Source organism: Telopea speciosissima, chromosome 5 (genome assembly GCF_018873765.1).
Source record: "Telopea speciosissima isolate NSW1024214 ecotype Mountain lineage chromosome 5, Tspe_v1, whole genome shotgun sequence".
In the NCBI taxonomy this organism is placed as follows: Eukaryota; Viridiplantae; Streptophyta; class Magnoliopsida; order Proteales; family Proteaceae; genus Telopea; species Telopea speciosissima.
The window spans coordinates 104,626-324,332 of NC_057920.1; the positions used below are offsets into that span (position 1 = coordinate 104,626).

General features: G+C 38.5%; 16 protein-coding genes and 1 long non-coding RNA gene across 22 annotated transcripts; 7 read left to right on the top strand and 10 right to left on the bottom strand.

The window, feature by feature from the left end:
* The first annotated feature begins 7,591 nt into the window (after nt 1–7,591).
* On the top strand, nt 7,592–23,532 carry LOC122663407 (probable 1-acylglycerol-3-phosphate O-acyltransferase). Its single transcript, XM_043859084.1, has 9 exons — nt 7,592–7,989; nt 8,450–8,686; nt 15,130–15,176; nt 15,916–16,034; nt 16,141–16,301; nt 19,076–19,185; nt 19,295–19,394; nt 21,696–21,819; nt 23,377–23,532. Exons 1-9 carry the CDS (start codon nt 7,802–7,804, stop codon nt 23,503–23,505), a joined length of 1,215 nt encoding a protein of 404 aa, XP_043715019.1. The 5' UTR covers nt 7,592–7,801; the 3' UTR covers nt 23,506–23,532.
* A 2,419-nt stretch (nt 23,533–25,951) lies between these two features.
* Nucleotides 25,952–29,606, bottom strand: LOC122662513 (probable LRR receptor-like serine/threonine-protein kinase At4g36180). The gene has a single exon (XM_043858166.1). The coding sequence runs from the start codon at nt 29,390–29,392 to the stop codon at nt 25,964–25,966; it is 3,429 nt and encodes a 1,142-aa protein (XP_043714101.1). The 5' UTR covers nt 29,393–29,606; the 3' UTR covers nt 25,952–25,963.
* Nucleotides 29,607–39,144: 9,538 nt separating this feature from the next.
* LOC122662041 (ubiquitin fusion degradation protein 1 homolog) lies at nt 39,145–54,423 on the bottom strand. The gene is made up of 10 exons (XM_043857593.1): nt 54,381–54,423; nt 53,847–53,897; nt 51,727–51,804; nt 48,535–48,559; nt 48,405–48,437; nt 48,157–48,278; nt 47,918–48,048; nt 45,068–45,291; nt 39,478–39,719; nt 39,145–39,385 (listed from the first exon to the last, which is right to left on the bottom strand). The coding sequence occupies exons 2-10, from the start codon at nt 53,847–53,849 to the stop codon at nt 39,290–39,292; spliced, it is 954 nt and encodes a 317-aa protein (XP_043713528.1). The 5' UTR covers nt 53,850–53,897; nt 54,381–54,423; the 3' UTR covers nt 39,145–39,289.
* Nucleotides 46,123–46,541, top strand: LOC122662042. Its single transcript, XR_006332963.1, has 2 exons — nt 46,123–46,446; nt 46,479–46,541. It is a non-coding gene; the product is annotated as an uncharacterized LOC122662042 (long non-coding RNA).
* Nucleotides 54,424–57,393: 2,970 nt separating the features above from the next.
* On the bottom strand, nt 57,394–70,409 carry LOC122661446 (epimerase family protein SDR39U1 homolog, chloroplastic). Its single transcript, XM_043856829.1, has 13 exons — nt 70,223–70,409; nt 70,035–70,112; nt 68,454–68,529; nt 67,328–67,387; nt 66,389–66,507; nt 64,901–64,945; nt 64,678–64,756; nt 62,859–62,920; nt 60,776–60,878; nt 59,883–59,943; nt 59,575–59,645; nt 57,800–57,939; nt 57,394–57,685 (listed from the first exon to the last, which is right to left on the bottom strand). The coding sequence occupies exons 1-13, from the start codon at nt 70,295–70,297 to the stop codon at nt 57,575–57,577; spliced, it is 1,080 nt and encodes a 359-aa protein (XP_043712764.1). The 5' UTR covers nt 70,298–70,409; the 3' UTR covers nt 57,394–57,574.
* A 2,412-nt stretch (nt 70,410–72,821) lies between these two features.
* On the bottom strand, nt 72,822–105,409 carry LOC122661447 (NADH dehydrogenase [ubiquinone] 1 beta subcomplex subunit 9). Of its 2 annotated transcripts, XM_043856830.1 has the most exons (6): nt 105,400–105,409; nt 84,600–84,736; nt 84,323–84,364; nt 77,818–77,899; nt 73,820–73,875; nt 72,822–73,112 (listed from the first exon to the last, which is right to left on the bottom strand). In XM_043856830.1, exons 2-6 carry the CDS (start codon nt 84,717–84,719, stop codon nt 73,032–73,034), a joined length of 381 nt encoding a protein of 126 aa, XP_043712765.1. In that variant the 5' UTR covers nt 84,720–84,736; nt 105,400–105,409; the 3' UTR covers nt 72,822–73,031. The 2 variants fall into 2 exon arrangements, with proteins under 2 accessions (XP_043712765.1, XP_043712766.1); XM_043856831.1 differs by lacking the exon at nt 105,400–105,409 and having other exon boundaries at nt 84,600–84,740.
* On the top strand, nt 87,535–93,395 carry LOC122661445 (protein ACCUMULATION AND REPLICATION OF CHLOROPLASTS 6, chloroplastic). Its single transcript, XM_043856828.1, has 7 exons — nt 87,535–87,887; nt 87,979–88,209; nt 88,350–88,574; nt 89,882–90,142; nt 90,246–91,212; nt 92,136–92,260; nt 92,991–93,395. The coding sequence occupies exons 1-7, from the start codon at nt 87,573–87,575 to the stop codon at nt 93,279–93,281; spliced, it is 2,415 nt and encodes an 804-aa protein (XP_043712763.1). The 5' UTR covers nt 87,535–87,572; the 3' UTR covers nt 93,282–93,395.
* On the bottom strand, nt 94,810–104,083 carry LOC122661444 (kinesin-like protein KIN-7E). Of its 3 annotated transcripts, XM_043856825.1 has the most exons (14): nt 103,847–104,083; nt 103,176–103,265; nt 102,968–103,068; nt 102,755–102,868; nt 102,602–102,683; nt 102,459–102,526; nt 102,317–102,382; nt 102,102–102,226; nt 99,045–99,381; nt 97,846–97,950; nt 96,774–97,727; nt 95,633–95,922; nt 95,423–95,428; nt 94,810–95,359 (listed from the first exon to the last, which is right to left on the bottom strand). In XM_043856825.1, the coding sequence occupies exons 1-14, from the start codon at nt 104,064–104,066 to the stop codon at nt 95,035–95,037; spliced, it is 2,883 nt and encodes a 960-aa protein (XP_043712760.1). In that variant the 5' UTR covers nt 104,067–104,083; the 3' UTR covers nt 94,810–95,034. The 3 variants fall into 3 exon arrangements, with proteins under 3 accessions (XP_043712760.1, XP_043712761.1, XP_043712759.1); XM_043856826.1 differs by lacking the exon at nt 95,423–95,428 and having other exon boundaries at nt 94,810–95,365; XM_043856824.1 differs by lacking the exon at nt 95,423–95,428 and having other exon boundaries at nt 94,810–95,365; nt 102,602–102,690; nt 102,744–102,868.
* An 8,830-nt stretch (nt 105,410–114,239) lies between the features above and the next one.
* Nucleotides 114,240–120,536, top strand: LOC122662239 (B-box zinc finger protein 19-like). Of its 3 annotated transcripts, none has more exons than XM_043857821.1 (6): nt 114,240–114,471; nt 118,535–118,631; nt 118,751–118,866; nt 118,952–119,191; nt 119,641–119,732; nt 120,214–120,536. In XM_043857821.1, the coding sequence occupies exons 1-5, from the start codon at nt 114,379–114,381 to the stop codon at nt 119,725–119,727; spliced, it is 633 nt and encodes a 210-aa protein (XP_043713756.1). In that variant the 5' UTR covers nt 114,240–114,378; the 3' UTR covers nt 119,728–119,732; nt 120,214–120,536. The 3 variants fall into 3 exon arrangements, with proteins under 3 accessions (XP_043713756.1, XP_043713757.1, XP_043713755.1); XM_043857822.1 differs by having other exon boundaries at nt 120,224–120,536; XM_043857820.1 differs by lacking the exon at nt 120,214–120,536 and adding an exon at nt 119,812–120,069.
* Nucleotides 120,537–122,280: 1,744 nt separating this feature from the next.
* On the top strand, nt 122,281–138,024 carry LOC122662435 (probable serine protease EDA2). The gene is made up of 12 exons (XM_043858067.1): nt 122,281–122,454; nt 123,549–123,674; nt 125,332–125,487; nt 127,328–127,510; nt 127,718–127,834; nt 132,064–132,117; nt 132,208–132,279; nt 133,182–133,387; nt 133,639–133,733; nt 135,655–135,729; nt 137,212–137,295; nt 137,829–138,024. The coding sequence occupies exons 1-12, from the start codon at nt 122,305–122,307 to the stop codon at nt 137,942–137,944; spliced, it is 1,434 nt and encodes a 477-aa protein (XP_043714002.1). The 5' UTR covers nt 122,281–122,304; the 3' UTR covers nt 137,945–138,024.
* Nucleotides 138,025–139,680: 1,656 nt separating this feature from the next.
* LOC122661350 (fructose-bisphosphate aldolase 1, chloroplastic) lies at nt 139,681–143,804 on the bottom strand. Its single transcript, XM_043856716.1, has 7 exons — nt 143,789–143,804; nt 141,437–141,650; nt 141,043–141,312; nt 140,824–140,933; nt 140,594–140,684; nt 140,236–140,505; nt 139,681–140,143 (listed from the first exon to the last, which is right to left on the bottom strand). The coding sequence occupies exons 2-7, from the start codon at nt 141,605–141,607 to the stop codon at nt 139,865–139,867; spliced, it is 1,191 nt and encodes a 396-aa protein (XP_043712651.1). The 5' UTR covers nt 141,608–141,650; nt 143,789–143,804; the 3' UTR covers nt 139,681–139,864.
* Nucleotides 143,805–145,202: 1,398 nt separating this feature from the next.
* LOC122661351 (protein CHAPERONE-LIKE PROTEIN OF POR1, chloroplastic) lies at nt 145,203–149,127 on the bottom strand. Its single transcript, XM_043856717.1, has 4 exons — nt 148,965–149,127; nt 148,747–148,850; nt 145,658–146,108; nt 145,203–145,572 (listed from the first exon to the last, which is right to left on the bottom strand). The coding sequence occupies exons 1-4, from the start codon at nt 149,108–149,110 to the stop codon at nt 145,422–145,424; spliced, it is 852 nt and encodes a 283-aa protein (XP_043712652.1). The 5' UTR covers nt 149,111–149,127; the 3' UTR covers nt 145,203–145,421.
* Nucleotides 149,128–159,753: 10,626 nt separating this feature from the next.
* Nucleotides 159,754–162,637, top strand: LOC122661349 (uncharacterized TPR repeat-containing protein At1g05150-like). Its single transcript, XM_043856714.1, has 2 exons — nt 159,754–159,900; nt 159,944–162,637. Exon 2 carries the CDS (start codon nt 159,984–159,986, stop codon nt 162,390–162,392), a length of 2,409 nt encoding a protein of 802 aa, XP_043712649.1. The 5' UTR covers nt 159,754–159,900; nt 159,944–159,983; the 3' UTR covers nt 162,393–162,637.
* A 4,950-nt stretch (nt 162,638–167,587) lies between these two features.
* LOC122661352 lies at nt 167,588–172,300 on the bottom strand. The gene is made up of 2 exons (XM_043856718.1): nt 172,258–172,300; nt 167,588–168,392 (listed from the first exon to the last, which is right to left on the bottom strand). The coding sequence occupies exon 2, from the start codon at nt 168,388–168,390 to the stop codon at nt 167,668–167,670; it is 723 nt and encodes a 240-aa protein (XP_043712653.1). The 5' UTR covers nt 168,391–168,392; nt 172,258–172,300; the 3' UTR covers nt 167,588–167,667.
* Nucleotides 172,301–179,541: 7,241 nt separating this feature from the next.
* LOC122660796 (endoglucanase 24-like) lies at nt 179,542–183,035 on the bottom strand. The gene is made up of 3 exons (XM_043856026.1): nt 182,581–183,035; nt 181,294–181,755; nt 179,542–180,462 (listed from the first exon to the last, which is right to left on the bottom strand). The coding sequence occupies exons 1-3, from the start codon at nt 183,025–183,027 to the stop codon at nt 179,854–179,856; spliced, it is 1,518 nt and encodes a 505-aa protein (XP_043711961.1). The 5' UTR covers nt 183,028–183,035; the 3' UTR covers nt 179,542–179,853.
* Nucleotides 183,036–186,154: 3,119 nt separating this feature from the next.
* On the bottom strand, nt 186,155–198,518 carry LOC122662465 (PHAF1 protein At3g51130). The gene is made up of 15 exons (XM_043858097.1): nt 198,328–198,518; nt 197,811–197,893; nt 196,428–196,502; nt 195,060–195,127; nt 194,879–194,984; nt 194,706–194,766; nt 194,450–194,616; nt 193,998–194,060; nt 192,791–192,838; nt 189,869–189,982; nt 189,668–189,767; nt 189,297–189,370; nt 187,080–187,184; nt 186,911–186,972; nt 186,155–186,354 (listed from the first exon to the last, which is right to left on the bottom strand). The coding sequence occupies exons 1-14, from the start codon at nt 198,422–198,424 to the stop codon at nt 186,925–186,927; spliced, it is 1,209 nt and encodes a 402-aa protein (XP_043714032.1). The 5' UTR covers nt 198,425–198,518; the 3' UTR covers nt 186,155–186,354; nt 186,911–186,924.
* Nucleotides 198,519–202,302: 3,784 nt separating this feature from the next.
* LOC122662411 (zinc finger protein GIS2-like) lies at nt 202,303–217,272 on the top strand. Its single transcript, XM_043858035.1, has 4 exons — nt 202,303–202,356; nt 203,654–203,850; nt 216,369–216,461; nt 216,625–217,272. The coding sequence occupies exons 2-4, from the start codon at nt 203,747–203,749 to the stop codon at nt 217,157–217,159; spliced, it is 732 nt and encodes a 243-aa protein (XP_043713970.1). The 5' UTR covers nt 202,303–202,356; nt 203,654–203,746; the 3' UTR covers nt 217,160–217,272.
* The last annotated feature ends 2,435 nt before the right edge of the window (nt 217,273–219,707 follow it).

Here is a 219,707-nt window from a genome sequence, read left to right on the forward strand (position 1 = left end):
CACCAATGAAAATCTTTGTGTTGAATTTAGCAAATGCATGAGTGATGAATTTGAAATGAGTTTGATGGGTGAACTTAATTTTTTTCTTAGGACTTCAAATTAAGCAAACCAAAAATGGAATCTTTATATGTCAAACTAAATACACTAAAGAACTTCTCAAGAAATTTGATTTTGATGGTCAAAAGTCATCTAGCACCCCCATGAGCACCTCTCTAAAGCTATCTAAAGATGAGGAAGGTACTCCCATAGACCCTACACGCTATAGAGGCATGATTGGCAGCCTTCTATATCTCACCGCTAGTAGGCCAGACATCATGTTTAGCGTGTGTGCTTGTGCTAGATTCCAAGCCAACCCAATGCAATCCCACTTTAGTGCCATTAAAAAGATCTTTAAATATCTTAAAGGTACTACAAATGTAGGATTATGGTACCCAATGAACCAAAATTTTGATTTAATAAGCTTTTCGGATGCCGACTTTGCAGGGTGCCATCTTGATCGCAAGAGTACAAGTGGCACATGTCACTTCTTAGGATCTTGCTTGGTTTCATGGTTTAGCAAGAAACAAAACTCTGTTGCTCTTTCCACTACTGAAGCCGAGTACATTGCAAGTGGCAGTGTTGTGCCCAAGTCCTTTGGATGAGGCAAACTCTCATGGACTATGGGATACATTTTAGTTCATCTCCAATTAATTGCGACAATACAAGTGCAATCAATTTAAGCAAAAATCCCATTCTCCATTCAAGAGCCAAACATATTGATATTAGGCATCACTTTCTTAGAGACACAGTTCAAAAAGGGGAAATTGTTCTAAAATACATTGGCGAAAAACAACTTGCAGACATACTCACCAAGCCATTAAGTGAAGAGAGATTCTCGCTATTTGAGGAGAGAACTCGGGATTTGCAACCCTTTTGAGTAAAGTGAAATCCTCAAAAAGCCCAAAAATCAGTTGTTAGAGAATTCAGGCTAAAATCCCATTAATCCCTCGTTTTTGACCTGCCGGTCGTCGGCTGCACTCGTGTAGGTGTAATCGCAATCACACGGAAAAATTTCGTTTTTAAACAAGAACCAGAGGATTTTTTTCATTTCCCTCCTCTTTTGTTCGAGACCTCTCCTCTCCAAAACCCTTTTTCTCGAACTCCAAGGCAAAACCCCGCAAAATTCCTTGAGATTTCACCAAATCCAAGCCCCAAATCACTCTTCCTACACAATCTACCCACTTCCAACCCAAAAATCTCTATTTCTCTCTATTCTCTAAAGCCCTAGGTTTCAAATGGCTCCAAAGCAAAGCAAGGGCAAGCAACCAAAGAAGAAAGCCAAAGTTGGAGAGAGCTCTGCAGCATATGACAAGTCTCTCTTCATCTCAGAAGAAGCCTCCATTCTCTGGGGAAGATTTGAGAAGAGAAAGGTTGACAAGGAAAGAACTGTAAGAGTTTCTCAACTTCTTGACTATGACATTGAAGAATATTTCAAATACTTGGGTTGGGAAAATACCTTAGTTTATGTTGATCCCTCGCTATCCCGACCTTGCCGGACACTTTTTATCGTAATCGAGAACCCAAATAGTGGATGATAGGCTTGCCATCACATCCCTAGTAAAGGGTGTTCCCATCATGTTCACTTATGAAGATCTAGGAGAGATCATGGGAATTCCCACATTAGGAGATATGAGCTATCTTCCTCCCAAAGGGGATGCCAAAACCTTTATGAATGTTGATGAAATTTATGGTGCCATCATGAAAGACTATGTTGGGTTTGAACCAACTGTTAAAGCTATGAAACTTCATGAACTACCCAGGATGATCACTTCATTGTCACTACAACATCTTGCCCAAAGGAGGCCATAGAGACCAAGTCAATCCCTTTCAAGCCTACATTACTTGGTGTCTTGTCACCGCCAATCCTATCAATCTTCCATATGTGATTATGAAGACCATGGAATACTCGTGCGTTACCTCATTATAGGGAAACCTTCCATATGGCGGACTCATAATCGCCATCCTTAAGTTCCATGAAGTGGATCTCTCTCGGGGAATTCATTGACCCAAAGATGATTGACATCGACTCATCCACCATCAAGAAGATGAAGTGGGATTTGTTGCGGCTCCTCCCTCACACCAAGCCCGAAGGAAGCGAGCTACCCAACATGTCACGGTGACGGCGAGTCACAAGAAGAGGACGACGGTGAGGATGAAGCCTATGTTGGTGAACCCTCGAGGGACTATGTCACGAGAGGAGAATTTTCAAGTTTTCGCCAACAACTTGACACCCACTGAAGGGCTTTGATGATCACTTCACCCTCTCTCCACAAAGATCAAGAAGAGATTCTTGCATCCAACAGAGAACCAGGTGATCTTACAGGCGTCTCAATCTGCATTTCTTTCCTCCTCCTCCACAAGTAGAGATAGTTGACATCAATGACTTTATATTAGAACTCTTGATCTGTACTTTTATGGCATACTTTTAAAACATGGAACTTCTATTTTGAAGCATGTGATGCTTTTAAAATTAACACTTTATTGGGCTTCATATTATTTTTGCTCTCTGTTCTTCTAACCATGCAGAAGTCATTTTCTTGGGGAGCCACCTAAGATTGTTTTTGCTTGTTCATGGTTACTAAAGATCGGCTTAGGGAGCCACCCTAAGATTGTTTTTGCTTGTTCATGCTCTACACCTCCTTTTGTGTTGACAAAAGGGGGAGAAGTTATTATGATTCAAATATTCATATTATGTGATAATGCATATTTATCTACATATTATGTGATAATGCATATTTATCTTTACCTTGAATTATGATTCAAATAATCATATGATGTATGATAATGCATATTCATCTTGAATCACATGTTTGTCATCATCAAAAAGGGGGAGATTGTTGGAAAACACATTCCTCCATAAACTAATTTTGATGATAACAAACATTAAGATTAATACTAATATTCCAATCTTTAAGCAAGCTTCATAGTCAGACGTTGGAAGCATCAAGCATCCAGGAAAGACTTGATCAACGGAGCTCACAACAGAAGAGTTAAGGAAAAGAAGAAATTTGAAGATTGAGGAACATCTTCTAAAGGAAGCCAAGAATTAACAAGACAAAGACTCTCCAAGAAGATTCAAGTGCATTAGAACACATTTCATTACATGTGCATATCACATTACACACACATTGCATTCACATGTAAGAGACCCTAGGAGGAACTCATTCCCATGCCCTAGACTCAAGAAACATGGCCATTAAAGTGTTAGACAAAAACCTATGAAGTCCCCAAGCAAGTTGGACCAAAAATCCCCTTGACAGACAATCAAAAATAGGATAACCGTCGTTGGTCGACCTCGACTGCTCGGTCGACCTACGTAATATAAAAATACAGACTGTTTCAGTAGCCCATCGGTTGCAACCAAGCAGATCTATCGATCGACCGACACTTGTAGGTCGATCCATAGGTCGACCGACAATCGACCCACAGCCCCAAACTTGGGCTTAACGGCTAGTTTTCAACGGCTAGTTTTTTGATGGTCGGCCGACAACTTTTATAGGTCAACTGACAGTCTAAAAATATGACATTTTATATCCGTTGGAGAACAAACAAACTCCAACTTTTGGCTTTATAAAACACATCCAAACAAGGAACAACATACATCTTTTGATAGAAAAAGTGCATAGTACATTTGAGAAAGTACAAAAGTGAGAATTTGTCATTGAGCTAAATTATTCAATTCAAGCTCTTCAAAGAGATATTACCAAGCTCTTAACTCTCCACTCTCTCCAACTCATGCCATCAAGGAGAGTCATCTAGGAGACTCAAGGTGCATCACTCTCATTCATATCATTGAGCACCATCACTCAAAGGGTAAAAGTGTCACTACTCTTTGATAGGTATTTATACCAAACTTCTATTGTATTTACTTGTTTATGCTTTTGATTTGATAAAGCATTGTTGTATTAATCTAGACTGTACTTAGATTAGTACAAGGACCCTCTCATCCTTAAGAGATTGAAAGGATACTCTTGTCCTGGAACTAAGATTGTAAGGATCCTCTTATCCTGTTAAAAAGAGTTGTAAATGTGTCATTTCCCCACCTATTGTATTGAAAGGAAAATACTAGTGGAATTCTCTCAAGGTTGAGAGGAGTGGATGTAGGTTAAGCTTGGAACCACTATAAATCTTGTGCCTCATTTACTCGCTTTTATATTTAATATAAGTGTGCAACCAATCGAAAAAGAGGCAAAATCCACTAGTGGTAACCTATTCACCCCCTCTAGGTTACCCAACAATTAGGATATAGTCTCGGTATGAGATGTGTCAAATATTATACCCAAATTCAATACTATAATGTCGTATCCCCATATATGTCCATGCACCCACATGGTGGTCTCTACATCATATGGGTAGCCCTAATTTTATTTTTATTTTTTTGGGTAGAAAACAAGGCTATTCATTCATGCGCCCCCAACGCCAAACAAAAGAAAAGGAAATACATAAAACAGATAGATAGCATGATGAGCACAAGGTATGGATATACATCACCAAAACCAAGGAATGGAGACTGACCCGGTCGCACATCTTATTGACTGGGTCATCCAGGCTAGGGGTTGGGTCACTACCGCATCCCTAGGTAACAGGCTATAGCCTAAGATAAATTTAAGCCCATGCATGAACATGCCAAAAGGAGGGGCCCCAAATGTGCCAAACAGTCCAACATCATACTGCCCACGCGTGCCGACACACTGCCACAGCTTACTTTCAAACAAACTTGCCGAATCGGCAAAAGTCTGCTAGATCGGCGAGTGGAGAATCAATTGATGACAGGAGAGAGATGATAAATAATGACCGATGGCCGGAGCAGCAGGGCCGACGTTAACCTCGGTGCCACAAGCACCGGGGTGGGCAACACCTGCAAACACACAAAAAAAGAAAAAAGAAAGACTGCCCATGACAAAGAGACTAGACACTGAAACGTATACATGGAGCACAATTTTAGGCCGACAAAAAGCCTTAAACACCCATAGATCGGGCCCACCATTCCTCAAAACCAGCAAGATGGAGCCTTTGGAGACCACATTGAACTCAGCCGAGACCAAATTGAACTCAGCCTCATAGGGCTGGTTCAACGTCAACACCAACATCAGATTGAACTCAGCCGAGTTCAAGCACAGGTCAATATCATCTACCAGAGCCAGGATCGAAGACTGAAACGCAAGTGCCGGCGCCATCCCAGGTGAAGTCATAAGACTCGCTGTGGTTGTCCACGGCTCTACGGTTGAAGAACCCGAGAGCGAAGGCAGAGTCGTTGCCGGAGGTCATGATGCACAAGAGCTCGACTTCATTCCAGACGAAAGAGGTGCCTTGGCCTCGCTGTTCTTATTGCCTTTGAGAAGTATGTTTTGCTTCACCCGTTCGTTGCCGTCAGAGCAGATCTCACCGATGGGATAGACGGCGGCATCATCGTCGTCGGCATTGTTTTCATCTGCATCTTCTTCGGTGGGGGTTCCGAAGATCATGGTGGAAGAGATGAGAAGGGAAAAGGGGAAAAGAAAAATAACACGCACAAGGCGGAGAGTATAACACGCATGGTGGCAGAGATAGGTTAACATGCACAGAGGCGGAGATTGGTTGAAGCACGGCGGTGGATCTGGAAAACCAAGTGAAGCTAGCCGAGCGAAAAAAAAACCTTATTGTCTTCTCTTTCTCTTCTTCTTCGTCTTCTGCTTCTTCTATTCTTCGTCTTCTGCTTCTTCTTTTCTTCTTGACTTCGTCATTACGAATCTTGTTTCATTCATGAATTTGTGTGGGTATCACATTGACACTTTTTATCCTTTCTGACCATGTGGTAGCCCTAATTTTTTTAATGCTTTGTTTTTCCACATGCCAAACTCTAGTTATTCTATCCTATCTACCATATATATATGTGGAAGGCTAAAATTTTTCTGAATCTGTTACACTAGGGTCTAGGAACTTCAAACCCTTATTTATTTATTTGGAGAAGGACTTATTTAGTGTTTTATATGGTTCTAGCTTCTTGCTTGATGTAATTAATTTGTCCAAAATTTCCTCTTTTTTTTTGGCTTTTATTTCAGGTACTTTTTATTTGTTTTATTTGTCTTGTTAGTATTTTTGTAGTCTACGTAAACTCCATCTGTGTTTATGTAAATAAATAGAAATGAAATTTTTTTTTTTGTAAAATACAAATTTTTGTTATTTGTTTTGACGTAAATGTAAAATGGAAAAAGATCCTGAAGGACATTGTGGTCTCAGTGCCTAGATACAAAGAGGAGTTAAATGACCACCCTACCCCCCTATGATAGGCGGAAATCCCTTCCTTGTTGATGCTTTTGCATGCTCCCAATGCAAGAGCCATGCTGCCTCTTAAGGAACCCTTTATAGGAAAAAATTACATAAAAATAACTTTTATGTTTAATAACTACTTGTTTGCATGTAAAATGACAAAAAAAAAAAAATTTCTATAAAATTAAATTTTCCACTATATTTGTTTTAGCGTAAGATTTGAGAAGCAGATTTCTGCCTAGGAGCGGAGGATGGGCTAGCACCTCCCGCTCTATCTCTCTTTCTCATCAAAAGAGTGCGTTAATGCATCTTCTGTTCCTGGACAAGAAACACTATCCAAAGGGTGTCAAAATGGAACGAAAACTGAGTATTTGAATCAAAACCGATCGTTTACGATCGAATCGCACCATGTCACATAAAAAAGAGGCGGCGTTGATTTCATAAGTTTTCTCTTCCCTGCTCATTTTTTCTTTGCACCGCAAAACTGATGGTTCTAATCGAATAGGAATCGAAAAATTCAAATAGAAACCAGTACCTCTCGCTCGAATACTAGCCTATACATCAATTGTGTTAATTAATAGGATAATTATTAAAAACATAAAACAAGTAAAATGTCTTGGGACTAACTATATAATATATATGCTCAAGTACGAATTGAAAACGATGGATAGTTAAAATTGATTTACAAAACCCTACATGGTAATGAAAGAAATAGTTTGTTCATTGTGTGAGAATGGAGAAGAAACAAACAAAAAGGAAACAAGAAACAAGAAAGAAAAAGAACAGGTAAAGATGTGATGATTTTTTTATCACATTGGTGAGGGAAATAGAATGAGTGGGGAGACCCGGAGAGGATATGGAAAACAAGATCATATATAAGGTTTGAAAAACTAAGATTATCTTCATTACCGTTTCTATAATCGATATTACAAACCACAAGTAAATCGATTCTGGATTGGATATCGTAAACTAAATAGATATCAATAAATGAAACCGCAAAACAATTATGATTTTGGTCCGATTGCAGTGGGGTTTATATTTTGACAAGAGAGACGTGTCAAAAACCTCTGGGTTGACTGTTGAGTGGTTAACCGTTAACGGTCATATAACAGATAAATAGGGAGCAAAATCCAACTTATTAAGTAGTTGGATAGTATCTCTACGTCGGTGTGAGGGGTAACCAATCCCATTCTATGGCCGGTGATGCAACGAGTCCGAGGAACGAAGCGACTGAAGACCGTAGAGCCTGAGGAGTTTTAGAAATCCCGAACAAGGGATGTACTACACCAGTACTCACCGGTGATCGCCATATCTTCCGTCGTTTGATGCCGGAGAATTCTGGATTCTGGGCTCTCAGTCAACCTAGAAGGTTGAAACTTTGCATTCCAAGGTCAAAAGGCAAAAAAATAATTCTCCAATCTCACATAGATTTGGTTCGACACATCAAGCTTGCAGTGCACGAAAGCGATCACTTAAATTCTCACTCTTTGCCAACCTGTTGGTATTAAGTGTAATGAGCCGGAGGTTGTCAAGCTCGGTGGCGAGGATGGCGGAGGAGATCGGCAAGGCTGACGCGCAGACTTCCGTAACATCACCGGGATCTTCTAATTCGAGATGGGCATGGCCTTCTGTTCTTCGCTGGATCCCTACCTCGACTGACCATATTATCGCTGCTGAGAAACGTCTTCTGTCGTTAGTCAAGTATGCCTACCTTCAAAACCCTAACCTTTTAACTTTCTTCCGATTCTATCTATGGTGAAATTGAGATTTTTAAGTTTTAGGAGCCTTCAGTCTACCATTCAATTGAATTTCGTTGTTATGTATTAAATTTAATTTTGTTTCCTCAAGGTGTCGGGAATTCTATTCCAAACTATTCCAGTTCTATTGGATATCTTTAGATTTCGAGCTTTATGAACCCTAGCTTTGGAATTCTGCTTCCTGCGAATTCTTCCCGTGGGAATTCAGATATAGAGATTCCTTTAATCCAACTATTGGAACAGTAATCGTGAAAAATACTGATGTTAACTACCTTACCACTACGCCCAAAAGACATAGGGCTTGATTAAAATACATAAAGACCACTTGAATATTGCATGCTAGCCTTCCCAATTATGGAAATAGTATTTCTTTTGCTGATTCACTGAATTGATTGCTTGCACAGAACTCCGTATGTTCAAGAACAGGTTAATATAGGATCTGGGCCACCGGGGTCTAAGATCAGGTGGTTTCGTTCTTTAAGTGATGAACCTAGGTTTATCAATACAGTTACATTCGACAGTAAGGATGGTTCTCCCACACTTGTTATGGTTCACGGTTATGGTGCTTCTCAAGGGTTCTTCTTCCGGAATTTTGATACTCTTGCTAGTCGTTTCAGGGTCATTGCTATTGACCAGCTTGGGTGAGTTGATTTCTTTCTGATGCTCAGCCTTTTCCCCTTATTTAATTAATTTTCTGATGATTAACCTGAAGTTATTGAAAATCATATATATTCTGCTCTTTGATCTGCAATCAATGGCCACTGTTGCTTAACTTGTGGAGATGGAAACTCTCATTGCAAGATGGCCTGTTAATTGTTTCATCCTCTTCTGAATTTCTTATATATCCTCTGCTTATATAACCTCATGGTTCTGGCATTGGTGCATTTCATTGAATCATTTCAACGTATGCACTCCCCCTCTCTAATCACACACACGGGACAATAGAGGGATGTAAACCCAATAAATAAACAGAACTGTATCATAGAACAAAAAACTAGAGTGCCAAAAGGGGGAAAAATAAAGCTAAAGGCTAGAACTGGGACTCTAGGTGTAGCCCACCGACTGTAAAGGCTTGCTGGTGCTCTTCTTTTGCTATAAAGGAGATGAGCATGATCTTGTATAACTTTCCTTGAGTACAGAAAAATTCAACCTTTTACTAGATGCTTATGCATCACAAACTTACCTATGCAAAAAAGGGCTTGGATTAGGTTAAAGGTTTATGAAAATTATGAGTACAGTTAAGGCAATATGATTTATGTAGCTTTATCAAAAGGTGGCCAAGGTAAGCCCAATGTATCTGTATCTTAGAGGTCGATTTATAGTTCCAATTCAGAGGGATTGCTAGGTTTCAAGAAGTCGGGGAATGTGTTGGGCCTGTGCCAGATTCCTTTTATCTATATATTTGTACCCAACGATGGGAAAGACAAATTTGAATGAAACAATTTGAGACGTTACCTCATGGGCATGAGTCATGTGCAACCAGGCTGGTCGATTCCCTTCTCTTTTCCTTCATCTTCTTCAACTTCAATCTCTTTCCTGCAACTCAGGTGCTTCCCGTTCCTGTTATCCCATTGATCCAATCCCCTAATTCTCTTCTCTCCTTTGTTTCTTTCTTCTTTGTTACTTGACTTACTTCTGTTGCGACCTGTTACTGCTATTTCTCCCTTGGTGTGACTTGAGGTCAGCCATAAGAGGTATTGAGCCTCCTTAACTGACTTCCAGTATCGGGATTTGAATCATGCTCCTAGAGTGAGTCTTACCATAGAGTCCGAGCCTTAGTTCTCATTCTCCCTTCTTGTGAAATCGATTGAATCCATCCCTAGGGTTCCGCCTGTGAAACCCGTCTCTAAAGCAGGTCTAATTCGAGCCGGTGTAATACCTGGTTCAAGTTCAACTACTATATGCCCCTGCGTTGTGGGCATTGCCCGTCATTGAAACGAACCCGCACCCTATTGCCCCTTGTGCCGAAGAACCATCGAACAAGGCCTTAATAGAATCCGAGGAACCCTGTGGCCCGTCGCATATAAGGTTTGTGTGCAAGAGATGTTTGGCGGACCACTTGCAACAATTATCAGTGTCGGATGCCCAACATTAGGTAATAACACCTATTTTAGAATTAAAATAAGTTAATTATTCTATGCTTGTTTCGGCCGGCCTCGAATCAGTTACCACCATGATTGGCCGTGTCGGGTCGATGCCTTGCCGTACCTCGCGGGTCCAATGCGATCAAATCTGGTAAAACCCAGTGTCGTATCGGTACGATCCCGGCATATCGATAACTTATGTATTAATAAATTATTTCGGAATTGGCTTCCACTAAGCTTTGAATCACTTTTTAAATCATGGAGAAACCCATCTATTTCTGCCCTTTTACAAACATGCCCTTGGGGCTAAATATATATTCTCATTCTTAGCTTTGAGAACTCTTTTCTCAAAGCTAAGAGGTAGGAAACATTTTGTGAGCTGGTGGCTGAAGCTTGATGAATGTTGGAGCTTAATGACTCATTTTGCCTTGCATGTTCAAGAATCCTTCTAAATCTAACTCTACTCCACCCATAGGTAAGCATTAATTTCTGTTTTGTTTCCAAATTCATATGATCTTCATGAAACAGCTTTCATTTTACCGTCTTTGAGTTCTTCAACTCATTTCTTAAATTTCTTTTCAATTCAGTCCCATTTCTTGTTAGATATGTAATGGAATGAGTGATTTCTTGATCATCCTCTAAGTTCTAATTTGCTGTTCTTGAGTTCCTACAACTCAATCTCTCAAAACTCTCTTTAATTCATTCATTTTCCTTCTTGAATTTGTAAGTTGCATGTATGATCTCTTGATCATGTATGCATTTAGTGTTAATTAATCCCTTTGGACTATTGAGGTAAGCTTGCATACCTCCACAGTACTCTTTTCTTTCTTCTCTTGCTGAAATTCCGTTGTTTCAAGCTAATTACCAAGTTTTAGCTTAATTCTTGAATTGATCTTAGATTAGAGTTTTTAATTCTTTGATCATACATTGCATTGGTGTCAAAGTGACCCTATTGTAGTGCTCTTATCTTCCCTCTCTTCATTTTGACCCATTGATCAGCTCTTGGGAGCTAGAACATAGAAAACCCCCCAAAAATCCTAAGTTGTTTTGTGGGGCGGAGCTTCAGAGCAGGCTGACCGGCCCTTCTGGAGCTAGAAGCTCCGGCCACCCTTGAATGAATTTTTGGGATCTTTAATGGGTTAGGATGGTTCTCTAACCTTTTAGGAAGTGTCTTAACATTTTTGTAACTCTGTGTTTAGGACATTGAATCTGCTTTGAATCCTTCTCTTTGGTTTTGGACACTTGGTTGAGTAGCTTGATCAAGACAACCAAGGTGAGTGGGGTTTTTGGTGTTGCTTGTGATTTATATCTAATCTATTATATGCATGAACAATAGTTCCAAATCTGATTTTTATGTTTGAGTGCTCATTCTATTATTAGATAATGTTGCATATCTAGGATTATGTATTGTTTATATTGAACATGTTGTGATATATTTTAAACTCTTATTTTGGAATTGCTATGGTATAAGCTGATTTCATAAATGATGTATGGATATGCAAAACTGGTTGTGATTGTTGCTTGGAACTGATATGCACTACCGCTTGTGTGACCCTGTGTTCTTGAGTGGACGTGTATATGGAACACGGTGCACTCTTGAACACAGCAAGTCATCATCTAGAATTCATGGTTAGGATGGAAACCCCGAACTACAACCCTTACCAGCAGGGGTTCAAAGCCGGGTAGTCAGGTTAACGACGCCCGGAGCAAAGGGATTTAACCCAGTGGTCGTGGGTACTTGACTATCGGGGTCTACCCGAAGGTTTGAGGCCAACGTACCAAGCGTGGAGGCGGGCTCCCTACTTGTATTGGCTGAAGGGGTGCGGCAGTGATAAAAGAAGTGACCCAAAGTACCCCTCGAGTCGATACCATAGTTCATACCAATGACTTAGTCTGTTTGTTAGGTGGATTAATAAAAAGTGAAATTGAACATGCATCATATAATGTGATTGATGACTTCATTTAAAAATATATGATCATGCATCATTTGTATGTTGTGTGTTTTCCCCCTTATTGGGCTCAGTGTGAGCTCACACTCGTGGAAACTCTCTTTTTAGATGACTGTGCAGGTGACGGACTGCCTGGCAGCGAGTTCGAGGATGATGGTTTTGAGGACTTCGTAGACCGAGAGCCCGAGGAACACGATGGATCTTGCATCTGTGACATGTGTGCCTTCTCTTAGGTGGGCCTGATGGATTAGGCCGTTCCTCTTGATAGTTCTCTTTTATATATACATAGAACTTTGTATATATATAAATACTCTTTTTGGATAACTATAAATATGGGTTTTTGGGTTACTTAACCGAACATAAGTATATAAGTTTATCACTCGGTCCTTAACGGATTTTTATGTAAATATTTAAGTTCATAGTATTTTTCCGCTGCTTAGATTCTCTCTGGTGTGTGCTTGGTAATTGTGCTGCACAAAGCTTCCTAGCTAGGTTGGGTGCGAGACCGCATCGGTTCATACTACGTTTGGGCTGTCCAAGGCGGGGTGTGACACCGCCACTGCTCCGAGCCCTAGTTCTCATTCTCCCTTGCTGTGAAATCGATTGAATCCATCCTTAGGGTTGCGCCACTGTCATAACAGGGCTTCCATTCTATTCATGGTATGGAAACCTAGTGAATGCATACCTGGATTTCAGGGAGCCTTCATCGTAAGTCGAATCCCCACCTTCCGCTGTGTCGGATTTCCTGAATTGGGGCCTGTTCTCTGTCGAACTCAAATGCCCTTCCCTGCTGGTTTGTTGGACTGAGGTTGAAGACAACCTCGTCTTCTTCCTTCTAAGCCTTATTTCATTTTATTTCCAGAATTACCCCCTCTTATATCACAATTTTATCACCTACAATTGTGTGTCTTTAAGATTTATTTCTATTTATGTCCCTCCACCCTCCATTCCCTAATGGCCATTTAAGATTCCCTTTAATTAAAATTCTTCCATTCTTCTATAAACTGCATGTTATTACCATTTTACCACTAGACTATTGATTTGATTAGTCCATCACCCATCTGGGCCCATAATGATTCCAAATAGGGTTTCCAAACCCAAGGATAGCCATCAAATTGAATTTTTTTTTCTAAAACTATTTATGCTTCATTTATCTTTTTCAACTATAGTTTGTCTTAATATTGGATTTCTACTATTTTTATCAACTTGAAAAAGTGCTTGTCTAGGCATTAACTACATTGAAATTAGCATTTTTGTCTTACTTGAATGCTTCACTGATGAAAATTATGAGTAGAGTTACAACAATATGATTTATGTAGCTTTATCAAAATGTGGCCAAGGGAAGCCAATGCATCCATTCTGACAGCCTGATCTAAGAAGGTCAGTTTGTAGTTCCCATTCAGAGGGATTGCTAGGTTTCTAGAAGTTGGGGAATGTGTTGGGCCTTTTTGGTTAACATCACATAATGTGATGGTTTTCTATTTTAACCTCGCCCTCCCCTCTGGAAAAAAAAAAAAAAATGTATTTCATTTTAGGTTCTTAAGTTAGTTGGCAATGTAAAGATTGTTAAGAAGAGTACATGAATGATGTCCTATGAAGAAACATTAAGGAATTGGCTTTTTTTCCTTCTAAATTAGTTATGCTTTATTTACCTTTTTCAACTATAGTTTGTCTTAATATTGGATATCAACAATTTGTATCAACTTAAAAGCAGTGCTTGTCTAGGCATCAACTACACTGGCATGTTCTAGTGAAGAGAGGGATGTCGAGTAAATATGTGGATGTAATTGAATATATGTATGAGGGCATGGTGACTAGTGTGAGATATGTGGGAGGTCAAGGCAAGGAATTCCCAATTACGATTGAGTTACATCAGGTATCAGCCTTAAACCCTTATCTATTTGCGCTTTTCATGGACGATCTAACCAAGAGCATTCAAGACGAGGTCCCATGGTGTATGCTCTTCACCGATGATACCATTTTGGTAGATGAGACAAAAGTAAGGATTAACGCTAAGTTAGAGCTATCGAGATCAACCTTGGAAACAAGAGGCTTTAAGATTAGTAGAACGAAGGCGGAGTATATGACGTGTAATTTTAGTCATACTATGATGGATACTGACATGGTGCGAATTGAGGAAAGAAAGATACCGCAAGTGACTATTTTAAATATTTGGGGTCAATTATAAATAAGGAAAGTAACATAGAGTATGATGTTGCACAGAGAATTATCGTGGGATGGATGAAGTAGATAGGTGCGTCCGGAGTGCTGTGTGACCACTGTATTCCTTTAAAGCTTAAAGGAAAGTTCTATGTATGTGGCAGAATGTTGGACAGTTAAGAAGTGTCATATTGAGAAGCTGTGTAGCAGAGATGAGGATGTTAAGATGGATGTCTGGAAAAATTAGGATGGATAAAGTAAGGAATGAGCGTATTAAAGCTGAGTTGGGAGTTGCCCCGAGCAATGGCAAGCTCCGAGAGGGTTGTTTGGGGTGGTATGATAATGTTCAATGAAGGCCTAGGGATGCCCCAGTAAGGAGGAGTGATATGATCCTGATTGAAGGAGTTAAAAGAACTAAGGGCAGGCCTAAAATGACCATAGGAGAAGTTGTGAGGAATGACATGCATAGTCTAGGTCTTATACTAAGTATGACCTCGAATAGAGTTGGAGGGCAAGGATCCATGTAACAGACACCATTTAGCTGAGATTCTCCTGACTTATTGGGCTGTCCCACGTTCCTCTTACTTCCATCTTTCATTTTTGCATTTCTCATATTATTCCCTATTTGTTCATCCCCCCCCCCCCTTTTTTTTTTGTTTAGACACCAGTTTTCCCTACTTTGTTTTGTTTGGATCCATGAAGCCAACCCCATTAAGTTGGGATAAGGCTGAGTTTGTTGTTGTTGTTGTTTGAATGCTTCACTGTTTCAAGTATGCCTTTTATTATTACTCATTGTGAAGCATTTATTGTTGCGTGGACATGCTCTTTTGCACTCTTATTTTCTTTGAAACACCTGATGTATCTTTTTTCTTAATATACTTTTCATTGCAGTTGGGGTGGGTCAAGCAGGCCTGACTTTACATGCAAAAGCACTGAAGGTTAGCCAGTATGAACTTATGTTAGAACTGGCATGATGAGTCTTTTTTTATTATATATTTTTTCCTTTCTAGTCATTAAAAGATTGTGATCATATGCCTAATAGGATAATTTGGAAAGTCTAAACTTCAAAGCACCATTTTTGTACATTGTTATGGTGAATTTATGGTTTTGGAGAGCATCAAATGCCTATGCTTCTTCCCTAAATCAACAATAAGAAGAGAGAAATTGATCAACCAATCATGTATGATGTTATTCATTCCTCTCTATCGTTCTCCATCTATGCCACTAAGGGGGTGTCAAACTATAAGAGATACGATCCTTAAAAATATACTCCCTCCGTCCCACAACGACACCTTTTTTGGAGTTGTTCTGTATGCCATTTTTGTTTCTCCATGACAGCATTAAATGCTTTAAATTTTTCTTATTTACCCTTCCCTTAACATGTTAAATTTATTAAATAGGGAGAGAGGATAGTGCTTTAAAAAGGGAAAATAAGGAAGGGCGAAATCAGAAGATTAATGAAAAATTCTGGAGTAATAAAAGTAGTTACAAACCCCCTTTAGAAAGTGAGATTAGTCAAACTTGAGTGTCTTTGGAGAATGGAGGGAGTATATATATACAGGCATCTATTTTCCATGATTTTCCTTGGGGGATTAGGATTTATTGGTGTTTTGATATGGACAAGTTCTTGCATGAAAGAACATTCTTCCCACTTATGTTTGTCATTTTGTAATGCAGAAACTGAGGCCTGGTTCATTGATTCCTTTGAGGAATGGCGTAAAGCCAAAAATCTCAGCAATTTTATTTTACTAGGACATTCTTTTGGGGGATATATAGCAGCAAAGTATGCCATCAAGGTGAACATGTTTATAATTTTTAATTTGCATTTTTTTTTTTGTAGTTTGGGTAGTAGGAAAATCATGGCTTTAATCTTATATAAGAGGTCACTTTATTTTGTTGTAGCATCCTGAACACATACAACACTTGATTTTGGTGGGACCTGCTGGATTTTCATCCGAGTCAGATGGAAAATCTGAGTGGCTGACTAAGTTCAGAGCCACTTGGCGAGGAACTGTTCTGAACCATCTTTGGGAGTCTAACTTTACTCCTCAGACGGTTGTCCGGTAATTCTCTTTTCCCTGTAGTATTTTATTTCTTGATTCTTTGTTTATCTACGTGAGTGAGTGTGCATTGGCCTCTTTTCCATTTTGTATGTCCCAAATTGTTTGTCACAATAATTGTCCCTTATGCAAGTCAATGAATGGATTTTTGATAAGTTTATCACTTTCCCCTTGTCAATTTTTACCTCATCTCAAATTCAGAAAAACAAGTGGAAGGAATCTTTGCTTGGAAAATATTTTGGAAGGAAATATTGAAATGTACATACTTTAAACAGTGTAGAATTTGGGATTTTTCAAAAAGATTGGCCAGTGTGTGTGTGTGTGTGTGTGTGTGTGTCTGTGAGAGAGAGAGAGAGAGAGAGAGCTTTTTCTAATTGTTGCATTATAGTTCAAGAAGACGGTGCTTGTGAGTTTATGCACTAGATAAATGCTATCTGTGTGTAAAATGCCAAATAAAAAGTTAAGCTTAATCAGAAAGTTCAACATATCTTATGTCAACCCTGTTGAGCACAAAGAGGACATGTCCTCTTAGGCAATATCTTACATTGCACAAACCTGGCAGATGAAGTTTTTATTGATGCCAGCATATGTCTATTCTAATCTTAAATATGAGTCTATTTTCGTCATTCCACGTACCTAAGACTATATCAAAATAAACTATTCTTCAGAGATTGTGCTTTACTTCAAAAAGAGGGGTTGGGAGGTGACTTGGGGATGGGTATCTTTTGAACCGACTGTGAAATCTAAACTGCAGATGTATGAAGTAGTTATTTTTAGGAATGAAATTCTACCTTTTACATATTGTAAGTTTCTTGGAACTTTCCTTTCAGATATCCAAAGAAGAATTTAGAGGAGGAGAGAAGAGAGTTGAGAGAATGTTTTGGCTTGTAAGATTGACAGAAGCCACCGTTTATTTATAATGATGAAGAGGAATTACATGAAAAGTATGCTGGCTAGGGCTGACTCATAGGCCCTATCTAGTATATAGGTACAATGAATCTGGACATTACACATACAGAATCGAACCGGTAAGAGAACCGGGTCATATTTTCAACACTCCACCTCAAGTTGGTGCATAGATGTCTCACATGCCCAACTTGGAAACAATAGGATGGAAGGATTTAATAGATAAGCCTTTAGTAAAAACATTGGCCAGTTGGTTCTCAGTAGTAACAAATGGGGTGCATATCAGACCACCTTCAATATTCTCCTTGACGAAGTGTCAGTCAATCTCAACATGCTTTGTCCTGTCATGCTGAACAGGATTATGAGCTATACTGATCGCAGCTTTATTATCACAGTAGACTCATAGGTTCTTCAAGTGCTATCCTCAGATCATTGAGAAGCTTCTTTAACCAAATGAGTTCACAAACTCCTTGTGCCATTGACCTTTATTCAGCCTCTGCACTTGATTTGGAAACAATGGACTGTTTCTTCCTCGGCCAAGTGACCAGATTTCCTCCAAGGAATGTACAGTAACTTGAGATGATCACGGTTCTCAATAGAGCCAGCCTAGTCAGCATCAGTGAAAGACTCTAACTTCAGATTTCCATTAGTTGAGAATAAGATATCTTTCCCTGGAGCTGACTTTAAATGCTGAAGATTTCTGTATACTGCTTCAAGGTGAACAGTCTTCGGATCATGTAGAAACCGGCTAACAATTCCTATAGCATAGGCAATGTCCGATCTTGTATGGGTAAGATAGATGATATGGGAAGAAGACCACCAGGCAGCAGACTCACAGGAGCTGGAGACCCTGTCAGTGACAAGAGAGGGGGCAGCAACCAACAAGCATCTGGCAGCCTTGATGCGCGAAGAAAACCACCAGGCAGCAGACTCACAGGGGTGGAGACCCAAAAGACAGACACAAGCAGGGGGGGCAGGAGGCCCTGCTAACAGCGGAGAGGAGGGCAGAAGGCCTTGTTGGCGTTGCCAGGAAGGGGGGTGAAGCCCCTGCAACAGGAATCGGTGGGGCGGGAGTCCTTGGTACCAGTGGAGAGGAGGGCGGAGCCCTTGGCAGAGACAAGAGAGGGGGCAGGAGGCCCCTGTGATTACTGAGAAGGGAGCAAGGGCCCTTGGAAGCGCCGGACAAAGGAGGGCAGAGCCCCTGCGAGCAGCGGAAATGGGGAGGCGGTGCTTCTGTAGGTGGCGACAAGGGAGCTGGAGCCCCTATGGTTCAAGGGCATGAAGCCCTGGTGGTGGTGGTAACGGTGAAAGCGGTGGACATGATGAAGAAGTTAGTGGTTAGCGGTGAAGGCGGCACAACTTTAAGTTACTATGCTCAGCCTTGGGTGGCCGAAGCCTCTGTTATGGGGGCTGACTTTCGCCGAAATATCCCAAAAAGAATCACGATCTGATACCAAGAAGAATTTATAGGAGAGAAGAGAGTTGAGAGAATGTGTTGGCTTGTCAAATTGACAGAGGCCACCGTTTATTTATAATGATGAAGAGGAACTAAATAGAAGGTATGCTGGCTGGGCTGACTCATAGGTCCTATTTAGTATACAGGTACAATGAATCTGGACATTACACATAGAGAACCGGGCCATATCTTCAACATCCAACAATATGACGAGTTCTGTAGCAAGCACATGCACAGTTTACCTTATTTATAATGTTATCTCCTGCCACTGCTGCTCACATGTGTTTTGAGCTCTTTTGATGACATTAAAAGCTGTTCATTATTCTTCCTAGATATTTTAGTTTACATGGTAATGCAGAGGAAAGTTCCATAGTTTTCACTGGTTTTCACATTTGATCTTTGGTACTCTATGCAGAGGTTTAGGCCCCTGGGGTCCAGACTTGGTTCATAGGTATACAAGTGCTAGATTTGGTATATATTCAACTGGTGCTGTATTGAATGAGGAAGAGTCCAAATTGCTTACAGGTAGTTATATTTATGGAATTTTTTTATTGGTTTATTACAGTTTGAATTGTTAGCGTTTTTAAAGCAGTTTTGAGTTGTTAGTTTATTGACACTCTTGGTGCAATGTAAGATTATGTATACCATACTCTAGCTGCCAAGGCTAGTGGAGAGTTATGCTTGAAGTATATATTTTCTTTTGGAGCATTTGCACGGCAGCCCCTTCTACACAGGTTAGTATAGTGTAATTTGTTCAGTTATTTCAGAAACCAGTAAGTAGTTTAATTGCAGGATTGAAATATTTCCCTTGTTCTTATTACCCTCTCCCCCCTTCTTTTCCTGGCTTGATGTTTGTTGATTTGTTTCTTCCAAATTGGCATATGAATGAGGAGTCATTGTGGTTATAGCTTATGCTTGCAAACTCTTCCCAGATTGTTAGATCATTTCTCCTCAATCCAAGTTTAGGATTTAATTCAGCTTGAATAGATTGGCATGCACTTGTACTCATAACTATTAGACTATTTTAATCCCAGAATGTATTTATTTTGTTATTATATTTATGACATTGCACCCTTAAACATTCTCCTAAGGTGTGTAATGGGCAAACCAAACCAGTGTCACAGCCACCTAACTTGACAGATGGAATAAGAACTGGTACGTCACTCTATGTTCAGTTGTTGGCTAGTACAACATTGTGAAATGGTATTTTTCCTATTATAGGAAGCAGAAGCAGAAGTATGAGATGCAACAGTTAGTTCTTGCCTCGAATATGTACAACAGGATGAAATATGATGGAGGCTAGTGAGGAATTGAAAATGGATGAATGTAGATGAATTTGATGGGAGGGTACTTGACAAGGTGACTGTTATCCCCCTTTCTTTGTAAGTTGGTGGCTGAGAACTTAAGTAGATCATTTAGAAGAGATGAATATGGGAGTGCCAGATGGCATTAAAGCGAGTGCTGATGTTCCAGTAATGTCGCACCAGCATTTCACAGATCATTGCAAGGACCCTTGCGAGAAAACTCAGCTCTTGGGGTTTGATCTTTTCTGTTTTGACTTTTCAAGCTGTGTGTAGTGTGAAGATTAATTGCAATAAGAGCACTCTATTCAGAAGATGTTCACAAATTGGAGGAGGCTATTATGGGGTGTTGGGAGGGGGGGTGCCTGTCTCTTACCTGAGGATGCTAATCTAGGCCAGCTATATATGCTCTTTATTTAGGATGCAAATGATTAAAGGTTCTTAGAATGCATGTATCATGGAAGTTTTTCTTTATCTAAACCTCTAATGTGGTAGTTTAGTCAACAGCACTTAAACTATTTTCTAGAACTTCTTAAGTCTGTTTGATGTCTGCTGGGTGTTTCCCAAGGTCAGCAATCACTAGTGGATGTTTGGAAAAGTGAGGCTTTAAGCATGAGAGGTTACATCTGTGGAATTTGGTTACAATTGCTGTATCTTGGTTGATTTTGAAGGACTCTTTCAGGTCTTTGATAATAAATGCAGCCTTCACAGTAAGTCATTGATGAAGGTCTCAGCACATTGATTCTTTCTTCTATTTCATCCCAGTGCAGAAAAGGTTCTGTGCCACATTTAGGAGTTTATGGAGGCCAATTATCTTTGATGATGGTTTTGCTTGCTGAGCGTCATCTTCATTGATCAATTTTCATACTCTCCTTTTCTGTTGAGCTTCTTGAATACAATTTTATCTTATTAGGAAAAGGGGAGGGGGTTCAGTCTTGTGTGCGACTATGCACAAGATCTTTTGCCTTAAAAAAAATAATATTAAAGGCAGCTTTTGCTAGATCAAGTTTCCAGATTTAGTTGGGAACCCTTGTTGGCCTTTTCCTGCATATTAGATTATTTGATATTTGTCAAATTTCTTCTGAAGTATATTCCCCTATGCTAATGATTTATCTAAATACCTGGTTAAGGAAGCCATAAACTGACATACACTTTGGACATAGGGAACTCTTGTCCTTCATATTATTTTGCTAAACGATTGAGCTAGATATTTTGGAAAATCACAGAATTAATGTAAAGAGAATGAGAAGATATGGTCTTTTGAGAAACTTGGAACCCTTGGAAGATAAGGCCTTTTGACAAACCAGAAGTCCCCCTGACACTCACATAAAAAGGTCCATCAGGCATGTGCATTTTTTTGTCTTGATCTTTGAACTTTTCCTGATCTTTGTTCATGTTCTGTCATAATCTTCAGCTTTGTCATTTTCCATAACAAAATTTAAGAAGAGGATTTTGAAGTGAATATGGGAGGATCACTAGAACTTAATTAAAAGAATAAGAGAATCAGATAATATCATAGGATGAGCACTCAAGAAATGATATTTAGAAGTTCATTGCAATAGTTTGCAAATGCCATGAAGATGTATGAAAAATTCCTCTTTTTTTTTTTTGTGTGTAAAGAATCTGAAAGTTGGAATCCTATACTTTTACCTTCTACTTTCTTTGTCAAGAAATTAAATTGCTGTTAGTGACATATTTCTTTTGCATTTTTCTCTTGATATCTTTTGGGTGCAGTGCATCAGAGTGGAAAGTGCCAACCACCTTCATCTATGGCGTTCATGATTGGATGAATTACCAAGGGGCTCAGGAAGCTCGTAAGCATATGAAGGTCCCATGTGAAATCATAAGGGTTCCCGAGGTCTCTCTCTCTCTCTCCCTCTCGCTTTCTTTTTGAGATACCCACCACAAGTGGTGGGTGCAACCAGGCCGGGCTGCGCCGGATTTTTAAAATCCTAGCCCATCCCTAGGTCACTTTTACTCAATTCAGGCCCAGCCTAGCCAACCTAAGGTCGGGCTGGGATATTGCGACCCAAGCCCAGCCCTGATTGACCCACCATCTGATACACAAGCTGAGGCAAACAATTAATGAACCTCACTACCCCCCCCCCCCCCCAACCAAAAAAAAAAAGAAGGGATCATTGAGTTTTTTCCTGTTAGACTTGGGTATATTTCTTAATGTTATGCTGGTTGTGAGGATCAACCTTAAAAGCTGTTTCCTGACCCGGTGAAAAATCATTTCAACTTGACATTACTCTCTCTTCTTCTTTCTTTCATCTTAAACCTACCTCCCTTTTCCTAGCCTTAAAAAATGGTTTTTGAATTCATTTTGGTGCGGGTTAGGCATTGTTTATCCAGGTATATTTGACATATAGCAACTAAGTTGGCTCAAGCTAAGGTCACTTGGTTCATTTCATTTTGTACTTTTTCTTAGTTATCAACCCCAACTGAATTTGTTTCTTTTGGGGGTTGGGGGGGGGGGGGGAGTTGTGAATTTGTTTAGGCAAAAGTTTTTCTAGGCTGGCCCGCCTGGAGAGGTTCTTTAATTAGGCCACCTGTTTCTACCATGTCCAGGTGTGATATGAAAATTCTAAATATTGTATTTCGAAAGTGGTCTGGCTACTCTGGGTTGGCCATGTGTCAATTTTCAGAATCAAATTCAGTCAAATACCCACATGTATGGAAGTGAAGAAAACAATCTGATGAAAACAGCTTTAGTTTAAAATTAAGCTATTTGATGAGCAGTGAGCAAGGTTAACTTTTTTTTTTTTTTTTTTTAGTTTTCCATGTTGCAATGGAAGGCGATGGTTGTGAAAGTCATAAGATAAATCTGAGTCATCTATTTTTTTAATTGTTTTAAAAAGATCTAAGCTAGTTGATCTCACCTCTCATTTAGAGTTGGGAGAGTACACAGTAATGTCTAGAGACTAGAGTATTGATACACATGCATGGGATGTTTGCCAATACAAAAGAGGTATTTGATTGAATTAGACTTTAAAATTTGACATGTGGCTAACATAGACCATGTCCTCTCTATCCAATGGTTGGAATGAACATATCTTCTGTCCATGTGGTTGAACAGAATAGATATTTTTGTGATATTTGAAATTTTTTTTTTTTTATAGGAAAGAGAATGCTATCTGGGTGTGTGCGGTATGTAAGTATGTTGCCCTTGTTGTGTCCAAACACAGGGGTGTATAATAACTGCCCTGCCCCTTGGGAATTTTATCTTTCCATGGGGACGCGATGGTCAGTTTGCACACCATTGTTTTCTGGGTGCAGGAGCAGCACACCGCACACGTCCAAGTAACATTTTTTCTCCCTTTTTTTTTTTTTAAATATAATTTGGAATGTTTTTTTCTTTTTTCTTGGTAAATACTAATGGAGGAATTCAATGATTGATGGTTGTACTATGCAGGCGGGTCACTTTGTATTCATAGACAACTTGGCAGGTTTCCATTCCGCTCTCTTTTATGCATGTCGTAGATTTCTTTCCCCATCAGCCATTGATTATCAATCCCTTCCGGAAGACCTAATTTCTGCTTGAGTATGTATATATGTGTATTTGGCCCCTTTTTTTAAAATTTTTTTTTTTTAAATTTTTGTTCTTTGCTTCACGCCACCTCCTCCTATTTTGATTTATCGAAGTTATAAAAAATAAATCAACGGTCACCTGCTTCGGATTTGTAATAAGAAAATGAAATTGAGAAGGTTCATTTGTCATACCGGGGATGCGGTTTTGCCGGATAACGGAGAGAGAGAACTCAACGGTCACCTGCTTTGGATTTGTCGGCAGTGGCTTCCTATTTCCAATGTGTCATCGGCCAAAGTTCCCGAATACAGGTAAATCTTAATAAAATAAACAAAAGAGGGAGAGAGAGAGAGAGGATTGGTACTCGAGTTCAGTAGGGTTCCACTCAACTCGACTCGACCTGGCATGACATGGTGGGACCTAAAATTGAAGTAAATTCGAAATTATGAATTGTCAAATCTTGTCAGCAGTCATACCAAGTAATTGGTATCTCTGAGTTTGCTCTGGCCCATGATTTTTGAACTCAAAATCGGATCCAATCTTGTTCGGAATCGATTGCAATAACCTAAGAATTGGCTCTTTCTTTTGAAATCCTAGCAATTTGGTACTGAAAACCCTAATATTGGCCATTGATCCCAAAAACACTAGAAGTGGTGGTGGTGGTGCTAGCGCTGGTGTGGCTGGGTTGGTTTCGGGTGGTGTGGTGGTGATGAGATCATTAGGAGAGGAAAAGCAAGAGTGAATCAAACATAATAGAAATCACCTCATGAAATTGAAACAGAAATCATATGAAATCAGAATCCAACAATCCAGTTTCAATAACATTGTATTTGCCCGTTGATCTGAAAATCCAGTGATTTGGTCCCAAAAACCCTAGAATTGATCGTTGGAAAGTTGGAAACAATCATAATCAAATGCAGTCAAGGTCAATTTTTGAAACAGTAGTCTAAGTGCCCAATTAATTCATATTTTGATTTGGATTCAGATTGGCTAGTCTCAGTTGGAATTGGACTGATTTTTTCTTGAAATCTAGAACCATTGTTATACTATCCGGAATTTATCAGATTCAATTTCTGTATGAATGAATGCCTGCTTTGGAATGACATTGACTGGTTTCAATTTGAATGGGTTAGTTAGTAGATCTGTTTCCAGTTTTTAACACCTATGCCTTTGCTTTCCTGCTCACAAGTCCGGGTTTTAGGTATTGGTCACCATGGATATCGATATGGTAACAATACAGATAAGCCGGTATTGACCAATTATTCCTTATCCCAAATGACAACGGGTATTAAGCAAGCGATACTGATACCTAAATACATGGTCCAATCTCCTCTCCGTGGGAGATTCATTTACCTAAATAAGGTCTTTCTTTGGGTTTGATTTGGTTTGGTTAGGCTGATCATCTAGAGGATCTGAAGGTGTGAGTTTTTTTCTTTTTTGGGAGAAAATTCTGTGTCTGGGAGCACTCCCATGAATTTCTCTTTTTCCTCCTCATATGAAGACATTTCTATCCCTTGTTTTGAGGAGATATAGACACATGAGAGTATTAGCGTAGACCACACTTCCAAACAAAAAACTACTTCCCTCTCTCTCTCTTTATTTATTATAAACTATCCCTCTATTCAGTAGTTAACAAAATAGTAGAAGGAATCACACAACCCTCCAACCCTGTTTTTTTTTATTATTATTATAAAATCTCCCCTTTATTCACTAGTTAACAAAATAGTAGAAGGAATCACACACCCTACAAGCCCATCTACGTGTTTGTCCACGGAGAAATCTTACGTGGCAACATAGCAATCGAAACGTCGTCCTATGTGGAGCAGTAGCTTTTGTCCGATAGCGTCACAGATCCCTCTGACTTCTGCCTTTTTCGAACAGAAACACACATGAACACTCGTCAGAGGCTCCCCAGCCTCCAGGGTTTCGTCATCTGTCAGGCTCCCCAGCCCCAGCAGGGCCCTCACTCACTCACTCAGAGAGTCACAGACTCACAATCACTACACCATCAGAGCACCTAACGGCTACTTTCTCCTAAGTTAGTTTTGAGAGACTCCCCTTCCAACGTGTTTATAATCAGTTCACTTATTTGTTTTTGACGGGAAAGAACTCGAAAAATGGTGGGCCCCACTCAGCAGATTCTCGTCCACTTATATCAACGGTCAACCCCCATTCCCAGATCGTTGACTGGATTAATGGACCCAGGCTGGCCCCACCATCATCTACGTCGATTGCTCCGGCTCCGGCTCCGGCTCCAGCTTAGGCGCCGGCGAGGCAAACCAGAAGAATGAAATAAACCAAAGATGAACAAAGAAAGAAAAAGGAAAGGAATGATGCTTTCTGTTTGTTTCTTCTTTGGAAAAAAATCCAATGAAAAATGAAGAAAAATGTGAAATTTAGTCATTGATCTCTCTGGACAATACTTTTCTTGGGAGGTGGGAAGATACACCTGAGCGGTGAGCGAATGCTTCTTCTATAATGCCGGCGACGGCTGAGAGGTGGGATCAGCAGAGGAGGGAATATCAGGGCCGACCCTACAGCCTTCAAGCATGAAAACAATGTCGGCCATGGACGGCCGGTCGAGTGGATCAGGTGCGGTGCACAACAACCCTACCTTAACCCCCAATAGGAACTCTTCCCACTCCGATGACTCCGGATCAATCTCCAGAAGTCCAGGCTCCAACAACTCCGATATCTGACCCCTCTGCAACTGCCTCTTCACCCACTTCACTATGTCTTCATCCTGCGTAAACATCACCGGTCGTCTTCCTGTCAATAGCTCCAGCAACACTATCCCAAAACTGTACACATCTGCTTCTCTGGTCACTTGCCCCGTCAATGCCGCCTCGGGGGATACATACCCGAGTGTACCCACCGGTGTTGCAGATGTCGATGCTTCCGCCGGCGTGGCAATGGTGAGTCGGTCGAGCCCGAAATCGGATAAGTGGGCTTCGAAGTCGGCATCGAAGAGTACATTCTGGGGTTTGACATCGCTGTGGACCATAGATGCCGTGTGCAGGAAGGCTAGACCACGGGCAACTCCAAGGGCAATGAGATGCCGCATTGGCCAGTTAAGGACATGGCCGTCCTGGTGTGATGCTTCCTGCAACAGAGTTGCTAGGTTTCCGTTAGGCATGTAATCGTACACGAGCAGCCGGACATCCGGTGGGCCAGCGTAGTATCCTCGGAGAACTGTAAGGTTCCTGTGCTTCACCTTCCCCAGCGACTCTGCTTCTTTTCTGAATGTTCCTTCGTCAATGGATCCATCAGGAAGGCGACGAATGGAAAGCACCGTACCGTCCTGAAAGCAAGCCTTGAACACAAGCCCATACTTTCCCCTGCTCAAGACATTCTCTTCGTCGAACTGTCTCGTCGCCTCAACCGTCTCTGCGTATGTGAATTTGTTGTTAAACATCACCAGCTTTGGCCCTCCATTCCCACTGTCTCCGCTACCACGGCCTCCCTCTGCTGTTCCTGTTCCAGAGCTAGCACGAGCTGGACTCCTTTTCTTCTCCCCATTGCCTCCCTCTCGGAGCCATTTCCGCCACCGCAAGAGACTGAATATGTAGCAGCAGCAAAATAATGCTGTACCGAGAGCTCCGGCTATGGCAATAACTACCAATAAGATCAATCTCTTCTTCCTCTTGTTCTCTTTGGTTACATTCTCACATGTCCCATTCAATGGCTTCCCGCATAAACCTTTGTTGAAAGCAAATGCAGAAGGATTGAACCTGGAACCCAACATATCTGGAATCTCTCCTTCAAGATGGTTTCTTGACACATTGAAGCGTCTCAAGCCAGAGAGGGCGGTGAGATTCTGTGGTATCATACCACTCAAGTTGTTGACAGAGAGGTCCAGCACGGTCAGGTTTGTTAAGTCTGAAAGAGAGTCTGGTATTGTACCGGAGAGGTGATTATTATTCAATAACAGTGAGTTTAGAGAAGAACAATTGGAGATCTCAACTGGGATTTCACCAGTCAAACTGTTGTGGCCCAAGTCGAGCTCCCTCAAATTGGAAAGATGTGAGATATCGGCTGGGATTTGACCAGTTAAACCATCTGAATGGAGCTCAAGGACCTCAAGATCAGAACAGTTCCAGAGCTCTGTTGGAATCGAGCCGGAAATGTGATTGTTGGATAGTGAGAGAACAGTTAATGATCTGAGAAAGCCATAGGTTGCCGGAATCTCACCAGAGAAGACATTGGATGTCAAGTTCAGATATTTCAAACTCAATAAGCTGCTGAAACCTTCAGGGACATTCCCAGATAATGCATTCTCTTCCAGAGCAATGTGTTGCAGATTAGGCAAGCCTGAAAGTTCCAGAGGTAACTCGCCGGAGAGATTCTGCCGGCTCAAATCCAGAATCCTCAGTTGCAAAAGGGATCCAATACTCGTTGGAATCCTCCCTGAAAAGCCATTAGCACTCATATTAAGAACCAGCAGCTCTCGCAAATCCCCAATGTTGGATGGAACTTCTCCTGATAATCTGTTATCACTAAGGTCCAAAGTAGTCAGATTGCTCAACTGGATGAGCTCATTTGGAACGTCTCCTGTGAGGATATTACGTCCCAGATTCAACGTTTCTAGCCCCTGAAGACTTCCGAGACTCACTGGAATGAGACCCGAGAAAGAGTTTCCCCCAAGAGACAATACCTTCAAACCCCTAAGCTCTCCCAAAAGTGCAGGAATCTCGCCGGTGAAATGGTTCCCTTCAAGATCAAGAACGCTTAACAAACTGCATTTCTGAATCTCATTGGGGATATCACCGTGAAGTGAATTATTTGCCACTCTAAGCTCTTCCAACATGAAGAGGTTACCGATGCCAACTGGTAGAGTGCCCGAGAATGAGTTCCCGGAAAGATCGAGCATTGTCAGTGTGGACACATTCGTCAACCAAGAGGGGAACACGCCATTTATCTGATTCTGCTGAAGATCTAAAACCTGCAAAACACTGAAAAATGTTGCTTCCGGCGGAGAAACAAGACCCGTGAATGCGTTAAACCCAAGCTGAACAATCCTTAACGATGGAGGATACGCAGACACATTGTAGAAAGCAGAAGAGGGAATTGGACCAGAGAGATTATTATGTGAAAGCGAAAGCACTTGAAGTCTCGGAAGCGCCCCGATCGCAGTTGGGATCAAACCTCGAAGCACGTTGCCTTGAACGCTCAAATGCATGAGCGAGGAACAGTTGGCAAGCGCCGAAGGCAGAGTTCCTTCTAACAGATTTGAATCCAGCCATAGATACTGCAGCTGCATTAGCTCTCCAAAGGTTGATGGAATCCCTCCTGTGAAGCGATTAAAGGAGAGGTTGAGGAGCTGAAGCCGAGAAGAGGCAGAGAAGTTACGGGGGATCTCACCGGAGAAGGCATTGGACGAAAGGTCTAGGTACCGGATACTAGGAGGAAGATCAGCTGGAATTCCACCGGAAAGGAGGTTGTCAGCTACATTGAAGACCTGAAGATCGGTGAGGTTGGCGATCTCTTGTGGGAGACGGCCGGAGAAGGAGTTGTACTGAAGGAAAAGGGCACGAAGTTGGGAGCATTTGAAGATGGATTTAGGTATAGAGCCATTGAAGTGGTTGGAGCGCAGACTAAGCTTGCGTAGCTCCTGAAGATTAGAAAGGCTATCAGAGATAGGGCCAGAGAGCTGGAAACGAGGTAAGCGGAGCTCACGAACACGGCCATTGTAGCAGAGGATACCACGCCAGTCGCATGGAGCGGAAGGAGTGGATGAATCCCAGCCGGTTAAAGCACCAAGTGGGTCTTTCAGATTAAGCTTGAAGGATGTAAGAGCTTCAATCTCTGCTAGAACAAGTGGGCTTCTTTGAGCGTAGCAAGAGAAGAAAACAGAGACAAGCGTCAAGAAGAGAAGGAGAATAGTAGTTGTAATCGTCGCCATGGATGATAATGACAGCTTTCTCTCTCTCTCTGAGTCTCTGTGTTTGGGTTATATTTGTGTGTTTGGAAGAAGTAGTGCGTTGTGGGGACTTGGAGCGTCTTTTACAAATGACAAGTTCTGAGAATGGGTTTGCCTGAGAACGTTTGCAGAGGAAGACAGGGTCATCTCCATGCGTTGCAAACCCTTCTTCTTCTCTCTCTTCTCTCTCTCTCTCTCTCTCCTCTCTTTTTCTCTCTGAGACTCTTAGTTTAGGCCTTAGAGTGGTTCTTGGTAGGTTGGGGCTTGGGCTTCCCTCTTCCCCAAATCCTTGTTGTAGAAACGAGAAAGGCTATACCTTGACAGGTTAAAATACTAAAAAAAGAAGAAAAAGGGTTAATGCCTTAATGGTAGGGTTGTGGTTCTCTCTTAAAAATTAGTCTTAATTAAGTTGGTAAGAGGTCATATGGATCTTATAATTATAACCCATTAACAGAGATGAGTTTCCTAACCTTTTTACCCTTTTCCCCTCCTCTCCTTTCCTCTCCTCTCCTCTCCTCCTCCATTGCAGCAGCTTTGCTTGCCTTGGAACAGTGCAGTAGTGTTCAGAGCTGTACTTTGGTTGGGCTTTGGCACTTGTTTTTTTTTTGGTTTCTTTTTATTTCTCTTTTCCAGTTACTCCTCCTCAGCCCTTGTTGGGGAGTTGGGTGTTGGCCTTTCTCACAGATTTCTTTTTTTTCTTTTGTTTATAATCATCAAACCACGGTGGACAGATGGAACCCCTCTTTCCTGTTGCTCCTTCAAATATTTTTTTCTCTCTCTTCTGTCTTTTTATTAGTTTTTAATGAAGGGCTTACCACTTTACCCAGCATTAGTCTAAAGTGCAAACTGTTCTTTGATCTAGTTGTCTCACCAATAACAGTAATTATAAGTCAGTGTACAGTACACACTAAAGATCATAGGTATCGGTATTGATATCGATATCGATATTTGTATCCAACTTAGCTGATATCAAGCGTATTAGCTGATACATCTGATTGGTATTGATTTATCGATATCGCAATACATTCAATCTGTATTTATATTTAGCTCAACAATACCAATATGTAAGGGTGTTAAATGGAACGGTTCAGTTCAATTCGATTCAGTTCAATGCAAGTTTTTTAAAATGAAATCAAAACTGAATTATTTAATAAACAGTTTCACATGTTGAAACCAAAACCATTTATAGACAATATTGGTTTTATAAGGTTTTTTAACTTTTTTTATTTAAATGGTTACTTTTTATTACATGTCTTTTTATTGAAATAGATATGAATTGAAATCTTATATATATATTTTTTAAATAATTATTTATTTTTACTATTACATATTTACTAATTATTTATTGTTATCATTAATGGTTAATTATTGTCATTGCATATTACTAATATTTATTTTGATTTTCTAAACGATTTACCATCATTTTCAAATGTTTAATTAAATGATCTCAATTTAAAATTAAAATCGAACCATTTATTAAATGGTCTCACAGTTCGGTTTGATTTCAATTTGGCCGATATTTAGAAATTTTTTTGGGCAATTACTTAGAACTATATTAACACCATATATATGAAACTTGGATCTAGATTTGGCTTTTTCATGGATTTGAAAATTGCATAGTTTGAAATGGAAAAGTGGTGGACTTGTAGGGGCCTAAGAGACCAATTGCCCTGATCTGTAACACTTGTACGGTTATCTGGTCCATTCAAATCATTGGACTGATATAGTGTTCCCCCAAATTAACCATACGTCGGATTCAGTGGGTCACTTGAATCATTGTAGTTCTTTTTAATTTTAAACAGTGCAACCATTTTTTTATGAAATTTTGACTTTTCAATGATTTTTCTTTTTTTCAAAATTTTGATGATCCAAGTCAAATTTTGTTTGCTAAAAAGCCTAAAAGTATGCTACATTCAAGGAATGACTCCTTGTCGATCTAGGGCTTGTCCTGGTGGTTCGCTATTTTCTTGGGAGAACTGCGTCAGGCGCTTGATCAGTGGTTCAAGTCTCCTTAGCGATACCTAGTCTACATTTAATTGCTTTCCAAGAAGTGGAGCCTTTGGGTATCATATTTGATCCCTTGTGGGTCCCCTCATTGCCTCCTTGTGGGGTCCTGTTGAGGTTGATGGCCGGTGGGGCCTTGAATCCTTAGACTTCTATGTAGAGTGAGTGGGCAAAGGATTAAGCTATAAAAATCTTCTATTGTCTTCAACTTAAACACAGCCCCTTGATTTAAGAAGTGGTTCTCCTGCATCTTTAAGATTCCTTATGACCATACTTCAAAAAAATATCTCGATTTACCTTCTCAGTTTGGTGTCTCCAAGTCAAATTTTGTTTGCTAAAATACGCCACATTGATGGATGGATTGCTTAGACTTCTATGAAAAGCGAGTGGGCAAAAGATTAATCTGCAAAAATCTTCTATTGTTTTCAACTCAAACACAACTCTTCGATTCAAGAAATGGTTCTCCCGCATCCTTAAGATTCCTTATGATGATACTCCTAAAAAATATCTTGGTTACCTTCTTAGTTTGGTATCTCCAAACTCGATTTATTTAGAAAGGTAAATGAGAAAACTAGGAACAAATTGCAGGGGTGGAAGCCCAAACTCTTGTCACATGCTGGAAAATAAGTTATGTTGAAATCTGTTGCACAATCAATGAACAATTATACAACATCACACATCATGCTCCCCCCTTCACACCACATGTCTGAATTTTGATTCACCAACAGTTTTAAGTGCTTTGTATCCTTTTATAGGTTAGGGCTAAGCAAAAAGGCTATGTTAGGAATGCAAGAAATTAATGGAAACAAAACATAATAAACCTTCAAATTATGAGTCAATGTGTCTTTTGCTCTACGATAAAATCTAGATGGTGGTACGAAGCAATGAATTGAGAAAGAGAGAGAGATAGATAGTCATCTTTTGAGGGTGTAGATTTTTTTTGTGGGGGTGGGGGTAAAAGAGGGTGTAGATTTGAAAACCCTTTATTAAACTTCAAACTATATTTTGATGAGACCTGACACACGAAATTAATTGATCTGATTTGCAACCTAAGTGCATAATTATTAAAATAGATTTTATTAAATGTCATGTTCACTAACAAGTATAAACAGTCTCCATCCCCTCCTACAAGTTTATCGTTAGTTTTTTAGTTATGGATTGAGTTTTCCTTCACCCACGATGAATTAAGAATCCCCTCATCATTTCCATTGGTCCATTTGATTGAAATAGGAAAGATTGTTTTCAATCTCGTACAATAGGTATGATGACACAAAAATCCAATCACAAAATCAAATTATATACAAAAATTTTACGTGCTTTACAAGGTATTTGCTTTTTATTATCATTTTGAAAGATGTGAGGGTTAAAGAAAAAAAAAAAGTTTGTTATTAACATTGCAACCGAGAAAATCTATGTTCTGAAGCAATAGACCACGTAAATGGAATAAAACTTATACTCTGTATATAAACCAGGTAAATGCCCCTCAAACTCATGATTTTTCTCCTTCATTGTGGTCAGATCAGACTAAGTGATACTTCACCTGTTAAAGTATTATCAAAATTTTATGAACTTGGATATCCACATTCTGGAACTTGGTTTGGACCGAATCCATAAAGTTTGGCAGTGGATCTTTTATGAAAGCAAAGTCTGAGTTGTGTATTGGTTAGTTGATGAAAAATAAAAAATGAAAGACCATGAAAAGAAATCCAGAAATAAATGCAGATCCCTTATATACTTAAAAAGAAAACCTCAGTGAAGGGATAGGGACATAGGTTAGTATTTACTAGGCGCTTCTTTAACTCTATTCATTAAATTGGTGGTCCAGGACCAGAAGTGTAGGATGATATCACACCAAAAAAATAATTATTTTAGGGTTCGTTTGGTAGTATAGGGTCTATAGACTATAGATATCACACATCACAACCAACTGGATAATGGAATAAGCACCCAAAATTTAATATTGCTAAGCTTTTCCGGAAATAAATGTCATTTTAGGGTTATCAAACTTTGACTGCTTTCACGCAACAAACTCCCTCTACCATCAATGAAATGAAGAACATGTTACACTTACTTACATCTCCATCTCTCTCTCTCTCTCTCCCATTGTGTGTGAACCTGCTCACACATAAATGTTCTTTGTGATCTATTTTGCCACCATCACGAGGTAGATAAGGGTGTCAAATGGTTTGGTTTTGATTTTTTTATTTAGTTTAGGTTATAATATAATCAAATCGAAATTTGAAATTTTTTAAAACCTCAAACCAAAATCAAACTGGTTTGATTCGTTATATTCAGATAACTTTATTCGATTCTTATACGGTTTAGTTCAGTTCAGATTCACTTTATTCGGTGTAATTTGGTTTGGGTGTGATTCATTCGTTTAATTCGTTCGTTTTTACTCTTTCTTTCACATACATCACACACACATTTTTGTAAGTAATGTGGTAATTCATCTTAAAGAAAACGACCAGATCAATCATAGTTAAAGGACACCTGAGAGAGTGGTTGTCAAAGACTCAAATGACTTCAGCAGACTTTCCGATCAGTGTTTTTTGGATTTTGCTAAGTCTAAATAAAAACAAGGAAAATTTCCTATGACATCAGAATGTGGATTCCTTTCCACGTCTCCTCACATAATGATTCATGGGATCCACATTGACACATTCTTCTTAATCAATAGGTGGATCAACCACTGAATAAATTCCTCTCATATCCTCTCATTGATGGGATTTTTCACTCTGAAATCGTGGCAAATCTCTGATCCCAAGAATTTTTTTTTCTTCTACTAAAATAAATAAGATTAAAGTTTGAATTACTTTCTCTTACTAAAAGAATAAGAATAAGTACAAATTATTGGATGAAACATATAAAGTACAATGGCATTAGTTGGCCCTCCACTTTCCCAAATCCAGGAGGTTCAATGTAAGTGGTCTATGAATGAAACTCAGAGAGGGAAATCTTTCTCTGCATTTCCGCTTCTTTTAAAACTTTTGAGAGGGAAACAAGTTTATTTGCCAAAGCCTAAAGTTTGTGTTATTCCCTTTCGGTTGGTTTTTTTTTTTTTTTTTTTTCAGTTATTGCAACTCATTTTCTTCTTCTTCTTCTTTGTGTTTGTTTATTCTCTATCAGTCTATTCTCTTAAAAGACCGCAATCCCCGCGCACAAAGTGGAAAGAGTGGGTGAGTTTTTGTTTGAGACCTTTTTTGACTAAAACTATTTAAGTTTCATTATCTCCACTTTTCCCTCCCAGGATTCTCCTTAATCTGAGTATTCCATCTCTAATTATTAAATAAAAATTATAAAATAAATCATTGGTCAAGAAATCGTTGCTTGGTCATGTAGCCCTTACACCAATGTGGGGGCCAATAAAAGCACATGTAGGGGCATCAATACAGATGAGATTTTGATTTCTAGAGGGGTTGAGCAATAATTTTGCGTGCTCTTGTGTCTCGGTACAGGAGCCACACTATCAAGCAGCGTTCTTTTTCCCTTCTTAATTATTATATAGTTTCACAAATTCAATGACTTAATTTTTGTCTTTTTTATTAGTATATGCCCCCAATATGTCTATTATCCGCATGTCAAGTTTCAATTCAAACGAAATTTGCCAAGTGGTAAAATAAAACCTTAAAAATTTAAAGATCACAAAGAGAGTGTGTGGACCAAAAAATGGATGCATGGACATACAGAAGAGGGGTATACCATCACAAATGATCGTAAATGACTAAATTTGGGTATATTACATTTAGCACATTGTCAATCCAAATCATCCCTTATATATCTTATAGTTAGAATCGCTAAATCACCCTTTCATTGTTTCACATAGCAAAAATAGCATTACTCAGTCTAGAAATCTCTCTAGACGTACCCATCAAGAGGTACTTTTTTGCCTTTAGATCTAGAAGCCTTGTTTTTTTAGAGGGGGGTTATTGAGTGTGTTAGAAGGGAGGTGAAAGCAACTTATATATATTTTACAAAAAAAATTCCTATAAAATAAAATCAATAGTGGTGAGGAGATTCTTCTTTCTCCACGGGTGAAGGAAAACTTTGTCTTTACTGATGCTTCTTCAACAAGTCATTGGAAAGTGAAAATATAATAGTCAAATTAAATAACTTGTGAGTTTGCTAGCTCACTTGATCACATTATAGTTAATTAGCTCACACTTGGAGCAATTTCAAATAGATATTCAATATTATTCAAAGATGGATATGTAGAGTGTGATAGAATCATGAATAATAGATTGGCGGGTTGCCACTAAATTTCTGAGTATGAAGAGACCAATAGTATAACTCAAATAATTAATAATAACATTAGAATATACTATATACTTTAATTTTCAAATTTTATACATAATCTAATTACTTTAAGGGAATTAGTTTTTTGTCCAGAGTACCACACTCCCATGTGTCTATTTATCCCTCCTCAAAACAAGGGGCAGATGTGTCTTTATATGGGAAGGAAACATAAACTAATGGGAGTGCTGACATAGGCCACACTCCCGGACAGAGAATTTTCTCCTTTATTTTAATTGAAAATTTTAATTTTCATATATAATAAATTAATTAAACATTTTTTTTTATAAAATTACACAATTATTTGTTACTATTAAATGAAAATTTTCTTATTTTAATTTTATTTTAATTTTGCTTCAACTTTAAGTCGCAACTCTGTACATGGAACCTGACAGGGCCTAGGCCCTACCTAGGGAGTCATTTTTTGTTACTCTTTTGGTCAAATTGGGTTATCAATCCACTAAAGTAGGCTCCATTAGTGAATACACATCTACATAATAGGATCAAAATAGCTAACCATGACTCGTTTCCTTTTGGTTTAGATGAGGCTTTGTTTGTTTCTACGTAGAACATTTTCCTGGAGATATTGAATTTTAAAATAAAATTTGTTTTTCAATTTTTTATATTGCATTTTAGTAAAATATTTTCTTGCTTTAAGATCCTCATTCGACTTATCCTATTTGGCACATGATTTAGAGAGTTTCAACCGTATGATAGATTGGCTGGATTCCCTATAAATTTGTTGGCTAAATCCCATCGTATGGAACAGTAGTTGGATTTTGAAAGCTCCTCCTTTTCCAACTAGATCATCCACAAAAGTGATGTCCTTTACAAAGAATTTTTTTTAAAGTATAATAAAAAGATCATAGAATTTAAAGGGGAAAATGTCAGAAGATTTTTTGATCTTGCAATGTCTAAGAAATTTTCTTTGTCTTGTGCACTTATTTGTATGACACAAATAAATGATGTAGAAAATTTAAAACCAGGGCTCTGACCGTGTGCCTGTTGAAGAATGAGCAGGCGATTCATAGATAGTGGCTTGATTAAGGGAACCCATCAGAGCCGTAGCAAAAGCGAGTCTTCATAGGACAATTGTCACTGTTTATGGACCCGAACTTGGGTGATCTATCCATGACTAGGATGAAGCTTGGGAGAAACTTAGTGGATGTCTGAACCGACGGATGTTGAAGAAAACAAACGCACTACCAAACTACGCTACATCCCTTTTAATTGATTTACCGTGTCATTGTAGAGAATCCCCGTCTTGTTTTCCACATTGTTATTTTGATAGTTCGTCATGGGGAGATGTGAATCAAGATAATTTTGATTCAGATCTCTGGATTTTTGTTCATCCCTCATCGTAATAATATCTCGGGGTTTGCAACTGGATATATAAGGGATAGTCTGAATTCAAAAAATCATATATATCTTACCACCAACCACTCCCATGTATGTCCATGTATATTTTTTATGGTTCTAGATTTTTCAATGTTTTGTTTTTATTTTTATTTTTATATCAAGGATGAGCAAGGGACCTAGGGTCTGTCTGTTCACAAAGTTCGAAGTTCAAAATTCAAACCCGTCCAAACTACCTACCATGTGGCAGATATAGATAGGATGTCAAAACCTAACCCGAACCATTAAGGATGATCGAAACCGACCAAAAAAAACCGAACCAAAATCTAAACCATCCTCTGGATATCCAACTTGCAACTTGTTAGATGGTGGTGGAACAAAATGCACCCATCCATCAACGCTCTTGCATGAGTTTTGTTCCCCACCAAGACAACACAATACCAAACAAAACACAAACCACCCCCCCCCCCCAAACACACACACAAACAAAAAGTCCCATTAGGCAAAATGTGTTAATCGACTCGGGGGTGGAGATAGCTCTAGGCAATTATAGAAAGAGTAAGAATTGGACTATTGGGTAAAAACATAAAAAAAATTTAATCATACGATTACGACCCACTAAGAACACAAACCCCCATTGGCTCATATGGTTGAATTATTTCCTCTCAAATTTCTTCTGAAAAAACCATGCCTATACATATTCTTCGTCATGTACATCTAAAAAATACAAAATAAACTTTATTAACGAAGCATTGATTCTCTAAAAAACACAAGGGAGAGATAGACAAGACACCCGCACGCCACACAGTAGCAAGTGGCACCAATTATGGGAGAGAGTAATTAAAAACCGCCCAAGACAAAAAGCTAATATTAAGGATAATCAATTTTGTTTATGCCAGTAAGATCAACCACAAAAGCTATTTATTTGTTTAGGAGACTAATGGAAAGATTTAAAGAATGTAAGAAGGATCTCCAAATGGTCTTTATTGGTTTAGAAAAAATTTATAATAGAATCCCTATGGAAATAATTTGGCAAATATTACAGAATGAAAGTGTTGAGTAAATATATGGACATAGTTATAGATATGTATAATTGTGTTGTGAATTATGACTATTATAAGAACTGCAAGGTAGAGTAGTGAATTCCCAATTACAATTGAATTTACATTTAAGTATCAACCTTAGACCCATATTTGTTTGTGCTAATTATAGATGAGCTGACTACAGACATTCAAGATCAGAACCCTTGGTGTATGTTTTTTACTGATGATATTGGTTTGATGGATGAACGTATGAAACAAAAGCAGAAATAAATGCAAAGTTTGAATTATGCAGATCAACCCTGGAATCAAAACATATGAAGATAAAAGGATAAAACAAAAACAGAGTAAATGGTGTGTCACTTTGAGAATAGCTTAGGACTAGCAAGTATAGCATTGAATAGAGCTGATCGGAGAAAAATGATCCATGTAGCAAACCCCATTTTATTGGGATAAGGTTGAGTTGAGTTGTTAGACTTTTGGCTTATTGGTCAAGTTTGTCATTTGTAACATTCTGACAAGAAATTTTGGCAAACATACATATATTGTTCAGTTCTGGGCATGGCTTCATTATTATCTACGATTTCGGTCTTCATTGCAGCTTCTACTTCTAGGCTTCAATGATGTGCTGGGGGCAAGTAACATTCTAGGCTGGTTATGAGGTTTAGTTTCAGCCTCTTCATCATTTGTTTTGGTTGGTTGTTGAGTGAAATGCTTAATTACCAATAAATGAATGCATGATCTGGTATTCCTTCTCGTAACAAAGGTTAATAAATAACATTAATAGTTATGGCCTGGCAGTCAAATGAGGAACCTAGAGATGCAACAATGATACACACACACAATGACTGAGTTCAGCAAGGAGAATTTGGTTAAACAATATGGTGGGACTTACCCAGATAACTTCTAGTAAAAAAGAAGACAAGCCGGAAAAGACGGCCCAATCATATTACACTTATTTTTCCCTTTTTATATTAATTAATATTTTCCTCTTGGTAAATTCCATCTGAGACATATCACTCTAAGTTCCATCCCGAGCAATTACCAGTGCAATTTTTTTCTATGAAACTGAACACATCACTTACTATCTTGTTTATAATACAAAACACTTTTGTATTTCCTAATCCACATGATGAGAAGTGAAGTGAAATGCAGGGGTGAATTATACCAACCAGTGAGGATCAGATCACCCCTTCAATGAATACTTCTTTCCTGTGAATGCCTGAAACTTTGGCTCTTCTTTCTTTGGGGCCTGCTCTTGCTTTGTGTCCTTCGAAGGTTGCTGCCCAGACATACAAAACAATTAACACATTGAAAATACATACAGCACAGCTTGACAAGTTCTTTTTCAAATCAAACTGCAGTTATGCTTACTTTTTGGGTTTCTTTTTGAGCATGGTTCATAGTTGATCCAAACACAAGCTTTCCCTGCTGGGATTGACGTGTACTTTGTGAAGTAGACGCTGCTGAAGGTCCACCGTTGGCTGCTCCTGCCTGCTTGTCTTTGGATGTGGGGGATGAAACTGGAGGTGATTGATGCTTCAATGGCTTGCCATCCAAGCGTCTCCCAGCACCAGTAAATGGGTTGAACTTTGGTTCAGCCACAGCCTCTTCAACTGCAAAAACAAAAGCACACTAGCTGGTTTTTCCTCAAAAGAACTGGATGGTTAAGTCAAATTTAATACTCAAACTAGGTAACCACATGCAAGTGTTTCAATGCCAATATTCACAAATACTGACTCCACTACACTCATGATTGGAAAGTCATCTGTCCAAGCAAAGAATCAGAAAGCACCATTTTCTTGCTCTGCTTTGCAATGTAGAGGATGAAACATATACAGAGCAGGCCAAGAATCTGTAAAACTTTACACAGGGTGGAACCAAAGGTGGAACCATGGAAGTACCACCTTAGGGATTGAAGGAGGTTAAGTAGCATAGGGGAACTAATGATTGCTCAACCTGTTTTCCTCCTCTCGGTCAACCTGTACAGTTAGTACGACCATCACCTATTTTAACAGGATGCAGGTGTGCATGCAAGACAAGGCAAACCCAAAAAGTAGGCTTTGAGGTCTTTCTTTCTTTTCTTTTCTTTTCTTTTTTTTCTTTGGCGTGGGGTGGGTGAGGGGAAGATGGAACGATTTCTTTAATATTTCCAAATATTGTCAATTAGCTTATATTTTAAAAATAATTTTACAAGTTTTCAATGGGTTCAACTCAAATTAAAAAAAAATTGGAACTCAGTACAAGCCATTGCAAAATATCAATTTATGACAAATCCAGTAAAATAGATCCCTACACAGATCAATGCAAAATAGTAGTTTTCAGCAAAAGTCTATGCTTAACTATAGACCCTGGGACAGTGGAGTGTGGAGACAAAGAAAGGAGCAATGAACAACAGGGGCACATTTGTCAATGGCAACAAATAGAGAAGAAATAACTGCACCTAATGGGTGTGAGAACTAAATGTAGGGAGTGGATCTTATTGCCTCAAAGCCTCAACACTGGTAGTGGTAACAGCAGTGACTTCCGTTCAGCCCCACATGTTTTCCTGGTAAGGAACCATGCCCCAGGGTCCAGGTATGTACCTTTCTAATTACTAGGGGACCAAGAATCTATTGTGGTGACAGTTCCAGCAATTCTAGCCTCCAGATGCAAGTTCCTCTTCAATCATCTTTCACAGGTTGTTCCCACCTTTCCCTTCTCTGTGTCATACACCACTTTTTTAGGGGTCTGGATGAGCTTTGCTACATTAATTCCTTCTCTCCATTTCCCTCTGCTTATTTCTTGTAGGAGTCACAATTTTCAACCCAGTCTGCCTAACCCAGCCAATTAATGAATGAGCAGTTATCAGGTTCAGCCTGTCGGCATGATTATTAAACGGGCTGGGTTCAGGAATAGGGTCAAGATCCCTGGTGGAGGGCCGGTTAGGAGAAGAAGGGAAACCAGAGAAGAATCAGAGTTGCAGGGGGGGAGAGAGAGAGAGAGAAAAGATATCGCATAAGGAAGAGGGTGGAGAAGAGTGCATATGCACAGCCACACAGGCTACTCAAACCATAACTATTCTATTCTATTCAATTTATCTCTAACGATGGGGAATTACATCATATATAAAGCGAAATAAAAGACTCCTGAAAATAAAGACCAACTCTCTAACTAGGAAACTAAGAAAAATTAGGAAACCAAATACCCCATGTAAATAACTTCTAAAATAAACAGAACAAAATAAACTATAAGACATTATTTCTCCAAATAATATAAATTCCTAAAATCCTAGGAGATCCAAAAACTCAAACTGATTCATCTTTGTCTGGATACCCAACTGTGGTTGGGTCTGTCCAAGGTAGTGTATCTGCACCAATTCCCCCAATGTTGAGAAAAAGTCATCCACGGGTTTTGTAAAATGAGAGAATCAGCACCACTCGACCGGCATCCAAAAACATCGGCTTTGATGGGGCGATGATCCAGCGCATCTCATGATCAACCATCACGATCTTCTGATGGTCATCAGTAAACGACGTCTCTTCGATAATCTGATCGTGGGGTTCCACAACTGAAATCGGACCGTCGATCAATTCTTCAATTGCAAGCTTGATCGGACCATGTACTTCAGTGTGATTGTTACGTTCGTTGGCCACCTTTGATCTGCTTTCTGAAGATTCTATCATGCTTGACACCTTATCATAGTAGCAGTTATTATTATTGGCAAGCTCCCGACAACCTGTCTTGAAATCAAGAAGCCCTATATGGAGATCACAAAGTTTTGCTTGCAGTGTACCTCCATCATCTCTAATCAAAAGAAGTAAATTGTACCAATCAACCTCCAGGATGTAGTGGGTTTATGATAACAATGGCAGAATTGTAGATAAAGTGAAAATCATAATTAGATAGCAGTATTGTAATCATGGTAAGTTCACAAAAGAGTATAACGAATAGGAAGAGTAGACTTGGAAACAAATTAAAAAATATGACAGAAGGGGATAAAGCAAAAAAGGGAGGGGCAGTTTAGGAAAGAAAATAGGTAAAGAAAAGGGACAAAAGAAGTATCGTGGGGGTGGAGTTTGCCATTGGGATTTGTACTGTTACCCGAACCAGAGGAAGAGTGGAAAAATGGCAGAGAGGTGGACTGAGAGGATGGATGGGGAACTTGTGATTTCAAAGGTGCTACGGGTTGTGACTTGTGACAGAGGAGGCTGCGGCGACTTCAAAGGGGTCGCTAAAGGCTTCGTCAGTGGAGAGCTCGAGGTGGTGTAGCTACGACTTCGAAGGAAGAGATGGCGGGAACTTCGAACCAGGTAAGAGTTCTTTTTTTGGTTTCTGCTTCTCTTCTTCTGTCTCCCTTTTTTTTCTCTCTGGTTCTGGCAGAACCAAAAAAGGATGGTGGGTTGGGGGTTTTGGTAAGAGAATCGAAAGAGATGGGATTGGGGGTTTGTCAGTGGGAAACGCAGGGGTGGGGTGGGTCGCTGGATGAGTGAGTTTTTTTTCATTCGACCTTTGTTTCCGCAGAGACGACTCCCTTTTTTTTCCAGTCACAGAGGGGGTAACGAAGGGAGGGATTGGGGAAGACCTGGGAAAGGGGTTACTGTGAGTCAAGAGGTGTTGGGGAGATGGAAAGTGATTATGCAGGGGGGTTTTTTTTTTTGGTTACTGGCAAGGAAGTAATGGGCAAGAGAGAGTAGAGAAGAAGAATTGGATGAGAGAGATTGATAGAGAAAGAAATGAAAGAGGTTGATGGGGGGAAGGAGATGGATCCTTCGTCTCTGATACCCAATTGGTGGAGGGCCGGTTAGGAGAAGAGGGGAAACCTGTGAAGAATAAGAGTTGCAGGGGGGAGAGAGAAGAAATCGCATAAGAACAAGAAGAAGAAGAATGGGGGGGGGAGACAGAGAGTGCACACGCACAGCCACTCAGGGCCTCAGGCTACTCAAACCATAACTATTCCATTCTATTCAATCTATCTCCACCGATGGGGAATTACATCATATATAAAGAGAAATAAAAGATGCCTAAAAATAAAGACCAACTCTCTAACTAGGAAACTAATTCAAATAAGGAAACTAAGAACAATCGGGAAACCAAATACCCTACTGGGTTTGGGTCTGTATAAAATAAACTATAAGACATTATTTCTCCAAATAACATAAATTCCAAAAACTAAAACTGAACCCGGTTCATCTTCGTCTGGATACCCAACTGGGTTTGGGTCTGTCCAAGGTAGTGTATCTGCATAATCCGTTGCACCCTATCTCAGCCTGCCTGTTTAGGAGAATGTCAGGTACTTGCACTCCATCTCGCCCCTACCTCATCCTTTTCTCTTCTCTCCTTTTTTTTCCTTTCTAAAGTTTTGGATGAAATAACAATACTTTTATTATCCCGTGGCTGCAAAAAAAAAAATACAATGTATACATGTTTCTCTTTGTAGAGAAAGGAGTGCACTCACTTCATACGATTGAATACAGCCCTATACATATCCTGTTTATTCACCCCTCCCTTGGCCAATGAATCTGCTATAAAGTTGGCAGTTCTTGGTTTTCATAAGAATGAGATATTACCCTGGTTGCAAAACCTCCTAGCCCTCCTTATGAGATGTGCCAGACTCCATGGAACTTGTTCCTTCTTGTACGAGCCACTTGATCACTAAAGCTGTATCCCCCTCAATCACAAGATGGTCCAGGATGGTAGGAGATTATAAGTCCCCGTATGACTTCTTGAATCTCTGCATAGTTGAAATCTGGCCCTCCCAATAGGACCTGAAAATACCACCAGAATGTGCTAATTTGATCTCTAAATGCAACCCCAAGATCTGCTCGACCTGGATTATGCTACTTCCATTTATATAAAAAAAAAACTTAATCGATGATGAGGGGATGCTGTCCACTAAATGATCATCCTTTCTTCAGTATGCCAAGATTACACCACATTACTTCCCGTCTTCCAAAATGCTCCATAAGCTCTCTGTAAATGTGGATCTCCAAAGAATCTGTCCCCTTGCCCCAAAGGGGATGGAATTCGATAAGCAGGTAAGTCGAGTACATCTAAAAGACCTTCCAGCAACCTCCAAAGAGATCGAGGAAGTGGTCCACATTTCCTTTACAAAAGGACAATGAGTAAATAAGTGGTTAACAGAATCCAAGTCTGCCTGAACAAAAAGACACATTTGAGATTGGAGGGCCTTATGGGGCTCCCACCACTGCGGGGTCTGGGACTCTGGGGAGGGTCATACTGTACGCAGCCTTACCCCCGCTTTCACAAAGAGGCTGTTTTCCATACTCGAACCCATGACCACTTGGTCACAATGGAGCAACCTTACCATTGAACCAATGCCCGCTAAATGTCACCTGAAATCATTTTTTCAAGGTAGATCTTCCATACCAAAATCTTTTACTTTCTACAGTTCCTTTTTCAGTTTCTCTCGTGTTTTTCAATTTAGTTTAAATGCTGCAGATTTTGTGCTACCCATTGGTCCATTACTCCATTAGCCCTCACTCAGGATGGAAATATTTTTTTTTATGGGGAAGAGGTGGAATTTATTTTTTAAAGAGCGCAGGCTGAACCCACCTGACTATAAACGGGTTGGGTTTGAACTGACCTCCCATGGTCCATTTAATAATTGGCTGGATCTAAGCTGGGCCCAAGTTCTGTTATCCCACTATCTCAACCTGCCGAAAACTGCCGGTTTTTCAACCCCAATTTTCCTGTTTGTTTTTCTTCCCCCAACTAGAAATCTAATCATTGCAGAATCAAAAGCTACCAAAAATTCGGAACCAGCAATAGGCAGTTTTGTAAACCTACGTATTATACATTATGTAAAACCTAAGTAACCACGCATGTATGTAACTATATATAGGCGAACTATAGCAAAATTTATTTTATGACATGACAATTAAACCACAAAGAATTAGACATACGTGAGAAATTTGGAAAAACAGATGGTAAATGAAATATTGCAGGGAGTAATCAATCGAACCTGGAGCAGGAGCCTTGCTTGAAGGCACTGATGGCGCCAGTCTTTCAGGTTCCTTATAATCAAGAGGAGGTGCAAAATCCACCTCACAATCTGTCTCAATGATACTTATCGCATTTGAAGGCTTTGATTCTATGATATCTATGTAATACTTCTTATTGTTATAGGCTACCATGATACTGTCCCCAGTGGTTAAGCAGGAGAAGTTCCTCAATGTAGTCTCCAATCTGCAGAATAAGGAAAACTTAGGCAATTAACCAACTACCACACTTGATGATACAGAAGAAACAGGAGAAGCCCATGAAGATTCCTAAACTACAAAATACATTTTTCATAGAAATTGTCATCAATATGCAATCAGTTAGGGGAATCTTTTTTGCGATTGACAGCGTATTCTGTTGAAAATTAGAAAGGAAACTACCACATATTTGTTGGTTGTGGGATACATCTGTAGAATGTTTTTAGAACTATGTCAGTAGTTCTTAAAGTTCAATTGACGAGTTAAAGTACTCATTTCTATTCATGCGCTTAATGTGTTGCTGTAGGGCAAGATTGATTGGCTGATTTTGTTAAGCTATTGTTGGCCAATTGACTTTAGAGTTTAGACTACATGGGTGGAACATGGAATGAGACACATGGTTCTATTTCTCACTTGAATTTTTGGTCTATTGAGGTGGATGGGGTTATGCTTGTCAAGAGGAAGAAGGTATTAAACTCAGTGTAGTAAAGGCATCAATAGACAACACTGATCATAGCATGAATTAGAAAATTAATATCATCCTCTATGCTGTATGTTCTATTCATCATTGTGAGGCTCCTTGTTTCCCAAGCTATCCTTTTCTTGAACACATGGAGAGAATATGAGGACGGAACAGTGTCCTGCCAGGATTGTGCTTTGTCGAACTTGGCAGAGCAGCCACTGTGAAAAACTTGACTAAAAAAACTGCTTTTTATGTAAAAAATATCCACACTTTTTATGTTATAAATATCCTTTCAACAAATATTCTTGATGTTTTTCACGTCGATGACACCTGCATCAACTAGTCAACAACACTTTTTCTAGCAGGACAAACATGATCAGTCATGGACTGGCTACCTTTTACTAGACTATCACATGAGCAAACATTTCTTTCAGTGGCCATGTAGTAATGGACTGGCTGCCTTTAAGAAAGTTTATCCCATGTGAAAACACCTTGCTCTTCTTTTTTCTAGTGTCGCGACTTTTTGAATAGTCAATGTTGCTTCCATCCTCTCTCTTTTAATCTCCATGATAGCAAGGGATGAAAATGTTAAGTGTGATTTGCTAAGCACTGATACCTTTCCCATCCACAAAACTAGTTGAGATGTTTTCTGAAGACCTCTTCAAACCAACCCTCATGATGGTACACGAACTGAAGCGTATCTAGATTTCTAGTTCTAATGTCAGTTCAGTATAAGGAAACAATGAATGTGTGACAGAAAGTGTGGTTAATTAGGTCAAAATTGGGTTTTAGAAGAGCTTCGCGACAAAGAAAATCAGTCAATTTGATGATCTACATGGCATCAAATTAAAGTGGATGACTGAACAGACCCGAAAATTACCCAACCTTATAGCAAGGTATTTTGTAAGCCCAGGTAAGCACTAGTTTACATTAAAATAGCTATACTGCTTACCAAAGATAAATACATAAATTTATGGAGAAAGAAAAGAGCAAAAAGGAGAGGGGAATAGGATCTTGGTATAAAATCTCTATTGGACAACTGCAAACCGTGGTTTAGTGGTGCTATGAAGCACAGAAAGCACAAAATTAAAAGCTCAAACAAATCTTCATGACTCAAATATATTGAAGGAGTTTTCATTATTTAGAGTCAATTACAAATAATAGAGGGGAAACTGAAAAAGACGTCACCCATAGAATTAGAGGAGGTTGGGTGAAGTAGATGGGGGTGCTTCTAGAGTGTTGCGTGATAGACACAGTACTCTAAGGAAAATCTACAGAACAACTACATTATAAGACCAGCAACATTATATGGAGCTTAATGTTTGCAGACAAAGGAACACTACATATACAAAATAAATGTAGCTGAGGAGGAGGATATCAAGATGGATGTGTGGAAAACTAGAAAAGATAAAATAGTAAATGAAAAATAAATAAGTTGAAGGAGCATTGTTTAATGTGGTATCAACATTTGCAGCCTATGACTTTGAATGCAGCAGTAAGGAAGGATTAAAAGACCGAGAGTTTGACCAAAAGTGACTTTAAAGAAGAGAAAAATTATATAAATAGCCAAGGCTTGACGACTAACATCCCCTTAAATAGAGTTGAATGGCAGAACAGAATTTGGTAGGCTGACCCCATTTAGTTGGGAAAAGGCTTACCTGAGTTGAGTTGCTAATTTAAAACCTGAATACTGATCCCCGCTACCAAAACCAAAGGCCAACAAAAAGATGAACCTACAGACCGAGCTCGCTCTATCAAACCTGTTGTGCTGTATCACCTCAGCCTACATTATGGTACTCCACTTAAAATGATGCTCCGGCATCACATGGCAGATAACCAAGAAATTTTCCAATTTATGTTGAGTAAAAAATACGAACATAAAACATCCATGCATGTCTTTGAAGTCTTACATATATCTACAAAAGACCGCCATGTAGTGAATTTTACAGTCTCTAAAGGGGACAACATTCCACCATGGACGGACGCTACTACATATAACATGAAATATCATGAGCAGAATTTACTGCTTTTCACATGAAATGGTATGTTATGGATTCTAGCTGGAAATACATCTTTCAACTCATCCAAAGTATCAAATTTGGATGACGTTAAAAGCAATGTCTAAATATTAAATTGAAAAGCGTAATCTCACATGGCTTTTGGGTTGGAGATATCTAAGAAGTCCTTTGTGTGAGGCTGCAATTTTACATATGTCCCTTTTGGAAGAGTCACGTTTTTCACCCGCACAGTGTCTCCTTCTTGTAACAGCATGTTTTCCATCATCTAGAGTGAAAAAATTAAAAGAAAAACATTAGAAGTCTGATGCTTAGAAGGTTATTCAATCTCAATAACCAAAACCAGAAAGGAAAAAAACAATACTAAGCAGCCTACCCAATATGGCATGTATATCATGCCTTCTTCAGCAATGAACTCCAGCACACCGCAATGTGAAACCCGCTCAGCGGCAGCATTTCGAAGCTCAAACAACATTGGATAATCGATATGAAGAGATGCTGCAGAGAAAAGTTTTAGTATCAAATCTGCTAATAAGGTCTGGCAAGACAATTGCATGATTCAAACGAGGCAGAAAAGGTTAGAAAAGTATAATAAGAAGGATGATCAAATTAAAAACTACTCACCAAGACGGTCAAGGGCCGAGGGAGGCATTATAACTAAAACAACAAACACAAAATAAAAATCAAGATGAATTCACAGCAAAATTGACAGAATGCTGACAAAAAATGGAACTTGATTAGAAGATGAACTTACTCTTGTCTCCACTTTCTAACTGAGGCTGTAGCAGTTTGCATTTTATATTTTTAGCCCAAAAAAAACAGAAGGAAGAAGGTAACAGAGTTAGAATGCCAGACACAAAAAAGGATGAGAGGGGGTGGGGGAAGATTTTTTTGGTGAATAAAGATTAAGCTTATTGTTAACACCTAAAAGCAGAAGAGGGGGGGGGGGGGGAGGAAACCTATTCTCCTAGGGTAAAGATTTAAGTTTATTGTAAACATCTAAAAGGCAAGGGGAAGAAAAACAAACCTTTTCTCTTATGGCAGAAAATAAATGAAGGAAATATGACAAGCCTTACAAGCAACTGACTGACTAAATATCTATATTAGTATGTTACATCCCTATCTATCCTCCATTACAATGACTACAGAATAGTAATAAATAAGGTCCCAACAAAAAACCTCAAGTAAAGAAGTAAATATTTTGTTATCAGTACATGGTTTGGAAATATTAGAGTACAATAAGGGGAAGGGAGGGTGAGAGAGAGAAACAGAGATGTTCAACATAATCATGATGTGTAAACAATGTCCCAATAAAATACAAAGTAACTTGTTAGGGTAACAAGAGGCTTGACCAAAAAACTATCACTATCTCTAAGTTGGAGTCATGATTCGGGGTCTCAGTCTCATGCATAGTTTCGGCCAGGTCAAAAAACTGAATTGTCTCGACCGAGCTTTTTTTTTTTCAAATTTCAGCCCTTGGTTTCGGGGGCCATATGACCTAATTAGGTCATGAAACTTGTGGAACAGCCTATTTTAGGCCCTATAAACATAGTAGAACCCTTAGTTTTTTAAAAATCACAACCAAAGTGGTAGTATATATATATATATATATATATATATATATGTGTGTGGGTGTGTGTGTGTGTGTGTGCTGATATGACCTATTTCAAACAATCTTTAGTATTAGAACACATATGATTCAAGTAAAACAACTTAAATAAGTAATAGGAGATTTGGAGCAAATCTACTTTAAATGTTGTTGAACAACAAATCCTCTTGTTCCATTTGGGTAAAATTTGGAGCAAATAGGAGAATTGGGGGGGTTTCTTCAAAAACTGACAAAACCAGTCAAAATTTCAACCGAGACAAGTTGAGTTTTGGTATCTAAATAAGGTGGATTGTAACATTTTGACCCAATATGAAATTTCGGTCGCTACTATGTTCTTTTCTTGTTTTGTGGCTGGTTTCAACTCAGTATCTTGAAATACCAAGATGCTTACCAAGATCTAGTGGCGAGACATTGTTGAAGTAATTTATTTTAGTTTCAATCATTTCCTAGTTAGAAAAGACCAGTGTAATTAAACCATTCTGATCATTTCACATTATTGCACTAATTAAAGATTATTAGGGATTCAATAAAGTTGCTATCTTCATCTATCAAAAGAGATGGGGAGGGATGCAACTTCCATTTGAAATTCTTTCTTCTTTCCTTTCACTCAGATCTACCTTGAACCATTCAAAGCATTTTCAGTTCAAAAAATAGTTGCTAATGTCCTTTCACTCAGATCTACCTTGAACCACTCAAAGCATTTTCAGTTCAAAAAATAGTTGCCAATGCCCTCTCAGAAGGGTGTAAATACATCTCCCAATCCCACATACTTAGGAATTCACAAGTTTAATCCTATCAGGGATGTCTCAGAATCATACTTTATCGCAAGTAAACCTCCTGCCTAGGTCTTTGTCATTGTCTGGTCTCACCCACATTTTATCACAACCCATGTAGGACCAACTTCAGAGTTCACAACTTTAATCCTATCAGTGATGTCCCAGAATCATACTTTCTCGTAAGTTAAATTCCTGCCTTGGTCTTTGTCATTGTCTGGCCTCACCCACCTTTTAAATTTTATCACAACCCATGTAGAGCCACCATAAATTATTCAACAGATAACCTAACCAGGAGTTGCATAACATAGATCATTAATCCTAAATTTGCAGGGCTCTAAGAGCTAGTCCAAGGCATCAAAAATTCCGAAGCAGTCACAATTTTGCATCTGTTCATGCAAGTTTGGCATGATGTACTCAAAACAAGTCCACATTAGTAGCAGCTTACTTTCAGTGGGCATAAACAATTTAGCATAAAATAATATTTATCATAAAAGAAATCCATGGATAATCTCAAAGAGGATTTACATGAAAAAAAAAAAAACTACATTGTATATTGTCCCCTAGCAATGGATCTCACTAACTCGGGCAATGCTAGGTAAAACCCAATCACAATCAATAGAAATAGCAAGCAAAATGCATTCCAGATTGGCCTCTAGATCATGTAGCCCCAGAGACAAGATTTTCCTTTTCAAAAGGGAGACTGAAGGGGATTTTTTTTCTTTTTTTCTTTTTTTTTTTTTTGTGGGGGGGGGGGAGGGGGGAGCCAGGGCAACAGCTAGGTATTTAAGACTGAGTATCAGCAACTTACAGGTTTTAACTAAGATGGGAGAAGTTGATAGAAAACAAAATAACAAAATAAAATTTCAGAAATTTTAGTGCAAAAACTGAAAAAAAAAAAAATTTATCATAATCCATCAGCATTATCTTTCATTACAAGAAATAATATTCCAGTTTCTTGCCACTACGTCATGATGCACTACAAGATTGTAATAATTTCAGATACAAGAGCAAGAGCACCTCAACTCGTCCGAACTATTCCAGCCCTAAACTCACACATGTCTTTAGAAGCGGTTGTAGACCTTTCATCCTTGGAGGTACTTCAAGGTATTTTATTTTAGTCTAAAGAGTGACTTCACAAGGTTTAGAAATATTTTGAGATTTAAAATCGTACCCTTGCTTTAGCACTCGCAATCTACACCATATCTTTCCCTTTTCCTGGTCAATCATTTTAGATACAGATTTGGCTCTGGTCCACATTCTGAGTCAACATTTTATTGGCAGAGTATACTAAAAGGCATTGACACCAAGGAGGACAGTGGAGGTTTCCACTTTTCAAGGGTTGTAAACTGAAATTTACTTAAGGAATTTTCTTTTTTCTCTTGGGGATGTTTCAAGTTCAGGAAGAAAAAAACAGGTAATTCTTGCAATTTGTAAGCTAACCAAGGCATGATGAAGGGTGCACAAAGAGATAACAACCACATAAAATAGCCAAAAATAATTACATAAGCATGCTTGTATGGTAAAGTACAAGTATTGAGGTGCACTGAGAAGGCAGTTCAACCTTATCGATAAAAGAAGCAGGGTAACAACGGTATGTCTGTTCAAATGATGTTCCATGGTATCCATATCCTTCAAAGAACTGCAATGCCAACAACCAAGGGAAGGAAAAGACAAAAATCAATTTAAAACATTTATCGACCATGGGTGAGAATATACAACTGTAATTTTATTCAAAACTCAATTACACAGACACTACACAGTAAACTCATTAACATCCTTTGCAGTAGACCATTCCTTAATCTTTGCACGAAGTGATACTTGATACTTCGGAAGTATGGCATCAAATATTAAATCTCACACAGGTTTCAGTATTCAAAAGTATTACAATTTCAATCAAGTTGGATGGTTTCAAATTGGTGAAAATTTTTTATTCTTTGAAGGAAATAAAATTCATGTGTTTTCATCTTTCAGCATGGGCCCAGTTTCGTTCTCCCATTGGTTTTGCATACATCCAATTTTAGTTCCATCTTACTTCCATGGAGGATAAATAAGTGTACATGTCAAAAAATCCCACCAAGCTTTCATTTGTTCTACAAGGAGGTACCATCTGTTTATCATATTGAACTAGTATATAGAACCACTCAATCTGGTTACTGATTTCTACCTGTACAATTGGATGTATCTTATATACATAACAATAATCACTGTTTCTTTCTAGTAATATAAGAACACCCTCTTACATTCTCTCTTTTTTTTAAGCAATTAAGGAGTGGAGCATATAACCTCCAGGATCAGAACCCTACTCTCCAAATATCCCCTTTCCACCTTTATCATTCCTCTTTCCCTTAAAATAAATAGTAAAGCGACACAAAGTCAACTTCCTAAAGGGGGTACCCAGTGCACGAGGCTCCCGCCACTGTGGGGGGGTCTGGGGAGGGTCATAATGTATGTAGCACAGAATCAACTTCTCATTGAATCCTAAATATTTATGTTCTACGTTTCTTGGAAGACTCCTGTTCCTAGAGATCTTTAGGCATTGATGCATCACTGTTATGTTTGCAGTGGTTGGGATTAAAGCAATTCTTTAAGCATTACGTGGAGTTAGACAAGGGAGTTGGTAGATTCAAAAGAGTATAAGCTTTAGGGCATTCTAATTCTAAAGCTTTTTTGATAAGAACATTGTCATCTTCTGTGATTCTGATGGCAACCTTGACAAAATATCCAGCCTCTTGTAGACAAATGCCTATCTTCAACTGAAAAAAGGACCGGTCTCCCAAAAACCTTGACCAAATAAATGTGGTTTGTCAAGTGATAAGGTTGTACCAAAATCCAAACAAATAAAATAAAGAAAATTTGTTTAAGAAAACATCATCAAAATATATGCATGTAATTGTATTTTAAAGCCGACAATAAAACTAGATTGAAATGAATTGGAATCCTAGATCAAAGGCCTGTTGAACATCGGGTAAAGTTTGGCTACTTTATTATATTAATCGTTGCACTTCGGGTGTACCAAGATCAAACAGTTCACCCGGACAAAGATATCAACCTATCAATCAGTCAATATACTGTCAACTGTCCTCCAAGAAAAAAACAAAAGATGCCTAAAGCACTACTCATAATCCAATACTCAGTGCTGTGTAAGATGCATAAATGTGGCATCATAGAACTAGAATGAAATCCACACAACAAATATGTCAAGTTTTCTGTATTCCGTGGTTCAAAATCCAAGCAGGATGCCTACTCAAGCTCTTCTCTTACACAGATTTGACACTGCCAGTCACATCTGCTAGCAGATCAACTAGACTGCATTCACTCATATTTTTCACAACCATCCCAGTCCCAGGCACCAAGTAGTATTCTTCTCAGTCATAAACGTGGTACGTATGCATAATTGAGTTTAATTAACAAAATATTGGTATTTTCTTGACTTTTTTCCCATCATATTCCAATCTTCTATCCAACAAAATCGGAAGTATTCCATGCTCATCTAGAAGCCTATACAAACAAATCTCCACATGTTAACAAATAAAGCTTTCAGACAAAAGAATAAGGTTCACAAATAAAGCTATAACATCCTATATATCACAACTACAAAGCTTTTAAAAGTTTACTCTACATTCAAACGCCTGATTAACCTCTATTCCCTGAAACCAGTAAATCTATGATCACAAAACATACCATTGTGACAGAGATTCAGTGACAGAAGCAGGTATCACCCTTGAGAATTCTCTATAAGAAGACCAAACCACCAAAAGTTAGATAACGAAATACCCGATATCACAACTACAAATTCGTGCTTGTCTTGAGAACAAGCTCTCTGATTAATAAAGCATCAAATTAAAGGTAAATGATTATAGCATCCATGGAATCTTACACAGCCAGAAGCAAATAATAACCGAAAAGAAATCTTAAATACAATTAAGCAAATTTTCCCTTATTAAATTCAGTAAATCACTAGTAAAGGGGATAGATATTGTTGGGAAAAAGAAAACCACGTCGGAGTAATAAACCATAACGGAGACAGAAAGGGAGATTCATCTAGTGATGATAGAGAATTTAAAACGTAAAAGCTAATACGATCAAATGTTAAAAAAATAAAAATCGACACAGACGAATCAGATAAGAGCACATTACGAAAGCAACACTGAACTCAAAACAAAGTCCAACCAAGCAAAAGAGAAACAAAAAATTCGAAATAAAAAACGCACTACCTTGAAGCCTGAAGGTCGAAAGAGAGAACGACGATACTAAGAGGTGAGAAATCTCAAAGAGTATAGAAGATGCCCTCGGGAAGCTGAACAGAGGACTAGTCGACGATTTTAAGAGATTCGTGTTACAGGAGGGGAAGAGTGAAGAGAAGGTATAACTTATACGACTAAAATACGCTGTGGTGCGTATTATCCAAGCTAACTCTCCTTTTTATTATGCCACGTAATTACTATGCTGGTAAAGGGTCCATTGAGTAGTGCTTCTGGGGACCGTAGGATCCTACACCGCCATTCCGTTGATTTGCAGTTACCGATCCAGCGAAGCAGTGCCAGATCTACCGTACACGTGGTCAGTGGCCTATTTATCTTTACGGCACGGTCCAGTTGTATGTTAGGGTCTCTTCTATTGTGTTTGGCATAAAATTTTACGCGTGGGATATTCATGCCCACATGGGATAGAATCTCCTACACCAAGTGAATGGGAGCGTGAGAGGGGCACCACGGTTTTAGGAATTGGTATCGGATTTGCGATTATTCGATTCGGAATAGATATGATTATTTTTTAATAAAAAAAAAGAAAAGAACGTTACCCGATCGTGTGTTTTGCGTGGCGACCACACCCAGACACAGAATCGCCTTGGGGAGTCATGGAAAATCCACCTTTCTTTACATGGGAGCAAGGCGGTCATTTCCAGATGCCCCAAGGTGGTTCTATGTCTGAGCATGGTCGCCACGCTAAGCACAGGACCGGGTAGCGTTCTTTCTCCCAATAAAGAAATATTGTTTTGATTTGGAATCAGTATTGATATGGCCTTTTCATATCATATCAGTATCGAAATCGACAATAACTCATACCGGGAACTAAATCCATGGTGGCAGCACAGGATTTGTATAAAGGGATCCCACATATCAAGGACGAGACAGTGTGCGAGAAGAAACATGACACCCACACAAGGCAATTATTTTCACACATTTTTTATCAAACATAAGTGTTTTTATATGCCTCCATTAGATAGCTTTCATTTACCTAAAAAGAAAAATTTAATAGTTTTTTTTTTTTTTTTGGTAAAACTATTAGATAGCAAATTGTTGTTAAAATTAAGGGGAAAAGAATGCTACCGGGTCATGTGGTTCTTACGTTCAAACACAGGAGCTTGTAAAATTACCGTCCATCGACCAATGAAATCTAAAATCTCATCCATATTGATGCCCATGTGCATGCTCTCATTAACCCCCTCATTGGTGCAAGGGTTACACGTCCATGCAACAACTTCTTGCCTTAAAATTAATTTGTTTTCATTAGTTGTTTGATAAGCATAAGAAAATTTATTTAAAAAAATAAATGAAAACATTATTCTAAGGCAAAAGTGTTTGCCTTAAAACGGGACAAGTGTGTGCCTTGAAATAGGAAAAGGAAAAGTGTTTTACATTGGCAATTATGAGCTAGGAATGCCCCGTGATACAGCTCAATGGGACTCAAATTCTATGGACAAGTAAACCATAAAGTTGTTTATCAAAAAAAAAAACACAGTAAACCATAAAGTTCTTCATTCTCATGCAAGTTTCAGCCTAAGTTGATCAAACAACAAAATAAAGCTTTCAAAAATCCATATATATACCAAGAAGACATGAGAAGGTAAATGACTGAATTTATGTAAAATTTATCATTTGACTACTTGGACTAATTCCAAGAAATCCAACAATCATAATTGTTGTTTCTTTCTTGGTAGAACAAATACAATCATTCATCGAATTTGCTCATGGATTGTCGATCACAAAAAAGCTTTCATCTTAAAGTATATGCCCTTTTTTTTTCAAACCTAGCTTTCTTCATAGCCGTTAAAGAAAGAATCTCCTTAAAAACCCCTAAGATATGTCCCAAGACAGGTCAAATTAAGCAAAAAAATCGTGGATAAGTGGACCCCAGGTTCTCATGCTCATGTCAAGTTGAAGTAGCAAAACAAAGGATTACAAAAATATAAGAGCTTTCGTGGCATTAAATGGGAGTATGAAAATTTGAATTTGAAATTAGACTTCTAACTTGTACCTCTTTAGATCATTCCTTTAAAAATCCAATAGTCAGATTTACCACATCACTTGTATACATGGCAAAACTAAAGTTGTGTTTGTTATGCATTCTTAGAATGTGTTCTAGGTCAATTTTGGATTCTCGAATAATTAAAATAGTTGTTTTTATCGTCCAATAATATAAAATCGACCTAGAATACATTCTAAGAATGCATATCATACACAGCTTAAATTTGCACATTTAAGAGATTATTTCCGAAATGGCCATGCGGATTTTTTTTTTTTTTTTAACTTCTAATTCATCAAAGTCAGATTCAGAAAAATGCAACCTTTTTTAACCTTCCTTTTTATACCTTATCTGAACTCCACAAGTAAATAGGGATGATTTGGTTGCTTTTATCATTAGATTAGGTAATCTTTTGATTTGAGATAATCCAGTGGCCCATCTCAACAGTATAAGACGCTCCCCTTTCTTCTTGCCTTGGATCAAGATGTGGTTATCCATCCACAACCCAACAAAAAATGCATCTTAACTGTGGTTCACATTGAAACTCTCTCTAGTAGCAGAGGCGCCTTAGGCATATAAAGACCAGTAAGGTATCTCACTATCAGGTTTCTTTTCTGGTACATCCAAAGGTGGCTAGTGTTAGAGCGATCACAGGTGAGATTCCCCAACAGCAGGGTTACCACAATTTGAGCTCTAGTTTCTTGGGCGGCACACACCTAGGAAGACCAGTAGACGTGCATACACATACATGAGGATGCATTCTAATACACGAGGGTATTTGATTTAATTAAGCTGTGAAATTTGTTATGCGGCCAATACAGACCATGTCCTTCTCTAACGGTTTGGGCAGCTACATCACTTGTTCACATGATGCAAGATCCCCTTCCTAAGCAGGTAGGGCAAACAACCCTTTGCCCCACCATTTTTTTTTTTCGGCGATAACATTTATATTGGAACTGATGAAGGTAGAAGGTTACCCAAATTGCTTCAATCAAACCAACGAAGACCAAATTTTCTATATAAAGAAACATACTCATTACTCAGCTTCTCTTGATCTGACAGCCCTGAAAACATAAGTGATCTGCCTTCAAAGTTAGAAGAAGTTTGATGTTTTCCAAGACAAAGAATAAAGAATAAGTGTACCGAGTATAAACATGTCATCTTCAGCTCTTCGATGAAAGAATGGCCTTCAGTGCATCTTTTACGAAGGGGTATTTGAAAGAGTAACCCAGCTCTTTAGCTCTCTGAGGAAGTACCCTTTGCCCTTCCAAAACCTACACTTATCACGGCTACAACTGCTCAGTCTGGAATCAATTTTAGACGAGGGAAGAACAATATATGGAAATGAAGAAACTCACAAAGGAGGTGGGACATAGAGCAGCACTTACAACACTGGCACCTTCACCAAGAACTGCTTTGAGAGCAAAATCTGGAACAGGCAACCATGAGGGCCGGCCCATGATGTGCCCCAACTGCTCACAAAGCTCTGCCAGTCGAACTGGATTTGGTGCTGTTCCATTGATAACTCCTGATATTTAGATGATTATTAGAAGCTCCATATGTCAAAGTTCTAAGAACTGAATGTCCAATACCAATCAGTCAATGATATGAACATCTATTTCTTTTGGGGAGAAATTGAGAATCTTAGGGACCAATGGCAACCAGAACATCTACTAGGCACTGGAACCATGAACAAGAATTGCAAACCATAGCCTCCACTCAAAGAAGAGGTGGCACCAACTTGACATAAAGAATTGGCATGTGGGTTACCACTATGGTTGGGGTAATGGAACAATAATACACCGTGCTACACCAGCATTGTTGTATCAAAACATATCCAACGCAAACCAGCAACAAGGGCAGTATTGCTCAAAGAAATGTCAGAAATAAAAAAAGGGGGGGGTAATGGAAAAGGAAAAGACTGCCTTTATCAGGCTTCTACCAGTTGACATGATCTAATAGAGGTAGGTCTTGATCATGTACAGATGCACTATCAACAATGCCTCTTATTTTACATAATTTTATTTCTTCACTCCCCCCCCCCAAAAAAAAAAAAAAAAAAAAAAAAACTTTTTCTCTGACAGACGGTCAAAACTCATCTGGGTTCGAATCCTACTGAGAGAGTGAGAGGTCCACTAGAGATCAGAAATTGTTGAAGAAAGAACAAGATGTTTCTTTTGTCCCTTCCAGGCGATCAGAAAATAAAGAAATGGTTGATATATTCATTACTTAACAAACAAGCCACATCAACCTTAACATGGGGTTAAGTCTTGAAGTTATGGTGCAAAGCTTGCATATTGGAGAGCTAATAAAGTTTTAGTAGGTGAGACTGGAGATGAAGCATAAATCATGTTAAACCGTATGAAGAGAAGACTTAGATTGAAGGGCTAAGCTAAGATGGCCTAAAACAGAATAGATACTTCCAGTAGAAACAGAAATTGAAATGGAGTAGTTAAAATTGATGACCAACAGATACACAGACCAACCATTTTTATTATCTGGGTCCAATCAAACTATGTTGACAATATGTTGCCTATAGAATCAGAACAGGTGGATGAAATGAAGAACTTCTAGAGTGTCGGGTGAATGAATCATTCAATTATAAATCTAAAGGTTAAATATTGTGAGATGGCTGTAAGACCACCAATGTTTTTATGCAGCTAGCACCTCAAATGAATGGGGTGTTCAGAGAATCAGAGATCATCACACTCAAGAGAACCTAGGAGTAGAACCAGTTGGTGATAAAATGAGGAAAAGTGAAATGAGATGCTTTGCCAATACGCGAGCAAGACCAATTAATGCACCAGTGAGGAATGACACAGCAAAAATAGGAGATGTTGAAAGGATATTGGAAAGGAAGAAGATCACCTGTGTTGAAGGGCAGAGTGAAGACATGCCCACATATGAGGTTCCTCTTTTTTCTTTTTTTTTGGGGGGGGGGGGAGGGGGCAGTTAGTAAGTAGACAAGCTTTGTGAATTGGAAAAAAAAAATTAATATTTTTTTCGGTGAATAAAAAAATAATAATTTTGATTCCTTTTACTTTGATAATCACATTACATAGCCTCTTTTCTTTTTTTAATTTTTGTATTGTCTTTTTTGAACATGTTTGGTTTGAAGACAGATAATTACACAACCAGAACTATTTTATAAAGAATCAGTTACCTTTATAAGATGGGTTTGATAAAGCTTCATAAATAAGGTTCACTATGTCATCCAAGTGAATCCAAGAAAACCTGCACATTTAAGGGAACAATTAATTCATTGAGGCAATAGTAAGAAGACAGTGTATATTAGAACACTAAGATCATTTCCATATGCAGTATTGCAGAGTAAAGAGAAAATGACATTTTGAACAACTTTACAAGGTTTTCTCAAATCCCGAAGCAGGGAATAATCAAACATGACATTTAGTAGCTGAAAAGATTTGCTCATCTTAAAAGCATCAGGGAGTTTAACAATGAGTATATTACCATTGTTTTCCAGAGCCCAGAGGTCCACCAGCAAACACCATGAAAAGAGGGATCATTTTCGCTGCATCATGTACCAACTACATAGAATCAGAATTAAGTGATCCTGATTCCTGAGACCAAAAATATATATAAATATTGCGAAAGTTAATCCATACATAATTAGTAATTTGATGCAGATAAACAATGTGCAGCCATAAAATTCCTATGAAACATAGATAACACAAATATAGTAAACATGAAACTCAATTTTCATTTTCCACAAATAGAAGATTACAATGCCTAGAAAGCAAAAAAGAGAGGAAAACTGAGGTAGCCGTGAAGCAACTACAAAGGACAAGCAGTCATTACCCAAAATAAAATAAAAAGAGAAACAATAAAAAAGTTGAACTCATGCTTTGGTTTTGACCAGCCAATACGTGTGACTCATTATTCTATAGTCTATACAATCCCTAGGAGACCATGTTTATTTCAACCTATTGTTTTCATTAAACTTCCACAAAAAATGAAATCCAAATGGAACCAGATAGCTTCAAAGCATAGAGTCATAGAGTCAATAAAAGGACAGTCAAAATAACATTTTACACAACCAATCATCTACCGTTAATTTGCAGAACTACATATGTGGTATTACCTGGTTTACATAACTAATAAACTGAGAGCAATACTACCAAAACCCGATTGAAGTGCTTCCTATCAAATTAAGCACCAACCATTTGCTTCACTTCTCCAGTGAACAAATACTACAAAAGTGTTTCAGGGTAAGGGGAAACTCTTGATTAATTTTTGCAACTATTCTTATAATATAATTAGGCATGCCACATGTAAATCTTTAAAGTGAAGAAGCTGACTTTCCAAAGGGAGACAGGAAGAGGAATGGAAGAGGAGAACCATACCCAATGCACCACCATCTTTTCCAAGAACTACACCTATGCGAATGAGTGCCAATCTAACTTCCTTATTCACTTTGAGTGCCCTTGCTTCCCATTCTCTACAGACCTGAATTGACAAATTACATAAATGAATACAGATATAAAGAATGTCTTAGCATAAGATAAGAAACAAAGTTCTTTTGTCTCATAAACAGTTGACAATGGCATTATCTCACAGGGAAAAAAATGCAAACTAGAACCACACACCCCCCCAAAAAAAAAAAAAAAAAAACCACTAGAGATAGAGGACTTTTCCTACTTTTTATTTTTGATGTTTTGTTTTGGTTTAATTTCAATATAACCATGGTCCATGTTGGTCCAATGTCAGTTCAATTTAAGTGAAACATATCTTTCTAGAAGATCATATGCATGCACTTTTTTTGAGATTAAGCAAACCAGCCATCAGATCTGGTTGAAATTTTGATCGAATCTCAAGAACCCTAATTGGGAAACTCAATCCAAAATTCAGGCAATTCTGACAATCCGATTGACTGCTACTGTGAAATCTCTATTTTGCCCTTCTCTCCATTAATAACCTATTTCATACCTGAATCAAATTCTGATTTGCTGAACTTGTTTAGCTATTGATTATATGTTTATTTCCCTGTCTGAATCCATCAACCTTCTTCAACCTCTGAACCCTAATTTCATTAGTTAATTTACTGTTTTGCCCCTAGTCCTATTGTTACTAGGACTTAGCCATATCTGCTGATCTGACCATCCGATTAGGTTCAGATTTTCAGCAAACATTCCCCTCCCTATTTGTTAAACTTGACACTAGTTTCAGCCCTAACCAACCATCTATTTTTAACATCTAATATTTCCCTAACTTGAACTTTCCTTTGATTACAAGATCTTGTTATTGGCTACTGATTTGAGTCTTCAAACCAGTACAACATTAGGACTGCAACCACAGAGAATTACTTCAAAAGCAGGTCTGAAGGTGATTAGAAGAGGAAAAGGTGGATTTATTAATCTCTTCACGACCTAACAAAAAATTTCACTGTTCAACGTTCACAAGATTGAAATTCCATGCAGTGTATTATTAAAAGGTGCATGGGATTATTGAATGCCATGAACAAGCAAATAGTAAAAACATTTTCATGACCATGAAAGAAGGCAAACAGTCCATGCTGTTCAGTTGGTTCAGCAGATTATGTTGATGTTACACAACATCTACATGGAAGGCAAATCACTCTACATGATTTGGTCCTTCCTCTAGGCAGCTGTTTTTGCATGCAAACCAAACCTGACTTACACAACATTGCCACATGTAAACAGAGAGAGAGAGAGAGAGATTGAATCTGTACTGCAACCCTGAAATTAACTTCTGTGAAAAAAAATTCCCAAAGAAAAGAAGGCAGACAACAGTGGTCGTTTCTCAGATTGCTTTTCTGTGTAGTTGATATGAGGATTTCTGTGCTGAACGATAATTTGATGAGAGAAAGGATTATAGTTTTGAAAATGACAAAAGTGAATTTTGAGGTGGTCAGATGATAATTTTCTTCATCAAAAAACACCAGAATAGCAGAAAAGGTAAGAAAGAACCATGTCAATATTAGTAGAATTCAAACTATAAGCTGGAAATAATCTACTATCCTTGAATTCTCAAGGCTCGATAGAAATGTCACAAATCCATAAAATGAGAAACAGGAAAAAAGAATCCAGAAACTGATATTTCGTTTCTTCCAAATAGACCCAGCTGACCCCAGTAATTTGAGATGCCCTCAATCTAAATTGGTTATTTGGCCCCAAAGGTGATCCCATGCAAGATCTACTTAAAATTGTCCAACATAGAAAGGATTCATGTTCTTTCAGGTCATGTTCTGCACCATACAAGCACGCCAAATTCTATTGGAGTGAACTGTGGAATTTGCATCCTTGTCAAGATAATGTTGTAATGTGGAACAAAATACCATGGACTACTCTAGGCAATGCTAAAGATTAAAATAAAAAAGGTGAATTTTCATGATGTGTTTGAAAGAGAATGCTGTGGTTTCTATATACCCCCCCCCCCCCCAAAAAAAAAAAAAAATCTGATCTGTACCTCAGCCAGGTAGTCATTTCCAGACGGACTTTGCTCATCAAATACTTGAGTTTCACTACTGCCTGAAAGTGTGGAAAAAGGGAAATAAAATAATGAAACCATTTAGAAAGAAGAAGCAAAGAAAAACAAACACTATTTAATATAACTCAGAGATGCTTGCATTCAACATAGGAAACATCATCCTGTGACACTGGACTCGTAGCATGGGTTTGGGAAGACTGGATGAATTTTTACCTTTGGAAGATTCTACTAGTATCTCTATTTTTAAAATTTTTTTATTAATAATGCATTAATTTTAAAAAAAATCTGCTAATCACAGATGCAGCGAAAGATTCTTTAGCTAATTTGGGCTGCAATCTTTGGACCCAGTGAGATTGGAGTCTGTTTCATATGATCCTAATGAAATCTCAACCCCCTTTAGCTTTTACAGCTTTGGTTTATGGACCCTGCCACTTAGAAGCTTGTCTAACCAAGCCACTGGTATTGAGCCACAGGAAAATTTTATGTACCATTCTGACATGATCCACCACATGTCAAATTTTCTGGCTGACTTCTGTAGTTCTGTATAGCCCACTGTATTCTTGACTTGCTTTGTAATATCAGCTGTCAAACCATTTTCAAAAGTTGACATTTCAACCATTTTATAAAAGCTTATTCTGCGTGGAGTGAAATACTTTTGTGAAACTCAACAAGAGTGCAGGTGGAATGCGCCACTTAATGACTTTTTTCCAGGTGCAAACTGAGCTGCCACATGTTAGATTAAGCAATTAATTTACAAAATTCACAGTTACCCAGAACGGAGATTCTATGGTCATCCATTCCCTCTGTATTCCCTTTCGAACTTCACAAGGGGCCCAAAACAGTACGGATAGACTTTTACCACAAATATAAACAGACCATATAACCCAACCAAGAGTTGAGTACCCAAAGATTGAACAACAACAACAAACACAGCCTTATCCCATTAATGGGGTCGGCTACATGGATCCAAACAAAACAAAATAGGTAAAACTGAGGTCTAAACAACAAAGAAGGGGTAATGAAGATATGGGAAAAGAGGGGTGGGAAATGAGATGAGAACTGAAAAAACTGAAACTGACAACTGAAAGATGTAAAATAAAAGAAAAATGAAACAAGAGAGTTGAAAGTAAGAGGAAAGAGGCACAGCCCAACAAGTCAGGAACATCTCAGCTAGATGGGGTCTGCTACATGGATCCTTGCCCTCCAATGGTTCTATCCGAGGTCATACTTGGTACAAGGCCTATACTATGCATGTCCTTCCTCACAACTTCTCCTATGGTCATTTTAGGCCTGCCCCTAGCTCTTTTAGCCCTTTCAATCGGGATCATATCACTCCTCCTTACTGGGGCGTCCCTAGGCCTCCGTTGAACATGACCATATCACCTCAAACGATCCACTCGGAGCTTGTCATTGATCAGGGCAACGCCCAAGTCAGCTCTAATATGCTCATTCCTTACTTTATCCTTCCTAGTTTTTTCACACATCCATCTTAACATCCTCATCTCTGCTACACAAAGCTTCTCAATATGACACTTTTTAACTGCCCAGCATTCTGCCCCATACATCATAGCCGGCCCAACATTCTGCCCCTAGTACCCAAAGATTAAAAAATAAAAAAATATATATATATAGTTGACAGTATCAATGCAGTATAATTAATGGTGCTAATGAAAACATATGCTCAAGCATGAGCATATTTCCAGAAGTACATATTAACAGAAGATTGAAGATAAGATTCGACTCGATACTCAAACATAACAATAAATAAAGAAAAACAGATAATGTGTTGAAAACAGACCATAATAACCAATGGCTGTTGCACTGACAAAAACTGCAGGTCGGGCATCATCTTGTGATCCATTTATTATATCCACTACCTTCAACAATCGATTTTAGCAATTTAGTGAATAATCAGAGAAGGAAAAATGAAGAGTCGTCATCTTTGTGCAAATAATATTTTTCATAGAAAATAATGTTTCTCGAGAATGGTGAAATTTGAAAGTAGAAAACTAATCAGTGACCTTGGAGGTAATGCTTATCCTGCTTTGCTTGATCTCCTTCTTGATCTGCAGTGAGTGAAACATTTAATACAAAGTTTTCACCCTTTCTTCGAAAAATACTTCACATGATAATTGAAAAAAAAAAATACAAGCATGTACACTTGTACTGGAACTCCAAATAGAATGCAAATTTTGAGGCGAATGCGATACACAATGCCAAAGGAATATATTGGACAACTAAAAAAACCAACATCTACTTAGGAGAAGCTGCAAATGCCAACTCAATTGCTAGTAATGCACAATGACAGGGTTGGGTGGATGTTGAGCTGCCTTTCCTTATGAGTAGCTAATCAACAAAATGTTAAATAAAAATTGGGCAGAGGTTTCTCAAGATGGCAGAGTGGGAAACTGCACCAATGCAAAAACGAAAGACAGATTCGTTCAGTAGAAGACCCACATTTTGTCTCAGGAGAGAGTGTTAGTGTGGACCCACGGCTTATTATGTGAAAGGGCGTGGGAAGGAATCCCCTCAATTTTTCCCATAAAATTTTCTCATTTTCTAACAAAAGATTCTCATTCTTTCCAAGGATTAGTAGATGGTATGGAATAGTTCCAATTTCTCAGAATCTAATTGTAAACCAACTTGTGAAGGAAATTTTTCAATATAGAAAAGAGGCTTCTATTAATACTATTTGCTGCCAAAGTATAATATTGAAAAGAAATTGTCTCCTTCCATGAATAGGGAAAAAAAAGGGTTTCCAAAAATTCCAATGGTAACACTTCTCATCAAAGAAATTGGCTTGATTGTATTGGTGCAAAGTTGCATAGGATAGTGTTTTTTCCTTTTATTTATATGAAAGGAAAAATATTAGGACCAACCTTCTGCATTTTTTATATCATTTTCATCAACTATGTTGAAAAAGACAAACTAGCTTGTCATACTTTTAGATGTTCAGTTTAGAGACAAAAAGATCTGATGAAGGTGAATATTCTCCAAAATGGAAAAAATTGGGCAAGCACATGGTTCTACATCCAACTCAATAGGCAACATCCTACACAAATTCTTAAATATGAAATTTTCTTCAGCATGCTTTATGGAACAGTAGTTTTCCCCTTTTTACCCCCTATGGAAGGCATAAACACAATCACAAGCCAATTTCCACGAGCAATTGACCCCATCATCCTGCGGCTATCAGGATTTTCATGACATGAATCTGATCAGCGCATGGCAAACTTTTCCTAATAAAAGTAAGTAGTAACATCTTCAAATAGTTCAAGAAAAGTCAGCACAATCAAGTGGCAAGTATTAGTAATAAAAGATATAGTATTACAGAAGAAGATTGAGTACCCCTACTCCCCCCCACCCACCAAAAAAAAATGATGAAAACCAAGTGTAAACCATAAGAATTAAACATAATGCTAGTGAGCTGTCAATGCTGGACGAGAGGGAAAGGGTATCCCAGGAAAAAAACCAGGCAGTTGAATATGTCAATATTTAATCTCACTAACCTCAGAAGACCATCTTGTACTTATAGGCATTCCTGCCAAATTAACAACAGCATTTGAACCCTGAATGCAATCTCTCCACTCCGGTTCCTCTGCAATTACAATTCCTGGAAAGTCCCGCACTAAACAGGTACCACGAAGCAGACAAAGGAGCCAAGACATGTTAGAAAAGAAAATGGAAAGGAATCTAAAGACAGTTAAAAAACTCCCACTGGCTTCCATAACAACACGAGGTTCTAAAGAAAATGTAATTATTGGCATGCAATGACAATAAACCTCCGCCGCCAGTTACAGCAGGGACAAACCCCAGGTTCCACCTGGGTGGACCATTTAAGTGCAGAATATGTGCTAGACATAGATATGGCCTTCATGTTTAAATGTCCAATAAATCTAAAAGGAAAACTTGCATCTGGAATATAAAAAGGAGGCATTTACCCCTCAGTTACAGGTAGATAGTGTTTGGAAGTAAACAGGTCAAAAACAGTAAACCAACAAAAATATCCTCAACAAATGAAGTTCCCACTTTTCTTTCTTCTTCTTTTTACTGTCACTAGTTTCCATAGCATTTTACCTGTCTGCATCTGACATTCATATGAGCAATCCAGAAGCAACTCTGGAATACCCAACATGCAAGCACATACATATTATATATTATAGGACATATTTCCAAAATAGTTTTGCATATTTTTGCAATATTTAAGATGTAGTTGCACAAGCAAACATCCATGAAAATTTTACATAAGATGAGTAATAGTTGAAAACCAGAGAAATATGATGTCCTGCAAGAATGCAATAAAGTGGCTGGCTGGCAAGGCTAAATTTTTAGAAAATGGATTGTCCTCAGTTCATGGCCTTCTTATAGCAGGTGATTCGAATAGTTATAAAATAGAACTCGAAAGCACTGAAGGCACACATTATTATAAGCAGCCATTACCTTCTTACCAGGAAAAATTGATTGTGCTTTTGATCTAGAACGTGTCAAAACACGAACACGATGATTATCTGCACCATAAAGGAAAAACTTGAGTCCATATAAGACAGTCATACATCAACTAGCTGGCGCCCCAAAAAAATTATCTATATGCACAATCTGTACAGTTCAAAAGATGAAAGGTGTAGATATTACATTTCAAGTTGGATATCTAACACAAATAAATGCCATTCCTAACAATAACATACAGATGCCAGCTAAAGATCTCCTTGGTCATAATCCAACCTTATCCAGTGCTAGTAACCAAACAATCTCACTCCTTTTTGGGTGAAGTGGAAAACTTATTAATATTTTGCTCAGCCACTCAAGTTATTCCAACCTAGAAGTTCTCCCAGTCGTTACTTCTATCTAAAGTCTGGATCAGCAATAACAGAAGAATGAAAGAAGATTGACCAACACCAGATAACTGATGGGCAAAAGGAAAAGAAATCTAGATGCATTTATCTACATTTAGAAATTATTCTAAGGTCAACCATGGAAGACAACATCAATGAAAATCTAGATGTCAAATGATGAGCCAAAAATACCAGAAAGAACATTGAAGAACAATACTCATAGAAGGCAGAAAATGGATTAAAAAATCACTTAGGAAAAGATAGGCTCAAATATTGAAAAGTAGTGGCAAAATAATCTGTTCCTACATCCTCCAAGATTCAATCATATGGTCCTCCACAAAAGAGAAATTTCAAGAACACAACACCAATCTCTCTGAGTAAATCACACATAAATTTCTTCTAAAATTTCAGGGTAATTGTTTCTAAAATACATTTCATGTCCTCTATGTTGCTTCAGTGGAAAACATGCCCCTAGAGTCAGTAGAATGGCAGAACTTTTCTTTTTTTTTTTTGGCAGAACAGGATTACTATAGCCAGCTTGCTGGGCTGGTCCAGTCTCTGAGTCTGTATTATAGTTTGGATTAAAAACCCATTTCACCTGATAACTAAGCCGCTTCCACAGATCCACTCCAGAAGATAGGAAGAGTCACCCCAATTAAGGGGTATACAAATGTCTGCATATCAACCTTAGAATTTTCAAACATGTTCATAAGATGTTATGACTAAGCAAAGCATCTATAACCTGCATGCAGCCTTTGGACCAATCTTCTACCTACAAAACCTGTCGCCCCTGTTATCGATACAACCATCTGATTTTCCTGCAATGAATTGAAAGGCATCAGTAATGTCTCCAAGGAGTCCAAGCCATTCTATCTGAATAGGCCAAATGAAAAATGAAGAGATTGAGCTTTCATTTGGATCCATGACATGTTCAAAATTTGTGATTGTGGTTCTACACAACATATGTGATGCTGTATACATCTCTTCAGCTTGTTTCCAACAGGTGGACCACATAGAGCACCAGGATTGTATGGGCCAAAACTTACTTGAAGCAGCTAGACGAACATATTTGAGTGAGAATACTTGGATAGATAAAGCCAATACATGGAAGTTAAGATTTTCTGTTATGTGCCTAATGGGGCCCGGTCTAGTGTATGGGCGTTAGATTGGGCCAGCCTAGTATGGGATAGGTTAAAGTGCTTGATTTAATGTGTTCCATCAGCTTCAGAGCTTTTGGTGTATTAGTCAAGTACCTAACATTTGGTATCAGAGCTGGACACCACGTCATGGGTTCGAGTCATGGAAAGAGCTACCTAGGAAAGGGTTACCTGAAGTAGAGTGAAAGCCGTCAAGAAAGGACTACTTGCCGCCAAGCAAAAACCCTAGAGCAGAGTGGAACCGCTTCCAAAGGGCTACCTACCGCCAGAGTGAAAGTTGCTTAGAGTGAGAGCCACCGCCGCCGACGACTGTGGAAGCTTGGTGGTCTTTTATATGCCTAATGGGGTCTAGTCTAGTGTATGGGCGTTAGATTGGGCCAACCTAGTATGGGATAGGTTAAAGGGCTTGATTTAATGCGTTTCATCAGCTTCGGAGCTTTTGGCGTATCAGTAACATTTTATGATTGCCTGTTTCCTTTCAATTTCGCCGTGCCTACTACATTGTCCATGTTGATCCGCAACTGCACTTGAAGAACCCAGAAGTTGTGTGTTCATCAAACTTTTTTGTCCATCATGAACATCAGGGACTTTACCAGCAACAAACTCAAAAATGTGTGTTTTGGGGTCCCTGGAACCATGGGTTGGGGTAGGTTGCAAAGTCATGAATGACTCAATAGTTAATTCAACCATTGGCAGTTTAGAGTTCATAAACGTTGTTCTAGCGGACATTCTAGAATGTATCATTCACCCGTTTAGGTACAGTTTCTACTTCTAAATGGTACTGGAAAGCAGAATAGGGAGAGAATACAAGTGTTTCCATGTTGCAGACAAAGGCAGTCCAATCCGATACTATTTGGGTAATTCCCAAATCCATTGGATTCTACGAGCCCGAACATGCAATAACTAGGATTGGCCGTGCAGGGTGGCACTGCTGCCCAAGAAAGGGTTGGAAATCAAACACATTCACAAGAGAAAATTAATAAACTAGAGCATGGGAGAGACGAGTAGAAACGTTCTATAAAACAAACAAACAAACAATAAAAATAAAAAATAAAAAAAAACTAGAAAAAGGAGCCAAACAACGAACTGTGAGAGGAAAATAAACGCTTCCCGCCAAAAAGGAAAGCATTCGCGCAATTCACAAGAATACATTCTCCAAAACATACCTTCTGAGATTCAGTGGAGCCATCGTCCTTTTTGTCATTGTCGAGACACAGAACAGTAAATTTCTTGGTCCGACACATCTACACGACGGTGGTAGTAACTAGTAAGTAGATTCAGAGATCAAAAACATTGCAAAACCTTGAAAAATTACACAAGCGAAGGATTTTACGGACAGAAAATCATTACTTACAGATACGGATTGGGAAATGTGAAACGATGTAAGTATAGAGTTTGACCAAGACAGAGTAGCTTCACGTAGCTCCATTGACGAAGAACCTCAAGCTCTGCTATGAGCGTGTGTGTCGAGTGTATACTGTAGATCAGTGCGAGTGTGGATGTGAGAGTGAGAAAGAGAGAAAGAGAGAGTGCGGAAAATGGTTGGATTTTTAGGCATATTTGTAAGAGTAGGTGTCGTGTTTGATTTGGAGCCACACCCACCCACAGCAGCCAAAAACTCCATATCCATCATCATCACCATTGAAACGGAGCTCATAGTTCTCACACGCACCCCATCTTGAGGTGTCACAACTCTTTCATGTGAATGTGCCAGCTGGCTAAGTTTCAGGATTTAAAAACCCAGAATCAGATCGGGATCGGGATCGGATCGGTCTTGACTCTTGGCTGAATTGGCTAAAATCAAGAGGGATAGGTTCCCAAATTGCCCTAACCCTAGATTTTGGACAATGATCGGCTTCCATCGATTCTGATCTCCCGATCCAATCCCAACTTTTAAAACCATGCTCAGCTGGCAAAGGTATTGGTGTGTCAATCGGTTGGTTCGGTCTAATTTTTTGTTGGGTTGAATCAGTTTCGGATTATTACTAGGCCAATTCGCAACCAAACCGTTAAAGAAATTTTGGTTTCAATCTATTACTGGGCCAACCAAAACCAAACTATTAAGGAGGTATTGGTCCAATTTGATCTGGTTTTTTATCACTTTTTTGTTATTGACTTGTAATCGAGCTACTGCCAGGTTTGATCTGGTCTGATTTTTTTATTTTAGATGTATATATAAAGAAATCAATGGAAAATTTCTGATTTTTTTAGGTTTTGGTTTCTTATCGGGTTACTATTGGTCCGGTCTTGGTTTTTATCAAGTTCAACCCATTTTTTTCAATTTTCGATTGGTGCATTCTATTGGTCTGGTTTAGTTTTGATTTCTACCAGTTTTGTAAAACCCTAACCCAAAACCAAACCGATAAAGGTTTGATTCAGTTAAATTCAGGCTGAACTTTCACACCTTGGGCAGGACAATGATGCATTGGGCTCCTCTATAGCGCGACATGGCGTGTAGAGCACATCCAACGACCCATAGTGTTTGGGTACGCAACCTGTGTGTTGGACTGCGTGCCCAAGCACTACGGGCCGACGGATTGTGCGTTACACATCATGTTGCGCTACAAAGAACCCGAATCCGAACAATGACTGCTACTCTCAAGGCCGTAGAAGATCTGAATCCCCTTGGGGTCCAACCTACCTTCGTCTTGCAAAATATGTACTTCTCTTCTCTCGCTCTCTTGTATTATGCTAAACGCAACTACTTCCAAGCATGGTTTAATTAATCGATATCAAGTCAGCCGCATCTGCCGATCCATGTCAGTGTAATTGTAGAAATTAGGGGCAATTCTTTCCAGAAAAAATCACCTAAAGTGAGTGTGTAACTTCCCAATCCGAATCAATATCTTATACTGATTAAAATTATATTTTGAGATATTTAAAAAAATGCTAATTTTGATACTTGTAAAATGGGGAAGATAAAAAAACAAATAAATTTTTTATACTAAATAAATATATGAAAAAATTTAATTTACAAAACCCCATGTTGAGAGGTCTCTCAAGTCTTAATACAACCCAAATGTTTGCAATGCAATAATTCTATCAAGATTTAAATATTCTAAACATGTTGTCCACATAATCATCTAGTAATTTGAATTTTTTTGAACCAATACACTTCTTTCACACGAAGATGCAAAGGTATAAAAACAAGTCACAACTTTCTTGTGAGAGGGCCTCTCTTTGGACAAATTGTACTATAAACCATGGGAGGATCATAATTAAGCTAAGTCCAAGCATGCAAGACAATCCTCCAATACCTTAAAAAGCAGGATTGGCAATCGGGTAAGTGCAGTGGATGACAATGGGAAGCCCTAAAATGTGAACGCATGTGTCTCAAACGCAGACTCATTGCGTGTGGTATCTGGCTGAATTAAGGCTCAACTTTACACCAAAATGAGCCACATTGGCCAGCCTCAAGCTCAATATGGTTCAAAATCTTTAAATTTCCCAATTCAGACCTAGCTCATTTGCATCCTTAGGGGTGGTTATAATGTACAGTTTTCAGGATTGTCTCCTATTGAGGAGCCTTTGGAGCAGCATCTGGATGAAATGTCTTCTATCAGATCCATCGATTAGTATGGAGAAGGGTATTTTTTGATCCTGTAAGATAGAGGGTATGACAAAGGAGTTCAACCACGATCACATTACCAGTGGTGAAGAAATTTTTCACCAAATGACCAAGATCATTACATTTGTAATAGCATATCTAAAAATTCACAATGATTTGAGATGCAAAACTTATGGCACTTAATTAGATGACCAGAAAAGTTTGAACTGTATTAAATCCATCAACCAAAACACTTGGTTAGATAACCAAAAAAGTTTAAATTGTACTAAATTCATCAACCAGGAAATAAAAACATCTTGATCATGCAGGCTCTCAAGCAACAAGCACACCCCTCCCCCTCTTTTTTTTAAAGGGGCCAATTATTAGGAAGTCCCAGTAAACTAGCACTTGCATCGATATTGGATAATTTAAATACCTAGAAACTTCAACCAATGAAGAAGAGTATCACAAGTAATAGAGAATTTATCCACATGCAAGGATTTTTGAAAAAGCCCTGAGAATAAGTTGGTTTTGCAGAGGTCACTTCAACATGTCATGTTCTCAAACGAAATACAGGCAGGCACAGGCAACCGAATCACCTAATGGATTGAAGACTTCAATGTTTACTCATTGGCATAGAAAGGGATGCTTGGTTTCCGACATTATCTTCATGCCCATAATCATAAATTATCTCAATCTGCATAAAAAAAAAAACTCAAATTTTAATCAAATTCATCAAGGGCGCCCCTATTACTGGTTTAAACCAGAATCTCATTCAATAGTAAGAGCATCATAAAATCAATTTTGCTAGCTAACAGTCACATTATTAAGTGAAATGCAACAATATTCAACAATATGCAAATCAAATTGCCAGACAGCCAAAGACAATGAAACATTGTAGGAAACAGGTAAGAAACAAATAAAAGTATAGAATGTCCTTTGACCTGTAACATGCCAATTGTTAGGGAGAAAATAAAAGAAACACAAATCCAATAGAATTAAAATTTATGCCTTTAGTAGAATTTCACCTTAGTAGAACTTCTAGCAAATGAAATCAGTAATTTGAATGTGTAGTCCTGGAAACAGAACCTTGAGATCTAATGATCACTTGCATAGGAACTTCAGAATAGATGTATGGATGCTTATTCATTTTACCATCACTTCTATTTAATCACACCAGAAAGTACAAACATAATGGAAACTTTCAGGAATGCATGCATTAGGGTAAGACGGGATAGCATAGGGATTCAAAATATAATTGCTCAAAAAACTCGATAGATCGATGTCATGTCAAAGAAAGAAAACAAAATGCACAAAAATAAATTGAAATTGAGAGAGCACGCATTAAAGTTTTCAGTGTTTTTCTTTTTTCCATGTGATGTGTAATAAAATATACAAACTTACCCCAGAAGGCGGTGTTGGGTTTCGCGTAAACTTTGAACCACCAGGAGCCCATGGAACTGCTCACCAAGAACTTAAGATTTTAAATAAATATCAAATTGCAAAGCTACAAGAAGTGATAAAGTTGAAAACTTCATCACAGTACTAAGCACAAGAACTAAAGTTTTGCAATATGACTCCATGAAGAGTTTGATCAATGAAGCACAGGAAAGTTTGAGAACCTACTTAAACGAAAACATAATACGAAGTTGAAAGTTGGAAACAAATATTCCCAATCGATCCAACAAGTATGCAAAGCCTAACCTCAAGTAGCTATTGCATCAAATTACTGGTTCAAATCTAACTTTAGGAGAAATGTTTCATTTTTCATAAATAACAAAGTTTTACTAACAAGAAAGCTGGAAACACATACAGGAACAAACAAAAACACTTCCTAAGAAGGAAACAGAAGAGCATAGCTAGAGTTCAAAAAATTAGCTGATCAGCATCCATTGGAATAAGATATTCCAAGAGATACTTAGCTCACCAGCATTGCAGCTATGAAGAAGCCTCCATGGACAAGGATCCAAGGAGGCCAGCCGTTAACAGATCTGGAATCTTCTTCAACAATCGAAAATGATCAATTTATAAACTTGGTTTAACTCATATGATGTATGAGTGATATCAAGTCTGTGGTTAAGGAATCCACAATCAAATAAGCCTGAAATACTGCCATAATATTGCCTTAATATCTTGTTGACCAGAACCATGTTCAATAATATTTCACTTATTCTACCACATCAGAACTTCTTAGTTCCCAAATTTACTTCCCCTGGTTCAGTTGATAGACATGTGAAAAAGCAATTGTTGAAAGAATATCGATCACTATTTTTATTCTTAATTATAAGAGGGATATAATTAATAAGAATGCTTGCATAATTTAAAATCTTCATTTAGCAGACTGGTATGAAAAAACCACATGAGACTGACGTCATTGCATAACTTAAATGGTCCCCATTATTATATCGTTTTTCTTTTTGTCAATGGTTTCTCAACTGAAGAAACAAATATGTTTAGTCTTCAAAAACACAATGATTCAAGATGAAGCTCCTATACAATGGGAAGCCTTGTTCAGAAGATAGAGCATATTTGTTCATTCTATTATTTTCATAGAATTATCATGTTCATCATTAATAGGTAATAGTCTATAATTGATAGATGTTATGAGCAGAAGAAGGATTAACATAGCTTGTATTCAAGAGACTATATGGAAGGGTAAAAAAGTTAAGGAGTTTGACAACTTTAAACTTTGGTATACGGGGGACAAAAGTAATAGAAGTGGAGTGGGCATAGTAGTGGATAAAGATTTAAAGAATGATGTGGTGGATGTTAAAAGATTCGGATATAGGATTATATACATAAAACTTGTGTTGGAGAAAGAAGTTGTCAATTTGTCAATATAATTAGGATTGGATGAAAGTAGCAAGTTACAATTTTGGGAACACATGGATGGATTAGTACAAGGGTTTCGTCAAGGCAAAAATATTATTATAGGGGGTGATCTGAATGGACATGTTGGGAAAGATCGTAGAGGCTATGAAGGTGTACATGGAGGATATGGTTTTGGAAAGAGGAATAAGGAGGGGATCTCAATTTAGATTTTGTTGTGGCTTATGATTTATCCATTGTAAACACTTACTTTGAAAAGAGAGAGGATCATTTAGTTACGTTCAAAAATGGACATCACAATAGTCAAATAGATTTCTTCCTAACTTGAAGGTCTGATAGATTGTTATGTAAGGACTTCAAGGTTATATTAGGGGAGAGCCCAACCACACAAAATAGATTAGTAGTAATGGATATGTGCCTCACTACACAAAATCGTAAAAAAGGTGAGCTTATTTGCCCTAGGATAAGGTGGTGGAACTTAAAAGGAGATACGTTGAAATCATTTACAAATGAAGTGATCAAACAAGGAGAGTGGGACTTTGAGGGAGACAATAATACAATGTGGAATGAGATGACTACTTGTATTATGAAGGTTACTAAAGATGTCCTACGCAATTCGAAAGGAAAACAACATTCCTCTAGAGAGACTTGGTGGTGGGATGATGAGGTTCAAACAACCATTAAGACTAAGAAAGCTAGTTTTAAGACATGGCACAAGACTAAGGATGTAGAGGATCTACAAAGGAATAAATTTGCAAGAAATGAAGCTAAGAAGATTGTGGGAAAAGAAAGGGTGAAGAAATATGAAGATCTTTATAAAAATCTAAGCACAAAGGAAGGGGGAAAAGCTTTTTATAAGATAGCTAAAGTGAGAGAAAGAGTATAGATCTCGACCATGTTAGATGTATTAAAAGTGAAGATGCTAAAGTACTAATAAGGGATGAGGACATTAAGAAGAGATGGGAAAGGTTATTTTTACAACCTACTAAATGAAGACACTTCAATTAATAGTGTTTCAGAAGACTACATTATCCATCAAGACACCACATGTCGTAGATATATACGAAGAATTAGGGTGTCTAAAGTAAAAGAAGTTTTGAGGATGAAAGTAGGCAAGGCACAAGGCCCAGACATGATTCAAGAACTCGATCAAAACTTGTAGTTTCGACCGAGATGAAACCAAGGGTCGAAACCACATGTTGTATGGTTTTGACACTGTTTCGGCTAGGGGTGCAAGTTTGGCCCTGTCGGCCCAAATCCGCCCTGGCCCGCCCTGAGTCCGAACAGGGCCTGGGCTGAGATATTTGGCCCTAAGGGCGGGTCAGGGCTGGAAAATTTCTGGCCTAGAGTCAGGGTCGGGTCGGGCCAGGGTTGAGGCCTTAGGCTAAGCCTGGCCCGGCCCAGTCCGACCCTGTTTTAAGTTATACTATAAAAAATATGTTGATATAATATATATATATATATATATATTATAAACTTTAAACATTACCCACATTTTGTTATATAATATATTATATATGAAGATAATAAGTGATATAATATATTTTATTATAGTATTATTTTACGTAAAATTGATAATTTTCTCCTCAGCCCATTCCAGCTCATGCATTTCCTTTCCTCTCCCCATGATCAGGGCTAATCAGGGTCAGTCCGGCCCGACCCTAAGGGCGAGTCAGGGTTGGATTTTTTTGGCCCTGAGTTAGGGTCGGGTCGGGCCCGGGCCCAGCTAAGGGGACTTAGGGTTGGGTTTGGGTTTCATAAAGCCCGACCCCATTGCAGCCCTAGTTTCGGCCATATCTCTGTAATTTCACAAGTTTCGACTTGAACACCAATATAAATTCAATTATCCCCATCGAAATTAAAGGAAACCTGGCTCAAAACCAGGACAAGAACTTATTTATGCCAAATATCATTTAAGTAAATGATTTTATATTTGTTAAAATCATTTACTTAAGATATTATTCAATAATTACCAAAACACCCCCTATTTGAATCCAATAAATAGTTAAAAAATAAAATACCAAAAGAATAAAAAGTCAACCCCCCAGTTCAAGATCAAAAACTGGATTTTCGACGGTAGGTGCAATTTTCAACTTTTTAATGCAGGGTTTTTCTCAAATCAAAAAAATTCCATAAATCTTAATATGATAAAACATTGCTAAAAAACAAAAGAGCGGTAAACAGAGTTGAATAGCAAAACAGAATCAGTGCTTTCAACAACATTCAGTCGGGAAAAGGCTTAGTTAAGTTGACTAGCATCAGGATGCAATCTCCTGACAGATAACCCTGGAAAATTTGCAAAACAATTGAATTCTCTAAGAATAGTCCAAATGAAACATATAATTATATTTGAGATCTATTAATCTCGTAATATGTTTCAAATCCCAAATCAATAACAAAGTCTAAAGAGGTCCATTTGAAAGAAAGGATAATTAAAACTATAATACCTAAGCAAACTAAAAGGCTTAAACAAATATATTTAAAGAATAGGTGAAAGATAACTCAATTAACAATCATTACTATATCAACTGGACAACCAAAGAAAACAAGTACCCTTCTACCATGTAACTTACCAATGTATGGATCAGGGTGCCTAAACTTGTTATGAGTTGCTTCAGCATCAGCAATCAATCTGTCAATTGTATCAAGATCTTCCTGGAGTTCACAAACAGATGTAATCTCACAAATCAAAATTCTAGAAACAAAAATATTTTAGTTAAATATTCTCCCGTAGTAATGGCAATGGGGTGGGTTAAACTGAAGCCCAGAGCCACCCCTCCAGTAAATGGTGGGTATGGTATTTTAAAAATATGCCCCCCCCCCATTCACTTACATTAGAAAATTGGTGAGCCCCGTGTATGATGGGGCAGATAAGATTTTGCAATATTTTGAGAGGGTCAGGCATGGCATTGGTGAAAGTTGCCCCAAACCCCCTAACCATACTTATTTCCTTGTCTCAAAAACCAACACACTAATTTGAAGGCAAAAGCACAGAACCTAATCTAACAGAACTTCAAATGTTGCATTCTACGCATAGAAAACAAAATTAACAGTCTTATAAACACGCGTAGAAAATAAATCATTATAAGCCCTTACGAGATGTCCAAGGCATTTGTAACATTTTCTATTTAATGACCATTTGCCCAAGCAACAACTAAAAAGTATCTGATGTAGAAGCATCTTCCCATACTGGTCCTCTAAATTCTTTATGGTTAAAAGCCCAAAATATCATCTTCATCATTTCTTTAACTAGCCATCACCCAGTGTGCCGATTCAACATTCTTGTCAGAAGTTATGCAGGTCCTTTCCAACTACATGGTACCACTTAATAGAAACTGTAAGTTTCCAGACCTTTCACCCTTTCAAGCCCCCATGTTCCTGCTCCCAATCCACTCATGACGTCTCCTGATGTCCTCAGCATGACCCAAATGATAAAAGTTTAAGAAGAAATGAAACCCAAAGCCCAGATCTCTTACATTCTATGAACTGTACCTCTCTTTTTTTACTTCTCCCTTTTTCAAAATTGTTTTTGTTTTTATCTTGATGTTTCATGATATTATTATCCTTAAATTAACATAATGAATTTTTAATCCAAGCTGACTCACGCACATACAGTTTCAGAGCAAGGGATATTTGGTCAAATTTGACGTTTTTCAGTCTTTGTTATTACAGTTCATGGAAAAAACTTACTTCTATTGCAATACAAGAAGCCTAATTTATATCATGTGGATCTGGAGATATTTTATAAAGGAAAACATAGAAAATGCACATGTAAAATATCAATAGTTAACTAACATATTTGACTGATGTTTGCTAAGAGGCCTCAACAGTGGTGTGCATTGATCAACTATAACATCCATTGCAACTACCAACAGATATTCGTTCTAAATATTTAACATTACTCACGAAAGTATAGTAAATATTTATCTTTATAAACTCAACATCTTTCTTTGTCTCTTACTTTATGACGATAATATCAGAATATATTTCTGATAGGGGTAGATTTTGAATTGAGGAAACCTGAAAAAATTAATCATGCAACAGGTTATGTGAAAATTGAATCAATTTAAAAGTATTTGTTAGCTAATAATTGAGGATATTAATTAGTAAAGTGCACATGATGGCATAGATCGCAGTTTCTGATGAAATCTATTCTTAGAAGTGACTAACATGATTATTCTTTAACCCTGCTGGAGAAGAAAACAGTAAAGAATAAAAATTTGTAGTTTGAGAAGATTTCAATGGTCATGAAAACCCAACATCTTACCCCTGATAACAGTACAATTACTGCGATTTCAACAATATTTACAATTAATATAAAATTGATATTTTTTATTTTTTTTTAAAAAAAAGTTGATATTATTAAGACTGGATGAGCTCATACTCTTATGAGAACGAAAAGAATCAGGTAGTTGACCTGAAAAGTAGAGGATGCAAACTAGCTACTTTGATGTTATAGTAGCTAGTTGTGATGAGACCTCTAAGCATATTTTCATAGAATGTGGTATCCTGAAGCAGATACGAGATATTAGATGGGTCAGTTTGAGGCATAAGCATATGAATCTGAATACATAATCCAACCAGGCAAGGAGGGGGTTTTGTAGAACCGATTCGACAACAGAGGCTGACACTGATGAGACGGAATTGAATCGTCCGCTTCAAAAAAAAAAAGCAATAGATAGCTTTTCAGTAGAATTGGTGTAACTGTGAGTATACACACGGAGGGAGAGTGAGAGGGACCAGAGCCACCAGACCTAAGACAATTTTTACCCGTCTGAGACCAAATATTAAAAGTTCTGCAGTGTATAGTTCCTTGTGTCATCTCAAGGGGACTACAGAATAAAAGGAACTGAACGGGCCATTGATGATGAAACAAGGGAATACCCTGGAAAATAGAATGCATGCGAATATTCAATAATATACTTTAGAGTTGAAACTTTCTTTCACATATCCTATGGACATCAAAAAATGCTTCCTAAGTGATTAATCCTGGACAGATAACAGTATGCCGTTTTCTGATAATAAATGATATGTTTTCTTTCTTGCCTACAACCAGAGAGGGGAGGAGGAGGAGAAAGAGAGAGAGATGGGTCAGTTAGCTGACTTGTAACAGGAGACTTCGAGGACATGTGGAGATCAATGCTTCAAAGTATCCAGTAAAATCGGTTTCAGAAACAACATAGTCACGTCAAGAAACACATCAAGTATGTTAGAGTTCCAACAGTAAACAATAAGAGGTACAAATGGACACTGATTGAAACAAAAAGATAGATTAAACAGATCTACTAATCACGCAACAAATCTGTCATGTGTACATAGTGACAGGCATAACCCGTGATTTCTTAAAAAACAACAATAGACAACAAACGCTAGCTTTTGATAGTTTTAAAAGGTCAATTTACATATAAGCATAAAACTACAACAATCCACTCATAGTCTGGATTGAGATAGAGAAACTCCATTGCAGCGTAAGATAAAACCCACGAGTTAATAGTGATTGTGCTCTAACTAGCCTACATTCGCATCTACATTACACAATAAAGCAACCTAAAGCATATGGAGGGGCAGTAATGGAGGTAATACTTTCCCATCATTCATTTGGTACAATAGCGAATCTATCTCTAACAAATGCCGTGCAGGTAGAGAAAATGCAATTAAGACCAGAAGTATTGTTATGTTAGGCATGATCAAAGGAATTGTAAACATTATACAATTCATTCGATAGAGCATTCAGAATCCTGTTCTTGCATTGAAAATCTGCTTCGATCCAAGCAAGCCTCTTCATATCGAGATCAATATCCTCACTATCCGGAGGCTTGGGATCAGTCAATGCAAACGCCACCCCTATTTGCGTTAATGCAAATAGCATCATCTGCTTCCACCGTTTAAAATTCTGCCCGGTGAACTGTGCTATCTTATCAAACTCGAGACTATTCTCGTTTCTCCATACTCGGTTGTATGGTAGCAGAGTATTTTGGGCGCGAGAGAGGTGGAAGGTCCACAGAGTGATAGTATCCACAGTATTATTCCCAGCCATAGTCTTACACGAGAAAATAAGCCAAATAAGATCTAAATCCTTAAGATTGTTATGTTAGGCATATCTGTAAGACAAAGCAGATATACATAAATAGAGAAATACATTATTGCACACCGATTGCGAGTGAAACGAACCGTAAAGAAAGAAGCACGGACAACCGAGTTGAGTCGTATTCGAAAGATACTTTCCTTAAGGATTTAGATGCCCCTCTTCTCGCAACGGGTTGACCTTGCACCTTACCCTCCAAGATAAATACAACTCCTAAACGTATAGGTTGCGGTAACCTAATACGAGTACCAGCGATATCAAACGGCTATACGACCCTCTTAATACTTAAACAAAAATACGATCTCCTCTGCGAACGATCGTGGCGGGGACAATACGTCTCTGTTTTCTATATCAAAAACAGGCATGACATGGTGTATATATATATCTTCGAGTACCCTTTCATGAAGGGATACATCCGTATGAATACAGGTGATATATGTACAGGGGTGTACCCTTTCATGAGAGGTGTGACCGTATGTATACCTCCACGTACAGGGAGGGGGTGTAACTATTCATATACGAATAGACAAGTGTGGTTCAACCGTATGTATGAACCAAATCGAGGATGTAATTCTTGGAATTAAGATCATCAGAAAAGAAAAAGAGATTATATTATCCCAATCCCATTATGTTGAAACCATACTAAAGAAGTATGGTTATAATGATTTATCATCGGTTAAAACACCTTTGGACATTAATTGTTTTTTACAAAAGGAAATACTCACAAATCATTGGTTCAGTTACATATCTAATGAAGCTGCACTGACGAGATATCGCTTTAGCAGTTGGGAAATTGAGTCAATACACTCATAATCCAAGTATAGAGCATTGGCATGCTATGACAAGATTATTGCGATATTTAAAGGGAACGATAGCCTATGGCCTTCACTGATGGAAGACCAGCCGTGTTAGAGGGCTATTGTGATGCTAATTGGATTTCGAGATACCAAGGAAACATTAGCAACTAGTGGATATGTTTTCACACTAGGCGGTGGAGCGATTTCGTGGAAATCGGTAAAGCAATCTGTAGTACAGGATCCACCATGGAAGCTGAGTTTATAGCTTTGGAAAAGGCGGAAGCGAAGCGAGTGGCTCGAACTTTGATGGCGGATATTCCATTGTGGCAAAACCATTGCCTTCGATATCACTTCATTGTGATAATCAAGCGGCAATAGCTAAAGCTAAGAATAAAATGTACAATGGAAAGAAGCGCCACATCCGCCTAAGACATAATTTTGTACAAGATATTAATGAAGGAACAATAGCTATTGATTTTGTGAAATCAAAGCAACTTAGCGATGTTTTCACAAAACCGTTGCCTACAAAAATAATTCATGATTCATCTAAGGGAATGAGCTTAAGGCGTGACATAGGTCATGTGATGGACACCCAACCTATGTGAAGAGGTAAATTCTGAATTAGGTTCAAAGGGTACAAACGAAGTCATGGATGACCTGTCTAGTACTACTACATTTTTGCTCATTCTAGGTAGATAGGAAAAGTAGTACCACCACAAAGGAAGGAGGATGAGTCTTATAGACTCTTAATCTAGTCGGATCTCATGTAAAGTGGGGGTGTGTTATGTGGTGCACACTATGGACTGACCTAAATAGATGTAGGAGGTGAGGCCGTCACCGATGAGAATTTTATAAGGCGAATTCTCTAAACATCTATGAGACCAGGATAGGGACAAGGCCGTTAAAAATGTCCATCTTTATAAAAGGGATATCACAAACGGTCGACTAGTAGGATGTGGTGGTGAACTAGTCGGCTACACCGATGAGGAAAGGTTCAAGAAGTCGACTTCACCGTACTCGTGGCGTAGTTCATCGACCTAGTGTAGGTTCAAGTCCGAAGACACTTGCAACGATGTGTCCTACTATGTCTAATATACTTATCACTCGATATGTATCACTATTTTGAAACTTGTGGGGAATTGTTGTATTATTATTTTATAGAAGCACTTTTGGGTCAAAGCACTTGTTTCAAAAGCACTTTTTCAAGTGTGTGTCAAAGTTTCAAAATTGTGTTTTGTTTCATTCCCTCCTTTTTTGTTTCCCTCCTCTATTTTGTTTGAAATTGGTTGTACTCTCTTGTGTGCAAGAGGCTAGAATTGAGCTCAAGAATAGTCCCACATTGGTTGTGGGAGAGTTACTTGAGGGGTATATATATAGGATTGTTTCCTTAAGGTGTGAGCCTTTTGGAGAGGAAGACACCCTACTCTCTAGTGTGTGGGGGGGTCCTTGGGGTGCTTTTGAATCGCGCGCGCGCGCGCCGAGCCGGGCCGTGGCCGAGGCCGAGGCCGAGGCCGAGGTCGGGGTCGGGGTGTGGGTGTGGGTGTGGACAAAACCTTATAGGAGTTTTAATGTTTTGTTTAAAACTCGATTTGGTTCATACATACGGTTGAACCACACTTGTCTATTCGTATATGAATAGTTACACCCCCTCCCTGTACGTGGAGGTATACATACGGTCACACCTCTCATGAAAGGGTACACCCCTGTACATATATCACCTGTATTCATACGGATGTATCCCTTCATGAAAGGGTACTCCAGTATTATATATATACACCATGTCATGCCTGTTTTTGATATAGAAAATAGAGACGTATTGTCCCCGCCACGCACATCCGTTCCAGACAGACATCTTGTATTTTTGTTTAAGTATTAAGAGGGTCGTATAGCCGTTTGATATCGCTGGTACTCGTATTAGGTTCTGCAACCTATACGTTTAGGAGTTGTATTTATCTTGGAGGGTAAGGTGCAAGGTCAACCCCGTTGCAGAAGAGGGGGCATCTAAATCCTTAAGGAAAGTATCTTTCAGATACGACTCAACTCGGTTGTCCGTGCTTCTTTCTTTCTGGTTCGTTTCACTCTGCAACTGGTGTGCAATAACAGGTATTTCTCTATTTATGTATATCTGCTTTGTCTTACAGTATATGCCTAACATAACAAGTATAGATTTATCACTGTGGGATCGAGAAAACAAACCACATGTCTGTTGGCCTCAAACTTATCCCTCATGTCGCATGCCTGAAATTGAAAATTGCACATCAAAAAAAGTTTTTCGTATTAAATACTAATCAAGAACACAACTTATAGCATCAGATTCGAAGGAATTCCACAAAAGGGGGGAACAAAATGGTGGTATCAACAAAAAGGGACAAATCTAAGAATTTACGTTTTGGGTAATACGAAATTAGATTCTATTGATGTAAGGGAACTCCAATTTTTCAGATCAGAAATGGAAAAAGGGCTATATGCTTACATCTTGATAGAATAGATGGCGATGGACAGCCCAGTTGAGAGTGTCCTTCAGACACCTTCTGTAGAGGATCCTCACGCGCTCCTTCTGAGCAGCCCTCCTCGCTAGGTATGAAGCGCTCATGCCTGCGTCTCTCTCTCGCTCGGGAATACCTTGAAAAATGATTAACGTTTTCAAACGGAGGTGTATATGAATTATGAAAGATATAAAAAACCCTCCTATGCGGTTAACGTGTCCAGAAAACCCTTTATTTTAAGGTTAATTACTAACACCCCCAATAATTAACCTATATTTATTTAGGGAAAAAGAAGTCTGTCCGTAAGTGTGGTCTACGCTAGCACTCCCATGAGTATCTCCTTCCTCCCATATGAAAAGACACCCCTGCCCCCTTGTTTTGAGGAGGAGGAGAGAGAGACTCATGGGAGTGTTGGCGTAGGCCACACTCCCAGACAGAAAACTACTTCCCATTATTTAAAGTGAAAAGGCTGGTACGTCACCCGGGTGCCTAGCATGTGTCCTCCCCCCTTTGGAAAAAGACCTCCTTTTCCTACTGTGTCCCGCCTTGTAATTGGTGTATGCCGCTTGCTGACAAATGTATGCGCAACGCTCTCCCTTATTAAAATTTTCCTATCCTAAACTTCTTTTCTGATTTTCTCATAAAATAATTAAAATTCTTAGAATACCCCTAATCCCCTCTGACACCCCCTTCCACACCCTCATTATCTTCCCATGCCCCCCCGCCTACCCATGCCCCGACCTTTGTCCCCACCTCACCTCCACCCTCTCCCTATCACGACCCCCATAGTTTCCACCTCCACAACTCTATTGATCTTTGAGAACATAATCAATTTGCAACTCCATTTTCTCTTTATGGTGATTTTCAATGTAGCAAAACCCTAAGAGAAAGAGCTTAGTCAGACAAGACCTGCTATTTCCCGAAACTGGATAAAGAGTAGGTCAAGGGGAAGTATATGAGTCAGGCATGGGCCCACTTAACCAACCTATAACTTCTCTCTGATGTTGTCTTGGAGCATAAGGATGGAGTCTTGCTCAGTAAGAGAATTATAGATTCGTAAGATCATGATAGAGTCTCTGCGCGTTACTCGACTCACTTCTAAAAGCAGACCTTGTTGCTTTTCATCATAGCTTGTTGCTTGCTTGTTGTCTACTAAACGAGCCTTCAGTGCTAGCCTGACCCCTATCTTTAATATTAAATAAAGTGAAGCCAAATCAATGAAGTGAACATTCCAACCTATTTGTTTGAAGCTTTGTCAAGGCTGCCCACGCCATGTTGAAGTTTTGCTTCCCCAAATTTCGAAACCACAACAATAGGCTTGGTTGTTCTTCTTGCCCATAAGTTCTTGACTTTGAGGAAGGATTTGTCTTCCTATATATTTTAATGCACATGATAAATGTGATAAAACTTTACAAACTATAAAATATAGGGGGAGCATTCTTTGTGGGGGAGCACAGGGGCCACACACACGCCGGCATCTTGGGGAGTGCATTTCATGGGTGGCGGGGCGGTCATTTCGTCCCCCATTGTGTCTAGGTGTGGCGTACTTCCCCCCCCTCCCTAGAACATTTTCCCTAAAATATATTAAGGAAAAAGTAGGTTGCCAAGCTTCATGGAGCCTGTGCCAGACACCAAAAGGGGTGAAATGATCGCATGCGTCCCCCATGAAATGAAGAATCTCACCCTTGTTGGATGTCCCTATGCACTCTCATCAACCTCCATTCTGCTATAGGGGCCATGCAATGATCCCCCTCATATATTAAGAGAGTGGGATCTACAGGAGGCTCGCTTATATTGGTATCTTACATGCCATGTTAATAGCGACTATTTAATGAGGGGAAAGAGGAAAAACCCACCTACTTACAACATATACTTCCTTTTCCCATATATTAATAATTGCTTGCATTTAATTGATTACACCATGTTACTTCCCTTTTTATTTCTTTTATGGGAAAAAGATCATTGTCCGGTGACGTTCCCATGTACTCATCCACTCAATAGGACAAAATAACCGCCCCACCCCTCCTATTGGATGCCCGAGAGTGCCCCCTCATAGGCTCATACACAACCGGGTAGCAAACCCTTCCCCTTCTTTTATTTTTATTTTCTAAGACACGAGAAATTACTATCTTTAGTTGTGAGTCCACTTGCAAACATGAACCATTTTATTGGGCTATATTGTGGGGCCATGTCCATTCTGAATGTAAAGTTTCAACCAAGCAATAAGATAACTATCTTAAAAGCAAGTCTAAAATGACAAAAATACAAAACATACAAATAAACAAAATGACATTAATAGTCATTAGTATGTATCAAAATTTCAAGAAAAATATAAATCTCACATGATATGTGATACAATTTCATAACCCTACATCTAAAAAAAATAATCTTATAGATAAAGAACTTTGTTTAGTACTCCCATGAGTCTCTTTCTCCTCCTCAATGAAAAGTCATCCTTGTCTATTATTCGAGGGAGGAGAAAGATAGACATAGAGAATTCTAGCATAGGTTGCGAACCGCTTTTCAAATCTTATATGTTTCTTTTTTTGAGGGAAGAGGATTCTTTGAGCAAACAACAAAGAGGAGTGCATCAATGAAGTATTGAATAGTTTCGTATATAAAAGGATAACGAGGTCATTTCATGTAGAAAGGAAAGAGAAAGAGTATTTAAGAAAAAGATTCTATAGGTCGCCCAGGAAAGATACACTAGCGCTTGAACATAGAGATTTAAATATTGGATTTGAATAAAGGTCAATTAGCCGATTCGAATCACAATCAGCCGACCAGAGTCCTGGAACGGACGATCCATACCGGATTTATAGAGTTCAAGTGACATTTGACCGACTCCGGATCGGTCAGATCGGGTTCTTCTGGGCACCTGATTCGGTTAGCGATTCTTTTTTTAAAACCCTGGCGGAAGAAACAAAATATTACAGACAGATTAAGGAAGCGAGCCTTCAATGGAAGCGTTGAAGCACTTCGGCTTTGGGATATGCTATAGCCCCAAACCAGATGCAAAGAGAAGGAGACCAACCAGTAAATTCAAGCTCATCAGAGGGAGTGGTAATGGTGATGTGCAGACTGATGATTCCGTGACCACCTTCTACGCCAGCAAACACAAATGGGCAGAACGCCTTCTTGGCGACTTCCAATTCCTACCCTCATCTTCTCCCCCCGACACCCTCGATCGCCATTCCACTTCCTCCTCTTCTTCAGTCCTTCCTCCAGCTGCAGCTCCGGAGCGATATGTTTCTCTTCCTATTGATTTCTATAAGGTATTATTGCCTTCGTTTGCTCAGTTTCTCATTCTTCATCTGTGTGTGTGTGCGTGGATTCAATACAATCATTTCTGTGTACATTTTATAGGTATTAGGTGCTGAAACTCACTTCCTGGGGGACGGCATTAGGAGGGCTTATGATGCTAGGGTTTCCAAACCACCCCAATACGGCTTCAGCCACGACGCATTACTCAGCCGTAGACAGATTCTTCAAGCCGCTTCTGAAACCTTAGCAAACTCCAGGTCAAGAGCGGAATACAACCAAGGACTCGCCGTTGACAAAGATGGAACTCTCGTCACTGAAGTCCCTTGGGATAAGGTAATGGCTTCTGTTTCAGTTTCCTTTTCTATGTTTAATTTTATTACATAAACTGTTGAAAATTCACTGTTTCAATTCAATCGTGAGCGAATGTGATTGATTTGGAAAATTTCCCCTTCGTTTTTAATGGTTTTTGGTAGGTTCCGGGAGCTTTGTGTTTGCTCCAAGAGGCGGGAGAGACAGAGGTGGTTCTTCAGGTCGGCAATGGTTTGCTTAGAGAGAGACTGCCCAAATCATTTAAGCAAGACGTTGTGCTGGCGATGGCGCTTGCTTATGTTGACATGTCCAGGGATGCTATGGCATTGGTTCCTCCTGATTTTATTGAGAGCTGCGAAGTGCTCGAGAGGGCATTGAAGCTCTTACAGGTGAGTATTATTGAGAATCACATCTTGTTGAGTGGCTCACATCTTATTTCATTCTCTTGCTGAATACGTTGCTGTTGTTGGTGTTTCTCTAGATGACAACAATTCAAGACCATATTGTTATCAATCATATTTTCCTTTATTTTGTGAATGATCAATGATGGAAGGTCCATAGACCTAGTAGATACAGCATACAACTCAAAAGCACATGACAGCAAATACCAAAACGGTGAAATATAAAAGGGTATCAGGCGAATCAGGCTACCTGTATTTCCCCTTTGTTTATCTGCTATCTGTTCCCCATAAGCTCTAACAAAGATGGAAAGATTACCAACTGTTTGTCCTTACTTTCTCTGTTTATGGCCCATGTATTTTTCATATTGGATAATTTTGTTTCCCACGGTAGGAAAGTTATTGGTTTGCCTTTGTTAGGTTTATTCCTTGGTTGTTTTGCTTATGGCCTCTCTACTTTTCCTATTGGATAATATGGTTTGCCTTTGTTTGGTTTTCCTCAACTAAACTGTGTTTCCTTACGGTCCCAGGACAACATTTTCAATTTATGGTCTTTGTCGACAACTGAAGCCTCTTTCTAGCCCCTCTCCATGGGCAAGGAAAGGCAAGTCCTTACGTGTGACTGAAGTCCTACTTAATGGGCTTATAAATAAGATGTCCTATAACATATTTTACCTGGACAATCTAAAAGCTGTCCCCATTTCCAACATGTGTGGACATATTCTGACACTGACACAGCAGGGCCATGCCTAGTACCTAGTGTCATAGTGCTCTAGTACCAGTACTCCATAACCACTCCCCACACATACATAAGTAATTTAATCACTTTTGTAGAATAATTTTTAAATGATTATAGACCTCATTAAATAGACCTATGTAAATAATTTGATCCTTCCTAATACTGATAGAACGATTTGTATCAATGGTCCAATGGATATGATATAAACTGAATTGACATCTCCAAGTCTCCAATCCTATTTTTGGTGCCTGGCTGATTCCAACACCTTGTGTCCGTGTTGCCTTGTACTACTGCACCCATATCAATGTAACATAGGCAGCTAACAAATTATAAACAATGGATATCTAAGACTCAGTTTATTACATAATCGATTTTATTCTGGAAAGTAATTAGTTATGCATTCATATTGAAACTTTAGACTCTGATTCCTCAGCGATAAGAGCAGGTTGGAAGAGATTTTGATGTTTCTAATTCAGAGATTGTAGTGTTTGCTTGCTTGCAAAATGCGTTATGATTTGGATGAATGAGACATTGTTTCTCTCATGGTGTGAATTTCCAGGAGGAAGGCGCAAGTACCCTTGCACCGGACTTGCAGGCACAAATTGATGAGACATTGGAGGAAATAAACCCACGTTGTGTTCTGGAGCTTTTGGCCTTACCTCTTGATGAAGAGCACCAAACAAAAAGGCAGGAGGGACTTCATGGTGTGCGCAACATTTTATGGGCTGTTGGAGGAGGGGGTGCAGTTGCAATTGCTGGAGGATTTACCCGTGAAGATTTTATGAATGAAGCGTTCTTATGCATGACAGCAGCAGAGCAGGTATGTGTAATGGGCTTTTTTCTTTTTCTTGGTAAGAAATTTGCTGACACCCTTTCTGTATGTGTTGCTTAAAGTTGCTTCCTTCTTATTTTGTGCTATGAAGGTGGATTTATTTGCTACCACGCCAAGCAATATTCCAGCAGAAAGTTTCGAGGTTTATGGGGTGGCGCTTGCTCTTGTTGCTCAAGCTTTTGTGGCTAAAAAGCCTCATCTAATCAAAGACGCAGATAACCTGTTCCAACAACTTCAGCAAACCAAGATAATGGCTCTGGGAACCATGATCTCTGACAGTGCCACAAGGGTAGATTGTGAGGTGAATTTTGCTTTAGAGCGGGGGCTTTGTTCGCTGCTTGTAGGAGAGGTTGATGAGTGTCGGTCATGGTTGGGTTTAGATGGTGATAACTCACCATACAGAGACCCATCGGTTGTGGATTTTGTACTGGAAAATTCAAAGGATGATGCGGACAATGATCTTCTTCCTGGGCTTTGCAAACTATTGGAGACATGGTTGATGGAGGTGGTGTTTCCCAGATTTAGAGATACTCAAATTATGCAGTTCAAACTCGGTGATTATTATGATGACCCTACAGTCCTTAGATATCTGGAGAAGCTGGAGGGGGCTGGTGGTTCACCCTTAGCTGCAGCTGCAGCCATAGTCAGAATTGGGGCTGGGGCTACCGCAGTGCTTGATAATGTGAAAACAAGTGCATTTCAAGCATTGCAGAAGGTATTTCCACTAAGTAATAGGGAAGAAGGGATGAGAGATCAGGAATTTTGTGATAAGAACAATTCTGTCCCATATATGGAAAGTGAGGATCTTGTGGAGAAGCCTAATCAAGATAATACTGGTGGTGTAGCTGAGGTCTCAGGGAAAATCAATTCTGATGAATTGGCTGGTCAGGGGTTGATATTTGACAAGATAAAAGATGCAGGTCCAAAGATTGTCTGTGCTGGTGTGGTGGTTGGATTACTGACTATTGCGGGCTTGAAGTATTTACCGTCTAGAAATGGATCATCAATTCTACATAAAGAAGTTGGTTCGGCAATGGTTGCTGATACTATCAAATTAGGTATAATCCATAGTACTCCTTTGTGTTCAATTGTTCCTGTGAGAGAAGTAGTGAAACAAGATATGCAGTTGCCCCATTTAGTTAGGATAAGGCTTATTGAGTTGTTTGATTGAATTATAGTGGTTAAGATTATTAGATTGCTAATTCAGTAAATTATAGAGCCTGTTAATGAGTTATGACTTACGAGAAGTTTATAAACGTTCCAAGTTATGAAGCAGGAGCATCTAATAGGCGTGACATTCTCATCTTATCTGATCCAAAGATGCTTCATTATGTGTCAGTGAGTCCTTGAGAAAGGTTTAGAGGCATCTCTAGCGCTTCCCATTTCTTGTTTGAAACCCTACTTGGTTTTCTTTATAATTCCAAAGCTTTTTCCCCCCCATTTTTTGGGGCACGTAATTTTAAAGGCTTAAGTGCGTAAGTGACAAAGGGCGGGCCTTGGCACAATGGTAAGGTTGCTCCATTGTGACAAAGTGGTCGCGGGTTCAAGTCTAAAAACAGCCTCTCTGCGAAAGCAGGGGTAAGCTGTGTACATTATGACCCTCCCCAGACCCCGCAATGGCGGGAGCCTCGTGCACTGGGTACGCCCTTTTTTTAACTGCGTAAGTGACCTATTTGAGAAATGTCAGACGGATTGTTCTATTTTGACATATTGAGACATATCTGAACCAACAGTTTGTTGCCATCTGAAAGGTTAGTTTTATTATTCTTTCTTTGCTTTAAGTAAATTCGATTTGTTATTTACCCATAAAAAATTCGTTTTGTTATTCATATTAAAAGTATATTCTTGTAGAAATGTCCTGGATCATTTTTTAAGCATAATGGATGCAAGGTTTTTGCAGAAACTCTTGTCCAGGAGTGGCAGAACATTAAGAATACTGTATTTACTTTGATCTAAATATTGGTGGTACGTCTTTCTGCAGATGAAAAATCTGTTGAGGAGATACCCAGAATGGATGCAAGGTTTGCAGAAACTCTTGTTCGTGAGTGGCAGAACATTAAATCTTATGCACTAGGACCTGATCATTGTCTCAGCAAATTGCCAGAGGTGAGATGGAGTTCATCTTGGTTATACCAAACCAATTAAAAAAAATATATATTGCGCTTCTTCCTTTTACTGGTATCAGAAGATTTTCAAGAGCACGGGTATCATTTCCTTCCTTTTGTTCTACCTGCAAAGCATCATGCCCACTCCCCAACTCCTTGGCCTGGTTAAAATAGGGAAATAGCTTAATAATCATTTCTTAATCCACAATTTGCCTGGTGGGAGAGAGAAAGAGAGAGGGGGGGGGGTTGCAGGGAGGAGAGGTTCTCCTTTGTATACATTTGTATGAAAAGTGTGATAATTGCCTACCCCTTGGTGCAGCTTGGTCAACTGTGTCTTCCTCTGGATGCTGCCATTTTGATGAGGGTGGTGTTGAGACTGAGTTCTCTCTTAGAGAGAGAAAACAGTTTGATAGATTTGCCTGGAGTTTAATAATTTGAAATAACTTCCTGTAGTTAGTGTGGATATGGTGTGTTGCGCCTGGTATTGGGTGTCTTCACTTGCTCCTCCACTTGCTTGAAATGAAGGTCCCGAATTTGTACTGGGTAGCTGTTACATTCGCAGCTGCTGCATATCTAGTCAATCACACCCTTACTCCTGTGACTAAAGATATTTTGATATTTCGTATATTGGCTGGCGAACCAATTTAGGAATGAGAATTTGGTCTTTTCTTGTTCTTTCTTTTTGATGATATTTGAACATGTCCTCTACATTGTTTATGTTCTCTGATCAGGTTTTGGAGGGTCAGATGCTGAAGATATGGACAGATCGTGCAAAAGAAATTGCCCAACATGGCTGGCACTGGGATTACACATTGTTAGGACTTACCATTGATAGTGTGACCGTCTCCCTTGATGGGCGCCGAGCCCTGGTAGAAGCAACGCTTGAGGAGACAGCCCGTCTAACGGATGTGACCCATCCAGAGCATAATGATTCTTATAATACAACCTACACTACTAGGTATGAAATGTTTTATTCTAAATCAGGATGGAAGATTACAGAAGGAGCCGTGCTCAAATCATAATTTCACTTCAGCGTATGTGGTTTATGGGGGTTTCTGTCCCCCTCTTTCCACCCTCCCTTGTAAATACAGCACTCCAAAACTATTTTTAATGCTATTATTAATATTTCATCAAAATTTCATTTCTCTCGGCCTAAAGGCAGCCTTGGGTAGTTGATCCGGGAAATGTTCAAGGTTAAACACTAATTATTACTACTTATGGAAACAGTTTCTTTCACTCAAAAGTGAAGAAGTTGGTTCTTACATTGAAGTCTGTATTTGTTACATGGTAGTTTGTTTGGTACTTTATGGATATGTCCTCGAACAAAGGACATATCTCTTGAGACTTATTTTCTCGTACTCTTGAAGCTTTAGTAACATCGAAAACTAGTGAAAACAAAGTATGTCAATTGGTATCATTGCTCTTCCACCACAAAGTGAAAAGGGCGTGTTTTTAAGCTTGCTCTCAGTCTCAACTTCCAAGCACCATTCGATCAAGAAGAGTAGCTCTGTCATTCGAGTTCTTATGTAGGGGTCAGAAGTGGACCAAAACTACCAGAGCATTGAAGTCAAGTATAATCTGAAGCCGAGAGTGGCTTCAGAGCATCTATCTCTATATGAGCAATGGAAGCTCCTTCAATGTTTGATACAAAAAGATTTTTGGGGGGAAGTTCTTTGTGCAGCAGCGCAGGCTGTGCCCAAACACATGGGCTGCCCATTGAGGGAGGTGGGGTGGTCATTTCGCCCACCCCCATGTGTCTGGGCGTAGGCTGCGCTGTTGCACAGAGACCATTTGGCCAAGATTTTTTTTTTAAGTTTAAAATTGTTCAACTAAGTCAAAATTTCATTTTACTTCGACCATTCCTAACCCATGGATTGATTTTCTTCAGCTGTATGAATTTAAGGATTGAGATCGAGTGAATACGTTTTGAGGCAATGTTAAAATTATAAAAAAAAGAGAAAATATGGGATTTTATCACCTCCAATTCCTCTAATAAGGGGAGTGGATCCTACCTTGGGCAGTGTTTTCGGGCAAGGGGTAAGGTGATCATTTCTGCTCACATGTGAGGAACTGAAGGAATTGGAGGGGATAACGATTCGAAAATATGATGCCTTGTTATTGTCAAACGGTCGAGATGAACCTCTGATCTAGAGTTCCCAAATGTTTGGTTTACAAGAAGCGGATAGCAAAGAAAAGAAAGGGGAAAAAAAAGGATAGAAGTCGGTTCGATCTATAATAGAGTTCCCAAATGTTTGGTTTACAAGAAACGGATAGCAAAGAAAAGAAAGGGGAAAAAAAAGGATAGAAGTCGGTTCGATCCATAATGGACCCTGACGGGTCACATGACCACCAACCAGTCTAACCCCCACTCCCCTACCTTCCATCCAGCCCATTAACTGGAATTGCTGATAGGTAGGGTTAATTTTGCCACACCCAACTAAGGTCCAAGGACAAGTGAAGATTTACATCTTGTGTGTGCATATTATGTCTTAGATTTTGAAAGGACGTTTAAACCAAAGAATAAAAGGCAAATTATATCATTAATGGAAAGTTTAGAATACAAGACCATTTAATTAGGTAACTGCCATTATTAATTTTCAAAGGATACAACAGCAGCAGCAAATGACAATAATACAACCCAATTATATTGCCTAATCTAAGCAAATTTACAACCCTTTTCTACAATGATCACAATAATGATAATACAGTGTAAATTAATTCATGCCCTATGAAAGAAGGCCAATATGAATCTTTATATCATCAGGCATCAGTTATCTATATATGAAGCCTACCAGAGAATGACATACTCTGTTTCCAATTGGAAGATCGGCTTGAGCGTTGAGGTGTAAAGCTAAGGCCAAACATCTCCTTAAGGGCCTGGCCAGGCTCTAGGAACCCAACAAGCTTTGCAACAATTGTGGCACTTTCCATGACATGGTTAATGTCTTTTGTATCCGTCCACAGGCGCTGAGCCAGCTGTTGCTTCCTTCGTTTTGAGTCTAGACGGATACCCCATTTCACGAAGAGTTGCTCTCTCTCCTTATCTGAGAACCTCTTCTGTATTTGCTTACTCAGCATCTCCCTCTCCTGACGCAGAGCCTTCATACTGTTTCTCCAAAAAGAAGACTAGTTAGAATTCTCTTAGCAGAAGAGCAATAAATCTCTTGTGCTTGGGTTTTGATGAATGCCAAAGTAAGTTCAAAGATTTGAAGCCAAAACCTTGCAACCCCAAGCAAACAAACTAATGATTTAGAACACCCTCCCTCCTTCCCCCAACAACAACAAAACAAATATGGAATGCTACAAGTTTTAACTCATCTTTTGCAACAGTTTATTGAATAGAAAAACTCTTATAGGAAGAACAAGATAGTACCTTGATGCTGGTGTCAGTGTCTGACCATCTTCCATGGCATGTCTAGCAAGATTTCCGTTTGTAAATGTGTCCTTAAGGAAGGAAAGCCTTCTGATCTCTACTTCCATGTAAATGGAATCTGTTGAATCACCTTTGAAGAGCAGGAGGAAGTAGGTTCTGTGGACCAATGATACATTGCATGCATGCCAAAGTTCAATTATCTCTCTCTGCTGCCTCTCGAATTCTGAACGCCAACTTGGAGGTGATTCTGAAGGATCGTGCACAGATTCATTAGGCTCTGATTCTGTCTCCTGGAATCCAACACAAAGAACCTCGTCAAATATATAACAACAACAACATCCAAGCCTTATCCCTACTTAATGGGGTCGGATACATGGATCCTATAAGAGAAAATAGGTAAAAAGAAGTAAAAAGGAAGGGGGGGGGGGGGCAAACAACATCAACAGAAATCTCTAGGGCATCGACCCTTCTTAACTAAGTATTGCTTCTTAACTGCCCAACATCTAAATATATGCTAAATTAAAATCCACAAAACATTTCAAATTTTCCTTATTGCTGTGGAAATCTTAATACCCCACCACCTTTTCACTTTTTCTACCCTTTCCAAGACAAGTTCACCAATTTCAAGAAGAAAAAACACATTCAATAACTTGTGAATGTGGTTGGCTACCCCGCCAAATATGCAGAAATTAAAGGTCCATTTGATTGTTAGTTATTGTAATCCTGGAAAATTAACCGCTTGGTATTACATATTATCTGTAAAAGATGCAATTCTTGTTTTGGAATATCAATGTTATAGAAAATTTTGGATATACTAATATATGATCTATGATTAGTACTCCAGATCCACAGGGTCGGCAGCATGGCAGGAATGTAAAAGATGCAAATTCTTAGGTGGTACATGATATAATAGGCTCTTGGATATTCCTAATATATCATGAGGATCACTAGGTTCAAGTAGCAACTATCAACAAGAGAAACTAAAAAAGGAGTTGACTGCACAAAAAGGAACTATAAGAAAGGCTTGAGAAAAAGGATTACCATATACAAAAAGAAAGAGTGTCCAAGAACAAGAAGATTACAAAGGGAATAAAAATTATTCTCTATAAAAAGGTGTGATAAATGAAAATAACATCCTTACCTGACCATCAAGAAGCTGCTTCTCATACTGAAGTTGGGCCATTTCCTTCAGTCCTGTAACAAAAGTATTGGCACTGGAAATATCCTCTTCAGTTGAGGTTTTGATGTTCGGTGCATTTGGCTCATCAATGGAAGAACTCCCTTCAGATGTCTGGGAATCTCTACTTGAAAACCTTTTGACATTGTCACCATAATTTAATACAGAAAACTTCCCATGGAAGACCTCAGGTCTACCGGGGAAGTCTCTGTCAAACCTGCTAGGTGGTGTGTTCTCATTCTGGTTCCCACTCTCAGAATAGGGAGTGGATGAGCTAATCATGAGAGCAGCTCTACAACTTCTGCTCTTGGTTAACTGCAATCTTCTAGAGCTAGACATGTCAGCTGGAGGCCATGGAGATGGTTCATCAAGGTAGGGATTGACAAGGCAGTCAATGGTTTTTTGCACATGATGGAGTTTTTGCTCCAGCGCACCATACATAAAATTCTTCATACCCTTCAAGTCTCCATCTCCCTTCTTTGGGGACGATATCAACACCTGCTCTGTTGCATCTCCATTCCCAGTCACTGTCAAAGATAACATATCTTCATTCTCTTCAGGTGACAAAGCATTTGGCTCTATATTTCTGACCTTGTTAGATTCCTCCATCTCGATGCATCTGACTTCTTTGCAGATGTCTTCAGAATCTTCAACTGTTTCTTCTGCAATCTCCTCCCAACCCTGACATGGATCACGCCCAAGGAACGTTGGACTAATGGTAGATAGTCTTGGGGAAGTACCATCAGTCAGAAAATGGTTCTCTGGAATCTCAGGCAGCTGTGGGTAAACAGAATTATTATCACTATTACTGTCAGAATACCAAGATGTATTGATTCTTCCAACACCAATGGCACTGTGAGGATCCTCCAAAATTGATGACTCTGATATTGACTTCACATCTTCCCATGTATTGTGTTCCTGAAATTTAGAATGATTATCAAACCTTGACTGCGAAAGGACAAGCACCAGTTAGTAGTTGGGACAACTACTGAACGAATGACTGGGTTCTCTTTTCAAGTTAGTAAAAGATAAATACCCGTAATTTAGAAGCCTGATCATCTCCAACAACTCGTAGTAAATCATGAAGCCGTGATTGAGCAAGATCACGCTGCTGAATGAGCTCCCTTGTCTCCTTCTCCATCTGCATAAGAAGATAACAAGCAATCCCTGTTTAAGCAAACAAGAATTTGTTGCTAGCTTAATGTATGACTACTTTGGAGGTACATCTCAGTATAAATGCCAGAACTCCTTTCAACCATAGTTGGTAAACTGGCATGTCAATCTCTGGCTCAGACAAATCCAGGTGTTCTTTTGGCTTCTCAAGTCAAGGATCAATTTAATTGGTTAGGCTAAGAAAACTGATATTATTGCTAGCTTTACAAAAAATTTTATGGGGAAGTGTTCTCTGTTTGGGAGCGTGGCTCCTGCGCACGCACTGGGGCCAACGGGAGAGCACGCAGGGATATCAAGTGGGGTGTCATTTGCACATTTCATGGGGGGCAGGGTAGTCATTTTACCCCTCCCCCCCAATGTGTCTGGGCGCAGGGTATACACTCCCGGACAGAGTTCTTTTTCCCTTTTTGTCATTGAGTGACTCATCCAAGTCCATACTGCCTTGGTCCAGCCATTTTTTTATGATACATGATACAAATATATAGATTATTACATATTTCTCAAAAAAATAAATTGTGTGTGTGTGTAATAAAGAAGGACCATAACAAGGTGGAAGTCCTACTTTCGCAGGGTCCAATGAGGGTTGATTGGAAACTGGCCAAACCTATCACAATTTGCACAAAGTGGCCGCTCTCAAGACTCAAACCCACACCTTCACACTGGTGTACTGAATAATATTCTAAGCAGTTTTCTGCTCATTCATACCATAACCTGCCGTACCAAACTTAATAAATGGAAGATTGCTTTAAGTCAGAAATTCTTCAACCAGGGTTTCAAAGGGCCATCAATACTAGCATGCAACAGGACATAAAAAGTCTGAAAGTCATGCTTTAGCAGGGCCCGAGGAGGGGTGGATTGAAATTGCTCCTAACCTTCAGCATTCTTTTTGTACAAAGACTCAAACTCACTTCTTCAAGCTGAGAGGCTAAGCTTTTACCATCTCACCATGCAACGGACCCAACTAGCCCTTGGGCATATATCTTTATTATAAAGTACCTCTAATTTTCTTTGCAAGTGACTGTAAATGTTTTAACATGATTGATAAGAAAACTAATTCAGAACCTTTGCAATCTGAAGGTCTTTCTCTCGCAATAGTGTCAGGGAATCAGATGTTGCACAAGCTTGTCCTGGACTTTTCAATTCACTCTCCAGTCTAGCCAATTCTTTTTGTAAATGCTTTACCAGTGCCTTGTCAGACATAACTACATTGACTTGTGCATTGGTAGCCACTTCGTTTGCACAACTTGCAAATAGAAGGGTATTTCTGGACTGCTCAACATGGCTCCGTGCAGGGCTCATGGTGCAAATGATAGCAGTTCTGGCATTTCCTCCTAAGGAGTGTTGCAGTATGCGTGTTAACTTAGAATCTCTGTAAGGAACATGTCCATTTTTTCCTTTGCTGCAAGAGTTGGTAGTTTCGAAGGAATAAGTAGCAAACAGATTAACCATCTACTTCATTATGAAATCAATGTCCAGAAAGAACAAAAATAACATAATAAAACAAAAGAAAACAATATGTAAATAAATAACCTCAGGTTTCTCAACCGAACGAAATAAACAATTTAGTAGGATCATGTAATGAATGTAGCATTCTATCTATGTAATACCAAAGTAAGGTTACAATTTACAACACAGAATATTTAAAGCGACCAACTCTTCATGATCAAAGTAGCAAAAGGTTGCACATTGTGGATGGGTCATGTAATGAATGTGGACATATTAGGTCTGGCTGATTATACGCCAGTGCTCTTTTGTCTCTGACCATTCAGCCATTCAAATTTTTTTTTTCCTTTAAAAAAAAAGAATAATTTTATTGTATTTCAGAGCAGAAAAGAAAGAAATAATGAAGAAAAAAAAGACAAAAACTAGATTTTTTTTAAAAAAAAAAAAAAATGAACCAAGCAACTAAAATGAACAACCCTATGCCACAGGACAAAGGACAAGAGGCGGAGAAAACAAATATAACCAGTAATGACAACCAGTTTGACATGCGAGACAGAATAAAGGAGAGTGTAAAATTTCAGGCTTTCCCTATTGGGGCTCCATGATGCATTATAAAAAGACAAAGGCAAATAGTCTGATGATGAAATAGGTTGACACAGATTGAGTTAGGGTTTTCACTAGGATATTTTCCAACCTGAATCACTATAACTTAGGCCAGGATTCATATCTAAACCGAATAGAATTAGTTCAAGCGTTAACCATATACTCTGTTTTCTCTAATGTGTTAACTTGTCTCGCTATTAATTCCAACCACCAGTTGGGATTTCTACATGTCTATATATTAGCTTAAACATCAGCTTTTTGAAAAGGGATTTATTTTCGGTAACTAATATTTAATGTAATAAGTTCCAGAAGAGGAAATGATGCAGTGAGTCTTGAATGCAGAATCCACAAAAATCGGATCCAACTAATTCGGCATCCAAAGTCCAAGGCTGCTGGTTCCAGCAAGCCTAGGTCCAGGACAGGCCAGTGCTGGGCAAAAAAGAATGTCTTTTAGCAGGACATACATTGGGGTATATGTTAGTCTTCTTTTTTACCTATGGGGGATATTATGCAATTATTTAAAAAAAAATGAAAGAGGAATCAAGTAAGTCCAGACATCAGTCAATACAGGAATTTGAGGAGCTTCACATTTGATCCTTAAGTCGGTTTCTGTTTTGGTTAGCCCTGGCAAGTTAGAAGTCAAGATGATTTAGGAAATTGAAGCCTTTACTGATACTGTAATTGTACCCCCAATAATTTACAGTATTGAAGTATTAATATTCTAGTTTTGGTTTAGGGATTGCTCTCCTCTTTTTCTATTCACTTGTCCTTCATCTTCTTCTAATTATCGCTTCACTTGATATTCTCTATCTTGTTCTGCTGCTTCTTTTCTCGTTCTTCTTCATCTTCTTCTGTGTATTGCTACAGTTTCTTCAAGTTTGCTACAGATGATTGCTATTTCAAAATCCAGTTAGAGAAATCTCATCCAACAAGTCAAATTTCTGGTTCTTATTCCCTTCAAACAATGCCCCCTCTTGGTGTGATATTTCTGCTATTCTCTTCGCATTGAAACTATCGACTCTGTTACTGAATTTCTGATATATCATATACTGTTTCTAGCAAATCTAGTTCCTCAAATTGTTCCTTATATTACCATACCATGTTTTCTGATAGTTCTGGTCTTCTATTAATACCAGTTCTATTTAATTCACATATCAAATCTGGTCTCATACTACTACAAGCAATCCACTTTCCTATATCCCCTAATAGATACATTTGCTTGGTCTATTTGAGTTTCCTAGTTGGTTTAAGTTGCCTAATAGGATATAAGAACCTCTTAGCCAATAGGATCACTTCACTTAAATTAGACCAATTGAACCAATTGGATGCAACCAATTTAAACCGGTTCAATTAAAAACACAAAAATAAAAACTAAGTATTGGGCTAATCCCGTATGCAACCTATATACCCCTATTTCAGGCCCACTAAAGTGGCCTAATACATAGAAAACCCTTAGGAACAAAGGCCCAACATATAGATATCCCAACCCTACACTTATTCCCAATGAAACAAGCCCTATTTGATGATGAATCTGCATCATTAATCCTATATCCTAAGATAAGATTAGGGGTTATTTGCTATCTGTATTAAGAAACCTACTATTTCACTTCTTACACAGTCATCACATTTAGTAAGTCTAATTATCAGTCGAAAACTATTGAGTAGAGTTGCTTTGTTGTTATCCAAAAGTATATTGATAGTTTGGGAATGTAAGACTTTGTGTACTAATGTGAGATGTAAGCAGGAAAGACTTTATTTCTGCTTTCAAAATTTTAACTAAAGTAAGAATTTCCATTACTGATAAAGCAACAATATAAGGTAAACTAGAAACACTGAAGGGGATGCATGCATATGAAGAAACATATGTAGAACTTTATTAAATATTTGACAGAAACCTAAAGATCAATCTAACCTTATGCGAACTCCTAAACAGCATGATGGAATGACCAACATTCAAACTTTTCTAGTGATCTGTTGTTGTTCACAAGTAGTGATAGACGACATAGGGTGTCAACAGAAAGGCTGAAGTAGTCTTAAAAAGTAAACGTGCAAAAGCAAGAAAAGCTAGTCAACCTCAGTTTGCGAATAACAGTTCCCAGGGTGAGTAAGCTGCGATTTATGTGGCAACCTTCTTTTAATCTTGTTCCAGCTGATAATGCCTGAGATGCACGCTCACTTCCAGCCAAATCAACAAAATTCTGTACAAAGGGACACATCAGAGAAGATTTGCCTGAAAAATATCTCTTAGCTGAACAAAAAACCTTGGGAGAAGATAAACTAATTCATACCACACTAGCAGCAAGTGTACTTGAATTTTCCTTGCCTAGGAATTCACGAGCAGAACTTTCAATAGTCTGCAGCAGTCCAGGAGAAAGGGTCATATCAAAATTCCAGGAAGTTTTAACTTCTTTATTGGGATAAGGGCCATACCAGTCTCAGAATTTGATGAGATCTGGAGCTGTTTTCATTAAGGGACGTCTCGCCGATCTGTCTTTGAGCTGCAAGAACAATACTATAGATAAAGATATGCAGCCATCAAGCAAGAGACTACCAAAGAAATAGAATGCCCTTACCTTCACAAATGGATAGGAGTTCCTGCAGATGGTTCCAATCCCTTAGAGTTTCTTCAGTAAGTTTATCCACAATAGTCCCCCTCTGTTGATTTTAAGTACCCATTAGTAGGACTAATAAGCCAATGCAAAAGTTACATAAAAAATAATACTCACCTCTGGATCATCTAGAAGCCTTAGCGGAGTAGCATCTGCACTGAGGAGGTCCCTGACAGCTTCATTGTAAATTTCCATTGCAGAGAATTTCAAAATAAATGCCCTCTCTTGATGCTGCAAGAAAATTTAACCCCACTTCTTGTAGAGGTGTTAAGGAATAAAATGCAACTAATTGGAAGAGGAAAGGCTGGTGCAAGATAGAGTTTTGATTACCCTGTTTATGTAATCATATATATCTGTCATAGTATACTCGGTAATTCCACCCATAGTGTATGTCTTCCCACTGCTAGTTTGCCCATATGCAAAAATACTCGCTGAAGAAATAATTTTGTTGAAATATAAATTTTATTTCCTTGTCAATGGAAAAAATAAGGGAAAATCAGCACACACAAAAATGTACAGACAATAAGATTATACTCACAGTTAATACCACTGACAACCGAAAGGACAACCTCCTTAGCTGCTTCCTCATAAACCTGCCTCGTGGAGCAGTCACCACGAAATACTCTGTCTATTGCAGAAACAAACCCCCAGACCCACCCACACACACACACCCAAAAAAAGAAAAAAGAAGAAGTAAAGATCAGAAGAATGGCTGATACAGATACTGAAGGAACAATGGAACCTGAAGGATAATCTATCTGTTAGCAAAATAATATTATAATCAAAACCTTAATTGGAAACTACCTTGTTTTGACTCCTAGAACTATAAGACAGACATATTTTGATCAGTTTTGGAAAGGCATCTGATTCATTGCACATTATACTCAAATATGATAGAGACTCCAGTAATTTAGCATTTCATGACAGAATGTTACATGGTTTGACAAGTGGAGACTTGAAGGGTAAAAAGAATTGAAAGGATAAAGTAACAGGATACAACAAAATAAAAAATATTAGAAACACAATAACTATAATAAAGAACAGCATCATCAGGAAACCCGCAAATCTCCAAAATGTAAAAAATTTCTATTATTCTACTCGCATCTCTATCGCCTAGATTCACCCAAATTGAAATATGCACACGATGCACTGATTTTTTTTAGATGATGCACTAAATTATAACATACAACGGAATAAGCATATATTTACCAAATGTATAGGCAGTTGGGTACATAGATCGCTCTGGAAGGCTGTTCCTGAAAATGATCGTGTTATCATTGATGCATTCCCAATCCGATACGTCATTCCTGGCAATTTCCTTTGCGTTAAGAGGCCTCAGTCTCACAGAAACAAGAATTTTTTCCCCACCGGCAGCCGCTCCCTGTGGCTTTTCCCACCGTGGAAGCTCATCTCCATTAATCGACCCCATTTCTTACCCTTCGTTTCCTGAACTATAAGAAAAGAAGGAAGAAGATATGCATCATAATTAAATATAATGCTCGCAGGGGGTAAGAAATACAGAATACTCACAGCTTTTCGTTGCGGGCCTAAGGTTGTTGAGCTCGCATACAACAACAAACCAAGCCCCTTACACCCTCATCATCTGCAACAACCACCTAATCATAGGTCAGCGCACATTAAGGGATGTCGGTTACTGTTTTGTCTCATGCCCTGCCGATAACTATAATTTTTTATTTTCTTCCTTCAGAAATGAAGATTTGAATGTCAGAAGACTCAGAACAGATAAATTTCCGAATTCACGACTTCTGATGCGCTGAGACGAAATGACGGTGCTTTATATATTGTAATGGCTAGTGATGTTTGTATTTACTGAGATGGACCCGCATCCCAGAGTGTCTCACTTTGTTTTTCTTTCTCCCTGCCTTCTCTCTCTTCTCTTACTCCGCTTCTGAAATTTCCATTAGTTTTGTACGGAGTGTTCTTAGTCGTTTTCAAGGAACGGTGTTGACCTCAGCTCAGATCTTCGCCAATTCTTTCTGCGACTCGGAAATTACTGTACATTCTCTGACTTCTGCAAATTTGATTGTGACGGTCTTCAAGGTTACACTTCCCACTTCCACCTGCAAAATCCAAAAGCATAATTCAAAATACCGCTTTAAATTTAGAAGAAAAAAAAAAAAAAAAACCAAAATTTCCGGATATCATCCTGTAGTAGTACAGTACTCTGCTTCAAAGTCAACAGAATCTCCTCTGTTCCAACTTTGAAACGTTTCCCTCCAAAACCAACTTCCGACCAAAACTGATATCTTTACCTCTTCCGCTCTCAGATCTCGCAAATTAGTCGGCAATGGCTTTGAAAGCTAATATCTTTTCGCAATTCACAACTGTATCATATCTCCAAACGCTCTGTTCTCATTAAAATCAGCCTCAGACTACAGATCTGCAATGTGCTTCGTAATTAGAAAAATTTCTCAAAATCCAGAGCGTATAGCTTCTTCCAAAAAACCAGTCTTCTGTGTTTTTCGAAATCCTCACAGTTCCTCCACCTCTTCAAGCCCCGATCTCTAGCCAAAAGAAGTTGAGTGAACCTTTACGCATCGAATGTGAAAGGATCGAATAATGAGAGAAGAAGAAAAAAAAAAGACGAAGAGACGGATAATTTGTAAAGGAATACGAATCCGAGACCAAGAGAAAAATGTTGTCGATCGTAAGAGGCTTCTTCTTCTTCCTTCCGCTACGATACAAGATTGAAGAGAAGGGGAAACAGGAGAGGAAAGAGATTGTAACAGTAAAACCGTTCCTCTCTCTCTCCTTCTTTCTTTCTTTATCTTTACGCAAGTTTTCTCAGATTTTAATTTAAAGGCTCCTGTCTAGCAGCGAGCGAAAGCGAAGGAGTGACGACGAGGTCAAACATGTTTTGGTAGTTAAAACATCACTTGTTCGCTTCGTTGGCTCCAATATGTTAATAACTTAATATCAGCCTTTCAAATAAAACCGTTCCCGCGAAAAGAATTGCACAATTATCCTTTGCGATAATTTCTCAGTCGCCTAAATTTAGTCTGTAATTACACCAAACTCCATATGAATTTTTTCTTATGCAAATCCTCCAATATAATAAATTTCCACTTCTACTTCTCTCCTGCTTTTTTAGAATTACCAGAATTTCACCTAAATATATCACAAATTATTTCACTTATACTTCCATTAAAACAATGTGTTTGATTTTTTTTGAGTGTGGTAACAAACAGATTTATTGATTCTAACGTGTAATACACATGGATGGAGAAGAAACTAACTCCAAAATCCATGGATTAGAAATAGATCATACTGTCGTTCGCGAGGTAGTCAACCAAGCTATTTTGCTTCTTTGGAATAAAAGAAAAAATAAAATTAGTTAAAAAAGATGATAAATGATGAATATTATCCAAAATAGACTTGAGAGTCAAAAGAGGGGAAACATTGTTGTAGATAAGTCACAATTGTTTGCTGGTCCGATTCCACCACCAATCGATCATAATCTTCATAAATCCTTTCCAATAATGCTGATAGTATAGCCAATGCTTCTATAGACCAATCCAAACCACCCGAATTAGAATTTTGCTTTGAAGAAGCATCACAGTTTACCTTAACCCAATTTGGTTGTGGTGGCTCCCAATGCACCGTTCGCTCCAAAGGTTGTGTGGTTGCCATCACAACTCTTCCACCACCAATATCAAGCATTGATCTCCTAAATTCTTCAAAAGCTTTGGCAAGAGATAGAATAACATCTTGAGGACTCCATGTTTTCTGTCCCAAAATAAAATCACACCTTGATAACCAAATATAACATAAAATGAGGGTTGCAAGGGTGATTAGTTGACGTTTCTCTTCCTTACCAAAGACAGAGAAAGATTTCCAATCAAGAATGAAAGATGAAATATGGAAGTCACTTTGAGATGGGACAACATAGTCCATACCACTATCAAACCAAACCGCCTTAACAAAGCTACAACCAAGCAGAATGGTTTAAAATCGAATCGATTTGAATATAAAAAAAAGAGAAAGAACGTAACTTGATCGTGCCAAACACGCTGCCCCTGCGCCTTGACATAGGGGCAGGCATTTCAAAGGGAGCAACGATCATTTTATGCGGCCCTATCAAGGCATAGGGGCAACATGCGCTGCACAAACTGTTCAAGGTATTGGTATCATGTGCCAATAATATCGGTATCGTCGGTATTCAATATCATACTATATCAGTATCAGTACATATTGACTTAAAAAGACATTTGATGTACATATGAACAGGGCTTTTATGCCGTGTGGTGCTCATGCATCAGAAGTATGATTAGGGCTGACAAAAGCTTGCAGAAGGTCCGATGGTGGGGCCGCTTTGACCCAACAAGAGGACGAAACGCCATAAGACTAGACCAAACAAATACCCATTTGTGAACAACTGAACAAATGAAACTGCCCATGCAAATGTCCAAAAAAATTTTGCCCATGCGATGAGATGAGACGGGGTACATCTTATCATTTGCTCCTGATAAAGTTCAAATTCATTATATCCTTTTGTCTGCAAACGCATGTGGCATGTGGCATGTGGCATGTGTACGACTGAAAAGGCCACTCCATGTGCACTGTATAAAGAGCTAAAAAGCATAAAAAGCGAACTTCATTACTCATCTGGGACTCCAAGATCAACTTTATATTATGAATGGGGATTAGGATTTAGGAAGAAGGTTCCCGTCCCCTTTGTGTGTTAATTTCTTACATCTTTTTCAAAAAAGGGAAAAAAAAAATCTCTTACATCACACCACTGACGATGTAGAACATAGTATTACTCATATTATCCATCACTTTGTATGCTAACGATTGTTGCCTATAAGAAACCGCCTCCATCTGCAATGCTCAATCCTTAGAAAATCCACTTCTATCTAATTTAAGCACCAAAATCAGACCTCTTTGAACTTGATCCATCTCCCTCCATCCTTCGGGTCGAACCAGGATCAGATCCTTTCCCTCTCCTTCCCCATATCCGGTGTACTAACACAAATTGGGAAGATCGAAATTATTCAATAGTTTTCGACTCTCCCCTTTAGATTTAATCAAACGGAATGAACGAAAAGGTTCTCAAGAGAAAATATTGGATATGTAAACGACATGACCGCCATAGAGATGAACTTGTAGGCCACAAAAGGGACTGTTGTGCTTTCCATGTCATGTTTCTTCGTATGAGAAGGACTTGAATGCTTGGGTTCTTAGGCTTGAACTTATCAGCAATGAAGATAGTAGGGTAGATATGGCCACCAATCCCTCTAGCAATGAAAATGATCCATAGATCACCTAAGATTCCTTAAAAGATAACAGAGTAATTAGAGAGAGATCTTTCACCCCATGCTCCTCATTAGAACCCTCTGGTTCCCTCTCAAGGGTCACTCTGAGTGTAATCACATGTAGGTGAGTAAGGGACACTATTTTAGGTAGTTTTGCAATAGGTATTTTTGTTTTGGGAAGTTTGGTTGTGTTAGTGCACGATCCGATGTGACCTCCAATCTCCCGAGTCGACCTATAAAATAGATTATCGATCAACTCTAGCCGGTCTGGGCCGATCGATTGAGCTCTGATGCCTAAATTAGATTGCGCACCTACAGATATCTAAAGAACTCAAAAAAAGGATCCCCAGAACTATTACATACCTGCCTATTTATAGTTTTCATATTGTAGATCATTATAGGCCTTTATCGACAGTAGACCTTTATTTCGGTCCTAAAAGTGCTGAGGTGGAATGTCATTTGAATGGACACCTGTCTTGAGGGTTCATGCTGAAGGCGTGACCCTAGCTCACCTGTTCCGCGTGACTTGGGTGGAGCGATCCTTCCTTCTCCCACGTGTTCTTGATCCTTGGCTCTGTTATGCTTAGGTCGGCTTGCCTATGTCGGGGCTCTTTCTGGACGGGCCAACCACATTCCATCCTCCATGTTGGATTGGTTCTGGGTCATGTCTGCATGGTTCTCTCTGTGGCTCGGGTGAGCACGATTGAACCGATCTTAAGAAGACATGTGTCGCAACGCCAGTGGTGAGACACTAGATAGGCGTATCAGGTTGAAATAAAGAATAAATAGGAAATTTGGAAAAATGAAACCCATTTTTTGAAAATCATGTAATTTTCCCATAAAACAAACAAGACAATGGATCCTCTGCATGTACTTGCAGGTGCACATACATGTGAGAGTTAACAACTTATTTCTTTTATTTTCATAAATACCTTTTCTCACCTTGTAAATGACAATAATGAGACATGTGATTGCCTTTTCCACATACATGTAAAAGAACTAAATTCAGAAAAACATAACAAAACCCATATAAGAGGGAGTGTATGGTCGTGGGAAACATTTTCCTAATAAATGAACTAGTCTAGAGAGAGAGAATGAAAAAAAGTTAGGTATTAGCCTCTTATTAGGACATAATTTTTATAACCGTAAAGGGCTTGCTTAATTTAATATTACACATTATATACAAATAAGTAACTAACTAATTCATTCGAACCATTATAACATGCCCAACCTAAAAAATTGCAAAATATGAAGGGAAAAAATTATTTCTTGGTTTGACTCCAATAAAAAAGGTATTAGATGGATTATTTATTAAATTGAAACGTGAGGTCGCTTTAGGGCTTGGTTCATTTCATCCCTCCCTCTTTTCCTCTTTCTTTTTATCGGATGGTGGCCGGGGTTTAGACTTTAGAAGTAATCTCTTTCTTTCTTAATCATTTAAAAACAATCAAAATTGTAATGATCAAACACTTAATGTATCTTTTTGGTAGTAAGTGAGGGTGTCAAATGGGGATCGGGCTCTTCTCCTCCGAGCACCTTATTCGGGGAGTTTCTAGTGAGGTAACCAATGGTGGGGTTGTTGGTAGCATGCCGAGACACACGCCCGGGTAGAGTTAGGCACACATCCCAACGTGCTGCTAACAGCCCTGCCATTGGATGCCTCACTGGGCACTCCCCGGATAGGGTGCTCATAGGAGAGGGGCCAAATCCGTCAAATGGTCGTTTTGGTCCAATTTCGATGGTTTTTTTCAAATTTTATTTTTTTTAGCATTTATCAGTTTGGATCGAAACTTGAACAATAAGGGTTCAATTTCTAAAAACCAAATTAAATCCAATAGTTATAGGTTTGATTATTTTTTATTTTTTATCACTTTTTCTTAACGGGTTCTTGCCAGTTTGCTATCAGTTCAGTTTCGATTTTTCCATATATAAGAAAGAAACTATTGTTAAAATATAAAATTTTTTATCAAGTTTTGGTGAGTTCGGTCCATTTAGTTGATCTTAATGGTTTGTTTTGGGTTTATACCGGTTTCTGAAAACCCAAAAATCAAAATGAATGATAAAGCATTTGGTTTGATTTCGTTTAGAAATCAATTAGGACTTTATTCTAAATTCTGAATACTTGATTTTGCACTGCTTGGTAAACTCCATTTGGATTGAAACTTTACATGTGAAAAAGAGATATTTGTGCACAAATTTGCACCCCACCTAAACTACCACCTTCTTACGCAATTAATATGCCTCAAAATTGTTGTCTTTCATTTTCGACATTAAATGAGAGTTAGAGTACAAATTTGAGACCCATATTCAAGGGTATGGTTCAGATTTTATTTCATTTTTTTTTTCTTGTATTTTTCATAGACCTCAAAATTTTAAAATGCATATATTTTTTCATCAGTTCTTTTGTATATTTGAAACTTTGTTAAAGTCAAAATGAACTCAAATTTGGAATTTGGCCATCTTATTTGTGATTTTTTTTGAATAAATATCTTATTTGTGATTAATAATTAGGGTAGGTTGGAGCATATTTATTTTTAAGAACAACTATTCCAAATCTAAACTATGTTAAAGTTGTTTGGGATATTTCTAATCTCATCTATGACTTTCCCAATTCATGTTATTTTTTAACTTTGTTTATGAAGTTAGGCTTTGCTAGGGTTTATGACTTTTATCGGGTTGACTGTTTTCCTCTCTTTTTTTTTATTGGCTTAGTTTCTTTATAAACAAAAAAAAAACGTAAAAAATAAAAAATCCTAAGTATAAATAAGTGCACTTTTAAAAAAATATTGACAAGAGAAGAAATAATAATAATAGTGATAAATAATGGTAAGGGAATGAGTTCCCTTTGATACCAGAGTACTAATTCTAGCGATTGGAGAATCCCTAAAGTAAATCTTACAATAGGAGGCTATTTAAGAAAAATTCACTATTCTAGATGAATAGTAAATTGTGAGGGGCACACAAAAGGGTTTCGGACACTGTCCATGTGCGAAATCTTTTTTTCTAATTGTAATTAGATATTGTTACACTTATTGATCATTGATCACTTCCCTTTATAATAAATACAAGAACTTCATGCATCATTCTCTTAGAAAACAACTAATACGAACAAGGTTATAGGTATCGGTATCGGTGGTCGTATCGGTATTGGTCACCGTCGATATGATACCCTATTGGCCGCGTATTAGATATAAATTAAAAAAACAAATCACTTTTTGGTCGATATTCTCAATCCAGATCGATATCCTATTGATATCAAACATAGGCGGCGATACCGATACATATCGACTGATATAATACTGATAGCTTAATCCATGGATACGAAGGGCCATCATAAGGACTAAAACAATAAAAGGATGGGTTTTGGTCTAAAACCAGGAGGGTGTAGCGGCCCAACATGTGGGGGTCCAGCCCATTTAGTAATGATCAGGTTGGAATTTTTTCATGCATAAGAACGCCCCATATTTTAGGTGGGCTGCATTTGGTCAGTAACGGTGGCAACACCTAGGGTAGGATCAAGTAATTGCCTTAACTCATCCGCAATATAATTTGCCATCCAATGATAGAAAAGGATTCTGTCCAGCACCCTACCTGCCGGCGGACATGATGGGGCATTGGTGTGAGATGTTGGTAAAGATACCAGGGAATGGGACACTCTAATGACATGAGGTAGTCACCAAGGGCACGACATTGCCCTAGTTCATCTAAATTATCAATCTCATGACTCCTCTAAAGGGGGCCAATCTGTAACCAGAGTTTAGTGTCTCCATTTCCAGGTGTCTTGGTCGCCTTGGTCATCTTGTTTGTGTTGTTTTATGTTCAGATCTCTTTCAACTAGGGTTTTAGTATACAGTATTGGCACTAATATCAGTCACAATCGATATCGATATTGATCTACCGTGTCAGGAGGTTCGCACCATTTTACCTCTTGAAATACCAATACGGGTTTTTTGAAAGAACAAAACAGGAAAATAAAGAAAATCTGCAGCAAGAAAGTTAGAAAACCGGTTCAAAATTTGCAAAATGTCTTGAAAATCTAGAAATGAAATAAAAAACAGATATTAGAGTTATTGTTAAAGAAGTTAAATATCTGAAAAGTTCTCAATAAGATCTAAAGCAGGAGCTTATTCAATCGATTGTTGAGAGAAAAAATATGAATTAGAGTTGACATCATGCTTCTTTGAAGTTTTCCAATTGGAAACCCTTTAGATCAGATCCTTGTCCATGCTAATCAAAGGGTTTAGATCTTCATGGTGAGATATTATACTAAATGGATTTTTAAAGGAAAAATAAGTTTCAAAATAGGGATAAGAGATTTTCCGACATTGGTTGCTCAAAGTCGGGGCTTGTCAGTATACTTTACCGCCATACATTACTCTCTGTCCGATGTGGAAAACAATTTTTTGGTATTGGATCGACGTCATCGGGTACATCATTGGCGTTGACGATCCCTCATTGGGTGCTGTTGCGGCCGAAAAATCTTCTGGTAACGTGTACGACCTGCAAAAGGAGAAAAGACAAAGAAGAAGTCCGGAGCGGACTCTGAGGGGACTCTCCAATACCAAAGTTAGTCCGACGCACAAATAATTGTTCAGAGAAGGGGTACGGAGAGAGCAGTAAATCAGTAAAAGTGAATGTGTCATACCTGGGTCCCCTCCTCCTCTTTTTATATTTGGTGCGGTTATCGAGGCAGTTGGTGGCCTCCTTGTCTCTCACCTTCTGACACATGTCGTAGTGAGGTTGGTTACTTGCCTCAATGAGGGGGACCTCTCCTAGTGGGAAACGAAATTTCTTCCCAAGTGTTGTTAGAAGGAACGGTTTTCTAGTTCATGTTCTGTGCGGTTGCTTGCTCCCCAAGCCAAGTTTGGTTACACGTGTCATGCGATCCGTCTCATCGATTATCGGTTAGGATCTTACCACGTATCGATCGTTGAGTGGTCGGATGTTTTAGGTGTATCACGTGTCGTCCGATAATGACTAGTTTTTTGTATCTTCTTTCTTAGAGAAACACGACAATTGGGTTTTCTTGGACACGTGTTTCTAATGGGCATCTATTAATAAGTGTTCTATAAGCTCCTATTCTCTAGTTTTGGTCTATCGTATATTGTTTTTAGAGTCCCATTGTTTTAGCTGATTGAGCATAATTTGAGTGTGTCTTGAAGTGACCAGTACATGAATATAACAACTACTGAAAGACCTAAAAGACTGTAGAACTCAATGTTAGCCAATTTTTTTCAGGGAGAATAATAGTCTCGTTGACTCCCTTGCCAAGAAAGCTTTGTCTCTAGCGCATGAAACGGTATAGCCTAATTCAGCTCCTTGGATCCGACATCTGTGTAGTTTGGATTCCTTAGCTATTTCTAGCGTTCTTCAATAAATTTGCATAAATAATTATTTTATCTTAGAGATCGATTCATTAAAATCTGTATTGCACCATAGGGGTGATTACGAACTTACGAAGGTGTCAACTTTCAAATTCGGTTTAGACCTCGAGATCTTTTTTTAAACCTTAGGAGAGATGCCATGTGGACGTAAGGTTGAGAGAATAAAGAGTCAAATGAGTTGGGCCAGGTCAGATATGAAAGTAGTGGGTGAGAGTAGATTGGGAATCGTTTTCACTCTCCCCCACCACCAACGAAACTTGTGGCTGAGGAGTATGGAAGGATGAGTGACAAAAGCTAAAACATCTTAATTTCATATTTTGGACTTTTGTGGGAATCAATTTCACCAACAAAAAATTAAAAAAAGATTTTGTGAGAATGAGTACCGTGTGATCTGCCCTTAAATCGTTATCTTCCTTTGTTACAGCACGATACTGTACTGCATCGTGCGATGATTACAGAGATCATGTGCACCATATGGGATTCGTTGTACCACATGATCTCTGCAGTGCCGCACAATATAGTACAGCACCGTTGCTCTAACAGGAAAAGATAAAAATTCCACTATCAATTTTATCAGAAGACACACACACTCTCTCTCTCTCTCTTCCCCCTTCTCGAATCTCCCACACGACCCATAGCCCTTCTTCACTTCAACTCCTCGCCTCACTCTCTCAATCCTTCTTTTCTTTGCATCACCAAAAACAGACAAACATCCATTGATCCATTCCATCTCTCTCTCTCTCCTTCTTTTTCCAGAATCACCCAAAGCAGAAATCACCACTGTAAGTCACTAAGCAACCAACAACAACAACAACAACAACAAAAAAAAAATTTTAAACTGAAAAAGAGAGGATCAAGCATCTCCCTCTGAGTCTTCTTCCCACTACTCTCTATCCAATTCTTTGTAAAACCTTTACATTTCTTCCCTTTTTTCCTTTCTATCGCTTCCATTTCTCTCTCTCTATCATAATCTGTTTGTTGTCACTTGGTTGCTTTCTCGGTTGTGATTCTTTGTATCCTTAATTCGTTGGGTGTAAAGATGACGTTGAAGCAAAGAGAGGAGAAATGAGAGGAGAGAATTATGCGAACACTCTGCGATGTTTGCGAGAGCGCAGCTGCCATCCTTTTCTGCGCTGCCGACGAGGCTGCTCTTTGCCGTTCTTGTGACGAGAAGGTATACCTACCCTGCTTCCTTTGCTGCTTCTTTTGATAATTACTTGATAGGGTTTGGACAATTTCTGGTTTTCGAGCCATCAGAATCCATGAGTTCACTTTTAATTAGTTTGGACTTTGGGGTAAGAAGGCCAGGGATAAATTATCTGATTTAACTTAAAGAAGTTATCTTTTGGGGGATGGGTGTGAAAATTAAGATGGTAGGATATACTGTCATACGTAAAGAGTGGAGTTTGCTGGTTTGGTTCTGAGATCCAATTTTTATTACTTGCCACTGGTGGATACAAACATTTAATGGTTTTAAAGCTTGAAAAATTATCAACTACTAACCTGGCAGAGTTTTTTTGCGATGGCATAAATTCCTCATCACTCCGCAACAAAATTTTTTTCCGAATTTAGAGAAGTGGGTGTTGTTGTTGTTGGTTGTTTTAGTCCTTTTAGAGGTAGAAGGTGTAAAGTTCGTATCAATAATCTAACATTTCCCATGTTAGCAAAGAACCACATTCCCCTGTTCCTGAAAATTCTCTTGTGTATGTGCTCTTTTGTAATTTACAATAGATGGATAGTTAATGTGGTGGTGGCGTTGTATAATGACTGAAAATGCAGTTTGGAAGTTCAACCACGTGGCCTTGTTAATTATATATAAATGTGGCAGCTAGAAAAATGGGCATAGAGACATGGTAGTTGTCTTGTAAGAAATTTTGGTAGATTCACTAGCATGTGTACTTAAACTAGTGCTGGCAATAGGTTTAGGTCTTGTTTTTATTCTCCTGCTCTATACTTATGAGCAGGAGATGTTGGACAGGTTGATTTCTCATAGATCCAAAATTTTAAATGACTGATGTCAATGCTAAATACATAACTTGTTAGGATTGGGTACAGATACAATAGGGCATTCAGCATGAAGCCATGAACTGTTAGTACCTTTAGAGACAAAGGGTTGAAATTGATCCCTCAAATTAGCTGTTGACACTGCAAACTAATTAACATAATGAGATTTCTGTTAGTTTGAAAATTCTTTACAAATAATAAATCCATAATATATCATTCATAAAAATCCATTGAACATCATTTTTCATTTTAGAAAATTATTACATTTAAGAATGTTTGCTAAAGTAATAATACTAACTACAAAACTGTGTTTTTATTTTTATAATGTTTTCTTCAATTGCTGGACCTGCTGAGGAGATGTAAGCAGCCTTTGCTGGCAAGGCCTTTTCTCGTCATTCATTGGCTACAATCTGAGTAAGGGGGCAACGGATTAAGTTATCACCTTTTTGTGGAAGGTGCCTCACTTGTGTGTGAAATACTACTATTATCCCTCTTTATAACCTTCCAATATCTTGATATTGAAGACCGTTGGAGACTTTGTGGGATTTGAGTGAGAGTGAGATGAAAGAGATTAGTACCTATTGAGCCTATGACTCGTGCATTCTTGTGACAACATGTAGTCTGTAGAGTCTGGTTTTTGTTTCATCCAAGTCTCAAAACCTAATGTCCCCAATATGGGCTTTGGTTCTTTCCCTAAAAGGCATTTGGGATACAACTGTAATTCGTAATTGTAGGTGAGAATTAAAATATCTCACGGACCAACATGTTTCGCTAAAAAATTCACGGGGCCAACTCTTGAACAATTCCAGAATTAACCCAAATTCAAAATTGAAGTTTCAACCAATTGTCCAGTTCTGGGATAATTATGAGGGGTTGGAGACCTGGTGCAGCTTATATCCCATTCCCATCTCAAATGTGGGCTCACCTGCCATCTAATGGAGTAATGGTAAATGACCCCCACATTTGAGTAAGATCAATGTGCAATTGTCATGCATCCTAACGTAATGCTCCAATTATGAGAATTCCAGCGAAAATTGCAATCCTAGAGTAGGCTGAGAATTCTCAGAATTTGATTTGTACCCAAACATGACCTTTGAATTGGAGGCTCTTTTGAGTGAAAAATGATAAGACATTAAGACAGTCAACATGTTGTGAGAAATCTGTGGCTGATCCATGTCTAATAATTGAGGCAGATGGGGAATCTGTAGACTACCTTTTCCACTATAGTATAAATCTGGTGCCTTCCTCCTCCCTCCCCCTAATAACCAGGAGATTTTATCAGTTATTAGTAAATGCTATTAATATATTGAAAAAATGTTTTTATAGTCGTTCGTATATATAATTCTCTTAAAAGAATTATCTATTAGTAGTTAATAGAAATATTGGGTAACAAAAAGTATGGAATCAATTCGGTTGCTTAACTATTTTATAGAGAAGAGATCATTTGTTTAAAAATATCAATTATGTGGAGAACAATTGTTGTTTGATTAAGGTATTCACTGTTCTCAATGGATATCATGGACTGTAGGTATTTTTGGTTTTGGTAGTATTTCCCCCTTGATAAGAAGGGGAAGTACTTGTGGAAACACATTTTCATCTTAGTCCTTCTGGGCATTATATGGGAAGTTGTCAACTCTAGATCTTTCACCAACTTTCACTCGCATGACATGACTGATTGGGTAACTAGTAGCTAGCCTGTCAAGAGACCATTTAGTGGTCTATATTGATCAAAAAAGGAAAAGTAACAAACAAAAGACTACTTAATGGATGGCAAATGATTTAAGAATCAGGTATATGACAAATTAGTTAGAGTGAAAATGTCTTGGGGACCGCAGGGTCAGACAGCTAGAGGATCTCCTAGTTTGATGGGCCTCATGGAGTTAAAAGTTCCTTTTTAAGCAATGAAATAAAAGATACTGTGTGGTGTGATGCACTTGGGAAGAGAGGGGGGGGGGGGAAGGTTTCCGCCAGGTAGCTGACCTTGGGCCTCCTTACATTACCCTAAATTGATACATAAAAACATATATCAAATAGTTGACACCTAGTCGACTGACAACTAGGTGTGTGTTGTTTCGTTGTCCATGGCCTTTCTACTTGGACAGAGTTTCCACCTTACAAAAATTGAACCGTATATCTTATGGGAACCTGATTTCCTGATTCTAGCAGCCTTGACAGCTACCTGATTCTAGCAGCCTTGACAACTACCTGTTAGATGAAGTTGCTGCAAATTAAGCATGTTTAGATGCAGATGAATCTTGTTGATGGCAATGAAGGGGAACTGTTGGAGACCCTCAATAACCTTCAGATTATCTTCATTTGTGGGTTTAATAAAGGCGGTCTATTTACTAGGCACTTGGTACCTAACTTAATTTCAGCTAGTACTCACTGGGAAACTTGGTCTTTTTGGGCAATAGTAGTGTCTGGTACATTTATCTATAGATTCTTTGAGCTGTATTTGGCCTATAGGCTTTGGAGGTTGTCTGTGGTTTTTGCTTGGCTTCCCCTCAATGTAGATATACTATTAGATGGCAGAGGTTCATCAGTTATTGTGGGCTTGATCTCTTCTTTATAGGAGAAATTGGAGTCTCATGCTTCATCAGGGAGGTATGTGTTGGCTTTTTAGAGATTCTTGATCCAATGGAAATCTAGTTTCTTCGTTCCCTTGCAGATGGTGTTGCCGGAAATGAGGTTCTAGATATGCATATTGAACCCATTCCCCTTTTCTGATGCATTAGACGTCTCTCATTTTGTGGCTGCCATAGCTCCTTTGCAGAGATTTTATTGTTCTCCTTGGATCCCTGTACACACTCTCTTTTGATATATTTACTTTTTTGTTATCGAAAGGTAGATCTTTGGAATTGGGATGCTCAATTTTGATAGTTATTGTTATCTGCCTATAGTTTAAAAGAAGTCATATTTCAGCAGTTATTGAAAGATTAGTTCGCAATTTTTTTGAATCATACGACTAGTGTATTTTAGGTTTCCAAACCTTAATGAAATTTTAACACTACCAAACTGCTATCATTTCATTGCGAGCAAAAATTGTGATTATGACAATAAAGATTGCAATGGTGCTTGGAACTGTCCCCATGAAATTTTGTTTTGGATTGTGTTTTTCCTAGGACAATTATTATTTTGCATTGTGAACCAAGTCTTTTACTCCAAACTCTTGCTGGAATTTGATCCATGTTTTATAGCATATCGTTTAGTATTTTTCTGTATTTGAGTGGCAGGTCCACATGTGTAACAAACTCGCTAGTCGACACGTGAGGGTCAAGCTAGCAGACCCTAGTGATGTTCCTCGTTGTGACATATGTGAAAATGCACCTGGTATGTGTTTTATCCTTTTTACTTTTAATTTATTGGTGAGAAATTATTTTCTTCTTCTTGTTGAATTGTTTGATGTACCTAACGTGTTTTTCTTGAATTCTCCTGGAAACTGGATGTAGCATTCTTTTACTGTGAAATAGATGGAAGTTCCCTTTGCCTGCAATGTGATATGATTGTACATGTTGGAGGTAAAAGAATGCATGGAAGATACCTCTTATTGAGGCAAAGAGTTGAGGTTTGTGACTATATTTTTCACCATGGATTTGGTTATTGCATTATGTGAAATCCTTGATAGAATTCTCTCTTTTTCCATTCTGCAGTTTCCAGGGGATAAACCTGGCAAATTTGAGGAACTGGCCTTGCAACCTATGGATCAGGGTCAGAATAGAAGGGAACTCAATCAGCCTCCTAAACTGACTATGAGAGAAAATCTACAAAACCACAGGGTCTCTACCCCAGTGCTAAATGTTGACACCGACAACCATGGAAAGATGGATACCAAAATGTTTGATCTAAATGCTAGGCCAAATCGGGTACATGGGCAAGCTTCAAATAGTCAGGTATGAAAGTGTTATGGTGTGACTATAACTAGGGATGTCGGCAAGTTGAGCTTTTGGCGAGGCCACAAGCAACCAGGCTATTTTATTTTCTTTCACAGACCCATGCTACTGGGGACGTACGATGGGCTTAAAGTTAGTTAATGTCTTCTCCTAGCCCATTACATGTTAAAGTTTGGATTGGTGTAGGGCCTTGGTCAGACCTAATTCAATTTTGGCTAAATGCTGAGTTTATACTGATGGGTAGTACAAGTTGGGTATTGGAGAGCTGGCTCAAGCACCGCTAACTTGGTGTAAATCCTTGGCAGCTCTAAAAGTTTGTCTAATTTAGATCCTTCATCTTTTTTTTTTTCTTTCTTTCTAATGTGTGTGTGTGTGAATTTAGGGAATGTAGTCTATTGATCTTTCAATTATATATATATAATAATTATTATGTCTTCTTGTAAATAAAGGCACATGGCGTTGATGTTCTAAGTGACAATAATCATGAAGCAAGTGTGGTTCCTGTGGGATCTTTCGAAAGAGAGACTGAGAAGTGAGCAAGGTATCTCCTATACCTTTTACTAATAGTAGTTTAGTTCACATTTCCCTTGTTTTATAAAATGGATGCTATGAGTTCTGAGGTTTGGGAGAATAGGGACTGTCATTAATGGACCTCAGTCCGAATTAATTGGAGGAGGGCATCAGCAACCTATGTAATAATCCATAAATTTGTCATGGGGAAATGTTGTACCATTTTTTTTTTTTTTCAATTTTTGGGAGTGTTTCAACATGTAGTGAGTGCCTGTCCTTGAAATAGTGGGGAGAATCAACTGTATTGTGATGTCCCTTGAAATATTGTGAGATTCATGATAAAATATGAATCTACTAAGCATTTGTCTCTACTAAGCATTTATCTGCTATTCTTAGAAAATCGCTGACATTAATTTCTAAGTTGTTATTTATGCCTTCAATTCATATACGATTCTAACACTGACCTCTTAAAGTTATGGGGTTCCTGACTTCACTCTTGGGATACCTTGTAGGTTTACGCGGGTAAACTAATTGTTGCTTCAACTATGTGCTCAAACTGATGGCTTCCATCTTGCTTTGAACTTTATGAACTAGCAGAAGAAAGAAATAAAGACATGCATGGGAGAACTACCCTTGTGCTTTGTTCAGTTACCCATGCTGAGGGCCTTCAGCTTTGTCTCTGACCAACTTCAATTGCCACACAGAGAATAGGGATAATTGTCCATGGTTAAAACAGATGAGATTTTTGTGAACATTCTCCTCCATAATGCATGACAATTTCATTTGGCCGTAAAGAAGAGGTGAGGTTCATCTTTATAAAGATTCTTTGATCTCATGTGCATTTGATGCACATGTGTAGGGTTTGCTCAATTCATATCCATAATGCAATCAATCTCCTATGCAGGATCCATTCAAATGTTGTAAGGTAGAAATAACAAAAGTAAAAAACCTTAGAAGTTACTCTTAATTTGGAGAGTGAGTGAGTGCCTGGGATTTGAATCCTCTGTAATTGGAGATGTAAATTCCTGATTTCGACTCCAACAGCACACCCCAGCTTACAAGCCGCAGCAATGGACAAATTTTAAGAAACCTTTTATTTAGCAAAGAAAGAAAGAACCGCTACACCTCAAGAAATTGACAGAGAAAAATGAGAACAGATCTTTCTCAACTCTCTAATCTTGTAAAAGTAAAATGATGCCACAAGAACAAAGAGCACCTTGGCATGTCAAACAAATATCAGCTTAAAAAAAGAAAAGCTACGATCTCAAAGATCCAAATAGAGCTTACCGGCCAACTTTTATAAAACCAGTGTTAGATGATCTTTTCGGGATGAAACCCCAATCATAAACCATACAGTGAACCCGGAATATCTACGATTCAACAATTCATAGATAAGAGATTTATGCGTACCTTACACGATATGTTGTTCTTATGTGTGTTATACAGTCTTCTGCCCATCTTTGTTGTTCTTATGTGTGGGTCCTGTGGGACGAAGAAAGGAATATTGAAAATAGACTATAAGGACCCAAGACTACAATATTTCTCAATCCTAGTTAACTTCCAGTATAGGATTGGCGTATCTCTATTAGTGAGACATCGAACTGATTTATATATAAGATTTGGCTCCTCTACTTGGAGGGCATCACCCAATGTGTGTCCAATGAGGCATTCAATGGTTGGATTATTGCACACATCTGATGGTTGATTGGGTGTGCATCGGGAACCGTAGCACAGCCCAACCCAAAGATGTCAACATAAACATGTAGCATATTGATCCATCTCCCTATTGCCCAGGAAATTATGCGTGTTGGATGTATGGTTTCAGAATACGGTATCTGATTCGCCATATTGACCAATCAAATTATCTGATATGATCGATACGTATCAGTCTAGAACGATACCAATATTTAAAAACGTGATCGGAACTTGGGTGAGCTTACTAATCATTGGTACCCAACCAGAGACGCAATCGTTTTCGGTGGAGACCGATCTCGACTCCTACCTATTTGTATCGGTTGATTTGTACTCGATTTCTATGATTAAGGCAGAATTTGGCCGATTCTGACCGATCTAAACCAATTCTGAACTGAAGGATCTCGATTTCGTTCTTTTAAACCTGGTTCCAAAACTTGGAGCAGAATGCGTTGGAAAGCGGGAAGGCCGGATGTTTGCGTAGAGCCCAACGTTTAAAAATCAAAATCAGATTGATTGGATCAGTTGAATCGGCATAAATGGCCGTAATTGATCCCAATTTCACCCGATCCAATTGACAGGAACCGATTCGATCCGATTCTGAGCTTAAAATCCTAGGTTGAACCTGGTGTTTGGTAGTTGTTAGGACGTAGCTTTTGTTCCCCGTCTGATGCTGCGAAGGAAGCAAGACTTTTGGAATTCCGCTTGCCACGTGGACGTAGGAAAGATACTCTAATGGAGTCCGATAATTTTCGAAACAAAAGCAAAATCGCTGAGATCATTGGGTTCTCTGAAGTCTTCACTCTTCAGGGAGGAAAAAGGAAAGGAAAATATGAAATAGCAACTCGATAGCAGAGTCGAAGACGCAAAAGAAAGATAGAACGACGTAGAAACGCTGAACGAAGAAGGAAATGGAGGTATACTTGCTTGTACCTCTCTTGTTCTTGTTGTCATTCCATGGTGTCGTTGAATCTCGAGTGTTCCTTAAGACAAGTAACAGCGCATACCTGACCAAGGACGAACTGTGGTTCAATCAAACACTCGATCACTTCTCCCCATACGTAAGTTTTCCTTTTCGCACTTTTTTTCCTATTTATTTCCATTCCTGATGAAACATATACTCAGTTTGATGTTCGCGCTCATTGAATTTGATGATCATTCAGCAAACAAGAAATTGATAAAATTCGATTATATTGAATGCCTTTGAGAGTGGTGGTGGAATCGGACATAGCTCTCTAAGTTTGAAAGAAATTGAAACTAAACTTGTTTATGTCAGAAATTCACGCCTCGCATTAATCCTTCCGAATGAAATTTATTCATCAATTCACAATCCCAATGTGTGTGTGTTTCATAAAAATGTTGAGCATCTTAATGTTGGAGTGGTTTCATTTGCCATATTGTATTAACAATGACTTCTTTATCTTAGTATAAGTTTTTCCATTTGAAATCTTTAATTGGTAAGTGAGAAGTTATATATCAATCAATGAGGTTATTGAAGGTGTCTGATTGATTTGTTTGTTTTTGACATACTGATAATCTTAATTCATGTTAACGCATAATCTGAACATTGAGGTTCTCATAATGGGATATTCTATCCTGACCGTGTGACTAACCACTATGGAGACTGAAGCGCTCTTATTTGGGTGACTAATAGTTTGCCACTAAGAATATGGCCTGATCGTTTATATGATCATAATTCATAAATTTCTCTTTTATGAAAATTTTTCATTTCTTCAGATAGTTATTGATTATATTTTAGTCCATGATAAAAAAAAAAAGTGATTGCTCAGACGGCTATATTATACATTATTGTGGTTGCTTTTGTTATACAAAGTTTTTGATATGGTCTTCTGTTTTTCATCAATGACTCAAGAGTCAATTGTGCTGTACTTAGAACTTGTACACTTTATGATCAAGTATGTGCTCAAATAGAGAAGAAACATACAGATATGCTTTTGATACAATTTTCGCCAAATTCTGTATTGCGATTGTAATGCACTCTCCGCTCAGAGACCATACGACTGTACTTTAATATGGCCAATAAAACATTATATCAATAACTCTCAGTCCATGTAGTAACTGTTTTTGTCCTTACAGAAAAAAGTATTTGAATGAAAAAAAAAAGCATTATGCAGATAATCTCATGTATTCGCAGGATCACCGTCAGTTTAGACAGCGGTACTATGAATTTTTTGACTACTTCCAAGCTCCTGATGGACCTATATTTTTGAAGATCTGTGGTGAAGCCTCATGCGATGGAATTTCAAATGACTATATCAGTGTAAGTCCTAATGTCTACTTGTAACTGTGGATTGTTTTGCGTGGAAGGTTTTCATTCTGGGAAGTTTGTTTCCTACTTGGTAAGAGCAATATTGTTGGCACTTGCTTTAAAGGTATAACCTACAAGTGTACAAGTTTCATGGCCAATTTAAAGTCTTCTCTTCTCGAAGATATTTATGTTGGAGTTGGCACTTGCTTGTGTCAGTTCCAATAAGGATGGCTCCTTATCTTCTCTTGATGCAGCAAGGACATGTTTTAAGAAATTTATGTTAAAAATTGGAGTATGTGATGTGAATGGCAGCCATTCGGAAGCATCTGATTAAGATGGGTACATTGGCAAATGTGATACTCATCCTGATAGAGACTCTATGGATAGTCATCAAATAGAATTTTTTAGCTTTCTCTTCTACTATCAATGATTTTCTTAATCCCTGTGAGGGTTTAATCTGTCTTTTCGTCAAAAAATTTAAAAGCAACATATTTGATCAGATGTTACTGTGAGGAGAGGTCATAGAAGTTAGAAACCTAACTGAATTGGTCAAATATAGATGCTCACTGATTGAGCTGCGCCGAAGATGAACTGGGCTAAGTGATCTGCCAAAGGATGTAAAGTTATAGCTGAATCAACTCAAATGTATAGCATAGTATCCTTGCTTTAGATGGGCACTTATATTTATGCCCTGTTCCTTTATCAACGTTTGCATCCATATTCATAAATGGTCATCTTTGATTTTCAGGTTGAAATCATATATTGTTGATTTGCTATCATGGTTTAATATACCCTTCCCCATCGTAGAGATTATGTTGATACTGCAAGGAGAGGATACTATACAAAGTTGGAATGTCCAAATCTTGGAGTATCGTAACTTATTACTCCTTATTGCCCTGAATGATTACATTCTCGGCGATTAATATACCATATGTTACACTACCCTATCATAGAATGCAACATGTGCTGGGATACTAAATGGTTACTGTAGCATGATTTAAGGATCAAAATCACCAATCAAAGTGGGAATAACGGATTGATGAATGACAATTGACTGTTCATTTTTTTTTTCTATTCGGTAAGTTTTATTATATATGTACAAATATCAGTTCCTGGATCTTGCACACTATTGCAAGACTTAACTAATTCAGATGAGATATTGTTGGAAGCAAATTATTAGAAGAGGAAGGAAAAATACGGGGATCATGAAGAAGGATTCCAAATTTTGACAAAAAGGCTTTTCAAATCTTTCATCTAATTGATATGCCTATGTATTTACATTTCTACCTACCTGATCAACAAACCTTTGTTATTTTTATATTTGTGTAGAAGTTGTAAAAATTATATTTTTTTGAAACAATTATGTATTTCAGGTAAAATCAGTAATAATGTTATTTTCACGACATTAATTCCTGATCAATTATGTTATTGGGAATTGGATTCAAATGTGTTTGTTTAATTGTTTTGAGTAACTCATTTAAACTCTGAACAAGTTCTTATTTAATGAATAGTAGCATGTTTAATTTTTTCTACGCATTTTAGGAACATTCATAATATGTGAAATAACTTTGCTAATTTGCTGCAATTTTCCAAATTGAGGTTCTTGATGCTTAGCTATATGCAATTCCCCCCCTCCCCCCCCCCCCCCCGCCCCCCAATAAACTAACAGGTCTTGGCAAAGAAGTTTGGTGCTGCTGTGTTATCTCTTGAACATCGATATTATGGGAAGAGTTCACCTTTCAACTCACTGTCAACAGAAAATCTAAGATATCTTTCGTCAAAGCAGGCTCTTTTTGATTTGGCTGATTTCCGTCAATATTATCAGGTATTTTACAATCTATTTTTCCACAATATGCTGTTCTATTAGGAAGTTCACTAACCTACTGACTTGACTAATACATGATAATGTTTGGTTGCATTTTCATTTTTGTTTTTTACCGTTTGTATGTTCATGATCTTACTTTTATCATTTCTCTTTCTTAATTGTTAGGATTCCATATCAGCCTAGAAGTGATAATTTGGAATCATGGGAATATTGAAAAGGTTTTGTGCATTCTATGAACTGAAGCTATTACATAACATTAGTACTAAAGGAAATATCCATATCAGTAAAAATACAATGTGTGAGGGATTTATGTGACATGTAAGAGTTCAAGAATCATTTTCATCATCATCGCCTTATCCCAATTATTTTGTGTTGTGTGGGAAGTCCGCTTATATCTAAGGACCATATCTTCTTCAGGAATTATCAATATTTTCTAGGACTTCCTAGCTCATGTCTACTTGTGCATTACTTGTGTGTACCAAATTTGACAAAATCCCAACAATGGACCATTGAGGGATGTGATGTGATTCTTGTGCAAAAGCTTTATGGAATCAGTATTCAGTAAGCCCCCTCCTTATTGTGATGAAGATTATACATAAGCTTTTGAACTCCTTTGGCTGGTAGCAGCCAGGAGGTGCACCCTCATTGTTGCAGCGCTGGTGGATGGTTGAAGCCAGAGCATTGGAACATGGTTCCATCTGCTGTCTACTGGTGTTTCAGGGACTAAGAGCTATTTAGTTTTTTGAAGATGTCTATGGCAACAAGGAAGGATCTTAGAGGATCCAATCTGAGTCATTCGAAAGAGGTTGGATATACCCTACCCCATCGTGTCTGTGGACTTCTATTCAGAAGGATCTTAGAGGATCCAATCTGAGTGATTCGGAAGAGGTTGGAATAGCATCAGTTTCTGTGCATCTTCCAATGCTTGACTTTTTGCTTTTCTTTTTGGTGGCTTTAGTATGGAAATTTTAGTTAGGACAAAAGAAACGACATAGAGGAAGAACAGATCATACTATAGTCTATATTATGCAGGCATTCACTAATCCGACAGTCTAGTGTTATCAGAAAAGGTAAATGTACCACTTCACATGGATAATATGCGACTTTCTTCTTTGGTTCTTCAGGCCACTTTATATGGCTCCAGTGTCGTTCTCAAATGTCATTTGTTCTATTCCTTCCATAAACTGTATAATAGCAGTCCTTGTCCTCCAAAGCCTATGGCATACAAAACCCAAAATAATGGTCCAATTAATCCCCTTTGCCCTTAAGAAAGCAGTCCACAATGGATGCGTAAAAAAGGTAGTGTAACAGAAGATGGCAAATGTATACGACCTCTTCTTATCAAGTGATTCGTAGTATGAAGCTTATAGAAGGTAGTTGTCCATAGGAAGCAGGAGGTTTTGGTAGGAAGTACATTTGACCAAAAGTGATGAATAAGGAGAAAGATCAGCAGTGGAGTTGGAGAGGGCCTGAAATCCTATTCATCATGCCTAAGAGGATGAATGAGGGAGTGAGGGACTGAACCTCTTACTCATTGAAAGGTATTGTATATTGTAAATGTATAAGCTATAAAAGCTTATTTAAGTGTGTTAACATTTCTCAGGTGTCTTGGCCTCTCTTTAAGTTTTTAATACAGATTTCACTTTCAGTTACTAATGATACAATTTTATCATGCTTCAATTTTGCATGTGGTATTTCTATTGATATGACTTATGGGATATGCATTTCACTTGCAAAAATTCTCTGCATGTTGCAAGAGGCTGCTTTTATATTTTGTGACTGATTTCTTCATGCGTTATCCATTATTATTTCTAACTGCTAAATATTAATTATTCTGCAGGAATACTTGAATATGAAGCTCAATCAATCAAATGTTGAGAACAGATGGTTTGTTTTTGGTGTTTCTTACTCTGGGGCTCTTAGTGCTTGGTTCCGTTTAAAATTCCCTCACTTAACATGTGGAAGCCTTGCAAGTTCTGCAGTTGTTCTTGCTGTTTACAACTTTACTGATTTTGATAAACAGGTGCTTAACTCCACTGCCCACTTGGTAGTAATGCATCAGGGAGAGCTCTAGCTAGGCTGTATTTTTTTTCCTAGAATAATTCCCTTGTTTAGTAATTTTTCTTTTTGAACTTCATGATTGCAATTTCGGAAGGCAAGTCTCTGTGCACCTTTGCTTCTCAAGGTCCTCAACTCCTCATGATTTCATTTTCCCAAATTTTAACAACAGATTGGAGAGTCAGCTGGTGCTGACTGTAAAGCTGCATTACAAGAAGTTACTAAACTTGTAGATGAAAAGCTTGTGTCTGAAGGAAAAGCAGTAAAAACTTTGTTTGGTGCAGCTGAGGTACAAATCTTCCTTGTAAATGTTTATTCTGATGTACCCTATTAATTGTACGAACTGTGAAATGAGGACACTATGGTTGCAAGCTTTTCTTCCCAGAGATGCTATACAGTTTGTTCATATTGATATTTTCCTTTCCCCCTGCTTTTTTGTTTTATTTTCATGGTAAATCTTTTAACTAATAGTCAATGTTCTCCAATCAGTCTAATTTTTCCTGTGTGTTGTTTTGTGGTCATGTCATATGTTCTCTTGCTTGGACTGGATGGCCACTCTAGCCTTCCCAATGCTGCATTTGGTGGCATCTTCATAATCTGGTAGTTGATTTTGTTGAGGTTCTTATTGTTGTGAAAGTAAAAAAATGCTAGTTCTTGTGGAGATAAAGCATGAGGAATTAACCAGAGGATTGACCTTATGTTGGAAGCTTGGGCCCAGCTTATTACAGAAGGCCCATAGAGAAGAGAAAGAACTTAAGATTATACTCTATTATAAGACATTATAATTGATGCCGGAGTCATTTATGCCTAAAAGATGGATTCCACAAGGATCCTGATACAGATGCCATTTTTTCTGAACTTTGCCCTAGTTCTAGTGAATATCAAACTGGAAAAGAAACACTTTTCGGGTCAGAATAGTTGTTGAAGGTCAGGATCTTAGGAAGCCCTACATCAAGCTGTATGGAGAAAACCACTTCAATGAGACAAATAGAAGTATGGATTTATTTGGGAGTGGGGGTTGATGAGTGGACATATGATCTACTGTATCTGCAAATTATGAAGGTCGAGATTGTTTTAGAAGTAAGGAAGTCTTATATGCTCTGTACTTTGGACTTTGGAGTATCTATGAATTTGTGCTATCCAATAAGATCTAGTCTACAGCATCATTCATTGTGATTTCCTTTGATTATTCACCATGCTATTGGTCTGTCAATTTGGGTGGGTCAACACCACCAGGTTAGACCTATCCTGATAACCCATTCAACTGTTCCCTAGACTGTCTCTAATTAAGTATCAGTTTTAGTCATTTCTGTGTGTAGTGTTTTGGAGTCATGCTCAAGCTTCAACATAAGCCAGATAACTGTTTAGAATGAGCTGAAAATTCAAAGTATCCTTCATTGTTATATTCAACTGGTGTAGATCAAGAAAGGTTCAAGCACAAGGATTCACACCGGAGTAAGCCCAAATGGGTTAAATAAGTAGCCTAATTGGTTATATGGGCCATGGGTTTAGTATTTTTTATGTTTACTATTGGAATGGGCCTATTTTGAAAGCCCGTATATGAGGGATAAGTGACCCATACGAATTTAACTTGTTAGTTGCATCTAGTCCTCCAAAGTTGTGAAGTCTTGAGGATATTAATAGGTTCTTGAAGATGCCATTAGGTTAGTTTTATTGGTAGTTGTGAAAGACTTTGAAATGTAAAAGCCATTAAATATCTTGACAATGTAAATCTTGGAAATGTATAGGCCTTTAAGTCTAGGATAAAGTCCCAATGAGAGTCTAGAACTCTCCTAACCTCTCTATAAAAGGGCTGCATATAAGCATTTTGAAAGAAAAAAAAGTTAAGAATTTGAATGAAATTTGGTTTTTACCATTATTCTGTGAGAAACAGAGCTGCAGTGAGATTCTGTTCCTGGTGAGTTGCTAGAGTGGTTGGTGAGATACTAGCCTAGGCTTGGGGTGAGACTCTACAAGTCGTATCTTTCTTCTTCTAGCTTATTTGAAGATATTCCCTGTTGTGCATCTTCTCTTATTCAAATCTGAAGTTTCTCTTAAACCTGATCACTTTTGGGTGTTGAGCATAGTTAGTAAGTTTAGGTACAGCAAAAAAAACTGGTATGAATACGTATGAGTATTAAACGGACTAGACGGAAATAATACTTTCTAAAAATCCGGCACAAAAAATCAGTGTACAGTAATAATATGGTATGTGTTAATACGATTCTCCGAGATAAAAAATCTGGACATAGTTTTACCATGCAACAATCATGTACATCATTCAATAAATACAATAATGCATCACAAATTTATCAAAGAGAAGAAGAATACAGCAGCCCGTAAAGTGAGGGAGAAGAGAAACAACTAAATACACAAGAACAGGGTCAAACCCTCAAGAAGGGGAGGGGGCCTGAAGAAGAGAAAGTGGAAGGTCTCTGGTAGCAACAATATGCCTGTTCCTCGTGGAATCAATACAAGAAGAAGAAAGTGCTGAAAGATTGGCTTTAATGTCGAAGGAAATGGAGTTCCAAAGCTGCCAAATAGGACGAGAGTTGGAGGTCTATTTCCTCAGGTTACGCTCCATCCAAATCTGGTTGATGACGGCACTGAAGGCAAGCTTACCCATGACATTGACGATAGTAGAGTCGGGAAAAGACATATCCACCCAAATCCATTACCTTTGGAAAGGGAGAATCCTCCGAGTTCTTGGTCAACATTTTGATAGGACCCCTTTCCAAATAGAAGAGGATAGGGGACAAGCAAAAGATGAGATGGTCAATATGTTCTATTGCATTCCAACAGAGGCAGCACAAGGGCGAAATGAGGATCTGACGATGGATGAGGAAGGACTGTATTGGGAGGCAGTTGGAGAGGGCCCGCCAAATGATGAAACTGTGGCGAGGGATGTGGTGTTTGAACCACACAAGATTGCGCCACAGGGAAAGCGGGACCTGGGTCCGAATGAAGTCCCAAGCTGCTTTAGGTCTGAAGAGACCTGAAGCAACAGGACCCCACATGATATTATCTCTACCTTAGATCCTTCTGGTTATGGAAGGCAAGACATTCCACACACTAGAGAGCATAGGGGAGGAGGAGGTCGGTGGGGACTAAACACCAAGACTAATGATGTCAACTACCATAGACTACTCCACCGAAATTTTGCGTTTTTGTGAAATATTTCGGTAACCTTGAACCTTGGCTACATGTTTGTGCTTAGAAAATGTATTGCCTTATTTTCTGTTGTTGAGAACTTTTTCATATACTTGGATTCTGGTTTTAATCAAATTCTTCTGTAGCAGCAAAGGGTTTAAGCTAGATTTTACGCTGTTATTCTCAAGTGAGTAAGGCAGGGCCGATCTGTTCTCTATAATTCAATGTACACTTGTTGGACTTTTTTTCAAAGAAAATGTATCCTTATGGTTTGACAGTCTGACGGAGAGAGTGTTCTTGGGTTGACCTGTAAAATATAAAATGTCAAATGCCTTAGGCACTCACTTTCTTAAACTGAAAAGAAATGCTAGGAACAGCAATAGAGCACCTTCTCTGTAAGATCAACTCTAGTGTTTTCTCTAATAAATTTGTTTTGTGGTCTTGCCGAACTTTGTTGTGCTGTAACTCTTCTCTAGGGCTTTCTGCATGAAACTCATCTGAGTTGGTGGCGGGAATGTGACCGAGGTCCACCCAACAATGTGGTTTTTTTTTTTTTGGAGGGGGTGGGGGAATTGCCATTTTGAGATGTAAACTGTTTGTGGGAGATATCTTTGCACTATTATGGTTTAGGGATAGCTATTTTAGCTGTGCCCTCATGGAGGTTTGAGTTATTATTTCTGTTTTTTTTTCCTATTAATAAAGCATCACTTATCTTTCAAAAAGGGGGAAATGAAAGGCAGTGAAACGGAATTTGGGGAAGGAAGGAGGAATAGAGAGTGGACGAGGAGGGACAAAAGGAAGAAGGGAAACCATATCTGGTTTTGTATTACCCCAAGAAGTACTTCTTTAAAATACAATTTAATTTCAACGACTGCAATTCTAGGGGGCAAATATAACTGATCCCTACCCTTCCCATCAAGAGATACCCTTTAGATGTGCTCATCCAGAGAAGTCACTCCCTAAGTGTAAACTGGGAAGGTCCTTACACATACTTTTTGTACTCCATTCCAGATCCTTCTTCCAGCCTCTCTTGTGACATTTGAAACAATGGGTTTTCATGCTTTGTTTTAGTTACTTAGTCAAACGCCCTGAACTCATACACACACACATGGATGTCTAAACTATTTTCCCATGAATGGTATTTCCGATATATTTTGCTTCCCCACTCAGATTGTTTTAGTTACTTAGTCAAACACTCTGAACACATACACATGTGTTTATACTCTTTTCCTATGAATGGTGTTTCAGATATATGGTGCTTCACTCAGTCATTTATCATCTCTGTTTTTTTATATAATATACTTTTGGAATAGATCTTTTGTGTTCATATTCTTCATCCCACTTGTGGATCTTTTGTCTATGGTGCAGCTTAAAATCGATGGTGATTTTCTTTTCTTTCTGGCAGATGCTGCAGTCATAGCGGTACTCGTTATTTAGTATGAGAAGCTATTTAAAGTGCATTTTCCTTGTACTTCTTCTCTAAATATGTGATCAATTTGTTGAAGCTTGCAGTTTCAATATGGGAATCCGGATATTCTATGTTCCCCTCTTGTTGAAGCGAAGAAAGATGGAAAGAACTTGGTGGTATGCTCCTTTCTATAGAAAAACATTTAATATTCTGCCATTAGTGGATACTTAAAAGGCTATGGTGAAGCGTTTTCATCAATAACTTATATTTAGAATGAGCCTTGTGCTACATAATTGGCATTTCTCATGCACGAGAAAATAATATCATTTAGATCTTGATTTTGGTGTTACTGGTGCTGGGGTTAGGTATTGGACTAATCTTGGTTTTATTAGTGCCAGTTGCTGTTCTCAAACCACAACTGAATCAGAATTCAGTCGAGAATGCTAACTGCGAGACTTAACTGTGTTTACAGCCACATTTCTTTTTTTATATTGGCTAACTTTGATAAGTCAACATTGCTTCAATGAGTTACTTTATGTGTTGCATGCTACAAAAACCTACATTGTAGGACACGGCCCACATACAAACCAATTGATTGAACGGTCTGGACTCTGGATTTATTTCTCAGTATTGATATAGGGTAAAACCATAGGGGTTGTTGGACTTCGAGGCTACATTCTCACTGTTTAAATTGATGTATGTGTTTTATGAAAAACTGCATTTTGATTGCCTGTTTTATCCCAGTCTTATGGCTTTGAACCTTAGAAAGGGACTTGAAATCTATCACAATATTTGCAGTATTTTCTAGAATCCTTTTGGTCAAAACTTTCAGATGACAAGATTTTTCGTATGAATACTGTTATTTCACTTATTAACAGAAATAGCTCTATTATTTGTGCCAAGCTAAAGAGTTTTTTATGACATTTGGTTTCTGTGGTTGTTTAACCAAACATGTGCACAAATTTTCATATCTTTGCAGATAGCGGCTTTTAGATCTGAAGATTCATCTGTTTTTCTTTTTCCAGAATCCAGATATTGGTGTTTTGCTTTCATTATTTTTACATGGCTTTTAATCCAGGATGCATATGCCAACTATGTGAAAAACTATTACCTTGGTAAATTTGGAGTTGAAGTTCAAACATATGATCAACAATTCTTGAAGAACACATCTATCAGTGAAGGCAGTGAATCTAGACTATGGTGGTTCCAGGTTTGCACTGAAGTTGCTTATTTCCAGGTGGCACCTTCCAATGATAGTATTCGCTCTTCAATGGTTGACACGAGGCATGTCTTGTGCTTACCCTATTCTGAGTTTAGTCTACTTGTATCATTATCCCTTACTCGCAAAAGGGAAAAGTTAAAATTAATTTGAATTTTGAAGCGTTGAGAACATCTTTTGTTTATATTTATATTTCCCATGAAAGCATTGACATGCTGAGAGATAGGCATGAACTGTATACTTGTGCATATACTTTGGTTTTTCTAGCACTTCGATGTAAATGGGGACATATAAATTTCTTTTTTGTATGTGGTAGATACCATTTGGACCTCTGTAAGAATGTCTTTGGAGAGGGCATCTATCCTGATGTGGACGCAACGAACATATATTATGGAGGCACAGGCATTGCTGGTTTGCATTTTATCCCTCCTAGTTTTTGAGGCTCTGGATGAATCTTCTCTTTTCAACCAAACTCAAAGAAAGCTGGACTGCATTTTTATCTCTTAGTATCAGTAGACTCCTTTCCTATTGTGTTTCCATGTCTGAGCAATATTATTTTTGCAACTTTCAGTTTTCAGGACTTTTTTTCTGGGCTGGTCTATTTCTTTTACTGAGATGTTCAGTCACATACAAATATAAAACAGATTTGGTAGCAGCATATAAGTAGATTTTTTATTTAAAAAATATTAGTCTTGTATACTGCTATTTGTTTTGCAATGTGTTATAAGAAGCATCAACAGTCATTTCTTAACATCCAATTCCCCATATTTGTATTTTTTTATATATATATAAAGAAGAGATGGGATGTTGTTCCTTGTATGGTAAAGGATTTTGGATCAGCTATGCAGAAATTATTCAGGTTGGTTTCTAGAGTTGAACTTATGTTTGGGGATGTGGGTTTATATAAGCTGATTCCATTTTCAGGTTTCTAGGTTCTGGGCAAAGCATAGGGAGAGAGGTTTGCTGGAGCCTGGAGGTGAAGTTACGGGTTTGGTATCTAGAAATAGAGCTTTCAGTACAATAGTTAGAAGGGTAGTAAAAGGCTGGCTGGGGATTAGGTTAGGTTTCTTGTGTTCCATGAACTTATGGACAATTGTGGTTTGGGAAAATATGTAGGACAGATAGCCTGCAGTTGGTGTCTTGGGACAAAAAACAAAAAACAAAGAAGAAAGGAGTAAAATAGACGAGATATAACTAGTGAGTTACATCTCTTGATATTTTGAGTAAGGATAGGATTGCACCAATTAGGACAACAAAATTGACTGAACTGCAGATCCAAGCTGTGGGGTGGCACTGAGAGGAAAATGAAAAAGGATTGCTTTAGTTTATCATATACTGTAGAAACCAAAAGAATGGTAGGATAATGATCTCTTTCATCTTCAAAAAATTAGATAATATGTAGAATATTCCTAGGGTGTTAAATAGTGAGTGCTTGTAACATTAAGGGGTTTTTAGCTAAACCACTGCTGGATCCTTCAAGACTACCAGCCTGCAGTTGAATGGTCTGACCATGTGGTCCAGATGACTGGACTATGACTCATTGACTAATGTAGACTCAAATATTATTAAGTTGCAGTTGTTATCATTCCATCTTTCATGAGAATATTTTAGTTTAATAGTCACCACTCTCATTATTACTTTGTCGTTCTTCTAAACAGCCAAGCAGTCTAGTTTGAATGGTTGGAATAATCTAACCTTTCAACCCAAGATGGTGTATTGAACAGATGAGACTTTTCTATGTCAAGGCAATCTTGATTCTTGACCTAGGGTCAATGGTTTGAATACCGAGACCAACTGTTCGTGAAAATAGTGGTTTTAAGGTTCTATTGGACCACCAGTAGACTGGATGAAACTGTGGAGTGTTCAGGGTTGCTGTATCAGACACGGACACGGTTGTCCCAGTCAAGCGACAGCGATAATTTTTTATTTCGGTACAATGAAGGTTTTTTTTTTTTTGGGGAGGGGGGGGGGGTGACACGAAAATGATGATGATGTTGGTGGAGGTGGTTAGAATCTGTTGTGTCATACTACTGAAAGATCATCTTGGAATCCTTCAACAGCATTTGGCCAGTGACATAAATTATAGGAAATGAATCTTTAATTTTTGTATTATTATGGCCACGCTATTGAATGAAAACACCTAGTTAATTCCTGTTAAAAAATATTAAATTGTCAAACCCAGTCTTCTGTTCAGTGCTATAATATGATACTTCAACAGATAGTGATGGTAGGAATGGTGGTACGATGTTGTTGAATATGCTATAGTGGTTATAATGCATATGACGACTTTGAAGAAAATCTCCTAACATTACACTTACTTACAAAATTACAGGTTCAAAGATAGTGTTCTCAAATGGCTCACAGGACCCCTGGCGACATGCATCCAAGCAGACTTCCTCTCCAGATAGTGAGTTTTGAAAGACTATATAATCAGGAACTTAAGCTGTGATTAATTTTCTATGAATGTAGGGTGTTATAGGGTCCCACTGTTACTGGTGTCAATCAGGTGGTTACCGTGGTTTTGGTAGTTGGCTTGGGTTGATGTTAAAGTTATGCTAATATCTACTCAACTGGTACTTTCATGAAATTCTCCTACCAAAATAAATGGTTTCAATCTGCAGCCAATTGTGTCACAGGGTGCAGTTGTGGGTGTTGGAACACAACACAAACACAAGGCATTGGACTCCTGGCCTCCTGGGAACCAACCAAGTAAATAGGATATAGGGACTCCTTACCTATTTGGTTATACATCATTGTTTTAATTCTCAATATTGTAATTTTTTATGTAGGGTAGGAAATTCTATAAACCACCCCTCAGCAGCAACAAAGCACATGATAAGTGTTATGAAAGAACTTTTTTTATTTACTAGAAATCACTAGCACTATGAACTTATAGGGCTAAGAATTTCCAAAACCCCCCCTCCCACTGACACATGAGCTTTTGGAAATGTGAAAATAAAAGCTAAATTTTTTATGGTCCATGTATAAGTGGGAAGGGTGCTTCATTTTGTAGCTCACACTTGTTCATAGTGCTAGCATTACTCTTCATGTATTAAAAGAAAATACTATGTCTGATCAAAAGTGATCAGGAGAAAAATCTATGGTCTTATCGAAGAGACTTTTTTTTGGGTACTTGTGCTGTACTTTTACCGAGTTTGAAGTGTGGCCACATGCTTGTGTTCTGCTTTTACCTAGTCCAAGTTGTGGCTCATCTGTGTCACAACTTTTAATCTTATTCCATGCGTCTGACATGGAGAAAGTACCTCTTCAGAAGTGCTTACTGCTCAACGATGCAGATAGGGACCTGAAACACACAAACACACACAACACAAACGATGGTAGAGGTTGGCATAACTAGGTCGACCTGTCTCATCGTCACTTGTAGCCTTAGAATTAGAGGTTGTTAGTGTCTTCTCTATATGCCCCACCACCAAATATGTTCATCTACCTCATTAGACTGTTTATTTGGTGGTCGATGGACGTTTCCCTAACATAAGTACACCAATACAGAGAATAAATCTACTATTTTTCTTAGTTTTGCCATAGGCAGTACTAGAACTGACTTTTCAACATGGTATGTTCTCTCTATCCTTTTTAGACATGCCCAAATTACACTAGATTCATGTATTTCCAGGCTTAATGACACATCATTTGTTTCTCTTAATATCTGTTGTTTGTGTAGTATACTTACTGCTTTTGTGAGAATTTTCCTTTGATCAGCGCATACAGGAATGGCCATGGTTTATTCAACTGTTTCTTTTTGCAACTGTTTGCGTACATAGATTTATCTTGATAGTTAAAGTTTGGTATAATGGACTTAAAAATGAAAACTTAACAGTCTGTTTCCATCTGCTCTTTAATTTTGACTTTTGGTTTTTTAAATGTCCAGTGCCTTCTTACATCATCACATGTCATAATTGCGGTCATGGAACTGATCTCAGAGGATGCCCCCAATCTCCTTTAAATATTGAAGGTACAGTCTCAATTTATTGTCATCTTCATTCTCAAAATCATGGAATTGGCTTATCAAATTGCAGAAACCCACAAGTCCCCATTTGGAATTTTCGAGTATTTTCAGCCAGTGATAGAAATAAAAACACATGCAAGGGAGTGAAAATCTCGACTTGAAAACTGACTCAATTGTACGAGTGTTGGTCCGTGTCCAAAAGCTGATCCATTCAATATGCTGATTTCTGGCCAGTAATAAGAGGGTTTCTTTTCCTTTATTTATTTAGTTATTTATTTTTTTGGGAGGGAAGGGGGGAAGAAGAGCTAGAAGGTCTTCATGTACTGGATAATCCCCTCTCACTTGCATATGCCACATGTAATCTTGGTAGACATGTTCTTACCAAAAAAAAATTTCTTGGTAGACATGTTTCAAGGGCCACAACAACCTTTCATTTCACATATGGTATCCTGTTATCCATGCATGGATATTCTACTGCATTTTGATATCAGTCATTTGGTGTATATGGTTGTAATATCTTCAACACTTATCTGTTGTAGGTGATGACCAACACTGCAGCTCTCCAGAGGCCGTACACAAAGTGAGACAGCAGATCATTGACCATATAGACTTGTGGCTTTCTCAGTGTCAAGCCACAGGGAGGAGTTACCTCTGATGGATCTACGGTAGATTTATCTACATTTGAAAGATGGTTATAACTTATGAAAATGATCTACATCACAGACTTGCTTCTGAATTCTGATAAATTCAAATTGGCTATACTTGCGACACATTCATCAATTAACGATAAAAAGTAATTGGAATCAATAGAATAAAGGTCAAAGGGAATTTATTATTATTATTTTTTTAAATATTGGAAATTTTAAAATAAAGTGAACCTCCTTTTTTTTTTTTTGGGGTAAAAAACTGAACCTCCTTACAACTTGCTATTGAAGACTGCAAATTTAGAAGGTAGAGGGGATGTCCAAAAGGAACAGCATAAAGATCCAGGTGAATTCCAGCAGAAAAGGGCGAAAATTTTCGGTGGATTTTGGACTCCCTGCTTCATATAGTAGGACAATACTGGATGCCAGCACTATATACCATATCAATGGTTGTGCTATGCATGATGACTCCTTATCTCTAAGTAGATATATTTTATTTGAGAGTCCTTTATTTTAAATATATATTTCTTCAATTTCTCGTTCTTTGGTATCTTTCACAGCTACCTGCTACTAGTTTGTGTAAGAAATCTCTCCTCTCTAATGGTCAAACATGTGCTCTTCTACTTTGTAACCCTAACCAACTACCCCTTCAACCCCCAACCTTCTTTTTTTTGTTTTGGTGATAAATTCCCAACCTTCCACTATCTACTTTTATTGAATAGGAGATCATATGGGAGTTGACTTTTGGATTTAAGGCTTCAAGTCTTCTGAATCCTATGTTGTGGAACAGTGACCTTGTATTATTTACCCTTCCTTTATTCATCGTAGCACCTCAAATTAAAGGGCAAAGATGGTCATTTGACTAAGGGTTGAAGATCCCACCGGAAAGTAGAAAGATTGCCGGAATATCCATAAAATGAAGAAAAACTAAGAACCATAAAGTGAAGAAATATCTTAATACGAACACAGGCTTTGGCCTGGTTGTTGTAGTTATTCATGATAGTGATAGCCGAGAGGTTCGACGTCTCGAGTCTGACACTCCTCCCGTATTGAATGCTTGACATGCATCCCTTTAATGTAAATTTAGCTCTTCTCCAAGGAGCCCAGTGCGCTCAGGGGGCATTCAGAGGTTGAGCTGTGCTGCACACATCTCGGTGCACGCCAATAGGCCTTTAATGACTTGCATCCCAAAAAAAAAAAATTCTTAAACTATGAATCATTGAAAACTTAAAACCAGGTAAAATCCAAAAAACCCCAACCCTCTAAAACTTTCAAGGCCAAAAACCAATGGATGCGACAATAAAACAGCCATCCATCTTAGTGTTTCACAGTCAAGAAGCTGTGCATGCTCTGGAAGCTACCTGCGGCTACCTCATGTTATTATTATTATTAAAAAAAAAGAGTTTTTTAAGGGCAAATAAAGGAGGTGGAGATGCATTTGACACCTCCTCATGAGGTGTAGAATAGAAAAACCCATTTTTGATTAATAACAAAATTCTTGAGGCCTTAATGCTAATACTGTAATAAGGCCAAGCTGCAGTGAGTGATAAGTTTTTTAATTTATGTTCACTGTGTTAAAGACTTGGATGAAGATTACATGCGTGAAAGTTGCACTCTGGAGTCTGGACTGTCTTCTTGGGTTTTCAATTTCCTGATGGTTATATTTCAATTACTTGTCCTGCTTATTGATTTGTTTCCATTATTTGTGGATTAAAGCTTAAATGCAAAAGCATGGTAGATGATTAAGTGTGCAAGCTACCTAATCTCATCACCATAAATTTATTAAGTCACTAAATAAAATTACAAATAGTAAACAAAAAAGAAGTCGCCATGGCCATGAGCATTACAGGTGAGGGAGAGAGAGAGAGAGAAAGAGAAACAGAGAGAAAGAGTTTCATCATCTATAGATCTGCTACAATTCTATAACAGCTTTAGTAGACGTATCCCTTGACAAACATTCCTTTCTTGGACTCCTCAGATTCACCCTCACCAGTGTATTTCCCGAGCTGAGCAAGAGAGTTGGCCTTGGCACGGACAAGGAGAGCTTCCTGGGCTGCCTTCACGTTCTCTGGTCTTCCTCCCCATGTCTTGAGGCAAGTGTTCTGAAGGGCTCTGGCGTATGAGAAGGAAACGTGCCATGGGTTAGGACCTTGGTTCATGGCGTTCAGGTTCAAGGTTGCTTCAACTTCGGATTGTCCACCAGACAAGAACTGCACATTTGAAACAGATTTCTCTTTGAATTGAATGAAGGAATTATAGGAAAAAATTATAACTTTTTTTTTTAAAGTAACCTCAGACTTGCCATGATTCCTGGAACTGCTGGGGGGATTCTTCGCTGGAGGAGTTTGAGGGTGTACTCGGAGACCTGTTCAGGTGTGGCCCTCTCCTTGCACTCAGCTCCAGGAGTGACCATGCTGGGTTTGAGGAGGATACCTTCAAACATGACATTGTTCTCTGCAAGGTAGAAGAACACTTCAGCCCACACTTTCTGGGCTACTTCGAAGGTCCTGTCAATCCCATGGTCACCATCCAGCAAGATCTCTGGCTCCACAATCGGGACCAATCCATTGTCCTGCATCAACCAAGCGACATCATCATCTACCAGTAGCTGAAAACAGAGCTTACAGTGATCAGTAATTCTTTTTAGAGCTTATTCTTACTTGAGAAATGGCAGCATAGCGAGCTAGACCCCAGGCTGCTTCCTTGACTGCTAGTGCAGAAGGGCCATTTGGAATGCTCACAACGGTACGCCTGTTTGAAGGAAAACAAAAAGATTGAAACGATGACAGAATCAACATCTGAATTAAATTAAGCTTCTGTTCTTAGATTGTCCGATGGATTGTATCAGAACCAGTTAGAAGAAACAAGAAACAGAGCAACCATGGCGTACCATTTGGCGAAACGAGCTCCTTGCTGGTAGTAAGCAGCAGTGCGGGAGGCGAGGCCATCAAGACCTTGGCACCATGACTCGTCGTTGGAACCAGCCAAGGGGACGAGACCCTGCAATGTTTGGAAATTTCGTATATATGAAACCATGAATAATCCATTTTTAAAAAAAAAAAAAAAAAGTCAGAAATCAAGTAAGGGAAGAAGTCTCAGTGACTCTCACCTTATCAACCTTGATACCTGGTACAATGTTCTGCTCAACAAGCACATCAACCATCTTCTTCCCATCAATTGTGGACTGGTAGAGTGTCTCCTCGAAAAGGATAGCTCCGGAGATGTAGTTACCCAACCCTGGAACACTCACAAGCAGTGTCCTGTAAGCCTGGCGATTGGCTTCTGTGTTCTCCAACCCGATTGACGCCAATCTCTTCCCACAGGTTGCGTTTGATTCATCCATGGCCAATATTCCACGCCCTGGAGATGCTACTGTTTTCTGCAAATTTAAATTTTAGATAGAAACAAAGCTTTCTTAGCAAGTTCAGTTTTAATTTCCCAAAGAACATAACGAAATGCATGCATGAATTGTTCGATTAAAAGACAAAAACAAGAACACATACGGCTGTCTTGACAAGCTCATCAGCGTATGAACCAGCACGGATGGTGAGTGCAGATGAGGTGATGGGGTGGCATCGAACCACAGTTGCAGATGGCTGGCGAAGGCTCTGACCCTTCACCCACTCGGATTTGTCCAGCACTGGAGATGACTTGATCATCGAAGCTGTCGCCATTTCTATAACTTCTGATATGGAACGAACTTCTTCTTCTTCTTTTCTCTTTGGTTATCTCTTTCAGAGACTCTCAGTCTCTTAATCCCTCTGAGAGTCTCTCTAGCCAATCTCATGGCTTCTCAACTATCCAAATTGGTATTTATATAGTCTTTCAAGTGTGTGCATCTAAGAAGATGTCCCATTTGAGGCTGTTGTGTGCCCACCAACCACCACTTGCCACATGGGCTGATAACATGCTGACCTTGCATACTACAACAGACTCTGTCCACCACGTGGAAAAGAAGAAAGATGTGTGACTTTGAAGCACTGTTCTACGTATCGGTATTGTATTTTTCGGTTTATATGTATCAGTATTGCCAAAAGTCTGATATTGATACGGCAACAATATGGATTGTGACTGATACAATTTAAGTATTGGTATCGTATTGGTTGTATCGCCCAATATGTGTTGGTATCATATGGCACCGATCTATATCAGCTGATACCAAAAAGTGATTTTTTGTACTAGAATTGACCTCATACAGACCATTATGGCCGATTCATATTGGTATCGGTTGTATCAGCCGATATATGTATTCATACATATCAACGATATGGAAAAAAAATAGGTTTTTGTTAAAAAAAATGATTTTCATCCTAATATTGGCCTCATACCGACCGATATGGCTGATCCATATTGGTATTGGTATGGGTATAGGCAGCAACCAATACCAACACATACTGTGTACCAAAATACTAGTTATCAAATGGATTTTTTTAAACCAAAAAGTGACCTTTTGATCTAAAATTGGACCAATACAAACAAATTCAAAAGATATATATTAGGAATCTTTGTCCTCTCTAGTTCCTTGTCCGTCCAGTGCCTCTAATAAGGGGGGGGTGTCTGGTTAGGGTCCACCCCCCTTATTACAGGCACTGGGGGAACTGGGTCGGGCAGAGAACTGGAGGTGATAATTTTTCTATATATTAGTATCTGTATCAATCACCTAGTATCAATAGTGATCGATGTACGCTTTATTTGTTATGCATTCTTGGAATACATTCTAAGACGAACTATTTTTATCATCTGAGAATTCGAAATAGATCTAGAATGCATACCAAACACAGCTGTAGTAACCGTACCGTATCTTATAACCTTGCTTTGAGGGGATGGTGTAGGGAGTGGTAAGTAGTGAGGGGCATTTTCTGCTAAAATCTTCCAAAACCAGAAAAAATAGCTTCTGCAACAATTAATGAATTAATTGCTGATCTTTTCTTTTTCCAGTCAATTTGATGGTAGCAGACAAATATGCTACACTCAGCACCCTGAAAGAGTACAAATTAAAGAGAGATTTTTTTGAGTTTGAAAAGATTCTTCCTCTGTGAACCTGATATGAGGCTGTAGTTTTTCTAAAAATTTCTTTCTCTGTGAGTCCATCATGGCCGGGTTTGTCATTCGTGGGCACCATTGACATGTAAACAGACGGTAGAAAGACTGCCACGTGAATCAATGGATGTGATGCCTCGACGTCAAACAGTGGGCCATCATGTGGGTCCACTCCATCTTCCATGGGACCCAGATGCCAAATGTCACCTCATCGATCTAATCTTTTCATATATAGACAGTGAAGAATTAGGCATGACAAATAGACTCCAAGGTCTCTAAAAGGACAGGATTGTGAAAGGGTCTCTCTTTCTCTTGGCTGGAACACAATACTGTGTAATGTGTGGTACACGATGGCAGATGAATCCTCACCCTTCCTTCAACAATGAGATTGACCAGTGACTACCTTATGGCAATGGCTCTTCATAGCCATTGGATCAAGATTCACAGCTCAATAGAGAGAGAGAGAGAGAGAGAGAGTCAGATGTCTCATCAGATTATCAAAATTGTCCGAGGCATCCGAGTTGTGGCTATCAAAGTGGTGTGGACATGGTTTTAGTGCACGGTATCGGAACGGATATCGGCAACATGCAAATTGATACGATACCGATATGGTATCGACTTGGATCGATTATATCGAATAAATATATTCTTGAATTTTCTTAAAAAATAAGTTTTTTGATCATTTTATCCCTTGTCCGTACCATGCTATCGATACGATATCAGCATAGTAACAATAACGGAGACTAACAAAATCGGTTCATATCACCCGATATAGGTGATACAATACCGATACTTAGAACCACGGGTGTGGAACATCTTCTTCTTGGAATGATATTGAAGCAAAGGATAATACATAAGTGGATAAAATTTTGCTGCTACCCGAGTTGTAGGAATGTTCCTTTTATACTTTTCATAACCAACGAAATGGAATAAAAAAAAAATATTTTGGAAAATACTATAACCTAGACGGTTATTTGTAAACCTTAACGGAAAATGAATTATTCTATTTCTTTGGCTGCAACCCAAATAACAGGAATATTCCTGCAACCTGGATAGCAGCAAAATTTTTCTGCCATAAATTGATGTGTGTGGCGTTAGCAGACGCATTGCTGTTCACTAATTGGTGTGTTTCCGCCATAAATTGATGTGTGCGGGGTCAGCAGACAGCAAACGCATTGCTCTTCCTAACTGGTGTGTTTCCGCCATAAATTGATGTGTGCAGAGTCAGCAGACGCATTGGTAGGTTTTTACGGTGTCAAACGCTGAAGAACGTTTGGTGGAGAGTTAAAAGAAAGAAAGCTTCTCACGATATTAATATACTATTTTACCCTTCCACATGGGTTTTTATTTTATTGTTTTCTCTTTTATCCTAACCATGTGAATAATTCCATTCACTATGTTGCCATTGGTATTAGATAAGAGATTTCCTTGCACTGACTAGTCATAGAACCCCCTTTTTCAAAAAAGAATAGCAATAGTATTTCGTTGCTACACTAGTAGTAAGTAGGAATGTTCCTCCTACAAGGCTGGCAGCCAAGAAAATGAAATCTTAAAAGGCATTTTAAAAAATTCTAAAACCTAAAAGGATATTTATAAACCCAAAGAAGAAATGAATTATCCCATTTCCTTGACTGCCAACCTCGTAACAGAAACATTCCTGCTATAAGTGTAGCAGCAAAAATTTTTCCCTTCATCTTAGGTGCATCTAAATATTTATTTGGGCTTTCAAAAATAAAAAGGTTATAACCTCACCCGTTTACAAGGACAAGAATCAGTCAAAGGGCAATCAAAAAAAGGTATCACCTTCAAAATACACCCACAAAGATGTCATTTACACCGTCCCAAGAATAAATTGGAATATATTAGGATTTAAAAACTCATAATTGGCCAGAATCGGTATCTTTTTGCCATGACCCTAATTTCCTTCCATACAGGGATCGACCAAGTCCGATTGGCCAGAACAGGGATCAGCCACAATCAGATTTTTAAAACCCTAGTTCGAACCCTAAGACTATGAGAGTTGTCTCTATGATGGATCTCCTTATATTTTTGCTGTACAATAGCCTACTACGCATCCGTTCCACAAAAGGCACAATCTCATCATGACTGTCAAAAAATAATTAATCAGTTCCTCAAAAGGCACAATCTCATCATGATTGTCAAAAAAATTTCCTTTGATCATATAGAAGAAAGTATGAAAAGGACGGGGGAGAAAAGGGACTACCCGCATAATATATACTGGAAAACAGAACAACTCAAGTCTTAAATTTTCTCAAACAAAACAAGCAGCTACTCTTTCCTCAAAACTTCTCCTTTGGCTTGTTTGAAAAACTAACCCAACATGGGATGACCAGCTTCGAAGATGTTGATACCAATGAACCACCAGCAGGAATATTCAGTCGTTATCCACAACAAAAAAGGGATGTAGAACAGGTGATAGAACTCATGTTACTTCAGATAAGTAGAAGAAACCCATAGAAGAATATAGCTTACTAAAGAAGTCGAAACTTCCAAGCTCCTTGGGCCACGAAGTATAGGTGGAACAACAGACACCATCAAGAATGTCCCCAAGAGCCAAGAGACGATGAAAGCCCCAATGCTGTGATATAGAACATGGAATTAGAAGGAAGCAAAGATATGTGGGCAATTAAACATCCGAGTGAAACAGAAGTTTGGAAGCATACCTGTATAGTATAGCTCGGACTCGACTCTTCAGCCGGTCATATATGAAATATATGGTAGCAATCAAGGAGATGGCTACCTGAAGGGTCGGTCCATCTTCTGTTGGGAAAAGAACAGTGAGTGCACCAAGAATTGCAAATGCAATCGCTGTCTTTATGATGAAGTTTGTAGATGGCGTTTGAAACCTACTCATGACGGCCTGAACAACCCGTGATTGAGTTACTTCCCGGACCTTTTTCTTGATATCGATCTTAGGGTTCTTCCTCTCATAGAACTTCTGCATGATTATCTTGTTGTGAGCTGATTCGATCGCATCAATGCTTGGCTGGTGTCTGGCATATTTATGAATGAGGAAGTACCTTGCAGCTTGGATTTCTTCTTCAGAAGCTTCCCTGCTAATTCCAAGCCGTTTATATGGATCACTTATGTTGATTCGAGGAAAAACAGCTGCATCTATTACAGCAAATCAGAAAAGATTCTCACGTGAAAGAATGATCTCATGAGACATGACCAAAGAACTGGAAGATAAACAGCTGACAATATTCTGGATAATAAACTGTTTTACCCATTCAAAAATGTTTTAAGGAAAAATAATCTGCTAATATGAATTGGATTCCTGAAAAGTGTTAAAAGAACATCCTTCCTAAACAGGTGAAGAGAAAAATTATCTCCTAAGCACATTGTTTGAGTCCAAGATTCATCCACGGAACTCAATGCAAAATCACAGATTTATCCAGGCATGCTCAACATTTTTCTGCAATTCTTTTGTTCGATAGGTCACATTGAGAAGCTTCAGTTCCCAATAGTTGTCAGGTCAATCACGCACATTACCAGAAGACTACACTCTTAAATTCATTGAAGAACACAAACCAACCTATAGAACACACGGCCACAGAGACTTGCTCTACCATACAATGGGAGCATAGGAAGAAGCAAGAAATATCAGAACAGGTTCCGGCAGCTGAAAGGCACAACCATGGTACTAAATCTCGTTTCGTTTCGGTGTTTCGGTCTGACCGAAATTTCACGAGTTTTAGTACTATGGGCACAACAATTCTACTGTAAGGCACTGCCAAAGTTAATGGTTTCCCGGAGGATTCAAAAGTCAAGACAGTAAGGAGTTCACATGTTTTTGGCATGGGAAATACATCAGAGAATTCCTACATCCCTCACAGAAGCCACCAAACGCTATATATACAACTAGCTGCTTTATCGAGGACAGAACAAGTACTTCAGTAGTCATGATCTCACCTCTAACTCTAGGTGAGTCTAATTTCTCTGCCATGTTGTTCTGACTTATTTTCCTGAACAAACAAGTTGCTGGAAAAGGTAATACATTCCCTTCAAGCAAAGTTGTTGCATGATCACAGGAGAGTATAAGAGCTCTAATAATAGTATAAGATTGCAATTAGATCTTCAAAATTGAAGCATAACAAAGCTTTGATGATCAATGCCCCACCCCCATCCCCAAAAAGAGGAAAAAATTGTATGATAGCAAATGAAACACCAAAAGCAATTCCATAATAGAAGGAAATTAGGCTAGGGTTTGAAACATTATGCATTAGAAGGTTAGACTATCAGATTTAAGATACAGGAAGTAGTGTGTGCATAGTTGTCATGGCGTCGCCATGGCGTCCTGGCGCTGGAGAGGGCTGCATGGCGACCTACGCCATGGCGAACCTCTTTGATTTCTTCTTCCTGACTCTCTTTCCCTCTTCGATTTCTTCTTCCTGTCTTCGATTTCTTCTTCCTGTCTTCTTTCCCTCTTCGATTTCTTTCGATTTCTTCTTTCCCTCTTCGATTTCTTCTTCGATTTCTGAATTTTCTTCTTAAAACTTGAGAAACAATAGAGAAAAAATAAAACATGGCTTGAGTATACATCTATTAACACATTAAAAATAGAGAAAATAAAAAATAAAACATGGTCGACATGCTCGCCATGGCAACGCCATGGCGGGCGACATGTCGATATATCGACGTGACACCCCTCCACCGACTTGGATCGCCGTGACGCCGTGACAACTATGAGTGTGTGTTTGAAACAAAATGCATTAGAAGGTTAGACTATCAGATTTAAGGTACAGGAAGTAGTGTGTGAAATAAAAATAATAGTATAGGGTACAGGTCCATAAGAGAATCAAGCACCTAGAAGTTTGAAGGGACCTTAAGTCTGGAAACAAAAGACATCTTTTGGTGATGCAGTCAGCACTACAAAATCCATGGAATCAACCCCTAAAAGCAGCAAATTGCTACAGAAATAGGTTCATGTCGATAATAAATTAATAACTCCAGAATAAAAGGAAGAAAACATTATTTACCCAAAAAAAAGAGAGGAAGAAAACACCTCGCCGGGAGAGAGGGAGTGAAAAGACAACAGACTTTTCAGTCCCATGAGAGGCATCTGGGCATAAGTATTATCAGGTCATAACATTGGCTCCAGATCTAACCAAGTGCTTCGGAAAATTTTGAACCCAAGCCTGAGTTTGGATGAGGAGGAATCATGTGTTCATTTCTAGGGCTTGATTGTGCAGTCCAACTTAGATCCCCATTAAAGGCTGCCTAACAACTCCACATTTTGCTATATTTACTCTTACTCCAAGGCCTCAAAATGCTTAAAACTTTCATCCTAACCCAAAGATCAGGCAGCAACTAGCATAAGATTTATAAGCCACTTGAGAAGACCAAGATTCAAACTATCTATCAATATTATCATACTCCTCTCTACAGTCTTTTTCTTTTCCTCGCAGCATTTTGCATTCTATAGTTGATAGAATAACAATGGTCAGTACAGTGGTAATCGACACTGAACAGAGAATCACTCAGCAATATTAAATTCAACAAAACATAATCTAACTACCGGTGGTTGATTACATGGATCCTTTTAAGCTATCCCACTTAATCTAGGGATAGGTCTTCCTCCACTACCTCACAGGTGTTTTCATTGCACGACCAAACAATCTTAGTCAACTTTACCTCAACAGCTACTGGTGCTGCCCCTAAGTTTCCACGAATGCTTTCTTATATAAATCTATCCTTCCTTGTCATCAACCAATCAGGAAGAAGAAGAGAAAAACAGAGAGGAAATAATTACCACTTGAGTTGTCAGCTGTATCACCAAAAGAAGCACCCATTGCATTATAGATACTGTGACTTTGCACAACCTCATTTTTCTGTGTGAAACCAATCCAGTAACGTCTGTAGGAAGTCACAAAAAGGACAAATAAAAAATATTAGAAAAGGTATCGGTACTGAATCTCAAATTTGCTACCAACCATTCAAGAATCTAATTATGGGAGTAGCAAGCAATACCTATCAAAACGAAGAGGTTGCATCTTTTTCCTTAAGTTTTGATGATGGGTAAAAGCTGAAACTTGACCACATAAATCCCCTGACCCTCTTTTAGGTATATAAAAAGAAAAGCGAGGTGAATTACAAGTCAATCCAGTCACAGACATCTTCAGTCACAGCCAGGTTACACTAAGCTTCATTAAAGAAAAAAGAGAGAAAGCATAAGAACACAAACCTGGTTATTTCAGACAAAGCAGACAGCAATTCCAGTCAATTACTTGAAATTCAGTAATTAAGTTATACAAAACTTTATCCAAAAAAGTGGAAAACATTATGAAGGCAATCTATGCATTTATTGCAAAAAATATAGAACAGAAATAAGATAAATCAAGGGTGCCAAAGGATCTAGAAGACAAATATTCAAATCTCAACCTGCTCACATATGGGAAATGAGGACATAACAAAAGCATAAAGCAACTAGGGAGTTGGGACAGGCATTAACAGGACACGTCAAAATAGGAGCTGCACTGACATGTCACATGTACAAGCACAGATTACACACCACCAGGGTACAAACACACCAAAAGGAGTGAAAATCCATGTCAGGGCTTGGAATAATGCACTTGAGGAAGAATTTGAATTACTAAACAAATGGAGCTCAGAAACTTCAGAGGGATAACGCGCAATAAACTAGTTACTGAAAGTTTGCCTCTCTGAAGTTCCTTAATTAAAGTCTGGAGGGTTTAGGTCTACGGTTAAGAAACTATTTAAGGATTTTTGCAATGAAATGGAGCAACAATTCATGAGTCTCCAAGAAAGGAGTATAATTTTCTACTAGTATTTTCAATTGTCAATCTGTTTTTCAAGGTTATTGACTTTTTAGTTCTAAACCGTTTTCAAAGTCATTGCTTCACTACTTGATAAAATGCATTCAGGATGAAGTTTACTCCATCAGTAGAGGGTGCTTAGGCCAACAAAGTCTAGTCTAAAATCAAATAAATAGACACAAGGTAGATATAGGTGATCATGTACGAAAGGCCTTTTTAATTGTTTGTGGATCTCCCCCCCCCCCCCCTTTGAGGAGGGGATTATGAACAGATTCTTCAGAGTTCTAAGATTGGTTATGAAGCTAGAAACAAGCCAACAGCACAATTGCAACAAATTTAATGAGCAAATTATACATTTTTTCTTTTGAGGGGTGTGTGGATGGGGAGGGATAAGCACAGCTATTTTGAAAGCATAACCAGATAAAGATGGGAAAACATAGAGGCATGCACAAACCACACACACACGTACATCACCAAGATCCAAAGAAGAGAAAGATTAGACAAATCCATAAATGGGAAGGCTGAAAGATTAGGCAAATTCCTGAATGGGAAGGACCATAGTATCGGCTTCCTACATTGCCATATTTCTGCATGGATAGGCAATTTTCTCCCAATTGGGGGGAGAGGGGGGGGGGGGAGGGGGAGGTCATCCACAGGCTATGAAATTCATTAAAAATGATTATACTATCAGTCAACCCTCGAAGATCAGCATTGTGAGCTTTAGGGTTAGATGACGACAATCATCAAAAGTTTTACAGGTTGCTCTTCCAAACATATGAACAAAGAGAAAAGGGATGATCTTCCAAAGGATCTTCCATTCCATCTCACATAAAATACTAATTTGACCAGCTGGAAGACACCTCCCTAATAGCATAAGATGACCTATGCAACACAAAACATTATTCATCCATTTAGACACATCATCCAAAACTAATTTATGATCAAAATTGGCCCTCAAAATCATCCAAAATTTCATTCTGTTGACAATAAACACCTTAAAATTGGTGCCCGAAACAATATCCTTAAAAGCCTTCATTATCTAAAAGGCAGAAGCACACTCCATACGAACATTTGACCTCCCCCTATTCCAATAAGAAAGCAAGACCCACACTTCTCTTCAACAAATCTTCTTTAAATAGTTCATACTCATTACCAGAACTATGCAACCACTAGGCTAATAAGTGAAATACAGCATTCAAATATTCTTAATCCTAAACCTCCAAATTGTTTTGGATGACCAAACAACACCCCCTCCATTGAGATGGGCATTTTATTATCATCTCTCCATGCTGAAAGGAACCTCTTTTAAGCCACTAATCGAAACAAGAAGAGAACCATTTAATGTTCTTAGAGATGCATTATAAAATCAAAGGGTAGCTATTTGATTTTATTTAACATTATTCTCTCACCAAACAATGGAAGTCCTTTTTTCCTCCCGACCCCCCCCCCTCTCTTTCTTTTTGAGGTGCAATTTACCAAGGTTGTCAAAGCAGCTAGGAAGCGATTAGCTCCCTAGGCAATGCACAGTATAGGCAGTGAGAGGTTAACCAAAAGAAAGTATTGATATACTTAGAATGCCGAGGCCAGAGGAGAGAGAGAAATCTCTTCTCCCCAAAAAAAAATTTCCACTCAAGATATCTTCAAAACCTTGATATAATCTCATGATTTCATTCCATATCCCACAATTCCAAGATGATGATCTATGCCGCCTCACGGTTGGAATCCAAGGGACTACAGCCTCGGCTAGGTGACTGCCTTAGTGATATTGGCCAACTTAGTGGAGATCAGATTTGTCAGTCCTCACTCAGGCAAAGGACTATATTATGCTTTAACAACCTCGAGAATCCTGTCCACCCGCTACCAATGGCAATTACTTGAAAAAGCGGGTCTAGCTCTTAAACAAAATCTATGGTAGGAGTTGGTGACTTAGTGACCACCTGATAAGAAGTTGATTCTTGCATCCAGCACAGTGAAATTAGTTACATTATGATGATTCTTAATTTACCTTGGACAGAAAACACCCAGAAAAAATTCTTCAATATAAACTTGTTTTGTGAACTCATATAAAAGTGGAGTTGGAAGCTCTGCACTTTAATATTTTAAATAGAATCTTATCAAAAACATCCTAAAACCAACAAGAAATTCTTGCATAAGACCTAATACAATCTAAAGCCACACCATGTATTACCAAATTAATAGAAAGAAAACCAATCTTAATTGCATTGTTTGAAGTTTGAATACAAATATATTAAACTCTTAACCTCATTCAGATTAAGAAGTTCCAATATCATATCATATTAAGAAAAATATCTATAGTATTAGGAAAATCTTGTCACAAAGGGGGGAAAATAAATAGCTATTTGGCCACAAAATCAGCAAATTTCCCACAACAGATGTTATAGACATTTTGTCCTCAATAAATCAGGCTTGTTCCACTCTCATCAGAAGCATCTTGACTTTTTGGAATTGGGAAGTGAATCAATGAAAGAACTCATTCTTTTATATCCTATACGAAACTCTTCCAAAAAATCTTCTCCAATGGCACAGTAAAATAGATTTCTAGGAAACGATAAACAATTAAACAAATGCCTTGCCAAATAATTATATGAACCAATTTCAATCTCATTGTCTTCCTCTAGGTATTGGACCTGATAATGAAAAGTAAAATAATAAACAATAAACAAATGTCACAAATTCCTGAGGATGAAGGTCGATTGCAATTTCGTCCTCAACTAATCAGCCTCTCTGTTGTTCACCCATCTGAAACCCCTATCCTTTTTTAACATAATTCAAAAGGAGAAAACCCTTTTTCAGATAAGCCATGTCATGAAGTGGGTCACTCACCGTCTAACTGGATGGCAAAATTAGGAATACTACCCAATCTCTTTTTTTATTTACGTAAGTATTCAACCTGTGTTACTGATCACAGACCCTTCTTATAAACGAATTTAAAAAACAATGTGCAAATACCAGATTATATATAACCCATTTTTCAATGTCTTCCTTGAACTATTAAGCAAGATAAACAAAGTGAACAAGTTGACAAAGAAATCAGCAAAATTCCCCAAGACCGATACTCTGCTGCACTCTCATAGGAAACATCACTGGTTCATTATTCTTAATGCAGTATACTAAGAGAAAGACGGGGTAAGAAGAAAAAGGAAACCCTTTCCCGAGGCTTTGTCAAGGAATGAGTATGGGGGAAAATTCCTAGTCACTTTATTCTATTGTCAAAGTCTTCCAAACATATCTTCTCCATTAGCACACACTTACTAGAACAGATTTCCAAGGAAGCAATACGAAAATATCTCAGACGGAAATCATATGAAACCTTTTTCAATTGTAGTCCTCCAATTGCCAACCATGAATCCAATTGGCACTGCTTTACATGAGCGAGAAATTTCCTAAACCAAAAAAAGCTATGGACCATCTGATCTAAGCATACCCAAAATCCACAATCGTAATCTAGTCCAACGCTAGGCACAAGAAATTAAGAAATGAAGTAGAAGAAAGACCGCACAACCTTACAACAATGTCATTTTGCAAGAACAGAAAGTCATACCTGATGAAATCCCCCAAGGTACTAAAGTACGGGTTGCCTTCAAAATGTGCCGAAAAATGGAGAAAGAGTCCAGAGATTCAGTGAAAGTCCGCTATTGTGTTTACCCTCTCAACCTTCAAGCTCACTCATGAACATGGCATGCATAAATCACTCTTTAACAGTGTTCCCCTAATCAGAGAGTCAGGTGGTGTCGCTGCCTCTCTGGTCTGATACACACTGGTGTCACAATTCGCAGCGGATAGGAGGATAGGTCATAGGAGGGTGCTTACGAAATTCTGAAGAGCGGAGCGAAAGCCGTAGTCCCCAAAGGAAACGAGTCAACTTCTTACGGAGTGGTCATTCTTGGAAAACCCGGTTTTGACTGGGCAAATCGGCTGAGTCGAGCACTCTGAAACGCTTTCCCGTTTTTAAAAGCAAACGGCCAGGATTCCCTTTTTAAATGCGTTTCAAACACATTTCCTCTTTTTTTTTTTTCTTTGTTTTTTTTTTGGCAATTTTTAAGGCCGAATAAGAGCTTATTTAACTGATCATTTATCTCTCTCCCGAACTCTAATGGGCCTGATTCTTTCACCGATGTAAAGATGACTCGAAGGATTACATATTTATGAAATCATTTTCAACTCAAAATTAATGCACAGACATCGAAATTAGAAGCATGTATTTCAAACACATTTCCATTTTTTTTGTTACCAATTTTTAAGACCTTGGATTTGTTGATTAATAGCTTATTTAACTAATCATATATCTCTCTCCCGAGCTCTAATCGGCCTGATTCTTTCACTGATGTAAAGATGACTCGAAGGACTATATGTTTATGAAATCATCTTCAACTCAAAATCAATGCACAGACACCGAAATTAGAAGCATGTATTTAAAATAAAAAATCCTCAATTTATATGAGAATAGTGTGTTATTTTTTATTACAAACGTTTAAAACCCAAACTATCCGTTTTTCATTTTTTATCGTTCACTTTTTTTTACCGTTTTATTTGACCGTTCGTTTGTAATTTTTTGCCGTTTAGAACCCGTACTATAAGACTTTGTTTTTTTGTCATTCCCCTTTTTGCTACTTATGGTCGAGCCAAAATTTTGGAAAACCTGGTAAGGAGTCATGTAGATTAGGACAGGGTAAAATTTGACAAGATTGAGTCGTAAATCGTCCGAGTCAAGAAAAACTCGCCAAGTTTAATCGTTTTTTAAAAAATCATAAAATCGGTTCACATAGAACTAAGTCGAGTAAAATAGTAAGGATTGAGTTTCCCTCCACCCACGATGTATGGGATCCCATTCACAAAGGGTAGGAGAGGGCGGGAATGTGTATTGGGAGGGTATTTTGGAACATGTTAAAACCCTACGAGGGGTTTGTGAACCCTAGGATGGTGGGTGAACCATCCTCTATGGGTGGAGGAAAACTTTGTCCAAATAGTAAATCCATATTCTGAAACATTGAGAAACCCTCAACTCATCGGACTCCCTTCTCTTGTTCAATGGTATAATTTCAAAATCCATTGACATGTGATTCCTTGGTTTTTTTTTTGTTTTTTTTTATTAATTTAGACATATTTATCACATAACAAAAAAATTTTGACTTGTCTTGACTAGATTTTTGACAAGGTTGAGTCCCCAAGTTTCTCAGTAAAACGAGTTGAGTTAGAAAACCTGGTTTTCCAACTACATTATCAAGAAAAATGTTCACATACCTCCCCTAAAGTATTACCTAATTTCAAAAACACCTTTCAATTTTAGAAAATTATGTGTGCCCTTCTGAGGCTCTTAAAAATTAACACATACCCCCATTTCGTTATTTTAGAACTAACAATGTTAAAATCAATGGCTAAAGTGACAAAAATGCCTTGCAAAACAAAAAAACCTGCAAGTCATTTTTCCCAAATCGTTTAGGGTTTGAAAAACAGGGAAGATGAGTTGCAATCTCTCATGTCCTTTAAGAACTTATTGGTCAATCTAAACAAATTTGCAACATCAATGGAGTTGCTGATCGAATGAATCTGGCGACAAATTTGCTATGTCCTCGTCATCATCAATGGAGTTGTTGATGAAGCTGCTGGCTTCTTCCTGACATTGTGAAAGCCAGTGGTCACGGAACCATGTAGAGGTCTTTGCCAACTCTCACCACTCTGCTTAGAAATCCTCTACTTGGCGGAAAGTTGCTGGGATGAAGAGAGGGGCATATGGGTTTAGTATTGATGTTCTTCCAGAAACTACTGCCATCACCACTTCTTTATCACTTCTCTCCTTAACAAGTTCTGTGTATTGGCAAATTGGATGTGAGAATTGAGAGAAGAGAAATTGAATACCCTTCGATCTTAGTTTCAAACCACTCTGACGATTTCAAAACCATAGATAATGATTCCGATAAAACTTTTAATTTTAAAGTTAAAAGTCATCTAAAGCCCAAAGCGGAATTTGATTCCTGAGTTATAGAAAACCAAAAAAAATCCATTGTTCATCTTTTGAGAATAATCCAAACGCCTCCAAGGCTCCAACAGCTAGATTTTAATTGTGTTAAATTATCAACTCTCTAATCATGCTAAAGGTCAAATCCTCCAACTCTTTACAGAAAAATCAAGATTTTCCGTGCAGATCTTCAAAATTCGACAACTAAGAACCGGAAGGATCTTCAGAATTCCAAAACCGAACCAAATCTTCACGATCAGATATTCAGATCTCATAAGAAATACAACCTTCGATATTTTCAGAACCTAAAACACTTAAATTCCGAGAAAATCTTTCACCAAAAACATAAGATCTCAACAATGAGGTCTTAGCAAACATTTCATGGATCAAAACCGCAAGAAATCGAAATCCATTACACCGATTTAGAACTCGTCAAGCAGCTTAAGCTCTTGGAGATTTCATTGAAGAACGCCAAAGAGAAGGGTGCCTAGTTCTGAGATCAGGAAGGATATCTGCAACTTTATCTTCCTGTTTTTTCAAACCCTAAACAATTTGGGGAAGATGAGTTGCAGTTTTTTTTTTTGCAAGGGCATTTTTGTCGCTTTAAATGTTGATTTTAACATTGTTAATCATAAACTAATGGAATGGGGACATGTGTTAGCTTTTAAGAACCTCAGGGGAGCACGCAGAATTTTCCAAAATTGAGAGGTGATTTTTTAATTAGATGATATCTCAGGTGAGGTAGCGAAAATTTCCCCAAAAAAAAAAAGAAAAAAAGAAAAAGGGAGAAAATTCTCTGTTCAGGAATGTGACCTATGCCAACACTCCCATGAGTTTATCTCTCTCCTCTCTATATAAAAAGACAAATTTGCCCCCTTGTTTTGAGGAGGAGAGAGATAGACAAATGGGAGTGCTGGCGTAGACCACACTCCCGAATAGATAACTACTTCCCAAAGAAAAATTACCTGAATCCACGAGATTAGAAAAGTAATTAAAAGATAAGTATGTTTAAAATTTGGGAAAAAGATTTCTCTCCGGGAGTATGGCCTATGCCAACACTCCCATGAGTCTATCTCTCTTCTCCTTATGTGAAAAGACACCTCTACCCCTTTGTTTTAAGGAGGAGAGAGATAGACTCATCACTCATGGCCGTATAGAAAACTGCTTCCCTTTTTATTTTACATCTAGTATAGATTTTGAAAAGATTTATTTAATTCCCTAAATTAATTATTGTTGGTCCCGGAAATAGAAAATAAACTTCCTAAAATACCCCTTTACATCACTTCTTTCCATAAGTTAAGTCTAAAGTTAAGACTTGTTACCTTTACCGTTCAACTCATACCAATAGCACAATTCCGTGGTAATGTTGTTAGTTGTTCACCCTCTCACCTTCTCTAAAAAAAAAAAAAGATAAATTACACGTCACCCTTGATTTTCAAACGAAACTCAGATCACCACCTAGTTTTTGAAAAAACTCAAATTACCCCCTCTACAATATCGGTGTTAGTTTGCTATTAGTTATTGATGTGAAAGAACTATTTTATCCTTGTACTAAAACATTAGAATTAAATCTACAATACTATCTCTCAATCAGCTTCAACATTGGTCAAAGGTAGTTTAAAGATTTAAATTTATTTAACTGATTGACATCATCACTTAACCGCATAAAACTAACGATAGGGACTAATTTGTCATATTGGGGTCTAAATTAGGAGGTGATTTAAGTTTTTTCAAAAATCAGGGGGTGATCTGAGTTTCGTTTGAAAACCAGGGGGTGACATGTAAATTTTATTTTATTTTTTGGTAGAAAAAGAAAACATTAGGTTAAAATAACGGGGTATACACAATGTTTTTGGCCTGTGCATGGCGGGCCAAGTTAGTAGCTACAGATATACAAAAAGGGTTCCCATGTTTAGGAAATCGAGTATCACTTTATAAGTTCGAAATATAGAGCAAGTTTGTAATATGCTCCCAAGGCTACGCGGAATTGGTTGGAGATGGAAGAATATCAATGATCATAGAGTAAGAACACCATACTTCTTGAATGTTCAACCCCAAAACTGATGCATGATCCAACCCAGACCGAATACCATATAACACTGGTTCTAGATCTGAAGAGGCAGTCTAGTAACCTGCAACAAAAAAAGTAAATCTTCCTCCAGTCAAAAAAATGTAAGCTCATCCCACAGTACTCAATCCAAGAATGTAGTATCTTGCACAGATTAAGGGGGTGACATGTAATTTACCCAAAAATAAATAAAGATATCGTGTATTTCTCCTTTCTATCTCTTTTTTTTTTTGTTATTCTTTTTCAGTTTTTACAATGTTCATCTTCAGGATTGTTGGGTGATGAAGAATTAATTTTCAAACTTTCATTCTCCTCTTTCCCCTGTTATATATGTATATGTTTTCTAGTCTTCATTGATCTCAATTGAATAATAGTCTTTATTGGAGAGGTTTTTTTACTTCCATTGTTCGGATTTGATGGTCAATGGACTGTTGAATTACTATTATTTTGATTTTGTTCTTATTTATTGATACTAGAATTAGAATGTAGATATGATTCAAGTTAATATAAGACTTATCAAGGTCAATGTAATATCACAACATGTGCCCCGATGCATTCCCGGATTGACTGTTACACTCATACCAATTGCACAACTCCGAGTCTCCGATGGTAATGTTGTTAACTATTTACATACTAAAAAAATAAAAATAACAAATCAACAATAGTAATTCAATAGTCCATCGGAAAGAAAGTGAATAACCTCTCAAATAAAGATAGGACTGAGTTTCCTTACATGGTGAATGGGATCCCATTCTCCGAGGGATGGGAGAGGGTTGGAATGGGTATCGAAAAGGTATTTTGGAACATGCTAAACCTTAAGAGGGGTTTGTGAATCCCAAAATAGTGGTTGAACCGTCCTTTATGGGTGGAGGAAAACTTTGTGTATAAAGATATATTCTTCAATTGAGCTCAATGAAAACAAAAAGAAACAAATACATATTTAACAGGAGAGGGAGGGGAAAAATAAGTCAATTAGTTCTTCATTACCCAACAATCCGCCACAAGCTGAACAGCCTGAACCTTATAAAAATTGAGAAAGAATCACTAGAAAGAGAAATCCAATGAAATATGGTAAAAAAAAATTTGGATGAAACACAGATAATTAATTCATAAGCAAAGAAATATGATAAATTTGAGGAAAAAATAAAGGTGTGATGAATACTTTGCATTTTGGTAAACAACAGCTAACAACATTACGGAGGAGTTGTGCTACGTCTTCCTCGATCTGTTTTGGGCTGATTCTGATCCTATCGATCTCCATTTCTGTATTTTTCTTTTGAAAGGTTCCTTCATCCTGTTTAGGAAACGAGAAAACATGTTGGAACATAACAAGGATCAAATGGAAATGCAAAGTTTGCAGGTCAAATGAGACATTATGATCTTTTTAGTACGCACAGATAGTCAGGGTAAGCTAACTTTACAGCTAAATAAATCTATTTCCCTTATATTTTATTTACTAAATTAATAACATCTGAGCTAGCATTCTTTTTGTTTGACCTTTTGTATCCCCACTCCCCATTATCATAATTTCCATTGATTAAGGGGAAGGGAAGAACAAGAAAGAGAAGATGTTGTTAACAGCCTAAAAGAGCCCAAAAGTTTTCAAATACATTAGAAAGAGACGGTTCTATGAGCTGTGTGAGACTGTGAATTCTTCTTGTATGGGCTGTGTGGGAGAGACACTCAGTTCCACCATTACCAACCAGCCCTTTTAAGCATTTGATGAGAGAGTGAGAGAGTGAGAGAGAGGGGGGAACATCAGAAAAAGGAAAGCATATCTTCCTTTCTAATTACTTCTTCTCTTTCTCATAAGTGGATCTATCTAATTCTAATCTGCAACTCCCAACAAAACCAGACCACTTAAGTCTAAATCATGGAGCAAACAAACAAACAATAAGATCATTAATACAGAGAGAGAGAGAGAGAGAGAGAGAGAGACAGTCACGGATTGAGATTATGGAAGAACCCACCTCAAATGATAGAACCTCAACTGCTTCTGTTGGTTTTGGGCCCTCTTGCTCTGAAGTCTGAAGAAGCAAGAAATTAAATTAGAGTAGCAAATACCTGTTCCTTTGCTGTCTTCCTTTTATTTTAGCTCCGGCTGTCTCTAGTTGAGAGACTCGAGAATTTGGACAGCTGAAACGACGTTGCTGAAGGGTGTCTGAAAGATGGCTAGCCGGGGCAGCAGAGCGGAGAAAGTAAAGAGAATCTTCCAGCAATTCGACGCGAACAATGACGGAGGTCTCAACAGAGAAGAAATGGCGGCTCTCGTTGTCGCCGTCAACCCTAGAGTTAAGTTCAGCGACGAGCAGATCAATGCCATCCTTGACGAGGTCTTTCGTACCTATGCTGAGTTCATCGACGGAGTAAAGGGTCTCACCTATGAGGGCCTTGTCCGTACCTACGACGACGGTGCTGGCGATGTCGATCGAGATTTCGATGCCCTCGGCCTTGAGTTCAATTCCGACTCCGCCAAAGCCATTGAAATGGTTTCCGAAGCCTCTTCGTCTTCGATTGCCGATGAGAGGGTGGTGGATCCTCACAAGAGGCAGAGGACCGCTGCCTGGGCGGCTTCACCGAACCATGGGATAATCTTCGACGATACGTGGAAACTCGTTGATGATTTGGAGATTCTGGTGAAGAGGTTGAAAGCGAAGCAGGCCAAGGATGGAGCGATGAAGGGGGATAACTTTGATGTCTTCTCCGACCCCGGCTGGTCTAGGGAATTGGGACCTTCTTCGGAGCTCTCGGAGAAAAGGGTCTTCTGGGACGAATCCAGCCACGACTACGCCGCGTTCGTGAAGGAATTGGGGGTCCTTAGAAGCAGAGCAGACGGCGCCAGGTCCAGAGAAGAAGCTTTCGATGGGCACATGGCGATTGGTCGGGTTCTGTACGAGCACCAATTGTTTAAGGAAGCTTTGGTCAGCTTCAAGCGGGCTTGCGAGCTTCAGCCCACCGATGTTAGGCCGCATTTCAGGGCCGGAAACTGTTTGTACATTCTCGGGAGACACGCTGAGGCCAAAGAGGAGTTCCTCTTGGCTCTTGAGGCTGCCGAGACCGGTGGGAACCAGTGGTCTTACCTTCTTCCCCAAATCCATGTTAATCTTGGGATTTCGCTCGAGGGTGAAGGTATGGTTTTAAGTGCTTGTGAGCATTACAGGGAAGCTGCAATCCTTTGTCCGACCCATTTTAGGGCTTTGAAGCTTCTTGGCAGTGCTCTTTATGGAGTGGGAGAGTATAGAGCGGCGGAGAAGGCACTGGAAGAGGCTATTTTCTTGAAACCGGACTATGCAGATGCACATTGCGATCTGGGTTCCGCTTTGCATGCTATGGGGGAGGACGAGAGGGCAATTCAGGAGTTTCAGAAGGCCATAGATTTGAAGCCTGGGCATGTCGATGCTTTATACAATTTGGGTGGGCTTTATGTGGATATGGGCAGGTATCAGAGAGCCTCAGAGATGTATACCAGGGTTCTGGCTGTCTGGCCAAACCATTGGAAGGCGCAGCTTAACAAGGCTATATCTTTGTTGGGAGCCAATGAGGCTGACGAATCCAGGAAAGCACTAAAAGAAGCTTTCAAGATGACAAAAAGGGTTGAATTACATGACACTATTGTTCATTTGAAGCAACTGCAGAGGAAGAAGCCCGGTGGTAATGGAGGCACTGAAGGGGAGGGCGCATCCATTGTGGTGGAGCAGTCGAAGTTTAAGAAGGTGGGTAGGAGGACTATTTTGAGGCAGGACTTGGCCAATGCCCTTGAAATCAGGGCTTTCCAGAGGCTCACCAGGTTGAATCGATGTGATGTTGATCTTCTGAAGAAGGAAATGTCAGAAACAGAAGTTCCGGTGTCCTATTCTGGCAGTGGTGTTCCTGAGAAATCCATCCGCAAGGCTACCTTGGAGGAAACTCTCCGTAAATTGCTTAATTTCTTGAAGCCCGAGACCTTCCAAGGAACTGTCAAAGTCATCAATGAGAGGATTCTTACTGTCTTGGATGTTTCGGGCTCTGGTAGGGTGGATTTGGGTATGTTCTATGCTGTTCTTGCCCCCATATGTAGTGGCCCGGCTGAAAGACGCAAAAGGGTTGTCTTTGATGCACTTCTTTGGCGACCTGTGAATGAAGGTGGAGTCTATATCAAGAAAGAAGATGCCATTAAGTGCATCAAATTGTTGAGAGCTATCTATATTCCTTCCCATGGCGTCAGTGAAATGCTGGAAGTCCATGGAGAACCTGATGTTTCACCAGTCTCCTTTTCAGAGTTCCTTGAGATGTTTAATGATAGGGATTGGGGTTTTGGAATCATGTCCACTCTATTGAAACTCGAGACTGGGGACAGAACACGCCATGGTCGCTATGCTTGCTCTGTCTGCTGCTATCCTATCATAGGGTCTCGTTTTAAGGAGATTAAACTGCATTTCAGTTTATGTAGCCGATGCTATTGTGAAGGGAAGGTACCTTCTGCCTTCAAGCAGGAAGAGTATAGATTCAAGGAATATGGGAGCGAGGCTGAAGCCATGAAAGATAAGTGCATGTTCTTCAGTTTTCATTCTAAAAGCTCATCTGAAAATGATCCATAACTAGGTTGTAATAACTGTTTGAAGTAAGTATAATATTTTACAAATGGTGCTAATTATGCAGCGTGACATAGATCAGAGATGTGTTTAATCAGTTTCTTATGTCCTTGTATAATAAATGCCCTTGGATTGGGAGGCTCAGAATCTTTACCTGGTAGCTTGTGAAGTTATTCCTTTTCTTGTTCCTCCATACTTGTGATTTTGAGTAGATGAAATCATAGATGTGTATAGTTTGTTCCGTAATTTTCTCTCCCTCTGTGTAAGCATATTTGATATTTATGCTCGTCAGTTTTGTGTAGCGGTACTACATTTGGGCTTTTAAGGAGCAATAAGACTTTTGTTTGTAGTCCTTGGATCAATTCAATTGACTGCATGATGTGAAGGACTGCTTGACTACGATGCTTGACTTTCACTGAAGTGGTTAAATGGTAAAGGAGATTTGTTGCTGACCAGGCGGTTTTTACCACTTGTTTGCTTCCTTAGGGTTGAGTGCAATTTGTTTTGGTTCACAGACCCTGACTGTTTCTATAATGTCTCTTTTTTCTGAAGTACAGAAGGCTAATTTCTCTTTTCTTCTCGTTACACCTAAGGGGCTGGCAACAATCACAAATATATGGTAAACTTCTTTTACTTGAAATAACTAGTTGATAATATAACTTAACGAAATAAAGGGAATGTTATAATAAGACCTTTAAAAACATAGAGAAAACTTTTGTTAAGTTGAATCCACCACCTCCTTAAGTCTTGAAGAAGTTATTCCTCAATGATTTATTAGCCTAATTTCTTCAGCCTTCTTGATAATTAGGGATGGTGGAAAACACTAGGGCTTATCTCATAGTAATGAGCAGCCAGTAATTTGTAGTTCTGTAGACAATCCGAGTGGAACTGTTGCATAGGCTACTACCAAAGTTAGGCCACCATTACCATTCCCACCCTATGTGATGCTACCTCAAATGGCAATTTTTAATTCTGATACTGCTGATACACAGCAGCAGAATAATGGGAACAATAACACATTAAAACTGTCTTTATCCTTGAAGTGTTGAATTTCAGAAGAGTTAACTCATACATGTACTGATGCTTCAGAATCTCATTCTAGTAATTTCTATTTTTCTCATTCTCTGAGCCTGAAACTAGGTAAACAAACAGCCCAACTCAGTATCCACTTTACAACCTCTGAATTCCAAGCCACAAAACCACTTAAAATCATAATCCTCATACTATGAACATCACATTTTCTTTTGTTGGATAAAGAGCTGACACTGTAGTGTAGGGGTCATTTTCATAGGCTGAGGCTGCCAGACTTAAGATGGGGATCAGGTATGAGTGTGGCTACTTTCTGCAAAATGTGCGGAAGAGTAGGACTGACTCCATCCCACTCCTCCATGGGCTTGTGAAAGCAGGGTTTGTACCCAATTACAATCCCTTTTCTTGACATTGTAGTGTGGTGAATTCTAGCTACATTGTTCTATAGGCCACTTGTAATTCTGGTGGTAACTTCCGTGGTAACTTCCAACCGAAACCTGTATGAATCCACACCAAACTTTGATAAATGTCCATTAATATCTTTCCTCCCTTATCTCTATTGTATTTTCATGAATACATTTTTTTCCTACTATTTAGGGGGTGTTGGCCATCACAACTATCTGGCAAAAGTTGAAGACTTGAAGTAGAAATGGTTTGGAGATACTCAGAACTGTCGGATATGATTTCTAGACTATCACGCAAAAGATGGAATTCATTTACTTGTGCTTCCATACTTTGTATATTGTCTACAGTCTGCATGACTGCATAAGCAGATAAGCTTTTTCATGTTACATACCTCAGGATGAGGAAACAGAAGCCCCTCTGCCTCTACCATACCCTTTACAACTTAACTCTTCGTTTTCTATTTTTTCCCCTGTTGTATTTGGGGGTGTAGTTGGGCAAAGAACTATTTTGGTCGAGATTGAACTAAGCACATGAAGTTAGTCTCCAATCAAAACATTATCTTTTTTCCTAATCGATTTCTCATGCTCATGCGTAACATCCAAAAGAATTAACATTGGCCTGTTTGTTAGGGTTATCCAACTAGGTATGCTTCTGCATGAGAGATGTTTCTTGTGTACTGGTGGAATTTTCAAAGAACCTAGAGCTTTCTTGTAGGATTGTTTGATGGAGAGGGCCATGTTACGCTTTTTAATAGGGATATGATGTGGAAAATTAATTAAACCATACTAAAAGTGTTGATGCAGATTGTGCGGCATATGCAAGGGTGTTTAAGAGAGCCAGTAGAAACTATTCTTTCTTTTAACCTCTGTTCTGGGGTAACATTGTTGTTCTTTAGTTGTAACTTGTTACAAGCTGGAGAGGATTTTTTAGGTAGACCACCTCAAAAGCTTGATTCCCCCTCTCCCCACCCCAACACCAAAAAAAAAACCATTAATGCAGATATTGGGATGTGTAGGAGATTCTCCTACTGTTTTTATGAGATCTGAAAGCTACTTAGAGACTTGTTTATGCTGTCATTTTAGCTGCTTTGTTCTCATCTATTGATGATTGGCCTTGTTACATTTATTAATGGTATGCATAATGACTTTCTTAATGAAGGAATTACCCCTTTAAAATTGTCTCAGACGGTCATGCTTAGTTGAAGAGGCCATCCTTCAGCTGGCTAAAATATAACATATAGGGACATATATACAGCAAAAGAGGGTTGCTTGTGAAAGATTCAGGTAGACATCGTAAATCAAACAGCACCATAAATGCTGCCGTCAAATGTTTAGGCACACACAAGATTCTGAAACTAAATCATTAGAAACATATCTTTCAGTTACAGATGAGTGTTTTCAATTTGCAGATGAGTTGGGTAGCTTAGTGTATATCTCATGGAGAAGTGTCTTTCAATTAGCTTGCTTAGCTGTGAAACCCAAGAGATTGCATTTGATTAGGTTTCCAGAATTCTAGAAAATGAGTTATTTTTTGTAGTTCCATACCAACATTATGCTCATGTAGTCCTGAAACCTCCCTGTTGGGTTCTTTATGATTGCTATTACAGGTAATGGAGGTGACAATCGATGCAGACATGATAAGCATGATGTATGTATCATGAAGTATTGCAAATTCACAAGAGATTCACAAGAGAACTCGGTGTTGGTATAATGGTTTACTTTCTATAGCAAAGTTGGGATGAAGTATCACAGTTTCCTTCTTTTCTCAATAGGTTCAAGTATATCATGGTTTCAATTCTCAACTTACTTCGGCTCTGTTACTCATCGTTCCCTCCTCTTGATCAGACATGTGCGATAATGCCTACGTCTTATTTGATGCTCTTTGAACAGTTACTTTTCCATGCTTTGCACTTTGATGCTGCATAACAGAAACAACCCAAACAATAACTTCTATTCCATGGATGCAGTGATGTAGAATCCAATCTTGTACAGATTTTCAGGCATCATAAAAATCAAGTCACCTCTAATCAACAACTGCTACTGGTTTGGACTTTGAATGTGCTTAAAACAAAACCAACAAAGAAAATACTTACATAATTAGCGATTTTTCTTGGTAGATTCATCATTTTTAACAACAAAGTTGTTGCGGCCATGGCAAGACAGACAAAAATTATGACCAGTTCATTTGCAGGCATGACAAGGAGGACCAATTTCTTGAATCAAGGTTTCCCAATAAGTAACCATTAACCCTACAACCCAAAAAAGGGGGTTGGGGTAGGAAGTTGGATTACATTCGCAGTCCACCCAGAGAAAAATGCACTCCAGAGCTCCCATTCCTCATCATTAAGTATCATGCTTCACTGATTACCAAAAGTCATGTTGTACTTGTAATAAGTCTCCTGATGCCAATGCTAACATTTCCAATTGTAGCATACACTGTTGGTGATATTCTATGAGGAAAGTTTTCCTTCACCATGCGGTGAAGGTTCATCACATTATCCCAAGGTTGTTCACAAACCTCTATAGGATTTTATTATGTTTTCCAGACTTCTTATTCACCGTAGTTGAAGGAAAACTCGGTCCATGTTATCTGGTCTTTTTTTTTTTCAAGGAAAACAAATACTAATTCTAAAGAGAAAAGAAGCTCCATTATCTTCTTTTTTTTTGGTTGGTGATAAGAAGTTACATTATCAATTACATTGTTTCTAAATTTAATACCCCTAACATTCACAGCAAACCTCTGTGCCAGTTCAATAAAAGTCCTATCCTTTTTGATAGTACAGACTTTAGATAAATTTTTAATAATAGTTTTTAGGGTCGATGTTCTTTGTGCCGCAATGCATGGGGATGGTATTTCCGTCATTTAGGGGGCAGCGTAGTCATTTTGCCTACCCCACATGATTGAATTAGATCACCAAATTTGACACAACTAATCGATAATTGGAACCATGCATCATCCTTGCACAGGCAAACGGGTAAAATTGTATATCCACTAAACTTTTGTCTACAAAATTTCCCCATTTTGCAAGTACTATTGGATCTCCTTGGCTGCATGGAAGGGGGGGGGGGGCATTGTTTGCTAAAAAAAATTATGTAATGATTTCACCATATTGGTGGGAAAATTAGAAGTGGCAGGTGAGATTTATAAAGGCCTCACTATGATTATCATGTTGCAATTAATTCTAGGGGTGCTGTTCTCTGTGCCGCAGTGCAAGCTGCGCAGCCTACGCCCAAGCACATGGGAGTGAGCGCAATGACCACCCTACCCCTTGCACAGGCTGCCCATGTGTTTGGACGCAGCCTGCGCTGCGGCACAGAAAATATTCTCTCTTAATTCTATACCAAAATTTAGTGGACATATTAACCACGCCATCACCTGGTCAAAAGTCAAATATTAAATTTCACACCAATTTTGACTTGCCCTCATGCTGCTATAATACAAAAACTACTAAAAATCAAGAAACAAAACTATTTATACGGTGAATAATATAGTTGACCACATAACTCTTCACGCAAACAAGGTATATAGGGTATTTACTGTTATCCAATGGACTAAAATGTCAAACCATCTAAAGAGCCTAACCACAAAAACTACTAAAATAGATCAAAAGAAAAACTCTTTACATGGTAGATGAATCACCATAACTCTCAATGTATACAAGGCAATGAAGCCATACAGGGTATTTACTGTTTATACAAGCTCGCTCTTGAAAGGTCAACAATACTTCCAACTTCCAACTCTATTTTTCATTGTTCTTCTCAGGGTTGAAGAACTTGAAGGTGTGCTAAAGCAATAAAAACATCAATATAAATGAGTGTATATTCTGAGGCCTATAATAAGAACATCTTCAACCAAAGGATGGATGCAAAGATAAATCAGCAATGCCAGCAATCAGATCATCAAGTGCTTCCTCGTTTGAATCAAAGCCACCATCTCGAGTTGATGGTGTAGTTCGCAGAGAACTGTCTGCAAGAGCCTTTTTTAACTGTTTGAAAAGTCCATCTTCCTCAGTAGGTGTATCCAGATCCCAGACCTTGAAGATATCATCAAATGACGAATCAATCTCATTTGTGAACCATAAATCTACTCCTTCAGAATCTCCATTTTCTCCTGGATCATGAGAATTCAAGAAGTCACTTCGCAAGTAACTGCGATATCTTGCAGTTTCATCCATTCCACTGGTAGGAACAAGGTCATCATCAGTTACATCTGGAAATTGAGCACTTTTTGTTTCTTCAAAAGGAGGAACAAGGTAAACATCAGTTCCTTCTGGATATGATGCAGTACCAGCCTCATCATCCTCACTCATGGGAAGAAGCCCACCGGAAGTTCCTCTTGAATTTGAACCATTTTCAGCTTCCAAAGTCTCAAGATGTGAATTGGATTGGGAATTGACAATATCTAATAATGCATCTTTTAGAGCATCCCAATCATTATCAGACAGTTCAGGATCATTAACCAGGCAAGAATCAACCCATGCTACATCTTCTGAGGAGAGCGCATCCCCAATCTGGTCAGAACCTTTTGAATTAGAAACAGGGCCTTGCGAAACAGCACCTTCTAATGCCATGGCTACAGAAATGTTGCCAATAATGTCAGTGGAAGGAAGAACTGGTTAACAGCAGTGAAAATATACCACAAACAGAAAGAATAGAAGGAGCATTTGGGTAAAATGAAGAAGGGAAGAAGGATCTGGCTCCAGTCCAGCCGTGGCGGGAGCTGGACGGTGCAGCGCCCCTTTTAGATCATTACACTTGGCATTTAATATATCCAACGGTCATCAATATGATGGATTTTTTAATCCATCTCCTCTCACACTTTGTCGTTTGAACTCCTAAACCCGACCCGACTTCATTCCTCAACACCTCTCGTTTCTCATTCTCTACCCCCTCTCTGTTGCATCTTCTTCAAGGGATCCGGCGACTGTGCTTTGTAAACCTAAAATCCTAACAGATAAACAAGAAAAACAGAAAGATGACTAAGGTTCAATAGTTGGAGCCTGGTACCTCCCAAGCCTTCAACAAACTTATATACAACAGAAATCAGATCTTGAAAAGAACTAGAACTTCCCAACCCTCGATTCAACAAGCTTTTATACAACAAAAATTATATCTTGAAAAGAAAATCATGCATTCTAGCGACAGCTCCGCCTAGATCTGACAAAAGGACCAAGAAGAAAACAAGATCTACAGACCCAAAATATACCTACACTTCACATAAACTACTAAAATGAAATTTGAGAACTACACTGTACACAGAAAAGGGAAATAAAAACAAAAATCCCCGTTGGAAAGTTGCAGGAAATTAGTGGCCTGGTGGGGGATAGGATAGGGGAAATGAGGTCTACCTTTTTCAAGTGATAACGCATGAATCAAAAAGTGATGATTACAGCGATGACAAACCCTCTGCAAGTGATGAATTCATAGATTTGATTCTGAGTCTTGGAAATTTCAAGGGGAGAAAAAAAAAAACCAGAAAGTTTGAGAGTTAAAAAGTGTAGTAAGGGAATACTGCAAGAGGAGGGTGAAAGAGAGAAAGGTCGATTGAACTTTTGCCCCTGGAATTTCAGGTGGATTGGTCTTTCTCTCTGCAATTATTTCCCTTTTTTAGTGGCACTCTGTGTTGGGTAATGGGTTTCATCTATAATTTATTTGTTTAATTTGAGTTTCAAGGCTTTATTTTACAGTCTCTATATCTTTCCGGAACAGCAGCGGAAGGGGTATTTTCGTTCTTAAGAACCAGAAAAAAAAACAAGATGAAAAGAGAAGAAGTGTTTGCATTCATTATCATCATTCCCCCTTTCCCCTAACATGGCCCAATCTCCTCTCTAGTCTCATCTCCCAATTTCCTTTTTCTTCTTTACTTCTTCTTTATCTCAGAGGCTTAAAACATAACCAGCTTCTGGGTAGTGGATAACCCTTTCACTCTGTTTTCGTCTGCTTGCAATCGAGGTGACAAACATGCGCTTTCAATCGTCTCTGAGGGTTTACCAAAAAAAAAAAATGGTCTCTGAGGGGGGGGGGGTTGTTGCTGAAGTTACTGGTTCTGATCTTTTTCTCCCTCTTGGTAGCTATAGAAAAGAACAACTTGGGCACGGAGGTGTTCAAGAGAAGCAACAACAACAACAATACCACCACCTGGTTCGCTGATTTTCATTCTCTGATTTAGGTTTGCAGAAAAGGGGAAGAGAAAGAGAAACGAGTTCGGAGAAAGGGGGGGGAGAAAGAAAAACGAGTGGTTTTGAAGAATGAAGTCGGGTCGGGTTCAGGAGTTCAAACAAGAGAGTGAGAGAGAGATGGATTAAAATATCCATCATATTGATGACCGTTGGATATATGTAATGCCAGGTGTAATGATCTAAAAGGGTGCTGGACCGTCCAGCTCCCGCCACGGCTGGACAGGAGCCAGATCCAGGGAAGAAGGCATTGACCCTCTGGCTTGCAACTGTTGGCAACATCCATCCTACCCAACATTAATAACTAGACTGATCAGACACACAATCAACAATTTGGGTAATATTTGGCTGGACCATTCACCATGTTCTTTCCCATTCCAACAGCCAAAAAAAAATGTCAATGTTCTGATAGTTAAGGCCATTAACAGCCAAAAAGAATGTCAATGATCTGATAGTTAAGGCCATTAACAACTAAGTCAAAATTAGGCATAAATTTCCAGATGAGTCAATCATGGGGGTCTCTGCCCAGACTGTGCGTGCAAAAACAGTGGGCAACTTCCAATTCTCTCCACTCCTGCCAAATGCTTCTAAAGAAAATGAGAAATAAACAAATAAATAAATGCAGAATTAACAGTTGCAATGAACATGAATAGCAAAAGGCATGAAAGGGGAATTCAGCCGACAAAATAAGACCAGCAGGAAATTGCAAAGCAGAACATGCACTCACAGTCGCACATTTGGTACAACTCACAATGATTTGTCCTAAACTAATGCAATTTGCTCTTGTAACTTGTAAGGCTGAAAACGATTCAGCCAAACCAGTGCCAGATTCATAGAGGCCTGAATCAACTTGAGTGTTAATGCCAGAACTTCCAAATATTGGATACCATTCAACTCCTAGTAACCTTGATTTCTGGTTTGGAATTCGGCCTTCTTCAAGTCTCACATAAAGAAATTTGAGAGTGCAGTTCCAAGCTACCTAACTTTGTGACAGCTTTTAGAAAGCCAAGTACCTCGTCTCTAAAATAAAGTGACACAAAATCTTTAGGGAAAAAAAATAGTGCCTCCCCCTTCTCTCAATTCCCAATGTCCAATACAAATGAAATTTCTAATGCAGCATAGACATGATATCATCTGAAAAAAACTTTCACTGGATAAAATAAGAAGAGTATCTAGAACATGTAAACTTGGACATTCAAAACCAACTTTGATAACTTCCGTAGTTAAATGCTCCGTCTGGTTGGAAGTGAAGGGAAAGGAAGGGGCAATGAAATTAAAACAAAAGTGAAAATGTGAACTTTTGTAATCATTTCCAACCAACCCAAAAATGGGTAAAATTATCTATCCACTAGACTTTTGCCTACAAAATTTCCCCATTTTGCAAGTACTATTGGATCTCCTTGGCTGCATGGACAGGGGTGGGGGGGGGGGGGGTGCTAAAAAAATTATCAAGGGTTATTTCGATGAGGTCATGATCACTAATTATGACCAATGAATCGAATAGATGAGCTCAAGTTTGGGCACAAGGAGGGCTTCATTGCCAGCAGACTGATGAGTGGATCATTCTGTTCCAAAACTTGCCAAAGTACTGTACTAGTTGTGGATGCAGCCAGGTAGATTTGCATTGCAACTATGGTCGTAGCAGTATTTTGCCAAGTATCCCTTCCATAGAAAATAAATTGTGAAGTACTGCAAACCACTGAGGGATATGGATACTCTATGTCCAAACCATTGTCTTCAATCATGACATTTCCAAACGGCTTACGAGAAATGAAATAAAACGAATTCATCAGGCACATACTTGCAGCAAGCATTCCATGAGAAAGGAACTGTAACAGTCATTAATTCCACAAATCTCTGGAAAAAAAAAACACACCCAGAAGAAAAGTTTTCCCGGTATAAAATGTAAAATTTATTGAATGTCATCCATCAAACGGCTCAGCTCCGGAAAATTTTCCAAATTTATTCAATTTCAGTTTCCAACAAGGAATCATTTTCCGTGCTTTTCGTGCAAAGTGTCTGAACAACAGAATTTACCCAATACAAGGAGTCCTACTACTTGCACTACTGGATTTCACAACGTTATGGGTACTGGGTTGGAATCTTCTTCATCCCCCTCCCCCCTGCTCTCGACTTCGCATCCATAGCAGAAGCAATTGAGCAAGTTTTTTCATTATGGATAGAAATAACAACCATGAAATCGACAGACTAATCTCAAACGAAAACAATGAGGACGAGAAGAAGAAGAAGAAGAAAAAGTACCTTTATTGATGCGAAACTTTCGATTTTCAAGCCCTAAACTTCGATACAGTGCTTACACTGAGAGAGAGATATACTAGAAAGGAACAAATAGAGAAATAGATTAATCACAAAAAAAAAAAAAACAAAAAAGTCTTGTCGTGACTCGTGAGTCCGTAGCGACCTGGGCCGGGTCTGGGCCTGGGCTTGGAATGCCCTTTGCGTTGTCAAACGAACCCACGGATAAATGTATGGGAACGATTCAAACAGTGGTATTTTATTTTACGATTTGGTTTTATTTGAATTTAAACTTCACATGTGAGTAGAGGGACCTTGGGATGATGTAGTTGCATTAGACATTAATCTCATGCGTGCAAGCTTGGGAAGCTTCATAAGGAGTTAGTAGCAGTCTAATAGGCTGAAATTGATTTTTGAGTAATTAGATTATAAGAAATAGAACTCTATCCAGGAGTGTGGCCTACAACAGCACTTCCATGAGTCTATCTCTCTCCTCCCCATATGAAAAGACACATATAGGTTAGGTTTTTCATGTTTTTGAGTTTCAATGTAATGTTACCTAATTTATAAGCCCATAAAGTGATGATAAAATGTTTCGCCACAAAAACAAAAAGAAAAGTGATGATAAAGTGAGGGCACTAGATTAGTAGGTAAGAATTTGAGTTTGATTAGAATATTTAATAGTTAGATGGAGTTTTGTGTGTGTGAAGAGTTCTTTTATGAGTCAATTTAGAAATTTTAAGTCTTTTATACATGCAATGGCAAATAGAACGCTACATGATCGTGCGCCTTGTGTGGCTCCCATGCCTAGACACACAAGGCACCTTGACTGCCTGGGATTTTTGCCTTTGCATTGGGGCAAGGCGTTCATTTCTAGGCAGTCAAGGCACCTTATGTGTCCTCTGCAATTCCTTCATCTTGTAGTGCCATGCAATTCGGGCCGAAAGCTCGACATGTGGAAGATGCTTCATCCAATGGTGCCGAGGCAGTTTTTTTTTTTTTTTTTTTTTCTTGAGCTCGACAACATTGGATGTTACATCTTCCACGTGTCGAACTCTCAGGCCCGAACTGTAAGGCACCGCAAGATTAAGGCACTACAGAGGATTTTTTTTTCCCCTATGTAATACACCACCATCAATGGATATGATATTTTTTTTAGAGTGCAACTTTTTGTTACCAAAGTGGTGAACTAAGAATTGTCTTTTTGTCTTATTCCTAAAAGTAATTTAATCCATCATTTAAAAGTAAGGGTGAAAAATTATTTTTAAAAAATTGAAAGTTATAATATGATATTTGTGCGAAATGATAGAATTTACCTCCAATTAAAATAACATTGTACAGTTGCAACTTTTTACTTCATCATTTTGATTACAATGAGGTTTTTCCTTCTTTTTTTTTTTTTCCTAAGAATTTTGGTATTGTTGAGCAATGCATACAAAATTGGTATATCCAAATCTGATTTCTTTTCTTCTGTTATGTTCTCTTCTTCTTTTTGTCTTTCTCCAATGCATACAAAATTGGTATACCCAAATCTGATTTCTTTTCTTCTGTTATGCTCTCTTCTTCTTTTTTTCTTTCTCTGAGGAAGAACATCGAACTCATCTATTTTCCTTCCCCTTCTATTGAGCTGATTTCTTCCTTTTCAAATACAATTGCTTCTCTATCTCAGATTTGATCATTGAGCATGTTTGCTTGCATCTGAGCTCCATAATCTGAATGTGGTTACCAAATTTCTGTCTTAAATTAATCCTTTATGCACACCTACTACTATCAATGCAAATGCATCTCTACATTTTGATTTTATCCCCACAAGCCCACATGCTTGAGAGAGAGAGACAGAGATCTTAACAAGCTTTGGGCTCCAACAGTTTCGCTTGGGTTGGGGGTTGGCCTGAAGCTTTCCACCCAAGATGTTAGGTTGGGCTTAGGCTTTCTTTAAAGCCCACCCAATGTGCAAGAGATTTGACATAATTATGAGAATACACATAATAATGAGAAAACACAACATAACTGCTAGTTCATAGGATCCACTTTCTACCCAAAAAAAAAATCTACAATCCGGAAGGCATGTTTGTGTTGGAATTGTGAGTGGCATTGATTTAGTTTTCATAGTCTTAAAACCTCTTTTTTACAATCGGGAAGGCATTGATTTATTGGTTGGAAATTCGGAATTCATAACAGTGATAATGAATGGTCAGGTTTAATTGATTTTCATGGACAGATGAGTAGTAAAATAAAAAAAGATGAAATAAGGAATGAACAAATTAAAGTTAATTAATGAATAGTTTTGATAAATGATAAGTTGTGAGAAAATCGTTTGAAGTGACAGACTATTGCAACAGAGGTAGGTGATTTGATTCAAATGGAAAGAGCTGAAAAAAGTGGAGGTATACCTAATATGACCCTAGCAAAAGTGGTGAAGAAAGTCATGCATAACTTTAACAAGTATAGCTTGAAATAGAGCTAATTGGAGAAAAATGATCCACGTAACGACATGTCGAGGAAAAAAACTTGAAAAGTATGATGATACCGAAGAAGAAAATTATAATTTCTAAATTCTATCTTTTTCTCATTGAGATTTGCAAGTTGGTGCTTCCACCTTTCATATCATCATCACCAATTAGAAAAACTAATACTGACATTTCACGGTCCTAAAAGTCGATGAACCTTTTAGAATTGGCATGTGGTTTGTGTGATACCACTATTAAAAAAATAACTAAAAATAGAAAGACCAAAATCTAAATGATTGAAACATTAGGAGGTAGAAAGTATATGAAAAAGTCTTCTCTCATTTCTTCCTAGGAGGTTGCTAGCCTCGAAGAGTCGCTTTACCTTCCTAGTTTTTGTTTTTGATCTTTCGTAGCCCTAATAGTGTGGCCCTGAGCATGCAAGGGTTAATGAGAATGTGCGAATTGACACATTGGGGGTAGGATTTTTGTTTTTCATAGGGGTGGGATGGTCATTTCGCCCCCATAGAGAACTTTTCTCTATTTTAAATGTCTTAGTATACTTTGTGGGTTTTCTGAGCACTTAGTCTGAATTCTGAAATCTGAAATTTGGAGTTTATGAAAGAGAGGTGGGCATGTGATACCATGTCGGCCGCAATTCTTTGATGCTCCAACTTCCAATGGAATATATATTCCCAAGGCCTATGAGAATTCAGGAGTTGGAGTTTAGTCGTTGGGAGACTTGGGAGTCGGGACTGAAGAGGGGGAAACGCAGGCATGAAATTAAAACCTGTCATTATTTGGACTTAATTGGGTGGGTGTTAGCCGATTATTTGGACTACATTGGGGTGTGAGCCGCACTCACTTTTGGACCGTGATCCTCTCTACTGTCAGGTTGTCCGGCAGGACCGATCCTGTGCAGTCGAGACACAGTGAGACACGCAATGACCGCTTTATCTTCATTCGGACAAGGCGTTTGGGCAGGGGGCAAGGTGGTCACTGCACGCCTCACTGTGTTGTGTCTGGACTGCACGATCCTATGGGGCAGCTCAATAGTAGAGGATCTGGATTGCTCTCTCTCTCTCTAATAAGTTAGGGTTGTGGTCCGTAGGAGGAGACACATGCCTTCCAAGTCCTTCAACTCCAACTACTAACCATCAACCACACAAGAAAATCGCCGCTCACTATTACTACCCTAGGATCCTAGGCTGCTTATCCATGTGCCATGCCCATGTCATAGATAAATTCAAAACCAAACCAATAAACAAAGATTTGGTTTCAGTTTTGGTTTATCATCGATTTGGTAGCAAATTTGATCCAATTTGGATTTGATTTATCATGCTTATATTTACATAATAATGAAAGGGAAAAAAACACATGTTTTTCCTATGATTTTTCTGGTTAGTATCAGTTTTATATCAATTTTGGTTCAGTTTTGATCCGATTTTATATGTTTGATGTGGTTTTTGTTAGGTCCTTTGCCGCTAGATTTTCAATTGGTTAATATCCTATTCAATAATTTCGGTTCAATTTAGTTTGGACTAGTTTGGGTCAGTCCGGTTTCACCAGTTCATTTCACATTTTAACACCCTAGTTGGTAGGGGAAACTAGCACCATTTCACTTTTCTCATAAGAAACGACCTTGTTGCTCTCCTGTGTATGAAGTTATTCCACCACACCATTGATGCACTCCTTTGTATCGTTTGCCCATAGAATTCCACCTTTTTTTCTTTTTTTGGAATAATCTTGAGTAAGGAATCGGTATGCCCATGGATTTAGGTATTGGTATCATATCAATTGTATTACCCTTCATATTGACATTGGTAGAAACTGATACAAATTGGTGACATTGGCCAATACATGGTCTTTTATTTGAAATTTCATCCGATACGATCTAATGCCAAGCAGATATAAATATATAGATATCATCGGAGAACAATATGACCTTCGATACCAATACCTATATCCTTGGGTGTGCTTTTGTATTTACACGCTCCACTAATTGGGATGCACGACAGTTCATCAAATAAGTGGGAGACAGGGAAGCACCTCTTGGCATGGTGGTGGTTGTCAGTGCAGTAGAGCGTTGGCCTAAGTCCAGTGACAAGTCGTATGTTCAACTTCCCCCCCCCCCCCCCCCTTTTCTCTCATCAGATGTGTACATCATGTTATTCCCCCTCCCCTTGGCCGCCATTCCTCAAATTCAAACGATAACCCTTAGTGGTCTATGCGCCCCCAATAAGAGATGACCAAATGAAAAAGTGGGAGACAACGAGATGGTGTGCGAGAAGAAACACATTGACACAGCCTTTTCCCTAATATTTTTGTCTGTAATTCGTTCCACTCTCTTCTTCCTAATTCAGTGATTCTACTGTGCTTGTTTTCTTTATAATGTTTTGTCTAAGGAATACCGATGCATGAAAGGAAATAGGGGAAAAAAAGAGAGAAGGAAACGATGTGATTAAGAGATATATCCACCGCAATATTAAGATAGTGTTTGGTATATGTATTCTTGGAATGTATTTTAAGTCGATTTTACATTTTCGAATGATAAAATAATAGTGATTTTGGTGTTTTTTCTGATTATGGGGGTAGAATCGAAACAAATTATGTATATGTTGTCCAGTCCATTTTTATGATTTTTTGAAACGGGTTAGGTGATATAATAAATTCTGACAAGGTTTTGAGAAACATCAAAATCACGTTTCTAATTTCTCAGAATTGATTATACAAAATCGCGTTGAAACAACTTACGCTTAAATTACAAGGGGTATTTGATGGAATTTACCATCAAAACATAAAACATAATCCTAACAACCATTTCTTCGTTGCAATCACACAAAAACAGATGAAAACGAGATCGTCCTAGAATGCTTTCAAAAATACATACATACCAAACACAGCGGTGAGTACCAAACAAATTAATTTTTTTGGTAACATAAGAGTACCAAGCAATACGGTCATGGTGTCGTGCACAATAAATATTGACCAACATATTCGTCCTTAAACTTTTTGTGAGAATAGCAATGTTTTGTATACTGTAGACCATAACGAATGAGCAAGTGTGGAACCAACAACCTTCCTTTTAATAACATCATTAAATACATTTCCAGACTTATAGCTACTGGTTGTGGTAGCTAGGCATGCAATAAAGTGACATTAGATTTTAATTTGTAATATCAAAGGGACCAACATGGAATTTTTTTCCTGTTAGGTTTCCTGCTCCGTCCGGTTGTTCGGTTCTTCTCATAGGAGGTGGAATTGATAACTTAACCACACACAGCTGGCAGTATGTTCAGGCAGTGGTTAGGTCATCATTTCTGCCCCCTATGAGAGGAACCAGACAACTGTATCAGATAGAAAACTTGAGAGGATAATGATCTGACCAACATGTATATTAAGACATACTTAAGATTCCAAACAACCGATGTGCGACTATAAATCTATTATTCTCAACAGGACTCACTAATTGAGCTTTATTCTGAAACTCAATTAGATAGAGATGTGTTTAGGAGTCTGAAGAGAGTGAATGACCACAAAGCATCTATTCTACTACATAGACAGATATTATTTGCATTCCGGCCATTTGGTAGAGGTGACAGATCAAGATTAGCCATGAGTCAATATTCAAAGTCTAAATCAAATGCCCCTTTGTATTAGTATTTGGTACACATCCCTTGTATGTCCATGCATGCATACTATACGAAAGACATTATTGTGCACTATCTCAATTTGTGTAGAAATAGATGATTCAAGTACCACCATATATCACACTCCACTACAAGTGTCATCTTGGAGCCTCCTGCGAGAGGCTATTTAAAGCTTAATTACAACACATCTCTAAAATTTGGTAGCATTGTTGGGGGTTTAGATTTATTTTCAAGGTCAACTATAACCTTTACATGCAACGTCTGAATCGGCTACAGTCATAACTATTCTCATTGGTGAAGAATTTGGACAAATATAACGTATTTGGTTTTGAGTTTGGAATTTTATACTTCTGTTTTCATTTTGAGGGAGAAAGATAGTTTGGCTGATTCCCTTGCCATGAGGGTCCAATCCTTGACGTGTAGGACTGATTGGCCGACTTTAACTCCATGGTGTCTAAAAGTTTGTAACCAAAATCAATGTGTACCACAAGTCCTTATCAATAAAACTTTATTTATTTGTCTTGTCATTTTTAGAAATATTTACCTTTATTATGGGAAAAGGAAGCATAGGCCGCCCTTTAGGAGATTCCAATATATCTCTCTCACTAAATAATGAAATTGATACTTATCCTTGAAATTTCTTAAAAATTGAGTTTTTCGACCATTTTACTCATTGTCCGTACCATGCTACCGATACAGTATTGGCATGGTATCGATACCAATGATTGGTAAAATCGATACATATCACCTATATCAGGCGATACGGTACCGATACTTAGAACCATGTGCCCAATATCGATACCAACCCGATCTTGTATCATTGGAACTATTCAAAAATATTTTTTTAATAAAGAAATGAAGGATCCAACACAACTCACACAAATGTTGATACCATTTTTTATAACCATTGTTACACTAACCATGACCCTTAATAGAATGCAGAATATAAGAAGGAAAAAAGAATGTTGTTTGGTTGCATGGTTCCTCTACTGAGACATAGAGCGTGCAAAATTACTGTCCAACTCTTCTTGAAATAAAAATCTCATCTCGTGCTCTCATTGGCCCCCACACTAGTACAGGGGATACACGACAAAACAACGATCTCTTGCCCGTAAAAGAAATAAAAAAACTTTGAAACAGGGAACAAGTTGTTCTCTTGATCTCTTGATCTCTTGGCCACCATGAGATGAGGTTTTATCAATGTCACCTCTCCACAGGTCCCAGAGATTACATGTCACAAACTACAAACAGTTTGAAATAAATAAAAAGAAGACATATATTAATCCATTCCTCTTCCTTCTTTGCTACTCACAAGATGAGAGGCTTTTTTTTTTTTCAATTTTCCTGTCCTAAATCCTAATTTACCAAAAGAATTTTCCATTTTCCCTTCTCTGTGCTGTGTGATCTACTTGGTTATGTACATGGGTGACTATGTTGCCGGGTTTAGTTAGTCTTCCACCCGCTCCAGCTGAGAATATTATTGGGAATGTAAACTGTACTATACTCTAAGTAGGGTTAGGGTTTGCAGCAAAGTAGGCAAGCGCACCAACCAAAGGAGCATTGATGTAAGTAGTGGGCTCGGATTTCCGGAAATCCGCCCGATCATCCTCATAGACGTCATCCTCACCGGGTCCCCCGACAACTGCCCCGACAAGCACGTTTGGATTAGGACCCGATGAGTTGAAGTAAACGGAACCTTCCTTACAAGCGATGACCTGAGGATGGTCCTTCATCGACGGCAAGGATGAACCTCTATGATGGATACGTTGTGGATATTTGTACCCATACCCGACCATATAGGACATACCCATCGGGTTATCACCGAGAATGTAATCCACCTGTCGCTTAGCCAATTGATGGAGGGAGGATGGGCCCACTGTGATACCACCACAGTTGACGGTCTGTGATGAACGGGAGAGGTAATCAGCGTAGACGAGAAGTAGGAAGGCGATGGAGGTGACGTGTTGCATGTTGGTTCCACCTGGCTTGTAGATGAGACCACCTGGGGTGTATTCTATGTGGGAAGACGATGATTCTGGTATTAGTGTGCACATGAAGCTATCCGCCGATGCTTTGTATGACTCCAGAGAATAAATATTTCCTTCTAAGAATTCCTGCCACGTCACCATCTTATCATTGTCACTATAATAAGTATGGATTTAGGTATCGGTATCAATACGGCACCGATACATTAAAAATGGGTATTTTATAAAAATTGTTTGCATGAGGTTCTTGCCGGTGCAAGGTTTGGGAAGGATCATAATATACAAAGAAGTTGTTTTTCTATTCGAACCTATGACCATTAGGTCCTAATTGAGCAAAAATGGTTTAATTTTTTTATAGATTTTCTTATTGACACCCCTCAAATACGCATCTGATGGTTGGAGACACTCGAAATGTGTGCTTGCATGCTTCCAACCATTGGATGCCCTAAAAACCCTAAAAAGATAGGGACTCTTAACCTTTTGAGGATTTTTGAGAATAAAATAAAAGACAATTGAAAGAAAGAAAGAAGGTGTCTTGTTCTAAATGCATTTATGGAGGAATTTTTATCCTCTCAATTACACTGTCTGTACTTGACGTCAAGTACATCTAATAGAGAGAGGTGGACCCCACGTGGATCCCACCTCAAGCAGTGTGTTCGGGCAGGGGTAGAATAATCATTTTGGCCTCCTCTGTTTAGATGTACTTGACGTCAAATACGGATAGTATAATTGAGAGGTCATTCAGGGTGATCTAAATTTGGACCAGGATCCTCTGTAGTACCAACGGGGCGGCGATGCACATCCGATGGCACAATAGAAGCCAGGTGGCACACATGGCACATATGGCACAAATGGCCTCTACTGTGCCGCCGGATGTGTACCGTCGCCCCGTCGGTACTACAGAGGATTTTAATACTTTAAATCCATAGTTACATATACTGTGCTAAGTACTAAACTAACCTTGGAGACCAGAACGTTGAGACCGGCATGTTTGTTGTCCCAACCGAATTCATTAATATTGTCATCAGCACCGAGTGTCTTGCCATTGTTCTGAATGTATTTGAGATAAGAATCGTCCTGAGAAGCCCTTCTCAGCCACGCTGCTCCCCACAGTAACTCATCCTGATAACCATCGAAGTCGCAGTAGAAGGGGCAGACGCCGGATCTGATATCGGAATTATCACTGTAAGCTCCTTGGTAAGTGTCGGCAAATTGGAAGACTCTGACCGCAGTGCGTAAAAGGGTGTCGGAGTAACCAGGGTCAGATGACCTAAAAGCCATGGAAGCGGCTGCTAGAGCTGAGGCAGTCTCACCAGCTACGTCCGAACCAGGCCGAGTTGAGTCAACACTGTAAACCGTTCGAGCTGTGTCCATGTCCTCTGGTCTCTCCCAGCAATTGTGATCTATAATTGGGTCACCCACCTATGAACTTGAAAGAAACAATCCACATTTATTCCTTATTAATATCAATATCAATACCGGTCATTGGTGTCAGTTCGGTAGCAACTGATACCAATGCCGATACTTTGCGTGATTTAAGCTAAATATAATAGGGGTTTAGGTGGGGGTGGGGGTGGGGGTGAGGGGAGTGTGGTCCACTTTAGACCATAGAGAGTTAAGGGACAGAAAGCACGTGAGGCTCCAATGGCAGTTTCTGCCGCTTTAATTCTTTCAACAACAAACCACAGCCAACTCTTGTGTCCTTTAAGGGAGTCGGTAAAGTAGTTAGTATCGAAGGAGGACCGAATTTCTGTACATCTATGGTGAAAAAGGAATTTTCACATCTGACACATTGGATTTTAAGTTTTTGTATTGATCATGATCAAAATTAATACAATACTAATTTTAATGTGAATTGATATGATTGATTTGTATTAATATCGATATTTTATATAGAAGTCCAATCATTTTATCACATTATTAAAAAAAAAAAATTCTTGTTTTTCACGAAATGTTTTTATAGATATATCAATATAGAGCAAATCGCATTATGTCAAAAGCTTAGAATTAATAGAATGCGAAACACTGTTACATCAAGTCCTTTGAAATCGAACCCCATTAGAGAGACATAATGGAGGACTTAATCCATCAAGAAAACATAAGAAGATGAGGACATCGATTCCCTCATTAAAAGGAAACCATAGATTGAAATGGATTTGGTGGTAGTGAATTGTGATAGATAAGCCATGGGACCAAGTGGCCAACCACTAGTAACTAGTGAAGGAAGGGTCGTGGTCGAAACCGTACCTGAACGAAAATACGGTCAGGCTGAGAGACAGTCTTGAGAAGGTAATCGGTGGCCCAACGGACGGCGACAAGGGCGTCGCGTAGTAGAGAGGAAGGCATTGAGTCTCCGAACTCGACAACGCTCCAGGCAAGCATTGTAGTGGTGAAAGCCATGGGAAACCCAAACTTTATGTTGTCACCAGCATCGTAGTAACCACCTGTCAGGTCCACACCACTCGCTGAACCGTCACCGAGGCCTGAATTCCCTCGCCACGTTAGCCTCTGGTCCGCCGGAAGCCACCCGGAACGCTGCCCTTCGAAGAATAAGATGCACTTAGACAATGCGTCCTGGTAGTCATGACCATCACAGTTAATCCACTTCAGTTCAGTGAGAATAGTACCAAGAACAAGAAAGAAGAGAAGAAGAGGAGGAGGACGACGACCATGAGAAGGAATCCTCATCATCATCTTATGGCTTAAGCTTCCACTCCCTAGTGTCCTCTCCCTCTCATTTTCTGATATATAGCCAAGCGTTAAAGGTACCTAGCTACGAATCTTGTGTAGTCTTCAAGCAATGGACTAATGGGATTAAGATGGATGGGATTTAAGAGGGTGACCTCCAAAAAAGGAAGGGTTAAAGGCAGTAGAAGACAGTGGTGATCACGAGACACATTTATAAGAAAGAAAGAGAGAGAGAGTGGGAGGGACTGTAGGTTCATGCGGCGCCGACAGCCTAAATCTGACGGTGTCAGTTAAAATCACATGAACCACAAACGTGAGAACATTACTAAACCCACAACACAGGGCCACTGACCACTGGGTGTAAGATGGGAGGATGAGGTGGGGCCTTTTTTTAAGTATAGTTGCATTTTTCCCCTTACAATCTTCTATGGGTAAGGAATCCTTTTCCTCTGTCAATATATTTGTCCATTTCATCGTCTCACCAAGTCTCCATCCATTGAAAGAAATGGAACTCTTAAAAATGTTTGGAAGTAAACAAGTGGAGAAATCTGAATAAGAATGATCACCAAATGTAGTATAAGGTATTTCAAGTCTGAAATGTCAAATACCAAACCATCTATGTTATAGAAAATGTATTGAGGATGTATATGAAAAGAGTTCATACACCAAATGTGCATGAAAACTATCAAGTAGAATCATCCCAATTAAAAAAAAAAAAAAGACATTATCGTAACTAAATGAAAATTTAAAGGATGGTGATTGTGAGCATAAAGAATTGGCGAAGGTTTTTATTCACCGTTGATGAATAGAATTTCACCATTGAAATGTCATACTGAGATATCTCATATATACGAATGTTCTAACTATCCTTCCCATCTTTCAGAAATCTCATACGGATACCAAAATCCATGACACTATAGAAATACTCTTTTTCATTGTGGGTGATGCAAAATGCTATCCTAATGAATTTATGACTTTTATGTTTCAGTTTTACAAGTGAACATAATGTTCAGCGTTTTCATTTGTTCTCATAGAAAGGAATTCGTAGCATAGGTTGTTCACAGTCCTATCCAAATACCAAAGAGGTCAGATGGGATTTTTGCACTTGAAATGTCATAAAGTAGTGTCATATAAAATAAAAGGGTGCACATTCTCTGTTGGGGAGCGCATCTGAACATAGGTTGCGCCCATACACATGGGGTGGGATTTTAGGCATTCAGGAGGGCGGCTGGTCATCTTGCCCACCCTATGTGTCTGAGTGCACCTACGCCCCCGGTGCAGAGAACTTTATCCCAAAATAAAAATATTTTTCTTGATATTTAATTGGACTGTGAAACTCACAGAATTCTCTAAGGTAGCACTCTCATTCGTATTTTGTTAGTGCATCATTAACAAAACAAAAGGAAAAAGGACTTGAAGAATGATAATATATGTTAATACATACAAATTTTAATATTATATATTTATATATATAAAATACAATCAGATTCATAAAATTGATTGATACTAAAATTTATTAACACTATTTTTATCTAATGTTAAGGTCTAAGTCAAGAGGATCAGATGTTCTTCCCATGTTCCTTCTTTCTTTTTTCGCTTTTGAAGTTCTGTATAGAATTACGAAAGAAGAACCATGTCTTAAAGCTTTTCATGAGTTTTTGTTTACTAGATCATGGCAATAAAGATGAAATAGGCCACTATTTGACATGTAGAAAAAGGGATGCTTATCAAAAATAGCCATCCATTTACTTTTTTTTTTCCTTTATAAATGGTTACCTACAGAATCTTCAGCTTTCTCTCTTCATTTTCATCCTTATTCTTTACTTGGGGTGGTGGTGTAGGGGTGGCTCTCTGCCCTCTAAGGAGATGTGAGACCTAAAGAAAAGGAGAAAGCATATTATTCCTTCAAATATGACCTAATAAGGACACCGGCCTCTGACTATATATATATATATATATATGCAACTTTACCTATTTTATTTCTTTTCTTTACTTTCCACTTGCTTGCAAACTGCAGCCACAAGTAATCCCTAACCCTAACTTTTTTAAGCTCCCATACCCAAACTGATGGGGAAACCAACTCTCATTTGAAGGTATTTCCTAAAAGCTATTGGTCAGCTGAGAGACGTGAATGAAGAGACAAAGAGCTTTATAGCTGACCAGAAAGTAAAGAAAGCTAATGTGGAACAGGTTCTGTTTGTATCACTCCAGAAAATACACGTAAGAAAAGGTGGATGACAGGGTAGAACTCCATCAAAGTAAAATTAATAACTGGAATCTAAGGGAAAAGAGAAAAAAGACAGTTGCAACCACACATCACAAGGGTCTCAGAAGAATCATTAAATAGCTAATCATCTACCACTACTGCTACTACCTTACACGCATGACTCTGCATCTCCCCAACAACCCATTTTGTTGGACTCCGTACTACTATGTGAAGCACAGCACAAATGGAATCTGCCCATTGAACCTTCTTAAACTGATGGTGAGGGTATCCCCACCTCCTATCATGTGTGTTGCCCACCGTCTTGGTTGATGTCTGTATTTAATATCACTTCCACAGTTTTCTCATTAAGTGATTCTTACAGCAAATGAACATTTATGACTAACGGTTCGCGCAAAGAAATTAGGAAATGATTCTAAGAGTGAACATGGAAAAAAAAAACATCTCCCAAAAAACTGCAACTTGTGCAAAAACAGATCCGTGGTCAATATAGCTCCAAGGAATTAATATATTAGAAACAGCAACAACTACTACAAATAAAGGAAAGTTGATTCAGATAGCAAAGCTTGATCATTTGCAAAGATGAACAATGCCACTGAGCTGTGATAGAATGCAAAACATGAGCGTTTCAAGAACATGCAAAATTACTCTTTTGAGCATTGGATATGAAGAATGCTAAGAATGACTTGAGATGAAGCAGCAGATGTTACTGCTACTGCTACTAAATTAACGTGAGATACGGCCTCAGAGACTAATGGAACAAATCCGCATAGTCAAACCCAAATAATTGAGTGCTATTTTTTTTTTTTAATAACAAAATTGCAATCGTCAAGTTGATAAAAGATTTAAGGATTCTCATCAAATGAATGGATTATATCAATAGAACCAATCTAAAGGAAAGGCATGCAATTAGTGACCCACAGGAGAAAAAATATTCCATTGCAAATCTAATTAGGAATGATATTTAATCAAATCCATAAGATTACAGTATCATTACTGTACACTTTATTGTTACATATCTGTACAATTTACATCAATGCTTGTTGCACTGATGACGATTAGTACAACAATACTTCATCACCAATGACTGTACAAAATGCAAGCATTCCCTGCAAGAAAGGAATTCCCAAACCAAATTAATTTGATTAAAAAAAAAAAAAAGGAAGAAACACAAACAATGCCCAAACTAAACCACCAACACTAATCACAAAAGGACAAGTTGCGAGCCAAGTCAAGGCTATCCAAGAGCTCAACCACTTAGTCAGTAATATATCTCCAAGTCTACCAAATTTAAAGTTTCCGTAGGAACTTTTGTTGGACAAGAAGGATAAGTCATCGATTTAATTGATCGTTGATGTAAATTTTGCTGTGGGCGAGCCTTGGCGCAACGGTTAGGTTGCGCTATTGCAACCTGTTGGTTGCGGATTCAAAACTTGGAAACAGCCTCTCCTGCGAAGCAAGGGGTAAGGCTGCGTACATTTGCCTCTCCCAGACCATGCAGTAGTGGGACGCTCTATTTTTAATTATTGATGTAAATATTGCATAAGCATAGAAACACGAAGCTTGGATATAAAATATAAAGATCTGCTTATTTCTAAAAGTCAATGAATGCTAAGAGAACCTCCAACAGCTACAGACTCAGCCAAACATGGAAGGTGGACATACCTAATTAAATTTCTTCATGACTGAAAGAGGGTTACAGTGGCAATATACCCATTTTTCATAACCTGAAGAAAGCCTTCGTGAGGAACTCTTTAACTATAAAGAATGGACAAAAATGAATTGCTACAAAGATGAAGGAAACAAAATCAATGAGAGATAATATAATCCTTACCTCAAAAGCAACATTTTGATACCCATATACGAAAGTAGATCCAAAAGGATTGCTTGCAGAACCTTGTGTTTGTATGGCAGCTCGCCCACATTCCCCAAGGATCTCCTATAATTTAATTAAAATTCTCATTACAATCATTTCTTGAAGCATAGAAATAAAAATCAAGGAAGAATGCAGATGCTACATGGAATAAAAGGACATGAGATACCAGAATTATTCCACACAAGAAGAATAGCCAATTAGAGAGACTGATGATCAAAAGAGCAGAACGAAATAGACTCACATAACAGTAATGATAAATAAGAGAACATGAAAATCCAAACCACAAAAAAAGTAATTTCACAAATAACGGCAAGAAAAATCAGTAAAAAGCTATTTTGGAGAAATGAAAACCACGTACTAGATAATGCCCCAGGAAAAGAATGATTTGCAAAAGTTCTATCAATGAATAGGTACCTAGACATGTCTCAAGCTCGGTGAAACTTCAGGATTCATAATAAATAGAATTTTCCTGCTCAGATTCCTTGACTAATCAAAGAATCAAAATTTTGCTGCTTCAGCATTGCATACTTTGGCCTTTCAGGTCCTTACTGGGATGTTCTTTATTGTTCCAAGACAGGCGGTGGTTGCAATTAGAAATCAATTTGAACCCATTGGATGCTCTGTTAGCTAACTATACTGTAATCACCATTATGATGCCAGAACTAAAGCAACTTGAGCAACTGTTAGGAATGAATTAGGCAATTTGCAACAGGTCATAGAGAAAACATTGGCTTCTAAGATGGATTTCTGCCTCTATCAACCTTCACTAATCCTACGACATTATTCATATGGGTTTATTGATGTAATGGGCTTATTTTATAAGCCTATAAAGTAGGGGTACAGTTAGTACACGAAATTAGTGATTTAGTTAAGTGTTTGAGTTAGATTAGGATACTTAATAGCTTTTAAGAGTTTTGTTTAAATCTATTTACCCTTTAAGTCAGTATAAAAGAGTGATTAAAAGTCTAATTTAGGAATTTTATAAGGTATTTATACATGTAATACACCCACCCATCAATTAGAGATGTTTTGAGTAATCAATACGGGTCAGCATAAAAGAGTGATTAAAAGTCGAATTTAGGAATTTTATAAGGTATTTATATATGTAATACACCCACCCATCAATTAGAGATGTTTTGAGTAATCAATACGAGTTTTTTTTTTTTTTTTAAAGAGTTTTGGAGCTGTTGAGCTTGGTATACAGGATTAACATCCCATACTTATTTTTTCTCCTCTCTTTTTCTTAATTGATTACACAGTTAATTTCTGCAATTCTCTTTTATCTTCATATCAATTTCTAATTCTGATGCTGTTCTTAGCATAAAAATCTTTCTTTTTTTGGTTTCTTGAATTCCTACTACACCTAGAAATTTTCTGAGACTACAAATCTAACCATTGGGTTTCAATTCTGTTTCCATAATTAATTAGCAATTGGTTTCTGATATAAACCTTCTTAAGGTTTCAACATTAAAACTTGAAACTGATTGTCTGTTTTCCTATTACAAGTCTGATTTCAGTTTATAATCGATTGTCAAGTTCTGTTTAGCAAGTTTCATCATAAATTTCTGGTTGTCATTAGGCTTATTATTTGATACTGAAATCAATGTCTAATCTGATTTGTCTGAAACTACTATCGATTCTCACATTTGGGAATTCCTTCTTCAAGTAGCAATCTTCAGTTCCTAAGAATTTGACCATTAGATCAAGCCAGGTTTCTTTGTTATTAAATTTTTTTGGAAATCTCATTTTATTCCTTTTGTGTGATCATGTTGCAAGATTATCTCCCACTGGATCTCACTGGTTCAAGATTAGCCCTGCATTAATGACCTCGAAAAGTCTCTCCTCAAAGAAAATAAAGAACTTATCAAGTATCTGCTACAAAAAATCATCTGGTTGTTAATTGATCTCCCTCATCAATGCAAGGCCTAGTCAGATATCTTACATCATCTACTTGTTAATTGCATGTTGTCAATGTCCTTGAGAATTCTGATCAGATATCATACATTAATAAGCCTACAGAAATATGGCTTTACGGTACAACCCCAGATTCAAGTTCTGTTATAGCACTTGATTAGGGTGACTAGTCTGTATTTCAGTCTTTAAGGAACACTGTAGTTTTTTCAAACACAATATACGAAATTCCAGATTGTACATTTGGATGAAAAAACAATTTACCTTTACTTGTTCCCATTTTGTGCTTGGGGTAATGCAGTTCTTAGGAGCATTTCCTTCCTCCAAATGTCCTTCAACTGCAACAACAAAAGGTTAAATTAAAAGAACACCGAGTGGGTGACACAACATAAGGACCTTTAAGTTTAGAAAAAGACATGAAATAAATAAAGGAAAAATGCTTCTTGTGGGAGAGTGTACCACCCATGCCCAGACACAGAGGGGCAACCTGACCGCCCTGCCCCCCTTGAAAGGTGGAAATGACTGTTCGCCTGATGCTTTCCATGCACATGCGCCGGGAGCACACTCCCTCACAGAGAACTCTTCCCCATTAATAAATAAATAAATAAGTAAAGGCATTCAAGAAAAGATCTTACCATCAGAACTGTAGATTACGAAGTTGCATTTTATGTATGAATTGAAGTCCGCATGTCCGGGAAAATTAGTATGCAAAACAAACTTCTTGATTTTATGAGTCTGCATGCTCAAGAAGATGATATGAGAATTTCACAATGCAAATGAGCATAAGATGCATTATGATAATGGAATATAACATCATTGAGAAGAAATTAGAGTACCTGCCCATCAAATAATATGTCGAGACCACGAGTGAAATAATTGTAAAAATAATCCCCACAGAGAGTTGTTCGGGGACGAGGGTCTGACGCAGAGTGAATCACCATTTGGTCAACCTGAGTAGCATGAAAAAGAAAAAGAGGGGAAAAAACAGGGTCAATGTGCAAAACAAACTGAAGAAGCCTTGTTTCGTGACAGGAAATTGGTTTGGAAGTAGAAATGAGTTAACTTCCAGAACATATTTCAAGCATCTCACATTGAATTCAAATTACAAAGAATAAGATGATGTTTGTAAAAATCATATTCAATCAGATGATATGCACCGGATATGCACAATTGACCTTTCATTGAACAAAGACAACATGTAAAACTCACATTTGATTTACCAAAAACGAAAAGTAGATGCATTTGTCAACCACCTAAAATGTATGAAGTATGTCAATACATTTAAAAAAAAAAAAAAAAAGGGCGTACCCAGAGCACGAGGCTCCCGCCACTGCAGGGTCTGGGGAGGGTCATAATGTATGCAGCCTTATCCCTGTTTACACAGAGAGGCTGTTTCCAGACTCGAACCTGTGACCACTTGGTCACAATGGAGCAACCTTTACCGTTGCACCAAGTTCCGCCCTCTATGTCAATACATTGATAAAGTATATTAAAACTGGATTTCTTTCAGGAAAATTATTAACAGCTTCGTTAGAGGCAATCAACTGATCGCCTAAGTATAGCATGGGTCGTGACTCCATCTGATATAGTTCCACATAAACTTTAGTACAGAAAATAGAGGCCCCCATAGCATTGGCAAGAGGATGACAACTAAGTACAGTTGCAGTTATGATTGTCCCATAGTTAACACAACCTGCGGTGGCACAAATACCGTTAGAAAGTAACAGCAATACCACCCATCAGCACTCCCCTTGATGCAGTATACAGACACCACAACCATCATAGGTTGTCCTGACTCAGTAGAAGCAACAAGTGCCAATGTCATCTGCAGCTGCAGCCTGCGAAAAGTTTTTCAAAGAACATAGCTCTACCATGATGCCTGAAGCCTGATACTGCCAAACATAAACATGCTTATTTGAGGACTAAGAGAGCCTCACTTAGCCCACCATCATACAGAACATGAGCACCGGTTTTAAGCATAACAGCTGTCAAAACGGATCTCAAGCAAGAACACAAGAGCTCTAACAAACTTATCATCCAAGGACTTCAGCTGTTCTATGTCCCTTTTCTCTGTAGTTCTTTGACGAGCTATCTTTTTTCCAAACACTTTATAAGTTTCCCCTTATTACCTCAGGCATGGTGGCAGAACAGCCAGATCTTTTGGCTAAGCTATTAGCAAAACCCTATAAAGCGTGATAGCTATATAATCCATTCCCCCACCACGACATTATCAGCACAGCCACCACTTGTCACAGAACCACACCCAAATAGGTTTTAATTTTTTTTTTCCTCGGGCCTTCACTCAAAAAAACAACAACAACAACAAACTCAGCTTTATCCCAACTTAATTGGGTCGGCTACATGGATCCAAACAAAACAAAGTAGGGAAAGCTGAGGCCTAAACAAAAAAGGGGAATGAAGAGATGGAAAATGAGATGAGAAATGAACAATGGAAAATAAAAAGAAAAATAAAAGATGAAAGTAAGAGGAAAGAGGCACAGCCCAGCAAGTCAGGAGAATCTTAGCTAAATGGGGTCTGCTGCATGGATCCTTGCCCTCCAACAGGCTCTATCCGAGGTCATACTTGATACAAGGCCTAGACTATGCCATAGTTGTCACGGCGTCCAGGCGACCCAAGGCGCTGGGGAGTGCCCAAAATCAAAGCGACACCAATTAGGCAGGTAAGGCGTCCAAGGCGCCTGGACACCTAGGTGTCGCCTAGGCGGCATCTAGGCGATGCCTTGACAACTATGGACTATGCATGTCCTTCCTCACACCGTCTCCTATGGTCATTTTAGGCCTGCTCATAGCTCTTTTAGCTCCTTCAATCGGGATCATATCACTCCTCCTTATTGGGGCGTCCCTAGGTCTCCGTTGAACATGCCCATACCACCTCAAACAACTCTTTCAGAGCTTGTCATTGATCAGGGCCTTCACTCAAAAAAAAATCAATTAAATCTTTTACTAGTCAAAACTAGTTTTATAACTTGGGATCCATTCTGTATCCTAGTATCAGCAGAAATTGTCTTCAGTTCAAATATAGTTTTACCCTGTTGTCATTGAATTGGACCTGGTTTCATTTTTCCATATTATAAACTCTACTTTATCTTGCGTACCTTCATGATGTCATAAGTTATATATGTACATTGTGGATCATGAAATGCTTTTAATTCTTTGCAGAATTATAGCCTTCATATAATTTTAATCATCCGACATAAAGCAACGAATTCTAAAATCTTCTTGTGCAATATAATCAGATGATCTTAAGATCATGTTATGTTTCATAGATGTGTGTTGTCCCTTTTATATGTACCAGTCAAATTTCCTCATACTTTATGCATAAATAAGTAGAGGGAATAGACGGAAAAATAGCCAATGGAAACCACTAAAGTCACTAAATTTGTAACAATAAATACCCCAATGCAATAGATATGAAGCAAGAAATCCAATACGGGAGAGCTTCCAGATTCAAAGAAAATATCAAAATGGTACTTCATATTTGCATAAACAAATTTGTTTCAGACATACATTGGCAATGTCACTTTTATCACACAGATATTTTCATTAACGTAATCAAGAGTTGCAAAACAGAAACACCTAAATTTGCCATGTTTTTCACAATTCAATCATGTCAACAAAAAAGTCTCTGAAGCATCCAAATTTCTCTGGCTTTAAGTTGTTGGCGAACTATAGACTATTCTTCCAAACAGCTAATACAAATATCAGTTTGTTTAATGAATAAATTGTGTTCTTTTCACCTGCTTTTGATGGATTCCACAAGGACGACCTAGTTCAGTCCAGACATCCTGCAGCAAAATCACCGATAATGTGTCAAGGAAATGAAAAAGTGATCAGCACATCATTGAACACCCCACGTCCCCTTCACCTCCTCCTCACCTACACCCCCCAAAAAAGAAAAGAAAGTGGGTATGGAGATCTAACGGTTATCGAGGGGAATCAAGAACCTAAAAGACTAGTAAAAGAATTCTAGCAGAGCACCTCTCTACAAGAAAGAAAAAACATACATTAAGCACCAAGAAAGTTTCTTAACAACACACAAGAAGCAAAAGGTTTCAAAACAAAGTTTGGCAACCAAAATCCTTGTATTAAACGAGGATTGAAAGATTTCATATAAGCTTAGATCAAAGCATAACTAGGTGGGATAGAACTTAAGAGAGTATAGCATTAAGATGTAAAGTCACCAGATGTTCTAAGGCCCGAATTTACAATCTTGACCCTCTAAGAAAGATGAACTCTTTGAGGAACTTCAATGATGGATATGATGTCAGCCAAGCTAATGATTGAATCACTACCGGGACTAAAATGCAGAAAAAAATACAAAAAATAAAATAAAATAAAAGACGAGGAGGAAACACATTCTCCTTTTTCAACTTTTTTCTCATAATTCAGTTTAAACACAACTCCTGCCCTTATTGGGCATTCCCTGTAGCCAAGATTTAGGTGATCCGCAAATGTTCTGTCAATGATGGTCATAGTGGTTTTCTCTGATCTCAAATGTTTCCGAAAGGCTTTCTCATAAATATTTCCCAAGGACCTCTAGAACAGTAATTCCCATTTACATAAGTCCCAAGGCTTTTAATTTGATAAGCACTTTGTATCCTAAACATATTCTATCCCCCAGTTTCTCAATCAAATAAATATTTCCATGGCCAATCATACCTACACAGACAATTCTTGCTTGGATGTTGTGTATAAGGGGCTCTGTCCCCACACCACCACATTAATCTTAAACAGTTACAAAAGATCAGAAATTTCTGTAAGTTAACCATGGGATGAAGTCATGAAACAACCCAACTACTACAGAGGAACTTCAATAGACTAGTCAGCATCATATGTAACCCCCCACCTCCCACCCAAAAAAAATTACAGAAAAGAGAATCATGGTGCAACAGAGAAAGAACATGATAAGACACCTTATACTGATGGCAGAGAATTTATACTGACCTGTGGCGACGAACCAAAAGGAATATGCTGACCACCCACAGTAAACCATAACTCTTCCCCAAGCTGAAAGAATGATCAAATACAAATACTTAGATACCTTTTTTTATGTGTTGGGGGGAGAGGGCAAGTCAACACAAATGTGAGAAAGGGTGTAAATCACCAGTCCAAGAAGATACAAAGACGTTTCTATACTGTCTTCAGACATATATTTCTACAAAAATGTCTACTTTTTCTACTAAAATAGATAATCCCTGGGATAAAAAATAAGCAGGAGGTTCATAAGATGACAATACTTACTTGAACAAAACAAGGAAAACAAAGTAGTAACACAAAGCTAAGAGGAAGAAAGGAAGTAACTACGCATCCACAAAAAAATAGACTATAACTCTGTATATTTAAGAATAAACAATCTAATAGAAATGAAGGAATTTATCAAACGAAAGATGCCAAACCTTAGCATGCACCTCTTCCATGTAGAGACTGCCAGCAGGCAATGGAGGAGCTAAAGCCTTACCCATAACAGATCCTACACCAACTTTGCTGTCAGTAGAACTATCATATATCGAGACACGACATGTAACTGGGGTGGTCCCATCTGGAAATTCAAGTGGTAACTCCGCTATCACAGTGAATAAAGAGAGATGACAGTCAGATAATATCTTGTAAATGCACCTGGACAGTTAAGAAAATAAGGACCAAATTACATACCTTCCCCATCATGGCAGCAATCTGTATACTGAGTGGGAATTGGGAAAGCAAAGGATAAACCCTATAAATACACAGACCAAGTAAAACACCAAAGGAAAAGGGATTAATATCTGGGGGGGATAAATAACTAAAAAGAAAAGGATAGATTTCAGTTCATGACTTCAGTTGACTACCGGGTAGAAAAGAGTGTAAACCCCTCTGTCTTTGTCGTAAATTCCAGGGAATGTTGGACCAAAAAGTGCATAAACAGCTACAAAAGTTGCTAAAGTGGACGGTCCCCTGTAAGTAAGGATCGGCATTAACTAATGAATCTGTTTACTGATTAAAAACACTCAAGAGGAACTGCAGACCCACCCAATGAGAGAAGTAGCATAACGCATTTGAAGTCTTTTGACATCAAAAACTTCAATAAGGCGAAGCCTCTGCAAATAAGGTAGAATCTTCAGATTGTCAGCAGGTCAGTCACACACCATGAATAACATTTATAGTTTATATTAGCAACAATATTTACATTAAGTGTTTGAAATGCAAACTGCATCAGATTACAACAGACTTAACAAGACGAACCAATTTTAGTGCATATGAAAGAGTAATTCGCACCGAAATATGAAAACACCCAACAATCCTTTGGGTGAAAACAGAAAAGACCTTTTGGGTCAATAAAACTTTTTGACCTTGTTGTAGGCATCAGAACTCACATGTGCATCATTTGAAATGGATTATTTTAATGATAGTGAAAAATAAATAGTTCATATCTCCAAAATTCAAAATTTCTATCATCTTAAATAAATATATACCACAAGAGCATCCCGTGCATTTTAGCTGTGCGCACCCTCATTAAATGCTCACATTGCATAAAACATTCCATTAGACATATTTCGACAGGAAAAAATTGAAAAGGGACGAAGGCATTACAAAGAAAAGAGAACATATCAACACGGTTGAGATCTGTAGATAGGAGGGTAAAAAAAATGTGAATCCAACACAAAAGCTCCCATCCAGATGTTAGGCATCCCAACCCTCCTTTGTTTTTTTTTTGGGTGAATAAAAATTCATTAATCAAAAGAGAAAACCCCAAGGGGGATACAAAGAGAAGGAGCTAAAGAACAAAAATACAACCCTTAAAGGGCAAAATTCCAAGAAGATACAATATGTCTGTTTCTGAGGGAATCGGTATACCACAAGGGGACTGCCGATAGTTTGCTTATGATATCAATGTCCCATTGGAGCAAAAAAAAATCTTCTGTATCAGGGAATCAAGCATTCCTGCTTAGAAGACAACTTGTCCCCAGCTATGGAGACCATCACTATAGGATAGAGAGGGACTTGGCCATTGTGATCAGCTGGTTAGCAATAAGACTACCAGCTTGCAGAGGCTGTCCTATCTTGTATTCTTGTCAAAGAAATCAAGGGAATCAATTAAGACACTTTGATATTACATGAAGATCTTTAGATTTATATGAGTTCTCAAAACTCTTTCTTTTTTTCGGTTTGGTAAATTTGCGATTTCAGAACTTGTATCAATATAATTCACTGAACAATTCTGTTTTTCTTTGCCTCTAGTTAGTGATCTATGGAAAGACAAACAGGTAATTCCTCTGATAGAAGCATCAAACCTTAATACCCTTATTCCATTAACTAGCCTTACATTCTTTACACTAAATGGACTTCCTTTCAAGGGTTTCAGCTCCTGTAAAGAGGAAATAACAGTTGAAACCATACCTGGGACCAAGGATCAAAGCGAATATGGAAACCATGATCTGGAAAACTAATAACAATATCCAACTTTAATGGTTCCTGTGGAAAATGGGAAAGAGAGGAAGGCAGAAAGGTACAATCAATACACAGAAAAAAATTATTTTGAGACAATATCTCCAAAAAAATTTTAAAAAAAATCATGTATCACCATATGCAGAAATACTGCGTAAGTGTCTATAAGATTTAATGACCAAAGATTAATCACACCAGACACAAAGAAGTTCTTTGTAAGAAAACAATATCCACAAGGGAGTAAGTAGAGAAATTCATGAGAAAGTGGAAGCACAAATGGCTGTTGCGCCAGGCCAGGCACAATAGCCCACTTATAGTTGGCGAAGAAATGGTCAATATTTAATTAAATAGTCAAAAATAGAGCTAAATAGATGTGCTGTTGAAAATACATAAGGAATAATGTAATACAAGTGGGTCATACAATTGAGTTACACTGAATTTGACATATGACTTATCTAGGGTGGACTCTACCAATCCACATAGATGAAACTTTCCACATCATGTCCTGCGTGGCATAAATCAAGTGGCTCACTACCTTGCACAAAGGCCATGTGGCACACTTTTCAATAAATTCATTGCAGATCCTCTATGCAGGAACAATAAAGATTGCTTATCTACCAGCGTATCAAATGGGAATTCAATATAAGTAGCAATCATTTAAATCATGAACACTTTCAACTCATCCACAGGATCCAAATCAGCAACAAAACACAATTAGCCATAAGCCATCAGAATTCCTTTTAATAACCATAAATAAGCATCTAGTGTCAGATAAATTTGTTAGGAAAAGAAAATTGTAACCAAGTCGTTCTATATTAAATTTTCCTTTCATGGCCCTCACTCTAGCTTCCAAATGAGACAAGCTGGAACTCAATAGCCATTGCTAACAAAACAGCCATCCATGTAATCACATAATTCTTTTTCAGTTTTCCCTCCCCGGTGGGCAAATCAGTTAGTGGTCGTAGATTGGTTGTTCAACAGGCGCAGCACAGGTTTTGGACCCACATCTATGGCTAAAAGTCCCTGCTCAGCATATTGGCATGTTCAACCATCCATGAATCTATAGTTTACTCAAAACATACAATTAACTTTCAGCTAATCTTGCTCCATTCCATAAGACATCACATCCATGAACAGTCAAGTAGAATTTTAAGAATCACACACCACCAGATGATACTGAATCATATACAGTTTCTTTAGATAATCCTCCATAATAAAGCAAAGTTATTATTTAGTTCAACCACATGCATGAAATAAATCAAATAAGTACAATTGACCTACGCATGCTCAACACACAAAACAAGTTCAACCTGGAAAACTAACAGCTTAACTCACCTCGTCGAGGTACTTTACATGGACCACATCGTATATATTGGGCTGCTGTTCTATTTGAGCAAATGCTTCACATATTGGCATCCCTGCGCCATACAGAAAGTGATCAATGCAATGAAATGACACGAGAGAACGAACAACCGCTTCTAGAATACAGGCAAACATCAATTTGCATTTGGGTATCTAATTCCCTATTCAATGAACCAAGTAGACACATAAAATCCCAGAAAAACAAATGATTGAAGATGTATAAGGACGAAACAGTTGCTAGACCAACTATAATAATTCATTTAAATCAACTGAGGGGCATGAAGATCATTCCATCAATCATCTGGACTCAAATATATCCAAAAAATCAAAGTGAACTGCGAAATTAATCGACAATAGAGCAGTTGGGATTGGAAACATTGCAGTAAATATAATCAAATTTGGTCTTGAGAATGATCTATGAACGGCGATCTAATAATCAACACAGATGGAATTTTAATTTGACGAGAACAAAAAGGGGTCTGGAAATTACCAAGGGTGAAAGGTCCGATTCCAAGGCCAGGACGGAGATCAAGAGTGATGGCTCCCATGGCCGTGCCCTCGCACCTTCTTCTGGCTCTTTGTAACATCTCTTCTTCACGTCTGCTGTTTCTTAGCCTTCTTTCCTCCGTTTCTTTCGCCAGGAGAATCAATTACGCTGTTTATATACGTGGTCGATGTATTTAATGACGATGATTGTATCCGAATCTGGAGATCGAATCATTTTCCATCCAGAATTTTTCTTTTTTCCTTTTACAAGTTTGGTGAGTTTAACACGGTGGATTGGATTTTCGACGACAATGGCTGATGGCGACTCGCGAGTGTCAAATCGGATTCTCTTCCAATTTATTTATTTATTTTTTTTTTTAAGGGATTCTCTTATCAAGGTAATTCCTATTATGGCATGGAGAGGTCGCATGTTCGACTCCTCAACACCACCAAATCGTACGTGTACAACTGTACATCTTGAAATTAAAGGGATTAAGAAATCCACAAATAAAGCAATAAAGCAAACTTTAAAATGCATATTTAGGGGAGAGAAAACATTGTTTCGTCACGTCACGCGAGCCTAACGTGTCAATCGGTTTGGTTTCGGCTCAGGTTAACAAACTAAATGTATTAATCAAAACCGAATCAAACTGAGAATAATAATACATTTTCAAAACAAAAATTGAATCGATTCGATTTGGTTCCATTTTGGGTTTTTTTTATTCTTGAAATATTTCATATTGATACAATCAAAACAAATTTAATTTTTTGACTAAAAATTTATTTATTGACTATTTTAAGAAATCAATCCAAAATTGAAATAGAAATCATACCAAATCAGAATTTCTATTCCATTTGATTTCTATTTCATAAAATAAGGTGCAAAAATCAAACCAAACAATTTCAGAAATTGAAATCACCCCCTGAAATTGAAATAGAAATCATACCAAATCAGGCCTTAGTGGGTTTGAATTTGATTTCATATTCGGTTTAGGTCCTATTTTAAATGTTTAGGACAATTTTTTTATATCGTCGCCAATAAAAAAACCCTAAATTGTTAGGATCATAGTCTACCAAACTTTTCTCAAACACTAAAATGGAAAAGAATTTATCATCCACATTTGATTAAAAAAAAAATTAAAAGAATATAGTTTTATACGGTTCCTTATTCGATTTGAAAATAGGTAATTCGATTCGGTTTAACGGTTTCAAGCATGAAACCTAAACCGAATCGAACCTATAAAAGATTTCAACTTTGGAAATCAAAACCGAACCGCTTTGATTCAGTTCCATTTAAATGGTAAGTTTCGGCTTCAGTTCTAAATTGACATTTGATAACCTTAACGTGAAGCCCCACGCCAATGTGGGGGCCAATGGGATAATGTGCCAAGCATCCAACATGGGGGGCGGGGGTCATTTTGCCAACCCTATGTCTGTGCGTAGGGGGGCACGACCAAGCAACATTCTTTATCCCATTAGTCCTTTTCAGAAACTAGTGAGTTCGATGAAAAGTCATGTTTCTTTCTTATTTTTTAAAGGGAAAAAAGATATCTAATTGGTGGTGTTTCCTACGCCCTCTCACTTGGCACCGTGGGATGACGTCTCTGCCCCCTGGGTAGATACCCAAGCGTGCTTGCCCATTGGCCCAGATGCTTGTGTAGAGTCCATGCAACCAAGTAGAGATCTCTTGCCCTTTCTTAAATATATTATTTATTCTCCTTCCTCAAGTAAGGAGGGACCAAGGCAAAGGGTGACCAATAATTGGTACGGTTTTTATTCAGTTTGAAAATCCATATATTATAAGGTACTTATATAGTAAATGATATACATCATGTTTATTTATTTTTTTTGGGTACAACATCATATATAATTATTGGAGCGACATTCTCTGTCCAGGAGCACATCTGGATGCAAGCTGCGACGAGACACATGGGGCGGGACAGGGGCGAGGTTTAGGTCATTCAAGGGGCGGGCCAGTCATTTCACCCACCCCCATGTGTTTGGACGCACCTTGCGCCCCCAATATAGATAACTTTATCCCATAATTATTATATATGTGTATTCTTATTAAATTAACCATCACCAACATAATTGTCTCCCAATACTGGTTATTAAACTAACCATCCTAATCCGAATACTGGTATACATATATAATAACTAAGATACATGTATAATATATGTTGAAATACATAAAAATTTATAATTATTATACCTCTCGATTTCTTTTAGGAAGAGGGACGGTCTAATTTGTACCGAACGATTTTGCCTTAGACACTAAAACTGTATCGTATCAAGAAAGATTCCTTTTTTAGATACCGAAATCATATTGATCCTTCTTTTGTTTGGTTTAATACGGTTTCAAACAATCAATGTCGGTTTTGGTTCCAAATTGACACCCTTGATTGAGACAATGGATGTTTCACAAGTTAAAAGAGAAAAATTGGCTAATATTGAAGACAACAAACAAAATTTTCTAGGGTTTTGTTTAGTTGTAGACCAAACTTATGGTTCATAAATAGTATATGGCCCAGTAAAGGGAGGGGGGGGGGAACTCGGGGCCGGGAATTTAACATTTATTGGATAAAAACATTGAGCCAATAAAAGCTCAAATTGACTCGAACATGGTTTGGTCATTTCTTAAACTTGGGCGGGTCTTCATGACTCATGACTAATTTTTATTTTTTTTTAATAAAAATTTTTTTTGCTCAATTATGTGACTCACTTGAGTCAAAACATGGCTTTCTTCTGTTTTTCTTATGGGAGATTTTTTTTTAAGGGAGAAAGAATGCCACCCGGTCGAGTCAGACACGCCACCCTGCGCCCTGACACAAGTGTGCACGAAATGACCACCGCACCCTTGGTCATTTTCGGGGTGCGATGGTCATTTCACGCACCCATGTGTTAGGGCGTAGGGCGGCGTGAGCTGCATGATCGGGTGGCGTTCTCTTTCATATATATTTTTTTTAAATTATAATTTTACTTTGTGCATGTTTTTTTTTATTCTTTGTATTGCTTGTATATATAGTAGAATGTTGCAATATATATTTGAAACGTGTTTGTAATATATTTCTTTATTTTTTGGTTGTCTTCCTTATGTGGACTTCTTCTCTCTTTAATGAGAAGGGTGGCCCCGACTGATTACTATTTCTTTCTTGCCAAGATTGAATTTGTCAATCAACCTAGATCCCAGAAAAAAAGCAAGAAACATCCATGTGAGATGAAGGGACCAGTGGTTGTAGATCAATTAGGGTTCGGAAACGAGTCTTTGGATTGAACTAAGATTTAGTGAACAAAAATTTATAAATTCATAAAGGGAGAATGTTCTCTGTGTCGCAATGTAGGCTGCGACCAGACACATGAGCCTGCCACTCAGGGGGCAGGGTGGTCATTACGCCCACCCCCATGTGCCTGGGCGCAGCCAATGCTGCGGCACAGAGAACAGTGCCCCATGTTGATTTAATTATGGGTCATAGGCCCCTGTTCTGGGGGTGACTTTACTTTTTTTTTTTTTTTTTTTGGACACGACTGGCTTTGCTTCTATTTTTCTTATGATAATAGCAAACCTCTCTCCTTCATAAAGGAACAAATTTTTAAAAATACAACACAAAATTCAGTTAAAGAGGTAATCTTGACATTTTTGTGATTCAACTCTTCAAAACAATAAACTGCCCACAACCACATACAGTTTTGTAATGAAAAAAGTATTTGCCTCTAAGCATTCTCTAGCTGCCAGAAGAACAGTTATCCGGGACAGTTACCAAACACACAGGTTTTTTTTTTTTTGGTTGTAAGTAGTTATTCGGCTTGGTTTTGATTTGAACTGTCGATTCTTGGGGCAATACTGAAAGTAAACCGAACCGAATTTCAAACCAACATTCCAGAACGGCTTATTCGGTCCGGTTCATTTCGCATCCTCTGTCGTTGTTCTTCGATATTTATCCTGCAGATGAACGCTTTATTTTGCTGTTTAGGATTCTGGATAGCGATTCGTAGAGCGGGGGGAGCGAAGGCACAGGGACATTCGGCATCAAAGGTTCGTAACCGGTAACCCTAAACCTAAATTAATCGATTAGGGATTTGGAAATTTGTATACTAATGTTCTTTGAGTGCTCGATCTTAGATGTTTATGTTTCATCTCATTTGGTCCATTATTCTTACAAGATTCGCGAATTGGATTTAACGTGTTGGAAACAGGTTAATTGCTGAATCTTGGCAAGTCTGAAATAATTTAAGTTTTTGGATTTGTTTCCTCCTCAAGGCCATTAGAGTTCTCGTGAGGTCAATCGAAATTTTAGGTTTTTAGGCATACATTGAGTTCGTACTAATGCAGTGAAGGAATGGATTGCTACTGTTCAACACGTCATTTCTACCGCTCTGCTATTTATTTATTTTCTTCACCTTCTCTTATCACGCGACATATATATATTTTTCTGGTAGAATCATTACGCGATACTGTGATGCATCATGTAGTTGTTTCGACTTGAAGTTCTGATTTATATACTCGAGTGGATTGTTTTCATGGGTCCCCGTTATTTTGGGGAGGCAGGGTGTTTTGGAATTGAACTTATATTTTGTTTGAAACGGTTAGTGTTTGTTGGGAGTTCGGACTTGGAATCTGGCGTATGTGTAATGAATGCAAGTGCGTCTGACGCGGTACTGGTGCTGGAGCACATTGCCAATCTGCAGTTTTTATATTATTGTTTGATGATAATCTGGTTGGGAGTGGCATTACTTGTTACTTTTTTGAGAAACATTTCTTCTCAACTTGTTCACGGATGAGTGTTGCAGTTACCAAATTATTTGCCAAAATATGTTACCCTTGATTCCCTCCTCTCTCTATTTCATTCTCGCTATTGTCCCCCACTCCAAACTACCATAAAAAGGGGAAAACCCCCACCTTTCCTCTCGGTTCTCCTTATTGGTGTTCACCACGTGGATAAATTTACACTAATGTTTGCATCCAGAGAATCATACAGATACGAGTGTTAAAGTGATAAAGAGAGAGAAGGTCTGTTATCTGTTGGACATTTTGATCCACAATTGGAGTGGTTCTATTCTATACTTATTAATCTAGCCTGATGGTGTTTGGGGAGCATGGTGTATGGGAGAGCTTTCTTATAAGAGAAGGTTTGTAGTAAAAGAATTGTGTTATTGAGTTAAAAAAGTATGGTGTTGGTTATTATGATATTTGATGGAGGTTGTGGTAGCATTATTGATAGGGATTATGTTGTAGTGTTGGAATTTGGTGTTTTATATTTTGAAGGGAAAGGTAAGTGGCTTGACATGGACTTATGGAGATGGTTTTGGATGTATGGTTGTAATGTGGACAGGAAGGAAGCAGCAGCTGTGGTGGTGGTAGTGGTGGTGGTGTTTTTTTGGCAAATCACTACTGGTGGTTGGTGTGAATAAGGGGAAGTTTGAAGATGAGCCCGCGCAGCAGGAGCAGGAGTCCACGGGATCGTAGGATCCGCACTGAGCGCTTTTCCTACCGTGATGCACCTTACAAAAAGGAACGTCGGGGTTTCAGGTTTTCTGGTTTCTAATCATTTTATTGTTCTCTAAATTATTTCCTTTGCTACTGTTGTAATGCAAGGACGGGAGGAAAAGAAGGAAAAACTATCAATGCATGTGTAAAATGGCACGGATGTTGCACTTGTTGATGGTCCTATTTAATGGAATGATGAATCGTCATCCCATGGTTTTGATCATGGTTTCATGCTATAATCTTACCTTATTATTTTTGAAGTAGCAATATATTCTTAAGAGCTTCATGTGTTTAGACTGGTATTGAATCCTAGGGAGGAATTTAGGTCATGTGTTACATTGTTTGACAATGTAAAATAATATTTTAGACTGAAGGCACTATTTATTCGTGGATCCTCTTTTCAGTTGTGGTATTGTATATGATTAGCAGCTTGTATTTTGTGATTGGTGTATTTGATGTATACAATGTTGGATTCTTTTGGGATTGATTATGTTGGAGTCGCATGTCTCATTAGGACTTTTGCAATGTTTTCCTCCATCCCATTATTCTGCGGGATGATGGAATCGAAAGATTTAAAATGTTCATGCATGGGTGAAATATTGAATGTTTTAATAATATTGTTAAGCATTCTATCTCCTGGTATTTTTTTTCACTGTTCTACTGCTGCATAGATTTTTATAATAGAAGTTTTTTAAGGAATATGGGAGAAATCTCCGAGTTCAACAGAGGTGCGTCATGTCCTTTTAGTGTTGAGAGCGCGATGAAAATTATCTTTGGCTAATTTTTAGAATGAGAAGATGTTGACAAAAACACTAGTCTACAACTTCAAACCGTGTTTGCTTTGGAAGTCCTACTTATCAGATGATTTGATAGTCATATATTCTCATTTTTAAATAGCTTAGCTGCTGACTCAGTGGTTTTTAGATACATAATCTCTACATGCTGATCATTAACTACCGATATTAAAGTAGAGCTTGTTAATATGGAGTCAATGCAAATATTTTGATACCTAATGCAGGGTAACGTATGTTTCTCCAAAGAATAGGATTAAACATGGTTAGTTGTGTTGGTTCTGGGGTTTTACCTATTCATAATGGGGTTTGGTTTTAACCTAGGGTAGTGATGCATTTAAATCATCTAAACGGGCTTATTTTATTGGAAATAAGCTTTGGGTTGGTTATATATGTGTTGGGCCTTTGATCCCATGTGCTTTCTTTGTAATGGGCCACTTTAATGGGCCTATAATATGGGTAGAGGCTAGGCTTACAGGATTAGCTGTGTTTATTTCTTTGTTATTTCAGTTTTCTAGGTAGTTTAGGTTACCTTGTTAGTTAAGGATTGGGTTAGGCCTTTCATTTTTAGTGTAGGAGTCAGTTTTTGTGTCTTCTATATAAGTTTGTAAGGGAGGTCAGCATTGTACACGAATTTTGATTAATTAAAAGCTTTTGCTGCTCTTCTCTTCCTTGCGTGAAGAAATCCATTGTGTTTGATCAAGGTTGGTTGGTGTTTAATTCATCCAAACACCTTGCAGTGGGAAGCCAGGGTGCCCTTCTCTTTCCCTTCTTCTTCTTCTTCCTCTATCTTTTTATCCATGAACAAGTAAGCACATACATATACAAGTGTTTCTTTTTTTTTCGTGAATTCTGATTAGAGCAATCCGACCGTTAGAATCATTCCATATTTTGACTTAATGATTATCAACCCTAATCATAAACCCAATTCTAGTTTGGTGACATTCTGACATGATGATCTTGAGTTATTTAAGATTTCCAATTCTGCCCTTTATTAGAATATTGTTCTTCAAATAAGTAACTCGATTCTGATTTCATGATCTGTTTTGCTAATGCTTTCTAACCTATATGCAGCATCGATTGACAAGTTCAACCCTAATTTCTGAGATCTCTTTTGATAAGCTAAATTATTGAGTGAATTACACGGACCTGCCCTGTTATAAGCCTTAATTACACCCCCTACCCCTCTGTTTTTGAAAATTATTTCCGTACCCCATGATGATATCGGTGTTAGTAAAGAATATGCTTTGATCAAAATTCCCTTTCATTTAGTTTCCTTTGCCAGTAAATGCTTCAAACTGAAGGCAGAGGAGAGAGAGTGAAGGGAGAGAAGATGAGACCTACAACTCCATCCCAAGCCCACTTTGGGTTGTCAGATTTCAGAGTCCATCAAGACCATGAAATCCTGTGAAGCACTCATGCCTCTCACAGAAACCCTCAACATTCCGCAGGAGTGCATCAACTCAATCGCGTTGAGAGCTTCCTCTACTGATAATGTAGTTGTAGATTGGTAGGAGACCAACTAGAAGCCAATAACCAAGATCTGCTATGAACTAGGTAAATCGGCTAGGTCAAAGTATGTGTAAATTGTGAAATTAGGGTTAGGGTTTGATGGGACCTGGGGTTTGAAGGTAGGGTTAGGTTAAGTTGATGTAGAGGAGTCTATTAGTGAAAGTCTTGTTAAGTTTTAATAGCCTAATAGGTTTAGAAGTGTAAACTTGGATTGGCAGCAATTTAGGTTTAGGATTTTGGGGTTTTGAAAAGTGGAAGATGAGGGAATCTAGGGTTAAGGATGGTCACCTAGAGCAGCAGGGGTTTGGATCGAGCTTCCCTAATGGGGAATGGGACACTCGGTCAGAATATGTAGGGTTTCTATTGGTCAGAATATGCTGGGCAGAAAGTAGGGTTTTTGGGGAATTAATGGAAGTAGGGTTTGATAGGGTTTTAGTGGGAGGAAGGGGCTGATCTTTGGATCGAGTTTCCCAATAGGGCAAGGGGAGTATTCGATCCATGTTTGGGATTTCATGGCTGGCTGGTTGGGTTCTGGATAGGATTTGGGTAATGGGAAAAGTGAAAACAAAGAAGGGGAATCTTAGGGTTGGGCTGTGAGAGGATTAGAAGAAGAATTAAGGGGATGGGGATGTTTCCATTTTACTGTTGTTGCAGAGAATCCCTGGCAGCAGCTTGTTTGACTTGAATAAAATTTAGATCTTAAACTAAAACTTGAAGAGAGCTTCAAAGAACCACCTGGGCTTCACACTGCAAGGTGTCGATTGGATCAAACACCAATCCCACCAGTCTTGATTAGACACAAGACTAAAACTGCAATGGAGAAAACAAAGTTGCAGAGTAGCTTCAAAGAGAGTCAAATTTTCTGAGGTAATGTGTTCTTTTCCACGCATTTCATTGCTTAAACAGTGGCCATAGGCCTTACTCTAACTAGCCTACTAGGAGGACAATTCCCCCCTTCCCCCCAGCCGAGCTCTACTTCTAACCCCACCAAGGTCATGTGACTAACTTAAGTTGGTCACATGACACTTGAATAAAAAAAAAGACAATTAAATAAACTACTTAAATTGAACCCCTAGTTCAACCAGCTTTGGACCGATTCAACTTATTACATGAAAAATAAACTAAGTATGGGAGTCTACTATACGTAGGCATCCCTACTAAACTACTTAGACACTTGGACTACTTCTTGTTGTTCTTCTTCTTGTGGATGTAGGACTTCAGTTCTGCATCAATTGATCCCTCATTGTTTGGTTGGCTGACGAATGATGGTGCGGGCATAACCAGGGCTTACAATCAGACCTTTGGAATGGGATCAATACTGGAAAGCGCTGGAAGAACCAAACCAGAAACACCAGCGCTGACCCCTGGTTTGAAGATCTAGGTGTTCTTAGCTTACTGATCTACACACGACTGATTTCTGCCATGTAATGTACTCTAGGTTTTTATCATTTTATCTCTTTATGTGTGTGTAGCAGTAATGCTTGTAAACCAATGGAGATGGAACCTATTGTTCTTCCGCTTCTCCTCCTCCCTGCCCTTCCTTGTCTGCGTCGTCAATGAACAGGGCCAAGCACTTATGTTGTTGAAGAGGAGCTTGAACAGGTCTTTGGAGGTCTTACATCAGTTACATGACTGGGACCTAGACGATGCAACTCCCTATAATTGGTTTGAGATCTCCTGCTATTACGCACAGGAAGTAGTGGAGCTAAATTTGAGGTTCGTGGATCTATTGGGTCATGTTCCTTCCAATCTAACTTCATTGACGTTTTTGAACAAGCTGGTTATATCGAGGATGAACCTCAATGGTTCCATACCTAAAGAACTGGATATAGTTTTGCTGAATTGAGTCACTTGGACTTGAGGGACAATGCGTTGATCGGCGTAATCCCCAGCAAGATTTGCAGATTGGCCAAGCTCGAGAGACTCTTCCTCAGTTCAAATCGCCTTGAGGGATCCATTCAGTCGAAATTAGGAACCTTCTGAGCTTGGCATGGTTGATTCTCTATGACAATCAGCTCAGTGGTACTACCCCCAATACCATAGGTAGCTTAAAGAAGTTCCAAGTACTAAGAGATGGTGGAAACAAGGATCTTCAAGGTGCTCTGCTGTAGGAGATTACGAATTGCAGTGATTTGGTAATGCTAGGCCTTGTAGAGACAAGCATCTTTGGGTTCCTCCCTCCCACTCTAGGTCTCAAGAAGCTTCAGACTCCGGCGATCTACATTGCTCTACTCTCAGGCCAAATCCCTCCTAGGCTCAGTGAATGTAGCGAGTTGCAGAGCATTTACTTTTACGGAAACAAACTCACTGGATCCATTCCTATTCAATTGGGGAATCTACGTAATCTGAGAAACCTACTACTCTGATAGAACAACCTCGTGGGAGTCATTCCTCTTGAGTTAGGGAACTGCAACCAGTTATTGGTGATCGACCTGTGCTTGAATTCCATCACTTGGAGCATTCCGCAGACATTTGGGAATCTGAGCTCACTGCAAGAGCTGCAATTGAGTGTAAACCAAATCTGTCTGGATTGCCGAGGACGTCGAACATAGTGAACGTGTCAGAAGCTTGTAGAGACTCGTTGAATTGAAGAGAAGAAAAAAAATGAAATATTGAAAACTAGAGACTACTAATAAGAATAATAAGAAGAAGACAAAGCCGAAGAAGATGAATCAAATTTGTAGTGTTTATTGACGGCAACAAATACATCCCAAACTGAGACCCTTTTGTGTAAGCTTTCACCTTCCCTCTGAGTAACTAACACGTTTCTTCTACATCAATTCTTTCGAACATGGTGCCAGAGAAGGGGATTGGTAACTTCAATCCTCTCAAGGGTAGAATGGTCAATTAAAGATTTATTTGCACATTACGTCATCAACTAACCATAAATCACTAACGGCTAGGGGCCGCCTGTAACAAGGTTTGGAAAGTAGGGGTAGTCTGGGTAATTATTAGAAACACAAGGATAGGGTGTGTAATTAAGGCTTAGTACAAGGGAGGTCTGTGTAATTTACTCATTATTATTTTACCCTTATACTAGTACTACTAGGATTAGTCCATATTTGCTGATCTAACCATTGGACAAATCTCAGATTCTCAGCAAACATTCTGTCCCTTATTTATTGAACTTGATTTGAATATAAGTCTGTTCTAACCATCCGATTTGCTGTTATATAAAATCTCCCATATCTGAACTTATTCTTTGATTAAAGATATTGTCTTTTGTACTGTTTGAGTGTTCAAATTCAGTGTTACATTAGGTAGATGCTAGATTTGGCCTGGGAATATTTAGGTTATTGACGGCGTCAAACCTAAAAGTCCGAGCTTTAGGGTGGAGAGGCCCTTCCCAAGGTCATAAGCCCAACTGCCATACACTACCCGACCAATGTGGGACTAAACTCCCCTCCATAGTTATCAAGGCGGCAAGGCATCTAGACTAAAAGTTTATTCACCCCCAAAAAAAAAAAGGGGGCAAGGCGCCCATGGCATGGGGAAAGAAGGATTATATGTGGATCAACTACCTGGAACATTTTAGTGATTGAAGTACGTAAATTTCGAGGACAATTTTTATAAGGGGGGAAGGATGTAATATCCGTGCCTGAAAGGCAGGGTTTAGTTGGACTTTTCACTTTTGCCACAGACTTTGTGTTGGCAGCTGATTGAGGATCTTAAATTTTGATGCGTGTTGAATTTGAGGTAAGATGGTTAATTCGTTGGAGAGGGTCTAAAATCAAGTCGACACCAACAAGGCACCCAAGGCGACCAAGGAGCTTGGATGCCTTGGTGTTGCCTTGATAACTATGCTCCCCTCTCATTCCTAGTCATAGAGTGCACACATTGCATCAACTTCCCCAATCTTTGGGCCATGGGACCCCACATGCTCGGTGCATGGACAACCAACTCTGATACCACTTGACGCTGACTAACCAAAAAGCCCAAGCTTCAGGGTGGAGAGGCCTTCCTAAGGTCATAAGCCCAATTACCATACACTACTCCCTTCCCATTTCCGGCCATGAACCACACTCACTGCATCAACTCCCCCCCAGCTTTGGGCCATGGGCCTTGACATGGTCTATGCATGGACAACTTGTTCTGATACCACTTGACGGCATCCAACCCAAAAGCCCGAGCTTCAGGGTGGAGAGGCCCTTCCCAAGGTCATAAACCAAATTGTCGTACACTAATGACCAATGTGAGGCTAAACTCCCCTCCCATTTTTGGCCATGGAGGACATTCAGTGTATCAGTTATGAAGTCTACTTTTGAAGTAGAATACCCAATACAAGTTGACGGTTCCAAAAATGGTGTCATGGGGTATATAGATCTCATAAGAAAGTAGGGTTAGCCATGGGGTTTGGTTGTTGCTCCAATGCTTGTTTCTAAGAGATGGCATGGTTAATTATTGCATGGTTAAGTTCATGATGAGACTAGTTTGGCATTGGAGAATTTAGATATTAGGCTACGTTAAATTTAAAATAGAATGCAAGTAAATGGTTTCAATTGTAGGTTTTATGTATAATGGTTGTTATAGATAGGGTTATAAGGTTATGAAATAAGTTTACGGGAAGGTGGTTGAAAATATTGTCAAGGAGGGTTTGTAGAAGCTTACCAATTTGACTAGGTAAGTTTTCTAATATATTCTACTCGGACCAATTGAATAGTTTTGACTTTTAGGTTATTGGGTATAATCCCTTTAGTGTAGGTATGTTTAGGGTTATGAAATAGGTTAATGGGAAAGAAGAAGGGTGAAAAGATTATGGATCCTAAAGCTTAGTGAGCTGCTAAAATAACGTAATCTACTCAGACGGGTGAATGAGTAGCCACCAACGTGTCCATTTCGGTCACCTCCAATGATAATCGATTCATCATGACCAAAACTCTGCACTAAGTCATCCATGTGATCCCAAAATTGGCGCTTACTACTTTCGTCCAATCCTATTTGGGGTGCATAAGCGCAAACAACGCTGACAACCTCTTTCTCCAACTCCAGTTTGATGGATATAATCCTATTTCCCATTCTTTTGACCTCCACAACATCATTCATTAGGTCTTTATCCACTATAATGCCCACTTCGTTCCTATTACTTTGATATCCTGAATACCAAAGTTTGAAGTCGTTCAACGTTTTAGCTTTGTTACTTTTCTATTTAGTCTCTTGGATACATGCAATATTAATCCTTCGTCTCCTCATAACATCTATCAACTCCAGGCTCTTACCCGTTAAAGATCCAATGTTACAGGAAGCAAATCTAATCCTATTCCTCTGGGCTGGTAAATTTCCTCTCACTTGCCCTTGCCTACTTATCACCGCATCCGGGTCTCGCCGCGGCGCGTCACGTTTGGGGGACGCCCTAGTCACATACTGACGAAATGACATGGCAACAAGAAAAAAAAATAGAGATCAGAAAGTAAAAGGATCCATGCAAAAGATGTTTGGCTGACTAAAATAAAGTGCCGGCTGCCTACCTGACGCACCAATATATGGAAATAGATAAATAGTAGATAAGAATACACAAAAAGACACTACTGTAGTAAAAGATGCTCACACGAATAAAATAGGGTGTGTGGTCAAACACAACAATGCAATGAATAAATTTGAAATAAAGTTGAAAAGCGTAAACAAGTGAAATAGACACAGGAGTAAATAGCTCAGATCTCCCACGAGTAACTAAAAACAGCAGCAATATAAGGATCAGCTAAAACAACATGTCATATAAAAATGCAACTAAGGCTACCGCAAATCATGAAATCAAAATAATACAACTAGTTGTACATACAAACCGATATATAAAGGATTCTATCACAATGCACTAGAGCGTAACAAGATAGCAAGCTAAAGGTAAATAGGAATCACACAAAGGCCAAGAGTATGGGGGTGTCCCTTACAACACAAAGGACTCCGACGCCCACAACACGAAATGTGAAGCTCAGCTGGGGATGCAGTGTTTAGTGGGTCAGCGCACTGCCGGGGCAGACCGAGTCAGTTTGGTGCAGCTCGTACCAGGTCCAAGTGATAGTTGCGGTGGTAAGGTGGTGGTTAAATTTATTTTTTTAACCTGTGCCGTAAGATGTTGGGTGAGGGGTGGGTTTGAGCTTCGTTGATGGGGTTAGGAGTAATCACTAGATAGGGAGCTGCAGGTAAGGGGAGGGTCGGGAGGTGAAGGAGAAGAGAGGAGCAATGTGAGGGTTAAGGAGAAGAGAGAAACAGTTCTAAGGTGAATCGGATATTGGGAAGAGGGAAACAAGGGTGGAGGTCGTGGGGAGGAAGGGCAGAGGGTTAGTCGGTCTAAGGGAAATGGTGGAGGGGTGGAGATGGTAGCGAGAAAATCAGGGGGGCGGAAGAGAGGATCAGGAGCAGGGGAGGGCAAGCCAAGAGAGAAAGTCATTGGTGTGGGAACAGAGAACAAAGTTTTTTTTTTCTCTTCGTTGGCCTCTCTCAAGAGAAGGTCTCGCTAAGAGGAATGGGAAGGGAGTCGGAGTTGGTTTCGGTGGTGGGGTCTCCAAGTTGTGGGTAGGTGGAAAGTATAGGCGAGAGAACCGGGAGGAAGGTGGGGTTAAGCCTACCTTAGCTGTGCAGACTGTCGAAACCCACACGAACGACCACCGCCGAACCCACTGTCACTCAACAATCAGCACGAGAGAAGGAGCTGCAAGCTGCGCCTTTCCTTCTGTCGTAGCATTATGAAGCGGGGGATTTGGGGGAGGATAGTGTGCGAGAGTGAGAGAGAGAGACGTCGCAGAATTCAAGTGGGAGGGGTCTTAAGTTACTGTAATAGAATTCTCTTCTCAAGTCCCGAATCCTGACTATACTTAATAATCTCCTTCTGTGTGATAGTCAACATTTTCTTTCCAGTATCAACAGCCTTCTGATTAATTTTCAATGGCTTACGCTTGACCTTTTCAGATGGGACATTGGTAGGGTGAATACAGTACGTTTCCCTTTGAATTGGAACACACATTGATTCTTCATACCTCCCACCATCACATCAATGTCATATAACAATGGTCGTCTGAGAATAAATCCGTCAGCTTTATAGGCACAACATCACACCATGCTTCTTCCTCGTAATAATGGACTTTTAATGGCACCAAACACCTTTGATTTACCTCCATATTGCTTAAGAAGAGAGACTATATATGGTTGAGGGTGCTTTTCCGTTTGTAATTTTGCCTTCTCTACAAAAGCTTTGGAAGTCACATTTTCACAACTGCCACTATCTACAATCACTTGAACTGGTTTATTTCCAGAGCGCAAACGAGCGTAGATGTCTAGATGATGTAGTGATGTCGCCAATCCTCTCCCTTGGTTTCAGCCACCAGGGTGGGGCTAACCACATGAACACTGTAGGCTTCCTCATTTGAGTCACTGACATTCTCTTCATCATCAATTGGATAGGGAAATAAGTCATAATCAGGTAAATTACAGATCGCTTATTTTAATGAAAATAAGCCTTGGGTTTGAGTTCTTTACATGTTGGGCCTTTTGTTCAGTAGGTTATCTTTGTGATAGGCCACTTTAATGGACCTAAAATATGCGTAGAAGGTCGGAATACGGGATTTACTTCATTAATTTAGTTAGAGTCCTGTTTTGAACCAAGTTCCTTAATTATTTTTTAGTTTTTAGTCAGTTTATGCTACCTTAATAGTTAGGGATTGGTTTAGACCTTTCTTTTTTAGTGTTTGAGTCTGTTTTTGAGTCTTCTAAATAAAGTTTGTAAGGGGATCCGGCCTTGTACATGAATTTGAGTAATGAATGTGACTTGTTGCCTTTGGTTGTGGTGATCCAGTAATGCTCTCTGCTGTGGTGATTCAGTAGGCTCCCTGGTGGTGACTCCAGAAATCCTTGGTGGTGATTCCAAGGTTGGGGTAATGGTGATGATTCCAACCTCGCAGATCAGGTGTTGATTCATGATCATATCTTGTCATTGTTTTTATGTCAGAATCAATTTTAAAACAAAATTCTATTTTCCCCCTCGAATTATAGTTTCCTACTTCAACTTTGATTTCTCCAACACTCTTGTTTAAATTTTTTTTCTCTAAATTTTGATTCAGTTTTCTGTTCTGCTAATAGTTCTGAATCTTGTGGCGGTTTCAAGATCTGAAATTTTAAATTCTAGTGCAACTAGGACTTATACAATTTTCAGATTTCTAGTTCTGTTTTGAAAATTCTGTTTCTATATTCTATTACTGTTCAATTAGTTATTAGAGCCGTAGTTGATTTCTGTATAGAGGCCCAATTCTGTCCAATTCTGCAGTTATCGAGCTATCCTTCCCAAGTAGGATTACTCCGTAAGTGTGAATTTGACCATCATATTTTGATCACAGTTAATTGTCCAGAATCAGAATGGGCCAAATCTCTGCCATGTGCAGATCAGATGGGACCTGAATTTTGTGAACAGGTAGATCTCAAGACCCCCTGCCTAAATTTCATCAGCCAACACGCTCTTTTCCAAGTGGTAAGGTAAAACTTTGAAAAGCTAGGGCATACAAGGGGTGCATGGACATGCGTGGACGGCTGAAAAATATAAAGATGCATGGATATACATGGAAGGGTATGTAATTGAATTTGAGTACGAAGTTTGTCATGGGAGGTAAAATTTTGAAATTCTAAGGAATTCAAATGGTGCATGGACATGTGTGGATGGTTGAAAATATAAAGATGCATGGACATACATGGGAGGGTACGAATTTTGACATTTGGCTAATCCATAAGATGTACAAATATCCAACAGTCAGTTGGCCAAAACCAACTGCCAACATGATTCAAAATGGTGTAAGCTCACCAGAATGGGGGTCACTGGAAGCATCTTTAAATTCTATAAGAGGCGGAAGAACATCTTTCGGTGTTTATCTTGTTTTTTTTCTCGTGTGTTAAGAGTTTGTCAATCATGATTATGTGGGATTTATTCTCTACTTCCACCCCCTGCTTTCTAAACTATCCGCAATTTCATTTTATCCTTGGTATTTAACATATGTTGCATGTATATATATTTTTCTGTTTGGGTACAAGCATGATTTTCCCAGCCATAACCCCTTCCCCATCCTCCCACCCCCCAAACAAACATGTGGTGGATTAGATCCCTGGTCTCCACTATCAATAGCTAGAGAGATATTACCTCCAAGCCAAGGGTGGCACCTCCGTGCATCTGTGTCTTAGCTTGGTTGTATTCCCTTACCTATGATGTTTTGCAAATTCTTTGTCTAGAGTTGTCTGGTTATGGATATATATATGGACACTAATGTGGGAAATAGAGTTGTCATCATATCCTGAAATCTAGGGTGTGGATTTGGGTTACAAGTATCCAGCCACATGACGTATGCAATGCTTTTCCTCTAGTTCTGTAAGTACAATACTTATCTGCTATATATAAGCCTGGCCAATTTTAAGAAATTTTTAGATATTACAATTTTGTGTACAACTTGCTTGGGATGATTCAAAACCATGGCTCAGAATTGAACTATTGATCTGTGCCTTGTCCAACTTGAGTATATCAAGTTGATGTGCTCAACTCAACTGGAAATGGTTCTGGTTTGGGTGGTCTTTTTTGTTGTCTTGGTCTTTGTTGTGTTGTTGTCTTTATGTAACTTTAATCAATAAACATTGAGATCCATGGATTTGAGTAAAATCCACACAACTTAGGCTGCTCAAGGTTTCTACTGAAACCCAGGTCAAGTGTGTCTATTGATTAAAGGTAGGCTGCCTGACTAGTGATTGAATTTTCTCCTCAAGAAACTTGTTTGGATATACCTATTATTCCTTTGTTTCATCTTTGATCAAGTTGGGGACTCATCTTTTTTCCCCCCCTCCCAAAAGCCCTCCGCACTGCATCCCATTTTTGTAACCTCATTGCAAAACATTGTCATCAAGATTCTATTTTTCTTCCTCCAAGCTCCTTTTTCTCTGTTTGCTTCCTGCAACATTTTGTGAAGCTAATAATGTAGGTGGGTTGATTTGGTGGGCCCATAACTCACAGGGTTCAAGATTTGTTATAAGCATCCTGTATCAGGCTTATATGACTCATTCTCATTTATTATGGGTGTGTTCTACTTCTTTAATTGTCAGTAAGGTTTTTTGATATCTACCCAAAAACAAAAGTTCATGTTGAGATCTCATAATGTCTTAAATCAGTGAAGGATGTAAAATGTAGAGAATAGTATTACAAAGGAAATTATTTTAGAAACAATTTTATTTGGTTGTAGATTTTGAGAACTGCCATTTTCTGCTGTTGCACTAAATTTGGTGATATTGTGTCTGCAGCCAAGGAAATCTGTGCAAAAACTGCAAGCGGCCGGGTCATTATGCAAGAGAATGCCCTAATGCAGCTGTTTGCAACAACTGCGGTCTCCCTGGGTAGGGAATCTGCCCTGCTCTGTTATTTTACCCAAATACATTATATTTAGTAAATCCATATGTGCATTTGCACGAAAGTGCACATGACTCGCACACACACACCCCAAGTTCACTGAGTTTCAAGTATTGTCATCTCAATCTTGGCATGCGAACTCTTTACCAGGCACATTGCATCCGAGTGTACCACCAAGTCATTATGCTGGAACTGTCGGGAGCCAGGCCACATGGCCAGCGACTGTACTAATGAGGGCATTTGCCATACGTGCGGCAAGGCTGGCCATCGTGCCAAAGATTGCACAGCTACTCCGCTGCCACCAGGGGACATGAGGTTGTGCAACAATTGCTATAAGCAAGGTCATATTGCTGCAGATTGTACAAATGACAAGGCATGCAACAACTGCAGGAAGACGGGCCACCTGGCACGTGATTGCCAAAATGAACCCATCTGCAACTTGTGCAACATTTCTGGGCATATGGCTAGGCAATGCCCAAAGGCTGAAGTTCTAGGAGACAGGGTTGCTGGGGGTCGCAGCAGCGGTTACCGAGATGTAGTCTGCCGGAATTGTCATCAGGTGGGTCACATGAGCAGGGATTGCATGGGCCAATTGATGATCTGCCACAACTGTGGTGGCCGAGGGCACTTGGCATTTGAGTGCCCTTCTGCTCGATTTATGGACCGTGGACCTCGACGTTACTGATGGGGAAAGCTCACTAGTCTGTGTTGAGGATTTGCAAATTGAGAAATTACTTTCTTGTTGATCTCCTCTATGAATTGGAAAGCTGAAGGATTGTGGCATTGGCTAGGTTTTCCCATTTTCCATGTGTTTTTTAGTGTGTGTGAGAGAGAGAGAGAGAGTGAGAGACTTCTACATAGATATTTTTTTTCTCATACTTGTTATTAGTCTTGAGCGATGTTTGTATTTTCTCACTATTTCTCTTGGAGTCATTTTAACTCTCCCCAGCGTAGTTCTTTAAATTTGAATTAAATCACTTTCCCGTACTAGAGTTTAAAAAGGTGTCCACTACGCATATTTATGTCATTTTAAGTGATTTTTTTTTTAAAATTTTTTAGGACAGTTGCCAGCGCAGCTGGTTTGAGGGTAGTGCAGACTCTGCAGTTGAACCTACACCCTGGATTTTTTGAATTAAAGATCTATTCCTCATATGGTTTAGGAATCCCCCCTCCCCACCGCCACCACCAAATGTACTTCTTTTACAATTTATCATATTACTGTTTCTTAAATCCAATTCTAATTTGTTTATTTTTTCTTTTTTAATTTTACCATTCATCCGGCTCAGTACAGTATGAGTTGGTTGCTTCTTGGTATGGGTGTCCTCCTTTTTGTAAAATTTTCTTGTAATTGACTTTTGATTTTTTTAAAGCAAGTTATAAATGCACTGATAACCCACTAATTCAAACCTTGTTTCTAACATTTCCCTTATTAGACGGCCATGAAATAGAGGAACACAATCTTACCCCCCCCCCCCCAAAAAAAAAAAAAGAGAGGTAATCGAGGAATACAGTTATAATAAAGTGAATGCAATGAATATGTGATAGTTATAATAAAGTGAATGCAATGAATATGTGATAAATAAGGTAGGGCATTACAATCACTAGTGGACACGACCATGATGAGCCGCGCATTTTTTGGGCATCTTCAATCCAAGGTTGTGAGATAGAGTGTATTTTCGAATATGTGTCAAAGGAGGGTGGGGTAGTAATGCAAAAGGATTTTATTTTCTACTATCGATCGTAATTGGAAAATCAGGTTTTTTTATTCGACTTGTCTTTCTCAAAATTTATTGACTTGGGCAAGTAAAACTTGGTCAAGGTCAGACGTTTTTTCTTATTTTTTTAATATATTCATATTTCTCTTTCTCTAGGTGAGGAGGGAATGTGATGTTATGGTTATTTTGCAGGTGAGAAGGAAAAACATGACTAATATAGAAGACAACAAACAAAAATGCTAGGATTTGTTTAGTTGTAGACTAAACTTATAGTCTATGGTTCAATAAAAACAATTTGAACTTGGGTAAAAACACAGTCACTGAAAATTTGGACATGGTCTTGTCATTTCTTAAGCAAGTCTTTGTGACTCTTGACCAGGTTTCATATTTTTTTTATTCGACTCAAGTGACTCGCTCGAGTCAAAGCATAGTTTTCCAACTCTGCTACCAATCTTCTACCAAAAAAAAATTACTATGCTATCAACCAATACAATTTTCTCCTTATAAGAAATCCGATAAAATTTCATATTTTGGCTTTCAAATGGGTAAAGTATGTTGGGATAGTAAAAAGCCTCAAATAGGACTTTCTTTGTGGGAGAGTAGAAAATTGCACATTTTCTTTGTTCCTATGAAAATTTTTTTTTAGGTCATGGAAATTATTGGAAAAATTCTTAGTATCAAAGGTTACAACTTACAACTAAATTGTTTCTTACACAACATAAATTTTCTACTTTGGTAGATTTAAAGGGTATTTCTAAACTACCACCCACTCTATGTCAATTGTTGATTGAATATGGCTGAAATTTTATGCATAAACAAGGTTCCTTACATGTAAGTTTCCGCCAAAATGGTGTTTGTCAAATGACTTAATAAAGTTTTGAAAATTAAGGAGTATCAAGAGAGTAAGATAGGATGCATGGACATACATAGAAAAGTATATAATTGAATTTGATAAGTAATCAATCTAAATCATTACTTAAATATCCATGACTTCTTCTCCCTTGTTTTTTTGGGTGATGATGCGTCATAGAATCCCCCAACCAACCAAAAGCTGCCACGTAAACGTACAGGAACTGAATCCGAGGCCGAGGCCGAACACTGAAGCCGAGGCCAAGGGCGAGCACTAAGGCTACAGCTGCCTGAGGCCGAGGTCGAGCACTGAGGCCGTGATAGGGCATAAAATCACCTCACCAATTAGAAGTTGCCACGTGGCCAACCGGAGGTCAGTCCAAGAACCGAACTGAGCTGAGCAGGAAACCGGGCCGACCCGATCTCCAATAGGTCACCTGACAGAGCCGAGCTCACACAAGTCAGCCGGGGCTAAGGCTGAGCTCTGAGCCGAGCTCACACAAGTCAGCCATAAACTCCTGACCGAGCATACACAGGACAGCCTAGGCCGAGTTGACTGTCGAGACCGACCTCCCAGGCCAAGGTGACTGTCTAGACCGACCAAGCAGGCCGACCTCCTAGGCCGAGCCCTCCTCCACAGAAGCTTCCATAATGCCCCACCGGGGATCG

Bases quoted from the DNA above. Each gene is read 5' to 3' on its own strand.
- LOC122663407 (XM_043859084.1), top strand. From the start codon at position 7,802: ATGAGCCGGAGGTTGTCAAGCTCGGTGGCGAGGATGGCGGAGGAGATC. The intron at 16,035-16,140 runs GTGAACATGTTT...ATTTTGTTGTAG, and splicing joins CAGCAAAGTATGCCATCAAG to CATCCTGAACACATACAACA. The intron at 16,302-19,075 runs GTAATTCTCTTT...TACTCTATGCAG, and splicing joins ACTCCTCAGACGGTTGTCCG to AGGTTTAGGCCCCTGGGGTC.
- LOC122662513 (XM_043858166.1), bottom strand. From the start codon at position 29,392: ATGGCGACGATTACAACTACTATTCTCCTTCTCTTCTTGACGCTTGTC.
- LOC122662041 (XM_043857593.1), bottom strand. The intron at 48,438-48,534 runs GTAAGTTCATCT...TTGTTGTTTTAG, and splicing joins GTTAGAAAGTGGAGACAAGA to TTATAATGCCTCCCTCGGCC. The intron at 39,720-45,067 runs GTTCGATTGATT...TTGTTTTTGCAG, and splicing joins AAGCAAGGCTCCTGCTCCAG to TTGAAGAGGCTGTGGCTGAA.
- LOC122661446 (XM_043856829.1), bottom strand. From the start codon at position 70,297: ATGGAGCTACGTGAAGCTACTCTGTCTTGGTCAAACTCTATACTTACA. The intron at 68,530-70,034 runs GTATGTTTTGGA...AATTCATTGCAG, and splicing joins GCTCCACTGAATCTCAGAAG to GAAAATCAGATGGTTGTATC. The intron at 64,757-64,900 runs GTCACTGATTAG...CGATTGTTGAAG, and splicing joins GGATAAGCATTACCTCCAAG to GTAGTGGATATAATAAATGG.
- LOC122661447 (XM_043856830.1), bottom strand. From the start codon at position 84,719: ATGAGCGCTTCATACCTAGCGAGGAGGGCTGCTCAGAAGGAGCGCGTG. The intron at 77,900-84,322 runs GTTTGTTTTCTC...TGTGAACTCCAG, and splicing joins TTGAGGCCAACAGACATGTG to GAAGATCTTGATACAATTGA. The intron at 73,876-77,817 runs GTAAGTTACATG...CTTGGTGAGCAG, and splicing joins GCACCCTGATCCATACATTG to TTCCATGGGCTCCTGGTGGT.
- LOC122661445 (XM_043856828.1), top strand. From the start codon at position 87,573: ATGGAAGCGTTGAAGCACTTCGGCTTTGGGATATGCTATAGCCCCAAA. The intron at 87,888-87,978 runs GTATTATTGCCT...TACATTTTATAG, and splicing joins TTCCTATTGATTTCTATAAG to GTATTAGGTGCTGAAACTCA. The intron at 91,213-92,135 runs GTATAATCCATA...GTCTTTCTGCAG, and splicing joins TGCTGATACTATCAAATTAG to ATGAAAAATCTGTTGAGGAG.
- LOC122661444 (XM_043856824.1), bottom strand. From the start codon at position 104,066: ATGGGGTCGATTAATGGAGATGAGCTTCCACGGTGGGAAAAGCCACAG. The intron at 102,691-102,743 runs TTTTTATGTAAC...GGGTACTTAAAA, and splicing joins GATCCAGAGGTGAGTATTAT to TCAACAGAGGGGGACTATTG. The intron at 102,527-102,601 runs GTAAGGGCATTC...TTGTTCTTGCAG, and splicing joins ACTCCTATCCATTTGTGAAG to CTCAAAGACAGATCGGCGAG.
- LOC122662239 (XM_043857821.1), top strand. From the start codon at position 114,379: ATGCGAACACTCTGCGATGTTTGCGAGAGCGCAGCTGCCATCCTTTTC. The intron at 114,472-118,534 runs GTATACCTACCC...TTTGAGTGGCAG, and splicing joins GCCGTTCTTGTGACGAGAAG to GTCCACATGTGTAACAAACT. The intron at 118,867-118,951 runs GTTTGTGACTAT...TCCATTCTGCAG, and splicing joins TATTGAGGCAAAGAGTTGAG to TTTCCAGGGGATAAACCTGG.
- LOC122662435 (XM_043858067.1), top strand. From the start codon at position 122,305: ATGGAGGTATACTTGCTTGTACCTCTCTTGTTCTTGTTGTCATTCCAT. The intron at 125,488-127,327 runs GTATTTTACAAT...ATTATTCTGCAG, and splicing joins ATTTCCGTCAATATTATCAG to GAATACTTGAATATGAAGCT. The intron at 133,734-135,654 runs GTTTGCATTTTA...ACAAAATTACAG, and splicing joins TGGAGGCACAGGCATTGCTG to GTTCAAAGATAGTGTTCTCA.
- LOC122661350 (XM_043856716.1), bottom strand. From the start codon at position 141,607: ATGGCGACAGCTTCGATGATCAAGTCATCTCCAGTGCTGGACAAATCC. The intron at 140,934-141,042 runs GTGAGAGTCACT...CAAACATTGCAG, and splicing joins CAGGTATCAAGGTTGATAAG to GGTCTCGTCCCCTTGGCTGG. The intron at 140,506-140,593 runs GTAAGAATAAGC...TGGTTGATGCAG, and splicing joins GCTATGCTGCCATTTCTCAA to GACAATGGATTGGTCCCGAT.
- LOC122661351 (XM_043856717.1), bottom strand. From the start codon at position 149,110: ATGTCTGTGACTGGATTGACTTGTAATTCACCTCGCTTTTCTTTTTAT. The intron at 148,851-148,964 runs GTATTGCTTGCT...GACTTCCTACAG, and splicing joins CAACCTCTTCGTTTTGATAG to ACGTTACTGGATTGGTTTCA. The intron at 145,573-145,657 runs GTATGCTTCCAA...TCTATATCACAG, and splicing joins GTCCGAGCTATACTATACAG to CATTGGGGCTTTCATCGTCT.
- LOC122661349 (XM_043856714.1), top strand. From the start codon at position 159,984: ATGGCTAGCCGGGGCAGCAGAGCGGAGAAAGTAAAGAGAATCTTCCAG.
- LOC122661352 (XM_043856718.1), bottom strand. From the start codon at position 168,390: ATGGCATTAGAAGGTGCTGTTTCGCAAGGCCCTGTTTCTAATTCAAAA.
- LOC122660796 (XM_043856026.1), bottom strand. From the start codon at position 183,027: ATGATGATGAGGATTCCTTCTCATGGTCGTCGTCCTCCTCCTCTTCTT. The intron at 181,756-182,580 runs GTACGGTTTCGA...TCAAGTTCATAG, and splicing joins CTGACCGTATTTTCGTTCAG to GTGGGTGACCCAATTATAGA. The intron at 180,463-181,293 runs GTTAGTTTAGTA...GTGACGTGGCAG, and splicing joins TCAACGTTCTGGTCTCCAAG to GAATTCTTAGAAGGAAATAT.
- LOC122662465 (XM_043858097.1), bottom strand. From the start codon at position 198,424: ATGTTACAAAGAGCCAGAAGAAGGTGCGAGGGCACGGCCATGGGAGCC. The intron at 197,894-198,327 runs GTAATTTCCAGA...TGTATGGCGCAG, and splicing joins AATCGGACCTTTCACCCTTG to GGATGCCAATATGTGAAGCA. The intron at 189,371-189,667 runs GTAAGATCTTTT...TTGTTGTTGCAG, and splicing joins CGTAATCTACAGTTCTGATG to TTGAAGGACATTTGGAGGAA.
- LOC122662411 (XM_043858035.1), top strand. From the start codon at position 203,747: ATGAGCCCGCGCAGCAGGAGCAGGAGTCCACGGGATCGTAGGATCCGC. The intron at 203,851-216,368 runs GTTTTCTGGTTT...TTGTGTCTGCAG, and splicing joins AAGGAACGTCGGGGTTTCAG to CCAAGGAAATCTGTGCAAAA. The intron at 216,462-216,624 runs GTAGGGAATCTG...ACTCTTTACCAG, and splicing joins AACAACTGCGGTCTCCCTGG to GCACATTGCATCCGAGTGTA.